Source organism: Oncorhynchus tshawytscha, linkage group LG14 (genome assembly GCF_018296145.1).
Source record: "Oncorhynchus tshawytscha isolate Ot180627B linkage group LG14, Otsh_v2.0, whole genome shotgun sequence".
Taxonomy (NCBI): Eukaryota; Metazoa; Chordata; class Actinopteri; order Salmoniformes; family Salmonidae; genus Oncorhynchus; species Oncorhynchus tshawytscha.
This window is the reverse complement of record NC_056442.1, coordinates 26,809,574-27,097,931: the sequence shown is the minus strand read 5'-3', so window position 1 is coordinate 27,097,931 and position 288,358 is coordinate 26,809,574. Positions and strand designations below refer to the sequence as shown.

At 44.7% G+C, this 288,358-nt stretch overlaps 11 protein-coding genes across 22 annotated transcripts in view; 6 read left to right on the top strand and 5 right to left on the bottom strand.

The window, feature by feature from the left end:
- The window catches only part of LOC112266899 (rhodopsin kinase grk7a-like), a 10,440-nt gene extending 8,211 nt beyond the window's left edge, over positions 1-2,229 (top strand). The window contains exons 3-4 of the mRNA XM_024444810.1: positions 623-900; positions 1,096-2,229. Coding sequence (XP_024300578.1) covers positions 623-900; positions 1,096-1,432 — 615 coding nt within the window. The 3' untranslated portion in view covers positions 1,433-2,229. The remainder of the gene's footprint in view (positions 1-622; positions 901-1,095) is intronic.
- Positions 2,230-26,889: 24,660 nt separating this feature from the next.
- On the top strand, positions 26,890-29,919 carry LOC112266898 (frizzled-9). The gene has a single exon (XM_024444809.2). It carries the CDS (start codon positions 27,405-27,407, stop codon positions 29,154-29,156), a length of 1,752 nt encoding a protein of 583 aa, XP_024300577.1. The 5' UTR covers positions 26,890-27,404; the 3' UTR covers positions 29,157-29,919.
- A 16,522-nt stretch (positions 29,920-46,441) lies between these two features.
- LOC112266892 (tyrosine-protein kinase BAZ1B) lies at positions 46,442-72,872 on the bottom strand. Of its 3 annotated transcripts, XM_042297249.1 has the most exons (22): positions 72,365-72,872; positions 72,097-72,216; positions 70,567-70,683; positions 69,507-69,651; positions 69,124-69,343; positions 67,723-67,844; positions 67,245-67,442; positions 65,610-65,783; positions 63,923-65,447; positions 62,741-62,879; positions 62,358-62,503; positions 59,542-59,656; positions 59,291-59,389; positions 55,980-56,160; positions 55,545-55,730; positions 54,642-54,789; positions 53,770-53,916; positions 52,952-53,099; positions 52,539-52,657; positions 50,062-50,195; positions 49,400-49,506; positions 46,442-49,098 (listed from the first exon to the last, which is right to left on the bottom strand). In XM_042297249.1, the coding sequence occupies exons 2-22, from the start codon at positions 72,213-72,215 to the stop codon at positions 48,495-48,497; spliced, it is 4,893 nt and encodes a 1,630-aa protein (XP_042153183.1). In that variant the 5' UTR covers position 72,216; positions 72,365-72,872; the 3' UTR covers positions 46,442-48,494. The 3 variants fall into 3 exon arrangements, with proteins under 3 accessions (XP_042153183.1, XP_042153182.1, XP_024300566.1); XM_042297248.1 differs by having other exon boundaries at positions 72,097-72,872; XM_024444798.2 differs by lacking the exon at positions 53,770-53,916 and having other exon boundaries at positions 72,097-72,871.
- Positions 72,873-84,679: 11,807 nt separating this feature from the next.
- LOC112266902 (B-cell CLL/lymphoma 7 protein family member B-B) lies at positions 84,680-87,759 on the bottom strand. The gene is made up of 6 exons (XM_024444814.2): positions 87,579-87,759; positions 87,055-87,130; positions 86,857-86,944; positions 86,465-86,635; positions 86,151-86,254; positions 84,680-85,992 (listed from the first exon to the last, which is right to left on the bottom strand). The coding sequence occupies exons 1-6, from the start codon at positions 87,668-87,670 to the stop codon at positions 85,921-85,923; spliced, it is 603 nt and encodes a 200-aa protein (XP_024300582.1). The 5' UTR covers positions 87,671-87,759; the 3' UTR covers positions 84,680-85,920.
- A 3,829-nt stretch (positions 87,760-91,588) lies between these two features.
- On the top strand, positions 91,589-139,857 carry LOC112266905 (huntingtin-interacting protein 1-like). 3 transcript variants are annotated; one of them, XM_042297250.1, is made up of 31 exons: positions 91,589-91,861; positions 107,651-107,714; positions 108,222-108,364; positions 109,437-109,493; positions 114,295-114,375; positions 114,874-114,950; positions 115,260-115,321; positions 116,277-116,417; positions 116,689-116,746; positions 116,888-116,963; positions 117,222-117,371; positions 117,692-117,792; positions 118,072-118,144; positions 118,287-118,470; positions 118,647-118,735; positions 119,145-119,261; positions 119,689-119,790; positions 121,104-121,298; positions 121,403-121,550; positions 121,757-121,843; positions 123,529-123,636; positions 123,963-124,099; positions 134,930-135,040; positions 135,195-135,253; positions 135,444-135,537; positions 135,802-135,902; positions 136,138-136,243; positions 137,004-137,127; positions 137,260-137,321; positions 137,411-137,528; positions 137,665-139,857. In XM_042297250.1, exons 1-31 carry the CDS (start codon positions 91,742-91,744, stop codon positions 137,673-137,675), a joined length of 3,156 nt encoding a protein of 1,051 aa, XP_042153184.1. In that variant the 5' UTR covers positions 91,589-91,741; the 3' UTR covers positions 137,676-139,857. The 3 variants fall into 3 exon arrangements, with proteins under 3 accessions (XP_042153184.1, XP_042153185.1, XP_042153186.1); XM_042297251.1 differs by lacking the exon at positions 91,589-91,861 and adding an exon at positions 97,997-98,394; XM_042297252.1 differs by lacking the exons at positions 91,589-91,861; positions 107,651-107,714; positions 108,222-108,364; positions 109,437-109,493 and adding an exon at positions 98,003-98,394.
- A 10,212-nt stretch (positions 139,858-150,069) lies between these two features.
- On the bottom strand, positions 150,070-179,905 carry LOC112266903 (protein yippee-like 2). Its single transcript, XM_024444815.2, has 5 exons — positions 179,675-179,905; positions 168,259-168,494; positions 158,726-158,769; positions 158,340-158,448; positions 150,070-151,984 (listed from the first exon to the last, which is right to left on the bottom strand). The coding sequence occupies exons 2-5, from the start codon at positions 168,373-168,375 to the stop codon at positions 151,895-151,897; spliced, it is 360 nt and encodes a 119-aa protein (XP_024300583.2). The 5' UTR covers positions 168,376-168,494; positions 179,675-179,905; the 3' UTR covers positions 150,070-151,894.
- Positions 179,906-180,943: 1,038 nt separating this feature from the next.
- LOC112266896 (zinc finger protein OZF) lies at positions 180,944-184,542 on the top strand. 3 transcript variants are annotated; one of them, XM_024444805.2, is made up of 5 exons: positions 180,944-181,259; positions 181,721-181,868; positions 182,113-182,180; positions 182,272-182,347; positions 182,479-184,542. In XM_024444805.2, exons 1-5 carry the CDS (start codon positions 181,095-181,097, stop codon positions 184,017-184,019), a joined length of 1,998 nt encoding a protein of 665 aa, XP_024300573.1. In that variant the 5' UTR covers positions 180,944-181,094; the 3' UTR covers positions 184,020-184,542. The 3 variants fall into 3 exon arrangements, with proteins under 3 accessions (XP_024300573.1, XP_024300575.1, XP_024300574.1); XM_024444807.2 differs by lacking the exon at positions 181,721-181,868; XM_024444806.1 differs by lacking the exon at positions 180,944-181,259 and having other exon boundaries at positions 181,266-181,868.
- Positions 184,543-193,291: 8,749 nt separating this feature from the next.
- On the top strand, positions 193,292-202,165 carry LOC112266897 (gastrula zinc finger protein XlCGF26.1). The gene is made up of 4 exons (XM_024444808.2): positions 193,292-193,593; positions 198,659-198,923; positions 199,051-199,133; positions 200,403-202,165. The coding sequence occupies exons 1-4, from the start codon at positions 193,447-193,449 to the stop codon at positions 201,810-201,812; spliced, it is 1,905 nt and encodes a 634-aa protein (XP_024300576.1). The 5' UTR covers positions 193,292-193,446; the 3' UTR covers positions 201,813-202,165.
- A 1,453-nt stretch (positions 202,166-203,618) lies between these two features.
- On the bottom strand, positions 203,619-207,284 carry LOC112266891 (leucine-rich repeat-containing protein 15). Its single transcript, XM_024444797.2, has 2 exons — positions 207,240-207,284; positions 203,619-205,871 (listed from the first exon to the last, which is right to left on the bottom strand). Exon 2 carries the CDS (start codon positions 205,860-205,862, stop codon positions 203,808-203,810), a length of 2,055 nt encoding a protein of 684 aa, XP_024300565.1. The 5' UTR covers positions 205,863-205,871; positions 207,240-207,284; the 3' UTR covers positions 203,619-203,807.
- A 5,605-nt stretch (positions 207,285-212,889) lies between these two features.
- LOC112266889 (MAP/microtubule affinity-regulating kinase 4) lies at positions 212,890-275,575 on the top strand. 5 transcript variants are annotated; one of them, XM_024444792.2, is made up of 18 exons: positions 212,890-213,903; positions 232,074-232,271; positions 234,240-234,293; positions 253,813-253,861; positions 254,428-254,493; positions 256,732-256,802; positions 257,026-257,082; positions 257,285-257,521; positions 257,868-257,987; positions 258,088-258,187; positions 258,406-258,515; positions 259,114-259,297; positions 259,577-259,803; positions 260,373-260,479; positions 265,393-265,662; positions 267,767-267,849; positions 269,443-269,487; positions 269,751-270,662. In XM_024444792.2, exons 1-18 carry the CDS (start codon positions 213,856-213,858, stop codon positions 269,801-269,803), a joined length of 2,079 nt encoding a protein of 692 aa, XP_024300560.1. In that variant the 5' UTR covers positions 212,890-213,855; the 3' UTR covers positions 269,804-270,662. The 5 variants fall into 5 exon arrangements, with proteins under 5 accessions (XP_024300560.1, XP_024300559.1, XP_024300561.1 ...); XM_024444791.2 differs by lacking the exon at positions 269,751-270,662 and adding an exon at positions 272,772-272,975 and having other exon boundaries at positions 212,891-213,903; XM_024444793.2 differs by lacking the exon at positions 267,767-267,849 and having other exon boundaries at positions 212,891-213,903; positions 269,751-270,661.
- A 220-nt stretch (positions 275,576-275,795) lies between these two features.
- On the bottom strand, positions 275,796-279,543 carry LOC112266890 (creatine kinase M-type). 2 transcript variants are annotated; one of them, XM_024444795.1, is made up of 8 exons: positions 279,437-279,543; positions 278,127-278,339; positions 277,714-277,868; positions 277,409-277,541; positions 277,131-277,302; positions 276,867-276,990; positions 276,483-276,672; positions 275,796-276,299 (listed from the first exon to the last, which is right to left on the bottom strand). In XM_024444795.1, exons 2-8 carry the CDS (start codon positions 278,314-278,316, stop codon positions 276,121-276,123), a joined length of 1,143 nt encoding a protein of 380 aa, XP_024300563.1. In that variant the 5' UTR covers positions 278,317-278,339; positions 279,437-279,543; the 3' UTR covers positions 275,796-276,120. The 2 variants fall into 2 exon arrangements, with proteins under 2 accessions (XP_024300563.1, XP_024300564.1); XM_024444796.1 differs by having other exon boundaries at positions 278,127-278,336; positions 279,437-279,520.
- Positions 279,544-288,358: the final 8,815 nt, after the last annotated feature.

Sequence of the window (288,358 nt, the reverse complement as noted above, 5' to 3'; positions counted from 1 at the left end):
TTTTGTTATCTCTACTGCAATCCCGGTCATTTGGTTCTGCTTTTAGATTAAGCACAGTGATCACACATGAATCTGTTGTGTAAAACAAAACTAAATATCTGACATTGTATTCCCATTTGAACTTTGCTGTGCTTTTAAATGGTTGAAAGGTACAGTGACATTTGGGTGTCAACTAAAACCAAAATTCAAACATTGTTTTTTCATGAGGGGGGGGGGGCCTCAGGTCAGGACATGGCCAGGATAGAGGGCTTACTGGAGGCTAGTGCAGGGGAAACCTGGTGCAGGCATGTGGTGCTGATGTTACGAAAGAGCTTTGGTAGAATTCAGGGATATAAAGTCCCTGATAAGGGGCATGGTGAGCATAAGGGTAGATTTGCATATGTAAGGCTTGAATCAATTAATCAATCAATCAAAAGTTGTGCTATGCCACTGATTAGCTCAACTATGCGAAGTATTGTGCTATAGTCCACAGTTGATATAACACTGAACATTTTGTTGCTATGGTATGGAACCCTAGAACTAGGCCTAAGCAAACCCTCACTTCTCTTTCTCTGTTTCCTTCTCTGTCATCACATCTCCCTCCTCTCCCCTCCTCTCCTCCCCCTGTCTTCCCTCTCCTCAGGCTGGCACAAGTGGCTACATGGCCCCAGAGATCCTGAAGAAAGAGCCTTACCGGATGTCAGTTGACTGGTGGGCCCTGGGCTGCAGTATCTACGAGATGGTAGCAGCTCGCCTGCCCTTCAAGGACTATAAGGAGAAGGTGCAGAAGGAGGAGGTGGCACGGCGCACCCTCGAGGATGAATGCAAGTACGAGCACAAGAACTTTGACAAGGGCACCAAGGCCATCATCGACCTCTTCCTCAAGAAGAAAATTGACGAGCGTCTGGGATGCAGGACCAAGTAAGAATTGACCGCAGTTTCTGCCCAGAGATATTCCTGAGTACATGGGCGAACCAGGAACAACTCTAGGGCCCTCTAGAGGTTTTTCTGGTCAGGTCACATGTTCAGGAAAAACACCTGGTTCTAGGTATCAGGTCAGGTGGACTTGGGGGGGAATGTATATTTCTCTGACTTCAGTGTGTTTCTCTCATCCAGGAACGAAGACCCAAGGAAGCACGAGTGGTTCAAGAGCATTAACTTCCTTCGACTGGAGGCGGGGCTGATCGACCCACCCTGGGTTCCCAAGCCCAACGTGGTCTACGCCAAAGACACGGGGGACATCAAAGACTTCTCAGAGATCAAGGGCATTGTGTTTGATGACAAAGATGACAAATTCTTCAAGGAATTCAACACGGGGGCAGTGCCCATTGCTTGGCAACAGGAAATGATTGACAGCGGACTTTTTGACGAGCTGAACGACCCCAACAGGAAAGAGTCGGCCCCTGGATATGACGACGAGGAGAAGAAATCTAAATCCTGCACACTTTTATAAAAGCTCCTCTATACTATAGTTGGGACTTTTGTAATTTTCAAAGCTATCTCATTAAGAACATTGTGACGATAATCATATCCACAAAAAAAGGTGTGAAGTGGCAGTAAAATCCAGGGTCAGGTCAAGGAATGTATTTCCAACATTTCACACCTTTTTTTGTGGATAAGATTCTTCCTGCTCTCCTACATTGTAATGATCATGATAAACCACAGCACTTACGATGATATCAGCAATCGATAAGGAGCTATAGGTCATTTTGCCTGTATCATTGAGCAGAGTCCGTGTCTGTGGTATAATCAACAGCAAAGAGCTAGACCAGAGCCAGAATGGGAACTGTGCTTTACAGGCACTGGCATAGTTGCAGTAGCAGGCTTCTACCACAAGGTGTCCTCAGATATCTAGATATGTGGATATTCACAAAACCTTCTTCTCTGTATTGACCTGCGTGTAACATCTTGCCTTTTTAAAATGCATATGGTAAGATCACCTGTTCATTTTTTTGTGTTGTGGTTTTATTGGATTGCAAATGCTTTGACTCTTAAAGCCTTAGAGAGCATTAACTCTCACTCCTTCACAAGTCTATCCCAATCACCAACAAACTCCCAAACCATATTTGAACAAATGTATAAATAAATATAAAATGGATGTCACTGTGTTCAGTCTCATAAGCTATTTTTAATAGTATTATGTAGGGTTTATTTCAAGTGCACTATAACAATGTATATGCTATCTTATTTTCACCCATTAGTTACATTTAAAGGCCCAATGCAGATGTTTATATATCAATATCAAATTATTTCTGGGTAACACCTGTAATAGTATTACATTAAAATTGACAAAAATAGCATTTTAGCAAATTACTATTTCTCAAGTTGTCTGGGAGGGGTCTGAGTGGGGAGGGGAAAACTGAAAATTAGCTGTCATTGGCAGAGAGGTTTGGAACTCTCTTTGTTATTGGTGAATTCATTCCTTTATCGCCTGGTGATGTCACCGGGAAAGCCAAAACTCCTGCCTTTGCAAACCTGCTAATTAGGTCCTGTGTCGATTGTATTTTCAACAAGCAACTATCAGGAAATAACACTGATCAAATTGTGTTAGTTTCATCAGCTGTTGTACAATATGACACAAAATACAGGAAAAACATCATTTTGACTGCACTGGGCCTTTAAGAATGTGTGCGCATCATAATGCACCTTACTAATTAAGTATGTTAATAGAATTAAGAAACCGAGATGATCATTGAGGATTTCAGTGTCTGTATGGACAGTTTATTATAGTCTGTGTAGGAGTTGAATGGATCTCAGAAGAATGTTAAATCAAAAGCTGGTCCTGTTTTGTGCTTGTGTCTTTGTAACGTTGAGCTTCTCGAAGTGACATTTGATTTGTAATTTTAAAGTGTACATTTTTAAGGGATTGGGGATGCTTGTGGTATGTGTATGCTGAATGGAAAGGTGATATATGCAATAGGAAATTGTAGAAAATCAAAGAAATAATGAATGCTTTTTATATATTTATTTGAGAATGTTTTTTTATTTCCCTGTATAATCTGTGTAAAATCAGTTTAAATTTAACCTCAAGTGCCCCTTTTCTCTGCCTGAATTTCTCCCACTTGATTTGAGAGCCAGTATGTTTAATGTCACAGTCTTTTGCCCTAGCGAATTCACCTCCAACCGCCTCAATACTCACAATACAGATATCATCTACCATAAACTAATTACATCTATCTTCCCCCATTCAACACTCAGATCAGATGTCCAGCAGTTTATGTTTACATAACATATTACTGCCAGGGCTCCATTTTTAATCTGATAAATATCATTTACTAATGGATTGAAACCCAAACTCTGGCGTGTAAGTCTTACAGTTTGGCCAAACACAGACACATTTGTGAACAGGTTTTGAATGTGTGGGACATAAACATGTGCGGTGCTAAATCCTGAGAGAGGCGACCTAACAGGACTGAGATGTTCTGTTGGCGGGTGTCTGTTGTGGGATTAGAAGGGGTTTAGATGGAAACCCAAGACACAACCAGAGCCTCATCACACGTAATGGCAGATGAGGGAGTCATCTGTGGACGACTTGTTGACAACATCAACCCGTCGTCAGGTCTCGTGGAACATGTTTTTACCAGGCGCCTACGACCTTCAGCCAATGTTTAGTCCCAGGGTCTTTCAGAGCAAGGAGTGCAACTGTGGCCTTCCAACGCGGCCCTGCTGCAACCTCAGCCTCCACACACACACACACACACACACACACACACACACACACACACACACACACACACACACACACACACACACACACACACACACACACACACACACACACACACACACACACACACACACACACACACACACACACACACACTTGTTACCTCTGTTGTGGCAGTGGGTATTGGAGATCAAAGTGGGACAGGGTGTAATTTGGGATATGTGTTTAGTACATGCTTGTCTTTAGGATTAACGTGTTATCACGCGTGTGATATAACCCCATTTTCCTCCTGAGGATTCAGTGTGCATGTGTGTGTGTGTCTGTGTTTGCCCCCCGTGTGTGTATAATATGCACATGAGCGTGTGTGTGTATAATATGCACATGAGCGTGTGTGTGTATAATATGCACATGAGCGTGTAGTACAGGTGAGAAATGGCTGAACAGTAGACACAGAGCCTATTGTCTGTCCAGAGGGAGAGCAAAGGAGAGCCCAGGCCAATCGCGTGGGAGGATGAGGAGGAAGAGGGCTGGTCATGGCTCCCTGTCTGACACTCCAGTTAGTTTACTTTACCACAGGGGAACTGTTTAGCTTTTGGTTTACATTCAATTTCTCCAGCTTCATTGCTCGAATTTTTCAAATTTCTACAAACAAGTGAAGTCCTCCGTGCCGTCCAACAGAAACATGGTGTCTGTGTTTGACGTGCTTCCTCTCAGAGGCTCAGTATGGTGTATCCATGGAGCCAGACCCCAGAGCCCCCTGCCAGGGTGGGGAGGAGATAGGAGTAGCAGGCCTGGGAGTCACAGAAAAAACACGAATACACACACACACACACACACACACACACACACACACACACACACACACACACACTGCATCCTCTCTCTACCAATGTCCGAAATTACATCCTCCTTCTTCCACCATCACCTGTCACTTACAAGCACCAAATCCAAAGGAAACGGGTTGGTTGGAGCTCATCAAAAGTTATTGCATCCTGAAATCTGAGTGGACTGCAGTGTACCGCTTATTGCAGTGTCTTGCCTCCAGACTGTAGGGTGGCAGAGGAACAACACATCAAAAGAGTGAGAGAGGATATATAATGATAGAGATACGGTATTAAGGAAACATTTTACGACATATACTCCTTTTCCTGAGTGCTGAGAAATGATGGTGCATGTGTTAATGTACTTTAACGCAACCTCTGGGGTTACTAGCAGAGCATTCTTTGGCGGTTAAGTGTGTGTATGTGTGTGTGTGCGTGTGTGTGTGTGTGTAGGTGCGTGTCCGTGTGTGCGTACGTGAGGGATAGTAATAGTGTCTTGGACGCAGGTAAGATTCCTCCCTGTTGGATCTGTTTCCCATAACCATAACACACAGTAATATAAGTTGTCAGGTACTACGTGTCTCTAAGAGTGTATCCAGTTGTAATCTAATTATGTGGTGCTTTAGTGCATTCTTTTTTGCCATAGTAATGTGACTGATGGTTGGCACAGCAGGCAGTCTGGACTGGATCCAAGGCCATCGCAGTGTGTGCACATCTCACCTGTCTATACCTCACTTAACTTCCCAATGTGTGTGTGTGTGTGTGTGTGTGTGTGTGTGTGTGTGTGTGTGTGTGTGTGTGTGTGTGTGTGTGTGTGTGTGTGTGTGTGTGTGTGTGTGTGTGTGTGTGTGTGTGTGTGTGTGTGTGTGTGTGTGTGTGTGTGTGTGTGTGTGTGTGTGTGTGTGTGTGTGTGTGTGTGTGTGTGTGCACTCAGATCCTGTCCCCTCACCTGTCTATGCCTCACTTAACCTAACACTGTATACCCATGACCCAGGCAGCCTCACAGTGGAAATACACAGATCTATTTCACTTTAATTTCAATCCCAGTCCATTCAGGAAATTTGATGGAAATTCAATTAATAAGTTTTGTAAAAGTCTTCATCTGTAACTACAGATTTTCTGTGCTCAAATAGATTTCATCCCTTCTCTGAGCTGTTTTCCATGCCCACGGTTGAAAGCAAGTAGGCCAAAGTTGATGATCCTCAACCACCCTTTAAGACAGTGCAGTATCGTGCCCCAGACCTGGATTCAAAAACTATTTGAAACCTTTCAAATACTCTGAGCACTTTCTGTAGCCTGCCATTAGTGCCATGTGGGCGGGGTTTGCCATTTTGGCTAATAATCTACTGGGCTGTTAAACCAGGAATGCTCAATAAAGCTCAGATAAAGTATTTGAAATTATTTCAAATTCTATTTGAACCCAGGTCTAATCCTCAGTCCCCTGTTAAGTTTACAGTTGAGAGGTCAGTTGCAGTACACTGCCCTCAGGTTTTTTTTTGACAGACATACTAATTTAAGAATCACTACTTTGGGCTCTGTGGTGCCGTCTCAATAAGACTGTCGATCAGTTGGTATTTAAGTTCCGAGTCCGACTGAGCTCAAGTTGCCTTTTCAATCACTGTAGCCGAACGCCTGTTGTAAATACTTTAACTGGTAACATACCAATACCACATATCTAAGCTATGTGTAATTTAATCTCTCATATTTATAGTTCTGTTGGTTGACATTTTACATGCGAAGGCAAGCAAAGACACAGTAGTGAGCTCTACAGATGAATGAAGACATAGACATTAGAACATTTTATATGATAATGATAATGGTGATGAGAAACCACACACACACACACACACACACACACACACACACACACACACACACACACACACACACACACACACACACACACACACACACACACACACACACACACTCTCACACACACACACACACACACACACACACACACACACACACACACACACACACACACACACACACACACACACACACACACACACACACACACACACACACACACACACACACACACACACACTGAGCCCAGATGTTACTGGACTTGGTCTGTTGGCTTCCCTTCCTATGTTTATCCCAGCATGCATAGTTGACTCTTCGTGTCCTGCAGAACATTATTCGGTCCTGTGCTCTTTTCCACTGTGCCTCTTTTCCACTACAACTCCCATAAAGTCACCATCCATGCCTCTTAGAAGAGGGCATTCTCCAGACAGCAGCTCTAGTCACATGCTTTGTCAAGCCATTATCACATAATAAGTATGTGCTTTCACAGCCATTTATAACATAACACCATTCCTTCACTGCAATATTCCAGGTATTGTTGTGACAAGGACATTTTAATGGGTTTCTTGGCTGAGAAGTTGGAATAAAAGGTGTTCTGGATGGATCACTTGGGCATGGTCACACATGCATGCACGTACACACAACCCACACACGCACAAACTTACCTTCCCCGCTCACTATTCACACACATACACACACACATATGGCACGGCCCTGGCACCTCTGAAAGCAGCCTTTGATGGCCTATTTTCTCATTTGCCGTTTGGGTTGGCATCGGACAGGCCCTCCTCTCCCATCCAGTGTGGGCCCAAGGCGCCTCCAGCCCCCCTTTGAAAGATTCATGGAGCCTGCAGGGAGTCAAACTGCTCTCACCTGTTGTCTCTGGCAGCCCGAGGGGAGACGATTAGCACCCCTTGCTGACAATATGCTCTTTGTTCCCCTTCCTTCTCTCACTCGCTTTCGCTGCCATCACACTCGCTTCTCGCACTCTGTCTGCCTCGCTCTCTCACTCAGTGTCACTCTTTCTCTCTCTTACTCTCTGTCACTCTCTCTCTCATTCTCTCTCTGTCCTTTCCTATGCCCTTGTGGGCAGAATGTGCAGTGTGTGGAAAACAGTTGAGCACTTTATCACAGATCAGCAGGTTAATCCTGTACAAATAGATTCTGGAACGGGGTCACATATGTCCTGCGGAGGTCTCGCCATCCGGGCCAAGCCCAAACGAGCTTTAACTCATCTCAGTGCAATTATATGAAGATTTAGAGGTCGAACGCTTAGTTTAAACATTAGTATCATCGTACATGAAGTAGATTAGGCCAAAAGTTCCAGAAAAATCTGCTTCCTGAAGCACTGTTCCATTCTGAATGCATTAGCATCCATTAGAAGGGACCACTAGGCCTCCCATAGATGTCTGAGTGGTGGGAATGTGTGAGAGGGCCTGTGTCCCTTATGGCCAGGGAGGGCATGAGATGCCGACACACACACACACACACACACTGCGGCCAGGCAGAGCATACATGTGTGCTGTGCTGAGAGCAGGCAGTGTGTGACATTTCCACTGCAAAGGGTCAAGGCTTCGCAGCTGTATAAAGTGGCCTTTATTGGCCAAAGGAAGAAAGGACTCTGTGAGACCCGGGTAAGCTGATAGGCTCCTCTTTACATTTAGTGTATAGCGCATAGTGGAACCCATTGAAGGATATTGGTTCCCTAGAGGAACATACTGTATTGAAGGAGTGGGTGTGGCACATTAAGGAGAGTCTTGTCTGATGTCAGTCTGTTGCCACCCTCAAGGTAGTGTTGTGTGACTGTATGCAACACTGCAAATTACCACCACACATATTATCAACATGTTCTCTCTTTCACAAGTTATTGTCCCCCAGGATGAAATCGGGGCAGGGACTGTGGATCTGTCTCCGTTCTTTTGTCACACGCAATATCTCTGACTGCCCTGGCCAGATTTTGAAGAAACATGGATGAATGTTGCGTCTTGCCATAGAGATCCATCATTTACAAAATTAGTAAAGGCCCAATTACTGTTACCCTTGTTAACCATTACTCGTGTGGCAACCCTATGGCCTGTATACAATGTAAATCAACGTGACCTTTCCTTGTAATGATTAGCCAGTTTGGGTTATAATTGTATGATAGAACCTCACTTACTTTTATATATAATTAACCATTCATCCAACCCTTAACAAAATAGACAAATGTGTATTAACACATCGCCATGCTGTTTGTGGAAGGATCTGCAGGCCTTCCTCTGAGTGGAGGAGAGCAACCCAGGAGAGGCAGTAGCAAATCTCCTCTCAGCATCACTCTGTAACAAACGTTGCTCCTGTGGGCCATTAGGAATGCAGCCATTGCCATGCTTTAGGGCGCCGCTGATAGGCCCTGACAGATTGAGTCCCCCTCTGGAGCTCAGCCTTCCTGCTCTCAGACATACTAGAGCTTTATTAGAACTCCAATCTCACCTAGAGGAACCGCGTTTCCCAGCATGACCTGCTCCACTCTTGGTCCCTGATTGGCTGACGGCCCCTGACGCTCTCCCGCCCATGGCTCTGATTGGTCGGCTATCCCGGCCTTGAGTGCAGCCAATCCCACGGCAGAGGAAATGGGTAGGACACGTGTAGTAAATCAAAGGAGCCCGGGCATACCTCCAGCCAGGACAAAACACCCAAGGAAGCAGATTAGGTATTCGGACTCTGTAAAAGTCTCCAGCCTGCGCAGCGGCATATAATCTCCTTAACTGAGATACACAGATGTCTCTGTATGGAGTTTTCTCTCAGCCATACGTAGCACTTACAGTACAGCTCTGCCAGAAACTACTTGAAGTGATCATACTAACAGTACAGAACAGTACTATACACTACATTTCAATGGAAGGCGGAGGCACAGGGAGACTTTGAGCGATTTAACCATTGGCGACAAGAGACCAGGCGACCACAATTTGTCAAACTTTATGATCAGCAACTTTATGATCAGCAATGAGCCCACTTGATAACCAATCAGTGGAAGGAGAGTCTTGCAAATTAGCTTTGACACCGTGCTGGTTAGGCTTATAACCACCATGCTGTTTTTTGTCCTGTACCGACAACGGGAGATCTTGGAAATTCCTTGCTACAAAGTATAGCTTCTGGTATAGCCATACTGTTAGGAGGGTTTAACTCGTCTAGTCTGAAGTGGGTGTCTGGTCTGATGACAACCTGAGCCGTGACTGAATATTGGGCAGCGTTGATATGATCCTATCTCTGACAGGAAGGTTTAACATAGACACACGGAGCTGTAGGGCCCACTCACCTAAACAGCATAGACCACAGAGTGACATATCTACTGGATAGACACTTTAGTCTGTCATAAGCTTGACCTCTGTCACCTTAACACACAGAGTGGTCAGGATTTGAGCAAGTCTTGATTCCCTTCCTCTCTCATTGACTGTTTGGCTCTCTGTTTCTCTCAGGTGCGTATCCAGACTTTCTTTATATACTGTAGGTCTACTGTATCATATGCGTGTAGAAAACCAGACCATGATATGCAATGCTATGCCAAGGAAACCTGAAACTGCAGCCTTTTAGCCCACTGTTATCTCTGAGATCTGCTTCCTGTGTTGTACAATATGTTATAGGGGTGCTCTATCTCCCTCTACCTCTATGGTTGTGTGTGGGAGGAGGGGATGAGGGTCTGAGGAACTCTCTTACATGCTTTACGCTAGACCTCCCTCACCGCACACACAAGCCTTAAAAAGCCCTGGTCTGTTCTCTGAGCGGTTAGTTAGACAGTTACTCACAGATTGAACACCTCGACGCGTTCAACATGAGGGGTTACTGCTCAAGGGACTTACCAAATTAAGACACCTCTGAATTACAATGGCTTATGATGGATATGTTTTAGGAACAGGCGAGGCCATGTTGTGCCGGTGCAGCAGTTTCCTCTCCTTTGATGAAAGTGTGTGTGTCTGTGTGTATCTCTCTCTCTCTCTGTGTGTGTGTGTGTGTGTGTGTGTGTGTGTGTGTGTGTGTGTGTGTGTGTGTGTGTGTGTGTGTGTGTGTGTGTGTGTGTGTGTGTGTGTGTGTGTGTGTGTGTGTGTGTGTGTGTGTGTGTGTGTGTGTGTGTGTGTGTGTGTGAGTGTGTATGTGTGTATGTGTGTATGTGTGTGGAGGGACGAGGGGTTCTGCCTTTTCTATAAGCATGAGAGATTTATGTACTGTATATATAGTGTCCTGCAGATAAGTGGACTACAGCATAACTAGCCATAGGGAAACAAACAAGTTCTTGAATAAAGGCTTTCTGTATAGCAATGTCTGTGTGGCAATCCTGTATGTCGTAACTGTGGTTGTCAATAGTGGGTTTGATGTGGAGGTTTCAATAATCAGTCATACAAACACTAGCTGGAACAAGTCAGAGGAAAGAAATTCAGGTACACATATTAAACTTTTTACTTTTTCCAGGAGCAGGGTTGAAGGACAAGGATGAGGTGCGACTAGACGAAAGCATCCAGCAGGCTTTGGGACAGAAGAAACAGTCGAAAGTAGATTTTATATGTCCCCATGCAACCAAAATACCCTGTGTCCGTTGGCTGCCACTGAATGTGTGCTTTATACTCTCACACCTAGAAGAATGAACCCCTTATTAATGGTGGGGGTTGTGCTGCCAATCATAGGTGTCCATACTTTGGAACGAACACACAAGTCGTCAGTTAACGCAGTGTATTGTTCCACATTCGGGAATATTGGAATATATTCATTTGGGATATTTGCAAAGGTAGAGATATAAGTTGTGGTGTGTCAACAAGGGATTTCTCCTCTTCAGAGAATGAACTGATTTAGTCTCACATTAAACCTCGAGGTGTTTGTTGTCTCTAGTTATTTTATCACATTTTATTTCCCTCACCCTTTTATTATTATCCTTTTAACCCTTTTTCTTTGTGTGTCAGCCCATCTTTAATCTCATCCCTGTCCTTGGTTGGTTTTCAGGGCTCAAGCAGTCACAGCCTGTATTCGGCTACGTTTAAGAGTCTTTCCTGGTCAGGTCATGTGGTCTGGAAAAACTGCTGGCCCTACACTTAACCTCTGCAGCCATGGTTGATGCTAGCTCTCTGCTAGCTTTCTCTGAGGAGGCCTGTGGTTGCTCTATGGTAATGCTCGCAGGCACAGTGTCTGTAAAGTGATCCACAATCTATCAGCAGGCGATCACATAGCAGGAGGGATATCAGTGCCATCTCAGGCATGTTCCAACTCCTGGGTTGGGCTGCATTCTCTCCGTTACACTATACTGTATTTTGGGTAACGTTGCGATACTACAAATCAAAATCGGACCATCGTAAATATCAGAGACTCAAAGATGAAGACGTTAATATAGACTGTCAGACTTCCCATCAGGATAGTGACTCTGTTCATCTTTGTGTTTTTGTAGTTGTTTTTGGTTTTCTCCAAGTTTCCCTCCCTCCATGTCACCCAAACTAGATGTAGCAGCACTATCTAGCATTCCCTGTCAACACAAATCAAAGAATATGACTCTGAGATGCAGAGTTTCCCGAACCTGAAATATCTAGGCACGTTGAAACACAAACTGCGACTCAGATTCTATTCAGATGACATAGGCCTGGTCTTGAATAAAACACAAACTTCTTCTGCTCCAAACTTTTTGACACTTTTTTAAGAACAAGGCATAACACTGTCTGACTTGGCCCCCACCACCATATGCTAAAAATTATCATACAAGTTTCTCTTTGTATCCATTTTTAAACATTAAGGAGAAGAATTGAGCCTTTGTATGAGGGAGGTTGTGTGTTTATACAACAGCGCCAGCACCAGGAACAAGAGAAAGACCCCATTGCTGCCGGTGGAGGGGGAAAGACTCAAAGTCTGGGGGCTGGGGACTAGAGGTGGAAGAGAAGGAGAAAGGAGCCCTTTGAGTGACAGTAATTTAGGAACCTGGGCTTTTTATGATTTTCCTGCTTTAAGGAAAACATGCAGAGTTCTAGGTGCAGCACTTTGGACCAAATCAAAGGGGTCTTTTTCCTCGTCAGATTTTGTGTGTGTGAGGGTTATACATATCCTGTCTATGTGTGTGCTTGTGCGTGCGCTCGGCGTGCGTTGACATGCATGTGTCTGCCGATGCGCGTGTGATGTGCGTGTACTCAAAGAGATTAAACACTTTGTCTAAGAGACCAGTGGAAGCATGAAAAACTCAAGACTGGGTCCTCTGGATACAGCAAAACGTGAGCACATACTGTACCACAGTTCTTTGAGTCATGAGAGGTTCACACAAACTGCTTGTAAAATTGTAATAAATCGGAGTGTTTTCATCCTAGCATAATCATGTTGTGTCCCTCACTAAAGTGAAGATGTTTGACCCATGTCCAAGCACTAGGCTGCACTGAACAATAATGCTTTTCTTTCCATTATCTTGCAGACAACAGAAATGTGTCTTTTGCTCACGACCCAATTTGTATTTTCCTTACAGCTCAACATATGTAGAAGAGGTGATATGTTTTTCAAGTCCAGAATATTCATGGCTACTGACAGTGCAAATAGGATTTACGGTACACAAACCCTGTATAATCTCACAGCAAGCTGTCACCACCTCAAACGATGCATATAAAATGTTAAAATTCCACCGGCAACAAATTATCGCGCAGGGGAACAATGTGTAATGTTCCCTTAATGGCTCCATTGATTGATTATTGTTTTCATCCACGTCGAAGCGGTGCAAGAAATGAATAGGAGCCCCCAAGACCCTCTAGCTTCGTGCATACAGTGCTCAGGGAGGCTTGAGGTTTGGAGGTTTCAAAACCACAGTGACCCTTTTTCTCCCTCCGCTTAATTTCTGGAGTTATTCCCCCGAAACGAGACACTGGATAAATTATGTTCAGTATGAAGGCCCCCTTGTTCACTCAAAATAAGAAAGAAAGACACCCTGGTCTGGTAACAGAACTTCCAGAACTTCCAAACAAATTCCCCTGAAGCATGTACTTTTGGGCACAGTAGTTGGCTGCAGTCGGACTAGTGGCTGGCGGATTTGAGATGGAGAGGACTAGTGGTGGAGAAGAGAGACGGGGGAGCCTGTCTCATTTCTCCATGATGGATGAGCCTATTAGCTGTCCCAAGTAAGCCCAGGTTTATCCTTACACACCTCACAACCAGCGCCTTGTGGCAGACACATGTGTTGATTATGGCAGGGGAAACGAATGGAGGATGAATGCAGTGGTTCTAGAGGTTTGGACAATGCAAAATGGTTGCCTTTTATACTGAGACATATGACATATGACAAACAGACCCAACTAAACAGATTCTGTATTATACTACAGTGCCTTCAGAAAGTATTCACACCACTTGACTTTTCCACATTTTGCTGTGTTACAGCTTGAATTTAAAATAGATTGTGTTTAGATTTTTGTATCACTAGCCAACACACATACCCTCATATTGTCAAAGTGGATTTGTGTTTTTCAAAATTGTTGCAAATTCATGAAAAATAAAAAGCTGAAATGTCTTGAGTCAGTAGGTATTCAACCCTTTGTTATAGCAAGCCTAAATAGGTTCAGGAGTAACAATTTCCTTAACAAGTCACATAATAAGTTTCATGGACTCTTGTGTGCAATAATTGTCAAACCCTGAACAGTTCCACCTGTCTTGTGCTTGTCTCCACCCCCCAGCAGGTGTCTCCCGTTTGTTCCCATTATTCCCTGTGTATTTATACCAGTGTCTTCTGTCTGTTGCCAGTCAACCAGTGTGTTTTCCGTGCTCCTGTTTTTCTAGTCCTCCCGGTTCTGACCCTTTGCCTGCCCTGACACTGTACCCGCCCGCCTGCCTCACCATTCAGCCTGCCCTCGAGCCTGCCTGCCGCCCTGTACCTTCTGGACTCTGACCTGGTTTATGAACTTCTGCCTGTCCTCGACCTGCCTCTGGCCTGCTCCTTTTCAATAATTATCAGTGACTCAAACCATCTGCCTCCGGTGTCTGAGTCTGGGTCTCGCCCTGTGTCATTATAGTACTAACTGGCCCTGACTGACCCAGCAGACTCGGACCGGCTCTGTCTCACTGTCTCCCTGCAGGGAGCCACCATTGGAAAACATGAGGAGCTACTTCAGAACCTAATGGAAGGGCTCCATTCACTGGCGGAACGTTACGACCAGCGTTTCAAGGCGTTACTGGAGCAATTCCGTGGACGATCTCACAGGCAGCATGCCACAACGGAGACCTCCCAGATGCTCAGTAATCCCCCTACCAGTGGTGGTTTTGTACAGACTACCCCGGCTTCCGAGAACCTCGCTTACCTCCATAGGGGGGTTATGCTGGGGATCCTGGAACCTGCAGGGCGTTTCTTTTCCCATGCTCCCTCATTTTTTATGCTAATGTCTGGAAAGGCGCTCTCCTGGGCTACAGCAGTTTGGGAGTAACAATCCGCCATTTGCCTTCATCTGGGAGGTTTCATGGCAGAGGTGAGGAAGGTGTTTGATTCTCTGGTATCCCGGAGAGAGGCAGCCGAAAACTACTTGGATTACATCAAGACTCCTGTAGTGTGGCAGACTACTCAGTAGATTTTCGCACGCTGGCCGGCGAGAGTGCCTGGAATCAGGAGTCCCTGTTCGATACCTTCCTTCATGTACTGTTGGAGGAGGTAAAAGACGAGCTCGCAGCTCGGGAGTTACCTTTGGACCTCGATTCCCTCACTGCCTTAACCATTAGGATTAATGGGCATCTACGGGAACGCAGGAGAGGAGGTCTGGTCTCGGTCACACTTGCCCATCCGCTGCTGCTTGCTCATCTCCGAAGAGGTCCAGAAGTCCCCGATGTCTGTACTTCCGAGAGGAGCTGAAGCTACTCGAGATCCCTCGGGAATCATCGGGCAACTGGGCAGAGCTAGATTATCACCTAAGGAACGTTCATGTAGGATGAGCTCCAACAATTGTCTGTATTGTGGTGCTGCGGGGCATTACATAGCCACCTACCCAGTAAAACACCCGGCTCATCAGAAAGTACGAGTACGCTGGTGGGCCAGACTGGGAATTTTCTAACTCCCATTAGGTAGCCTAGTGGTTAGAGCGTTGGACTTGTAACCAAAAAGTTGCAAGATCGAATCCCTGAGCTGACAAGGTAAAAATCTGTCGTTCTGCCCCTGAACAAGGGAGTTAACCCATTGTTCCTAGGCCGTCATTGAAAATAAGAATTTGTTCTTAACTGACTTGCCTACTTAAATAAAGGTACAAAAATCATTTTCATGTTATCCTGTTGTGGGGTGACTGGTCTAAATCTCTCCGGGTGCTCATTGACTCTGGGGCTGATGAGAGTTTTATGGACACTACTCTGGTATAGCTAGGTATCTCCACACAACTCCTCCGTTCCAATGGATGCCAGAGCACTGGACAAACGATCCATTGGCAGAGTCACGCACAGCACAGTTCCCATTAACCTGGGGGTATCAGGCAATCACAGTGAGTCCATACAGCTTCTCCTCATTGAATCTCCTCACATCCCTGTTGTTTTGGGATTTTCATGGCTCCAGAGGCACAAGCCCATTATTGATTGGAGCCCGTTCTGCCACTCACAATGCCTTAATGTGACGCAGCCTCCCCCGGGATGTCCTCCTACTGGTTTTATTTATTTATTTATTATTTAACCTTTATTTAACTAGGCAAGTCAGTTAAAACCTTTTGTGACTCCCAAACCCGCATGCGGGAGTGTAATCATCGCCTGAAACTAATTAGCATAACGCAATGGACATAAATATCCCTAGAAAATATTCCTATTCATGAAAATCACAAATGAAATATATTGAGACACAGCTTAGCCTTTTGTTAATCACCCTGTCATCTCAGATTTTCAAAATATGCTTTACAGCCAACGCTAGACAAGCATTTGTTTAAGTTTATCGATAGCCTAGCATAGCATTATGCCTTGCTAGCAGCAGGCAACCTTGTCACGGAAATCAGAAAAGCAATCAAATGAAATCGTTTACCTTTGATAAACTTCGGATGTTTTCACTCACGAGACTCCCAGGTAGATAGCCAAAGTTCATTTTTCCCCAAAATATTATTTTTGTAGGCGAAACAGCTCTGTTTGTTCTTCACGTTTGGCTGAGAAATCGCCCGGAAATTGTGGTCACCACAACGCCGAAAAATATTAAAAATTAGCTCCATAATATCGACAGAAACATGGCAAACGTTGTTTAGAATCCATCCTCAAGGTGTTTTTCTAATACCTATTCGATAATATATCCGTTGGGACAATTCGTTTTTCACTAGTACTTAAGAACAAATTCTTATTTAAAATGATGGCCTAGGAACAGTGGGTTAACTGCCTTGTTCAGGAGCAGAACGACAGATTTTTGACAGTCTGCTCAGGGATTTGATCTGGCAACCTGTCGGTTATTGGCCCCGCGCTCTAAAAAGCCTCGGATTACTCTGCATTTCCCACAGAGTACCAGGACCTCCTGGAGGTTTTCAGTAAGGCTCGTGCTACCTCCCTTCCTCCACATCATCCCTATGATTGTACTATTGACCTTCTCCCGGGCACCACACCGCCTCGAGGCCGGCTATATTCCCTGTCTGGCCCTGAGAACAAGGCCATGGAGGAGTACATTGAGGGTTCTCTGGCTGCTGGGACCATTTGCCCTTCTGCCTCCCCTGCCGGCGCATTGTTATTCTTTATGGAAAAAAAGGTTGAGACCCTGCGTCCATGTATTGACAACCGGGGCTTCAATGACATCACTGTTAAGAATCATTACACCCTACAACTCCACTCCTCTCCAGGGGGCAACCATATTTTCCAAGTTGGACCTTCAGAATGCCTACCACCTAGTTTGGATTCACGAAGGAGACAAGTAGAAGACGGCCTTCAACATTGAAAGTGGACACTATGAGTACCTGGTCATGCCGTTTGGGCTCACCATCGCTCCCGCTGTTTTCCAGGCCCTGGTCGACAATGTGCTCCGTGACATGTTGAATCGTTTTGTGTTTGTCTACCTCTACGACATCCTTGTTTTCTCCCATTCTGCCCAAGAACACGTCCTTCAGCGCCTCCTGGAGAACCAGTTGTTCGTGAAAGCAGAGGAGTGCGAGTTTCACCGATCTACTATCTCCTTTCTGGGATACATCATCGTTGAGGGGAATGTTCAGATGGATCCTGAAAAGGTTAGAGCAGTGGTGGATTAGCCCCAACCCACATCCAACCCACATCCAACCCTCATCCATCCGGACCCGTCCCGTCAGTTTGTGGTTGAGGTTGGCGCTTCCGACGCTGGAGTGGGGGCCGTCCTGTCCCAGCGGTCTGTCCAGGACCAAAAGCTTCACCCCTGTGCCTTCCTATCCCATCGTCTCAACTCTGCGGAGAGAAACTGTGACGTAGGGAATCCGGAACTTCTGACGGTCAAGATTGCGCTGGAGGAGTGGAGGCACTGGCTATAAGGGGCGGAACAAACATTTTTGGTGTGGACTGACCATAAAAATGTTGAATGTCTCGGTGAAGCCGGATGCCCTCTCTCGTCTGTACAGTTCCTGCTGCCACACCCTTTGACACCATCCTTCCTACCTCGTGTCTTGCGGCTTCAGTTGTCTGGGGTATTGAGACCCCTGGGGGGGGCCTGATTCGGGACGATCTCAGATCCTGGAATGGGCTCATTCCTCCAGGCTTACCTGTCACCCTGGCTCCCGTCGAACCCTGGCCTTCCTCCGACAACGCTTCTGGTGGCCCTCTATGGTTCCTGACGTCTCAGCCTTCGTTGCCGCATGCATGGTGTGTGCTCAGAATAAGACTCTGCGTCAAGCTCTGTCTGGCCTCCTTCAGCCACTCCCTGTTCCTCATCGCCCCTGGTCCCATGTTTCCCAGGATTTTGTCATACAGGCATGTTTTCTTACTCAGTTGAGGGAGAGGAAGCGAACCCCTCAGGGATTTCACCATGAGGCCAATGGTGACTTTAAAGCAGGAGTTTAATGGCTGTGATAGGAGAAAACTAAGTATGGATAAACAACATTGTAGTTACTCCACAATACTAACCTCATTGACAGAGTGAAAAGAAGGAAGCCTGTACAGAATAAAAATATTCCAAAACATGCATCCTGTTTGCAACAATACACTAAAGTAATATTGCAAAAAATGTTGCAAAGCAATTTACTTTTTGTCCTGAATACAAAGAAGTTATGTTTGGGGCAAATCCAATGCAACACATTAGTAATCGCTGCCAAAGGTGATTGGGTATGAATCATTTTCTGAAGGCACTGTATAATATTCATTAAAATAATCTATGCTGCCCATGTGCCATTCAGTCATACGATGTACATGCATGTTGATCCTCTTACTGTTGTTACTCTGTAATATGATAGTTGATTCTCAAATAATTATCAAGGTTTAAGATATGGATTGGAAACAGCCCACTTTCCTGTCCGGGAAATGTTGGTGGCAGGTGCCCTCTACCCCCATTGATAGTGTAAGGACCTGAGAGTCTAGTCCAGTATAGAAACACGTGAGCACAAATCATGGGTCCCTATGTCATTTGACTCTGTAACCAAGCCCTTCCTCAAGCACATGTACATACAAACCTCCACCTCACACAATGTGTGTGCACACAAATACACACACACAAGCACACACACACACAGTTTATTAATAGGACTTGTTTGGCCTGTCAAACTTGCTGGTAATCCTTAAGGGGCAGAAGTGGGAGGGGGTGTGAGAAGGGGGTTCAAAGATAGATGCCGTCCCACCCGCTGCTTGTCCTCCAGCCGATCTCTCCCTCTGTCCTCTACCCCTTTACACCCTTGCCACACTGTTGCCCTTTTCCTCCAGTTGGAGATGGTGCTAGGCTACAGTTATCAACAACCACGAGAGATTACACTGTGAGGTTACACTGATACAGTATCTTTCTCTATGCCATTGTACCTCTTCTGTAAGACTCAGGGAGACTCAGGGAGACTCTGAGGACCTTCACAGGATCTGTGAGAACACTGATTGCATTGATTGCCATGACCTAGTCCTCCAGACTTTTACACAAATAGGAAGGGAGTGGGGGCAAATTATGTAATTCAATCGCCACGTGATTGGCTTGTTGGCCTGTCTGTCAACCTTTCACTACACAGAAACCCTCAGATATAGCTGAAGTCACCTGATGTCCTTTTATCTCCCTAGGCATCAAAGTGATGATTGAAAAAGGAGTACTGGACATACACAAATAGTAGAGTGGCCTTGTTTTCCCATGTACGCTGCCAGGTTGTGATGTATAAATAGGTGGGCTGTGTCAGTGTGTGTGACCAGGGCGTTGAGGGGGGCTGTGTGTGTGACATGGGGGAGGGGCTGGGGAGTTGTGGCTAGTGTCCGGGGGCTGGCGGTGCTCTCTTATGTGCTGAGACCCAAGAAGCCGCCCCGGGAAGGTGGTGACGGGTGGCCAGAAGGGCACGGATTCAGAGTATTTGGGTGTTAATTGAGCTTATTGGTCCGCTATTCACAGCCTTGACGTGACGGTGATTTAAGAGACTTGTGTGAGAGAGAGTGGGATAGAACTGGCTGTCTGATGATCGCGGCTCTATTCTGTTAGCGACAAGATAAGGAAATAACTTACTTACCGTTTCATCCACTCTGATAGTACACCGAGTGTACAAAACATTAGGAACACTTGCTCATTCCATGGCATAGATTGACCAGGTGAATCCAGGTGAAAGCTATGTTTCCATATTGATGTCACCTGTTAAATCCACTTCAGTCAGTGTAGATGACGGGGAGGAGATAGGTTAAAGAATTGTTAAGCCTTGAGACAATTGAGACATGGATTGAATGGGCAAGATATTTAACTGCCTTCGAATGGGGTATAGTAGTAGGTAGGTGCCAGGTGCACCGGTTTGAGTGTGTCAAGAACTGCAATGCTGCTGGTTTCCCAGTGTATCAAGAATGATCCACCACCCAAAGGACATCCCGCCAGGCTACCTGCCGCCCTGTGGGAAGCATTGGAGTCAACATGGCCAGCGTCCCTGTAGAATGCTTTCGACACCTTGTAGAGTCCATGCCCCATCGAATTGAGGCTGTTCTGGGGGCAAAATGGTGTGCAACTCAATATTGGGAAAGTGTTCCTAATGGTTTGTACACTCATTGAATGTTTTACTCCTTTTCTCTAAAACTCAGGTTCATTCTAAAACACAAAGGAGAGAAAGGTATTTCAGAGGAGATATTAGAAACTAGAAGCTCATTTTAGATGTATTGTTTTTACTATGTCTGGGGGTTTTCAAGCAGCACATGACAGATTTTGTGAAGAGGGATGGCAAATGCTAGTTTTACATTGATTTAGGAATATTGCTTATTACTTTAATAGCTACACCTGACCTTCTTGGCTACATGTAGTCCTTGGTCCAAATGTAGTCCTTCCACCTCAGCCTTAACACAGTAGTAGTTTACTCCTGCACACTGACCCAAAGTGACATCTAACCAAGCCTAGCATTCCCTGTAACGGAGAATGCCTGCTGAGAACTCATATTCCGGGGAAGCAGAATATAACATATTCTCCAGTTATTTCGACCTTGGCAAACAGGCATTGTTCTTCTGTTACCCGTCCACAGAAATGTGAATAATCCAAGTTTGCGAGTGTCAACAACAAACTACCTGATATAATTTGTATGCCTCCCTTCGAAGAGTTATCTTTACACTCTTCCAAAGCATTTCTGACCCCACTTTACCGCCTTACAACCATCCAATCCCTCAACCCCCCTTCCCCTTACATTAGGCCTGCGACCACACAGTAATATTGCTTTCCATGGCATTGCTCCCCAGGACCAGAGAGAGTACACGTGTGTATGGCCAGAAAGGTCATCTTTCAAAAACAAAAGGCAAAAGGTCAACATCAGGCCTCCCTTTCCTAACTCTCTTTATTACCTATATCTGTCACAGACTACACACACACACATGCACACACACACACAAATGAATGAATGCACAGACACACAATTGGACAGGAATTGCGTAACTCTGCAAACACACACACACACAAACACACACATATTCTCTCTCTCTTCCTTTCACTTTGGACATGGTTAAAAGGATAGATGAGAGTCAGGGGTTGTGGATTAGAATCCCTGTTTTTAGAGAGATTATATTAAATCTCCTTTAGTTTTCTCTGCAGTAAATGATATCGCACGTTTCTTGACATAGTTTGGTTGGATGCTATTGTTTGGACCTTTTTAATGAATCCTTCTTATAGAACTGAGAGCCCCGTTTATTTTTGAAATCCTTCAAAAATATTTGCTTTGCTTGGCACCTCACATTCTTACCATACGTCTGAGGAGCCTGTCTGTGCTGCCTGGGTCCCTTGATTTGGAAAAGTGCTGGGTTTTGCCTACCTCGTTAAGTGCCTGCGTTCCCTCCCCTCTGACAGAGAGAGAGAGGAGTGGGGAGGACAAGGAATAGGCAGCCATTCACTTATTTTGTCTACCTGCCACCATCAGAGCTGTAAAGAACATTATCTTTCCACATCACTGAGAGATGGAGAACACAGATGGGTTGTGATGATGAAAGAATTTGTTCCTTTCAATTCTTTTACAATTCTCTGAACCAGTTACAGAATAGAAGGACAATAATAGTCCAATACTGTAATTCATGAGAGTTCAGAATATTAATAGTGCAGTAGTGCACTAGTGCATACCTTGTGCACTCACCCACTGCAGTAAATTAGGCAACATGTTTCCTGCTACTGAAATGGTTCTGAAACTAACTGTGCACAAACATTCAGTGAGCACTCTACCCCACCCTCACCGACAAGGGATGGCCCCTCATTCTATACGGTGAGACTTAGCTAAGGCCAGGGTATCAGAGCAGTAGAGGATTGGGACTGAATGAACAAAGAGTTAATTGCATCATCCAACCTCCGACAATATGCCATTATGCTCCCCGTCAAAAGCAGTATGGCTGACCAGATGTAGTGCTTTAAGTGAGAGGTGTCTCTTGTTACACTCATAATGACCACAGACAGCCAGCGTCTCTGGGAGAGTAATGTCAACCCAAGCTGTGGCAAGCTCTCCCATTGTTCTCCACGGCGTGTTTATGGCTTGGTGTCTGATATATGATAACCAATAAGTAAGAGGAGTAATAATTACAAGGCCCACACGTTGGATTGTCTGATTACTGGATGTAACACAAGATGGCGGGTTTGTTTGAAGGCTGGTTATTATAAAGACATACTGTACAAAAACCTGGCAATGGCAAGCTGTGTTATATTGCAGTGTTGGAGAAGGGGGAGTGTGTGTGTGTGTGTGTGTGTGAGAGAGAGAGAGAGGGGGAGAGAGAGAGGGAGAGAGTATGAGGGATTAGAATTAACCTCAAAATTTGTACTTTCTTCCAAGAAGTGGGAAGTCAATTCTCGGGTTAGCCACCTCTCTCATGTATTCCTTCCTGATAGGTCATTCCAGTCATTGTGCCTTTGTAATGGGTTCCATTGACCTTTCAAGTGGACTCACAACTGTTACACCTTGAGAAGCTATATCTAGATAAGTATATTTTTGTTAAGCCTTTTTGACTCTTAGGCCCTCTCACTTTGCCTCATGGCTTTGAAACCTGGGCCTTTTAGAAGCTAAGCATACGCTAGCTCTTTCGACGACATGAAAGAACTGTGAAGTATCATACTAGATTTACCAAAAGCATCATGCTGATGTCGAGCAAGATAACATCTCTGTGTCTGGAATGCACTTCCTCTCTGGCTAGATGAGTATCAAGCCCCAATTTGAAATTGATGGCAAGGTGACAGCATATTTTACCAACTGCCAAATCTCATGCATCACCACATTATAACACTACGGGTTAAGTGGTTTTATTGCCTGCTTTCACCACCATTTGTAAGAAAAGAAAGATAAATAGTCAAGGCTTTCTCTCTCGCTCTCCAATTTATTTTCAATCGAAGGGGCTTTATTGGCATGGTAAACATGTATTGACATTGCCAAAACAAGTGAAATAGATCAACAAAAGTGAAATAAACAATAGAAAATTAACAGTAAACATTACATTTACAAAAGTTCAAAAAATAATGACATTTCAAATGTCATACAGTTTTTCTCAATTGCTAAAACACAATTTCTGAAACCTTGCTCCATTTCCTGAAAACACTAAACACAAAACCTCATCTTCAAGCACTATTTACATAACCTCCAACCTCGCCTCAAAACAGTTTTACCTGTGTTCAAAATCAAACACTGCTCTCAAATCATAAACAAAGTGATGTACACTCTCAAGCAGTCAGTAAATACACTGAAAAATAGAAAACACAATTCTCAGAGAGAAGTACATTTTTAATCTAAAAAATAAATCATATTTTTCCGTCATTGTCTTTTGATGAACGAAAACATTTTCTATCATAGTAGCTCAAAATTTATCAGAAATTACTCTGCTTTGCAATTTTGTTTTTCCTCCTCCTTGTACCCCTATTTACAGTACTGTACCCTGCATCTCACAAACTTGTCCTTTGTCTCTGTAATTCTATGAACTTGCAACCAGTCAAAATCTATTGAGTAGTCAGTACTGTTACAGTTTCTCAGTCGCTTTGGTGCATTTCTTAGATCAAAAGTGCAATTCTTAATACTACTTGTACAAATTCCAAATCTAGTCACTTGTGCACATCAGTTTTTTTTGATTGCTTAAGCACGATTTTCAAAACAGGGCCCGTGTTTTCAAAACACTACACACAATTAGCACAACCACACACCCAATTAGCAAAACACTACAGATCCTTTGCAGTTACACTCTGCTGTGATAAACCTAAAACACTTCTACTTCCCTATGATTAGAGTAGGCTACTAACAAAGTACAAATATAATGTAAATTCACCAAACACTACACAAGACCAATGTTGCAGACTGAAGAAACTCATTTACACGCCCAAAATGTTGACATGGAGATTCATAATACTGTAACCAAACGTCCCTTTACGTATTGTAAGTTAAAAAAAATATTTAAAAAAATAACTAGACATTGTCTCTTCGCCTAGCTGGATCTGGCCAGAGAATTATCAACAACATCGCAGGCAATGTTGTCATTAGCAAGACACCTTGGAAAGAAACGTCTTGAATGACGAATCCATCCTTGCATTGCTGCTACCTCCATCTGGTCACAGGCCTCCATGGCTTGGATGAGGGGTACCTCAGCCTGGAACGGAGATCATATACCTTCCACCGCCATGCCGAGAAAAAATATTCTATAGGGTTGAGGAATGGAGAGTATGGTGGAAGATATAGGACGGTGAAATGTGGATGTTGCTGAAACCAGTTCTGAACCAGAGCAGAGCGGTGGAAAGACACATTGTCCCAGACAACAATGTATTGCATATGATCCATTTGATTTGCTGCTGTTATGTTGTGCAATTGGTCCAAGAATGTAAGTATGAGTGCTGTGTTGTAAGGGCCCATATGGGCATGGCGGTGGAGGACCCCATTCTGTGTAATGGCTGCACAGTGTTATATTATATTATAATATAACACTGCACAGTGTTATATTACCCCCACGTTGCACTGGGACATTGACTATAGCCCTGTGGCCAATGATGTTTCTTCCCCTCCTTCGTGTTCTCGTCAGGTTGAACCCAGCCTCATCTACGTAAATGAAATCATGCTGGATCTCCTCTCCATCCATTCATAAAACTCTGAAAAACAGTGTCAGGCAAAATTGTGTAGTTCAGTGTGGATCTAGTATACATATTACAGTAAAAGATTGAGAGACAGTATGCAAGATCACACTGCTAAAGTGAATACATACCTCTGCATAATCATGCCGCAGTCGTTTCACCCTTTCAGAATTGCGCTCGAAAGGCACTCGATAAATTTGCTTCATTTGAATATGTTTTCTTAAGGATGCGTGCCAGTGTTGATGTTGAGACCTGATGGATATCGTTGAAAAGGCGTGGTTATTGACAATGTTATCTTGGAGCTGCTTGAGTGTTATAGCATTGTTGGCCAAAACCATGTTTACTATCTCCCTCTCTTGCTGTTCTGTGAACATAGGAGGCCTTCCCCCTTGTCGTCCCTGACCCTCAATCCTATGTAGAAAAAAACAATATACAATAGTACAGTAATTTCACAGGAAAAGGTAACAGAAGTGCTGAAAGTGCATAGAATACAGTACTGTAAGCAGTTACTGAAACCGTGCAGATGTTTTTGATATGATGATATTTTTACAATACCCATTTTCCAGTCGAAATGTTCTCATCACACTTGCCACTGTATATCGGCTTAGATTTGGCTGTACTCGCAGTCCAGCCTCCCTCAGCGTCAGGCTGTGGTTGACAACGTGGTCAACCAGTGTTGCGCGGATCTCATTTGTCAGAGTCGGTCCTCTTTGAGCACCTTCTTATCTTCCTTTTCCTCCTTCTTCTCCTCCTTCTTCTCCTCCTCCTTCTTCTCCTCCTCCTCCTTCTTCTCCTCCTCCTTCTTCTCCTCCTCCTCCTTCTTCTTCTTCTCCTCCTCCTCCTCCTTCTCCTCCTCCTCCTCCTCCTCCTCCTCCTCCTCCTCCTCCCTCCTCCTCCTCCTTCTTCTCCTCCTCCTCCTTCTTCTCCTCCTCCTTCTTCTTCTCCTCCTCCTTCTTCTTCTCCTCCTCCTCCTCCTCCTTCTTCTTCTCCTCCTTCTTCTTCTCCTCCTCCTCCTCCTTCTTCTCCTCCTCCTCCTCCTCCTCCTTCTTCTTCTCCTCCTCCTCCTTCTTCTTCTTCTCCTCCTCCTCCTCCTCCTCCTCCTCCTCCTTCTTCTTCTTCTCCTCCTCCTCCTCCTCCTCCTCCTCCTCCTCCTCCTCCTCCTCTTACTCTTTCTCTGACTCTTTCCATTGTGCTTGAAGACCAATGACCTCACCTGCTGCTTTTTATAGTGCTCATACACCTGATTGGTGTGTCTACAATTAAGCAAACGAGTGTTTGCACACCTGATGACTGTGTTGAACCAATTGGTTGGACGGTGTGGTAATCTGACAGTCAGTGCTTTGGTATTGCAAGGACGTGACTTCATGATAGATGTTTGTGTGTAATGTATGTTAAGTGTGTTTAGTGTTTTGCAAATCACTGTGTGTAGAGTTTTGCAACAAGTGTGAGGTTGACAATGTGCTTATAGTTGTGCAAATATGGGCTGATGTTTTGCTTCTTGAGTGTAAGGTTTTGCTAATAGTGTACTACTTTTAATTTTAGTGTGTAAGCAATCCAAAAAAACTGTAAAGCAATTTCTTATTCCTTTGAACAAATTGCAATTGATAATGTACAAGTGTCAGCTTTTTTCCACATGAACAGAGCCCCAGGACCAGCTTGCTTAGGGGCTCTTCTCCAGGTTTATTTGTCTGTATGTAATGGTTTTGTTATGGCAGGTTTGGGAATTGCTTCCTTTTAGGTGGTTGTAGAATTTAACGTGTAGTCTATCATAAGATGCCTTACAAACTATTTGGACAGAATGGGCCATAGCCTATTGTCATGATCACTCGGTCAAATTATAAGATTCAAGTTTATCCAAACCTCACTCACCACCTTCAAATGTTCAAATAAATAAATGTGGAATTAATATAGTCGTGCGTGCGCTTAAAGACGCTTCTCAGGTCGGTGGTGGGCGGTGCGAGATGGAAGCGTCGCGTCATGGAAGTGCCCACCCTCGCGTCGAGTAAGAGCCGCAAATAGAAGAGAAAGTTCAGTGTTCTCAAACGATGGATGGAGAGCGGTTGTCTGACGTAGAGTGAAATGTATGTACTGCTGCAAACAGCTGCACGGATTTAGCTTTAAACATGTTTTATTCAAAACTAAGAAGTCCAGGATTAACACGTTCTGTAATGAACGTTGTTTGAGCTCACCAGCGTTATTTTCTCATTTCATTGCAAACTTAATTTTCTAGATTGAACTCTGCCGTGCTCGAATTGGCTCGGAGTCTTACCTTCTAAGGACATTTAAACATTTAATACCGTGGAAGCTTTTTTTTAATGTAATAGACTAATGTGTACCAACTGGAATGAATTTTTTATAAATTTGACCTGCATTTGCGTTGTATAGCAGCAGGAAATGCATTTGTAACAACGGATTTACAACGCTTGTTTTGAGGGCTGTGCTTAGAATGGTAAAATCATATGGACATATCCGCATGAATTTACATTTTCGGTCTGAACAAATGCAACTTGTTCTTACACTAAACATATGACTGAAAAGAAGCATGGAGGGGTCTCCTTTGAAGATACTGATTTCTCTCTGGTGTCAGTTGGTGGTTGCTGGCTACAGTGTGGAGCTAGGAACCTACGACCTGGAACGAGGCAGACCAGCCAAATGCGAACCCATAGTAATCCCCATGTGCCAGGGCATTGGCTACAACATGACCAGAATGCCCAATTTTATGGACCATGACAACCAAAAGGAGGCTGCCATCAAGCTGAATGAGTTTGCACCTCTAGTGGAGTATGGCTGTGATGTGCACCTTCGTTTCTTCCTCTGCTCTCTCTACACCCCCATGTGCACTGATAAAGTGTCTACCTCCATCCCAGCCTGCAGGCCCATGTGTGAGCAGGCCAGGCAGAAGTGCTCACCCATTATGGAGAAGTTCCACTACGCATGGCCTGACTCGCTGGATTGCTCCAAGCTCCCGACCAGGAATGACCCCAACGCGCTGTGCATGGAGGCTCCAGAGAACGACACCAAGACAGAGATCAAGAAGGGAGAGGGCATGCTTCCTGTTCCCCCTCGGCCAAGGCAACCGGGTAGCGGTAACGGGCGCTCCACTGGCAGTCTGGGGTCCTGCGAGAACCCAGAGAAGTTCCAGTACGTGGAGAAGAGCCAATCGTGTGCTCCCCGCTGCTCCTCGGCAGTGGACGTGTTCTGGTCCAGAAGGGACAAGGACTTTGCCTTCATCTGGATGACGGTGTGGTCAACGCTCTGTTTCGTCTCTACGTCCTTCACCGTTCTCACCTTCCTCCTGGACCCCCACCGCTTCCAGTACCCTGAACGGCCCATCATCTTCCTCTCCATGTGCTACAACATCTACTCTGTGGCCTTCATCATCCGCTCGGTGGCCGGGGCCGAGAACATCGCCTGCGACCGGGAGAATGGCGAGCTCTACATCATCCAGGAGGGGCTGGAGTCCACAGGCTGCACCATCGTCTTCCTCATCCTCTACTACTTCGGTATGGCCTCGTCCATCTGGTGGGTCATACTTACCCTCACCTGGTTCCTGGCCGCTGGTAAGAAGTGGGGCCACGAGGCCATTGAGTCCCACAGCAACTACTTCCACATGGCCGCGTGGGGCATCCCGGCTCTGAAGACCATCATCATCCTCACCATGAGGAAGGTAGCAGGGGATGAGCTGACGGGTCTGTGCTACGTGGGCAGCATGGACTCTGGGGCGCTCACCGGCTTTGTGCTTATCCCTCTGTCCTGCTACCTGGTCATTGGCACGTCCTTCGTCCTCACCGGCTTTGTGGCGCTCTTCCACATCCGCAAGGTGATGAAAACAGAAGGCACCAACACGGAGAAGCTGGAGAAGCTGATGGTGAAGATCGGCATCTACTCCATCCTGTACACGGTGCCCGCCACCTGCGTCATTATCTGCTACTTCTACGAGAGGCTCAACATGGACTACTGGAAGTTCAGGGGGCTAGAGGGCAAGTGCGTGTCGTTCCCCGGGCGCCGGAACGAGGACTGCTCCCTGGATGCGTCGGTGCCCACTGTAGCGGTGTTCATGTTGAAGATCTTCATGTCTTTGGTGGTGGGCATCACCAGTGGTGTGTGGGTGTGGAGCTCCAAGACCCTGCAGACCTGGCAGGGCCTGTGCAGCAGGAAGCTGGCATCAGACAGGACTAGCAGGAAGCCCTGTGGCAGCGTGAGCTGCAGCACACACTGTCATTACAAAGCCCCTGCCGTGGTGCTCCACATGGCAAAGACAGACCCTTACTCAGAAAGCCCCACACATGTCTGACACTGATAGACAATATATTACCAGTATGCAGTTCATTCAATGCTCTGTCTAAACGCATGGAGCTACTGGGGTGACATTGTAGTATATGGAATAAGATTGAGAGGAATGAAAGAAGTTATAATTCAACTGTCAATTGCTGCTTTTCTGTGCATAGGGAGAAAGCACAGGCTACAGTATGGAAGTAGACACAGCTTTCCTTATTTCAGTATTGATGCATTTCAGTATTGCTCTCTATAGACACACAAGATGTGTGGACATGTATTTCACAGAGATGCTCAACTGCAATGCAGAAAAGGACTTGCATGGACATTTTAAAGGAGAGGCATTGTTCTCCCCTAAACTGGGTATAAATAACTTCATAAATATGTTTAAATGTTAAACAGTCTATTTATTGTATATATATTTAATTGAAGTTTACTTTGGTTTCCCACAAGTTTGATTGGAGTGAACATGCATCTATTAGGCTAAAGATTAAACTCTTGAGAATCAAGGAAAATAAAGTGCCTCTTATCAAGTTCTTAAGAATAATAACATGTGGTATACATTTTCAAACGGTCTTTTAATTGTATGTTCTTGGTCAAGGTTTATTTACTATTATTAAGTTCAGTGTGAATCCTATAAATGTTTCAATATGGTGTCGCTTCATTATATTGATTGAAAATTATATTTAGTGGAGACTTGAGAGGAAAATACATTGCAAAACATATTGCATCTTATGTTCTCTTTGATAATAATTTGGTTCTATAATAAATAAATCAAAACATTTCTCACAAAAGGAGAACTTGGTTAGATTACCTATGGCTATAGATATTCATGATTCGTTCATTTCATTAACCCAGGACGACCAGAATAAATCAGATGTGCTAGACTGTAGTAGGGTTCATTCTCTTTTGGGTGAAGTAGACTGTAGTAGGGTTCATTCTCTTTTGGGTGAAGTAGACTGTAGTAGGGTTCATTCTCTTTTGGGTGAAGTAGACTGTAGTAGGGTTCATTCTCTTTTGGGTGAAGTAGACTGTAGTAGGGTTCATTCTCTTTTGGGTGAAGTAGACTGTAGTAGGGTTCATTCTCTTTTGGGTGAAGTAGACTGTAGTAGGGTTCATTCTCTTTTGGGTGAAGTAGACTGTAGTAGGGTTCATTCTCTTTTGGGTGAAGTAGACTGTAGTAGGGTTCATTCTCTTTTGGGTGAAGTAGACTGTAGTAGGGTTCATTCTCTTTTGGGTGAAGTAGACTGTAGTAGGGTTCATTCTCTTTTGGGTGAAGTAGACTAGTAGGGTTCATTCTCTTTTGGGTGAAGTAGACTGTAGTAGGGTTCATTATATTTTGGGTGAAGTAGACTGTAGTAGGGTTCATTCTCTTTTGGGTGAAGTAGACTGTAGTAGGGTTCATTCTCTTTTAGGTGAAGTAGACTGTAGTAGGGTTCATTCTCTTTTGGGTGAAGTAGACTGTAGTAGGGTTAATTCTCTTTTGGGTGAAGTAGACTAGTAGGGTTCATTCTCTTTTGGGTGAAGTAGACTGTAGTAGGGTTCATTCTCTTTTGGGTGAAGTAGACTGTAGTAGGGTTCATTCTCTTTTGGGTGAAGTAGACTGTAGTCGGGTTCATTCTCTTTTGGGTGAAGTAGACTGTAGTCGGGTTCATTCTCTTTTGGGTGAAGTAGACTGTAGTAGGGTTCATTCTCTTTTGGGTGAAGTAGACTGTAGTAGGGTTCATTCTCTTTTGGGTGAAGTAGACTGTAGTAGGGTTCATTCTCTTTTGGGTGAAGTAGACTGTAGTAGGGTTCATTCTCTTTTGGGTGAAGTAGACTGTAGTAGGGTTCATTCTCTTTTGGGTGAAGTAGACTGTAGTAGGGTTCATTCTCTTTTGGGTGAAGTAGACTGTAGTAGGGTTCATTCTCTTTTGGGTGAAGTAGACTGTAGTAGGGTTCATTCTCTTTTGGGTGAAGTAGACTGTAGTAGGGTTCATTCTCTTTTAGGTGAAGTAGACTGTAGTAGGGTTCATTCTCTTTTGGGTGAAGTAGACTGTAGTACGGTTCATTCTCTTTTGGGTGAAGTAGACTGTAGTAGGGTTCATTCTCTTTTGGGTGAAGTAGACTGTAGTAGGGTTCATTCTCTTTTGGGTGAAGTAGACTGTAGTAGGGTTCATTCTCTTTTGGGTGAAGTAGACTAGTAGGGTTCATTCTCTTTTGGGTGAAGTAGACTGTAGTAGGGTTCATTCTCTTTTGGGTGAAGTAGACTGTAGTAGGGTTCATTCTCTTTTGGGTGAAGTAGACTGTAGTAGGGTTAATTCTCTTTTAGGTGAAATAGACTGTAGTAGGGTTCATTCTTTTGCAAATTAAAGGTGGCCTGATTCCTATGGTAATGCCAACATGCAAAAATGAACTGTAAACCTTTGGAGCACATACAATATAAGAATAAATACAACGGTTTATATTCCTAACTTTTGTAGCCTAATACACCCATCTCTTCTAACCACAATGTTGTAGCCTAATACACCCATCTCTTCTCACTACAATGTTATAGCCTAATACACCCATCTCTTCTCACCACAATGTTGTAGCCTAATACACCCATCTCTTCTCACCACAATGTTATAGCCTAATACACCCATCTCTTCTCACTACAATGTTGTAGCCTAATACACCCATCTCTTCTCACCACAATGTTATAGCCTAATACACCCATCTCTTCTCACCACAATGTTGTAGCCTAATACACCCATCTCTTCTCACCACAATGTTATAGCCTAATACACCCATCTCTTCTCACTACAATGTTGTAGCCTAATACACCCATCTCTTCTCACCACAATGTTATAGCCTAATACACCCATCTCTTCTCACTACAATGTTGTAGCCTAATACACCCATCTCTTCTCACCACAATGTTGTAGCCTAATACACCCATCTCTTCTCACCACAATGTTGTAGCCTAATACACCCATCTCTTCTCACCACAATGTTATAGCCTAATACACCCATCTCTTCTCACTACAATGTTGTAGCCTCTTTGAATACATTGATCACAGGACATTAAGGCCAACATTTGTTATTTCTTTTCCTGTCGACAATTTGGCCCTTAATTATCTCTCTTGCTTTGGCGCAATTTTCTACAGTGAGAAGCGCTCGCCAACTGAATGGGCTGCGTATACTATAGGCTACATCCTGGAAGCAACATCGACACACTATTCCGCAAAGAGAATTGAAGATGAATAGAGTGACAATCCGTGGTAAGTAGTCTCAATGTTCAGGTCATCATCTTTAAAGAGATACTTGGGGATTTTGGCAATGAAGCCCTTTATCTACTTCCCCAGAGTCAGATGAACTCATCGATACCATTATGTCTTGACATCCAGTATGAAGGACGTTTGAGGCAGTTTCGTGAGCCAATGCTAACTAGCGTTAGCGCAATGACTGGAAGTCTATGGTATCTACTATAGCATGCTAGCAGTTACCATAGACGTCCAGCCATTGCGTGTGTGCTAACGCTTGTTAGAAACTCCCTTCAAACTGCAGGCAGGGACATACAAATGGTAGGCGTATCCAAGAGTTCATTTTACTCTGGGGAATTAGATATAGGGCTTCATTGCAAAAAATCCCGAAGTACCCTTTTAAAATGCTGGAGCTGTTCACAGAAAAATATATTTAATTAATGGGTGTGCTAATCCTTTCCCCGAACCACTATTGTGCCCTCTCCTCCGTTCTGTTTGATCCCTATGCAAATACACGGCACCTTGATCCAGGAGGAGGAATTTGAAGTAGGCCAACTAGATCTCAGCACTAGTCCAGCGCTTTACACCTAAATTGGGAGGAATTTAATTGAAGATTTGTATTTGACCAAAAAGCTTCACAAATGTCATACTACATCCTGCATATTGGTCATTGGTTGCATGGTTTTGTCTCTGAATTTGGGACATCAAAGCCTTATTCTGGCAGCAACTGTTCAGTAGGCCTATAGATTACACACACACAATTAGGGTGTCAATGTCAATTATAAGCACACATGAATATAAGAGACCAGCTTTTTCACTGTAAGGCTTGCTGGGATGCATGGTGTTCGACAGTAAATGTAATTGTTTATGTCTGTCTGTGTAATTGTGTTCCGTGTCAGGCAACATATGGGGTGATGGCATGGAAAGATGTGAGGACCAGGAGTCACATTTACATCATCAGACTGCTGCTCACTTTAACGTTTAGATTTTGTCAAGCTTTGTAGACAGTTGTGTGGTTTTGGGGTTTTCATTTAACCTTTGTTACATACCATCAACTTCAAGATTATAAAAACTTAACATCTGCATCCAAATTTAGAAGATTGTGGCGTGTATGTGTATGTGTGTGTGTGTGTGTGTGTGTGTGTGTGTGTGTGTGTGTGTGTGTGCGTGTGCGTGTGCGTGTGTGTTTGTAAATGTAAGGAGGGAGATGGGGGTTAACCTCTGTGTTTTCCTTGCATGGACATTGTAGACATTGTCCTTTGCTTGGCAAAGAGAGCTGAAGTCTTGACATCGCCAACCACATTTAACTATTAAAAGTGAGTGTGAGTTTTCTTTGGAACACGTCGCTGGAACACAGTAACTGGAGGTAAATCCACATGCATCTGTTCGCGTACGGTTGAACGAGCTGCTGGCTTCCTCTCGGGTTTACGCTCTGTGACATGACCCAGTGAGGTGAAACATTTGCTCTTAAAAAACATCTAAGAAAGCCAGTTCCACCTGTGTTTTCTGTGATTAGATAGGAACTGCAGTGTGCGGAGGACAAGGGTTGAGTAAGGAAATATGGAGGCACTTGATTTATTTGTGTGGCTGGACAGAGAAAACGAATCCCCAAAGACAACATACAGTGATTGCAGTAACAGGGAGCTTTTGCAAACTTGTGTTGTTTATAAACCTTGTTCAATGGGGCTTGTTCCAGGATTGAATGCTGTCTGTATATTTTCGTGCCAGTAGTTTGGGAATTTTCTAGCTGTTCTGTTCTATCTCCAGAGGAAAAACTTGTTCAGACTCACAACACTACTGAACTTCTATGTAGATGGAAGGGAGTATGGGGCTGGGCCCAGAATAGCTAAAACAGAGTTTGTTTGGGCTGTGTGTCCTGTGGGGCACCATACCTGTGGCCAACAGTATAAAGCTGAATTTAAATACAAACCAGGTGGTAGAAAGTCAGTTGATGAAAAATTCGAGATTCATCCGAGGAATCAGGTAGACAATTATCCGACGTGCAGACTGCTTCGAACTCTACTTCATATATAGAGGAAAACACACACCTCTGGTAACACCTGCCCTTCACACACACCTGTGCCAGCCAATCAGCAAGACCATGGAAAGAATCCCCACACACTTTTTTGAACAGAAATGCTCAATTTCAAGAGTGAGTAAGCTTGGTCTTGGTCGAAAGATTTTGCTTGGCCAAGGCACTGTTTTTTTCAACCACAAGGCTCAGGGGGTTAGCCTTGAGGAGATATCCTTCTCTAACTACAGTCTGTGAGACAGATTGGACTCCGTGTCTGTCTGTCTCTGCACCTATCTGAAAAAGTTAGAGGGGACTTCAATATACTTTATCTTGTCTTTGTCTTTAGCTACTCTCTCCGGATCCCTACAGTGTATTGACTCAGACTGGAGAAGCATGACATAGGGGTCGGTATCTGGTTTGTTTTTGTGTGGGAGGAGGTTGATTTATCACACAGTGGAGTATTACATTAACTGTTTAGGCTAGATGAATTGGATTTATTTTCGAGGTGGGTTTATTAAAAGTTAAAGGACTACTGAGCTGACAGTGTCTATGTGATTGTCTGGGCAGTCGGTGTGAATAGAAATCCGGCTGTCTGGTCATGCGTCTGATTAGAGGTGATCGTTATGGCACTGAGGCCCCTCCCTCCTGGCCCTAAACCTGCCTAACCCTCGGGGGTGCGGGGGAGAAAGCATCCTTCATTACCCTGCTGCTGTCCCTCCTCTGCCCTCCCCCACTCCCTCTCAGTACTATCCCTTTCCTGGGCGGTTTTGATGTGTAAATGAGTGCATTGAAAACCTGCAGGAACCAAAGAGATGCTTTCCATGAAAATGCTTCAGTCTGAGAGCAGCAGCAGAGTTCACACAGGTCAAACCCTTCACTACTGGCCTCCCACTGTGCTGCCAGTTCAACACCGTCTCTCTGGCTCTCTCTTACCAGCACACACGCACACACATTCACTAACCAGCACACACAGTTATAACTATTTAATACACATACAAAAACATAAACATTTTCATATATACAGTACATACAAAAAAGAATAACCTTATTATAGCCTGGATTGAAAAAAGAGCAGCATTTGAGAGAAAGGTCCATTGCTGAAAATTGCGATAATATCTACCATGTAAATTAAATTAAATCAGAGGAAAACCCAAAGATTTAGAGCATTCATTATCTGCTGTATATTTTTCAATGCCTTGGAATTTCATAAATATTTCAGACAATCATGAGCTATTTAGTAAGCAGCAATGATGGGGCTCCTGAGTGGCGCAGCAGTCCAAGGCTCTACATCTCAGTGCTAGAGGCATCACTACAGACCCTGGTTCGATTCTAGGCTGTATCACAACAGCGTCGTCCGGGTTAGGGTTTGGTTGGGCTAGGCCATCATTGTAAATAATAATTTATTCTTAACTGACTTGCCTAGTTAAATAAAGGATCATAAAATGCCTATTGTTGCGACACAGAGCTAATATCCCTGTTATAACAGATGGTTACCCAAACCATCTATGTCTTTAAAACATGATGTTGTTTGTCCAACTACACGATAGGTATGAACAATCATAACTCTTTATAATGTAATGTCTTTATCGCTGTTATTTGCTGGCTTGCCAGTGATGTATCATATCATGTGCCTTTTCACATCTGAAAGCCCTGATATCTTCACATTGTAAGAAGTCGCAGTCTCAACCGTTATGACATGCATACCAATGGTACAATCACATTTGATGTCAATATGAGAAATTGTACTGATCCGGTAAGGATCAGTACAAAGAGTTTACAGGAACATTTACCACAGATAGCAGTTCAGTTGGATTTGGAACAGACAACTCCATTATTGTAATTAGTTGAAATTTCTATTTAAAAAAAATATTTTTTTATATATTTTTTCACAGTCTGTGATCAGTAAATCAGACAGAACTCTAAACGCGTCTCGTCCCTTTTTCTCCTGCCTCTGGACTGGTGGATGAGTTAGAGAACAGAGGCAGGTTCCGCCTCTCTTGCTGTGTAGCCGCTAATAAGCTAACAGCATCGCCGGGATCATAATCGGCTTTGCCTTCTCCTCAGATACATTGATTTCATTTCAAGTTCATTTCATTTCAGTGTTGCTTATACTCATCCTCTGTTTCGATTTAAACTCATCCTTTGATATGATCCGGGGTGCAGTGACTCGGGGTGGAGGCTAGCAATGGCAAGCATTTGTTTGAGGGTTAAAGAATAATGTTGCCCCTTTCATCGTGTGGTTGTGTTGCGCCATAGATCAGAGGCTTGGGATTATGTAGGTCAGGCGTTTGAAAGAGAGAGAGCACCCCTTCGGTAGCTGCCATTTTGAATCGGTTGCTAGGCAGCACCCCTTTAATCGCCAGTACCATAGAGTCTCTTTTGAGAGGACATAAAGAGAGTAGAAACCACAAAAGACAACAAAATCAACAACAGCAACAAAGGACACAAAACCATGCTGCATTATGACCTGCTTTATAGAAACACTGAAAAGGAGAAGTGAAGTGTAAAGGATGTGAGTCTGCCTTCACCCTGCACACCTCTCTCCACTACCCTGCTTCGTATGTCTGCCTGCACTTTACGCCTCTTTCTGTTTGTCCCCATTACTTTCAAATGCGAGAACACAAGCCTGTCTGTCACACTAACTGACTCTTACCTCCTAATCCCAGGAAACAACATGACACACCGTTTCAAAATGGAAAGTGTGTGAGGCTGGCAGGTGTGTGAGGTGGGTGAAGAGGATGAGAGCTGCTTGCATCTCTGTTGGCTGGCAAGTGTGGCTGTCACACTGTTACCCTGTCCCAAAATATACTCATGTCACGCTCAGCCATCAAAGAATCCCCCCACGGGTCTGTGCTCTTAGAAAGCCAGCCCAGCACAGCCTTCCTCCTTTCCCCAGGGTAGACAAAAATCTTCCAAGTTCCTCTGCCTTTGAATTCACTCCACACTTTGATTTGAACTGTTTAATCTCTGAGTGCTGTTTCATATTTATTTGCACTCCAAGGAACATTATTTCAGTCAGAGCCTTTTCAGTACCACCAGAAAAAACAGCTGAGAACTTAGGTCAGAAGCATACCACCCTGCATCCCACTGCTGGCTTGCTTTTGAAGCTAAGCAGTGTTGGTCCTGGTCAGTTTCTGGATGGGAGACCAGATGCTGCTGGAAGTGGTCTTGGAGGGCCAGTAGGAGGCACCCCTTCCTCTGGTCATTTTATTTTATTTTATTCCCCAGGGCAGTGATTGGGGACATTGCCCTGAGTAGGGTGCTGTCTTTTGTTTTGGATGGGACATTAAACGGGTGTTCTGACTCTGTGGTCACTAAAGATCCCATGGCACATATCGTAGGGGTGTTATCCCCGGTGTCCTGGCTAAATTCCCAATCTGGTCTTCATATTGTACCATCATGGCCACCTAATCATCCCCAGCTTACAATTGGCTGTTTCATCTCCTCTCCCCTGTAACTATTCCCCAGGTCGTTGCTGTAAATGAGAATGTGTTCTCAGTCAACTTACCTGGTAAAATAAGGGTAAAATAAATAAACATCTATTTTTACATATTTTGTGAGTTTACCTTGGCACTCTGACCCAGCAGTGTCGCTAACAAACCAGAAAGAACAATGCATTGCGATTGAGTGACAGATGAATGAACTGAGGAGTACTGAAGGGTTTTCAGCAGTGGTGTGATGTTCAGCATAGCAGAGGTGTGTGTTAGTTGATTGGGATCTCCCCATGGAGATCACACATACACACACAGAGGAGTGATTTTGCCCACTAGCCCTGGAAGCCTATAGGCCTATTGTGTTCTCTGGCCTATTGTGAAGCTGCTGGTAGCTTTATAGAGGGGTGTAAGGAGAGCGACCTCCCTCACCACAACAATACCACTCCAACCGCAACCCCCCAACACAGGGAGGGCAGAATGGAACTGGAGAGGTGGGGGGGCCTACTTAATTAAGCACAACCCAGGTGGAAAGAAGGAGGGCCAAATGGGAGGGGGGTTGAGTGTCGCCCCCCTGTACCAATCAAACCAACCAGTGGAGTATAGCTGTTCCACTAGACATGCTCTGCATCATGTTCTCTGTATTATACCATTACCAGTAAACACCCTATATAGACCTACATCTTTTAGCCCAAAACCTCTCCTTAAACTAATCCTGAGTGTGCTCTCGGCAGATAGGAGACTTCAATCAGAAAGAAAACCATTAAGGCGTGTAACTGAGTATGAACCACCCCTGGACTCCCACCTCCTACACAGCAGAACTAAACACGGGCGATTCATTCAAAAAAACGGGCTGCAGCTGTTGTGTCCTGCAGGAGGTCAGATTCCTGTAAAAGAAAAAGGAGGGTTTTTCAAGAGGTGTGAGCAACCCTTCTATTGTGTGTGTGTGTGTGTGTGTGTGTATTTTCATAGGACAGTCAGAGGGGCTGCTGACGGCTCCATAAAGGACCCTTTGAATGGCGGAGCTCTGGCTAATGCACAGCAGATGTGGAGGAAAGAATATCCACCCAGGTTGAGTGGCCCGCCGCAGCCAGGCGACAGGAGCCCTGTCCAGGGGAGGTAGCCAGACAGCGGGCAGACACTCTGGTTCTCTGGACCCACCGCGTCTGGAGGTCTAGGCTTTAGGTAGGCTTTATGCCACGTCTCCTGGCTCTGACGCCAGCGGGGGCTAGGATGGCGCCTCTTGGCCAATTAACATCCTCTCACACCGTTAGCATGGCCAGGTAACACACGATACGTTCGCCGTCTGAACTGAGCTGCTGACGCGAAGGCGACATGGCCAGGTAAGATCATCTTCTCAGACCATTCACTGAGCCAGGTAACACAGAGGGCCTGTTCACTCTCACACACTCTTCATCTGTCAATAGGGCCACGTTGGTCAGGTGATCACAGGGGAGACAGGTGATTCAAACACCTCTGACTAGAGTACAATAAACACCTGCTGTACTGTACAGCTACCGTAGCTTACTAAATACTAACAAACTGAAGTTATTTTAATCCTGTGATTCATTTGATCTGGAAAAGTAGTGAAATAGGGGACAAGTAGTGAAATAGGGGACAAGTAGTGAAATAGGGTACATTAGTAATACTATTACAGGTCTCACTCTTGTGAAGATATCTCAAGTAAAATGTTCACGTACAGTTCAAACCTATGAAGGATGAGGGGAGAATGGGCTGGCCATAATTCCAATTTAACAAGATAGTAACATATCCTACTCCCAGTGAGGGGAGAGGAGAGGGGGGGGGGCGTTATTGGGGCTTGTCTGTGACCCAAGGTGATCCGCTTCGCCTGACCGATAATGAAAACAAACAACAAGGAGAGAAGTTTCACACAATCAGCACCTTCTGTGTAATACACCCTCCCCCGTTCCTCACCGCACACAGACTTACACACACAAACTTCTCTTCATGCCCCTCTGTCCCTCCACACAAATGGGACCCAGGGGGGAACAGAGACCCAGGGTGCACCTCACTGCCCGGCATCACTTTCACTTTGAATGAAAACTTAACACCCAAAATAAATTTGGCCGAGTGGATCGCCACCCCACTACCCCCTCATTCCTTCCTCACAGAGAAAGTGGACCCGGCAGGCCAGATGTTTGCCTTAGTGAGGATAAATATCGAAGTGCCAGCTTTCTCTGTAAGGCAATCTGCTCGCTGTGTCGTTTGTCGGATTAACGAGGGTAAGGCAAACATGGGGATTATGTTCCTGTGGCATTTCCCGCTCTCTCTCTAACCACTCTGTGTAAACACCCCGGGCCTCAGCCTCCCCTCACTTCAAGTTTCAAGTTTTATTAGTTGTATATACGGGACGTACATGGTATATAACGTCCAATGAAATGCTTACGTGCAGGTTCCTTTTCGACAATGCAACAACAATAATAAATAATAAAAGATAGGAATACGAATGAAGTAAATGACTCAGTAGAATGAAATAAATATTTTATCATCAGTATAATAAAGACGGCCCAATTTAAAATCCAATATTAACACGTGTTTTGGGGAAGGGGGGTTGGGGGGCAATGTGTTTAAATTGTGCAGTATTTAGCAATCATAATATGAGTCTGGTAGCAGCAGTTGTGATGAATGTATGTGTGTGTGTGTGTGTGGGGGGGTGTATGTCTGTGTGGGTGTGTGCATGAGTGAGTACATGTGTGCTAAGTTGCAGAGGATCAGAGCAGGTGGTCAGTCCAGTTCAAGTGTTCAGCAGTCTGATGGCTTGTAGATAGAAACTGTCTCTGAGCCAGTTGTTATCAGACATCATGCTCTGATACCTTCTGCCCGACGGTAAGGGAGTGAACAGCTCGTGGCTGGGGTGTGAGGGATCCTCAATGATGCTGCGGGCCTCCCTCAGGCAGCGTTTCGAGTAGATGTCCTGGATGGGTGGGAGCACGGTCCCAGTGATGTACTGGGCTGTCTTCACCACCCGCTGGAGGGCCTTGGGGTCGTGGATGGAGCATTTCCCGTACCAGGCCGCGATGCAACTGGTCAGGACGCTCTCGATGGTGCATCAGTAGTATTTGGAGGACGGGGGGTGGCATGCTGAATTTCATCAGCCGCCTTAGAAAGTAGAGACACTGTTGTGCGCCCTTGACAAGAGTGGTGGAGTTGTTGGTCCATGCCAAGTCCTTGGTGATGTGGACGCAGAGGAACTTAAAACTGCTGACTCTCTCTATTGCAGTCTGGTTGATGTGGATTAGGGCATGTTCCCTCTGCTTCCTGAAGTCAACAATCAACTCCTTTGTTTTCCTGATGTTGACAGAGAGGTTGTTGTCCTGTCCTGGCACCACAATGCCAGTTCAATTACCTCCTCCCTATAGGCTGACTCGTTGTTGTTGGTTATCAGGCCTACAACCGTAGTGTCGCCAGCAAACTTGATGATGGAGTTGGTGTTTTGAAAAGCCATTCAGTCGTGGGTGAACGACAGAGGGCCGAGGACACACCCCTGGGGGCCCCTGTGTTAAGAGTAAATCATGAGGATCACTTCCACCTCTGCTGCAGCATTTTGTGGCTGCAGAGTTCCCGGCTCCCCCGTGGCCGTTTGTTTAAGTAGCAGAGCCCCTGGAAGAGTGTTGGTTGTGTTGCGTGTCACACATTGAGTGTTAGATAGTGCTGTCGGTTACACTGTGTGTGAGTGTGAGCAGGACAGCAGTTTGTGAGAGTACAGGGGGTACTGCTAATCCCTCCTTCCCTTCTGTCTCCCCCCTCTGTTGTCCTCCCAAGGAACTATTTTGTGACACTTCAAACTGAAAACACTTGTGGAATTCCTCTCAAAGGCTTCACTGAGGGCTTTGTCTCAGAGTGCCCTCTTTCTCAGGGTATCACTCTGAAATGTCTCTCTCTCTCACTCACACACACACACACACACACACACACACACACACACACACACACACACACACACACACACACACACACACACACACACACACACACACACACACACACACACACACACACACAGGCTTGACCTAACAAGAGAAATGCAGCCCTATCCCTGACACCCTGCAGCTGGACAACAATACTGGTCATGTTCCCTGTTGGTGCTGAAGGGCCTGGCATGGTGTAATAGAGCTAGAGGTCAACTGGTGTTGATGAGCACCTGGCCCAGTGTGGCTCTGGCCTGCAGTCTGGAGCCACTAATAGGTACTTTCTGGACACATCCGCCCAGCGCTGTGTCAGCCTTAATGAGGCTCTTCTCTGGCCTGTAAACAAGAACAGATGCAGAGCAGACCAACTACACAGGAAATGTATTATTACCAGAACAAGGAAAGTCATGACAAAGTGTGACGACTGAGGTATCGAACTTAGCTGCAGCTAGACCTGAAAAAAACCATCACTAGCCGTCAAAATCATCACCGGCCAACCACCTCACTGTTTCCAACGCCTATATCGGCTGGCAGTTGATTTCAGTTCTACATCGAGCTGGCATGTACTGTTCAACACGTCACAATGGAGAACCATGTTCGTCTTAACATAAAGAACAACTTTCATGCAATAACTGTTTTTTCATTAGGTTTGGGGTGATTGAGCATTCCTTAATTTGCAGTACAAAAAAGGTCTAGTGTGTGTGTGACACTGTGGCCTATTGGCAGCCAGCTGGTTCCTCTTAGTGCTGAGCAGTCTAATGTACAGTGATCAGCCTAATTCATACTCCCCTGGCCGGAGACCAGGCTTAATTGATGATAGGAAAAATTGTAGCCAATCTTTCTGAACTGCCTATAGAACTGTCTCAATAGCCTCGTTTATACCTGGTTCTAACTTGCGTCCTTTGTCCTGATCTTTTCCACATTGTGATTGTGCCCACAATTTTAGACAGGTGTAGACAATCAAAAGACACATTGTGATCTGATTGTAATCATGTCCACCTCCGGAGGTAGTCAGACACACATTGTGTCTGGATATGTTACAAGTGTAGACCGATCTGGACAGAGAAACCAGTAAATGATCATTATTCCGAACTCTAAAATAATTGACAGGTGGCACCATTGACTAATTACATCAATATCTGTCAATATGTCTTACAATAAACATTATTCTGAAAAAATAGCTGTGAAATAATTTACACAAAGGAAGGGACCAGGGAATCTGGTCACAATGCAGACACAGTGGACAGATAACAGAAACATTTTAATACCATGTGTGGACACATTTCTGGAAATGTGGGTACAATTAGAATGTAGACTAGATGTGAACCAAAGACCCATTCTAGCACCAGGTATAAACGGGGTTTAATGAATTCTCTGGTTTTCTTTGCCCATGAAACACAGACTATGTTGAAGACTAGATGTGCTTCTCATGACATGCATACTGTCATATGAGTGAAACACAGGGAAAAAAATTGTAGAACAGGAACCCTTTGACAAGTGAAGATACAAGTCTAAAAACTGTATTGAAATTACTGTCATTTGTTTTGCCACGTTAGACAGGCTTTCAATAGCAACCTGAACTGCTATTCTAATCCCGCCAATACAACAGCTGCAACATGTAACATGGCTAAAATGATCAAAGTGCCAGGATGTAACATGTAAAACCAGTAAACACCACAGCACCCCCGGGGTCAGGAGTGGATCACTTGAGCACTCCGCTCAACCTCTCAAATAGAAAGACAAATGGATTCAGCCAGTATGCAGTCCAAGTCTGTCTGATCCGATGTAGGCTGTTTATTATCTGTCTCTTTATTCCTAGTTATATGTACATATCTACCTCAACTACCTCGTACCCCTGCACATCGACCGGGTACTGGTACCCTGTGTATATAGCCAAGTTATTGTGTATTAATACTTGTGTTATGTGTTTTACTTTTCTATTATTTCTCTATTTTCTTTCTCTCTGCATTGTTGGGAAGGTTCCCGTAAGTAAGCATTTCACTGTTAGTCTACACCTGTTGTTTACGAAGCATAGGAATAAAATGGTCTATTTCCGGATCCAGTCGTAGCAGTGCATAAATCAGTGATGTAAATGCTGGGTGAGTTTGAACTCATCTGGGATGAGGGAAGGAAGGAGGGAGGATTTCAGAGGAGAGCAGACTCCCATCGGGGTGATCTCCCGGTCTTTCCCCAGGAGGAATCTCAGCCTCATAACTTCTCTATTTCTGCATGCTGGAGTTTTTTTTTTTTAACAACATTTTTTTAATCATCAAAGGAGAGGAGGACGCACTCCTGTCGAGAAATTTGGGGTAAAGGAGTTTGGAGTAGAGGGCTGTTTCGTGAATAATGCATTAGTAATCATTTGAGCTCGCATTGAAAGGGAGAAGGGGATTTAATTGGGTGCATTGATGTTGCTGATAGAGGTCTTGGGAGTTGGTTCTGTCAGTCGTTTTCAGGTCATTTTTGTCCCTCTGTATGGTTCTGTGGCTCAGTCTGCATAGTCAGGCTGTCAGGATTGTTCTTGTCTGTTGACTTTGTTCCACAGAAAACGTTTCATCACCAGACCTTATATAAAGATTGGTACCCACACCAGAGCCACATGACATACAGAAACAAACATACTCACACAATCCCCTGTGGATTCACCTATGAAATATGTTTGTTTGCTGCTGCGAAATGCCCTCTGCACTGAGCAAGACCTTGGACAGAAGTTGTGGGTCAATATTTGCTGGGTCAAAGGGGACTCTGCACATGGCGAGTGTTTGCTTGACGATGGTGATATTTACCTCGTTAAACCTGGGTACTGTTCATTAGGCACCAAACGGAAGAAAACAGATTGAAAAAAGAAGACTACCTGTTCTTGACTAATAAGAAACACTAGGGTTCACTTTGTTGCAAAAAGTTTTTTTTCCCGTTGCATGCCCAAATGAACATGACAAGCTGTGTAAAACTTTAGATTCCCTGATGTCTGTAGCTTGAAGCCCTGCTAGTGTGTTTCCATACTTGAGGTAGTTTGCTTTACCTTTGGCCCGATGACTTAATGGTGCAGTCACACTTTCAGATGAAGAACATTGTTCCGACTGTACTTTATGAAAGGGGTCACGTTGACATCGTGAAGATAAACTATTAACACTGACATCCATTATCAGTTTAAAACAGTTTAACCCCGAGTAGTGAAACCCCAACCTACACAGTGTCCCTACAGGGCAAACGCCTGGTCATTAGAATGTTATGCCGAGTCTGGCTACAGCTAAATGTTTTCTACAGGTAGGGCCTGGAGTGACCTAACACAGGGAAAACACTATTCTAGTTATATAGCCTATAATATTAGAGCCTAAATGTTCCCTGCCCAGGTCACATCATGGCCAACCTACCTAAAAGGTAACAGAGCTGTAAGCAAAAGGGTTTGTTTACTCCATCCTCTCATTGCTGAAAGATGTCTGTAGAAGACACTGTGTTTAGAAATGAGCATGCTGTCTGAACACACACTTCTTTTCAAAGTTTCATCTTGGCTAATTTACAAAAAAAATAACTAGTGCCTTCAGGTATAGTACATTCCATCTGAGTTTGGTCAGTTTGGCTCTTCTGAGGAATCACAGGACTTGTCGTCATACCAAGATGTTCAGAAGAGGTGGAGAGGAGACGCACACCCACGCCAGTGAGCAGACTCAAGTCTACACCGATTGGTCTGGCCTGACCAGACAGAGTATAGTCTCTCTAGAGACGGGTTGCCCTAGGTCTGGGGTTTCCCGAGATTAGAGTGAATATGGCTGAAGGTATTCCATGGCTGAAAAGCAGTGCACTGGTTGAGGACAGAGGAACACTAACCTTTGTAAGGGAGTTTCAGATCCACTGACACATCCCAAAGGATTTAGGGAGGTTGGACAACCCGTCTCAAATATAAACAGAAGCCATGATGAGCCATACCAGATACAGAATACTTGAAGCATATCAACAGTGGTCTTCCCAAGCACTGGGACAGAGGTTAAATAATGTGTACTGGCTGTACACTCAATTTGGATATAGTATCAAAGAGTATAAAATGACCTTTTATGTCTGGATAATTCCCTGTATGGTTAACCATTCTTGAGTCTCTAACTAGAAACTGAGGAGCTGTCACTTCCTTAACTACTCCACAGCAGCCCCTACCTGCCGCAGGCCCTCTCCCTCCCTCCATGCAGCAGTGGAAAGTCTGGAGTCTGTGTGCCTCGCAAGTGACTAGGGATAATTACCTGGTGCCTCCGGAGAGGTCCAAGAACAACACAAGTGTCTGTAATTAAAATAACGGCATGTTCTCCGTGTGAGAGAGTACAGGCCCAATGAGATCGGACCAGAGAGACCGACAGCAGACAGACTGCTGAAGCCCCCACGACAGTGTTCCAGCCGTCACAGCAAGGCAATGAAACCTGAGACAGAGTTTCACTTGACTCCACAAAAGCTTCCTTAATAGGACAGTTTCAGGCAAAGTTGTCCCCCCTCAGATGACTGGGAGCAGCTTTAATTCCACAAGGCATCTTCAAACTAATTTCTCCACTAAGCATACATGTACTGGGTTGTAACCATCTTTCACAATGCACAGGACCTTTATCAACATTTACATTTCAGTCATTAAGCACACAACTTAGAATCAGTGCATTCAACCGAGGAAGGTAAACCAACCACAAAAGAATAAAGATGACAGAAATAAGCAAGACAGTAGAAAGCGATACCATTGTATGATGTTTTATTAAAAAGTAAAGAAAACATACGTCAGCCTGCGGTCCCATGGCTAACTCCTCCCCACTGGCAATTCTCTATCAGGTTTACCATTGGCAGTGATGGCTGGGGGAATACTATTAACCTCAAAACAAAAAGGGAAAGATCTAAACTTCATACCCATATCCTTAAAAAAAAAAAAAAAATGGGGGATTCTTTGCATGTGAGCCCCACACCTGTCCAACCAATCCCGACCCCAGTTGCGACGATAAATATATATTTTTAAAGTGTAAAATACTTTTAGTTCCTCCGGAAAGAAAGAATCTACAACAGGAATTTTACTGACGAGGGCTGTCACTTCTGCAATTCTTTAGATCTGCTCTTCCATCTAAATATTCAATGTAATTGAACAGCCAAAAATGACATTTATATAATTTCAGACACAGAATTCGAGTAGTACAAAAAAAAAAGAGCTTTTTAAAACTGCCCAAATGATAAGTACCAAATTAAAAATTAGATCATAGGCTTGCGATTCAATGACAGTAGTGTTAGAAAAGCACTAACATACTGCATAGAACTGCACATACAGGACAGGTCATAGTCAAGACATCTGCATTGTATGACTACCTAACCGGTGTTCTGTAAATAGATACCCCAACACCCCATCTGAGAATTACTCCAAGGACCATAGCGCTCTCCAAGGTTCGATTATGGTACAGGGTACACACAAGTTTTTTTTTTAACACCTACTCCACAGTAGAATGTGCATGAGGTTTTTGAAGGAAAGGATATGAACAAGACAAGAGGTTCTCAAGGGACCATGACTTGCACTATGCTGGTTAAAAGTGCAGGAGTATAGCACCACCTGGTGCTAATGAATGAAAACATACACAATAAGGAGTTTGAAGCAATGGTAATAACCTGAAGGATTTGAACCGAACAACCCGGCTCATGGTCCACGAACCCTCCTCCACACACAGATCGCCAACATCGGACTAGAACCTAACCAGACCTTGTAGTGATGACACGGCATAAAGATGACCGCTGACAAATCTTTGAGGAAGGAAGTGGTTATCGCTCGCAAGTATTTCATACACTTCCTTTGAATCAATTCGGCCAAAATGTGCAACAAAACAAATAATGAAAATCCCATTTTCAAGTCAACAAAACACATTTCCATGCATTTAGACCATGGCTATGCTTGGATTTGTAGTTTAAAATAATAAATGCCTATAATGTCAATGAGACAGTAGAGCCCTACCACAAAAGGCAGCCCTAATTTTACAGGGAGAGAACTACAGGGCAGAGTTTAAGGGGAATCATCTACTGAATTTGAGGACATTCTGGAGGTGAAAGGTCGGGCAACGCGGTGGACCAGGAATGAGACACTGCAACAAGAACAGAGTCCTCTGGAGAAAGAGGGGGTTAAAATGTACCGTTGTTTTTACAATAGGTCTTTTCATTGTCAACACAGGAAACTGAATTGCATACGTAAAAACCTGGATTATCTGTATGGTTCAAATGTTTAGGCAGAATGATGGCTAGGCCGTTGGTGCGTAGCCTGAAGGAAGAATTCAGACACACACACAGCAAGGGCTTTGGTGCCTTCGCACGGCTGGGTTGCCCAAAGGCCAGTGTTTAGTCACGTCAAAAAGCAAAACCAGAGAATGAGGACTGTACATCAACATAAATGAGTTATTTCCTGGACAACGGTTAACAGCCCAAGCCGCACAGAAGCTAAATTACAACTTTAAACCTGGGAGGATGACCAGAATGTAAGGTGTGTGTGGGGGGGGATAAATTAAAATTCTCAAAGAGCTCTGACAAATCCTCTCGTCTTAGATGTAAATGTCTGTTTGAAAAAAAGTCACCAAATATTAAATCGCATTACAAATATAAATCAGTTTCTTTTTTTTACTCAAAAATATTAACATAAAACCAAAAACACAAAAAACTCCATCTGAGAAGTTGAGTCCCATTTCCTCAGAATTGGGAGGGGTGTTCTGTTTTCATTTTAGGGGCAGAAATTTGAAAAGACAAACACAAGAAGCACCCTGGACTTCATTATGAACGTTTTTGCCGCTTGGAATGTCGGTGGCTGGCCCCGTTCTCCTCGTCACTATCCCCACCATCGCCCCCCCGCTGCCGAGTTCTCCGGTTGCCGCCCTCCTCGCCATCACTCTCTTGCTCTCGGTAGTCTCTCCGGCTGGACGTGGCCGCCGCCCGCTTGCTCTTCCTCTTCACGCTGCCCTCTTCCTCGCTCTCCTCCTCTTCCTTTCTCCTCTGCTCCACCACTACTTTCCTGGGCCGACCCACCTTGCCTTTCCCATTCGGCATCTTCCGAACCTTGGGCGTCTCCTCTTCCTCCTCGTCCTGAGGGGTCCGACTGACCCTCTTCCTCTGGCGCCGGCGCAGGTAGCCGAGGCCGGGTAGCAGCTTGTGGAGCAGCTGGGTGAAGCTCTGCTCCGTCTTGGCCATGCAGGAGAGCACCGAGCTGCCCGTCTGGTTGTACTCCTCGGCGTTGGAGAACACCAGCTTGACGTCCTCCAGGAAGTCCTGGGCGTGGCGGTACTGGCCCTCGCTGAACTTGACCTGCATGGTCTGGAAGTCCATGGGGCTGGAGATGATGTCAAAGTAGTCCTCCGCCTCCTCTACTGACACCGGCTCTCTGGAGCGAGAAGAGAAGACAGGGAGGTTAGGGGTCAGGTCTACCGTCTCAGATCTATATATCTTGATACTATTTCCATGGAATTCACATGGACACTTACACTGAACCTGCATCTAATCAACGGTCTGATATTTATATATAGTTAGTGTCAATGTATGTAGTTACATTGAGAAAGGAGTACAAGTCCAAAGTTAGTTGTGACAGTCAAGCCATAGTTTAAACACTTTCAGGAGACACTTCCCAGCTTCACAAATGTTTAACTGCATGCCAGTCTAACAGACTAGTAGTGCATCAGTCTCACCTGAACGGCCAGCTGTAGCGGAATTTGACCAGTTTCTGCAGGATCTCCTCGCTCCTCTCCAACTCCAGGGCCTGCCGACGCACACCTGTCTTTGAGCTCTGACGCACCTGCAGCAAACCAAACACCATATTAGTATTGGCAAGGGGTCAAGTTATCTGCATAGAAGCTGGCTTACTAAAGGCACTTTTTTTCCTTCCCAATTTCATGGAATCCAATTGGTATATACAGACTTGTCCCATCGCGGCAACTCCCATACAGAGAGGCGAAGGTCGAGAGCCATGCGTCCTCCGAAACACGACCCTGCCAAGCCGCACTGCTTCTTGACACACTGCTCGCTTAAACCCGGAAGCCAGCTGCACCAATGTGTCAGAGGAAACACCGTACAACTGGCGACCGAAGTCAGCGTGCATGCGGCCGGCCCCACCACAAGGAGTCGCCAGAGAACGATGGGACAAGGACATCCCGGCCGGCCAAACCTTCCCCTAACCCGGACGATGCTGGGCCAATTGTGCACAGCCGCATGGGTCTCCCGGTCGGTCACGGGCCGGCTGCGACACAGCCTGGAATCGAACCCGGGTCTGTATTAATGCCTTAGACCGCTGCACCACTCGGGAGGTCAGACCAAAGTCTTTCTAACCATGAGCCACAGGGTGTGTTCTCACCAGCTCGTCGATGTCTGCAGGACTGCTAGGGGCGGCCCTCTGTTTGCTGGGTTTACTGGGGGGAGAGTGCTTCTTAGACAGCTTACTGGTCGCCTTCAATGCTTTAGAGTTCTTTGTCTTCTTCCTTGATCTCACTGGGAAGCAGAAGAGTCCAGTTAAATATACACCGACACCATCAGAAAAACATTTCAATCAGCCATTTGTTGTACCTGTATGAACTGTAAGAATAGGGGTGAAGCTATAATGACAAGTAAAATGCTAAAACATCCAGATTAAAAAATATATATTTTAATAAACATCCTAAAAAATATCTCTGGTCGACTAGGCTCATCAACAATCCCAACTTCTCAGAGGGAGGGAGCTATGTGAAGTCAAGAGACCTCAAAATGCACTGGGCCGAATCCTCACTCACAGTTTGGTTTGCAATGTTATGTTGCCAGATCTGCGGGGGGTGAAAAAACGACCTGCTACGGCAGCACTATAACCACCGGTCTTCCAAGCCCAATTGTGTGTGGTTACCTTACGTGCAGGCCTAAACTCACAGAGGATCACTCTGCCACATACCGTCAGCCAAGCCGGGGGTGAAAAGCCCACCAGATCAAAAAGGGACAACGACACTCAGACAATGAAGAGGGGAGAGAATGAGCTCAGAATACTGCACCACATTCCTGTCATTCCCATCTTTCTCTGCATCTGTAAAATGTTTGGGCTGTTCAGTTCTCTGGTCAGGACAGGAGAAAGTCTGGGCCCTAGTATCTATGTAAAACCCCTGCTACACTACAGGCCCTTCCCACTCAGGCCCTTTAAGTCTAAACTAACTTGTCCACTCAGGAACATTCCCTGTGTTCTTGGTAAGCGACTCCAGTGAAGATTTGGCCTTGTGTTTTAGGTTAATTAATCTCCCAGTGTCTGGTGGAAAGCAGACTGACCCAGGTTTACCACTAGGATTTTGCCTGTGATTTATTTGTATTATCCTGAAAAACTTGTCCTTAGCAATTACAAGCATACCCACAACATGATCCAGCTACCAATATGCGAAAAAATATGGAGTGGTACTCAGTAACGTGTTGTATTGGATTTCCCCCAAACATAACTTTTTGTCCTGAATACAAAGTGTTAATTGCTTTGCCATTTAAAAAAAAAGTATTACTGCCTTGTTACAAACAGGAAGCTTGTTTTGGAATATTTGCATTCTGTACAGGTGTCCTTTTCACTCTGTCAATTAGGTTAGTATTATTGAGTAAATACAATGTTGATACATCCTCAGTTTCTCCTATCACAGCCACTAAACAAACCGTTTTAACGTCACCATTGGCCTCATGGTGAAATCCCTGAGGGGCTTCCTTCCTCTACGGCAACAGAGTTAGGAAGGACACCTGTACCTTTGCGGTAACTGGGTGTATTAATACACCATCCAAAGTGTAATTAATAACTTCACCATCCTCAAAGGGATATTCAATGTCTACCTTTGTTTTTACCTACCTTCCAATAGGTGCCCTTCTTTGAAAGGCATTGGAAACTCTTCCTGGCCTTGGTGGTTGAAATTCACTGCTTGACATTACAGATAATTGTGTGTGTGTGGAGCACAGAGATGCGTTCATAACAAAAATCCTGTTAAAACACTACTGTTGAACACAGTGAGTCCATGCAACTTAAGTGATTTAACTTTTTTTTTTTTTTTTACTCCTGGATGTATTTAGGCTTGCCATAAAGGGCTGAACACATGACTCAAAGCATTTCAGCTTTTCATTTGTAAAAATGTCGAAAAACATGATTCCACTGACATTCTAGGGTATTGTGTGTAGGCCAGTGACAAATCTAAATGTAATCCATTTTAAATTCAGGCTGTAACCACAAAATGGAAGAAGGGGTGGGAATACTTTCTGAAGGCACTGTACATAAGGTCCCTTGGTCAAGAACTGAATTTCAAGCACAGATTCAACTCGTGAAAACTGGCAGTGATTGGTAAATGGTTAACAATAACAAACCAGACTTTAAAATAGCTCTTTAAGCATGGTTAAGTTAATAATTATGCACTGGATTATGTATTAAGCCACCCAGACACATCAAAGACACAGTCGTCCTTCTGAGCTGCAGGACAGGAAGAAAACTGCTCAGGGATGTCTCCATGAGGCAGCAGGTGATTTTAAAACAGCGGTGGCTGAGATGGGAGAAAACTGAGGATGGATCAACAACATTGTAGTGATTACATTTCTAATATATTGTTATTTTATTATTATTATTTACTACCATATTTATTATTATAAGTTATAATTTTATTACAATGTATACATTGTTGCTTTGGCAATATTGACACCATTTTCATGCCAATAAAGCAGCTTGAATTTGACGCCGAAATAATGACCTAAATGACAGAGTGAAAAGAAGAATACAAATCTACTTCAAAATCTATTGGCAAGACTCAGTACTGTTACATTGGGTAAGTAAGGGTCCCTACTGGGGTCAATAATACTCACAGCTGTGGCCCACGGCCTTGTAATCATTATCCTCCTTATCCTCTTCATCAGAGTCCTCGGTTTCAGACTCCTCTTCGTCCTCAGAATCCTCCTCTTCCTCAGTGTCCTCATTGTAGTTTCTGGAACAACAAGTAGCCATCAGCATTCTGTTAAAGAGCGTTCGTCCAATAGCAAAACAGGCTTTTCTTTACACGCCGTAAGTTTGGAAGAACATTTGAAACTAGGGGCTGATTCGGGGGCTCATCAGTGGAGTCAAAATAATAAAACACTAGAGTTTTTTTCCTAGTGGCTTCTACAGTACCACCTTTAGATTGAAACAGCTTAATTGTCAAGTTTGACGAAGAACCAGAAAGTTTAGACACAGCTAAGTCCTTAATCCTCCAGTGAGGTGTGTGTTATCGTGTGAACCCTACCTTCCGCGGGAGCAGCGTCTTTGCACGGCGGGCTGGCAGGCGGGACACAGCCACTCCCCCTGGGGGATGCGGTAGAGGGCGGGGCGCAGACAGAACAGGTGGAAGGCCTTGTTGCACTCGTCACACAGGATGAGCTTGTCATCCTCACCTGAAGGAAGGATGGAGAGAGGAGAGAAAATCATCATCGCAGACTTAGTAAATAGTTTAGGCCTACACTGTCATTAACTCTATACATACATTTTTAATTGTCTGAAGTCACTAAGACCAGCAAAAGTTATATTAAATAAGGAGAAGCCTCTCTGTATGGAGTGTACGTGCAAAACCTACAACTGAGCAAACAATGTCCGCGCTGCATGCCTCACAGCCCAGGACCCACACCTACAAGGAGTAGTGGATGATACGGGATTGAGCCAAGAAGCTGCCATCACACATCAAAGTTCATTTGGCTAGGGCCCAACTTACAATGAGACAGTTGGTCAAACCCCCAGGGATAAGGGCACACCCATTATTTCTACCAAAACAAGGATTCATCATAATCATTTATAACCTATATAAATGTCTCTCATTCCCAAATATTTGTAGTTCAAGATAAGGTTACAAGCCATGTCTAACCTGAAATCACTGGGTAGGTTTCCAATACACCATCTCTGCTAATGTAAGATCAGCAACATGGATAGGAGAAAGCAGTGTGTTGAGATGGATAGGAGAAAGCAGTGTGTTGTCACACATGGCCTTGAGTATTGTACTTCTACTTATAGTAATTATATTACCAATACTTATACAGGGCCTTATACTGTAGTATCGTACTGCTAGTTCACCTGTAGTGTGGCTTTGTGGCAGCATGTGGTACACCTGCACCTGTCTGACACTACTCTGTCCCTGCTCTGGGCTCGTCCACCTGCCCTGCCTGGGACTGGGGCTAACCATGTCCCGCAGCACGAGGACAGGAGGCCTCAGCCCTGTCCCTGGAGAGAGTACAGGCTGTTATTGGAAGAGAGAATGGGTTCCAATAACGCAACTGGTTAAATCAGGTAATACATTTACTAGAGCAAAGATCAACACATACAGTTGAAGTCAGATGTTTACATACACCGTAGCCAAATACATTTCAACTTAATTCTATATTTTTTTATTACAATTCCTGACATTTAATACTAGTAAAAATGTCCTGTCTTAGGTCAGTTAGGATCATCACTTTATTTTAATAATGGGAAATGTCAGAACAATAGTAAGAGAATGATTTATTTCAGCTTTTATTTCTTTCATCACATACCCACTGGGAACATACACTCAATTAGTATTTGGTAGCGTTGCCTTTAAATTGTTTAACTTGGGTCAAACGTTTCAGGTATCCTTCCACAAGCTTCCCACAATAAGTTGGGTGAATTTTGGCCCACGATAAGTTGGGTGAATTTTTTTTTGGGTGGGGGGCAGGACCGAGTTTGGGAAATGCTGGTATAGCTGACTCAATACTGAGAAAGGTTTTCTTGACGAGACCTTGGGGCACGATGTGCAACCCCCCCCCCCACAGTTTTTAAAAGTTTTTATTTACCTCTGATCGACTTGTGTTAAAATTAGATCCACTTTTAGGACACCATCTGTAATAGTTTCTTACTAATTGGCACTTCCTTTCCATTGACACCAGTTTCGGACTCCCTCATACAGCAACAGGACGTCGAGGATCACCCACCTTTCCTGCGGCACACCTTGCAGCGTGCGTTCTCTGCCGACATGTCCCACTTGATGCAGGCGTCCAGCATGCCCAGCAGCACGTGCATCCGGGAAAAGGTCTGGGCCTCGCGGATCGCTGTCTTCCATTTCTCTACTGCTGTCGCCACCTGCACGGCAGACAAATTACTACTTTTTTTAAATAACTTTTTTTTTTTATTGTATCGATTTTTACAGAAGTGTTTAAAGTGCACTTTAAAACATTTATTTGATTTGAAAAGACAGTCCTCCTTAAGCTCAAATACAGCTTGGGGTAGAAGCCCTTTAAAACCAGATCAAGGATCAGATTACCCTAGCTTCAATCCTATCCTTAACCATTAGCAGGATGAAGAAACATCGGACTCAGGACCAGTCGTCAGTATTACCCCTTTCATATACAGACACATATCCCACTTTTGTTAACCATGCCATCTTCTTCATACCACATTGTGTTAATATCTGAACGAGGTAGAGGGTAAAAAAACATTTCCAACCCACCTCGAGAACCTAGTCATGACACTGTAACCAAAAGACTGGTAATGGGTCTGCGAGAAAAGATCTGTTTTATGTAGGTAAATTCAATAACACTACTGTTTAACACCTTCCTAGTTTGAATTGCAAAAAGGCCCCATGGTTTAATCATCCCTCTTCCAATTGCCGGTTACGCACTGACATGTATAAAAGGGGTTATTCAAAAAAATATAGATTTTTATTTATTTAACTGGAGAGCGTGAGTTAAGAACAAATTCTTATATACAATGATGGCCTACACTGCTCGAGCTACTTGCAAGAAAGTGATTAAAAAAAGGGGCTGTTTGAAAAGGGGTTGTCTTGTTTTAAATTACAGGCAACATAACATGTTCTGTCTAAAATAGGTATTACTCACCCTTGCCTCCTCCGCCAGCTTCTTCTCCTCATCCACCTCCTCAGTTTTCCTGCTCTCCTCTCCTTCCTGCTTTTTCTTCTTCTGCTGCTTGGGGGCCATGAAGCCCTGCAGGAACTTCTTGATGACGCAAGCCTGGAGGGTGATGACGCACTCCCCAAAGTCCTTTAGGTTCTCCAGGTCACGCACCTGAACACACAGAGACAGACAGGAGTCAGAGGGGAATGGTCAAGTTCAGAGGTCATACTCTTCTGGATGTACAAGGCCCAAAGACAAATACAGGTAAATGGGCATTGACGAAAATCTTGAAAAGTTTGTAGATACAAAATAATATGTATGGCCATTAGTTTTTCCTGCCCATATGACCTGACCAGATATGTGATCAGGATAAACTCCTGATTCCAAACATGTCAATTGATTGTGTGAATAAATAGTTACCTTTCTCTCAAACTCATCCATGCTGTCGTCCATGTAACCCAGGCCGCCCTTCTGGAGGCGCGAGGCCACCTCGATGACATCGCTGCGCAGGTACTTAAGCAGCTCCTGGTGGCCGTCGCAGCTCCTCAGCCCCGGGTTCCCCTTGCGGGCCAGGTTGATAGAGTGGAGGATGTCCTGGTACCTGTCAGCGTACAACACCCAGTCAATCAGTCACACACATAAACCTGATCCATGTGATCTAACCAGGAAAAACACTGGGCCATTTGCATAAATAGGACTAGATAAAGTGTGGCGTCGCTCACAAAGCAGTCATTGGGTGAGTGAATCAATTGGTGGAGGGTCAAATCAAATTTTATTTGTCACATGCACATGGTTAGCAGATGTTAATGCGAGTGTAGTGAAATGCTTGTGCTTCTAGTTGCGACCACGCAGTAGTATCTAACAATTTCACAACTACCTTCTACACACAAGTGTAAAGGAATGAATAAGAATATGTACATAAAAATAGATGCATGAGCAATGGCCGAACGGCTTAGTCAAGATGCAGTATATGGTATAGAGTACAGTATATACATATGAGTAATGTAGGGTATGTAATAGACGTCGACCGATTAATCGGAATGGCCGATTTCAAGTTTTCATAACAATCGGATATCGTTTGTATTTTTTAACACCTTTATTTAACCAGGCAAGTCCGTTAAGAACACATTCTTATTTTCAATGATGGCCTAGGAACGGTGGGTTAACTGCCTTGTTCAGGGGCAGAACGATAGATTTCTTTACCTTGTCAGCTCGGGGATTCAATCTTGCGACCTTACAGTTAACTAGTCCAACGATCTAACCACCTGCCTTACATTGCACTCCACGAGGAGCCTGCCTGTTAGACGAATGTAGTAAGAAGCTAAGGTAAGTTGCTAGCTAGCATTAAACTTATCTTATAAAAAACAATCAATCATAATCACTAGTTAACTACACACTTCTTACGTTTCCTGCGTTGCATATAATCGATGCGGTGCGCATTCGCGAAAAAGGACCGTCGTTGATCCAACGTGTACCTATCCATAAATATCAATGCCTTTCTTAAAATCAATACACAAGTATATATTTTTAAACCTGCATATTTAGTTAATATTGCCTGCTAACATGAATTTCTTTTAACTAGGTAAATTGTGTCACTACTCTTGCAACAGAGTCAGGGTATATGCAGCAGTTTGGGATGCCTGGCTCGTTGAACTGTGTGAAGACTATTTCTTCCTAACAAAGACAGCCAACTTCACCAAACGGGGAATGATTTAACAAAAGCGCATTTGCAAAAAAAAAGCACAATAGTTGCACGACTGTACCTAACCATAAACATCAATGCCTTTCTTAAAATCAATACACAGAAGTATATATTTTTAAACCTGCATATATAGCTAAAAGAAATCCAGGTTAGAAGGCAATATTAACCAGGTGAAATTGTGTCATTACTCTTACGTTCATTACACGCAGAGTCAGGGTATATGCAACAGTTTGGGCCGCCTGGCTCGTTGCAAACTAATTTGCCAGAATTTTACGTAATTATGACATAACATTGAAGGTTGTGCAATGTAACAGGAATATTTAGACTTATGGATGCCACCCGTTAGATAAAATACGGAACGGTTCCGTATTTCACGTCTTGTTTTCAAGATGATAGTTTCCGGATTCGACCATATTAATGACCTAAGGCTCGTATTTCTGTGTGTTATTATGTTATAATTAAGTCTGACTTGATAGAGCAGTCTGACTGAGCGATGGTAGGCACCAGCAGGCTCATAAGCATTCATTCAAACAGCACTTTTGTGCGTTTTGCCAGCGGCTGTTTATGACTTCAAGCCTATCAACTCCCGAGAGGCTGATAGGCTGGTGTAACCGATGTGAAATGGCTAGCTAGTTTGCGGGGTGCGTGCTAATAGCGTTTCAAGCGTCACTCGCTCTGAAACTTGGAGTGGTTGTTCCCCTTGCTCTGCAAGAGCAGCGGCTTTTGTGGAGCGATGGGTACCGCTGCTTCGAGGCTGTTGTGGATGTGTTCCTGGTTCGAGCCCAGGTAGGAGCAAGGAGGGGGACAGAAGCTATACGGTTACACTGGCAATACTAAAGTGCCTATAAGAACATCCAATAGTCAAAGGTATATGAAAACACAAATGGTATAGAGGGAAATAACTACAACCTAAAACTTCTTACCTGGGAATATTGAAGACTCATGTTAAAAGCTTTCATGTGTTCTCATGTTCTGAGCACATATTGCACTTTTACTTTCTTTTTTTGTTGAATTTTACCCCCTTTTCTCCCCAATTTCTTGGTATCCAATTGTTTTAGTAGCTACTATCTTGTATCATCGCTCCAACTCCCGTACGGACTCGGGAGAGACGAAGGTTGAAAGTCAAGCGTCCTCCGATACACAACCCAACCAAGCTGCACTGCTTCTTAACACAGCGCCATCCAACCCGGAAGCCAGCCGCACCAATGTGTCGGAGGAAACACTGTGCACCTGGCAACCTTGGTTATCGTGCACTGCGCCCGGCCCGCAACAGGAGTCGCTGGTGCGCGATGAGACAAGGATTTCCCTACCTGCCAAACCCTCCCTAACCCGGACGACGCTAGGCCAATTGTGCGTCGCCCCACGGACCTCCCGGTCGCGGCCGGTTACGACAGAGCCTGGGCGCAAACACAGAGTCTCTGGTGGCACAGCTGGCGCTGCAGTACAGCGCCCTTAACCACTGCGCCACCCTGAAGGCCTTCACTTTTACTTTCTTCTCCAACACTTTGATTTTGCATTATTTAAACCAAATTGAACACGTTTCATTATTTACTTGAGGCTAAATTTATTTGATTGATGTATTATATTAAGTTAAAATAAGTGTTAATCTAGTATTGTTGTAATTGTCATTATTACAAATAAAAAACATTGTATTTTAAAATCGGCCCGATTAATCGGTATCTGCCTTTTTTTTGGGGCCCTCCAATAATCGGTATCGGCGTCGAAAAATCATAATCGGTCGACCTCTAGTATGTAACCATTATATAAAGTGGCATTGTTTAAAGTGGCTAGTGATACATTACATCCAATTTTTAATTATTAAAGTGGCTAGAGATGAGTCAGTATGTTGGCAGCAGCCACTCAATGATAGTGATGTCTGTTTAACAGTCTGATGGACTTGAGATAGAAGCTGTTTTTCAGTCTCTCGGTCCCCGCTTTGATGCACCTGTACTGACCTCACCTTCTGGTTGATAGCGGGGTGAACAGGCAGTGGCTCGGTATGTGGACTATAAGGCAAATGTCTCCTCACCTGACTTGCAGCTTGGTCTTCAGCTCACTCTCTCTCACACCCTGCGTGTGGAGGCTCTCCACCAGGTCATCGAGTTCCCGTGGAGCATCACACACAAACCTTCAACATAAGCATGGTGTAAACACATAATATTACCATAGCACAAATATAATCTGATCTCTGGTGTAAGTATCGTTTTAACATTGTTATTGAACGACTAATCTGTATGGTTATCAAGTCAACCAATGATCTTCTGTTTTTGAGTTTCTCACCAGAGGTTCTGTCCCTGGTTGGGAGTGGTGGTCTCGATGCAGACAGCGGCTAGCACCCCCTGGTGGGCTCCCTCGTTCAGAGCACCATCTAGACTGCCACCGTCCTCCTCAACATCTGCAGGACCAGAAACAGAACAGGGTCGTGTTCAGTAGGCACAAAGGCAAAGAAAGTTAGGGACTCTCTGAACTTGACCAATAAGAATAGCTTATTTTAGTTTTTCCTGTTGCACTAGGTTTTTCTACGGTGTGACCTAATGAATACGACCCAGGTTTAACGCTGCAACTACTACAACAAATAATATTAAGAATATTATAGGTTTCACAGAAGTGATTATATTATTCTCTTAATTCTTATTTCTTACTTGACATGGTCAAATAACTAACATTTTTTTCCTAAGTTGCCCAACAGAAACTATAGGGTCATGAGTAATTTAGCAAAGAATGGTACTGTTATAAGCGGTTTCACTTAAATCCTCATATCAGTCGCCCCGTTTGCCCTAGAGACTAAACTTTGTATGTAGGCGTCTTTTAAATGCTGAACAAATTTGCCTCAAGGGCCCATAAGGTCACTCAGGTTGATTTTCCTCCATTTTGGAAATGTTGAAAAACATTAACTCAAATTCAGTACGTAGGCCTCTCTTAACTTCAGGGTTCATACACATTTTTGACGTATGGAATATCATGACTTCTACGTTTAAAAAAAAGTGTGTGTCATGTGGTATTGACCCAGAGGCTGCTCTCTGATCCCATGTAGCATCTCCTGTCATTGTGCAAGGCACTTAAACCAACCAACAGGGGGTTGGTTGGTTGGTTGGTTGGTTAACAGGCTGACTAACATCTATTGATTTGTCATGTCCCATACATTGGATGCCCAAATCAACTGGAAGTATTTTAAGAAACAAGTTGAAGCCACATAATCCAAAAGAAAAGCTACAGCTAATCTTTTTAACCCCCTCAAAGTAGAATACCAGTTAGACAACTGTATAAAACACGTGGTCAACCCTCAGTCTGGAGAGCTACTAGTTCTGCAGGCTTTTGATCAAGCTCTGCTCAAACAGAGGGGTACTGGAATAACAGCCTACACATCCACTAGCTGTCATGTATAACATTGCAACCAAATACATTATGCCTTTTGAAATAATTCACTAATTTAATACATCAAAGATCAAATGCTATGGTAGGCTACACATCTTTTTATTCAGCTGAAGCAAGCCCACAAATTTTCAGTAAAATTGACCTTTTAGTGTAGTCATTTTGATCGTAGCTACCTTAGAAGTGTTTACTTTGCAGGCTGACTAGCATCTATTGATTTGTCATGTCCCATACATTGGATGCCCAAATCGACTGAAAGTATTTTAAGAAACAAGTTGAAAAAAGAAAAGCTAATCCAAAAGAAAAGCTACAGCTAATCTTTTTAACCCCCTAATACTAACTAATCCCAGCTAATACAATGGAGAAGTGAATCGTGTGTAAAATCGTGTGTAAAAATAATGGTTTAAATTAATCAACTTTATATGGCCTTTATTCGCAAGTTTCAGTGGAATTCTTTTTTGGAACATGACGAAAACATACATGCTAACTGCAGCTAAACAGTTTATAGGGTACAATATACATTTTTAACTGGCTACCTAGTCTGTTCTCTATCATATTTTACAGGCTATATATAGGCCTAACTGCTGCTGCAATGTCCGACAGTATCTCTCTGCGAGCAACGGAGAAGTTGATGGAAAACTTTTTTTAAATTCCATTACTTCCAGGATTTTCCTGACGTACGAACCCTGTAACTTTGTTTGAGAGAAACGAAGGGATTGGTTAAGACAGCGATTCCCAAACTAGGGATCACCCGATATAAAAAAATGGGGTCGCGTGAGATTTTTCACATTGAGAGAGGAACTTTGGTGACTTATGAAAATAAAATGTGTCTCCTTGGGAAACTGAACACAAGCATGCAGGTGTTTAGGTTCCTGACTCAAAGAGAATACCCTGCCGTCTCATTTTGATCATTAATGCAATGTTCAAAACTCAGAAATCTCCAACTTCCGTGTGTTCAAGACAGCTGGGAACATGTATAAAAATAAAAATATAAAAAGAGCTCAGACTAGGAAAAATTGTTTTGAACAGTTACAACTCAGAATCTCAGGCCTCTTTCGAGAACTCAGACTTTGGAAGAAGATCACTGAAGTCATGATTTGACCATAAAAACCTATGGCACCCTTTGCCAGCTCATGTCTGTGTGAAACTGGATTTAGTGATCGTCTGCATTAAAACCAAACATCGATCCAGGTTGGATGTGAGAGCAGAGATGAGGTCGACCACACACCCCGACTTTGACTTAGGTTAAGAGATGGCTGAGTTATTAATAAATAAGGAAAGCAGATTTTACATGTCCATTGAAAGCATTTGTAAATCCACTCCACGATGGCCTATCAACTTGAAACTAAGTTTGGCACTGAGATCTTAAGATAAACCACACCGAATTTCGTATTGACATCTAAAACAACTCATTCTTTGCATATGTAACGCTAATGCTCAAAATCTGCAAGCATCTTCTCCTCGTGAACCATTCGTCAGATTCACTCCAGATTTTGTATTTAGACTCATGATTCCACATAACAATAGTTTCTACATGATCGAGTGCTTGTTTTGTTATTCAACTGATCTTGTGTCCTTTCTGTCATGTGCACACAGCTATATTTATCAATTATATTTATTTACTCTTCTGGGACGAGGCACTAAACATAACTAGTGAAGAGCATAAGGTGTACTAGTACTAAGGTTTGCAGACTCTCAGCTGTGATGACAGTGTACGAACTTACCATTAGTCTCCTCTTTGGTAGCTTCCTCGTCCTCAGGCTCGGCTGTAGCCTCTTCCAGGGGGAGGGTGTAACTGTAGTCAATGCTGTCGTGCACCCAGCCCTTCTCTATGTACAGGCCAGGTACAACATCAGAAAACAGCCAGTACCTAACACACAGACAAAGAGTTGGCGGGTCAATACAGATGGTAATATAAACCAACAGTGACCTGCATCAACTGTATGTGGTAAAACGGTTTACATAGTTGTCGATTCCTAATATAACCAATGTCTTGGGACCGTTGAGGATGCATGCACTAAACCAGAGCACTATGTGCATGTATCAAGAGTCGACTGTAAATAAAACACCTAAACATATTGTGAACCTTTGAATTGTGCGTGCTGACCTGTTATGGTTTCGATCAGTTCCCAGTGGGATTCTCCTCAGCACCAGTTTGGCTTTGGCGATGCCGTCCTGGAAGGCCCTCTCCGCTGCAGCCTTCTGCTTGCGGACACGCTCCTCCTCCGCCTCTTTTTCCATACGCTCTGAGGGGAGACAAAACAGAATTTGAGCCGGCACTCATTCATAACAGAGCATTGCCATTGCATAAATCCCCTAAGCAACTATGGACTCAACCATAGCTATCTTATCCTTTCTAATTGTCCCCCACAATGAAAATCGGGGTGAGGACTGTGGATCTGTCTCCGTCTGTTAATAAGTTAGTCACACGAGACATCAGACCGCATTGGCCCCATTAACGAAACTTGTGTGAAAGATGAGTCTTACCATAGAGATGTGGCATTTACAAAATGGCCAGATAATGGCGCTGTAACAGATTTCAAAGTTTGCATTTTCAAGGTCAAGCCCCTCGCCGTTTGATCTACAATCATGACATTTGGAACATATGTTCCTTGTGAGGAGAGGGACCTATTTGCCTCAGACTCATAAGGTCAGACATGGAATTTCCACCATTTTCCCCATCTTTTTTTCTTTTATAAATTCAAAAAGAGTTCCCCGCGACTCTTCTGCCACTGAATGACCAATCTGCATGAAACTTGCTGTGGCATCTATGGACAATGCCACATCAAGCAATATTTTCCAGACTAGTACCTAAAAACATGGCCGCTATTGACCAATAAACTTTCATGTGCGCGTGGTCTGGCACTAATGCATATCAATCTGTCAACGATATTCATATTGTAACAACATTTGGTACACATGTTGAAAACACTCAACAACATATGCAAGAACAATCATATCGACCACACGGTGGCGCTATAACGGACACATTTCTATTTCTTGATTGGTTTGACTCAGCGATGAAATTTGGCACACATGCTCTGGGACAGGAGTCTAGCTTACCCACAAACTCAAAACACCACTGGCTGAATTTTGACAAAACTTGAGTGAATGATGTGTCTTGCCATAGAGACCTGGCATTTTAAAAATTACACTGATTGGCTCAAAGGGGCGCTGCATCATTTGTGGGGACGACATGTTTACGGTTGCCTAATGATAGGGAGTATTTCCTCACCAGGAAAAGGAAAACTGGCCCAGTCTAATGATCTACATGTCCAGCTGTCCTTACCTTTGTTCTGTCTGTCATGCTCCTCCTTTTCCTTCTTGGCCTGGATGGACATCAGCCTCCTACTCTTAACCGTACTGATCATGTCTTCCGGCTCCGCGGCCACCGGCTCTGCTTTCACCTTCACCTCTTTCTTGGTGCTACCCTCTTTCTTCTTCTCCACCTTGGTGGTGGCTGACGGCGTGTCGCCACTGGCAGCCTCCTCGCCTTTGACATCAGCTTGTTCCTTGCGCCGTTGCTTCTCAGCCCGCTTGCGGTCGTTGACCTCCTTGAGTGAGGCCAGCCTATCCTTCCACAGCTCGGCCGAGCGCTGCTGCATGGAGTCCACGTGGTCCTCCACCGAGTAGGTCATGAGGATGCGGTGAGACAGTGCCACCAGCAGGCTGGCCTTCTCCGTTGACGTCAACTCGAACACCTCCACCGCCTCCAGCCGCTCAAGGAACTCACTGCTTACCACCTGGTCGAAGCCCCCTAGGGGGCCCCAATCATCCCCCCCGGAGCCCGAGTCATCGCCGTGGGCGTCACACGGCCGCAGGCACAGGCGCACCAGCTCAGAGACAGAGTGGAGGGTGAGTGGGATCTCCGACAGGGGCATGTCCAGCTCGCTGTAGCCCTCGGCCAGCTCGTCCTGCAGCAGGGTCTGCAGCAGCACCACCAGCACACGGTTCAAGTAGAGGAAACCTGCCTTCTCCCCAGCCAGAGCCTCCATCAAGGCCACTGCCGTCACCGGGTACTGGTCATCGGGCATTAGCAGGCCTGCGTAGCAGTTGAGGAAGTCCGCCACCATGGCCACATCTCCGAACAGGGAATTGGGCAGGCCCTCTGGCATGTCGACCAGCTTGAAGACAGGCAGTGCCTTGCCGCCCTCGATCTCCAGGTCCTCATAGCGGCGCTGCTGCTCACGGCGCACCTGCAGCTCCTTCTCCCGCCGCTCCTTAGTCTTCTCCCGGAGCTTCTCCTTGATCTCCTCACGCCTCTTCCTCATCACGTCCCGCTTCTCCTCCTCGCTCATGGCCGCCCATTTCTTCTTGTGCTCCAGCAACTCCCAGCGCTTCAGGACAAGATCGCAGAGCTCCTCAGGAAGCCGGCCCCGGTCCTCAGGCGAGAGGGCCTTGGCCGCCTTGGATATGAGACAGGACATGGCGTTCCTCTTGTCCTCCTTGCCCTTGTGCTCCTTGTAGTAGCGCAGCAGATGCAGGGCCATGGGGTGCAGGGACTTGCCAAGCTTGGGGGTCCCTGGGCCAGTGCTCCGGGCTCTCTTCTTGAGGCTTCCAGCGGAATGAGGGCTCTTGGCCAAGTCCAACAGAGTCATTTGCTTCATCTTGGGCTTCTTGGCGCCTCCACCCTTTTCATCCTTTTTGAATGATGCCTTCTGGCCGCTCTTGCCGGGGGTCTTTTTGCCAGTAGCAGATTTCTTGTCTCCAGGTTTTTTGCTGGATTTGGGGGAGGAGAGTACAGAAGCCCCACCCTCTCTTTTCTTGGGGGTTCCGGAGTTCTTTACCTTCAGAGGTGAGCCATTCATTTTCATCTACAAAATAAATGGATGCTTTATTGATTCAGTCCATTGCAAGACTAAATATGCAAATTCAATTGAACATCTAACAAATCCTCTGATTCTTTAGAAAACCACTAAGCCAGCTAAAAATATATGCAAATGAGATTACATCAGCATGTATAAAATTTGAGAAACCTGCATGTGGCCCCAGATTGTAGGGCTCAGGGGCATGCCGAGAGAATCATTTTTCTTCTCGTTCCCCGAATTCCCTCCTCCCGGGGTGTTCGAGGTCTTCAGCTTCTTACTGAGTTTGCCCTCTGTTGAGCTCAGGCTCTTGCGCTTGGCTGAGACTGGATTCTCTGTGAAAAACTAGAAGGCAAACAAAACTATTAGTCACATACTTAAAAACAAATGTTATATAAAAAACACAGTGCCTTCAGAAAATATTTATACCCCTTGACTTAAGTTGCATGGACTCTGAAATAATAGTGTTGAACATTTGTTAAATGACTACCTCATCTCTGTACCCCACACACACAATCTGTAAGGTCCCTCAGTCGAGCAGTAAATTTCAAACAGATTCAACCACAAAGACCAGGGAGGGCACCTATTGGTAGATGGGTAAAAAAAAAACAAAGCAGACATCGAATATCCCTTTGACCATGATGAAGTCATTACACTTTTTCATGGTGTATCAATACATATCACTACGAAGATAAAGGCATCCTTCCCAACTCAGTTGTCGAAGAGGAAGGAAACCGGTCATGGATTTCTCTAGGAGGCCAATCAATGGAGAAAACTGAGGATAGATCAACATTGTAGTTGCTCCAAAATACTAACGTAATTCACAGAGTGAAAAGGAAGCCTGTGCAAAATAAAAAATATATTACAAAACATGCATCCTGTTTGCAACAAGGCACTGAAGTAATACTGCAAAAGAATTGACAAAGCAATTCACTTTTTGTCCTGAATAGAAAGTACTGGATTTGCCCCAAACGTATTACTGAGTAAGCCTCTCCATATTTGCAAGCATAGCAGCGGCTACATCATGTTATGGGTGTGCTTGTAATCTTTACGGACTGGGGAGATATTCAGGATAAAAATAAATAAAGACAGATTGGAGTTAACCACAGGCAAAATCTTAAGAGGTTCAGTCTGCTTTCCACCAGACATTGGGAGATGAATTCGCCTTTCAGTAGGACAATAACCTAAAACACAAGGCCAAATCTACACTGGAGTTGCTCACCAAGAAGACAGGGAATGTTCCTGAGTTGACAATTTAGTTGATTTAAATCTACTTGAAAAATCTATGGCAAGACCTGAATATTGTTGCCTAGTAATGATCAACAACCAATTCGACAGAGCTTGAAGAATTTACAAAATAATAAAATGGGCACAATCCAGGTGTGGAAAGCTCTTAGAGACTAACCCAGAAAGACTCAGCTACAGTCGCTGCCAAACATTTCTTCTTCAAAGTATTGACTTAGGGAGTGTGAAAACCAATGTTCAAAAATGAGATATTTCTGTATTTAATTTTCAATAAATTATCAAAAACCTCTAAAAACATGTTTTCACTGTCATTATGGGGTATTGTATGTAGAAGGGTGAGATTTTTTAACATTTCAATTCAGGCTGTAAGAACAAAAAGGTAAATAAGTCAAGGGGTATGAATAGTTTCTAAAGGCAATGTATGATGCTGTTTTGTCTTACTGTTTTATTTTATCAATATGTCCATCACATAATCCATTGCGCGAAAATCAACAGGAGATTATGTGGAGGTTTTTGGACAACAAAAAAAAAAGTTAAAACCCCATATAAATCTAGGTTTACCTTGTGTGGATCCAGGAGGAAGTCGCTGAATTTGCTGGGCAAGTTGAACTTCTTCACCAGTTCATCCTCCACCACCCAGGGGGCCGTCTCTCCCATCCCAAGCCGGAGTGCATAGTGGCGGATGAAGTAGCGCATGATCTCCTTGGTCGGAGGGCGCTCAGTCCGGAAGAGGCTGTCCACTGGGACATCACTGATGACCTGTTGGTGTAGGGTTTAAAAATGTATATAAATTACATAACATAGACCCCAGTGTTATGTTCATTACAGCATGCAATGGAAAATATTTTCAATCTATTTGGTAACGGAAAACAAAAATGTGCATTTCTTATTCGACAAGTTTAGGTAGACCCTTCCTGTTCCGATCCATTCCCCCCCCCCATTGTGTAACCAATGAAAACGACCCAGTTACATAAAACATGTGCACACTTGATGGCCAGAAGTGAACCAGACATTTTAAAGCAGTGGAGAGAACGCCAACCTTGTCCTCACTGATCAGCTTCACGTCATACTTGTGTGGCAGGAACTTTGGCATCACCCATCTCTTCTTCTCCTCCTTCATAGCGGTGGGAGTTTTCCTGGGGGAGCGCCGTGCTCGGTCACCTAATGGGAAACAAGCACACAGTATATTTTTACACGCATGTGAATTTTTGGGGATCAGGCCTGTGTGGATTTTACGCTATTTTTACATGTACAAATTTGTCCATTTGACAATTCTCTTTAATAATGTAAAAACTGAGGTCTCTGAACTGGCACACATCTTAAAGCTCCATGTGCTATATTTTAGGGATGTGTCAAAACTGATGGTTTTTAGTTTCAATTAAGACAACCAGTTGAGGTAAGTTGCTTTACTAATCAGTGACTTTAAATTCATCAATCAAGTAACAAGGGAGGAGTGAAAACCCGCAGTCACTCGGCCCTCAATGGAATGAGTTTGACACATGGTTTAAACTGACATGTTTATTATTTTTTGCATTGCATTCATATATAAAATAGTTTTCCTTTAAAACCTCTTAAAGCTAGGGGGCCAAATTTTCCCTTTTGGATAAATAGCGTGCCCAATTTCAACTCCCTGCTACTCATGCCAAGAATATAAGATATGCATGCATATTATTCATAGATTTGGATAGAAAACACTCTGAAGTTTCTAAAACTGTTTGAATCATGTCTGAGTATAACAGAACTTATGTAGCAGGCAAAACCCCGAGGACTAACTGTTCAGAAATATTTTGTGGTAACGTAAACTGTTTTTTTCTGGATCAAACGCGCTTTATAAAACGGACATTTTCGATATATATGGACGGAATTAATCGAACAAAAGGACCAATTGTGATGTTTATGGGACATATTGGAGTGCCAACAAAAGAAGCTTGTCAAAGGTAATGCTTGTTTTATATTTTATTTCAGCGTTTTGTGTAGCGCCTGCTATGCTAGCTCCTTTGTTTACTGCTGGTGCAGATAGTGCAGGCTATTAGATAATAGCTTCTTATGCTTTCGCAGAAAAGCATTTAAAAAATCTGACATGTTGGCTGAATTCACAACGAGTGTAGCTTTAATTGAGTATCTTACAAGTGTGATTTAATGAGTTTGAATTTTTCAAATTATATTTGAATCTGGCGCTCTGCATTTCTCCCAGCAATTGGCCAGTTGAGACACTAGCGTCTCCCCTATCCATATTAAGTACCTTACACCACTGTAACTGCACTGCAATTAACATTTTGTTGGGAAAAAACAAAAAATGGGTCAGGGTTTTCCTTAACTTTAAGGATCCCAATTTAGTTTAAACGTTCACACACCTACTGTGGTGGATTTTGGTGTAGGTTACCCAAAATCTAATAATTGTATCTGTTAGCACAACATGTCCCAAAGGTGCTGTACTCACTGAGGCTCTCTCTCCTGCTTTCCCTAGTCTCCCTGGGGCTCTCCTCCTCTCTGGGCAGCTGTTGTTCCTTCTTCTGGTTCTCCTGGCTTGCATTCTCCTTGTCGCTGGAAGGAGAGTCGCAGGCTCCCTCTAGCTTCTTCTCTGACGTCTCCCCCTCAGCATTCCCCTCAAGCGGGTGTATCTTCACGACCTTAACCCGCAAACTCTTTTCCTTCCCCACCTTGATAAAAACAAAATGAATAGGTGGAGGGGGGTAAAAAGCTATTTAATTTTCTATCAACATATTTTCCATTAACAGTATTTCTTCCACCTTCATTGACTACTATCACACCACATGAAAACAAACATTCACAGCATTCGACCAAAATAAAATAAAAACTCACCAGAAAGTCACACTCCTCATCTATGGCGTACTTGGTGAGGATCTCCACCCAGGCCTGGTCCACCAGCTTGTCCAGGGAGACCGTGTTGTGGTGGACCATCTCCAGGACGGGCTTCTCAAACCATAGTGGGTATTCCTCCTGAAGCCTGGACATAAAACACTCATGTCAAACATCTCATTTATCTAACCCTCAATAGAAAATGCCAGCAATAAACAGTCTTCTTACGCTAAATGATTTGGGTTTATTGGCGCACTTCCACTCAAATAATTTTAACAGATGGCTTAGTATGGCTACTGTTATTTCATTAATCAAGTTACCTGCAAATGCTTACCATAATTCATAAACATGCATGGAGCAGTCCAATCCAAGGAATACATACAAATGAACACACCTCAATGAAACAGACTGCTAGGACCACCAATGCCTATCCTATCTGTACACAACCACTTCTCCAACAGGGGGAGCCAATTCAAACCCTGGCTTCTCTTCCTGGTATAAATAGACATCTTTAAATACGGCTGCTGATCCTGACTGGCCTGCGCTGAGGGTGCCGGAGGAGCACAGCCTGGCTGTGGCACTGCTCTGAGGTCATTCGTGTACACACAGAACTCAAAGCTTAATGTCCTCCCACAGCGCTCAATGCCACAGCAGCCAATCTGGACACGTATCAAATGAGAGAACCTAGACCTGGTCTATAAACAATCCCTAATCCAATCCCTTCAGATGCACACAAGTGCCTAGGGGTTGTTTCTAGACCAGGCCACACTAATTTTGCACCCTCCTCTTTTCATGAAATAAAATGCATTCTCCAAGGCACTGGATTCCAGGATGACTCAATCCATACGTCCTGCAAATAGAAAGGAAGAAGGCGTGCAGGGAACGTCCAATAACATAGGTGTAAATCATGTGACCTTCAACTGGAGTCAGTGAGCAGTGTGTGCTACAGACGGAGCTACACTGATCTTTTTAGCCTCTGCATGTAATGGTTTATTTCTTTTGAAACAGAGCATTTCTGTTAGCGGTCGTAATGTCTCTCAAGCTAGACTTGCTTGTTACTCACAGTTCAGTGACTTCTTGCTCCTCCTCCCAGGCCTCCTTGTGTGTGAGCTGGTTGCTGCCGGTGCTCTTGCATGTCCAGATGCGTTCAGCGTATCTCTGCAGGCGCGCATCATACTCGCTGTAGCCATTTCATCAGGATAACAACATATATTCCCCGCAATCGCATAGTGTGAGTACTAGGACACAGGATAGGAACATCCACTTAGTCACTTGACTCAGTTAGCTCTACAGCATACCCAGAGAGACCCCACATTCATAATTAATTAATCATGTTAGGAGCAATTGATCTCAATAATTAAAAGGCCGGATGTGAGGGACGTCCCACACCAAGCATACATTCTGGATCTTTTCATAACAGAGCCAAAGCGCAGGATAATCCCCAGAAACGCCGTGCTCCAGCTGAAACTAAATCTGACAAGTCTTCCTCTCTGTAGGGACTAAGCAGTGTGTTAAAACACATGTTTATATCATTCGGACATTGGCATCTAGAACTAGATGTTAAGCAGTACAAACTTTACTTATTATATTGCACTGACTCACAAAATGCAGAGCACAAACGTTTGGTTTGATGATGCTTTGCACTGGTATAGTAGTAGTATTAGGGTTTGTTTACAGGTGGCTCGTAATTGGCTGTTTATCAGATAAAGTTAGTGTACTGTACCTTTAGACTAGACAGACAAAAAGTGGGCATCTTGGCCTAGTGAGTTATGCAGCCTCAAGGAGCAATACATGTCAAACTCACGTGGGGCACCAAAATACTTCTGTATATTTTGGTAGTAAGGCTAGGGGACCTCAAAACAATGCATTGAACTGTATTTTTATTACACCGCTGAGCAACCTGAACGATGCATTAGTATATCAATCGGGCATGCCTGGCGGCCATGCACCGGCTACACTTGATTGGAAAGCGATTCATGTCACGAACACGTTTGCCGTTTCTTACAAGTCATATCACAACCGTTGTATTTCCAACAAGTCAAACTTACCAGTTTGATCTGCAAGTCAAATCCTTCCGATTTAATCATGAACTAACGTTAGTGTCAGAACTGACGTGATATAATATGCTTGTTTAGTCTACACTGTAAAGTTAGCTAGCCATGCTAGTAATCGCGCCACCGAGACGGCATGACAAACTCCGAGACCGTGAGAATCCCCCAAACCAGTTATGCATAGATCAGCTAGATAGCGCAATTGTCAAGTAATAGTAGTAACTTTAGTAGTACCTAACTAGACAAACCGTAACGTTAGCTAACAGTTAACTAGTTTTAAAAAGAGAGCACAACTTTGACTACGAAATAACAGTGAGTGACTGTGTTGGCATATTACGATAGGGAAAACAATCCCAAAGTAGCACAACAAATCCGACATAGCTAACGTTAGCTATTTAGCTATTATTAATATTCAGAAGCTGAACATTTAAAACACTGACACAAAACGCGATGTTCCGATAAGTGTGCATAATGGTTTTGCTTTGACAGTCAGCTAGCTAGCTGGCGAACTGAGTCGGCTTTGCCATAATGTGAAAGGATACTCTTTGTTCCTGAAGGCCTCCTTGGTGTGTTCGATGATGTAGACCTCCTCCTCTGGGCCTGGCGGCTCGGCTAGCGGCTTAACCAGCGGGTAGGGTTTCCGGCCCAGCAGTGGTGCCATCCTGAATACGAAACGGTAGCGATGACGTCTTAAAAAATAAAACTCCTACCACAAAACTATGCAAAATATGACAATATGGCCTTAGCATGTAGTCAAGTATCCAAAAAATATTCCAGGAGCATTCAACGTGTAGCATCTAGCTAGCTAACCTAGCAAGTCGGCTAAATCCTCGCAAACAATAACACAGCACTTCTTGCTAGCAGTCAAATCGCATCCTTGTTCTGTTCGCCGGTAGTTGTGACATTGTTAATCAACACAAACTTGACAAAAACAGCCGTTTAAAAATGTGCAATGATAATGGACTCTTCGGGTAGGCTATCCGGAGAAACTTCTGCTAGCTCGTCCCAAAGGAGGATGGAGAGGCGAGCTGACAGAATTCTCCAACTCGCGGCAACAGCGGAGGTTCTCGTCAGGGTGTCTGGCGCGCTCTCCACTCCGGTCTCAAAGACTAGGCCTCTTCTCACCGAGCGATTTTTTTTTTTGACTCGCAGTTTCCGTCCATGAAAGTTTAAGTTGTTACAATGATAGTAAAGGGTTGTAATAACTTAATTGAAATACGCAAGAGATGAATTACTGGGTTGGAAAAAAATGGCGGGAGTTTCCGCCCGGCAAAAATACTGCACAACCCCAAAACTCAGTTTCCCCAGCAGCAAATAGCGTCGTATAGATTTATCCCGCCCCTCTCTCTTTCGATTGGTCTAACAAAGAGCGATCCTATTGGCGCGTTCTAGCTATAATTTGCATATTTCCGTTAAGAAACACCTACTCTGAAATGCGCGTGTGCAATAACTCAATTCGCCGTTGTACTACTTATAAAACAACGCATTTTTTTTTTACTACTTATGCAAAGGGTACATTTGACTAAACTTAGTTCACTCTATTCGTAACATATTTTAGTTTTTGGAACAGAAAACTGTATTGAGATAAAACGTTCAATCAGTGAGAAAATCAGCCAAAAATCCATATCGCTCCAAATTCTCCCATTGCCGGCGTCTACTAGGCTTTATCTCATCCCCATATTTGGTAGTGAGTGGAAAAGCAAACCGGATGCTTCACATTTATACATCTGGTGAAATACCTGGCTCATTGTCCAATCTGTGACTACAAACTGGCGAGCGCTATTGTTTCCAACCCTATTTCAAAATGGTGCCCTCCTCTAGAATGAAATGTGATGAAGCCCGTTTCATAGCTAGTATACTTTGATTTGCCGCTGTTGTGTCAACACATTATTTCAAATGTCAAATGACAAGTAATTTTAGACATTTGTCACTACCCGACCTTTAACTAAGGTTTATATCATGTTAGGGGCGTGGTTTAGCTACGGGGGCTGTACGAATATTAAATAATAAGGCAGTGAGTAATCTCGCTAACTCGTGTTTGGCTCTGCCCCCCCTCCTCGCTTGTTCTGCCCACTATGACTAATTTGTTCCCATTGGAAACGACCGGCTGTGGTCTGTCTTGGGTTAGTTATAAAAATCTTTGTTGTAGTCCTAAAACCCGGAAATTAGTTATCTCTGGTTCGTTCAGCCACATTTTCTAAACCCAGAAGGCCACACATTGCGAGACTTCCGGGAACGTTTGCGAAGCAGACTCTGCAGACCAGACCTGGGTTTAGGGTTTGAGAACTGAATGAGAGAAGTGGGCAATTCTTCCTTTAGTTGTTGATTTTCTTGAAATCTAAAGAAACAACATATATGTGAGTCAATTCCTTAAGTAGCTGAACATGTTATTATTCCAACCTCCGAAAAGTGACAAGCTGACACGTTTTTATTTTCGGCAAAACATTTTTGTTTATATATAGGAGTGCCTTTGAGTTGAGGGTTTGCACATGCGCAGTTTGGAGCGAGACGACCGTTAGAACAGATTACGTATTTTTTTGCGCATACATTTAGCAAGCCAACGTCGCCAGGACATTGCCTACAAGCGTGATCAGGAATTTCTATTGAAAAAGCATTTCTACATATCTTCATACTAAACCATCTTTGGTTCAGCCTTCATGTGGGAAAAATTAATGGTGAAAGAATAGGGTTTGGGAATTAACGCGAAAATAAGGTCTGAGGTTAACACAGGTTTAGGAGATCTTATACGTTTTGTTCTATGAGATAACAGCAGTCAGTTAACATGAACTTTATGAATTATGAAGTCTTTATTTTGATTATGTGTTTTTTATTGTTACATAAATTCTTCAAAATTCACAAAAAGTTAAAGATTATCTCATGGAACAAAATGTATAAGATCTAAACCTGTTTACCACAGACCTTTTTTTCAGCATTTATCCAAAAACCGTACAAAAACGGCATTCATTTTCCTCATAGGCTTTCTCCAACGAACCATGCCGTAGTTAGTTCCTACGAAAAGACACCATTACTATTTCTCTATAAGGTATGTGGTAAACACAGGCTTGGGAGATAATCTTCATCGGTTACTTTTTGTGTATTTTGAAGACTTTTGAAGAATTTATGTAATTTAAAAAACACGTAAAGCACATAAAGGCTTCATAATTCATGAAGCTCTTGTTAACTGACTGCTATTATCTCATAGAACAAAACGTATAAAATCTCCTAAACTAGTGTTACCCTCAGACCTTATTTTTGGGCGTTTATACCAAAACCCCATTCTTTTGCCATGAATTTTTCCCATAGGGATGGCTGAATATATAGCTAATTTCCAGGTTTTAGGACTTCAAGCTGGCGAGCTCTATTGCAGCCGACTTTAAAGGCGAGCCGAGACTGACTGATCTACAAATCACATGGCTTGCATCCTAAATAACTACTCAATATTATTTGTAGCTCAGTCAGTCAGTCACAATTTACCCATGCTACATCATGGTCTTGATGCTCTTGAACACGGCCACTGCCTGTGGAGTATGCAGATGGCACTCTAGACCTTTTGAATATGTTATTTTATCGGGATATGTCATCAAAATAATAAATATATTATACTGTAACAGCATGTGGATAGCAGCTTCTGACATGCTGTAAAATTCCATCAGCCACTGTAAATAATGTATCTACAGTGTAAGTACCATAATCAGGATTTGAATAGAGTACCACAGTATGTCATAATACTCATAAAACCTAACGGTCAAACTTAGAAATGGTTCCAATTGATTTTCAACCATTAATTTTCCCCATGGGGGATTTTAGAAACACTTCAAATAAGGGCTGCGTTTCGTGTAGGCTTACCCTGATGTGAAACTTTGATAACTGTGTAAATCTCTCTCAGACAAGGTGACTTTTATCAGAGAGGAAGAGGAAGAGAGAGGCCCAACTCAGCTGAAAATCTGTCTAAGCCGTTGGTTGTTTTTTCATTGTTTTTGCCCACCAAGTAAGGAGTTTTTGTATGGAGGTCAATAACAGTGTCAAATTAGCTCAACAAAAATAATGGTTATTTGCTATGTGAGATTTATTTGATCTAATAAAAGTTTTGTAATGCTTAAGTTGTTACGAGTGTACTGATATAAGTAGGACACGTGACATCCCGGCATCTTTGAGAAAAAAACACTTTCTATTGGTGTTGTCTCGAGATGGCTATGCATATTCATATCATGAGGCTAGTGGCATAATATTTCTCTCCATTGAATACTGGCGGCTGACGTCAACAGTCCTCATCGAATATTTAAAAAAATATGACAATAATAAGATGTATACACCAATCCAAAGAAAGGATAGGCGGGACCTAGACAGCCCGCCATGCCGCTTTGTGGACAACGACTCCCATAGTTAGGACGGAGACACCTGTATCTTGTCAGTATATCCATAATCTTTGATTTGATCAATATATAAACCTGTAGTTAACTAACTAGCTAACTTAGATGGTGAAGCTAGGTGTTCTGGACAATGTTTGTTTGTGAATGTGTGTGAGGGATGGGTAGCCTACTTCAAGTACTTGTTGACTTGTAGCTGCCCTAGCTAGCAGTATTATTTTGGTCTGGCTTTTTGTGAGGTTTCAGAGATGGACTGATTGATTATCATTCTCTCTTGAGTCAACAGTGTGCTTACTTTACTACAGGAATACATTGATCTGTTTGCTGTTACCCTCTGGACAGCAGATCATTAGTATAGCTAGTAGGCATGGTTATGTAACCTTATTGAGTCCTACCTGCTATGGTGGGTTTTAAATAAATTGGTATTCACACATCTGTTTGTTTTTTGGTAAAATTACTGTCATGTTATTGATGCCAAATTGCAAACCTTATTTGAACCTTTTCTATTCCAGAACCAATGTGTGTGCCTGAGTCTTATCACCTCTCAACTAGGTAATCTGTTTCAACCTGGAACACTGTGCTCCTGATTTGGTCTGTTTTGGTCATTGCAGGAAGTCGTGAAGAGCAGGAGTGTGTGAACGGTTTTGTCCCAGCCCAGCTCTAACACCAGACTTAAATAATCATCATAACGAATCACCGCGATAGGCCTTGATTTGTAATCAGGTATAAACTGGGCTGGAACAAAAGTGTATACTGTACACGCTCCTGCTATTCATATCTGGACCCGCCCACCCCTTTAAGTCATTATTCTGTACTATGGGTACAGCTGAACTTGTTGACTGATACCAAGGAGGCGGATGTTAAGAAGAAGGGAGTAGCTGCGGACCAGAAGACTGCAGCAAAGGCAGCACTGGTCCACACCTGCCCTGTCTTGTCAGATGAGTAGTATTGGTTGGTATTGTATGTGCTTTTAGGTTACTCTCTATGTGTAGGCTATTGTACTGGCCTGTGTGGTACAGTCTTTCATTTTTTAGTAGTTTGTTGCATCTTATTGCTTAGTTTATAATTTGTGTTAACTTTGAATAAATTGTTAACTTCCTCCATTTTGTACTTCACCTTTATACAGTAGATGCAGACCCGAAGACATTCAAGCATCACTTTGAGAGCAAGCATTCCAAGTCTCCAATGGTCCCAGTACTGGTTGGTTGATGTGTAGGTCTAAGTGACCACACACACTGAAATCGACCTACAGCTGAGGTAAGATTCTCCCATCATTCACACATAGACATAGTGTAAACCACCAGGTTGTTAACAAAACGCAATGCTTAAATTATATTGTGTATGGCTCAATTTGTGGATATCCTGTGATCACTCATCGTCTTTAATGTTGTGACTCAGAGACACACGATGACCACTATCTGAATGACATTGAGGGACACGCTGAGACCCCGAGTATGACTGGACATGGGCCGGATATTTGTGACAATGATTTTAAAGGGGTGGAGAAGGACACCAGCACCCCCCCAGCATTCCATTCCCCACCCCCAAGAACCTCTCAATATACCAACAACCAAGAAAATGAACTAAAGAGACAAAGGAAAAGACAGAAGAAAACAGCAAATAACAATGCAAAAAATATATAATTAAAACAAAATAATACATTTAAAACAAAGGACATCAAGGACAACTAAAATCATAACAGCAATGCCAACTGTATATGTTTGTGTGCATGTCTGGCACTATTACATGTATGTGTGTGTTCTTGTATGCATTTATTTTAATCAGTGTGTGTATATACAGTGGGGCCAAAAAGTGTTTAGTCAGCCACCAATTGTGCAAGTTCTCCTACTTAAAAAGATGAGAGAGGCCTGTAATTTTCATCATAGGTACACTTCAACTATGACAGACAAAATGAGGGGGAAAAAACAGAAAATCACATTGTAGGATTTTTAATGATTTTATTTGCAAATTGTTGTGGAAAATAAGTATTTGGTCACCTACAAACAAGCAAGATTTCTGGCTCTCACAGACCTGTGACTTCTTCTTTAAGAGGCTCCTCTGTCCTCCACTTGTTACCTGTATTAATGGCACCTGTTTGAACTTGTTGTCAGTATAAAAGACACCTGTCCACAACCTCAAACAGTTACACTCCAAACTCCACTATGGCCAAGTCCAAAGAGCTGTCAAAGGACACCAGAAACAAAATTGTAAACCTGCACCAGGTTGGGAAGACTGAATCTGCAATAGGTAAGCAGGAGTGGCCTAGCCAGTCTCCAGATCTCAACCCCATAGAAAATCTTTGGAGGGAGTTGAAAGTCCGTGTTGCCCAGCAACAGCCCCAAAACATCACTGCTCTAGAGGAGATCTGCATGGAGGAATGTGCCAAAATACTAGCAACAGTGTGTGAACCTTGTGGAGACTTACAGAAAACATTTGACCTCTGTCATTGCAAAGGGTATATTACAAAGTATTGAGATAAACTTTTGTTATTGAACAAATACTTATTTTCCACCATTATTTGCAAATAAATTCATTAAAAATCCTACAATTTGGTTTTTCTGGATTTTTTTTCTAATTTTGTCTGTCATAGTTGAAGTGTACCTGTGATTAAAATTACAGGCCTCTCTCATCTTTTTAAGTGGGAGAACTTGCACAATTGGTGGCTGACTAGCAAGTTTTAAGTTCCTCGGCATACACATCACAGACAAACTGAATTGGTCCACTCACACAGACAGCATCGTGAGGAAGGCGCAGCAGCGCCTCTTCAACCTCAGGAGGCTGAAGAAATTCGGCTTGTCACCAAAAGCACTCACAAACTTCACAAACTTCTACAGATGCACAATCGAGAGCATCCTGGCGGGCTGTATCACCGCCTGGTATGGCAACTGCACCGCCCTCAACCGTAAGGCTCTCCAGAGGGTAGTGAGGTCTGCACAACGCATCACCGGGGGCAAACTACCTGCCCTCCAGGACACCTACACCACCCGATGCTACAGGAAGGCCATAAAGATCATCAAGGACATCAACCACCCGAGCCACTGCCTGTTCACCCCGCTGTCATCCAGAAGGCGAGGTCAGTACAGGTGCATCAAAGCTGGGACCGAGAGACTGAAAAACAGCTTCTATCTCAAGGCCATCAGACTGTTAAACAGCCACCACTAACATTGAGTGGCTACTGCCAACACACTGTCAATGACACTGACTCTACTCCAGCCACTTTAATAATGGGAATTGATGGGAAATGATGTAAATATATCACTAGCCACTTTAAACAATGCTACCTTATATAATGTTACTTACCCTACATTATTCATCTCATATGCATACGTAGATACTGTACTCTATATCATCGACTGCATCCTTATGTAATACATGTATCACTAGCCACTTTAACTATGCCACTTGGTTTACATACTCATCTCATATGTATATACTGTACTCGATATCATCTACTGTATCTTGCCTATGCTGCTCTGTACCATCACTCATTCATATATCCTTATGTACATATTCTTTATCCCCTTACACTGTGTATAAGACAGTAGTTTTTTTTTGGAATTGTTAGTTAGATTACTTGTTCGTTATTACTGCATTGTCGGAACTAGAAGCACAAGCATTTCGCTACACTCGCATTAACATCTGCTAACCATGTGTATGTGACAAATAAAATTTGATTTGATTTGATTTGACTAAATACTTTTGGCCCACTGTACATGTGTACAAACACTTGCAACCTTCCGGTTACTAGTCCAACGCTCTAACCACTAGGCTACCCTGCCGCCCCATTCTGACACCATGAATTTAAATAGATATCTCCTCATTCATTTAGTTGGCAGAAATGATAAAGGATTAAATATAGACCTCCACTGGCTGAAGGAGAAAAGGATCTGGTAAAATAAGGGTATGTTGCTAGCATCATTTAGGTAGCTAGCTAGCTAGCTTCTTTGCAAAAAAAATAGTCTAGTATTCATGGCACATTGTAAATATCTGACTGCTACTAGGATAGTATTCTGTACAAGACCAAATGCATAAATAAGACAACAAATATTAGTTATATAAAATATCTAACAGTAAATGAAAATGTTTGGAACCATTTCCATGTTTGACCGCTAGGTTTTATGGGTATTATGATGCATCCACTGTGGGGCTCTGTTGCTTGAGTGGGCTGGGTACCCCCATAACTATCAAATATATTGACATTGTTGGGCCCCTCCAGAAAAAGAAAGAAACATGTTTTTTTTATACATAATTTCCCTTTACATTTAGTATCCCTGTCTGAAGACATATTGTATGCATTAGAATTTTGAAAACTCACCTTATTCCCCTATAATCCACATTTGGTTATATTTTTAGTGAACTATTCCTTTACATTCAATTACAAGCAATTAAATATGTCCTATGATGAAAATGTGTAGTATGACAGGGAAATTGTATTATTTACAAATAATGAAAACACTACAATCGCATTTTTAAAACAATTTATACTGAAATTAAATTATTCCTATGCAGATATTCCCAAACCATTTATTTCTTCTTCACCTTTTCAAACAGTCCATTTAGATTTTCCAATGGGTGAGGTTTTTTTCTCGCCTGAGTAGCCTCCTTTCACTGCCAAAAATAAAATTAAACTATCTAGTGTTCAGCGAAATAACAACACAATGTCAGATACAGGTAGCCTCGTCAAATAATTCACATCCAATCACATTAACCATTACTCTCTCGCGGGAATTCCACTAACAGTCTGTATGTAGCCAAACGTAGCTGCTGCTCTTTTCGTTTGCTCGAAAATTGATGGTTAAAATGGTTTAAAAAAGTAAGGCCCTCATCCATAGAGACATCCATAGAGTACTGCTACTACCAGCAGTACTACACCTGCATTTGTCGACGACACAAGTTGTTCTGCTTCCACAAGCACATCCAATCCAGCTAGCATCAGTAATTCTACATTTGTTGTTAGCCCAGCTAGCATGGACACTGACAGATGTGAATCTGATGCAGCTGAAGAGCTACTGCCCCCTTACCCGGGAAAGCACTGAACAACAGACAGGGACGTTGGACCCTCGAAGAGGTGCAAATATGATGAGAACTACATTGATTTGGGGTTCACTTATATTGGGAGTAGTGCCTTTCCTCAGCCACAGTGTGTTGCACATGTGCAAAGGCACTATCTCACAACTGAATGAAACCTTCACTCTTGCAAAAACAACAAAGTAACAGATACCATTAATAAGAAGGGTCTGGAAGCGTCTTATAAGCTACCAAGTGGCTACGACAGGCAAGCCCCATACTATTGTGGAGGACTTAATTATTCCTGCTGCTGCGGATATGGCTGTGACAATGCTAGGGGAAAATGCAAAAAAAAACGATACAGACAATGCCTCTATCAAACAACACCATTTCACGACACATCAGTGACGTGGCAGGAGATGTTTTGAAACAATTGCTGCTTTGCATACAAGCCAGTGAATTCTATGCATTACAGCTGGATGAGTCAACAGGGCCTGGTACAGCTCCTGGTATATGTCCTTTACGTTTATGGGGGGTCAATTAAGGAAGACATCCTCTTCCGCAAACCGCTGGAAACCAGCACAACAGGAGAGGATATTTTTAAAGTACTGGACAGCTTTGTAACATCAAATGGACTTTTGTGGTCAAGATGTGTTGGTATCTGTACTGATGGCGCAAAAGCCATGACAGGGAGACATAGTGGAGTGGTAATGCATGTGCAAGCAGTTGCTCCCGATGCTACTTGGGTACACTGCAGCATCCACCGAGAGGCTCTTGCTGCCAAGGGAATGCCTGACAGCTTGAAAGATGTTTTGGAAACTACAGTGAAAATGATTAACTTTATTAAAGCAAGGCCCCTGAGCATAAAGTTTTCTTTACTGACCATAATTTTCACTTGTCTGACCGCTTGCATGATGACGAGTTTCTCACACGACTGGCCTTTCTGGGTGATGTTTTCTCTCTTGCCTGAATGATCTGAATCTAGGATTATAGGGACTCTCCGCAACTACACTGCTCAAAAAAATAAAGGGAAGACTTAAACAACACAATGTAACTCCAAGTCAATCACACTTCTGTGAAATCAAAATGTCTACTTAGGAAGCAACACTGATTGACAATACATTTCAATAATAAACAGGTGGAAATTATAGGCAATTAGCAAGACACCCCCAATAAAGGAGTGGTTCTGCAGGTGGTGACCACAGACCACTTCTCAGTTCCTATGCTTCCTGGCTGATGTTTTGGTCACTTTTGAATGCTGGCGGTGCTTTCACTCTAGTGGTAGCATGAGACGGAGTCTACAACCCACACAAGTGGCTCAGGTAGTGCAGCTCATCCAGGATGGCACATCAATGCGAGCTGTGGCAAGAAGGTTTGCTGTGTCTGTCAGCGTAGTGTCCAGAGCATGGAGGTGCTACCAGGAGACAGGCCAGTACATCAGGAGACGTGGAGGAGGCCGTAGGAATGCAACAACCCAGCAGCAGGACCACTACCTCCGCCTTTGTGCAAGGAGGAGCAGGAGGAGCACTGCCAGAGCCCTGCAAAATGACCTTCAGCAGGCCACAAATGTGCATGTGTCTGCTCAAACGGTCAGAGACAGACTCCATGAGGGTGGTATGAGGGCCCGATGTCCACAGGTGGGGGTTGTGCTTACAGCCCTACACCTTGCAGGACGTTTGGCATTTGCCAGAGAACACCAAGATTGGCAAATTCGCCACTGGCTGCCTGTGCTCTTCACAGATGAAAGCAGGTTCACACTGAGCACGTGACAGACGTGACAGAGTCTGGAGACGCCGTGGAGAACGTTCTGCTGCCTGCAACATCCTCCAGCATGGCCGGTCTGGCGGTTGGTCAGTCATGGTGTGGGGTGGCATTTCTTTGGGGGCCGCACAGCCCTCCAGGTGCTTGCCAGAGGTAGCCTGACTGCCATTAGGTACCGAGATGAGATCCTCAGACCCCTTGTGAGACCATATGCTGGCTGCAGTTGGCCCTGGGTTCCTCCTAATGCAAGACAATGCTAGACCTCATGTGGCTAGAGTGTGTCAGCAGTTCCTGCAAGAGGAAGGCATTGATGCTATGGACTGGCCCGCCCGTTCCCCAGACCTGAATCCAATTGAGCACATCTGGGACATCATGTCTCGCTCCATCCACCAACGGCACGTTGCACCACAGACTGTCCAGGAGTTTGTTGGATGCTTTAGTCCAGGTCTGGGAGTAGATCCCTCAGGAGACCATCTGCCACCTCATCAGGAGCATGCCCAGGCGTTGTAGGGAGGTCATACAGGCGCGTGGAGGCCACACACACTACTGAGCTTCATTTTGACTTGTTTTAAGGACATTACATCAAAGTTGGATCAGCCTGTAGTGTGGTTTTCCACTTAACTTTGAGTGTGACTCCAAATCCAGACCTCCATGGGTTGATAAATTTGATTTCCATTGATCATTTTTGTGTGATTTTGTTGTCAGCACATTCAACTATGTAAAGAAAAAAGTATTTAATAAGAATATTTCATTCATTCAGATCTAGGATGTGTTGTTTTAGTGTTCCCTTTATTTTTTTGAGCAGTGTATATTCAATGTGCGGGACAAAATTGAGGCTATGATTAAGAAGTTGGAGCTCTTCTCTGTCTGCATCAACAAGGACAACACACAGGTTGTATGATTTTGTCATTATACATCATTGTATGATTTTAGGTGTGCAAATTAACTCAAGCTTACGGACAATGTCAAATGTGATATAGGGAAGCACCTGAGTGCTTATTTCGGTGCGCAATTACGCATGTACTTTCCCGAAAAGGACGACACAAACAACTAGATTCATTATACCTTTCATGCCCTGCCTCCAGTCCACTTACTGATATCTGAACGAGACAGCCTCATCAAAATTGCAACGAGCGGTTCTGTGAAAATTTAATTTAATCAGAAACTGCTGCCAGATTTCTGGATTGGGCTGCGCTATCCTGTCTTGGCAAATCGCACTGTTAAGACACTGATGCCCTTTGCATCCACCTACCTATGTGAGAGTGGATTCTCAGCCAACTCTCTCCAATACAACCCAACATTGCAGTTTTGTGCATTCTTTAAAGCACACCCTTCTCATTAACCTGTTGTGAGTTATTCACAATTTTTGAGGAACAAATACGGTTTTTACATGTAAGATGGCTAAGTAAAGAGCTAAATTATTGATTATTATTATTTGTGCCCTGGTCCTATAAGAGCTCTTTGTCACTTCTCACAAGCCAGGTTGTGACAAATACTCAGTCATTCTTATGTTTAATCAAATGTATCGTATAGTGTGTGTGGCTGGCTTACAATGATGGCAAAAAACAATATTTGAGAGTGCCCTGACCCTGGTGCTAGAGGGGGTATGCAGCTGGAGGTTGAATGTTTGAAGGGGTACGGCTCTATAAAAAGTTGAGGAACCACTGTCCTATAGTGATGAGTTACTTACTTCCCATGGATTTTAACGTTCAATCAAGAATAATTCTAGCATCTCTATCAAGTGTCATGATTTTATTTAATGGACTGCTTAAAAAACCCACAGTGCCAAGACTGGCGACGAATGGCCAGTCACGGCCCAAGCTTTCTATGTATAAATTGAGGGCCCAAGGCCATGGATTTGCAATCTGATCATTTCCATGAAAGATAAAATGCAACCAAGTCAAGTGGTCATCCTATATGGTGAAAAACATTTTGGACAATTATTTGAGAGTGTGGGAGTCAAAAGATGCAAAACACTGCAAAAAGAAGACACAATATCAACCATATTTTACTATGGAGCAGGGTATATTCCAGCATGTGCATCACTTTTGCAGCAGAAAATAAACACTTGAGAGCATGACCCACCTGACCATAAGAAATGATCTCTGAATTACAATACAAGGTCTTTAACTACTTTTCAACCTCATTCAACATTCAAACTCATGCTATACCAGTCACATCCAATGCCCTATGAAAATGTAAGAAGCAAGATAAGAGCATATCAAAAAGGATAGACATGACAAACAGTTGTCTAATCTTATTTGCAAAGCGAAGTACAAATGTAAAAAAATATTCCAAAAACTTCAGCCCATATTCAATAAAATCCAGTGACCGGAACAAGTTTCCCCTCATACTTCCTGTGCTGCTTGGATAAATGTATTTAACAAAACAGCGCTAACAGTGTGAAACAAAAGAAACTCAACAGAATGTTAATTAAGATATGATCAACTTCATCCCTCAGAATTAACAAACCCATTTGATTGAATAGGGGCCATAATTATTTAGATCTGTGCAATTTCTAGGAATAGCATAACATATGAGACACTTGTCTGACAGAAAATAAATATATAGTGTATATTTCAGAGCGATAGGCACTTTTTTGAGCACGACTATGTACAGTGTAACACATTAAACGGCTTAAAATTACTTTCAAAGCTGAGAAAGTAAAATTGTATTTAAAAAAACAACTTAAAATAATAACTTCAACTTTCTTTTTTAAATGTATTCCATTTGTAGTGACTTGATTAACGGAAATGCATATTTTATAATAATGTATGTAGGGATAACTGCCAAAATAAAGGAAACACCAACATAAAGTGTCTTAATAGGGCATTGGGCCACCACGAGCCAGAACAGCTTCAATGCAACTTGGGCATAGATTATATAAGTGTCTGGAAATCTATTGGAGGAAGGCGACACCATTCTTTCATAAGAAATGGCATAATTTGGTGTTTTGTCATACTACGTTTTTTTAAAAACATATCCATGGTAGCCAAAATAATGGCCATAATAATGGCCTGCCCGGCATTTTTATACACGACCTTAAGCACATGGGATGTTAATTTCTTAATTAACTCAGGAACCACACCTGGGTGGAAACACCTGCTTTCGATATACTTTGTATCCCTCATTTACTCAAGTGTTTCCATTATTTGGGCAGTTACTCGTATGTCCCATTTGAATCCTTCAATAGAGTGCATGGGTTGCATGCATGTCCATCCAATCAACTAGTTATCTCAGTACAGACTTTTTTTCAGTGCAAATTTTCTTCAGTGGAGGGGCTCCTGATTCCTCCTCTTCTTCCTGTTGGAAATGTTGATATTTAAATAAATTGATTGTGGTGATTTCTTTAATGTTATTATTAAGAGCTTAAGCAATTACCAATCACAACTTTTCTGCAGCAATTTTTTTTAACACCATAAAAATGGTCATATCCTTTATTACTACAGAAAATGACTTACCTCTGTGCATGGAACTCTTACTCGAACACCAAGGGGCAAAACCAGGTCTTCCTTGATCAATGTGGGAGGCTCATCAGCAACTTCATGTGCTGGCTGGGATGGCTCTGCATATAGAGTGAAAGACTGAGTGAAACTTAAAAGTTATTGAGATATTAACTGTAATATAGCCAATATATTATACCTCAGTTACAAGAGTGACATAATAGCTAGGGCCCAGAGTTTTTCCTAGTCAGGTTACAGGGTCTGGAAAAGCTCCTGGCCCTACATGGGTGCACTGTGCAGTGCGATGGTGTAGTATGCTAAACTAACTGTACCGTCCACACTCTCCTGGCCCAGCATGGGTGGTTGAGCATCTTCGGCCGTGCGGAGTGTTGTGGTGTGAGGAAGAGGACTGACTGCCTCACTGGCATGCTGGGAGCTTGAGCTGCTGCTGTCCATTTTGGGCTGGTAGACATCTGACAGGAAACTCTGGTTGCTGCATTCATCTGCGGTGAAAAGAACAGGAGCAGTCTTGAACGGTTTCAGACCAATATAATTTTCAATTGAGGAGGACAATTTAAATTCCAATTAAAAAGTATGTAAAAGTTTTTATCTGCATTCAGTGAATTTCCATAGAATTGCCCCCAACCCTGTTATCTAGAGTATTGCAGTTATTTAAAACCTGCTCCAAACTGCTTGTGCTTCTCACAGTCAGTCAGTGCCTTACCTAGGAAATCCATGGTAGAGCTGGTGTTTTCCAACACCACATCTTTTAGACCTCGAACCTCTCCAGTTATGGATTTGCTCCGGTATATCTGAAAGAGAAAAAAAGAGGCAGAGTGATAAGGTTGTTCTGTACACAAACTCATTAGATTCATGAACCATAGGATGGTCTGATGCAGTCATCTATTATTAGATACCAAACCTGTTTAGTGTCTGTCACAGGCACCCACTTGAATATGCGTAGGGATGTGTCTCCCACAGTTACCCACTTCTTCTCCCTGAAAATGAAATGTAATAGAACAGAGAATAGATTTACTACATTCAGTAATAAAAGCATGAACCAAAGATGCTGCTCATTTACTGGTGGCTATGCACAGAGCTAGGCTATGTAAATAGCCTATGTTCAAGTGCATTTTTTTTGCCTAATATTCCTGAACCTCGCCGAGGGAAACTGCTCCGATGGACAACGGATATTTTCAATGTGGGTCACACTTATATCAGAATGCGTAACGTTGTAACAACATGTGGACAAGTGTAGCCATTTTGACAGACTGAACAATTCCGTTAGTCCTGCCCATAGAATTGCCGGGCTTCGGCAGCTTCGTCTCTCCATTGGCTGTTGTTTCAGTCACTCGCCAACCCTTCTAATATTTTCCGTGTGAAGTTTGTTGTGTGGCGTTGCAGATGTTTACATTTAATTTACATAATCCCCGCGGTTTTACTTACCATTTACGCACTTTTTCAATTGCTGCCAGCACCTTTTTAATATCATCTTTAGCACGACTTCGTGTCTCCGCGCGACCTGACCGTCCAGACATCTTTAGTACTTTTTGGAGATGTCTTTTCTTGCAACTCCAATCTTGCAGTGTGCTTACTCCTCCAATAAGCTAATATTCTCGCGAGGTTTTAACACCCATTCCCTTTTCCTAGTGGTTGGTTTGTCTGTTTTCTTCATCCTCCCCATCATCTTTGATTCGACGTCATCACATTACCATTGACAGTAAAATAATAGGTTGTTATGATGGAAATGATGGATATCTGGATATTCTAACCCCCATAAATGACATAAACGTAATGAATCAAACTGGATATAGTGTTTTTTTTTACGAAGTTGGTTTATAAAGGATTTACTAAATTCACTATCAGATTGAAAGGGTTGTTAATCCTTGGGTATGAGAGGAAGTGAGGGTGGTGAAGAAACTACAATAGAGAGGGAGTAATTAGATCCAATTATGCACAGCTGGAGCTCCCTCCCTGCCTTCTATCAATCATATGGTCAAAGATTTTATTTTTATGTCTTGCAGAGGGTAGGTAGCACTGAACAATAAACACTGATATGGCATGCATTTGTAATTTCAGTTCAATTGAGCAAACCAGTGCTTGACTTGGATTGAAATTGGTGCCAGTACTCATTTTGTGTGCCGTTTCTGTTTATATTTATGTGCAGGAACTCTGCAATAGTTTTAAGCCAATATTATATCAGAGGTGCAGACACTGAAGCAGTAGAACATTTTAGGTGCTGGTACTCAGTTCCGGTGAGCTCCTGCCCAAGTCAAGCATTGGACTAAACAAATATTGATTGGCAGGCTCAATCAGCAGGGTGAGATATTTGGTGTAACCTTTATGTATTCTGATCTTATAGCTGTGGCTAATTACTTCAACTAGCTCTAGAAAAGACCCAGAACAGCGTAGCAGCACAGCTAACCTGGATTCTGTGCTTGATTTAGTTTGAGTGGCACAACGGAACCACCTGGAAAATCCTCCAAACTCAATCAAACACACCTCATTTTACATTTCACCCAGGCAGATCAAATCAAATTGTATTCCTCACTTGCTTTGAAAACAACAGGTGTGGACTAACAGTGAAATGCTTACTTACAGGCCCTTCCCAACAATGCAGAGAGAAAGAAAATAGAGAAATAATAAAAAAGTAAAATGCATAATAACAAAAGTAATAGTAGATACACAATGAGTAATTATAACTTGGCTATATACAAGGGGTACCAGTACCGAGTCGGTGTGCAGGGGTACGAGGTCATGGAGGTAGATAGCGTATGTAGATACTGTATACATATAACTAGGAATAAAGTGACAGATAGTAAACTGTAGCAGCAGTGTATATGAAAGTGTAAAAAGTTAGTGCAAAAAGGGTCAATGCAGACAGTCCAGGGAGCTATTTGGTTTAACTAACTATTTAGCAGTTTTATGGCTTGGGGGTAGAAGCTGTTCAGGGTCCTGTTGGTTCCAGACTTGGTGCATAAGTACCGCTTGCCATGCGGTAGCAGAGAGAACACTATGACTTGGGTGGCTGGAGTTTTTGACCATTTTTAGGGCCTTCCTCTGACACCGCCTGGTATAGAGGTCCTGAATGGCATAGAGCTTGGCCCCAGTGATGTACTGGGCCGTACGCACAACACCCTGTAGCGTCTTGCAGTCGGATGCCAAGCAGTTGCCATATGAAGCGGTAATGCATCCAGTCAAGATGCTCTCAGTTGTGCAGGTGTAGAACTTTTTGAAGATCTGAGGGCCCATGCATTTAGCTCCTCTGGCTGGCTGGTTTATCTGTGATAGTTTGCAAGCCCTGCCACATCCAATGAGCTTCAGAGCCGGTGAAGTAGGATTCGATCTTAGTCCTGTATTGAAGCTTTGCCTGTTTGATAGTTTGTTGGAGGGCGTAGCTATATTTCTTATAAGCATCCGGGTTAGTGTCCCGCTCCTTGAATTTTTGAAAACCCAAATCTTGCAATTCTGATGCTGTTAGATATTTTTAAGATGATGGACACACACTTTTCACACACACTACTGTCAAAGTACTGCACAGAAAACCAGCCTCTTGCCAGCTATCAAATATGAGAGGGCCAGCAGAAACCATGGAAATGATCTAATTCAAGGCCCACAGGAGTGGACTGGTGACCTGCAAGCTCCTGTGACCTATATAATAACATATTATAACCATATCCATAAAAACACATATTACACACATATTATTAGATCATATTATAACCACCATATTATTAATTTAGTTCTGGAGATTCATTGTTTACTCTGAATCAAAAATGAATAGGCCACTGGCATTTCTATTATGTAGGCTATTGTAGCGAAAACTCAATTAGACACTGACTGTAGGCCTACAGTCATAACATGGACTTTTCTATATTTACATTATGGTGATAAAGTCTGTACCAACAACCCAAACGCTATCATGTGCCTTCAATCATGCGTAATTGCGCATCATATCAAAATCAATAATGGTCCCATAATATTGATGTAGATGGGCACCAGCAGAATTCTAGCCAGTCGTTGACATTTCTGGGAGGAGTCTGTGACAGTTGCATCTGGGCCATAGAGAATGACAGAGATCTCTAGTGGCCAAAATACCATGTTAGCATGGACAGTGCAATTGAGGGCTTCCACAATTTTAATATAGTCAACTGGCTGGGACTTTCCAGGACTAGATGTAGCATAGTAAATGTGAATCCGGGATACTCAAATGAGTGGAACGGTTAAATAAGACAGAAGGTATAACGTGAAGGTCTAGTGAACGTCTAGGAACCCAAAGGTTGTGTGTTCGGATCTCATCAAGGACAACTTTAGTTTTTTAGATAATTAGCAGCTTTGCAACTAATTACATCTTTTTAGCTACTTTACACCTACTTAGCATGTTAGCTAACCCTAACATGAACCCTTTTACCTAACTCCTAACCTTAACCCTAACCTTACTTAGCTAATGTTAGCCACAACAAATTGGAATTTGTAACATATCTTACGTTTAGCAGATTTGTAACATACTGTGCGAATTACAATTCGTAACATATCATACAAATTGGAATTCGTAACATATCATATGACATGGTTGACGGACATCCACAAATTAATACCTACCATTCAAAATGTAACATTGGCATGTCCCAGATTTACATGTACTATGTTATGTTGACTTCTGAGTCCAGGTTGGACTTCCAACTTCATTGGCTGATCCCTTCTGGTGACACTGCTGGAGTCATGTCCAACCGGGTCATCAGGAAGGTTTAGCCAATCGTGAAGAAGAAAATTGACTACTTCAAAATGGAGATAGCCTCAATGGCACTGCCCATGCTGTCACAGACGCTATAATAGCACAGCTACAAAAAATAAGTCCTCTATCTATTTCTATGGTTTGGGTAACTATTGCCCTAGTTCATCAGTGTCAAAACAGTGCAGCACATTTGCAAAAAAGCTGATTTAGACTGCATAGGGAGAAAGGTAATCAACATGAGAGCATTGGGATTATATTTTAAAATCAGCTTAGTGCAACCAGCAACCTCACTGTACATCAGGCTTAATGCTACATTCTTAACCAAGTGGGAAGTGGGAATTTACTACATACGACTGGGAAAAATCTGCTTGAACGGCCCTCCAATTGATCATTACTAGTGGGAAACTCGTCTATCATACTGAGCTCCCATTTCTCCCACATGCTGACATCTGACGTTACATACTAAGAAAACGACCTTGATAATAGCATTTTGGCAGTTTCCTGCAAAAAACAAAGCATTAACTATAAAAAGCAATCTATTAATATGTTTTCTGAACACTATCATTTGTTTACAACCTTGATAGCTGTAGTTTGAGTTTATGGTTAACACAGCTTGTTGGGCATGAGCGTTTCTCAACGTATTCAAAGCACATGAATTAATTTACGACTTCACAACTAGTAAATTCCCACCTCCTACTTGGTTACGAACGCAGCTTAAAAACATGACTTCGTCTACAGAGGGAGATGCGGTGGACAGGCGAAATGACCTCCTGAATTTGTCGACTGCCTGAACTATTATTGTCCAATTTTATGAATAATTTGACGATATCTCTGTATAAATATTATTTTTCAGTGGAAATTCTAAAGAGACACAATGGACCGAGTGAAGAGCTCCATGCAGCAAGTACCGAACCCAATTCCCAAAGCGCTGATTCGTCGGACCGGTGGTGCCAACAGTTTAGAACTTGAAAAGGAGAACTTTGAACGCGGTCAGGTAAAGCACTTGTTTAGTGGGAATTCTGGATTTCTTGTACAGAATTAGAAGGGACTAAGAAATGTGAAGATATTATAATTGTTATGGTGAAGCTTCGAGTTGGAACCGTCCGTTGCATTGAAGTTGGCATCCGTTCAGCGTGAAAACTTGCGGACATGTCATGGTTTATCAGCTTGAGTGATTGGTGCTGCCTCGCAGGTTCGGATTTCCATGGAATTTTCTGTGAACATTGCTCATGATCTATGCACGAAGGTGTGTGTGGGAGCCAACTTGACCTAAATGATTGAGTGTTTACAGGAATGCATTGTTTCCGATGTTTGTAATACAATGTAGTAATATAGTACCACCACACAACAGCAAGCCAACATCATCATCATCCCTCATTCTTAGCAGTGGGTAACATATTTGAAACGAATGTTTGATAGCTATGCCTCAAATAGCTTCTACTAGATTAGAAAAGGTATCGTCACAAAGTTGATATTGCAAAGATTATAGAGACATGACATCATTGTTGGGTCTTCAGTGCAAGATCAAAATCTGTTGAAATAGGTCAGTCCTAAGAGCACAGATTTAGTTATTTGAGAAATTCTGCCTGATAAAGAACAGAGGTCTGATACCATCTCTCAGGAGAGGTGACGCCCACAACTGTGGAGAGAGAGGCAAAATGCTGTATGTGTCTGCCTGGACTATCCATAAAACCACTACCATGTATCGAACTGCAATAAAAAGCCTTTAAGTGCATCCTGGACACAGCACTAGAAACAATGGCCTGAGAGATATTGTGATGGGTTCTGGAAAGTACAATCAGCCTACAAACTGGGGTGTGTGAGAGAGAGCTGGGTGGGACTATCATTGTCGCTTTTATCCAGGGAAATAAGTTTGATCAAAGGGTAGGACTGAGCAGCACTGTTTGTTGATGCCCTTTAAACTGGCAATCCACAGTTAAAACAATAAGTGTTTCGGTAAAACACTGAGGGATGGGGCTGTAACGACTCTCAAATTCATAGACCGAGCTATGGATGCAAGGACTGACCATCCATGATATCAACATTTTTGTTTTAATCATGTTTTGAGGCTATATAGTGTTTGTTTACAAACATTGGAGTAAAGCAAGCTTATATTTTGTGTTTTGATGGGGAATCAATGGGTACATATCATTCATTTATAAATAAAAATGGGATGCAGTGACTGCAGATGCCCCTTTAATGGTTTGGATGTACTTTGAATTCTCAATCCCATATAGCTGACAGTCTGTTACTCGAGCTGTAGTATAGAAAAACGCATGCTCATTTTTCATGCACGCTGCCGAGCAGCGTGGACAAGACACTTCCTGCTTGGCAGTCTCTTCCCAGATGGGGGGGTAGTCAAAAAGTAGGTCAGATGAATCAAGCCTTTTAAATTACCCTGCTCTGCTGGGGTTGGGTTTTTTTTTTTTAGCGGCAGATGCAACCTGCTTTTCCCCTCTTCTACTACAACCACTGCTAAATTAGCCAATGAGCTGTTGAGCACTCATTTGCGGGACTGACGATTGATCCAGAGAGCAGAGGTTTGCTGTCTCTTGTAGTCATAGTGTGCTATGACTGTGACATTGATTTTAGATTAAAGCCTACATTTAGCCTATCATACCACATTCCTCTCAAAATTGCTCAATTCAGATACGATTCCTAATCTGGTTGTAGCAGTTGTTTTTGTTATGGTTGATTTTTGACGGCAGTCCTAAAGCTGTTTCGCCACGGAGGGAAGAATCAATGAAATCTTGTTTGTGCTTTAATACAGGGATTAGCCCCGAGTTAATCTGATCTGTTGTGGCTTGGATCTGCCTGAATCTCCTGGCTTTCACCACTGTCCCAAAACCACCAGTGGCTCTGCTCTAAGACCTCTGTTCAGGCACAAGCACTCTAATACAATCTATACTGGTCCCAGATCTGTTTGTGCTGTTACACCAATGACCATAAGAGTTTTATGGTGTTTAGAAATGTGCATTGACACTGAACAAGTCTCTAGAGTAGACAGATCGTGGTAAGGGTGAAGTCATGGGTCCCAGGGCTCCTATCTCGGTTTCTTAGAGCCTGAGAGTCGGGTAAACAACAAGGGTGTGTTCAGATTCAGAGTACTCACTACTTCATTTTGTCCGCAGAGTTATAAAAATACCTCACCCATGCCCAGATAACACATACAGCATGCATGTAATGACATGTTTAGAGAACTGAAATAAGTAGTGTCCTCTCTAATTGGAGATGGAATGAATCTACAGTGTGCTTGTTTATGAAGGACTGCCATGCCTCTCTGTGGAGTCGCAGTTGTACTGCTACGTAACAGTTTCCCATCGGTCATGAAATGTAACGGCACAGTTGTTTAAAAAAAAAAGAGCTCAATGACCAGCTTGAGAGAAACTATTTTAGCCGTTTCAACAGTCCACCTCCACTTGAACACCGTACCCCTTTAATGAACCATTTAACATCCAGAGCTGCTATCTCTTTCTCTTCTGGAATGACAGGCCCGACTTTGCAGGTAGCCTGGCGGGTAGGAGCGTTGGGCCAGTAACCGAAAGGTTGCTGGATCAAATCCCAGAGCTGACACGGTAAAAATCTGTCATTCTGCCCCTGAGCAAGGCAGTTAACCCACTGCCAGAAACCATAGCTCAGTACTGCCTCCTACAATGACGGCGTGTCTGTCTGGATAGTGGTCTGAAATGAGAGAAACATGGTTGCGTCTGTGAGAAAGCTACTTCCGTTCAGCCTGGCACCCCACTTTAGAACCTCTCCTGGGTCTCTCAGCTCCCAGACCCGGCTTTCTATTGTGGGATACATCCTGAGAGTGACTCCACCACACAGCAATGTGGCTTACATAATTAAGTCTTAAATTTAGATCCAGATTCTTCCTGCCTGTCTCCAGCCCCCCTGCATCCCACAGCTCTCCAAGACAGGCTGCCTCTGGATATTCAGTACGGTTCGTTCCTTGTCATTTCAGCAAGTCATGACACCCACCATCTCAGATTGTTCTGAAATTGTTTCTGTTAGAAGCAGATAAGACTAGCATTCCTGCAACATTATTTGGTTGAAATCTAATTAGATCTCTGAGAAATTAAGCTAATTGATTGCACCCAAATTGGCCATTTTTAATTTATAGGATTAATATAATATTCAAAGAATCCAAAGAAATTGTCAAAAGCTCCCCACGGAACCGCTACACCCCACACCAATCAGTTCTCTATGTCTGACAAGGAGCGTGGAGTGTGAAAAGGCTAATATTGGCACCATTTCTTTTTTTTTGCAAAAAAGTTAGCATTTGAAACAGTGGACAACAAAACCAACACATGGATTGCTGTCATACCTTCTCAATAGACTGCTTACAGGGTAAGGAAACCAATATGTAATTGAGTCATTTTGGTTAACGATCCCTTTAACATTGAGCAGTCACCTGGAACAGTACCATCTTGTGGCCAGAACCTGGCAATATCAGGGTGTAGGATGGGACATAAACCTAACAACTTCAATGACTAATTTCACTGAACAGGGGGGAAAAAACATCACCAAATTCACTGGGAATACATTACATATGATGTAGAAACAATACTCTGAGCCGTAGTACCATACTACATGTCAGACATAGAGAACTGATACTATATACTTGTTGTTGGGGATTGGCGTGGAGGGTTTGTGAGTGATAATTTATTTGGATTCCTCATGTCTTACTCATTGTTAGAAAAAGGTTTGGTCCAAATCAGATGTCAGGTACTATATTTATTGAATATTATATGAATCCTATATATTAAAATTGCCAATTTAGATGCAATCAATTAGCTTAATTTCTTAGATCAAATTATATTTGAACTAAATTATGTTGCAGGAATGCTAATCTTATCTGTTTCTAACAATAGAAACTTTCAGAAAAATCTGAGATGGTGGGTGTCGAAATCCACTTGTGCTTTTTGAGCATGAGAGTCATTCTGACACTTTTTGAGGATGTTAACAGTTTGTTTCTTAGATGATGTATCTTAGTTTGACTAAGAGATGCTGTGGCACTGCTATATCTCTATCTGGTAATCAATGCTGCCCACCCCACCGCCTGTGCCCCCTTTAGTGGAGCACTGTGGTGCCCTGGCAGCTGTGGAATTTGGAGGAGGATCCACGACCATGTCCCTTGGGCACAAGCAGCACAGCATGGCGGACCCAGACAAGCACTCTCTAATCTCTCTCTCTCTCTCTGTTACACACACTCTTGGTCTTCCTTTCTCTTCCTGCCTTTGTAAGATACCCCCACCCTGTGCTTGTACCCTGTCATTATAACCAGGGTGAGTTGGAGAGGGGTAGTTACACACACGCACGCACAGGGAGAGCGAAAGCGGCCCGGGCCCATTAAAACCACTGAGGCAGCAAAAACAGCAGGCACTGGCCTGTGACCTCATTGCACCGGCTGTAGATTAAAAAGTCCTGGACATGAGTGGCAGGTCAGCCATTGGAACAAAGTACTGAAATGAGATCAAAATGGCATTAACTCTGGCTTTAATTTGGATGGATTAGATATTTTGAAACCTAAAAAAAAGTTGATTGGACATTGGATGCTTTGGTTACATCATCACAAGGACCTACATTTGTATTATTGACTTTTAGTTCATCATTACAATAATACTTGTGATTTTAGATCTAACTTTCTGACTTCATTATTGCGTAAATCCATTATAGCTTAGGGGATACTGTTCACACACAGTAGTGATTTATTATTTTTTTACCTTTATTTTACTATGCCCTAATGTCTGGCTAACTGGATAGAAGGGCCTACTCAGCGATTAAATGTCGTTGTGACATACCAGTAAGTAGATTTTTGTTCTGGAACGGTTTGTCTCAGCCGTGTTCAAGGCCATTTATATGAACTTTGCCCACAGAATTGAGACAGGGAGGCTTTCACCCTTAACTCGGCGTGTGTGGTGTGATTGTGTGTGCTCGGCACCACCCTCACTAAGGCGGAATTAATGTACGGGAACCCAGACGAAAAGAGAAACTCAGTTGTTCAAACAATCAATATTCTACAACTGACTACAATATAAACATGATAGTCATAAAGGCCTAGAGTAGTGTATGTGAGAATTGCAGCCTCTCCATAGAGCCGTGCTCGATGGGTCCACCCACACCATTGGCCCACACCGTACCAGGAAGTGAAGAGACTGTAGTGAAGAGCAGGCTTTGTCTGAAGACAGTCTGTTTTGTGTGTAGCGGCCAGTCTGCCAGCGGGAGAATGGGTCACATATTGATTACTGTGGACTATGCTCCTCACTTGGCCCAAGTAATAATAATAATTGTAACTTTAATTGTTAATGTGCTTTTCTTGCATGACACACAATGAATTCAGAAAAAATACTTAATTTCATATGTTCAGTACCAAATTGCTGAGGTTATTACTAAATAATGATATGCATAGTCTAATATTAACTTGTTTGTGCTTTGCCAAAGTTGTTTTTTTAGCTATCTGAAATGATCTAAGCTGTTTGATTTTGTGTGTGAAGATTCCAGACAGTGCAATAATTTCACGATTATGATATAAACCTCTCTGAGAGTAACCAGAGGAGGGCACTATTTACCTAAAATGACTGATGTAAGCTAAAGTTTATAACCACATTGCCTCAGCATAGTTGAAGACTGAAAACGGCTCCTTTTTGCAGTGTCACCGTATAACTTTGATATTGACAGTGACTTACTTTAATTATGCTACTGTAGGCTACCCTTTTCGTATAGCACATCCTATTTCAATATGGCCCATAAATATAGGCCTACATCAGACAGTAATGTTATGGTCACATGTAAGCAGTTCCCAAATCACAGATTATTTGTTACACTGTTGCACTGGTTGTGGAAAGTTACATTGTTTACCATCATGATGATTTGCAGTGTGCCCGAGCCGCGCTGGTCTGGTGTCTCGCCGTCTCATCATGTATTTGATATTTTTTCAGGATAGTATAATTTGTTACATGGTGAGGTACGAAGTTAGTTTGGGCGGGGGTTTGTGCCATCCCCAGTCTGCACCTATTGTTTCACAGAGAGAGCACGCTGTTGTTTACACAAAATCCCCGGACAGATATTCAATTCTTGATGTTTAGAACCACCTGCCGTCCTGTTTAGAAATATATATTTTAAATATTGCAATCTACAATGCTATACAACATATTCAAAAAATACACGAGAGGGAGATGTTCCCGTGTGTAGCCTACTCTAGAAGTAGGTTGTCGTTTTCTAGACAGTTCTGTTCCGCTTCTCGACAGTCGGATGCTGTGGGAGCCCCCACTGTTAACTGAGCACGTAGGACCGGGAGAAGGGACACGGAAGGAAAGGAATTGGAGAGCATTTGATATCAAATCGGGACACATGTTGAGTTAACGGGTCCACTCCACCACCCTCTACCGTCTACCTCATAAGCGATTCTAGATTTCTAATTTCCCAGTTGTAGACGATTCTGTCGAAGTATTGCCATCGACCGGATTCGTCTTTGAGCTCACAGCCACCCTGCATTTTTCTGGGACTATGGATCTTAGTAAAATGGTAGGTTTCCAGATATCGATTTATTTTTCCAGTGAACATTGTTACAAAGGCGCAACAAATATGTGTTTTCGGGGTGAGAGCGAACTCATTTGTTACCAGGATTGTTTATTTAGGAAATTACAAGTTAGGATACTGCCTTCGGGATATATGTTCATGGTCGCTCTAAATAATTTGCTGATCATGCAACTGTATCGAGTGGTGTTTTTTAAGTTGGCCGTGTATGCTATGGATTGTTATAGGATAGTCCAGACTCTAGTCGGATGCATGTTTTAGTGTAGGCTATAACTAGTGTATTGGGCTATAGTTTGCTAATGAATTTACCCCGACTGATCGGATGTTTCCCCCTTATTTTCTCACATTGGCCCGTTTTCTATGGTCATTAGATAACGTAAGCACGCGCACGTTTTCCACGGTGACTAGAATATCAAATAGCTATCTGACTATAGTGTTGTTTTCTTGGAGGAAAGCGATGTCAGTCAGACTTATGGTAGCCCAGCTACTTTGCAATGCGTGTCGTGGGTCAGTTAAATACTTTCTATAAGGCTACTAGAGACAGCAGCATATCTACTAATAGGTTGGATTGCACAATACATTTAAAATATTTTACTAACCACCAGGGACATAAGATATAGCGTTACAAACCATACATGATTAGTTCGGGAATAATAATCACTCTTATTGATAGAGAACCATCACATTTTTGTTACATCATGAGTGTCATTGCAAATATCATGGCTGATAGTGATAGAGGCTATGCATGCTGTTTTGTATGATTGATCATGAATGGCCTACAACAGCAGATGGAGAGCATTGATTTAGTAATTTGTGAACAGGGGAATCCCCACTTGAGAAATCCCCCCTCAGGGTCAGTTCAACACTGGCTGGACTTGGTGTGAGAGTTCCAGAGCAGGTGCACTTGCAGGGCCAAAGCACCAAGACTGCCCTTTCAATGCCAACATGGTGTAGTAGGCTACTATAGCTCTGTATAGAGGGGTGGGGGAAGGGGGTCAATACCAAGCTTTGTGCTCCTCCTGAAATCTCATTGATGTGGAGGTAACCGTTGGAACACACACACAACAGTTTGTTTGAGGCAAACACCGGTTGTGATGGAATACGTTCCTCCGTTGTTCTTGGAAGCAACACCGGTTGTGATGGAATACGTTCCTCCGTTGTTCTTGGAAGCAACACCGGTTGTGATGGAATACGTTCCTCCGTTGTTCTTGGAAGCAACACCGGTTGTGATGGAATACGTTCCTCCGTTGTTCTTGGAAGCAACACCGGTTGTGATGGAATACGTTCCTCCGTTGTTCTTGGAAGCAACACCGGTTGTGATGGAATACGTTCCTCCGTTGTTCTTGGAAGCAACACCGGTTGTGATGGAATACGTTCCTCCGTTGTTCTTGGAAGCAACACCGGTTGTGATGGAATACGTTCCTCTGTTGTTCTTGGAAGCAACACCGGTTGTGATGGAATACGTTCCTCCGTTGTTCTTGGAAGCAACACCGGTTGTGATGGAATACGTTCCTCTGTTGTTCTTGGAAGCAACACCGGTTGTGATGGAATACGTTCCTCTGTTGTTCTTGGAAGCAACACCGGTTGTGATGGAATACGTTCCTCTGTTGTTCTTGGAAGCAACACCGGTTGTGATGGAATACGTTCCTCTGTTGTTCTTGGAAGCAACACCGGTTGTGATGGAATACGTTCCTCCGTTGTTCTTGGAAGCAACACCGGTTGCTCAAAGTCACGTTATAAATATGTTATTGGAGCGCTGTTCACCGCTCTGGATCAAACAGGCGAAGCCTCAAGGCTGCTCTCTGAGACAAGTTCCTCTCTCTCAGCCAGAGGAAGATAAAGGCCTGCCTGCCACCTGGCTGTCAGTGTCCTCTTAGCTCAGACTCCTCTGCTTTGGTTATTTATGTCATGCACTGAGAGACAATGGTATGAAAACATCAACACTCTTGGCAGATGCAAGAATCGAAAGCAGATATCGAATCGTTCTCAAAGAGGGCCCACTACTGTTGTTAAGGTGAACTAAAACCTAGTCTTGTAAGACTGTATTACATTTCTACAGTGTCATAGCGTCTTTATCAAGGTAAATTAGTGGAAATGTCCATAGAGAAACCACAAACTAATTCAGCGGCTGATGTGCTTGCCCTTTTACTTTTATGACATCGGCACTTCTTCAGGAAGTTAGCTCCACTAGTTACACAAAGCAGATAGGAGGCCTCCCTCACAGGAGGTTGCAGAAAGCTGTCTTGTCAAAGGAGGCTCGTAAACGGACCATGGGGTTTAGGTTTTATTACGCCAGGGCCTTTGGCCCCCAAGGTCCACACTCCGGCCAGTATGTCTCTTCAACCACCTGCCGTCCTGTCTTCCAGCCCAAGCCCCACAGGAACAAAAGCTGTGTCGGTGATGTTATAGACTTTGACTAGCTCAATGCTGGCGGTTTTGAACTGATAATCCACCTGGCTGTGCTGCTGCTACAGTTTCAACTGTTCTGCCTGCGCTTATGGAACCCTGACCTGTTCACCGGGCGTGCTACCTGTCCCAGACCTGCTATTTTCAACTCTCTAGAGACAGCAGGAGCGGTAGAGATACGCTCAATGATCGGCTATTAAAAGCCAACTGACATTTACTCTTGATGTGCTGACCTGTTGCAACCTCGACAACTACTGTGATTATTATTATTTGACCATGCTGGTCATTTATGAACATTTGAACATCTTGGCCATGTTCTGTTATAATCTCTACCCGGCACAGCCAGAAGAGGACTGGCCACCCCTCATAGCCCCCTCATAGCCTGGTTCCTCTCTAGGTTTCTTCCTAGGTTTTGGCCTTTCTAAGGAGTTTTTCCTAGCCACCGTGCTTCTACACCTGCATTGCTTGCTGTTTGGGGTTTTAAGCTGAGTTTCTGTACAGCACTTTGAGATATCAGCTGATCTAAGAAGGGCTATATAAATACATTTGATTTGATAATGGAGTCTTAATAGACATGAGACAATGAGAAGTAGGGTGACAATACAGTAGTATATATCTATTCAGTGTACAAAATATTTAGGCCTACCAGTTTGATTCTGGACAGTATATTTCCAGTATTTTGTCTTACTTTGGTCCTGAGTAAGGTCCTGTGTTTTTTTTTTCTGAGCACATGACCTGACCAGGAGAAACTCTTTACTTAAATGGGGAGGGACGATCTAAACTTGTCCAATAAGAACACTCAAGTTCTGTTGCAAAACATTTTGCTACGGTGTGCCCTAATGAACACAACCCTGGTCTAATCCATGTTGGCTTTATGTTCACATAGACAGGAAGAGTGGCCATGCTGGAGGGATTGTCTTTTATGTTTCCTTTCCCTACCGTGCCAGGCTCTTAGAGGTGTAGAGTGAGTGTTCCATGGGAGTGGAAATCGACGTCAGAAATGTGAGCAAATTTGTCAAATGCTCCTTTACCGAAACAAGTAACATAGAGGGCCCTTTTTAGTGTGCTGACCTTTTAAGATTGGTGGAGTTCCAACCTGAAGAATAATATAACCTAAACCCTCTCACTTTTACGCTCTATGGCTTTTACAACTTGTTGTTTTGAGGGACGTTAGTAATATGCTTGGTTTTAGGTTTTCACATTTGCTTCCTAAAAAGGTGTGTTTTTAAGTGGTGCATAGTATGATGACTTGTTTTCACACAGCCTGTCTAGTGTGACGTAATGTGAAGTGAGTAACTTTTCAGGAAGTGGCTATTACGTGTTTTTAGTTATTTCAAAATGTCCATCTCAAGCAATCCTTGTCAGCAGGAGAGCACTATTGGTGTCAAATAGCTACAAATTGTGTGTGTGTGCGTGCGTAACCTCAGGTGGGGAGGTAAAAGTTTAAAACTATGTCCAGTTGACCATTGGCCTGGAAGATGCTGGCAAAGGAAACATTATAAAAGGGGAGCTGTGAGGTCTGTTTGGGTTGGCACCGGGTACTAGGCCTGAGGAGGAGGAATAGTGGAGGAGCTGGGTGCATTTTTCGACAGGCAGGAAATGGGCTGGACAGGGTGTGCCAAGACAGCAAGCCTGACTGAGCACCCCTCTCCCCCTGCTCTCTTCCACCCCCCCCACTGACCCTCTCCCCACCACAGCACCTCTGTGTACAGTGGCGACGCATTCACAGGCAGCCATCCATATTTCCTGTTTTCATTCCCTCCCCCCATCCTTCCCTGTTTACCCATTCCTCTTGAGGTGGTGGGCAAGTCTTAGCAGTACCACCGCAGCAGCCCGCCGTGCACCTCCAGTCCACGGTGCCTGATGAAAGCACTGTAGGAACAGGGAATAGTTTGTGCTGCTTGGCCCCTGCTTGTGTTCTGGTGTTGTTTCAGCACAGCGTGAACAGCAGATCATCTGAAACACTATCTATCAAGACCACTAACCAAAAAGCACTCTTCTTCCCTGTCAGCCATGTAGATTATGTATGGATAGAAGCTCGCCAAACTCATGAGAACCCAGGCTCCTTTATTTAGACTATTATTTTGATTGGATTGATTGAATTAATCCAATCAATGCAGATGTTTTTCAACCATCATTAACTTTATTCTGCTCTTCAACCGTTTTCCTAGAGTAGTGATAAAAATATACTGCGTTGTCGTCAAAATCATCTCGTGTCCTAGTACCGATATGTCTGCAGGAAAAACTTGCAATGCAAAATGTTCCCCATTATGCCATGGGATGGGCCGTTAGTCATGTTCATGTCAAGCAGTCAAAACCATTATTCAAATGCTTTCTTTGGGGAAATGACTCATCAATGATAGATCACTGCATTATTAAACAGGCACTGACCGGGCGGCTTTTAAGGCACCGGCTATGTCCTGCTCAGTACTAGACAAGACAGGCTCATACTGAATCCCAATCCACCCCTAAAGCCTGGGCACTCTTGTAGATCTCAAAGGATCTGATAGGTTTAAGCAGTATGGTAATTCCTTCACCTTGTCTTCTGATAGGCTGGGTGGAGTTTTCACCATATTGCTTGCATTTATCCTTTAAGCTCAACAAGTGTGTAGGCCATTTGGGTTTGTTTCTTGACAGTGTCACTGCCACACAGCCAGGCGAGGACTAGCATATCAATGACAACAGGAGAGGCCTCTAGAGTTCTCTGTGCACATTACATAGGTGGGCCCAGTCCAGACTAGTCTCTGTGAGGCAAGCCTCATCCTCTGTCTAATCCTCCAACTGCAACACACCCACCACCACAGTCTGTTTCTCACCTACTAATTCACTTTTCTATCAGTCATCATCTCACTTCATCGGCTGGCCATGCTGCGACGAGACGAGTTAATAGGCCTGTCGATGCCAGCGAGCCGCTCCAGCTTCTAGTCCCATTGGTTTGCCAGGAGTCCTGAGCAGCTGGCACTCTCTTTCAGACGGACGACAAAGTCGCTCTGTGGACTAATTGGGTCGTTCCTGTGTGGGAACTGCTTGCACAAGTGCTGGAAGCCTTCCATCGTTCCTTGGAATTTTGAAAGTTTTTTTTTTTTTTACGGAAAGAAATGGTGTGGGGATTTGACTGAAATGTAACGGTAGTGCTATTTTTACACTGAACAAAAATATAAATGCACCATGGAAAGTGTTGGTCCCATGTTTCATGAGCTGAAATAAAATATCCCAGAAATGTTAAATTTTGTATTTCACCAAAAAGTTTGGCACAAATTTGTTTACATCCCGGTTAGTGAGCATTTCTCCTTTGCCAAGATAATCCATCCACCTGATAGGTGTGGCATATCAAGAAGCTGATTAAACAGCATGATCATTACACAGGTGCACCTTGTGCTAGGGACAATAAAAGGCCACTCTAAAATGTGCAGTTTTGTCACACAACCCATTTGGCATGTTGACTGCAGGAATGTCCATGGGGTTATGGTATGGGCAGGCATAGGCTACTAACACCGATTGGATTTTATCGGTGGCAATTTGAATGCATGGAGATAATGGGACGAGATCCTGAGGCCCATTGTCGCGCCATTCATCTGCCGCCATCACCCCATTTCAGCGTAATCCACGGCCCCATGTTGCAAGGATCTGTACACAATCCCTGGATGCTGAAAATATATAATTTCTTCCATGGCCTGCATACTCACCAGACATGTCACCCATTGAGCATGTTTGGTATGCCTTGAATCGACGTATATGACAGTGTGTTCCGGTTCCGGCCAATATCCAGCAACTTTGCACAGCCATTCTAAGAGGAATGGGACAACATTTCACAGGCCAATCAACTGCCTGATCAACTTTATGCAAAGGAGATGTCAATCTGATGCAAATGGTGGTCACACCAGATACTGACAGTTAATTTGTTTGTTTTTTCCACACACCTAGCTTTTAAAAATATATCTGTGTCCAACAGATGCATGTCTGTATTCCCATTCATGTGAAATCCATAGATTAGGGCCTAATTATTTTTATTTCAATTGACCGATTTCCTTATGAACTGTAACTCAGTAAAATCTTTGAAATTGTTGCGTTTTGTACTTGTTCAGTAAAGAAGATTCTGAATGTTTTGGACTGTATTTGCAAGTGAAATCCAGATATGAGATATTGTCCTTTGTCCAGACTCCTGCTGAGCTGTTTTCAATACGTCTCATCCATCCCGCAGTAGATTCTCAGACAAACAATGGTGACACTTGAAAAGGTCACATTCGCTTGCCTGTCGTTGTCAGTAAACACAGAGGAAGCTACAGGATACTTTGGTCAGATATATGGCTCTGGGTGCAGTGTTGACATCATGGCATACACACATCGCTTGGCTTGTGCTTGATTATGTAGCAACAGGTGTTCCACCTGTAGCACCAGTGTCCATATCAACCCTGCATGTATGTTTAATGATCGAAGGCATGGCTAGTAGAGCTGAGCATGTTTTGTGGTTCATCCTCTGCAGGGCTACAAGCTAAGCACAGAGACATGGATGGAGTGGAATTTGAACCAGGGAGCAGTGTGTGTTGAGAGATGTTAGCCAGCTCTGCATTCCTCTCTTTATCCTTGTCCTCCTTCTCCTCTTCAGAAGGCACAGCTGTGACTTAATTAGACAGTCACCCTGTGAATCGATCTTGTCAATACAAAGCCCGTCTTTGTCACCTTGAGCTGTGAATATGCCATTTGTAATGAGGCTGAGAGAAAAAGACAGAAAGAAACAGGCTATTTTGTCTACTCTTATCATGACTCTTGCGTCCTTAGTGTGTGTATAAAGGTTTGTTGATTTGATCACTAGAGAAACAATCTACATGTCCGAATGAACAAGGTGTCTAAATAATCACCAATCGAGCATGACTGTGTAGTGCACTACTCCTAGGTTATTCCTCTGAATGCCATGGTCAGCAAGTCATTCCTTCGTGTGAGACCAACGCACTGCCTGCGCTCCCAGTGAACCAACGGTGAAGTGAACCTGTGATGATTTATCACCATCTGCTTCCCCTCCCAGAGAGGACTCAGGACATCTGGGGGAAATGAGATGATTCAACCTGGCCTGTCCTTTCGTGACCCTAAAGCCACTCCACTTCAGACTTCAATATCACTGTTCTTTATCGGACAACATGCTAGATGTGACACCGGTATTCATTTAAAGCAGAGATGGGCAACTGGTGCCCCTCCCCCCTTTTGTAGGCCCACAGATCAATTTCTAAAAATGGAGAGGAAAAAAAAGTTTTAGGAATTCAGTTGGTCTCAACGTACTGTTGAGAGTTAGAGTAGTAGAATACACCAGGTGAGATTTCAAAATGTGGATGTGCATCAGCAGTTTTTCTCTTGTTATATCAGTCAATGATAGTCACTCAATTAGCCCATGTCAGCCCATGTTTGATTGCTAAGTTAGTCTAGCCAGTTATCTAAACTTGTAGTAATCATGGTCGATTTATGGACCGGGGACGGCCCCCGTTTTGATTTTGTAAGTCACTCATTCAGATATCATATTAACATGGCATAAGTCTGAGCAAAAATGTATAGAATTGCAGGAAATAAGCATAACAATTGCAAACATTTCTGACTGCCCCATGGCAAAATGTATAGAATTGCATCAAACTTGCTTTAAAACTGCCACATTTTCTCTTTGCCCCTTGGCAAAATGTGTAGAATTGCAGGAAATTAACTCACTTTCTCTCCTCTGTGGGAGGCCGCAAATGTTTTTTTCAAGGTAGGGGGGCCCCTAACAAAATATAGCATAGTGTGGGTATGGATGTGGGTACATATTCACTGCGGCCCCTTATGATAAGTTCAGATTTTTTTGTGACCCCCATCAGAGTTGGCAATCCCTGATTTAAAGGCTCAGAGAAGAGGTGGAGGTGCATAGCGGGGCTGCTTTTCCACTCAGATGGAGGCCGAGATCAAATAGCCCTGAAAGGGATACTCCTAACAGGCCTGAAAGGGATACTCCTAACAGGCCTGAAAGGGATACTCCTAATAGGCCTGAACGGGATACTCCTAATAGGCCTGAACGGGATACTCCTAATAGGCCTGAACGGGATACTCCTAATAGGCCTGAACGGGATACTCCTAATAGGCCTGAACGGGATACTCCTAATAGGCCTGAACGGGATACTCCTAATAGGCCTGAACGGGATACTCCTAATAGGCCTGAAAGGGATACTGATGTGGCTCTTTACACATAAGTTAAAAGAATGTCTCCTAAATTGAAAAATGACAACCCTGAAGTGAAATGATTCTTCTTCTGTGTGGCTGGTGGTATTTTAGTGGGGCCCATTGTATGGAAGCACTAGGCTTTATGGGAGTGTGTGTGAGAGGAATCAGATGTTTACCTGGCTTATGCGGTTGTGATGTGTGTGTGTGTGTGTCCTTGGCATTTGCTCAGCCCTGTTTGTTTAAACCTCTCGACTGGAGGTAGGCTACCACCACCCCAAGTGAAGCCCACACTGTGCAAGGATTTACTGAGGATTGCGTTCTTGAATATTCAGTATAAATAAGTAGGCCACAAATATTCTCTTTTGTTACTGATCTATTTATATATTTTTATAGTCGCTGTGTGTGTTCCAATGGTTCAGTTAGAGTATGGTGTTGGAAACATCAGGGTTAGGCTTTGATTGACACATCATGGGCCACATAGACCTGTAGCCTACTGTATGTGTAACTAATTGTAATTCACTTTGGCATCTGATAATTCATATAAAAAGAGAGAATTCTGAGTGTGGTGTGTGTGTCTTCCTCGAGTGAGGAGTATGAGAACACCAATCAGTGCAATGCTTTTCTCTTTCCTCTCTCCCTCTCCACTTCCTCCTCTGCACAGGCTGTGAGCATCAACAAGGCCATCAACACCCAGGAGGTCGCCGTCAAAGAGAAGCATGCCAGGAATATCCTCTTTGTCGAGCCGGGTGTGTCGCTGTGTGTTTGTGTATGTGTGTGTGGGGCACTGTGTGTGCAGTGTCGATGTTAGTTGTGCAGTGTGTGTGCGTGCGTGCGTAGTGTGTGTGTGTGTGTGTGTGTGTTGGATAGAATCGGTTTCTCTCTGACTATAGAGAAAGGAGAGCTGTGTTTATGTTGACTCCCATGTGTTTGTGCAAGCTCTTGTTCCTTCATGACTCAGGGTTGTGTTCGTGCAAAACAATAATGGAACGTGACCCTGATGTCTGCCGGGACCAGGCCATTAGTGTGTGTGTGTATGAGAGAGAGAGACCGAGAGACAGACTGCTCTGTAACGGTCATTGTGAGATGTGTGGGAGCCCCTCTTGAGAGAACAATGGAAGTTGAATAGGCAAGCAAAACACCTCTCTATGTTAAAACCCCCCCAGCAGCCTTCGTCAGAATATGTGTGCTCTCTGTCATCTCCCTCGTGTTTCTCCTTGACTGGTCTGTCTCACCCTGTATCTTGGGGACCCACCATGAGAAGGGCGCCCACACTTTCTGGGCGGCGGTCAATCGTCTACCGCTCTCCAGCAATGCGGTGCTCTGCTGGAAGTTTTGCCACGTCTTCCACAAGCTGCTGCGAGACGGCCATCCCAACGTAAGTCTGAACCCACCAACACAGCCCTGATGGGACACACACCTGTGTCGCGATCTGTAAGGCGTGCAATAGAAAACTGAAATTAGCATTTATTATTGGACAAGACTTGTCAGTTCCTCCCTGTTTCACTACGTTTTCTTTTGGTCCCTAATGAACACCACCCTGAACATAGTGCACGCCAGGGACATGCCCATCTCTCCATAGACTTGTGCTCAAGAAGTCTCGAATGATACTATATTCTCTGTTTATTACTCTGCTGGATTTGGTTTGAAGCCAAGCAGGGTAGGGCTAGAATGGGAGACTGATGCTCTGTGATCACTAAGATCCCACAACACTTATCCCAAGACTAGGGGTGTTAACCCTAGTCGCCCCGTCTTAATTCCTAATCTGGCCCTGCTCATCCCCAGATTCCAATTGGCTAATTTCAGCCCCTCTCCTGTCCTCTCCCCTGCATCTCTTTCCAAGGTCATTGCTGTAAATGAGAATGTGTTTTCAGTTAATTGGTAAAATAAGGTTTAGGTCAACTAAATATAGGGGTGGTTTCCCCGGAAACAGATTAAGTTTAGTCCTGGACTAAAACCAATTTTTAAATGGAGATTCTCCATTGACCATGATTTTAAGACCAGGACTAGGCGTAGTCTGTGTCCAAGAAACCGGCCCATAGGGAATATCATTTAAGATTTGCACTTAATTCAGAATAGCTATTAGTCTGGTCCAAGATGTGCTGCCTTGCCAAGTCATGCCAAACACAAACAGTTCTGGGACCAGGCTACATAGCCTCTACTTCTATTAATGTATCCTACCGTACAGTGAGATGACAACCACCAGTTTAGCCACAGTAGCTACTACCTCCAAGAAATAGCATCATCCACCATGCAAAGTATCAGCATAGTGCTGTTCACACACCCCCATACACATTCATTCACTTCTGAGGACTCAGGCAATCGCCCAACACACTGGCCTTCTAGAACACACCCACACAATGCATACAGTACAACTTCACGTGTAGTGCTCTCTCTGTTGTATCAGTATCAGCCTTGTCTAAATTTTCTTTCTGTCTCTGTGTGTTCAGGTGATAAAGGACTCGATGAGGAACAAGGCTGACCTGAGTGACATGAGTAGAATGTGGGTAAGGATCAGGACACAGCACTGATGGTTGGCATTACGGCCCTAAGGCCCTTCCCAACCAGACCAGGAACAATTCTCAGCCCCAGTCATCATGTCTACCACTCTTAACCGGCAGGCTGGCATGGACACATTGGCTGTGTCGGAAATGGCACCCATTTCCTATATACTGCACTAGATCCCAAATTAATACATACAACCACTAGCATAAAAAAATATATATTTTTACACAATGTGGCTGACGCAACAGATCAGAACATTTAGCTTCAAACGTATTATATTAACACATTATAAGTGCAGCAATGTGCACACATAAGCACAGATGTTCCAATAGCAGGAAAACACCATTATCAAAAGTGACCGCAAATGTGACTATGCATGTAATGCTTTTATTATTAAGGTGCATTTTTATGGTGAAAATGATCTTCTTAAAGCTCACGAGCTGCTTATGTATGCCAGTTAGGCTCTACACCCCTTGTAAAACAGATGAATGTGCTTCATTTTAAGATATTTGCCCACCTAAGGTATGATACAAGCCTATGGGCTAGGTGTGTGTCTAATGATTCGAAAAAGTCGAGGGGGAGAAAAAAGGCATTGTCTCTTGCCTTACACTGGTCATAATTCACAAGGGATAGTGTATAATTTACAAGTGGTAGGCTAACATTGTCACCCATCAGGCTATTCTTGATTTAATCTTGTTTTTACATATACTAAATAATATATGTGTGAAATTTGTTTTGATTTAGAATGGACCGTTGTCATGCACTTATCCTGAAACAGGGGCATGGGAAAAAAACATGTCATCTATGCACTTAAAAAGGGAATGGAGGACAGCTATCCCCTTGGTTCAATTTCTATGTATTTTCTTTTGTCATTGTTACCCCAGCCAGGTAGGCTATACTCCTGTTGTAAAGATAAGCAATTTGTTGAGTATTAGGAAAGTTGAGGAATAAATATAGTAGGCCTAGCCTTTAGAAAGCTGATGGGATCCTGCTCTTTTTAATAGAGGCCGTAACTCCGTTTTCTTGCGCAATTGCATGGCCAATGAAAATGTTGCACAACATGAGCTCATGGGGGCTCATGAAGTGCTTGATTAGATTTTCGATCACATTTGCATTGATGCCAGAGTGATTAGAGGAACAATGGAGTGCTGAGTATCAGGCAGTTAGCAAGTTTGGTAGGCTACTTATGACCATCGGCAGCATCAGAGCTGGGCGAAGCCGAATTACCGTGACTAAACGGACACGTGGAATTTGACTGCCTTCATGTGTGTCAGTAATACGGTCACCGCAACAGCCCTAGACCCAACTTAATAGTTGATATAACGTTTCAAGTTCGTTGCAGGCAGGCCATGCATGGCCAATGTGATTCATAGGATATTTATTTTCAACAGGATATTTTCTACCTGCAGGCTGCAATGTTTTTATTTGTTGACTTTATGTGGGCTATTTTTACATAGATAGCAATGGAAGTAACTTTTTTAGGTTTGTATCATTTTCATTTAGACAGAATTTTGATTAACCACTTTTGATATACGAAGACGTTATTAAATTAAACTTTTCCACACATGTGCATATGAAAACCATAACTGGCACACAGATTGGTAGAAATGGTAAGATAAATTGGCATTCCACATGAAAAAAGTTGTTTACTGGCCAATTCAGGATAATAACGGCAGAATCTGCGAAGCCAGCAGGAGCGGGAGGAGGATGGTTGCGTCAAGTTAAGGTTTCTTTTTTCTGGTTATCTTGATCTCTGGCTCCCTTTTTGAGTCATTTGTGTGTTTTTTCATCAAACAGTGCGCTTAAAGCATCAGACAAGCTCAATGCATATGTATTGAACAAAATATAAATGCAACATGTTTCATTTCATATAAGGAAATCAGTCATTAGGCCCTAATCAATGGATTTCACATGACTGGGCAGGGGTGCAGCCCAGTCTGGGAGTTCATAGGCCCAGCCAATCAGAATGAGTTTTTCCCCACAAAAGGGCTTTATTACAGACAGAAATACTCCTCAGTTTCATCAACTGTCCGGGAGGCTGGTCTCAGATGATCCCACAGGTGAAGAAGCCTGATGTGGAGGTACTGGGCTGGCGTGATTACACGTGGTCTGTGGTTGTGAGGTCGGTTGGACGTACTGCCAAATTCTCTAAAATGATGTTGGAGGTGGCTTATGGTAGAGAAATTAACATTCAATTATTTGGCAACAGCTCTGGGGGACATTCCTGCAGTCAGCATGCCAATTGCACGCTACCTCAACTTGAGACGTCTTTGGCATTGTGTTGTGTGACAACTGCACATTTTAAAGTGGCCTGTTATTGTCCCCAGCACAAGGTGCATCTGTGTAATGGTGATGCTGTTTAATCAACTTCTTGATATGCCACACCTATCAGGTGGATGGATTATCTTGGCAAAGGAGAAATGCTCACTAACCGAGATGTAAACTAATTTGTGCAGAACATTTGAGAGAAATAAGCTTTTTGTGCGTATGGAAAAATTAATGAATCTTTTATTTCAGCTCATGAAACATGGGACGGACACTTTACATGTTACGTTTATACTTTAGTTCAGTATAGTTGATTTTTTTTTTAAACACAGAGTGTGTCTATATATGGAGAGATACACGAATAACAAACTTTCGGTCTACCAATATTTATTTATTTATTTATTTATTTGGGGACAATCTTAATATAGGGAATATGGTGTGATTTTTAGAACACGCATGTCATATACTGTACATTGACTAGGGGGTAAAATCATGATCACCCTCATTATTTCCCCTCAACGCAATATCAGCGTGGTGCGTCCATGCCGGTCTGCTGTCAGTTAGTGTTGCCATCGCCAACTGAGTAACAAACATTCTAATAGGTGACAGTCACCCAGCATTGAGGTCCTGCTAAACCGGAATCAGACTCAACAACACACACGCTGTTGTTATGGTATTCTAATGGTGCTACTGTGTATAGACAATATCTTTACACTCTTTTGGAGGGCTGACTGTGGACTGAAACAAATGTTTCCATCCAGTTAAAGGATTGATTTAGGACTGTTAATTTGGCATCCGTAAAACGTTTACATTAAATAACCACATTTCAACAAAAGAGTTGCCTCTGGGTTGCAGCAATACAGTGGAAAAGCCAAACCGTTTACTGCCCATGCATTCAGTGAGCAGGATGGACGGGGGAGCAGTAGAGGCTAATGCTGACAAGTAACCTTTTCCTGGAAGTACACTTAGTTGGGTCTCTCTTGGTATTTACTGATGGTACAAAATATACTAGGACTCTGGGAGAGTGACCTTGATGACCAGTCAGTACTGCTTCCTTCCTGTTGTGACAACACACTGAGGGCCCAAAGAAAGGGAAGTGAGAAGAAGCTATTTACTTTATAGCTGGCTATTCATTTTGACACACACACATGCACACTAGGGATGCATGGGTTGACTCATAACCCACAGTCACCGTGGTTATATCTGCGGGCGAGTGTGTTTAGGGTCATGAAATATTGTGTGGTTGAATAAAGAGAAAACATACCTTAAAAAATCCATATGTATCATTCTATAGGCATTAGTGCATGAGCCTAACTTTAGGGCCTGACTGTACGCACGCCATAGGCCTATGGCATGTCAAGGGAACTGTAACCTACTGTTCAGATGGGTTCTATAGTAACTGAAATCTGGACACTGACTGTAGGTCTATAACATCTCACAGCCTTAATATTAACTCCTGCAGAATTAAGCATTACTTACAGTAAAATGATACACCAATTGTAGGCAAAATTTTGACTGGGGAACAAGATTTAGATCTTTTAGCATCTTGAGAGAATGTGAATGTGCATTGAGCCCCTTTACAGACGATACATATCTTTTATATAATGTGTTTAAAATCTGTTGTCTGTATTCTGTCTCTAAATGTTGTCTTTCACTAGCAGAACCATATCGTCAAGTAAAATTGAGTTAAATGTACTTGGCAAATAAAGGTGATTCTGATCAGCGTCATAAAAGCTGATTTAGTATTTCAACCACACAAAATATGCATCCAAGCCGAACTGAAAACTTATCAGAAACATGTTGGGTTGTTTTCACAGCTTTCTCTTTCCTTACAACCGGTCAAACTGATCTACAGAAAGTCTTTCCCGTTTAAAAAAATAATAATTATTGCATTTTCTCCCCAGTCTCTAAACGTCTTTGCTCCGTGAAAGGAGCAGAGATGACAAAGATAATTTTACCAACGTCAACTAGATTCCAACATTCATTCTATCGACTTATTACATTATTCTGGTGAGCAAATATTTTAGTCTTCTAGGCCAACATTTAATGACAGAAGAGAAGCCAAATGTATCTAATTATAGATTATAACAATTACAAGCAGAAATATGTCTAAATCAGGCAAAAAAAATCCTGCACCCCCTGTCAAAAATCGTTTTTGCCGTCACTGACTAGCCTACAGCGCATTTGCTTTATTAGGGGGTTAGGGTCGGGTGTGGGCCTCAAATTTTCACATTATCACATATAGTCGGGTGGTTGCGGATGGGTTAGCAATTGCGAGGGGGTGCAGGTGAACAACACGCTGACCTGCGTACCACTAACAAACAAACACACACACAGGCCTGCACTCATGCAGTGCAAGACATTGCAGAAGAAGATAAATTTGATTTAATGATAAAATACCTTCTGCAACGTCAGCAACTAGCGACTCCTTTGGAACTCTCCCAAGGCCCTGGAGAAGACCATGTCTATCTCACTTTGATCTGGTCGCTCTCTCAGGCCTCTGACTCCATCTGTTCCCCTTTTCCCCTCTGCCCTCAGGGTCACCTGAGTGAAGGATATGGGAAGTTGTGCAGCATCTACCTCAAACTGCTTATCACCAAGATGGAGTTCCACATCAAAGTGAGTAGTACCCCAGCCTGTATGAACGACAGGCTGACCAGTCTCCCTCGTCTGTCTGTCTCTCTCTCTCTCTCTCTCTCTCTCGGTCTCTCGCATATACCCTTCTCTAAGGATATTCCTCACACAGAAACACTATTCTAAAACTAATTGCCTTTTAGAAATCAGTAGTTAATAGATAGCTAAGCTCAGTGAAATACTGCAGGCAGCAGACTTGGTGTTGCTCTGGGGTTTTTAGTCATTGTTCCTGGAGATGGAGATGCCTACTGAAGTGAAAAAAACGAGGTTAAATCTAAATTGTATTTCTTTGAATCCTCACGTCCTATCTCCTCATCTCCTTCTCAAAGCGCATTGGAGCAGAAGATCTGAGGTTCCTCCCCTCGAATCTTCTCCTCCGATACGTTTTGAGAAGGACACAAGGAGAGATGAGACGAGGGAGCAAGAAAATACAATTGAGATTCAGCCCGTTCTGATATGACTCGTTCTTCTCTCTCCCCCCAGAATCCCCGTTTCCCCGGCAACCTTCAGATGTCAAACAGGCAGCTTGACGAGGCGGGAGAGAACGACGTCAACAACTTGTGAGCGTCGCTTGCCTTTGTTGTTTTCACCAAACCACAGAGGGCTGGATCTATAATGATACAAATTCTAATATATCCCCAATGTTCCCTTGTAATCATAATTAAAAGTGTTGAAAATGACAAGAAAATGAAGAATGTATTGGTTATTGCCTTCTATTAGATACTCTATAGCATATGACTATTGTTATATGTAGACAAACCAACTCTGGTTCATTGCTACATAGGTCTTATAGTCTCCTCCACTTTGTACATGCTGTGAACACTCCAATCCAACCCCTCTGTGCGTTTGTGTGTGTCCTCTCACTACAGCTTCCAGTTGACAGTAGAGATGTTCGACTACCTGGAGTGTGAGCTCAACCTATTCCTTGGTGGTAAGCTATTCCTGTCTCTCTCTCTCCATCTCTCCTCTGCAACCACGCTTATCTAAAGATGTTGTGACATAACATGACACTCAGCGTTCACACACAACCATCTGGTTCTATCTTTTATATGTCAGGGTCATGTTCATCCGCGCAGTCAACGGAAAAAGTTTTGCAACGGAAAACAAACATGAGTGTTTCTTATTGGACAAGTCTAGTCCCTTTCTGTACTTGTCCATTCTCTTCCGTTTGGTGCCTAATGAACACAACCCTGGTTTTGGCTTCATAGGCTACGTCCCAATATCCACACTAGCATACCACTTAGAATGTGTGCCCAATAAATTGCTTAATTGAAAGTAGTATACTAGTATGGACATTAAAACAGAGCTATACAGTACTCTCCTGTCTCTCGGCCACTATAAGCTCTTCACAAAGTAAAACACACATCTTCCATCTATCTCAACATGAGTGCCCTTCTTCCTCCATTTGAACACTCAGTAGGACTAATTTCTACCCTGTCTCCACCTCTTCTCATCACACACACACACACACACACACACACACACACACACACACCCTTTGCCTCCCATCAGGAGAGATGTTTTGCAGGCTAAAGCATCACGTCACCCAGGAGCTGAGAGGTGTGTGTGTGTCTGGGTTTGACTGTACAGGAAACCACACCTCTGTGTGGAGGGAACGACTGGGTCTGTAGGGACTGGCATCAGAGCAGGAGGGAGGGAGTGCAAAGGAGATGGAGGGACTGAAAGAGAGCTGTAATGAGAGAGGAAGAAAGAGAGACTTGGAGTACATAGTCATTGGTTGATTCAGTCTAGAGCAGCGGTTCCTAGCCACCTGCATGCACAAACAGTGTGTGCCTTTTTTTGTGTGTGACAGTCATGTGTGTGTGTGTGTGTGAGAGAGTGATAGAGCGAGATGATCACTGATGTGTGTGTGTCATCCCTTGCAGTGTTCAGCTCCCTGGACATGTCGCGGTCTGTGTCGGTGACGGCGGCGGGCCAGTGTCGCCTGGCTCCCCTGATCCAGGTAATCCTGGACAGCAGCCACCTGTATGACTACACCGTCAAGCTGCTCTTCAAGCTGCACTCCTGTGAGTCCAACACACACGCCCCCCGCTGGACAAATGGCAGATTGACAGCCTGAATAACTCATACTTGACTACTAATCTAGGGCCAACAGTTTTTCCTGTGACTGTCCCAGAAAAACTGTGGCTATTCCAAGGGCACGTCATTCACATAATTTTCCTGGTCATATCATGGGGTTAGGAAATGGCTAAAACCTTATTACACACACATTTTCAGTAGTTTCATACACACACACACACATTCCAAAACTCTGATCTGTTTGTCTGTCTGTTCCAGGCCTTCCTGCTGACACACTCCAGGGCCACAGAGACCGCTTCCAGGAGCAGTTCAAGAAGTGAGTTCACGCACAAGTCATGGACAGCGTCTCAAATAGCACCCTATTCCCTATATGGTGCACTAGTTTTGACCAGGGCAGTGCTGAAGGTGTGATGATGAAGGTGGAGTGTTTCATCTGTGTGTGTGTCGTCTCTGCTAGGCTGAAGAGTCTGTTCTACCGCTCCAGTAACCTGCAGTACTTCAAGAGGCTCATTCAGATCCCACAGTTACCTGAGGTAAGGCCTGGAGTCCTCCTGAACTAGCCTGTAGATTAGACAGGATCTCTGCTGTGTATTATCAAGTAAATACTGTATCATTCACACACGCTCACACCCATGCACATGCACGTAGTCTCCTATTTTCTCTGTTGCCCTTGCTTCCTCTTGAGGAATTTGGGCCCAGGTTGCTGTTCAGCTACTTGGGTTAAGTGCTATACAAATACAATTTGATTAATTGTCTCGTGTGTGTGTGTGTGTGTCTCTCTCCACTGTCAGAACCCACCTAACTTCCTGCGGGCGTCGGCGTTGTCGGAGCACATCAGTCCGGTGGTAGTCATCCCGGCTGAGTCGTCCTCCCCCGAGACGGAACACATGGTGGACCTGGTGACAGAGGACCTGGTGGATACCGACATCCCCGTCCAGCCGGTAGCCCATCTGAACATGTCCCATTACTGCTTTCGTTTGTAACATGCCATATTGTGTGTGAAAGATGAATTTTGTGCGCTCGCTGACTCAAACTTATCCCATTCCTGTGGCATGGAATATTTTTTATTTTATTTTTTTACAGAATATGGCATGTTACAAACGGTGCCCCTTCTGTCCTCAGTCTTAGTTGTACAGTATCTGTGTCTGTCAACTTAACCTAATGAAACCTAAAGCCTATAGAACGGCTGGCCGGCTGGTTGGTTGGCTGGCTGGCTGGTTGGCTGGCTGACCGTCTGTCTTGCTGTGTTGGTTCCAACTAGGCTACTGTGGTAGAGCCCAGGTTCGACGACCTCTTTGGCACGTCCGCCGCCACGGACCCCTTCAATTTCAACAATCAGAACGGGATGCGCAAGGACGACAAGTAAGACAACAGAACCAAACTGGCTACACTCTGGATGACCGAATTTGACATTTGTAGGATATCCTTTGTCTGTATAGATTGGTCTGAATTGTGTGACAAACTGAAAGCCCTGCAGCTGAGGTATGGCCTGGGCACACCGCACCAAAACGTTTTGCAACGGAAAATACGCTTTTATCGTTGGCCACGTCGAGTTAGTCCTTTTTCTGTTTTGGCCCATTTTTTTCCGTTTTTTTTGTTTTGCCTAATGAACACAACCTTGTCCTGTCCTGTTTCCATTAGGGACCGCCTGATCGAGCAGCTGACACGGGAGATCCAGGCCCTCAGGGAGGAACTGGAGTCCTTCAGATTGGAGGTGAGGAGGTTTAATGAGGCACTTGAGTCACTACAGAGGCAGTTCTCCATAATGCCTGAACTTCTGAGGCAGTGTGTTTACACACTGTTGAACCATAACATTCTGTCCCTTCTCTCTCTCTCTCTCTTTCTCTCTCTCACAGAGTGGGCGTCTGTGCCAGGCGCTACGCGGGCGTGTCAATGAGCTAGAGGCGGAGCTAGCAGAGCAGAGCCACCTGAGAATGCAGGCGTTGGGAGAGAGCGAGTTCCTGAGGGCGGAGCTTGACGACCTGCGCCGGGTCAAAGAGGACACGGAGAAAGAGCAGCGAAGCCTCACCGAGATCGAGAGTGAGTCCAGAGACAGCCCGGGCACATCTGCACAACTCCGCCTTCTAGCAGTTACCCACTGCCATCCGACACTCCAGTACCCATCTATACCACTTCACATGTGTTGTGTTAGTAAACGTCTGTTCAGCCCTCTGACTGTTGTGACAGTAACAGCGCTGTCTGTCCATGTGTCTCAGGGAAAGCGGTGGCCAATGAGCAGCGCTACGTCAAGCTGAAAGAGAAGTACACAGAGCTGGTGCAGAGTCACGCTGACCTGCTGAGGAAGGTAGGTCCATCCAGACCCCTTACGATCAAAGAACCTCACCCCCCAGACTCATGGTGCAGGCTGACTCCTACCCCTCTCAGCCAGTGCCCTTTTGCTCCCTCACCCTTGGCCCTCACCCTTGTTTGCAGATCTGAAGGGTCTGGATATGTATGAACAGTGTAGTGGTGGAGATTTCACTATATTGCTTCCAACTTAGCGAACTGCAAACATCAGAGGTGTTTTGGCCAAGGGAGAGGGGTCAGGAGTAGGGTGTGAGCAGGGACCCCTATCCATTCTTTACTACAACATTTCTATGGAGAATACACTTCTAGCAGCAATGCTCACACGTTTTCTTCAGATTTCTTGTTTGTAATTCTAAAAACTCTTCCCTCCCCTAAAACATCTTGTGTTTTTCTGTTTGTGGCTTTAGAACGCGGAGGTGACTCGTCAGATGACGGTGGCGCGGGCAGCTCAGGACGAGGTGGACAGCGTGAGGAGAGAGATGCAGGAGAAGGTCAAGGCTGCCCAGGAGGCCGCGGCGAGACGGGTGAGGGCAAGGCACACGTTATCCTGAAATACCATTTCCCCCTCTCTCTCTCTCTTTCCCCTTCTCTCGCTCTCTTTTCCCCCTCTCTCTCTCTCTCTTTCCCCTTCTCTCGCTCTCTTTTCCCCTCTCTCTCTCTCTCTCTCTCTCTCTCTCTCTCTCCCTCTCCCCTCTCTTTCCCCTCCCCCCTCTCTCACTTTCATGGACACAGATTACTTCAAATGTAATACACTTAACATCTTTATACTACAGTACATTGAAACCTTCTCTCTCGATCTCATTGTGTAACTGAGATGCCTTGCTGTACATGTAGGTGTTAGAGAGGTAGGAAAACCCCTCAGAATAAACTGAGGTAGAGGGATGGAGACCTAGCAGATGACATCTCTCTCCCCCTCCTTTCTCCGTCTCTCCCGCCTCTGTCCCCCTTCAGGAGCAGGAACAGGTGGAGCAGCTGCAGGAGCTGCAGAGGGAGCTGATCTCCAGCAGGGTGGAGCTAGACACCCTGAAAAGCACCATGGCCTCGTCCCAACAGGTGGCCAACTCTCTAGCCAAAAACACTCACCCAACAGTACACTCCTCTCCTCTCCACTCTACTCCACTTGACCTCACCCTGACACCTTCATGTCGTCTTTACTCTGTCTTCTATCTTTACATTCCCCAACTCCATGTTACTCTTCTACCCATCTGTCTGTGTGTGTGTGTGTGTGTGTGTGTGTGTGTGTGTGTGCGGAGGGGGGGGGTTGTGTGGAGCATGATCCGACAGTGTGTAGGCAGGCCTACCACTCTTCACTCCTGCCAACCCTATTTCTGAATCAACACACTCCTCTCTCGCCCTACCCCCTTCTTTTCTCATTCTCCCTCACACAACCACTCCCTCCTGTCCTCACACATATACTCTGTCACACATTTCACTTACAAACTCTTTCTTCCCGTTTCTCATTCACATTCCTGTTCGCATGCTCAGGAGGATGCCCACAAACAGGTGAGGGAGAGTAGATGTATGGCAGTTGTCATATCCACATCTCCTAGCACTTAGGGCGTAGTCACCATTTAAAAAGGTGGTATTAGGAGTGTATAGTGTGTGAGCCTTGTTGTTCATTTCTGCAGATAAACACAGGGATAGGTACGATCCTAAAATACTGTATGTGTATCATACTGTTTCTTCTCTTCCCCCCCACACACTTAAATCAAAGTTAATTTGTCACGTGTGCCGAATACAACAGGTGTAGCCCGTATAGTGAAATGCTTACTTACAGGCCCTAACCAACAGTGCAATTTTTAAGTAAAAAATAGGCATTTAGGTAAAGAAATAAAAACAACAGTAAAACGACTATATACAGTAGCGAGGCTATATACAGACACCTGTTAGTCAGGCTGATTGAGGTAGTATGTACATGTAGGTATGGTTAAAGTGACTATGCATATATGATAAACAGAGAGCAGCAGTAGCGTAAAAGAGGGAGTGGGGGGTGGCGGGACACAATGCAGATAGTCCCGGGTAGCCAATGTGCGGGGGCACCGGTTAGTCGGGCTAATTGAGGTAGTATGTACATGAATGTATAGTTAGTGACTATGCATACATGATAAACAGAGAGTAGCAGCAGCGTAAAAGGGGGTGGGGGGCAGGACACAATGCAAATAGTCCGGGTAGCCATTTGATTACCTGTTCAGGAGTCTTATGGCTCGGGGGTAGAAGATGTTAAGGAGCCTTTTGGTCCTAGACTTGGCGCTCCGGTACCGCTTGCCATGCAGTAGCAGAGAGAACAGTCTATGACTGGGGTGGCTGGGATCTTTGACAATTGACAATTCACTCACTTTTCTTCTCTCTGTCTCTCTCAATCTCAGTCGAGTGAGGAGCTCAGTTCGCAGCTCTCGACTGTGGAATCGGAGAAGGTGGAGCTAGCGGGATCCTTGTTGAAGAAAGAGGAGGAGCTTGCAGGCCTGGGGGAGGAGCTAGAGCGTGTTCAGAGCAGCCTGGCCAGTGAGAGGGAAAGTGGAGTGAAGACTGCCGAGGCCCTACAGAACCAACTCAATGAGAAGGTGCGTTTCAGGGGAGGTAGCTGTTTGTGTGCGTGTGGCCTGCGTTTCAGCCTCTCAGTGAGCGTGTGTGATATCTGATTCTCTCACTGACCCTGTGTTGATAGGAGAGCAGGGAGCAGGCCCTGGAGAGCCAGCTGGTGGCAGCCCGCTGGTCCACCCTACAGGGGGCTGTGGAGGAGGCAGAGAGGATAGTCCAGGACTCACTGGCCCAGCTTGATGACCCAGCACATATCAGCTGCACCAGCTCTGCAGGTCAGCCTCTAACCCTCTCCAACCTCTGTCTTAGGCACACCTGATTACAGCTTTGTTCCTGTCTGTCCCTCCGACCGTCTGAGATGATGCTACATTGTGAAACCCGTGCTGTGTGTGTGTGTGATGTTGGATGATGTCCCTTCATAGTGGTGTGTTTGTATGGTGGAAGATGACTCCCCCTTACTGTGTACCCTCCTTGTGTGTAGACTACCTGGCGTCCAGGTGTCAGGCATCTCTGGACTGTATGGACAGACTTCACTCTGCCAGAGACGGCTACCTGGCAGACAACACAGGTCAGATTCAGATCTGCTCTCTTACTCCCTTAGTCAGCTTTGTGCCATCACACACAATCTACTTTCAGGCACCTATCGAAGCCGTCGTCATTCTTGTGTAGCAGGTCAAAAGGTCGCTGTGCAGTTTGACAGTAATTAACTCGGCAACATTAACGGGAAGTGTGTGTGTGTGTGTGTGTGAATGTGTATATATATATGTGTATATATATATATATATACACACACAGTACCAGTCAAAAGTTTGGACACACCTACTCATTCAAGGGGTTTTCTTTATTTTTACTATTTTCTACAACAATAATAGTGAAGACATCAAAACTATGAAATAACACATATGGAATCATGTAGTAACCAAAAAAGTGTTAAACAAATCATATATATTTTAGATTCTTCAAAGTAGCCACCCTTTGCCTTGATGACAGCTTTGCACACTCTTGGCATTCTCTCAACCAACTTCATGAGGTAGTAATCTGGAATGCATTTCAATTAACGGGTGTGCCTTGTTTAAAGTTAATTTGTGGAATTTCTTTCCTTCTTAATGCATTTGAGCCAATCAGTTGTGTTGTGACAAGGTAAAGGTAGGGGTGGTATACAGAAGATAGCCCTATTTGGTAAAAGACCAAGTCATTATTATGGAAAGAACAGCTCAAATAAGCAAAGAGAAATGACAGTCCATCTTTAAGACATGAAGGTCAGTGAATTCGGAACATTTCAAGAACTTCTTTGACTTTCTTCAAGTGTTATCGCAAACACCATCCAGCGCTATGATGAAACTGGCTCTCATGAGGACCGCCACAGGAAAGAAAGACCCAGAGTTACCTCTGCTGCAGAGGATAAGTTCATTAGAGTTACCAGCCTCAGAAATTGCAGCCCTAATATATGCTTCACAGAGTTCAGGTGACAGACACATCTCAACATCAACTGTTCAGAGGAGACTGCGTGAATCAGGCCTTCTTGGCTGAATTGCTGCAAAGAAACCACTACTGAAGGACACTAATAAGAAGAAGAGAATTGCTTGGGCCAGTAAACATGAGCAATGGACATTAGACCGGTGGAAATCTGTCTGTTGGTCTGATGAATCCAAATGAGATTTTTGGTTCCATCTGCCGTGACTTTGTGAGACACAGAGTAGGTGAACGGATGACCTCCGCATGTGTGGTTCCCACCGTGAAGCATGGAGGATGAGGTGTGATGGTGTGGGGATGCTTTGCTGGTGACACTGTCAGTGATTTATTTAGAATTCAAGGCACAATTAACCAGCATGGTTACCACAGCATTCTGCAGCGATACACCATCCCATCTGGTTTGCGCTTTGTGGGACAATCATTGCTGGTTGAGAGAATGCCAAGAGTGTGCAAAGCTGTCATCAAGGCAAAGGGTGGCTACTTTGAAGAATCTAAAATATATTTTTTGGTTACTACATGATTCCATACGTGTTATTTCATAGTTTTGATGTCTTTACTATTATTCTAAATGAGAAAATAGTCAAAAATAAAGGAAAATCCTGGAATGAGTAGGTGTGTCCAAACTTTTGACTGGTGCTGTGGTAAAAATGTGTATTTTATTGTTCAAATACTGTGTTTTTCAGCATTACAGCCTTCAAGTACTTCATATAAAAGTGGCATATCCTGTTTTATTTGTATATAGACTTTTATCCGTTTGACCTTTGACCCTTGCTTCTCCAGGTGTGTCGGAGCTGGTGCGGGCAGTGACCCATCTTGCACACCTGGTGGGCGACACCATTGTTCAGGGCAGTGCCACCTCTCACATGGTGCCAGTGGAGCAAGCGGACGGTGAGTGTGAGCTGTCCCTGTGTCTTTTCAACTGAAATGTGCACTCACAGGACAGGACAAGAATGCGCCATGATTTTAAATAAAGTTTGATTTGATCCATGTCTTATAAAAACCACTACGTCTCTATATACATGTTAGAGAAGTACCGATAATGCGCAGACAGGCAACGATAGCCTGATTCCCTATCTGTTTGTGCTGTCTGTCACCGGGTGCCGGCATTGGGAGGACGGCACAAACAGATGAAGGACCAGGATAGCAGTTAGCCACCCACTTCCTCTAAGTCTCCGTACTGTGTGTGCATCTCTGACCCCTGTCTCTTTCCACAGCGTTGTCAGACAGTGTGAAGGCGTGTGGGGCTGAAGCCCTGGCCCTGCTGGGTCAGATGAAGGAGCAGGAAAGCCTGGCTACGGCAGACAGCGCAACGTTGAGGGCAGCGCTGGATGGCATCCTGGCCACCGCAGAGGTCAGTCCAGTCTTTATGGTCATACAAGTTTTGTTATTATTGCTTTATTCTTAAGAGTACATGTGAGTACATAGTATAGTTTAGGTGCAAATTATTATTAGTCATTTGATTTCATGAAAACATGAGATTATTACACAATTACTAGCGAGTTAAAGGGTGGATGAGGTCTCTGACATTGATACTGATGATACAGAACCATTGAAAGCCTCAGTCAGGCTGCAGGGACGGAGGGATTCATGGATAAACTAGAATAGGCTACATGTCCAGTTGATCTTAAGGTGAACTTCAGAAAGTAAACAATAAGGCTGTCATTAAACACTCATCAGAAGAATCACAATCGAAAAAGAACAATCACAATTTGACTACGTGTTCAAACGATTTTTTAGCAATCTGTACTTGTAACGGTTTTCTTTAGGTGAAGGAGAGGCGGACCAAAACGCAGCGTGGTGGTTATTCATGTTTTTTAATAAAGACACTAGACATGAATAAACTAACAAAAACAATAAACGTGGAAAACCAAAAACAGCCCTATCTGGTGCAAAACACAGAGACAGGAACAATCACCCACAAACACACAGTGAAACCCAGGCTACCTAAATATGGTTCCCAATCAGAGACAATGACTAACACCTGCCTCTGATTGAGAACCATATCAGGCCAGACATAGAAATAGACAAACAAGACATCCAACATAGAATGCTCACTCAGATCACACCCTGACCAACCAAAACATAGAAACATACAAAGCAAACTATGGTCAGGGTGTGACAGTAGTACCCCCCCCCAAGGTGCGGACTCCGGCCGCAAAACCTGAACCTATTGGGGAGGGTCTGGGTGGGCATCTGTCCGCGGTGGCGGCTCTGGTGCTGGACGTGGCCCCCACTTCACCGTAGTCTTAGTCCCCCACCTTCTCCGCTTCCGTGGCCTCCTAGCCACGGCGACCCTACTTAATGACCCCACTGGACTGAGGGGCGGAAGCTCGGGGACAGAGGGGCGGAAGCTCGGGGACAGAGGGGCGGAAGCTCGGGGACAGAGGGCAGAAGCTCGGGGACAGAGGGGTGGAAGCTCGGGGACAGAGGGGAAGCTCGGGGACAGAGGGGCGGAAGCTCGGGGACAGAGGGGCGGAAGCTCGGGGACAGAGGGGCGGCCCCTGGCTGACTGGGGCGCCTCCCCTGGGACTGAGGGCCCTGGCTGGGCTGGGGGCTCTGGCGCCCCTGGCTGACTGGCGGCCCCTGGCTGACTGGCGCCCCCTGGCTGACTGGCGGCACTGGCGCCCCTGGGCTGAGGGGCTCTGGCGCCCCTGGGCTGACTGGCGGCTGACTGGCGGCCCCTGGCTGACTGGCGGCACTGGCGGCCCCTGGCTGACTGGCGGCACCCCCCGGCACTGGCGGCCCCTGGCTGACTGGCGGCACTGGCGGCCCCTGGCTGACTGGCGGCCCCTGGCTGACTGGCGGCACTGGCGGCCCCTGGCTGACTGGCGGCACTGGCGGCCCCTGGCTGACTGGCGGCACTGGCGGTCCCTGGCTGACTGGCGGCCCCTGGCTGACTGGCGGCACTGGTGGCCCCTGGCTGACTGGCGGCCCCTGGCTGACTGGGCGGCACTGGTGGCCCCTGGCTGACTGGCGGCCCCTGGCTGACTGGCAGCACTGGCGGCGCCCGGGCAGACTCAGGCGGCGCCGGGCAGACGGGAGGCTCAGGCGGCGCCGGGCAGACGGGGCGGCGCCGGGCAGACGGGAAGCTCCGGCGCTGGAGCAGACTGGACTGAGTAGCTCTGGCGCGGACTGAGGGGCGGGAGCTCTGGGCAAACAGGCGGGAGACTCCGGCGCGCTGGAGAGGAGGAAGGCTCTGGCAGCACTGGAGAGGAGGAAGGCTCTAGCGGCTGGACCGGGCAGAGGCCTGATGCGTGGTGCTGGCACTGGTGGTACTGGGCCGGGCAGACAGGAAGCCTGGGCGGGGCTGCCACCGGAGGGCTGGTGTGCACTGGATGGACCGGACCGTGAAGGCATACTGGAGATCTTGAGAGCAGGGCTGGCACCAACCGCCCTGGCTGGATCTTCACCCTAGCCCGGCAGATGTGGGAAGCAGCGCACCGGGCTAAGCACGCGTACTGGGGACACCGTGCGAACCACCGCATAACACAGTGCCTGACCAGCACCACGCCCGCCACGGTTAGCACTGCTAGGAGCACTGTAGTGCTGAGACGGCACAGGACGTGCAAGGCTGGGGAGATGCACAGGAGGCCTGGTGCGTGAGGCTGGCACAGTCTTCACCAGACCCCTAGCACGCACCTCAGGATGAGTATGGAGAGCTGACCCAGGTGCCATTAAATCCCTGACACGCTCCGTTGGGCGATTGTCGTGCCTCATGCACCAAACCAGCAACTCCCTCATATCTCTCTCCTCCAATTTCCCCATTAACTCCTTCACAGTCTCTGCTTCGCTCACCTCCAACACCAGCTCTGGTTCTGAGCTCCTCCTTGGCTCCTCACGATAAACGGGGGGAGTTGGCTCAGGTCTGACTCCTGACTCTGCCACACTCCCCCTGTGCCCCCCCTTAGACATTTTTGGGGCTGACTCTCGGGCTTCCGTCCGCGCCGCCGTGCTTGCTTCGCCAACCTCATTCTCCTGTAACCTTCCGCGCACTGCTCCATCGAATCCCAGGCGGGCTCCGGCACTCTCCCTGGGTCGACCGCCCACCTGTCTATTTCCTCCCATGTAGTATAGTCCATATTCTTGCCGTCCAAACCGTCCTCCCATGTCCATTCCTCTTTTCGCTGCTGTTGCCCGTTACCACGCCGCTTGGTCCTGTTGTGGTGGGTGATTCTGTAACGGTTTTCTTTAGGTGAAGGAGAGGCGGACCAAAACGCAGCGTGGTGGTTATTCATGTTTTTTAATAAAGACACTAGACATGAATAAACTAACAAAAACAATAAACGTGGAAAACCAAAAACAGCCCTATCTGGTGCAAAACACAGAGACAGGAACAATCACCCACAAACGCACAGTGAAACCCAGGCTACCTAAATATGGTTCCCAATCAGAGACAAGGACTAACACCTGCCTCTGATTGAGAACCAGGCCAGACATAGAAATAGACAAACAAGACATCCAACATAGAATGCCCACTCAGATCACACCCTGACCAACCAAAACATAGAAACAAACAAAGCAAACTATGGTCAGGGTGTGACAGTACTATACCTACTGGCAAGGATATCAATCTGTACTATACCTACTGGCAAGGATATCAATCTGTACTATACCTACTGGCAAGGATATCAATCTGTACTATACCTACTGGCAAGGATATCAATCTGTACTATACCGACTGGCAAGGATATCAATCTGTACTATACCTACTGGCAAGGATATCAATCTGTACTATACCTACTGGCAAGGATATCAATCTGTACTATACCTACTGCCCTGGATTTCTGTACTATACCTACTGGCAAAATATCAATCTGCTTTCAGCCTGGTTTCTGCGTATCTCTCTGTCTGCGTATCTCTCTGTCTGCGTATCTCTCTGTCTGCGTATCTCTCTGTCTGCGTATCTCTCTGTCTGCGTATCTCTCTCAAGAAGCTGACACTGATCTTGTAGGTATTTGCGTGGTCGTAGAATTCGTCTCCCCGGACGGCTGCCGGTTGGTGCTGTGTTATGTACACGTCTTCCACAACGAGCCGGTCGTAGGGGATCTTGACAATGATCCGATCCATGTTCTTTTCGGGAGTAAAGGGTTGTCTGTTATCATAAACAACATAATTTGGCAGGCTGCTAGCACCGGGGTTGCTTATTGTATTGAGGTTGCCCACTGCAAAGTAGAGTCGTGTGGTGTAATTAATTGCTGGGAGTAGCCTCTCGGTGTTTCCAAAGGAATGGAAGCCATATTCCAGCCGGCGTTGAAACCAACAGAAATGGCGTCTGTGCGGGCATGGATGGTCAGCTGTTGAGCGAACCAGTAGAGCAGCTTGAGACCGTGACGTGGATAGCTGTGGCCAAACTCTATGGTTGTCAGTTCATTGATTGATTGGAGTTCTCTGATAATGGCTGAAGAGACTAGGAGCAGGGACAGCAACAGGAGGACAGAGCAAACCAGGCCTTTTCTGTCCATGGTGAATGTTGGTGTAGCTAGAATCTTAGCTGGAGGATGCTGGAATCTGGATGATCAGGAGTGCAAATCTCATCTCCAACTCACCATTTTATAGAATAATTTTGGTGTGTCACAACAGTACTTACTCAACCAGTTACTGTTATTGAGATGAGGAGCAAACTCTGCTATTCTGCTGAAACTGCTGATCCCATGTTTATTGTCTTGGTAATAATGAAGGGGGGAGTTTTCTTTCCCCTAAACGTAAGTTCCAGAAAATGTTAGGTCCAGGGTTCTAGTGCTGCCGCACCGGAGCAAAACGTCGCCACTACTCAGAATTTGGGTTGTTTAATAGTCTGGGTAAAAGTTTAGATCAAAGGTCAATCAATGTTTTGGCAAGATCACTTAATGATTAATTAGTATTCTACACAACAGACCAAATTTAATAGCATAGTTTAACATTAATGTTAGACCAAAAACAACATGTAAATTCTTATAACATTTTAGGATGATTTTACTGAATGGTTGTGTTAATTGAAACAAAATACAGGTACACTACATAACCAAAAGTATGTGGACACCTGCTCGTCCAACAGCTAATTTCAACATCATGGGCATTAATATGCTCTCCTTTGCTGCTATAACAGCCTCCACTCTTCTGGGAAGGCTTTCCACTTGCTTCCATTCAGCCACGAGCATTCGTGAGGTAGGGCACTGATGTTGGACAATTAAGTCTGGCTCGCAGTAGGCGTTTGTTGAAGGAATTTAATTCCTCTGTTATAATTCCCAATTAAAATTAAACACTGTCAATTCATAAGAATTTGTAAAACCCTTATTTTATAGGAATGGACAGAGCCCGGTCTTAACAGTCAAGTAACAGCCTTTATTCAAGAGAGTACTGAGTACATACACATTTTACCACAGGTTATAAACTGAAAATGACATCAGCGTTTTCTAAATGTTCCGTCTCTTCTTGACACTGGTAGAAAGGCTCTATAGTTCTCAAGCCTTCCCTCCTCGCCTAGAGCCAAGGTCAGTCAGTGTAGATAAGCATTCTAGTCAGTCTGGAGATTTGTACCAAGGAACAGACAGTCATTGTTCTAACTTTTGACCACGTTCACACACATTATTTTCAGTACTGGGATCAAGAGAGAGAACTCATACATATATAGAATAGTATTCTGATTAGTCAGGCCTGATTGAAATGTATACATAATTAGTCATCATTGATAAAAATTCCCTTAACAGCGTTCCAATTCATCCCAAAGGTGTTTGATGGGGTTGAGGTCAGGGCTCTGTGCAGGCCAGTCAAGTTCTTCCATACCGATCTCGACAAATCATTTCTGTATGGACCTCGCATTGTGCATGGGGGCATTGTCATGCTGAAACAGGGAAGGGCCTTCCCAAAACTGTTGCCTCAAACTTGGAAGCGCAGAATCTTCTAGAATGTCATTGTATGCTGTAGGGTTAAGATTTCCCTTTACTGGAACTAAGGGGCCTAGGCCGTACCATGAAAAACAGCCCCAGACCATTATTCCTCCTCCACCAAACTTTACAGGTTGCACTATGCATTGGAGCAGGTAGCGTTGAGCTTTACATCACTCCAGGCAACACTTGGCATTGCACATGGTGATCTTGGGCTTGTGTGCAGCTGCTTGGCCATGGAAACCCATTTCATTAAGCTTCCGACGAACTGTTATTGTGCCGATGTTGCCTCCAGAGGCAGTTTGGAACTCTGTAGTGAGTGTTGCAAACGAGGACAGATGATTTTTAAGTGCTACGGGCTTCGGCACTCGATGGTCCCGTTCTGTGAGCTTGTGTGGCCTACCACTTTGTGGCTGAGCCGTTGTTACTCCTAGAAGTTTACACTTCACAATAACAGCACTTACAGTTGACCAGAGCAGCTCTAGCTTGCCATACATTTGACGAGCTCTGAAAGTCACTGAGCTTTTTAGTAATGCCATTCTACTGCCAATGTGTCTATGGCGATTGCGTGGCTATGTGGAATTATCATTCACAATTGACAGTATGTATTTGAGCCGATATGTGTTGGTATAGGCAGATGATGCATTTCTGCATATTTTAAAATGGTATTATTAATTAGTGCTGACTAGAGGTCGACCGATTATGATTTTTCAACACCGCTACCGATTATTGGAGGACCAAAAAAAGCCCATTTTAAATGTTGTATTTATTTATTTATTTATTTGTAATAATGACAATTACAACAATACTGAATTAACACTTATTTTAACTTAATATAATACATCAATAAAATCAATTTGGCCTCAAATAAATAATGAAACGTTCAATTTGGTTTAAATAATGCAAAAACAAAGTGTTGGAGAATAAAGTAAAAGTGCAATATGTGCCATGTAAGAAAGCTAACGTTTAAGTTCCTTGCTCAGAACATGAGAACATATGAAAGCTGGTGGTTCCTTTTAACACGAGTCTTCAATATTCCCAGGTAAGAAGTTTTAGGTTGTAGTTATTATAGGAATTCTAGGACTATTTCTCTCTATACGATTTGTATTTCATGTACCTTTTGACTTTTGGATGTTCTTATAGGCACATTAGTATTGCCAGTGTAACAGTATAGCTTCCGTCCCTCTCCTCGCTCCTACCTGCTCAAACCAGGAACACATCGACAACAGCCACCCTCGAAGCAGCATTTACCCATCGCTCCACAAAAGCCGCTGCCCTTGCAGAGCAAGGGGAACAACTACTCCAAGTCTCAGAGCGAGTGACGTTTGAAACGCTATTAGCGCGTACCCCGCTAACTAGCTAGCCATTTCACATCGGTTACACCAGCCTAATCTCGGGAGTTGATAGGCTTGAAGTCATAAACAGCTGCTGGTAAAACGCATGAAAGTGCTGTTTGAATGAATGCTTATGAGCCTACTGGTGCCTACCATCGCTCAGTCAGACTGCTCTATCAAATCATAGACTTAATTATAACATAATAACACACAGAAATACGAGCCTTAGGTCATTAATATGGTCGAATCCGGAAACTATCATCTCTGAAACCAGACGTTTATTCTTTCAGTGAAATACGGAACCGTTCCGGAAAAAAAGGAAAAAGGAATCGATGGCAGCTAATAGGCCGGTGATGACGACCGCCGAGCCCCGCCCGAACAGGAAGAGGCACCCTCTTCAGCGAGGTTCGTGGCAGTACCCCCCTCCCTGACGTGCGGCTCCCGCAGCGCGCCAACCCCAGCCTCGAGGACGACCCGGAGGACGAGGCGCGGGGCGATCCGGGTGGAGGCGGTGGAAATCCCTCAAGAGGGAAGGATCTAAAATGTCCCTCCCCGGTACCCAGCACCTCTCCTCCGGACCGTACCCCTCCCAGTCCACGAGGTACTGCAGGCCCCTCACCCGGCATCTCGAGTCCAGAATAGCTCGTACTGTGTACGCCGGGGACCCCTCGATGTCCAGAGGGGGTGGAGGGACCTCCGGTACCTCACTGTCTTGTAGGGGACCAGCTACCACTGGCCTGAGGAGAGACACATGAAACGAGGGGTTAATGCGATAATAAGAGGGAAGTTGCAATCTATAACAAACCTCGTTTATCCTCCTCAGGACTTTAACCCCACACACTGCGGTCCCAGCTTCCGGCAGGGCAGGCGGAGGGGCAGGTTTCGGGTCGAGAGCCAGACCTTGTCCCCTGGTGCAAACACCGGGGCCTCACTGCGGTGGCGGTCAGCGTCTCTCTTCTGCCGTTCACTGGCCTGCCTGAGAGAATCCTGGACTGCCCGCCAGGTCTCTCTAGAGCGCTGTACCCACTCCTCCACCGCAGGAGCCTCGGTCTGACTCTGATGCCACGGAGCCAGGACCGGCTGGTAGCCCAGTACGCATTCGAATGGCGACATATTCGTGGACGAATGCCGAAGAGAGTTCTGGGCCAATTCTGCCCACGGGACGTACCTCGCCCATTCTCCTGGCCGGTCCTGGAAAAACGACCTCAGAAACCTACCCACTTCCTGGTTTACTCTCTCCACCTGCCCATTACTTTCGGGGTGATAACCAGAGGTAAGGCTGACCGAGATCCCCAGACACTCCATAAACTCCTTCCAAACCCGGGACGTGAACTGGGGACCCCGATCGGAGACTATATCCTCTGGAACCCCATAGTGCCGGAAGACGTGGGTAAATAGAGCCTCTGCAGTCTATAGGGCCGTAGGAAGACCAGGCAATGGGAGGAGACGGCAGGACTTAGAGAACCGATCCACAACGACCAGAACGGTAGTGTTCCCCTGAGATGGGGGAAGATCAGTAAGGAAATCTACCGAGAGATGGGACCATGGCCGTTGTGGAACCGGGAGGGGCTGTAACTTCCCTCTAGGAAGGTGCCTAGGAGCCTTACTCTGGGCGCATACCGAACAGGAGGAGACATAGAGCCTCACATCCCTAGCTAAAGTGGGCCACCAGTATTTCCCCCTAAGACCCCGCACTGTCCTATCAATCCCCGGATGACCCGCAGACGGTAGTGTGTGAGCCCACCGAATCAATTTATCACGGACACCAAGCGGTACGTAACCCGACCAGTCGGACACTGTATAGGCGCAGGTTCAACCCTCAACGCCCGCTCGATGTCCGCGTCCACCTCCCATACCACTGGGGCCACCAGCCGAGAGGCTGGAAGGATGGGAGTGGGTTCGATGGACCGGTCCTCGGTGTCATAGAGACGGGACAGCGCGTCGGCCTTAGTGTTGAGGGAACCTGGTCTGTAAGAGATCGTAAAATTAAAACGTGTAAAGAACATGGCCCACCTAGCCTGACGCGGATTCAGTCTCCTCGCTTCTCGAATATACTCCAGATTACGGTGGTCAGTCCAGATGAGAAAAGGGTGTTTAGCCCCCTCTAGCCAGTGTCTCCACACCTTCAGGGCCTTTACCATAGCTAGTAACTCCCGATCCCCCACATCATAGTTCCGCTCCGCCGGACCCAGCTTCCTAGAAAAGAAAGCACAGGGACGGAGCTTGGGTGGCGTGCCCGTGCGCTGTGACAGCACGGCTCCAACCCCAGCCTCGGACGCATCCACCTCCACTATGAATGCTAACGAAGGGTCCGGATGCGCCAACACGGGAGCCCCAGTGAACAGTACCTTCAACTGGTTGAAGGCTCCATCAGCCTCTGCTGACCACCGCAAACGCACCGGTCCCCCCTTCAGCAGTGAGGTAATGGGCGCCGCTACTTGGCCAAAACCCCGGATAAACCTCCGGTAGTAATTGGCAAACCCTAAAAACCGCTGCACCTCCTTTACCGTGGTCGGAGTCGGCCAATTACGCACGGCGTTAACGCGGTCACACTCCATCATCTGATCCATCGCCGTACCAATCCGATGGAGGACAGCTGTGTGGTGATGGACGCGCTCCTCCATAGTGGGGAGAGGGGTGGTCGCTGCTCCTGCTGACTCCATTTCTTTGTTGCGGGCTTCTGTTACGAATAACTATGAGTGGTGGGAGGAATCAGGCGCAGAGAGCAGGGTTCTGTCGTTTATCAAATTTATTTCACCGGTGCAACCAAAACGATCACGCCAACACACAGGGCGTATATAAGTTGCTAGTCCAAAACAACAGGACAAAATAGGCCGGAGAATAAAGATATGAAAACAAATCACACCATCAAACATAGAGTAACAATTAACAAGCCCGCACAAATACCCAGCGGGCCTAGTGCCCTTAAATACCCTACAAACAAACCCTAATACAAAACAGGTGTACCCAATTAACCAATAACCAACACAAACGGAAAAAGGAATCGATGGCAGCTAATAGGCCGGTGACGACGACCGCCGAGCCCCGCCCAAACAGGAAGAGGCACCCTCTTCAGCGAGGTTCATGACAACCTGGTTAATATTGCCTGCTAACCTGGATTTCTTTAAGCAAAATATGCAGGTTTAAGAATATATACTTCTGTGTATTGATTTTAAGAAAGGCATTGATGTTTATGGTTAGGTACACATTGGAGCAATGATACGCATCGATTATATGCAATGCAGGACACGCTAGATAAACTAGTAATATCATCAACCATGTGTAGTTAACTATTGATTATGATTGATTGATTATTTGTTTTTTATAAGATAAGTTTAATGCTAGCTAGCAACTTACCTTGGCTTACTGCATTCGCGTAACAGGCAGTTTCCTCCTGGAGTGCAATGAGAGGCAGGTGGTTAGAGCGTTGGACTAGTTAACTGTAAGGTTGCAAGATTGAATCCGAGCTGACAATGTAAAAATCTGTCGTTCTGCCCCTGGACGAGGCAGTTACCCCACCGTTCCTAGGCCGTCATTGAAAATAAGAATGTGTAACTGACTTGCCTAGTTAAATAAAGATTAAATAAAGGTGTACATTTTTTTGGGCCAAATCGGTCTCCCAAAATTTTTTCCGATTGTTATGAAAACCTGAAATCGGCCCTAATTAATCGGCCATTCCAATTAATCAGTCAACCTTTAGTGCTGACCTGCCATGGTTGTGAAATTCTCTGACATGGTTGTGACATCGGTCTACTAAATTTAGTGGAAGTCCACACCCTGCAATCATACTGAGAACCTCAACGTCTTCATAATGCCTATTTGTGCACATTTAAACCAGGGGATGTCATCATGATGAGTCTCAGTGCTTCTTATCCTTTCAACAAAGTATGTGACCCATGGAGGGGAAATCACAACACTAGAAGTTGACCTTCAGGCACAGGTCAGCTCCCCCACACTCTTTCTCTCTCCCTCTCTGGTCTGTAGAAACTGCGTCCTCGGGGTCTGGAGCTGCAGCAGGGGGAGCTGGGAGATCTGGTGGAGCAGGAAATGGCTGCCACATCAGCCGCCGTGGAGTCAGCAGCCGCCAGGATAGAGGTAACCAGCTCAATTTGTGTATGCGTGCGTGTGTGTCACCATCATCACCAAGGAGGATCCAGACAAAAACAGAAGTGTGTGTGTGAAAAGAACCCTCTGGTTTCATTTTACACAAGGTGTCTAATTTCCTCTATTTGTTCTATTCCATTGACAGGATATGCTCAACAAGTCGCGTGCAGTCGACACAGGGGTTAAGATGGAGGTCAACGAGAGGTGAGTCTCCTGGACATGTCCAGTAAGAAAAGCTCTTTTTTTTTCCCGTCCCCTTTCTAAAACGTTTCCATGGCGTGCCCTAATGAACACAACCCTGGCTTTGAGAATCACATACCTTTCAAATGAGTGAAACGTTTCAGATCAAGATGTGGAGCTGCCGAACTAATGTGTCCTCTATCGCCCCCCATAGGATCCTGGCCTCCTGTACAGACCTGATGCAGGCCATCAAAGAGCTCGTTCTGTCTTCCAAAGATCTGCAAAGGGATATTGTGGATAGTGGCAGGGTGAGAAACAGAAACCTATCATATGTGCATCATAATGTATAATAATATAATATACGGAGTGGCTGGCTCCGCTATTGATGCAGAGATTAATGCGCATGTACTGTATTTAAATGTAGCTGCTGCCCTCTTTGCTGCCTATATAGCTTCTGCTCAGTGCTCCCACTGCTGCTTCCCCCTCATTGACATGGAGGGGGAAACTTCAGTGTTCCTAATGTTTTGCGCACTCAGTGTATATTCCAATATAATATATATTCTTTCCACCAGGGGGCAGCATCCATGAAGGAGTTCTATGTCAAGAACTCTCGCTGGACTGAAGGCCTGATCTCAGCCTCCAAAGCCGTGGGCTGGGGTGCCACGGTAATGGTGTAAGTAGTATCACACTTTTTCTTCTAATGTAACCTCGTATTACTGCACCGGAGCACTGTTACAGCAGTGTTGTTACTACTCCACAACACCATGGTATTCTGGAATACACTCATTTAGGCCAGAGGTTTTTCCTGACTACATGACTCCAGCTCCTTACTGTATAGCCTATAACCGTTGAAATAGTAGCATTATGTACTACATTACCCATAACGCTCTGCGTAATGTTTCCCATAGAGATGCAGCAGATCTGGTGGTGCAGGGCAAGGGCAAGTACGAGGAGCTGATGGTGTGTTCGCATGAGATTGCAGCCAGCACTGCACAACTGGTGGCCGCATCCAAGGTGAGACGGTACTTCTTGTGTAGTGATATCAATCAATCAAATATATTTATAAAGCCCTTTTGACATCAGCCGATATCACAAAATGCTGTACAGAAACCCAGCCTAAAACCCCAAACAGCAAGTAATGCAGATGTTAGAAGCACAGTGGGTAGGAACAACTCCCTAGAAAGGCCAAAACCTAGGAAGAAACCTAGAGGATCAAGGCTCTGAGGGGTGGCCAGCCCTCTTCTGGCTGTGCCGGGTGGAGATTATAACAGAACATGGCCAAGATGTTCAAACGTTCATAGATGACCAGCAGGGTCAGATAATAATAATCACAGTGGTTGTAGAGGGTGCAACAGGACAGCACCTCAGGAGTAAATGTCAGTTGGCTTTTCATAGCCGATCATTCAGCGTTAGAGACAGCAAGTGCGGTAGAGAGAGAGTCCAAAACAGCAGGGCCGGGACAAGGTAGCACGTCCAGTGAACAGGTCAAGGTTCCATGGCCGCAGGCAGAACAGTTGAAACTGGAGCAGCAGCATGACCAGGTGGACTGGGGACAACAAGGAGTCAGGGCCAAACAGGCAGGATAAAACCCCACCCACTTTACCATGTGGTAACTGAAACTGCATGTGTGCGTGAGACACTCACAACTGGATGTACATATGCCAACCTACGTCTCTCATCACTTGGTGTGTCAACCATATCTCTACATGTGTTTAAGACACACCCATGACCCATTCGTGTTGGTAACCCAGCCACTCTCTGGTCTGTTGGGCAGGTGAAGGCAGACAAAGACAACGCCAACCTGGGCCGCCTGAAGCTGGCATCCAAAGGGGTCACACAGGCCACCGCCGGAGTTGTAGCCTCCACCAAGTCCGGGAAGTCCCAGATCGAGGAGAAAGGTGAGTGGATTAACATTAGTGTGGCCATTGATTTACAGTGAGAGATCAACATGACATGTATTGACTTAATGTTTTGTGACTGAATGCTGAATGTCTTTCTTTCTCTCTCCCTCCTATGACTGTGTGCTTCAGACACCATGGATTTCTCCAGTATGACCCTCACTCAGATCAAGAGGCAGGAGATGGACTCACAGGTAAGAGCAGTGTGTGTGTGTGTGTGTGTGTGTGTGTGTGTGTGTGTGTTACAGGTCTAAGTAAACTGTGTTTTTGTGTATGTTGTCAGGTTTCGGTTCTAGAGCTGGAGACAAAGCTGCAGAAGGAGCGAGAGCGTCTAGGAGAGCTAAGGAAGAAGCACTATGAGCTGGCCGGGGTGGCCGAGGGCTGGGGGGAGGAGGACGAAGGTGCGTATGTGTGTCTCAACATGATTACTCAGAGGCACTATGGCAGAAATAGCAGTTGTGTGTGTGTGTGTGATTTTATTTTTGGCCTTTTGGTTGTGTTGAAGCCCAGTCTAATATTCCTCTACTCTTCTCACAGGTACAGGTTGAGGTCTGCTCCCCACCTCTCCTCCAACCACAAGACTGACTTCTCTCTCGCTCTGCCTCTTGCCCCATTTATACACTCTTCAGTCTTTCTCTTCCTATTTATTTTTTAATTTTTATGAAAGCCAAATAAAAAGGTGCTTTTTTAAAATGCTCCTCTTGCTCCCGGTGGCTTCCAATGGGACAGTGATGAGGAGGGAAAGTGACGGGGGATGGATTGACTACCTCCCTGCCCCCTCCCCCTCGACTGTTGAGGAATAGCACACCTGCTGATGGATCCTTTGTCTTCTACCAACGGTTCGTTTTGTCCCAGTGGGAGCACCACTAGTGTGTGTGTGTGGAGCGACCAACCACGAGCACAAGTTCTTCACAACCAGACATCCTACAATGCATTGCACAAGGGCCAATCCCTCATCAGAGGGAGACTTGACTGATTGCCAGTTAGACCCCACCCCTTGCCCACCCAATGTCTCATCAGTGCAACAAAAACAGGCGTGTGTGTTTTTCTCCCACTAAACAGTTGTTGCGTTGTTATTCTAAGTCGTAGAGTTGTTGCCCTCGCCAGTTTTCTTTTCTCCTGGGTCCTCTTTTTCCTCTCACTGTGAGCTTTTACCTCTCTAACCCAAACCCCGTCTGAGCTATATGCCCACCGAGATACGGACTTCTGCCTTTTCGCCTCCTGGTTTAAAGACCATGATGACTGTTGTTGTTGTTGTTATTATTATTAGAGTTGACTGTTTAGACACCCAGCTACCCTGAGGATACACTAGAAATAGATCTGTCCCTGAAGTGAGCTCTGTCTGTTGAAATGAATGGGGTTTAGGTTCTCTAAAGACAGTAGTGTGGTGTGTCTGACCAGCCAGAGAGGACTGCTGCTGACGTTGAAGTGGTGTGTGATGCTCTGGGGCGGCTTTGAACCCCTGGTTGTATTCATTAGGCACAACACGGAAGAAAACGGAGTGAATCTAAAAGGTAGTACCTGAACGTGTCCAATAAGAAACACTTGTTTTCCTTTGCAAAACTGTATCCTACACCTTGTCCTATTGAACACGACCCTGATCATGCTGGACCGTTGATTGGCTGTGTGGCTGTGAGCTTCCTGGTCTCTGTAACGTAGCTGGAAAATGGACTTCAATAAGCTGCCGTCTGATAATTTACTATTTTTTCCCCCAGGGGCTCCCCCACATTGATTTGAAAGGAATGGATTTAAGAAAGATGGTGGAGTGAGCAAGTAATAAGCAGAAAGGCAGGGAATTGGAATGCAGCCCTACACACCCACACTGCTGGGTTCTCATCAGCTTCACCAGACGACGTAGCTGTAAAGCCTAGACAGAGAAACCGCCAACTTCCATCTGTCTACAATAGCAATAACACCTGGGCCGTGTTCATTAGGCACCAAACGGAAGAAAACTGAAAAGGGGGAGTATATACCTAGACCTGTCCAATAAGTTACATTGACACAAGAGGGCAGTGTTTCACAGCAGAGCTAATATATTACAGAGACTCGTCATGAATTCTCCTCCACCTCTCTTGCCAGTGGACACTAGTGCTCTTCAATCTGGCTTTATGAAAATAAATGGGAACATTGTATGTTGTCGAGTACACAATGAGTTAGGTTAGTAGGGTTTCATCCAGTATTTGTTTTCCTTTGAAGTACTTTAGCTTCTCTTGAGCTTGCCTGGCGCAATGGAACCAATGAAATAGTCCCAAATGTGCTACAAAACATGCCCATCTGGCACTCCAGTCAGGCTCAATGAAAATCAATTCAAAAATGTATGAATCCTATTTGGACCCAGATCTGGTTTAATCATAGAATACTTTCTCTGTGTGTGATGCTCTTTGAGTTTGTCTTCCTGTGTGTCTTAATGCCCCTTTGAGTATTCAATATTCTGCTCTGCTTTTGGCTGTTTTATATAAAAAGTTGTGACACTGGGTATTTAATGACGATTTAGCGGTGTACTTCCGTCACTACTTCCTGGTTATTAACCTCTCACCCTTTGGTTTGTGTCTGTAGTCCAACCAGCTCAGCCAGCCTTTCAAACTGCCGCTCACTGTAGTCGATGAGAAACAAACAGTACTCAAAATAACATTTGAAATAATGTCTTTTTATGATATACTAAAAACTATGTATGTGGGTTTGTTTTATTTTTTCAGTTTTTAAAATAAATATTTCAACTCATTAATATGACCAAAGCTTGTTTGTTTAGTTATTTTGCTCACTTCGATGAGGACTGGTCAAGGTAAGCTGCTGCAATTTTTTCAAAGTCCTTGAAATTTTCATGAATATTTAATTAGTTCATGAACCCTTAAGTGATTAGGAAAATGTATCATTCAAATGATTAAGTGAGAGACTCGTAGGCTATTTCCAGATAGGCCGTCCCATTCCTCTTGTAGGACGCTATCTCATCATGTACTCTTTCTAAGGATTCTATGAGATGTAATGCGCTGGGGAAAATGGGGATAATTATTATGACCCTTTTAATCATTGTGATTGATACAGGAGCTGTAGGATGGATATCTTTCTCTGTACTGTCTAGCGTGGATTAATGTCTAACATTTAATTATTGTTTAAATGTAGGAAGATTACCAAAATTCCTTCTGTGTGAGTTGTACAGTAATGCTGTTATATAAGTGTGATTAGTTGTGGCCCGGAACACTGTGTTGTTCAATCTCAAGACAATGGGACTAAAGGTAGATGGCGGGGGGGAGAAATGTCTCTCCTCAATAATAAGGTTTCTACTATGTGAGTGAGCCCACAATATCACAAGACAATTACATTGTGTCAAACCATATCTTTCATATCACTCAATCTATTCAGCACAGTATTGAATAGTAGGCCCCTAGCATTTACACAGTTCCATTCCTACCATTGTTACTGCTATACTATACTATACTATACTATACTATACACAATAAGATTACGTTATGCCTGGACTGGAGAAAGAACATATCCTCTTTCAATGTTCAGCTAGAGCCTTTGTGGAGAGTATTGATTTGATTTATTGCATGGAAAACAAAGTTGTGGTCGAATTAACTCTCCAATTGATCTGAGAGTAGACTAATGCACCAATATCCTGCTGTCTTTTCCACTCATTAAAGAAAGACCTGTTTACAAATACCGAGAGTCATACCTGATTAAAGTCAATTCCTTGCTGTCAACATCAATGCCCAAGTAAGTACACTGTTGGTTAAAGTTATGTACAGCCGTTTAGCATTTGTCTTTTGCATTCTTTGAACACCGCTCCTTATTGTAACACAAGGCTTCTGTGGGGTTGCCTGTCATGTAGAACAGGGAATCGTGTCTGTCTGCTCTATTCATTGTGTTTCTGTCTGCAACATTCTGAACGTTTCACATCATGAAATAGACCCCTGTATCCAGCGTAATGATCAGTCGATCCTGTTCTGATAGCCCTTCATTATCAACTCAGCAAATAAAGAAACGTCCTCTCGCTGTCAACTGAGTTTATTTTCAGCGAACTTAACGTGTAAATATTTGTATAAACATAAGATTCAACAACTGAGACATAAACTGAACAGGTTCCACAGACATGTGACTAACAGAAATGGAAGAATGTGTACCTGAACAAAGGGGGTCAAAATCAAAAGTAACAGGTCAGTATCTGGTGTGGCCACCAGCTGCATTAAGTACTGCAGTGCATCTCCTCCTCACGGACTGCACCAGATTTGCCAGTTCTTGTTGTGAGATGTTACCCCACTCTTCCACCAAGGCACCTGCAAGTCCCCGGACATTTCTGGAGGGAATGGCCCTAGCCCTCACCCACCGATCCAACAGGTCCCAGACGTGCTCAATGGGGTTGAGATCCGGGCTCTTTGCTGGCCATGGCAGAACACTGACATTCCTGTCTTGCAGGAAATCACCCACAGAATGAGCAGTATGGCTGGTGGCATTGTCATGCTGGAGGGTCATGTCAGGATGAGCCTGCAGGAAGGGTACCACATGAGGGAGGAGGATGTCTTTCCTGTAACGCACAGCGTTGAGATTGCCTACAATGACAACAAGCTCAGTCCGATGATGCTGTGACACACTGCCCCAGACCATGACGGACCCTCCACCTCCAAATCGATCTCTCTCCAGAGTACAGACCTCTGTGTAATGCTCATTCCTTCGATGATAAACGCGATTCCGACCATCACCCCATGTGAGATAAAACCGCGACCAGTCAGTGAAGAGCACTTTTTGCCAGTTCTGTCCAGCGACGGTGGGTTTGTGCCCATAGGCGACGTTGTTGCCAGTCATGTCTGGTGAGGACCTGCCTTACGACAGGCCTACAAGCCCTCAGTCCAGCCTCTCTTAGCCTATTGCGGACAGTCTGAGCACTGATGGAGGGATTGTGCGTTCCTGGTGTATCTCCAGCAGTTGTTGCCATCCTGCAGGTGTGATGTTCGGATGTACCGATCCTGTGCATGTGTTGTTACACGTGGTCTGCCACTGGGAGGACAATCAGCTGTCCATCCTGTCTCCCTGTAGCGTTGTCTTAGGCATCTCACAGTACGGACATTGCAATTTATTGCCCTGGCCACATCAGCAGTCCTCATGCCTCCTTGCAGCATGCCTAAGGCACATTCACGCAGATGAGCAGGGACCCTGGGCATCTTTCTTCTTTAGTGTCCTATGTTTTCATAACTGTGACCTTAATTGCCTAACGTCTGTAAGCTGTTAGTGTCTTAACGACTGTTCCACAGGTGCATGTTCAGTCATTGTTTATGGTTCATTGATCAAGCATGGGAAATAGTGTTTAAACCCTTTACAATGAAGATCTGTGAAGTTATTTGGATTTTTACTAATTATCTTTGAGACTTATCCTGAAAAAGGGACGTTTCTTTTTTTGCTGAGTTTATTTTCCAGGTAGACTGCATGGCAAAGAAGTCCGACAGTCTCAATCAATCTCTCAATCTGGGGATCACTGCAATTCCATAGAACTCTCAATCCTCTTCAGTCCTGGAGGGAAGACTTAGTTCTACATGTGTATATGAGTCCCTTTCACACACTCGCACATACAATCTAAAAATATACATTTTCAAAGTGGAAATTGAGCGTGAATCAATCTGTATAATCTGAAATAAATGTGGAAGTTACAGCAAACTCTAATCTAGAGGGATTAGACCCTACAGTAACTCCTGGACCTGTTTTTTATCTGCCACACACACTTCTATACTGCATACACAGACAGCCATACAGTACCAGTGAATCCCACCAGTGAATCCCACCATTTATTGCTAATCGAACACAACAGAGTGTGTTCGATTAGGGAAGTCAGGAACCAATACACGCAGTCAGTCAGGAAAGCTAAGGCCAGCTTCTTCAGGCAGAAATTTGCATCCTGTAGCTCCAACTCCAAAAAGTTCTGGGACACTGAAGTCCATGGAGAACAAGAGCACCTCCTCCCAGCTGCCCACTGCACTGTGGCTAGGTAACACGGTCACCACCGATAAATCCATGATTATCGAAAACTTCAACAAGCATTTCTCAACGGCTGGCCATGCCTTCCGCCTGGCTACTCAAACCTCGGCCAACAGCTCCACCCCCCCCCCGCAGCTACTCGCCCAAGCCTCTCCAGGTTCTCCTTTACCCAAATCCAGATAGCAGATGTTCTGAAAGAGCTGCAAAACCTGGACCCGTACAAATCAGCTGGGCTTGACAATCTGGACCCTCCTATTTCTGAAACTATCCGCCGCCATTGTCGCAACTCCTATTACCAGCCTGTTCAACCTCTCTTTCATATCGTCTGAGATCCCCAAGGATTGGAAAGCTGCCGCAGTCATCCCCCTCTTCAAAGGGGGAGACACCCTGGACCCAAACTGTTACAGACCTATATCCATCCTGCCCTGCCTATCTATGGTCTTCGAAAGCCAAGTCAACAAACAGGTCACTGAACATCTCGAATCCCACCGTATCTTCTCCGCTGTGCAATCTGGTTTCCGAGCCGGTCACGGGTGCACCTCAGCCACGCTCAAGGTACTAAACGATATCATAACCGCCATCGATAAAAGACAGTACTGTGCAGCCGTCTTCATTGACCTTGCCAAGGCTTTCGACTCTGTCAATCACCATATTCTTATCGGCAGACTCAGTAGCCTCGGTTTTTCGGATGACTGCCTTGCCTGGTTCACCAATTACTTTGCAGACAGAGTTCAGTGTGTCAAATCGGAGGGCATGCTGTCCGGTCCTCTGGCAGTCTCTATGGGGGTGCCACAGGGTTCAATCCTCGGGCCGACTCTTTTCTCTGTATATATCAATGATGTTGCTCTTGCTGCGGGCGATTCCCTGATCCACCTCTACGCAGACGACACCATTCTATATACTTCCGGCCCGTCCTTGGGCACTGTGCTATCTAACCTCCAAACGAGCTTCAATGCCATACAACACTTCTTCCGTGGCCTCCAACTGCTCTTAAACGCTAGTAAAACCAAATGCATACTTTTCAACCGTTCGCTGCCTGCATCCGCACGCCTGACCAGCATCACCACCCTGGATGGTTCTGACCTTGAATATATGGACATCTATAAGTACCTAGGTGTCTGGCTAGACTGTAAACTCTCCTTCCAGACTCCTATCAAACATCTCCAATCGAAAATCAAGTCAAGAGTCGGCTTTCTATTCCGCAACAAAGCCTCCTTCACTCACGCCGCCAAACTTACCCTAGTAAAACTGACTATCCTACCGATCCTCGACTTCGGCGATGTCATCTACAAAATTGCTTCCAGCACTCTACTCAGCAAACTGGATGCAGTTTATCACAGTGCCATCCGTTTTGTCACTAAAGCACCTTATACCACCCACCACTGCGACTTGTATGCTCTAGTCGGCTGGCCCTCGCTACATATTCGTCGCCAGACCCACTGGCTCCAGGTCATCTACAAGTCCATGCTAGGTAAAGCTCCGCCTTATCTCAGTTCACTGGTCACGATGGCAACACCCATCCGTAGCACGCGCTCCAGCCGGTGTATCTCACTGATCATCCCTAAAGCCAACACCTCATTTGGCCGCCTTTGTTTGAAGTTGGTGAGGGAGATATTCGTTCCAGTCACAGGCAGCAGAGAACTGGAACGAATATCTCCCTCACCAACTTCAAACATCTGCTATCTGAGCAGCTAAACGATCGCTGCAGCTGTACATAGTCTATCGGTAAATAGCCCACCCATTTTTACCTACCTCATCCCCATACTGTTTTTACTTATTTACTTTTCTGCTCTTTTGCACACCAATATCTCTACCTGTACATGACCATCTGATCATTTATCACTCCAGTGTTAATCTGCAAAATTGTAATTATTCGCCTACCTCCTCATGCCTTTTGCACACAATGTATATAGACTCCCATTTTTTTCTACTGTGTTATTGACTTGTTAATTGTTTACTCCATGTGTAACTCTGTGTTGTCTGTTCACACTGCTATGCTTTATCTTGGCCAGGTCGCAGTTGCAAATGAGAACTTGTTCTCAACTAGCCTACCTGGTTAAATAAAGGTGAAATAAAAATGTAAAAAATAAGATTTGTGTTCATTAGGGTACACAACAGAAAGCGTTTTTCAACAGAATGCAAAGGCAAATGTTTCTTATTTAGTCCCTCCCTGTTTCTGTCCATTTTCTCCCATTTGGTGCCAGGAGAGCATGCTGGTTTATTTATTTCAGTCTTCATTGTGAACAGGTGTCAGGCCCTACATGTTGTCCTCTCTCTGTGGGTGTTTCTGAGCAACTAGAGGTAAACATTCCTTCCCCCCTATGCTGTGCTGTGTACTGTACTGTTGGCCTCAGCTATGGGTGATCTGTGTTGGGATCTCTTCCTAACTGAGACCAGACCTGAGCACCCGGCGAAGACATCTGACCAGACTGACCACACACACACACCACCGTGTCAGTATTCATTTTACTTTGGTTAATGTTTTTAAAAAAAAAGAGAGTTTACCCAATGTATTCATTTATTTCCAATTGTTCATTATCAATGTCCTGTACAACAATGTGGAGGATGCTGTTTGCTCGGCTGTTGTTTGGCTGATTTGTGTTGTAGGCTGATGCCGTGTTGTGTCCTCTCTAATCCATTACAAGCAGGGAGGGGAGGAGTGATTCCATGGCTCCAAGTGAGGCTGAGCTATTTTTAGTTCCCTGCGGTTGGTTGGGAGCTGAGCAGGCACTAGGCTCCATCAGGTCCCCTGGCAGAGGGCGAGAGTGAGAGCGGCCTCTCTCCCCCTATACTCCGATGACTGAGGTTCTCGTCATGAGGCCTGGACGGACCCCACCCCCACATCCCAAACAAACAACACATCCATTCAGACACACTACAGCCCCCCCGGTTGCTCTCATCACAGATGTTAATCTTGACAGAGTTTTATTTTTTTCCGCTGAAGTAAACAAGGTCTGGATCCTTTACATTGTCATTTTATTTATTGGATAGTGACTGTGGTTCTGATGCATAGTGCTTTGGATATAGGAGGGGAAAATTATATATTCCACTGAGGAAAACTGGACAATAACAGTAGAACGATGCCCATAACCGCATGTGCAGAATCACAATATGAGATGGATTCTAATGAACCATCACATGCTAGGTCATTCATAGGATGCGTGTGATCTGTTATCAGTTGGGTAGGGTTTTTTTTGACCACATGACCTGACCAGGAAAATGTCTTGGGTCTCCCCGCATCACAAGACTTTAGTGTGGAGTTGACCTGTTCATCTACTTAGAGCCAGGAGGCGCTATAGTCTTTGTGTGCCTTTACAGGGTTAAAGCTCTAAAAAGGAGCCCTTATTGTTAAGGACTCTTAATGTGAAGCCAGGCCATGTGAATGTAATCACTGTTCCAATGTTTGTGTGAATAAGGGTGTCAGCCATAGGAACAATAAACTATGATCAAACCCAGCCTGCCTCACTGGAGGCCTTTGCTTACATTGTTTTCTCTTGCCTTGCACGTTGAACACCAGTCATTATGCTAACGCTAGTCAGCGTTAGAGGCAGTTTCGTAAGCTAACTTCCTTCATACTGGACACATAGACATAGAAATGTTATTCACAAGTTCATCTGACTGGGGGCGTAGATAAAGGGCATCGATGCCAAAATCCCGAAGTATCTCTATAAGTGACTGACACAGACATGTGGTCACTGGACAATAAAATAAAGAGCTTTCCTTTTCTCGGTCTCTCCTCTAAGGGCTGTGGTTCTTGAAAGCAAACAAACAAAACGGCAAAGGATACTGCTTTCTCAGGGGCGATGATGTTTCACCAACACAGACTGAGACAGAGTGCCCGCTGTTCATTGGACAGCTTTTCGAGGTTAGCAGAGTCCCCGGTGACCTTATGGTGAGATATCACACCAATATACCCTTAAACAGCTAGGAAAGCAGTGTTGCTGTTTGTTTTCATTAACTCCCAATAAAGAGCATACATCTTTAAGAACAGGGGGAAAGTTACCAGCTACAGTCACAGTTCACAGGCACAGGACCGTTTGAGTGTTGTTTCTCAATCTGTTCACAGAAAGATGATTTGACGCTTGTGGGTTTGTAATGAAGCCTTGTATGGCTAAAAGACACAAACAAACAAGGCCATGAATTAAGTAGGAGTGTAAACTGCATTCATTGTGTTTTCTTCTATCCCTGCTATAGACAGCCAGTCTGTGTGGGTTGGTTTCTGTCCTCAGGCCGGAGCAGGGAAATGTCAAGAAGTGAGTCCTAACTCGCCCTCTGGGTCGGCCGAGGGCTGTTCATGAGAAAGCTGATGGGAGGATCGGGGGAGGCGATGATCACACAATGATATGAATGAACAAGTCCAATCATTCATTCAACCTCTTCAGGTGTGTGCATCCTCTTTCTGTAGGTGGTATGTGTAGTAGGCAACACAGTACCTTCAAGAAGGCTCTGTGAGTGAGACAGTATGGCTCACATAGTTTCAGAAAGGTTTTGGGCCAATAGTTGAATGCAGCCACAGGTTAAACTGAAGCACTTGGGAGAAGCAAATGCTTTCTTTCTTACTTTATTCATAGTACAGAGTAACTCTATGCGTTTGTTTCACAACACCATATTCATGGCCCATTGGTCTGAGGCTGGGAGTAAAGGCTGGGTCCAGACAGACAGACAGACAGACAGACAGACGGTGCACGACACCAGCTCCTACCAATGTGCCACACCTCCACAAAATAGAGCCTGTGCGGTTGCTAAGAGAACTGGCCAAATACACAGCAACATCTGCTGCAATGATCTAAGAGGGAGGTGGACTGACCATGCAGCAGAGCCCCCTCTCAGCCTGGCACCAAGCTTCCACTGGAAATCCCTCCCCTTGGGAGAGGGGTTGAAGGGGAAGGAGAACGAGGGAATGATAGGAAAGCGAGAGAGAGGCGAGGGAGAAGATAGGGAAAGTGAAAGAAGAAGAGACGGGAGAGAGGAAAAGCCCACACATTCTCCCATGAAATCTGTTTCCCTCCCAACGAAAACAGCATTGGTTTCGAGCTAAAATAATGATCACATTTGTTTTTGATGAGGCTAGAAGTGGGGATGTATAATCAGTCCTCAAGAGCTGCTATAGATAAGGTGAAGCTGCCATTTTGTTTTTCCACAATTTATATGTATGTACAGTGCTTTCGAAAAGTATTCAGACCCCTTGACTTTTTCCACAGTTTGTTACGTTACAGCCTTATTCAAAAAAGTATTAAATACCTTTTTTCCTCATCAATCTACACGCAATACCCGATAATGACAAAGCGAAAACAGGTTTTTAGAACTTTTTGCATATGTATTACAAATAAACAGATACCTTATTTACAGAAATATTCAGACCCTTTGGTATGAGATACAAAATTGAGCTCAGGTTCATCCTGTTTCCATTAATCATCCTTGAGATGTTTCTACAACTTGACTGGAATCCACCTGTGGTACATTAAATTGTTTGGACATGATTTGGAAAGGCACACATCTGTCTATATAAAAGGTCCCACAGTTGACGTTGCATGTCAGAGCAAAAACCAAGCCATGATGTCGAAGGAATTGTCAATAGAGCTCAAAGACAGGATTGTGTCGAGGCACAGATCTGGGGAAGGTTACCAAAACATTTCTGCAGCATTGAAGGTCCAAGAACAAAGTGGCCTCCATCATTCTTTAATTGAATAAGTTTGGACAATGTGAAACAAAATTCTCCAAGATTGAACTCTTTGGCCTGAATGCCAAGCGTCACGTCTGGAGGAAACCTGGCACCATCCCTATGCTGAAGCATGGTGGTGGCAGCATCATTTTGTTGGGATGTTTTTCAGCGGCAGGGACTGGAAGACTTGTCAGGATCGAGGGAAAGATGAACGGAGCAAAGTACAGAGAGATCCTTGATAAAAACCTGCTCCAGAGCGCTCAGGACCTCAGACTGGGGTGACAGTTCACCTTCCAACAGGACAACGACCCTAAGCACACAGCCAAGACAACGCAGGAGTGGCTTCGGGACAAGTCTCTGTCCTTGAGTAGCCCAGCCAGACTTGAACCGAGTCGAACATCTCTGGAGAGACCTGAAAATAGCCGTGCAGCGACACTCCCCATCCAACCTGACAGAGAGGATCTGTAGAGAAGAATGGGAGAAACTCCACAAATACAGGTGTGCCAAGCTTGTAGCATCATACCCAAGAAGAATCGATGTTGTAGTCGCTGCCAAAGGTGCTTCAACAAAGTACTGAGTAAAGGGTCTGAATACTTATGTAAATGTGATATCAGTTTTTAATTATTTAGCTTTGTTATTATGGGGTATTGTGTGTAGATTGATGAGGGAATTATTTTTTTTAAATCCATATTAGCATATGTATACAAGATGTAGGCTATTGCAAATGCCTGTATATATAGATTTCGTCTGTCTTCAGCCTACGTCACTATCCTATTCTACGTCACTATCCTATTCTACGTCACTATCATATTCTACGTCACTATCCTATTCTACGTCACTATCATATTCTACGTCACTATCCTATTCTACGTCACTATCTTATTCTACGTCACTATCCTATTCTACGTCACTATCCTATTCTACGCCACTATCATATTCTACGTCACTATCATATTCTACGCCACTATCATATTCTACGTCACTATCCTATTCTACGTCACTATCCTATTCTACGCCACTATCATATTCTACGTCACTATCCTATTCTACGTCACTATCCTATTCTACGTCACTATCCTATTCTACGTCACTATCCTATTCTACGTCACTATCATATTCTACGTCACTATCATATTCTACGTCACTATCCTATTCTACGTCACTATCCTATTCTACGTCACTATCATATTCTACGTCACTATCATATTCTACGTGACAATCATATTCCGTTCTATACAAAAGAACATTGACCCTGATAATTGATACATTATGGTGATGTATATCCAAGACCAACATAGCATGCAGAACACATCCAATACAGGTACCAAGGTGATGCTTTAATTGACCAAGTTCCAATGATATTGTCACTCCTATCTCCTCCTTTACAAAAGACACTAAAATTGAAACATTTTCAAAAGAGTAAAAAAGTAGTAAATATTGTTCAACCGACGAGGGATATACCAGAGAGAAAGCATGGCAAGAATCCAAATCATATTCATAATCATGACGATCATAGATAAGAGACATCACATATTACTATTTACATTTAGTAACACAGAGATTGATATAAATTATAATATATGTATATATTAAGATCTGTCATTTACAAAAATCATAATGCATTATATCACAGAAAGGCTATCCATAACCTTGGCTTTCAACAACAATTCTCAACCCCATGTTGTGCAACACTTTGACCCAAGCAAAAAAAATGTATCTTGTGTTTGGTCAATTTATTGTAGATGGGTGTGTTCTTTGGTTGTGCTAGGGACTTCTACAGCCTCTGATTGGAATTCTGGACTGCCAGTCAGTTGCCGTGGATACCAGGGAGATTGGTTTGTTGAGTTGTGTTGCTTAGTTGGCTTCTGTTTAGAAAAATCCACAGGTCTACTGTACGGCTTTTCTGTTCAGTGTTTTATGTGAGGGCCAAGTTGTAAGTTAGAGTGTGTGTAACAATCTATGAACTGCTATGATCATCCAAGACTGAAAGAAAGCTTCAGAACTTCATAAGAGCATCTCCTAAAGGCCTCCACATCCCAACTGCTTTCAGTTACCATACCAGGCCAAAACACTAGAACCAAATCTCCAAGCCTGTTCAAATCAGAGTTTCAAAAGTCAAAGATGTTTAACTCTATAGTTCAAATTTAATCCAAAGTGGTGATGGTAGATGTATCTTAACTTACATCAGACACAACACATGAAGTATCCAAACATCACAAGACATGATTTCAGGCATCTACGGATGATGGGGAGAGCCAAAGCACTGACTGATCAGATTCTTCTCAGAGTTTAGACGTATCCTTGAATCCTTTCACACTCCCTATCATCCTGACTCGCACAACAAAAACTGCTGCCGGTAAGACCTGGAGTGGATCAGACGGCTGTGCAACCAGCTGTACCTACAACCACACAACCAGGGTGGACTAGAATCCAGAATCAGGATCTGCCCTCTCCCTGACCCGCCTCCCCTCAACCCTTCCCCCGCCCAGCCCCCACAGTCCTCAGTGCCAAACCTTAACACCAGGCCTCATCACTGTCCCAGCTGGCACGGCCTTGGGTGGATCAGATCAGCTGGATTTGGGGATAATCATCTTAGGCCATCTCATTCACATACAGACGAGAGCTCCCATCAGCTGTTTAACCCAAGGCTACTGACCCTGCCAGGGCCTGGTCTCTCCTCACACTGCAGGTCAACCCGCCCTAACATAGATAGTAACACAACATTGCTGGCCTTGGCCTGGCTCTCTATCTAAAGAGCTACCCATCAGGCTTGGATGTTGGTCTGGGACATGCATGGCTGTGTGTGTATGTGTGTGTGTGTGTGTGTGTGTGTTTCTGCACGTGTGTGTGTGTGTTTGCTTGCCATTGCGTGTGTGTCTGGTGGTGTCCATCCATCCCCAATGACATCCTCCTCCAGTCCAGACACACACAGAGCCCAGAGGGGCAGGCCAGGCTGCTACTACAGCCTCACACACATACTCCCCTACTACCTCCACCCTGGAGGCTGCTGGTGTGTCATCAGGAGGGGAGGACAGAGGTCCATGGTAAATCAAAGTCGCACACTCACCCACACACTCGGCTCCTTCCCTCCCATCCACCCCCATTCAACCCCAAACCGAGTCACGGATGACGCTTCGTCTTTCAGTCCCAGCCGTTGTCCTTGATCATGTGGGCCAGCTCGATGATGAACTTCCCCTCCTTGTACTTCTGACTGCTCTCAAAGGCATGCTCCTGTAGGGGATTGTCAGGGTGTTGGAAGAGACAGAGGGAGGAGAAAGAGGAAGGGAGGGATAGGGGGAGGGGAAAAAGAGGGAAAGGGGAGAGAGGAGGAGGGAGAGAAGGAGGGAAAGAGAGGGAAAGGGGAGAGAGAAGGGGGGAGTGATAGAGGGAAAGGGCATAGCGAGGGGAAGGGGAGAGAGAGGGGGAGAGATAGAGGGAGGAAGAGGAGAGAGAAGGAGGAAGGGGAGAGAGAAGATAAGGCTTTTCCAGGATGATAAACTTCACACTCATTGCCATTGAAAACACTGTACTCTGATTTCACCTCTGAACCACTTTATATAATGGAGCATTGCAGAAAGTGCTGCAGGCTACTGCAGATTACAAATGTAGTCAAATGTGTTTTTACTGTACATCTCAATATCCTGTTTAGTCTTTCCTATTCAAGCGTAGAGAGGAGTTATCAGGTTACACGGTCTGGAAGTCTACTGGGTCAAGCGTCTGTGGAACTTGGACGGCGGTGTAGAAACAACCATTTCAGAGATATTAATGGCCTCCTCCCGCTATCATTATATCTGGGCAGACGTGTGAGGTATGTGTGAGTCATAACGACCCCCTCCCCTCTCCCCACAGATCTGGAGGAAGTGGCAGTGACAACCGGGCATAAAGCCATGCTGATAAACGGGACAGCTGGTATGTGGAGCGGTTGTGTGTTCCACATTGACCTGCTGCTAGAAATATCACCTTTACTAAGTACTGAACATGGAGGCACAATTATATTTCAGTGCAAATATAAAGCTGTCCACATCTATATCATAGATATACAGTACCAGTCAAAAGTTGACAAACCTACTCATTCAAGGGTTTTTCTTTATTTTGCCTATTTTCTACATTGTAGAATAATAGCGAAAATATCAAAACTATGAAATAACACATATGTAAACATATAGTTACCAAAAAAGTGTTAAACAAATGAAAATGTATTTTATATTTCAGATTCTTCAAAGTAGCCACCCTTTGCCTTGATGACAGCTATGCACACTCTTGGCATTCTCTCAACCAACTTAATGAGGTAGTCACCTGGAATGCATTTCAATTAACAGGTGTGCCTTGTTAAAAGTGAATTGTTGAATTTCTTTCCTTCTTAATGCATTTGAGCCAATCAGTTGTGTTGTGACAAGGTAAGGGTGGTATACAGAAGTCCATATTATGGCAAGAACAGCTCAAATAAGCAAAGAGAAACGAATGTCCATCATTACTTTAAGACATGAAGGTCAGTCAATCCGGAAAATTTCAAGAACTTTGAAAGTTTGAGTGCAGTTGCAAACACCATCAAGCGCTATGATGAAACTAGCTCTCATGAGGACCGCCACAGGAAAGGAAGACCCAGAGTTACCTCTGCTGCAGAGGATAAGTTCATTAGAGTTAACTGCACTTCAGATTGCAGCCCAAATAAATGCTTCACAGAGTTCAAGTAACAGACACATCTCAATATCAACTTTTCAGAGGACACTGCGTGAATCAGGCCTTCATGGTCAAACTGCTGCAAAGAAAGCACTACTGATATATACACTACATTATATATATATATATGCTACATTATATATACACACTACATTATATATAGGCTACATTATACAGTGGGGAGAACAAGTATTTGATACACTGCCGATTTTGCAGGTTTTCCTACTTACAAAGCATGTAGAGGTCTGTCATTTTTATCATAGGTACACTTCAACTATGACAGACAAAATGAGAGAAAAAAATCCAGAAAATCACATTGTAGGATTTTGAATGAATTTATTTGCAAATTATGGTGGAAAATAAGTATTAAGTATATAGGTATAATAAGTATATAGGTCACCTACAAACAAGCAAGATTTCTGGCTCTCACAGACCTGTAACTTCTTCTTTAAGAGGCTCCTCTGTCCTCCACTCGTTACCTGTATTAATGGCACCTGTTTGAACTTGTTATCAGTATAAAAGACACGTGTCCATAACCTCAAACAGTCACACTCCAAACTCCACTATGGCCAAGACCAAAGAGCTGTCAAAGGACACCAGAAACAACATTGTAGACCTGCACCAGGCTGGGAAGACTGAATCTGAAATAGGTAAGCAGCTTGGTTTGAAGAAATCAACTGTGGGAGCAATTATTAGGGAATGGAAGACATACAAGACCACTGATAATCTCCCTCGATCTGGGGCTCCACGCAAGATCTCACCCCGTGGGGTCAAAATGATCACAAGAACGGTGAGCAAAAATCCCAGAACCACACGGGGGGACCTAGTAAATGACCTGCAGAGAGCTGGGACCAAAGTAACAAAGCCTACCATCAGTAACACACTATTCCGCCAGGGACTCAAATCCTGCAGTGCCCGACGTGTCCCCCTGCTTAAGCCAGTACATGTCCAGGCCCGTCTGAAGTTTGCTAGAGAGCATTTGGATGATCCAGAAGAAGATTGGGAGAATGTCATATGGTCAGATGAAACCAAAATATAACTTTTTGGTAAAAAGTCAACTCGTTGTGTTTGGAGGACAAAGAATGCTGAGTTGCATCCAAAGAACACCATACCTACTGTGAAGCATGGGGGTGGAAACATCATGCTTTGGGCCTTTTTTTCTGCAAAGGGACCAGGATGACTGATCCATGTAAAGGAAAGAATGAATGGGGCCATGTATCGTGAGATTTTGAGTGAAAACCTCCTTCCATCAGCAAGGGCATTGAAGATGAAACGTGGCTGGGTCTTTCAGCATGACAATGATCCCAAACACACCGCCCGGGCAACGAAGGAGTGGCTTCGTAAGAAGCATTTCAAGGTCCTGGAGTGGCCTAGCCAGTCTCCAGATCTCAACCCCCCCATAGAAAATCTTTGGAGGGATTTGAAAGTCCGTGTTGCCCAGCAACAGCCCCAAAACATCACTGCTCTAGAGGAGATCTGCATGGAGGAATGGGCCAAAATATCACCAACAGTGTGTGAAAACCTTGTGAAGACGTTTGACCTCTGTCATTGCCAACAAAGGGTATATAACAAAGTATTGAGATAAACTTTTGTTATTGACCAAATACTTATTTTCCACCATAATTTACAAATAAATTCATTAAAAATCCTACAATGTGATTTTCTGGATGTTTTTTTCTCATTTTGTCTGTCATAGTTGAAGTGTACCTGTGATGAAAATTACAGGCCTCTCTCATCTTTTTAAGTGGGAGAACTTGCACAATTGGTGGCTGACTAAATACTTTTTTGCCCCACTGTATAGGCTATATTATATATACACATGCTACATTATACTGTACAGAGGCCACATATATACAGGCTACATTATATACAGGCTACACAATACATTATATCTAGGCTACATTATATATAGGATATATTATACATGCACTAAAATACATCAAATTCCCACAATAAGTTGGTGGCTCCTGACAGAGCTGGTGTAACTGAGTCAGGTTTGTAGGTCTCCTTGCTCGCACACATTTTTTCAGGTCTGCCCACACATTTTCCATGGGATTGAGGTCAGGGCTTTGTGATGTCCACTCCAATACCTTGACTGTTGTCCTTAAGCCATTTTGCCACAACTTTGGAAGTATGCTTGCGATCATTGTCCATTTGGAAGACCCATTTGTGACCAAGCTTTAACTTCCTGACTGATGTCTTGAGATGTTGCTTCAATATATCCACATAATTTTCCTTCCACATCAGACCAGAGGGCATTTCTCCAAAAAGTACAATATTTTTCCCCATGTGCAGTTGCAAACCGTAGTCTGGCTTTTTTATGGCGGTTTTGGAGCAGTGGCTTCTTCCTTGCTGAGCGGCCTTTCAGGTTATGTCGATATAGGACTCGTTTTACTGTGGACATAGATACTTGTACCGGTTTCCTCCAGCATCTTCACCAGGTCTTTGCTGCTGTTCTGAGATTGATTTGCACTTTTCACCACCAAAGTACGTTCATTTCTAGGAGACAGAACGCGTCTCCTTCCTGAGCGGTATGACGGCTGCGTGGTCCCATGGTGTTTATACTTGCGTACTATTGTTTGAACAGATGAACATGGTCCCTTCAGGCGTTTGGAAATTTCTCTCAAGGTTGAACCAGACTTGTGGAGGTCTACAATTTTTATTTTGAGGTCTTGGCTGATTTCTTTTGATTTTCCCATGATGTCAAGAAAAGAGGCACTCAGTTTGAAGGTAGGCCTTGAAATACATCCACAGGTAGACCTACAATTGACTCAAATGATGTCAATAAGCCTATCAGAAGCTTCTAAAGCCATGACATCATTTTCTGGAATTTTCCAAGCTGTTTAAAGGCATAGTCAATTTAATGTTTGTACACTTCTGACCCATTGGAAGTGTGATACAGTGAATTATAAGTGAAATAATCTGTCTGACTTGCAAATACTATAGTTTGTTAACAAGAAATGTGTGGAGTGGTTGAAAAACTAGTTTTAAGTGTATGTAAGTGTATGTAAACTTCTGACTTCAACTGTATATAGGCTACATGATACATAGGCTACATTATACAGTATATAGGCTACATTATACATAGGCTACATTATACAGTATATAGGCTACATGATACATAGGCTACATTATATATAGGCTTCATTATAAAGTATATAGGCCAGATTATATATAGGCTACATTATATATTGGCTACATTATACAGTATATAGGCTACATTATATATAGGCTACAATATACTGTATATAGGCTACATTACATATAGGCTACATTATATATAGGCTTCATTATACAGTATATAGGCTACATTAAATATAGGCTACATTATACTGTATATAGGATACATTACATATAGGCTACATTACACAGTATATATATATATATATACATTATATATAGGCTACATTATACTGTATATAGGATACATTAATGTAGGCTACATTACATGTATATATATATATATATATATATACTATGTAATATATATGTATATATATATATATATATATATATATATATATATATATATATATATATATATATATATATATATGCTACATTATATATAGGCTACATTATATATAGGCTACATTATACATTATATATAGGCTACATTATACTGTATATAGGCTACATTATATACAGGCTACATTATATACGCTACATTATACTGTATACAGGCTACATTAAATATTGGATACATTATACAGTATAGAGGGTACATTATATATAGGATACATTATACAGTATATAGGCCACATTACATATAGGCTACATTATACAGTATATAGGCTACATTATATATAGGCTACATTATACAGTATATAGGCCATTCCCCACCAGAAATGTCCAGGAACATGCAGGTGCCTTGGTGGAAGAGTGGGGTAAATCTGCAAGAACTGGCAAATCTGATGCAATCCATGAGGAGGAGATGCACTGCAGTTATTATTCAATTTTAGACACATTATTCAATTTCTGTTAGTCACATGTCTGTGGAACTTGTTCAGTTTATGTCTCAGTTGTTGAATCTTATGTTCATACAAATATTTACACAAATATCTTGTTAAGTTTGCTGAAAATAAACGCAGTTGACAGTGAGAGGATGTTTCTTTCTTTTCTGAGTTTATATATAGGCTACATTATACAGTATATAGGCTACATTATTTATAGGCTACATTATACAGTATATAGGCTACATTATTTATAGGCTACATTATACAGTATATAGGCTACATTATTTATAGGGCCTACTTATTCTACTTATTAAACAGATCTTTTTTTTGAATGCATTCTAACCCTTTGTCTAATTTGTGATTGGATAAGCAGTTGTTCTTGTTGCTGGTCAAACTGGTCTTGAATCACTACAGTTATCTCAGTGTGGACAGCCCAGCTCTGGTCCATCATGAATGACCACCATCTCTGAACTAGGGGAAGGGGGTCAAGTTTGGTTGGTTGAGTACTTAGAAAATGTATAGGCCTACATCATGAGAAATATGCCCCTTAGATCAAGATTGGGACTGCAAGGAATCCCTATGAGTCAGCCTATGTACTGTAATGTTACACTGATGTTAGGAATGATGGGTCCAAAATAGTCTCATGGTCCAAAATTAAAACCAGAACTCATCCATGTCAATAAGATAACATGAAGAGTGAAGTAGGGCCTGCACACTCAATTGTTCCAAAACCGTTATTAGTTCACAGTGTTTCAATCCTACAATGATTTAATAAGGTAATAAAGGTATTACTAATGACGGTAATGTGCCAATGCCAATCCGCTCTAACTCTAGATACAGTATCTGCCACTCTAGATACAGTATCTGCCACTCTAGATACTGTATCTGCCACTCTAGATACAGTATCTGCCATTGTTCTACCCCCGACATGTGCACACTCTTACACTCACATATTTCCAACCCAGAGTTGTCTTGCAGTTCTCACAGTAGATATCTGCCACAGCATGGAGCCCCGTGAGCAACACTCTCTCTTCCGCCGGCCCACACCCCACGTTCACCCTGAGAGAGAGAGAGAGAGAGAGAGAGAGAGAGAAAGAGAGAGCGAGCTCATAAGCTGCTCGATTCGTAAAGGTTGCCTATCTATACTGAGTCATAACACGCCCACTCACATACTAGATAATATTACCCAGAAGGCACTTCATACTGAGCTAGTTAAGGACCATGTTCATACAGTAGGAATGAGCATCTTCATTTCATACTGATTGTGATTGTGCTCGTGGGCTGAGGACTGGATCATGGCTGTACTGTAACTACATGTAGACACCGTGATACTCACACTGAGTTGAACAGATAAGCTCTGCCTTGGCTCCCCTGGAAAGACTGCAGGAGAAGAAGATAAGTGGGTTAAAAAGGAGGAGTATCCTCAGCAGTCAGCATTAAAGCCACAATCTGGAGTTTATGTTTCAGCCTGTCACGTTGTATAACTGATTGGAGACAGGAGCAGGAATACGTAATAGGGGGTTTTAATACTCCACGCCATGAAAAGGCACAGGGACGAAGCCCAAAACAAACACGTATACAAAAACACAGGGATGTAAACCCAAACAAAAGAGCGAGGTAAAACCTCTAATAAATACACGGGACGAGACCCGTAATAACAACACACGGGACAAGACCCGTAATAACAACACACGGGACGAGACCCGTAATAACAACACACGGGACGAGACCCGTAATAACAACACACGGGACAAGACCCGTAATAACAACACACGGGACGAGACCCGTAATAACAACACACGGGACGAGACCCGTAATAACAACGCACGGGACGAGACCCGTAATAACAACACACGGGACAAGACCCGTAATAACAACGCATGGGACGAGACCCGTAATAACAACACACGGGACAAGACCCGTAATAACAACGCACGGGACGAGACCCGTAATAACAACAACGGGACGAGACCCGTAATAACAACACACGGGACAAGACCCGTAATAACAACGCACGGGACGAGACCCGTAATAACAACACACGGGACGAGACCCGTAATAACAACACACGGGACGAGACCCGTAATAACAACACACGGGACGAGACCCGTAATAACAACACACGGGACGAGACCCGTAATAACAACACACGGGACGAGACCCGTAATAACAACACACAACACACGGGACGAGACCCGTAATAACAACACACGGGGACGAGACCCGTAATAACAACACACGGGACGAGACCCGTAATAACAACACACGGGACGAGACCCGTAATAACAACACACGGGACGAGACCCATAATAACAACGCACGGGACGAGACCCGTAATAACAACAAACGGGACGAGACCCGTAATAACAACACACGGGACGAGACCCGTAATAACAACACACGGGACGAGACCCGTAATAACAACGCACGGGACGAGACCCGTAATAACAACACACGGGACGAGACCCGTAATAACAACACACGGGACAAGACCCGTAATAACAACGCATGGGACGAGACCCGTAATAACAACACACGGGACAAGACCCGTAATAACAACACACGGGACGAGACCCGTAATAACAACCTCGTCCGTAATAACAACACACGGGACGAGACCCGTAATAACAACGCACGGGACGAGACCCGTAATAACAACACACGGGACGAGACCCGTAATAACAACACACGGGACAAGACCCGTAATAACAACGCATGGGACGAGACCCGTAATAACAACACACGGGACAAGACCCGTAATAACAACACACGGGACGAGACCCGTAATAACAACCTCGTCCGTAATAACAACACACGGGACGAGACCCGTAATAACAACGCACGGGACGAGACCCGTAATAACAACACACGGGACGAGACCCGTAATAACAACACACGGGACAAGACCCGTAATAACAACGCATGGGACGAGACCCGTAATAACAACACACGGGACAAGACCCGTAATAACAACACACGGGACGAGACCCGTAATAACAACCTCGTCCGTAATAACAACACACGGGACGAGACCCGTAATAACAACACACGGGACGAGACCCGTAATAACAACACACGGGACGAGACCCGTAATAACAACACACGGGACGAGACCCGTAATAACAACGCACGGGACGAGATCCGTAATAACAACAAACGGGACGAGACCCGTAATAACAACACACGGGACGAGACCCGTAATAACAACACACGGGACAAGACCCGTAATAACAACACATGGGACGAGACCCGTAATAACAACACACGGGACAAGACCCGTAATAACAACGCACGGGACGAGACCCGTAATAAAAACCTCGTCCGTAATAACAACACACGGGACGAGACCCGTAATAACAACGCACGGGACGAGATCCGTAATAACAACAAACGGGACGAGACCCGTAATAACAACACACGGGACGAGACCCGTAATAACAACACACGGGACAAGACCCGTAATAACAACACATGGGACGAGACCCGTAATAACAACACACGGGACAAGACCCGTAATAACAACGCACGGTACGAGACCCGTAATAACAACCTCGTCCGTAATAACAACACACGGGACGAGACCCGTAATAACAACACACGGGATCGAGACCAGAAATAACAACACACGGGACAAGACCCGTAATAACAACACACGGGACGAGACCCGTAATAACAACACACGGGACGAGACCCGTAATAACAACGCACGGGACGAGACCCGTAATAACAACAAACGGGACGAGACCCGTAATAACAACACACGGGACGAGACCCGTAATAACAACACACGGGACAAGACCCGTAATAACAACGCATGGGACGAGACCCGTAATAACAACACACGGGACAAGACCCGTACTAACAACGCACGGGACGAAACCCGTAATAACAACCTCGTCCGTAATAACAACACACGGGACGAGACCCGTAATAACAACACACGGGACGAGACCCGTAATAACAACGGGGACGAGACCCGTAATAACAACACACGGGACGAGACCCGTAATAACAACGCACGGGACGAGACCCGTAATAACAACACACGGGATGAGACCCGTAATAACAACACACGGGACGAGACCCGTAATAACAACACACGGGACGAGACCCGTAATAACAACAAACGGGACGAGACCCGTAATAACGAGTACACAATAGACACAGCATGAAAGACAAAACAACAAAACACATGTACTCACAAGACCAACGGACATGGGAACAATAACCGAAAGAGACAATGGCGAACAGATGGCAGTTGATGTACAGTTGAAGGCAGAAGTTTACATACATTTTAGCCAAATACATTTAAACTCAGTTTTTCACAATCCCTGACATTTAATCCTAGTAAGAATTCCCCGTCTTACGTCAGTTAGGATCACCACATTATTTTAAGAATGTAAAATGTCAGAATAATAGTAGAGAGAATGATTTATTTCAGCTTTTATTTCTTTCATCACATTCGCAGTGGGACAGAAGTTTACATACACTCAATTAGTATTTGGTAGCATTACCATTAAATGGTTTAACCTGGGTCAAACGTTTCAGGTAGCCTTCCACAATAAGTTGGGTGAATTTTGGCCCATTCCTTCTGACAGAGCTGGTGTAACTGAGTCAGGTTTATAGGCCTCCTTGCTCACACACACTTTTTCAGTTCTGCCCACAAATGTTCTATAGGATGAGGTCAGGGCCATGTGATGGCCACTCCAATACTTTGACTTTGTTGTCCTTAAGCCATTTTGGCAAAACTTTGGAAGTATGCTTCGGGTCATTGTCCATTTAGAAGACCCATTTGCGACCAAGCTTTAACTTCCTGACTGATGTCTAAATCAAATCATAAATCAAATCAAATTTTATTTGTCACATACACATGGTTAGCAGATGTTAATGCGAGTGTAGCGAAATGCTTGTGCTTCTAGTTCCGACAATGCAGTAATAACGAACAAGTAATCTAACTAACAATTCCAAAAAACTACTGTCTTATACACAGTGTAAGGGGATAAAGAATATGTACATAAGGATATATGAATGAGTGATGGTACAGACCAGCATAGGCAAGATACAGTAGATGATATTGAGTACAGTATATACATATGAGATGAGTATGTAAACCAAGTGGCATAGTTAAAGTGGCTAGTGATACATGTATTACATAAGGATGCAGTCGATGATATAGAGTACAGTATCTACGTATGTATATGAGATGAATAATGTAGGGTAAGTAACATTATATAAGGTAGCATTGTTTAAAGTGGCTAGTGATATATTTACATAATTTCCCATCAATTCCCATTATTAAAGTGGCTGGAGTAGAGTCAGTGTCATTGACAGTGTGTTGGCAGTAGCCACTCAATGTTAGTGGTGGCTGTTTAACAGTCTGATGGCCTTGAGATAGAAGCTGTTTTTCAGTCTCTCGGTCCCAGCTTTGATGCACCTGTACTGACCTCGCCTTCTGGATGACAGCGGGGTGAACAGGCAGTGGCTCGGGTGGTTGATGTCCTTGATGATCTTTATGGCCTTCCTGTAGCATCGGGTGGTGTAGGTGTCCTGGAGGGCAGGTAGTTTGCCCCGGTGATGCGTTGTGCAGACCTCACTACCCTCTGGAGAGCCTTACGGTTGAGGACGGTGCAGTTGCCATACCAGGCGGTGATACAGCCCGCCAGGATGCTCTCGATTGTGCATCTGTAGAAGTTTGTGAGTGCTTTTGGTGACAAGCCGAATTTCTTCAGCCTCCTGAGGTTGAAGAGGCGCTGCTGCGCCTTCCTCACGATGCTGTCTGTGTGAGTGGACCAATTCAGTTTGTCTGTGATGTGTATGCCGAGGAACTTAAAACTTGCTACCCTCTCCACTACTGTTCCATCGATGTGGATGGGGGTGTTCCCTCTGCTGTTTCCTGAAGTCCACAATCATCTCCTTAGTTTTGTTGACATTGAGTGTGAGGTTATTTTCCTGACACCACACTCCGAGGGCCCTCACTTCCTCCCTGTAGGCCGTCTCGTCATTGTTGGTAATCAAGCCTACCACTGTTGTGTCGTCCGCAAACTTGATGATTGAGTTGGAGGCGTGCGTGGCCACGCAGTCGTGGGTGAACAGGGAGTACAGGAGAGGGCTCAGAACGCACCCTTGTGGGGCCCCAGTGTTGAGGATCAGCGGGGAGGAGATGTTGTTGCCTACCCTCACCACCTGGGGGCGGCCCGTCAGGAAGTCCAGTACCCAGTTGCACAGGGTGGGGTCGAGACCCAGGGTCTCGAGCTTGATGACGAGCTTGGAGGGTACTATGGTGTTGAATGCCGAGCTGTAGTCGATGAACAGCATTCTCACATAGGTATTCCTCTTGTCCAGATGGGTTAGGGCAGTGTGCAGTGTGGTTGAGATTGCATCGTCTGTGGACCTATTTGGGCAGTAAGCAAATTGGAGTGGGTCTAGGGTGTAGGGTAGGGTGGAGGTGATATGGTCCTTGACTAGTCTCTCAAAGCACTTCATGATAACGGATGTGAGTGCTACGGGGCAGTAGTCGTTTAGCTCAGTTACCTTAGCTTTCTTGGGAACAGGAACAATGGTGGCCCTCTTGAAGCATGTGGGAACAGCAGACTGGTATAGGGATTGATTGAATATGTCCGTAAACACACCGGCCAGCTGGTCTGCGCATGCTCTGAGGGCGCGGCTGGGGATGCCGTCTGGGCCTGCAGCCTTGCGAGGGTTAACACGTTTAAATGTCTTACTCACTTCGGCTGCAGTGAAGGAGAGACCGCATGTTTTCGTTGCAGGCCGTGTCAGTGGCACTGTATTGTCCTCAAAGCGGGCAAAAAGTTATTTAGTCTGCCTGGGAGCAAGACATCCTGGTCCGTGACTGGGCTGGGTTTCTTCCTGTAGTCCGTGATTGACTGTAGACCCTGCCACATGCCTCTTGTGTCTGAGCCGTTGAATTGAGATTCTACTTTGTCTCTGTACTGGCGCTTAGCTTGTTTGATAGCCTTGCGGAGGGAATAGCTGCACTGTTTGTATTCAGTCATGTTACCAGACACCTTGCCCTGATTAAAAGCAGTGGTTCGCGCCTTCAGTTTCACACGAATGCTGCCATCAATCCACGGTTTCTGGTTAGGGAATGTTTTAATCGTTGCTATGGGAACGACATCTTCAACGCACGTTCTAATGAACTCGCACACCGAATCAGCGTATTCGTCAATGTTGTTGTGTGACGCAATACGAAACATCTCCCAGTCCACGTGATGGAAGCAGTCTTGGAGTGTGGAGTCAGCTTGGTCGGACCAGCGTTGGACAGACCTCAGCGTGGGAGCCTCTTGTTTTAGTTTCTGTCTGTAGGCAGGGATCAACAAAATGGAGTCGTGGTCAGCTTTTCTGAAAGGGGGCGGGGCAGGGCCTTATATGCGTCGCGGAAGTTAGAGTAACAATGATCCAGGGTCTTTCCACCCCTGGTTGCGCAATCGATATGCTGATAAAATTTAGGGAGTCTTGTTTTCAGATTAGCCTTGTTAAAATCCCCAGCTACAATGAATGCAGCCTCCGGATAAATCGTTTACAGTTTGCAGAGAGTTAAATAAAGTTTGTTCAGAGCCATCGATGTGTCTGCTTGGGGGGATATATACGGCTGTGATTATAATCGAAGAGAATTCTCTTGGTAGATAATGCGGTCTACATTTGATTGTGAGGAATTCTAAATCAGGTGAACAGAAGGATTTGAGTTCCTGTATGTTTCTTTCATCACACCATGTCACGTTAGTCATAAGGCATACGCCCCCGCCCCTCTTCTTACCAGAAAGATGTTTGTTTCTGTCGGCGCGATGCGTGGAGAAACCCGCTGGCTGCACCGCTTCGGATAGCGTCTCTCCAGTTAGCCATGTTTCCGTGAAGCAGAGAACGTTACAGTCTCTGATGTCCCTCTGGAATGCTACCCTTGCTCGGATTTCATCAACCTTGTTGTCAAGAGACTGGACATTGGCAAGAAGAATGCTAGGGAGTGGTGCACGGTGTGCCCGTCTCCGGAGTCTGACCAGAAGACCGCTTCGTTTCCCTCTTTTTCTGAGTCGTTTTTTTGAGTCGCTGCATGTAATCCACTCCGTTGCACTGGTTGTAAGGCAGAACACAGGATCCGCATCGCGAAAAACATATTCTTGGTCGTACTGATGGTGAGTTGACGCTGATCTTATATTCAGTAGTTCTTCTCGGCTGTATGTAATGAAACCTAAGATGACCTGGGGTACTAGTGTAAGAAATAACACGTAAAAAAACAAAAAACTGCATAGTTTCCTAGGAACGCGAAGCGAGGCGGCCATCTCTGTCGGCGCCGGAAGTAGTCTTGAGATGTTGCTTCAATATATCCACATAATTTTCCTTCTCTGTGAAGCCATCTATTTTGTGAAGTGCACCAGTCCCTCCTGCATCAAAGCACCCCCACAACATGGTGCTGCCACCCCCGTGCTTCACGGTTGAGATGGTGTTCTTCGGCTTGCAAGCATCTGCCTTTTTCCTCCAAACATAACAATGGTCATTATGGCCAAACAGTTCTATTTTTGTTTCATCAGACCAGAGGACATTTCTGCAAAAAGTACTATCTTTGTCCCCATGTGCAGTTCTGGGATTGATTTGCACTTTCGCACCAAAATACATTAATCTCTAGGAGACAGAACGCGTCTCCTTCCTAAGCGGTATGACGGCTGCGTGGTCCCATGATGTTTATACTTGCGTACCATTCTTTGCACAGATGAACGTGGTACCTTCAGGCGTTTGGAAATTGCTCCCAAGGATGAACCAGACTTGTGGAGGTCTACAATATTTTTTCTGAAGTCTTGGCTGATTTCTTTTGATTTTCCCATGATGTCAAGAAAAGAGGCACTGAGTTTGAAGGTAGGCCTTGAAATACATCCACAGTTACACCTCCAATTGACTCAAATGGTGTCAATAAGCCTATCAGAAGCTTCTAAAGCCATGACATAATTTTCTGGAATTTTCCAAGCTGATTAAAGGCACAGTCAACTTAGTGTATGTAAACTTCTGACCCACTGAAATTGTGATACAGTGAATTATAAGTGAAATAATCTGTTGGAAAAATGACTTGTGTCATGCACAAAGCCAAAACTGCCAAAACTATAGTTTGTTAACAAGATATTAACAAAAACTAGTTTTAATGACTACAACATAAGTGTATGTAAATCTCCGACTTCTACTGTACACAATTACTAATTAAGGGCAAGGGATTTGGAACCAGGTGTGCGTAATGAAACAGTTCATTGACGCCTAGAGGCCGGTGACGTAGACCTCCGGAACTGGTGCACGGAATGAGCTGCAGTACCGGGGGAATCCGTGACACCCGCCACTTCAATGATATGATCATTGAACAGCAGGAAATATCCCAGATTTTGCCTTTAAAGTAAGTAAGTAAGTAAGTAAGAGACAGACAGACAGACAGACATGTGCTTTTTGTACAGGTGAGGGTTTACTTTACATAGTGTAACACAAGGAAAAAGTTATATTCTAACACACAAACAAACACACAAGCTGTAGAAGTAAGATGGCTGTGAAATGAGCGACACAGAGGTGCAGTAGGCTCGTTTCCCGTCTGAAAGGGCAGCATCAGCTGTAATACTAGGTCCAAGTGTGAAGGAGTCAGCTAGCAGAGCTTTAAAGACAGCTGCAGCAAGCACTCAATACCTTTACAGTTATTACTGTGCGATGCATTGAAATTCTAATTAATCTGTAAAAACTACAGTATTTATACAGAATATCCTTTATTTAACCAGGGAAGTCACGTTAAGATGGACCTCTCTTTCAAGTAAGCCCTAGAGCCTAACAGTAGCATGTTCTCTCATGCTCTCTCTTGGGAATGACTTGTATATTAGGGCAGTATTTCCCTTACAATTTTTTTTTTTTACCTTTATTTTACTAGGCAAGTCAGTTAAGAACAAATTCTTATTTTCAATGACGGCCTAGGAACAGTGGGTTAACTGCCTGTTCAAGGGCAGAACGACAGATTTTGTACCTTGTCAGCTCGGGGATTTGAACTTGCAACCTTTCGGTTACTTGTCCAATGCTTTAACCACTAGGCTACACTGCCGCCCCATACCGGATTCAATTTATCACCAAACTCTTGATTAGTAGATTCAGGGTCAAATTAATTCTGCAAAAAACAGAAGTAAACGGACTGAAACAGGGAGTGTCTACCTGGATTTGTCAAAAATACTCTTATTTTCTGTTGTAAAACATTTTTTAAACGTTTTCCGCTGCATGCCCTAATGAACACCACCCAGTTGTGTTAGTGCTGGGCTTTAAAGAGTGACTGCCTTTATAAAGCAACAAATCCCTTTGAAAACGGATATGAGTCAGAAACAGTTATTCTAGTGTAAAAATGTACTACAAAGTGTAAATAGGATAAGTCTCGTCTAAAATTCAGTTTGGAACATTTGTGAGTCACAACGGGTAAATGAAGATGTCCATTTGCCCACTAACATTGGGTGAACAGCTGCGGTGATTTCTCTCAATCCAATAGCATAGACAGTGAGACAGACCTACCCAGCAGATCCAACTGTTTACATAAGACAACACGTCAATCATGTTTTTACTTGAGAAATACTGCACCAACCACCTTAGTTAGATCTAAAATTGCGTGACTAAAATATCCTAGGCAAGTTATCTTAAACATCATTAACCAAATGCGGAATCGGTCAGGAAACACACATCCAGGACTCAAATCTAGTTTTTCTAATGAGCAACAGAAAAACATACGTGCCAATCGCCATGTTCTGTGGCTCTTTAAAGGAAACGTGGAATAGATTGAGGGAAACACTATTAGAGCAAGCAGTGTCATTAGGGGATGGACGGTTGTGGTCGGTATGTTAAACAGTCAGTATTCACCTTGGAGATGAGCTCGTCGTGGTTGGCCAGGTGCGCTCTGCAGTGGATGCAGCTGTAGGTTCGGTGGCAGCTGGGCAGGTAGGCCTGGAAGGTCTTGGAGCGCGTCATCCTGACCATCGGGTGGGGCGGGGTGGGGGCGGTGCAGGAAAGGGCTGCCGGCCCAGCTAGGCTCGCAGGGGAAGCACCGCAATACACAGGTGAGGGCCGTGGTGGGGGGCGGGGCGGGAGGCACACACCTGGTGAAGCGGAGCACAGGAGAAGCACACTCTGATGAAGGTGGTCTATACTCGAAACCTCGTTGTTGTTTTTGACCTAATCCCTATGTAGGTTGTTGGCAACACAGCACAAACAGATCTGGATCCAGGATAATCCGTGTGTGGATATAAAGACATTTTAACTTGAGTATCTTGGATTTTCTTTTATATATATGAGCTCCCACAGGGATAACTTTATATTGCTGCATAATACATATCATTGTGTGTAAAATAATAAAATATGTTTGCCTCCATATGTTCTCTGCATATGAAGTACAGTAGGCAAACTACTTTGCAGTGGAGCATGACAGAATATGAATGTGTGTGTAGCCTATGATGGACGACAAATGTCAACAAGCATAGACTGTGATATCATGATCCTTGTATTATACTGAGAGACAGTGGCTTTAAAATGATTTCACTCTAGACTGTTAACACAAAGAGGCTTGTAGAGGAAGGCAGTGTGCTATAAGCCTTTTTAAGACATGCCCTTGTTTTCTCTGTCGGCTTCTGCCTCTGAGCCAACAGTGTGGGACCAGAGCATAAAGAGACCACTCAGAGGTCTTGCGTGCACACTAACACACACACACATACTTTCACACCAAAGCCTTTCCTTTCTCTCTGTCATTTTAGGACAAAAATGTGAGGATAAGGCTAAAGCACAGCTTAGCACAGATCCAAGTAATCTCCACAATCTCCATAGACTCCAATTAGGAACAGGTTGTTACTCTAAACCAGGCTTGTGGTCAATTCCATTTCAATTCAGTCAATTCAGGAAGTAAACTATAAATTCCAATTCTACATTTACCTAATTGAAACACATTAAGGAAAACTGGAATGGGAACTTCCTGAATTGACCCCAACCCTGCAGTAAACTCTGGGTGTAATGAGGTTCATCTAGTCAAACAGCCTTAGAGAGAGACATTTATATCGGTCAACTAGCAGGTTCAAGGCCTGCCCTGACATTATCTTGAAATATGGAGCTAAATGCAGCTCCAATATATTTAGTTACAGTTTACATCAAAGCAGTGATGTACTCTATGAATCCAATATGTTCCGTGGCTAATGGATGACGAGTCTACCACACTCTGTAACGTGTCGTTTGATTATCTAGGTCTATTTCTGTCTCATGGGGATATCACTCACGCACACACATAGAAACACACACTTACAACAGCAGTGTTGATATAGTATGTTGACATGGGGAAATAAAGTGTTGTGAAAGAGAAACCTTATGTCACTGCCTTTTGACTCACTGAGTCACTTTCCCACTTTCCATCCAAAGGATCCATTCCCAAGCTTTTCCAATGCAAGTCAGTGACTCGAGAGATGAAATGAGAGATGAGTCTCAAAATCACATTAGCCTTCCAAATCACCTCCATTAGTAATGATTTTCCATCCTCAACTCAGATATGGAAAATGATTTGTCCAAGTCTCTCAGCTTTAAGAGATATTACATCTCCATGTAACATATGTATAGAAAGAGAGTAACATATATAGAAATAGCAGGTGAATACAATGCATTCAGATATTATTCAGACCCGTTTACTTTTTCACATCTTGTTACATTACAGCCTTATTAAATCATTTTTTCCCCTAATCCATCTACACACAATACCCCATAATGACAAAGTGAAAACAGGTTTCTAGAAATGTTTGCAAATGTATTGAAAATAAAACAAGTATTCAGACCCTTTGCTATGAGACTCAAAATTGAGCTTAGGTGCATCCTGTCTCCATTGATCATCCTTGAGATGTTTCTACAACTTGATTGGAGTCCACCTGTGGTAAATGTACTTGATTGGATATGATTTAGAAAGGCACACGCCTGTCTATATAAGGTCCCACAGTTGACGTTGCATGTCAGAGCAAAAACCAAGCCATGAGGTCGAAGGAATTTTCCGTAGAGCTCCGAGACAGGATTGTGTCGAGGCACAGATCTGGGGAAGGGTACATAAAAATGTCTGCAGCATTGAAGTTCCCCAAAAGCACGGTGGCCTCCATCATTCTTAAAATGGAAGAAGATTAGAACCACCAAGATAATTCCTAGAGCTGGTTGCCCGGCCAAACTGGGCCATCGCGGGAGAATGGAACCCAATGGTCACTCTGACATAGCTGCAGAGTTCCTCTGTGGAGATGGGAGAACCTTCCAGAAGGACAACCATCTCTGCAGCACTCCACCAATCAGGCCTTTATGGTAGAGTGGCCAGATGGAAGGCACTCCTCAGTAAAAGGGACTTGACAGCCCACTTGGAGTTTGCCAAAAGGCACCTAAAGGACTCTCAGACCATGAGAAGCAAGATTCTCTGGTCTTGTGAAACCAAGATTGAACTCTTTGGCCTGAATGGTGGCAGTATCATGCTGTGGGCAGGGTTGGGGGCAGGGTTGGGGAGTAACGGATTACATGTAATTACATGTAATCCGATACATGTAAGGGATTACAAAATAAACAAACTGTAATCCATTACTTTACCAGCAGAAATATTGTAATCAGATTAGATACTTTTGAAAAACTAGATGATTACTTCGAGGATTACTTTTAAATTCAAAGAATGTTTGCAACAACAACAAAAAATGTCACTTCTCTGTTTTCAAAATGACATTCAAATCAGTATTGAAAAATGTGCAAGTTGAAATTTGTTCAACGTGAGCGAGTCTGACCATAAGTCAGAGACCACTATGATGACACACCAAATGTGTTTGATGGATCATGGGAAAAGGAAGGAATAGGCTTAATAGGAAGGAATAGCAGGAATAGGCTTTTGTAGGCTACAGTCCAAGCTGTGTCTTCCAATAGTGCGGCTGCTGTCGGCATCCAAAGATTATCGAACTTGAATAAACGCTTGGAGGTAAGGATGACAGCAGTGGTGTAGTCTACGGCGATATGGATATCACTTATTATTGATATCTACATAGCGCATTGATGTGAATCACACTGCTGCGCTCTCATTTAGATATTTGCGCCTTACATGGATGGTCAGTCCTTGCATCCATAGCTCTGTCCATTAAGTGGTTACATTTCTCTAGGCCCATCCCTCAGCGTTTAACCAAAACAGAGGCAGGACAGCCGTTTTGTTATTGTTTTATCTGTGGATTTGCCCTTTAAACAGCTGCATATTATCAAGACATCACAGTGTCACCAACAAAAAGCTCAACAATAGGCCTATAGCAAATGCAGCATATGGCATTCATTTTTCACGTGTAAATAGCACTTTTCAGTAGTGCTCAAAGCATGTCATTCCATGAGCGCAGCATTTATTTTTCGACTTGAATCAATGAGCCCAATCAGTCCTCCATGACAACAAAATCATAAACAACAGAGTTGGGCTGGCTAATAATTCCTTAGTTTTGGGGTCATGCTCAGATAAAACAATTAGTCTAATCTATTCTTCCATATTTCCAAGTCCTATTCTTGAAGATCAAGGGGTACAACATTTATTGGAATGACTGGAATTCTGATATCTTTACAATTTAAAATCATTTAAATTGTATTATTATATGTAGTAGAAAGCAATGGGTTAGAAGAAGCCTACATAACCCATAAAGTCAAATGTAACATCCATATATGGCCAGCTATGTAAACTTTAACATTGATTTACCTTGCAATAGATGTTGTTCAATTGGTAACATACATTTTTGTCTTCTTCTAATGCCTCTTAAGGGGAAAGTAATTTAAAAGTAACGGAATGTAATCAGATTACGTTACTGAGTTTGGGTAATCCAAAAGTTATGTTACTAATTACAATTTTGGACAGATAACTAGTAACTAACGGATTACATTTAGAAAGTAACCTACCCAACCCTGGCTGTGGGGATGTTTTTCAGCAGCAGGGACTGGGAGACTAGTCAGGATCGAGGGACCGATGAACCAAGCAAAGTACAGAGAAATCCTTGATGAAAACGTGCTCCGGAGCCCTCAGGACCTCAGACTGGGGTGAAGGTTTTACCTTCCAACAGGATAACGAGTCTAAAAAACACAGGCAAGACAATGCTGGAGTGGCTTCAGGACAAGTCTCAGAATGTACTTGAGTAGCCCAGCCAGAGCCCGGACTTGAACATCTCTGGAGAGACCTGAAAATAGCTATGCAGCGACACTCCCCATCAAACCTGACAGAGCTTGAGAGGATCTGCAGAGAAGAATGGAAGAAACTCCCCAAACACAGGTGTGCCAAGCTTGTAGCGTCATACCCAAGAAGACCCGAGGCTGTAATCGCTGCCAAAGGTGCTTTAGCAAAGAACTGAGTAAAGGGTAAATGTGATATTTCCATTTTTTTTTATACATTTCCAAACATTTCTAAAAACCTGTTTTTGCTTTGTCATTATGGGGTATTGTGTGTAGATTGATGGGGGGGGGGGACGACGATGTAATCAATTTTAGAACACGGCTGTAACGTAACAAAATGTGGAAAAGGTCAAGGGGTCTGAATACTTTCCGAATGCACTGTATATTCACTTGCATCTAACATTTTATTCTTCAACTCAACATGTGTTGCACCTGTTGTTTCTTGGGTGAGAGGATGACCGACACATTGAAGAATCCTTCACTCATTTTCAAACACCAGATCATCTTTTGATGCGCCCATCTAGAAAAGGATCTCTTTCAAGACCCAGCATTTGTTTGTAGACTAAATGCAGCCCCTACAACAACACAGCACAACAAGTAGAGGCCTACCCTGCTTTGCACCAAAGCCTCTTTGTTTCATATCACAGAAGAACATCTAAGACAGCTAAGAATAAGCCCAAAGACTAACCAAAACACAAATTCTCTCCCTGTAAAATAATTCTTCAAATATAATATGGATAGGATCCGCCAAAGCTGTCTGAGCTTGCAAAAACTGCCAGCGTGTTTTTCTGACACATCATCGCCCCTGAAGGCTGATGTGCTGAGCTGAATGGTATTGGTATAGTCTGGGTGCCAGACTACATGCCACATCACTTACCAGCCAAAGGTCCTCCCTGGTATCACAACAACAACCTTGCTTATGTAACCGGAGAGGAGCTGCTGCTGCGGTGGAACAGTCAGAGGGACAATGATAGTGATAGCAGCCATGGGACTGAGAGAGAGAGAGAGAGAGAGAGAGAGAGAGAGAGAGATGGACTGGGGAGCGTGCGTCCTTGTGTTTGGGGCCCTACTGTAGCTGTCCTTCAGAGCACACAGCTCCAATGGGAGGCTTTATGTAGTTTCCTCTCTCTCTTTCTCTTGTTGTTTCAGGGGCAACAGACAGCATAGTGATGCGTTACATCACTGACTGCAGCAGAAAGAATCTCAAATCCTCTTATCTGATCTTGAGGGTGGACAGTTATTGGGGTTTTCCCTTATTTGATCTGTATGAGCCTTCGAGGGGCGGACATACAGTACCAGTCAAATGTTTGGACACACTTTTTTCTTTATCTCATTATTTTCTACAATGTAGAATAATAGTGAAGACATCAAAACTATAAAATAACACATGGAATCATTAACCAAAAAAGGGTTAAACAAATCAAAATATATTTTATATTTGAGATTCTTCAAAGTAACCACCCTTTGCCTTGATGACAGCTTTGCACACTCTTGGCATTCTCTCAACCAGCTTCATGAGAAATGCTATTCCAACAGTCTTGAAGAAGTTCCCACATATCCTGAGCACTTGTTGGCTTCTTTTCCTTCACTCTGCGGTCCAACTCACCCCAAACCATCTCAATTGGGTTGTGGTCGGGTGATTGTGGAGGCCAGGTCTTCTGATGTAGCACCATCACTCTCCTTCTTGGTCAAATAGCCCTTACACAGACTGAAGGTGTGTTTTGGCGTATCGCTGCAGAATGCTGTGGGAGCCATGCTGGTTAAGTGTGCCTTGAATTCTAAATAAATCAGACAGTGTCACCAGCAAAGCACCCCCACACCATCACACCTCCTCCTCTATGCTTCACAGTGGGAACCACATATGCAGAGATCATCCATTCACATACTCTGCGTATGACAAAGACATGGTGGTTGGAACCAAAAATCTCTCATTTGATTTCCACAGGTCTAATGTCCATCGCTCGTGTTTCTTGGCCCAAGCAAGTCTATTCTTCTTATGGGTGTCCTTTAGTAATGGTTTCGTTGAAGCAAATCGACCCCATGAAGGCCTGATTCATGCAGTCTCCTCTGAACTGTTGATATTGAGATGTGTCTGTTACTTGAACTCTGTGAAGCATTTATTTGGGCTGCAATCTGAGGTAGAGTTAACTTGTCCTCTGCAGCAGAGGTAACTCTGGGTCTTCCTTTCCTGTGGCGGTCCTCGTGAGAGCCAGTTTATTTGCAATCCAACATGGCGTAGCAGTCAGACGTATATGTCTTGTCTTGTCCCGTGTATATATCTTATTTTTTCTTTGTATATATTTTGAATAGATTTTTTAAATTTTTAACCTCAACTTCAACATACTCTCCTGCAACCCGCCTCTCCCAATGTGGTATGGATCTGCTATTTTTTATACTTTAGGACCAGAACCCCCAACAGAAGCTAGCCAATTAACTAGCTACTAGCTAGTCAATCAAATCAAATCTAAATCAAATTTTTATTTGTCACATACACATGGTTAGCAGATGTTAATGCAAGTGTAGCGAAATGCTTGTGCTTCTAGTTCCGACAATGCAGTAATAACCAACAAGTAATCTCACAGAAGCACCAGTTAGCCTGGAGCTAGCCTCGTGCTAGGCCTATCTCCCGGCTAGCTGAAGAGGTCTATCAGCCACTTCTTGGGCTACAATACCTATTTTGCCAATTGGCCTGGACCCTTTTACTGCCGACATGGAGCCCCACCGATCCATCACGACTGTTCTGCCGAAAAAACGTCTTAGGGGTTCCAACAGACTCTTCCATCGCAAAGTTCCCCTAAGGCCCTTCTGCTAACCAGCTATGTCGTGTCGCCGTGTCTCCAGCTCGCCTAGCTATTCACTGGACCCTAATATCACTCGGCTACGCATGCCTCTCCCTATTGTAAATATGCCTTGTCCATTGCTGTTTTGGTTAGTTATTATTGTCTTATTTCACTGTAGAGCCTCCAGCCCTGCTCAATATGCCTTAGCTAGCCTTTTTGTTCCACCTCCCACACATTCGGTGACCTCACCTGGTTTAAATGGTGTCTCTAGAGACAAAACCTCTCATCTTCACTCAATGCCTAGGTTTACCTCCACTGTATTCACATCCTACCATACCCTTGTCTGTACATTATGCCTTGAATCTATTCTTCCGCACCCAGAAACCTGCTCCTTTTACACTCTGTTCCGAACGCACTAGACGACCAGTTCTTATAGCCTTTAGCTGTACCCTTATCCTACTCCTCCTCTGTTCCTCTGGTGATGAAGAGGTTAATCCAGACCCTGCAGCGCCAAGCTCCACTACAATTTCCAAGGCGCTCTCATTTGTTGATTTCTGTAACCGTAAAAGCCTTGGTTTCATGCATGTTAACGTCAGAAGCCTCCTCCCTAAGTTTGTTTTATTCACTGCTTTAGCACACTCTGCCAACCCGGATGTCCTAGCCGTGTCTGAATCCTGGCTTAGGAAGGTCACCAAAAATCCTGAAATTTCCATCCCTAACTATAACTTTTTCTGACAAGATAGAACTGCCAAAGGGGGCGGAGTTGTAATCTACTGCAGAGATAGACTGCAGAGTTCTGTCATACTATCCAGGTCTGTGCCCAAACAATTTGAGCTTCTACTTTTAAAAATCCACCTTTCCAAAAACAAGTCTCTCACCGTTGCCGCTTGTTATAGAACACCTTCAGCCCCCAACTGTGCCCTGGACACCATATCTGAATTGATTGCCCCCCATCTATGTTCAGAGCTCGCACTGTTGGGTGACCTAACCCGGCACATGTTTAACACCCTGGTCCTACAATCTAAGCTAGATGCACTCAATCTCACAGAAATGATCAAGGAACCTACCAGGTACAACCCTAAATACGTAACCATGGGCACCCTCTTAGATATCAACCTGACCAACTTGCCCTCTAAATACACCTCTGCTGTCTTCAAACAGGATCTCAGCGATCATTGCCTGTGTGCGTAATGGGTCAGACGTCAAACAACCATCCCTCATCACTGTCAAACGCTCCCTAAAACACTTCAGCGAGCAGGCCTTTCTAACCGACCTGGCCCGGGTATCCTGGAAGGATATTGACCTCATCCTGTCTGTAGAGGATGCCTGGTTCCTCTTTAAAAGTGCTTTCCTCTCCATCTTAAAAAAGCCTGCCCCATTCAAAAATGTAGAATTAAGAACAGATATAGCCCCCGCGATATGCAACTTTTCAGGGAAGTCAGGAACCAATATACTCAGTCAGTTAGGAAAGCTAAGGCTAGCTTTTTCAAACAGAAATTTGCATCCTGTAGCACTAATTCCAAAAAGTATTGGGACACTGTAAAGTTCATGGAGAATAAGAGCACCTACTCTCAGCTACCCACTGCACTGAGGCTAGGAAACATTATCACCACCGATAAATATCCGATAATTGATCATATCAATAAGCATTTTTCTATGGTTGGGCATACTTTCCACCTGGCTACCCCTACCCCGGCCAACATCTTAGCACCCCCTGCAGCAAGCCCCCCCCCTCCCGCTTCTCCTTCACCAAAATCCAGACAGCTGGGACAATCTGGACCCTCTCTTTCTAAAATTATTCGCCAAAATTGTTGCAACCCCTATTACTAGCCTATTCAACCTCTCTTTCGTATCGTCTGAGATCCCCAAAGATTGGAAAGCTTCCGTGGTCATCCCCCTCTTCAAAGGGGGAGACACTCTAGACCCAAACTGTTATAGACCTATATCCATCCTGCCCTGTCTTTCTAAAATCTTTGAAAGTCAAGTTAACAAACAGATCACCGACCATTTTGAATCCCACCATACCTTCTCCACTATGCAACCTGGTTTCCGAGCTGGTCATGGGTGCACCTCAGCCACGCTCAAGGTCCTAAACGATATCATAACTGCCATTGATAAAAGACAAGGCTTTCGACTCTGTCAATCACCGCACTGTTATCGGCAGACTTGGCTTCTCAAAGGACTGCCTCGCCTGGTTCACCAACTACTTCTCAGATAGAGTTCAGTGTGTCAAATCGGAGGGCCTGTTGTCCGGACCTCTAGCAGTCTCTATGGGGGTGCCACAGGGTTCAATTCTCGGGCCGACTCTTTTCTCTATATATATATCAATGATGTCACTCTTGCTGCTGGTGAATCTCTGATCCACCTCTACGCAGACGACACCATTCTGTATACATCAGGCCCTTCTTTGGACACTGTGCTAACAAACCTCCAAACGAGCTTCAATGCCATACAAACACTCCTTCCGAGGCCTCCAACTGCTTTTAAATGCAAGTAAAACTAAGTGCATGCTCTTCAACCGATTGCTGCCACTCCCGTCCGACTAGCATTACTACTCTGGACGTTTCTGACTCAGAATATGTGGACAACTACAAATACCTAGGTGTCTGGTTAGACTGTAATCTCTCCTTCCAGACTCACATTAAGCATTTCCAATCCAAAATTAAATCTAGAATCGTCTTCCTATTTCGCAACAAAGCCTCCTTCACTCATGTTGCCAAACATACCCTTGTAAAACTGACTATCCTACCGATCCTTGACTACGGCGATGTCATTTACAAAATAGCCTCCAACACTACTCAGCAAATTGCATGTAGTCTGTCACAGTGCCATCCGTTTTGTCACTAAAGTGACATGTACGCTCTCGATGACTGGCCCTCACTACATATTCGTCACCAAACCCACTGGCTCCAGGTCATCTATAAGTCTATGCTAGGTAATGCCCTGCCTTATGTCAGCTCACTGGTCACCATAGCAACACCCACTCGTAGCACGTGCTCCAGCAGGTATATTTCACTGGTCATCCCCAAAGCCAACACTTCCTTTGGCCACCTTTCCTTCCAGTTTTCTGCTGCTAATGACTGGAACAAATTGCAAAAATCACTGAAGCTGGAGTCTTATATCTCCCTCTCTAACTTTAATCATCAGCTGTCAGAGCAGCTTACCAATCACTGTACCTGTACACAGACAATCTGTAAATAGCACACCCGCCAAAATTATTACTGGGGTGCAAAAGAGCAAGAGGGTAAGTATCTCTACTTGCACATCATCATCTGCACATCCATCACTCCAGTGTTAATGCTAAATTGTAATTATTTCGCCTCTATGGTCTATTTATTGCCTACCTCCCTCTTCTACATTTGCACACACTGTACATAGATTTGTTCTATTGTGTTATTGACTGTACCTTTGCTTATGTATAACTCTGTGTTGTTTGTTTTTGGCGCACTGCTTTGATTTATCTTGGCCAGGTCGCAGTTGTAAATGAGAACTTTTCTCAACTGGCCTACCTGGTTAAATAAAGGTGAAATAAATAAAAATAAATAAAAAAACATTTGAGCTGTTCTTGCCATACCAAATAGGGCCATCTTCTGTATACCAACCCTACCTTGTCAACACACAACTGATTGGCTCAAGCACATTAAGAAGGAAAGAAATTCCACAAATGAACTTTTAACAAGGCACACCTGTTAATTGAAATGCATTCCAGGTGATGACCTCATGAAGCTGGTTGAGAGAATGCCAAGAGTGTGCAAAGCTGTCATCAAGGCAAAGGTTGGCTTCTTTGAAGAATCTCAAATATATAATATATTTTGATTTGTACGACACTTTTTTTTTGTTTTGCGCTACTCCACTGTATATGATGATATTGACATTGTCAGCAGGCTGGGTTATGTTAATGCGCTCGATTCTCCCATACGGTATTCCTGCCTGCGACTGCTGGTGGTGCAGTATCAGGCCACGCGTAGCGTGTAATAATAATAACAACCAGCTCCACTGCAGACCTTGCCATCCCATCCATGCCCGCAACATAAACAACCAGCTTGCAACATTCTGAACCGCATTGGGCAATTCAATTATAAAAGCCTATTCCACCATAACGGTCAACCATTTCATTATGCAACTGAAATGTAATTTAAGAATTATTATGACAGCAAACGATTCCCCATTATAACACAAATGTGTGTGTGTGTGTGTGTGTGTGTGTGTGTGTGTGTGTGTGTATATATATATATATATATATATATATATATATATATATATATATATATATATATACACACACACACACGTTATGGCAATGATTTACATAGATTTACCTTTGAATAGAAGAAAAATATATGTTGACCACTTAAAAAGTCGCACCTCCTCGTTTTCCTCGTAGCAATGCCAAACCTAAAACCTTCTTCGCATTCCTTTCGAGTAAATTTCCTCTCCAGCCTGGAAAGTCGTGCAGACGCAATGCTTTCATGCGCGCGGTGCCCAGACCGAGTTTGATGTAATTGCACAGAATCACACTGTACTTCGTCTGGAGACAAATTGACAGCCGTGTCCGCCAACCAATACAGCGATAATGCATAGCAACACTGCGCTTATTGGTTATGAATAGACAGGAGCAACCAATACTCTTGTTCCTAATGTTAGGCTGGCTACATGCAGTTCTTTTCAGTTTTAGGACAGAGACAGATACAGACCTGTATTAAATAATTTGCTGAGGAAAGCTATATCATTCAGAAATTGTGTTGAAATTATATAAATAGACAGAATAGGCACAGCAATGGACTATGGACTTCAACAACTCAACTTTTGATCAAAGATTAACCCTTCATATGACTTGTTTTGACGTTTGGTGGACTCTCCTTGCACCCTACTTCAGGGTTTCCCAAACTCGGTCCTGGGGTCCCCCCTGGGTGCACGTGATTTGGTTTTTGAATCAGCTGTGTAGTGCTAGGGCAAAAACCAAAACGTGCAAACCAGATAGTTAGTTTCCAATCTTTGTGTAACTGATTGCTGCCTCCTAGTGGTGGTTTTAAACCACACTCAATACAAATGAGGTGAAAGTAAAGGTTGCGTGTGAAAGCAGATCAGCACCATCTGATGTTTATACTTGGGGACGTGCTGTTTGATATAAACAATCTAATTTCTTTCCAAATGGCTTCAACATCTATAAACTTGACCTGAGTTTAATGGTAATTTAGCCGCAATCCTGATAGACACGAGACATAGATGCGTTGCCTTTTCTGTTCAATATGCCTTATTGTTGTATATTTTATTCTATAGATCCTGTTCGAAATCTTTACTGACTGATGTCTGGTGATTGTACATATATTCGGATGTTAGTGGGATATAAAGCCTAGAGGTTAAGAGCGTTGGGCCAGTAACTGAAACGTTCGAATCCCCGAGCTGACTAGGTGAAAAAATATGTCGATGTGCCCCTGAGCAAGGCACTTAACCACATTTGCTCCTGTAAATCGCTCTAAGAGCGTCTGCTAAATCACTAAAATGTACATTTCCAATTATCTCACTTGTTGGACTTTTATTTTGAAACTGGAAAAGGCACAATAAGTCTATATATGACGTATTAGAGACGTTCTAGAAGTACCAAGGCTGCCATTTTTTGTCTGTTGAGACGTGCAAAGGGGCCATCAATCAACTTTTGATTCAACTAGCTATCTTACTGGAACTAAAGAAGTCGAACAAAATTGTTAATTTTAGTATTAGACTGAGGACACAATTTCAATGGATTACGAGTCATTTCAATCACAAGCAACTTCAATTTTGGCTATTGTTGTTGAAGCGTCCGTGGCAGAAATGTGCAGAGTTGAGCATGAAGCGTCAATCATGGCATCATGTAGTGAAATATCTTGCACTGGAGATGATGGTGATCAAAATGTCAACACAGGGGTGGGTGTCTTCCTACGTAGCCAGTTAACTAGTTTGGGCTCAGTTTGCATAACAGTACCTAATGTAGCCTATTCCAAGATAGCTAGTTGTTCATTAGCCTTACATCTTAACGTTCCGATGCTCAGTTAATACATTTCACTGGCCAAGTCGTAACTTCAGGGGTCAGGAGGACTCGACACTCACTGGTATGATGGCCAACAGCCCAAACTGGTTTTCGAACCACTGCTTTACTAGATGCCCCTAGTCCCCCCCAGATAACACACTAAAGATCAAACTGTGGGATATGGGGTGTTGTTTATTAGGATCAAACGGTTGGAGATGGGGTGTTGTTTATTAGGATCAAACGGTTGGAGATGGGCTTTAGTTTTGTAGGATCAAACTGGGAGATAAGTACATGATGTGGTTGTGATATTAGGTAGCCTAATATTGCTTCGCCACGATTTTCTTCCCATTTCCATCAGGCACGGCTTGTCTCCATCATGCACCTGTTGATGAAGGAAGCCATTCGAAAGTTATGTAGGTTATTCACAGAGTGTACTACAATTCTACAAAATGAAAATGAGACCCTGAAGAATAAACTGGAATTAATGGTGACACCACTGGAAAAGGGTGAGATCTGAAAAAGACAAATTATGTGTTGACCAAGAGTAATCAGTTTGGTTAGTTGGGAGTGTGTCTGAAATCCAAAGGAAACCTCAGATTGTAAAAATCTGAAATACAACGTTAAAATCTAAATAGTTGGAATACCATGCAGAGCATTCGATAAACTGGACTATGTAAACATATTCATCTGGTTTCATATGAAAGAGAAACCGGGTTGAAATAATTCCACTTATTTCCATTTCTCTTTTAGGTTATGTTGTGTCTCCTGCCAGTGCAATGAAAGATAGGACTTCTGCATCATCAGAGGAAGACTGTGAGGTGGGTAGATTGTATTTCATCAAAACATACCAAATGAAATCATTGTAATAGTAAGTCTGTTTTTACTGTGTGTGTATTTGTCTGTTGGCAGGAGGATGACTCAATCGACTGTTCCATCAAGGAGTGTGATATCTCAGGAATCAATGTGACATCAACCAGAGGAGAGGGTAAAACTCTTTGATTGTGTTATCTCAGTAATTCTGCTCAGTATACACCTCAACTGTATTTAGATGCTTATTTTGCAATTGACCAGAGGTTTATGTGGCTTTCTTTGTGTTTGCACTCTATTTGTCCTTAGGTCCTGCAGATGTTGCTAATGCACGCAGAGAGAGTTCAGGCACAGACAGTGACCCCCCTGCAGGAGACCGAGAGGAAGTAAAAACAGAGCCCACATCAAGAGACCCGGAAATTGGCGTTGAACACATCCATGATGCTCTCACTGATGGCCCACTAGTCAAAACAGAGGGCAATGGAACAAATGAAGAAGTTTCATCTGCTGATGTAACAGAAACCACAGAGCACAGCTGCCCCAGAACAAAGCAGATCTTTCCCAAAAGGAAGAAATCCTTTAACTGTGACCAGTGTGGGAGGCGTTTTCATCTGAGCAGCTTGCTGAAACAGCACAAGCGAGTTCACACGGGAGAGAAGCCTTTCTGTTGTGGCCAATGTGGAAAGAAGTTTATATACTTAACTTCTCTCAACAAGCATGTCTTGGGTCACTCAAAAGGGAGGACTTTTGGCTGCACAGTTTGCGGAAAGACGTTCCGTGAGGAGAGAGCACTAAAGTCCCACGAGTTTGTTCATTCAGAGGCAAAACCATTCAACTGTCTGACTTGTGGACAGGGTTTCACAACAAGAAACAGTCTTATGGTGCACCAGAGAATTCACACAGGTGAAAAACCATATAGCTGCACTATGTGTGGAAAGAGTTTTGCACAATCCAGTTACCTCACGACACATAAGAGAACACACTCCCTCGACAAGCCATTTAGGTGTGCTCAGTGTCAAAAGGGTTTCATGACTGAGCGGGCATTGAAATCTCACCAGGTAGTGCACACAGGACTGAAGGCATTTAAATGTGAGATATGCGGAAGCAGTTTTGGTCACGAGGTCAACCTTAAAAGACACAGTCTGATTCACACAGGGACTAAACCGTTCAGCTGTAAGGTGTGCGGAAAGCAGTTCAACCAATCCAGCACCCTCAAAGGACACATGCAGGTACACGAAGGATTGAAGCCCTTTATGTGTGACATTTGTGGAAGAACATTTGTATACAATTACGCTCTGAGAAACCACCAGCAGACACACATGGATGACGAAAAGAAGGACAAGCACAGGAAACCACAAAGTTGTGAAATATGTGGGAAGTGCTACAGCTCCATTGGGACGCTTAAAATACACCAGCTGCTTCACACAGGTGAGAAGCCGTTTGTTTGCTCCACATGTGGGAAAACCTTCACCCAGCGAGCTGCTTGTGTCATACATCAGAAGGTTCACACTGGAGAGAAGTCTCACATGTGCAGCGTGTGTGGGAAGAGCTTCAGTTTGCCAAACAGTCTTCGACTACATGAACGAATTCACACTGGCGAGAAACCTTACACATGTGAAACTTGTGGGATGACCTTCCGTATCAGCGGTAACCTTAAAAGGCATATGCGTGTTCATACAGGAGAGAGGCCCTTTAGCTGTGAAGTATGTGGGAAAATGTTCAGCCAAGCTAATAATGTCAAAGCTCACATGCAGGTGCACAAAGCAGAAAAGCCATACTCATGTGACAATTGTGGAAAAAGCTTTGCCTATGTAAGAAATTTCAAGGAACACAAGTGTGTCAGTAGATAACCATTTGCAGCACTGCGAGGATTGTATCACAAAATGTGTAGTTTGGGGTGCCTATATTGTTGACAAGTAAGGATCAACTTTTATTATTATTATTATTAAGAGAGTGGGCATTAAAAATGAAATCTGTTAGTTTTAGGGTTGATGATGCTGTAAACTGATATCTGGGCATTTGTTGAGCAGGAAGATGACATGGTCTCAGTATTATCATTCCAAGTTATTTATTTGTAGCAAAACTTATTTTGTTCTTTTAGCACTTTTATCAAATTGCATAAGCTTTTTCTTTAATGGACAGATAGAAATGTACTGGGGAGGGGTGGTCCAAAATAAGGGATGGTTGTCAATTAAATTGTTTTGCTTTGGGGAGGGTTGTGTGGGTTTTTTTATTGGGCAAAGGGGAGGGTAGTGTGTTTCTTTTGGGGGGAGTTCTCCCTGGTTTACAATCGCTCTTCTGCATGTATTTTCCCTACAGACAATGGCTTGTGGAAGAACATTTGATATTACACTAATAAACTTTTTAAATGTTTGTGAAGGTTTGGTATGATGTGGCTATAATTACGCTTTAGCTACTGCAAGCCTATGATATGAAGGCAGTGCGCCCCGGAGCTCCAACTGACTGACAGTTCAACTTGGGGTGAGGAGGTCTATTTCAGGTCTACCAGAGTTTACTCCTATAATCTAACAATATAATGCTTATCTTAATCAAAAATATTCTGATTGAAAATCTACAAATTAGCCTCCGTCTGTACATCTATAGCTGCATAGCAGACGCTATAGCCTACAAAGAAATACATTGTGAAGCATTTGCGAGTGCGACACACTAGGCTGGTAGGGGAGTCAGGGACATTAATTAAATGCTGAGCTATTAAAAAACATTTTGTTGTATTAAATCATTATAGTCTATAAATTGTGCATATAGGCTGTGAGTTACTTATAATTAAATACAAATTAAACAGTGACTTTGAATACATTTTTGAAACACCAGTTTGGCCAGAGTCTGGCTTTAGGATCATGCAATGGTGCTGGGAGAGCATGCCAGCATCGAAGAATATCCTCTCCGCTCTTGCAGAGCTACTGGGGTTGCAAAACACTCTTTTGACTACTCTTACCAGGCTGGGCAGGGATGCAGAGTTTAAAAAATATATACACTGCTCAAACAAATAAAGGGAACACTTAAACAACACAATGTAACTCCAAGTCAATCACACTTCTGTGAAATCAAATTGTCCACTTAGGAAGCGACACTGATTGACAATAAATTTCACATGCTGTTGTGCAAATGGAATAGACAACAGGTTGAAATTATAGGCAATTAGCAAGACACCCCCAATAAAGGAGTGGTTCTGCAGGTGGGGACGACAGACCACTTCTCAGTTCCTATGCTTCCTGGCTGATGTTTTGGTCACTTTTGAATGCTGGCGGTGCTTTCACTCTAGTGGTAGCATGAGACGGAGTCTACAACCCACACAAGTGGCTAAGGTAGTGCAGCTCATCCAGGATGGCACATCAATGCAAGCTGTGGCAAGAAGGTTTGCTGTGTCTGTCAGCGTAGTGTCCAGAGCATGGAGGCGCTACCAGGAGACAGGCCAGTACATCAGGAGACGTGGAGGAGGCCGTAGGAGGGCAACAACCCAGCAGCAGGACCGCTACCTCCGCCTTTGTGCAAGGAGGAGCAGGAGGAGCACTGCCAGAGCCCTGCAAAATGACCTCCAGCAGGCCACAAATGTGCATGTGTCTGCTCAAACGGTTAGAAACTCCATGAGGGTGGTATGAGGGCCCGACGTCCACAGGTGGGGGTTGTGCTTACAGCCCAACACCGTGCAGGACGTTTGGCATTTGCCAGAGAACACCAAGATTGGCAAATTTGCCACTGGCGCCCTGTGCTCTTCACAGATGAAAGCAGGTTCACACTGAGCACATGTGACAGACGTGACAGAGTCTGGAGATGCCGTGGAGAACGTTCTGCTGCCTGCAACATCCTCCAGCATGACTGGTCTGGCAGTGGGTCAGTCATGGTGTGGGGTGGCATTTCTTTGGGGGGCCGCACAGCCCTCCATGTGCTCGCCAGTGGTAGCCTGACTGCCATTAGGTACCGAGATGAGATCCTCAGACCCCTTGTGAGACCATATGCTGGTGCGGTTGGCTCTGGGTTCCTCCTAATGCAAGACAATGCTAGACCTCATGTGGCTCGAGTGTGTCCGCAGTTCCTGCAAGAGGAAGGCATTGATGCTATGGACTGGCCCGCCCGTTCCCCAGACCTGAATCCAATTGAGCACATCTGGGACATCATGTCTCGCTCCATCCACCAACGCCACGTTGCACCACAGACTGTCCAGGGTGTTGGCGGACGCTTTAGTTCAGGTCTGGGAGGAGATCCCTCAGGAGACCATCCGCCACCTCATCGGGAGCATGCCCAGGCGTTGTAGGGAGGTCATACAGGCACATGGAGGTCACACACACTACTGAGCCTCATTTTGACTTGTTTTAAGAACATTACATCAAAGTTGGATCAGCCTGTAGTGTGATTTTCCACTTTAATTTTGAGTGTGACTCAAACTCCAGACCTCCATGGGTTGATAAATTTGATTTCCATTGATAATTTTTGTGTGATTTTGTTGTCAGCACATTCAACTATGTAAAGAAAAAAAGTATTTAATAAGAATATTTCATTCATTCAGATCTAGGATGTGTAATATTTTAGTGTTCCCTTTATTTTTTGAGCAGTGTATATAGGACACACCTACTCATTCAAGGGTTTTTCTTTATTTTGCCTATTTTCTACATTGTAGAATAATAGTTAAGACATCAAAACTGTTAAATAACACATATGGAATCATTTAGTAAGCAAAAAGTGTTAAACAAATCAAAATGTTATATTTGAGATTCTTCAAAGTAGCCACCCTTTGCCTTGATGACAGCTTTGCACACTCTTGGCATTCTCTCAGCCAGCTTCATGAGGTAATCACCTGGAATAATCACCTGGCTATAATTACGCTTTAGCTACTGCAAGCCTATGATATGAAGGCAGTGCGCCCGGAGCTCCAACTGACTGACAGTTCAACTTGGGGTGAGGAGGTCTATTTCAGGTCTACCAGAGTTTACTCCTATAATCTAACAATATAATGCTTATCTTAATCAAAAATATTCTGATTGAAAATCTACAAATTAGCCTCCGTCTGTACATCTATAGCTGCATAGCAGACGCTATAGCCTACAAAGAAATACATTGTGAAGCATTTGCGAGTGCGACACACTAGGCTGGTAGGGGAGTCAGGGACATTAATTAAATGCTGAGCTATTAAAAAACATTTTGTTGTATTAAATCATTATAGTCTATAAATTGTGCATATAGGCTGTGAGTTACTTATAATTAAATACAAATTAAACAGTGACTTTGAATACATTTTTGAAACACCAGTTTGGCCAGAGTCTGGCTTTAGGATCATGCAATGGTGCTGGGAGAGCATGCCAGCATCGAAGAATATCCTCTCCGCTCTTGCAGAGCTACTGGGGTTGCAAAACACTCTTTTGACTACTCTTACCAGGCTGGGCAGGGATGCAGAGTTTAAAAAATATATACACTGCTCAAACAAATAAAGGGAACACTTAAACAACACAATGTAACTCCAAGTCAATCACACTTCTGTGAAATCAAATTGTCCACTTAGGAAGCGACACTGATTGACAATAAATTTCACATGCTGTTGTGCAAATGGAATAGACAACAGGTTGAAATTATAGGCAATTAGCAAGACACCCCCAATAAAGGAGTGGTTCTGCAGGTGGGGACGACAGACCACTTCTCAGTTCCTATGCTTCCTGGCTGATGTTTTGGTCACTTTTGAATGCTGGCGGTGCTTTCACTCTAGTGGTAGCATGAGACGGAGTCTACAACCCACACAAGTGGCTAAGGTAGTGCAGCTCATCCAGGATGGCACATCAATGCAAGCTGTGGCAAGAAGGTTTGCTGTGTCTGTCAGCGTAGTGTCCAGAGCATGGAGGCGCTACCAGGAGACAGGCCAGTACATCAGGAGACGTGGAGGAGGCCGTAGGAGGGCAACAACCCAGCAGCAGGACCGCTACCTCCGCCTTTGTGCAAGGAGGAGCAGGAGGAGCACTGCCAGAGCCCTGCAAAATGACCTCCAGCAGGCCACAAATGTGCATGTGTCTGCTCAAACGGTTAGAAACTCCATGAGGGTGGTATGAGGGCCCGACGTCCACAGGTGGGGGTTGTGCTTACAGCCCAACACCGTGCAGGACGTTTGGCATTTGCCAGAGAACACCAAGATTGGCAAATTTGCCACTGGCGCCCTGTGCTCTTCACAGATGAAAGCAGGTTCACACTGAGCACATGTGACAGACGTGACAGAGTCTGGAGATGCCGTGGAGAACGTTCTGCTGCCTGCAACATCCTCCAGCATGACTGGTCTGGCAGTGGGTCAGTCATGGTGTGGGGTGGCATTTCTTTGGGGGGCCGCACAGCCCTCCATGTGCTCGCCAGTGGTAGCCTGACTGCCATTAGGTACCGAGATGAGATCCTCAGACCCCTTGTGAGACCATATGCTGGTGCGGTTGGCTCTGGGTTCCTCCTAATGCAAGACAATGCTAGACCTCATGTGGCTCGAGTGTGTCCGCAGTTCCTGCAAGAGGAAGGCATTGATGCTATGGACTGGCCCGCCCGTTCCCCAGACCTGAATCCAATTGAGCACATCTGGGACATCATGTCTCGCTCCATCCACCAACGCCACGTTGCACCACAGACTGTCCAGGGTGTTGGCGGACGCTTTAGTTCAGGTCTGGGAGGAGATCCCTCAGGAGACCATCCGCCACCTCATCGGGAGCATGCCCAGGCGTTGTAGGGAGGTCATACAGGCACATGGAGGTCACACACACTACTGAGCCTCATTTTGACTTGTTTTAAGAACATTACATCAAAGTTGGATCAGCCTGTAGTGTGATTTTCCACTTTAATTTTGAGTGTGACTCAAACTCCAGACCTCCATGGGTTGATAAATTTGATTTCCATTGATAATTTTTGTGTGATTTTGTTGTCAGCACATTCAACTATGTAAAGAAAAAAGTATTTAATAAGAATATTTCATTCATTCAGATCTAGGATGTGTTATTTTAGTGTTCCCTTTATTTTTTGAGCAGTGTATATAGGACACACCTACTCATTCAAGGGTTTTTCTTTATTTTGCCTATTTTCTACATTGTAGAATAATAGTTAAGACATCAAAACTGTTAAATAACACATATGGAATCATTTAGTAAGCAAAAAAGTGTTAAACAAATCAAAATGTTATATTTGAGATTCTTCAAAGTAGCCACCCTTTGCCTTGATGACAGCTTTGCACACTCTTGGCATTCTCTCAGCCAGCTTCATGAGGTAATCACCTGGAATGCATTTCAATTAGCAGGTGTGCCTCGTTCATTTGTGAAATTTCTTTCCTTAATGCGTTTGAGCCAGTCGTGTTGTGACAAGGTAGGGTTGGTATACAGAAAATAGCCCCATTTGGTAAAAGACCAAGTCCATATCATGGCAAGAACAGCTCAAATAAGCAAAGAGAAATGACAGTCCACCATTACTTTAAGACATGAAGGTCATGAAGGACATGAAGGTCAGTCAATTCGGAACATTTCAAGAACTTTGAATGTTTCTTCAAGTGTAGTTGCAAACACCATCAAGCGCTATGATGAAACTAGCTCTCATGAGGACCGCCACAGGAAAGGAAGACCCAGAGTTACCTCTGCTGCAGAGGATAAGTTCATTAGAGTTACCAGCCTCAGAAATTGCAGCCCAAATATATGCTTCACAGAGTTCAAGTAACAGACACATCTCAAAATCAACTGTTCAGAGGAGACTGTGCGAATCAAGCCTTTGTGGTCGAATTGCTGCAAAGAAACCACTACTTGGCTTGGGCCAAGAAACACGAGCAATGGACATTAGATCGGTGGAAATTTGTCCTTTGGTTTGATGAGTCCAAAGCTCGTTGTCTTTGTGAAACGCAGAGTAGGTGAATGGATGATCTCCGCGTGTGTAGTTCCCACCGTAAAGCATGGAGGAGGAGGTGTGATGGTGTGGGGGTGCTTTGCTGGTAAGACTGTCAGTGATTTATTTAGAATTGAAGGCACACTTAACCAGCATGGTTACCACCGCATTCTGCAGTGATACACCATCCCATCTGGTTTGCGCTTTGTGGGACTATCTTTTGATTTTCAACAGGACAATGACCCAACACACCTCCAGGCTGTGTAAGAGCTATTTGACCAAGAAGGAGAGTTATTGATTGCTGCATCAGATAATCTGGCCTCCACAATGACCAGACCTCAACCCAATTGAGATGGTTTGGGATGAGTTGGATCGCAGAGTGATGGAAAAGTAGCCAACAAGTGCTCAGCATATGTGGGACCTCATTCAAGGCTGTTGGAAAAGCATTCCAGGTGAAGCTGGTTGAGAATGCCAAGAGTGTGCAAAGCTCTCATCAAGGCAAAGGGTGGCTACTTTGAAGAATCTCAAATAAAATATATTTTGATTTGTTTAACACTTTTTTGGTTACTACATGATTCCATATGTGTTATTCATAGTTTTGATGTCTTCACTATTATTCTACAATGTATAAAATAGTAAAAATAAAGAAAAACCATTGAATGAGTAGGTGTGTCCAAACTTTTGACTGGTACTGTATACATACAGTGCCTTCAGAAACTCTTCAGACCCCTTAACTTTTTCCACATTTTGTTACGTTACAGTCTTATTCTAAAATAGATTAAATAAAAAAAATCCTCATCAAGCTACTCAAAATACCTCATAATGATGAAGCAAGAACAGGTTTTTAGACATTTTCGCAAAATATAAAACAGAAATACCTTGTTTACATAAGTATTCAGACCCTTTGCTATGAGACTCAAAATTTAGCTCACATGAGAACACAGTGGCATCCATCATTCTTAAATGGAAAAGTTTGGAACCACCACGTCTCTTCCTAGAGTTGGCCGCCCGGCCAAACTGAGCAATCGCAGGAGAAGAGCCTTGGTCATGCAGGTGACCAAGAACCTGATGGTCACTCTGACAAATTTCCTCTGTGGAGATGGAAGAACCTTCCAGGAGGACAACCATCTCTGCAGCACTCCACCAATCAGGCTTTTATGGTAGAGTGGCCAGGCGGAAGCCGCTCCTCAGTAAAAGGCACATGAAGCCCACTTGGAGTTTGCCAAAGGGCACCTAAAGGACTCGGGCCTCTGTATTCTCTGGTCTGGTGAAACCAAGATGGAACTCTTTTGCCTGAATGCCAAGCGTCACATCTGGAGAAAACCTGGCGACATCTCTACGGTGAAGCATGGTGGTGGCAGCATCATGCTGTGTGGACGTTTTTCAGCAGCAGGGACTGGGAGACTAGTCGGGATTGAGGGAAAGATGAACCGAGCAAAGTACAGAGAGATCCTTGATGAAAACTGGCTCCAGATTGCTCAGGACCTCAGATTGGGGTGAAGGTTCACCTTCCAACAGGACAACAACCCTAAGCACACAGCTAAGACAATGCAGGAGTGACTTCGGGACAAGTCTCTGAATGTCCATGAGTGGCCCAGCCAGAGCCCGAACTTGAACCTGATCGGAAATCTCTGGAGAGACCTGCAAATAGCTGTGCAGCGATGCTCCACATCCAACTTGACAGAGCTTGAGAGGATCTGCAGAGAAGAATGGAAGAAACTCCCCAAATGCAGGTGTGCCAAGCTTGTAGCGTCACACCCAACAAGACCCGAGGCTGTAATTGCTGCCAAAGGTGCTTCAACAAAGTATTGAGTAAAGGGTGTGAATACTCATGTAAATGTGATGTTTCAGTTTTTCACTTGTAATATATTTGCAAAAATGTCAAAAAATCCTAATTTGCTTTGTCATTATGTGGTATTGTGTGTAGATTGATGAGGGGGGAAAAACTATTTAATCCATTTTAGAATAAGGCTGTAATGTAACAACATTTTGAAAAAGTCAAGGGGTCGGAATCCTTTCTGAATGCACTGTATGTATTATTTTAACTGACAAATAAAATTAATCAATCAATCCAAACTGTGCAGCAGCCAACTGATGAATGAAAAGAGACATCTGTTACAAAACACCAAGTTTAAAGACATTCGGAGATTGTCAAGCCAAGCCTTCAATACTGGGTAAGCCTAGAAGTTAGGGGGATGTATTTTCCGTTTGTTGAGATTGACATAATCTATTTATTTTGGTGTTTAAAATGCAAGCCATGATATTGAAGTGCTCTAAGTAGTCGGTATACTTTGTTTATTGGTTGTGTGGTGCATCGGCACAGAAACCTGTTGGTTGGAGAATTTGTTGCATAGGTTTTATAGAATTATAAATATGGCATCAAAATGTACATCTGATTTCCCCCTAGCTGATCATTGTCTCTAGCCGGCTCTGATCGTGAAGTAATAAAACAGGCAGGGAGAGTCTCGTCTGCGGTGGTCGGCGAACCCTCAACCTTCAAGCCCCTAGCCCTGTGTGGCATTGATAGTGCCACAAAAGCATGTTATATCCACATTTATAAAGACATGGTCGCTACAGTTATTGTTAATTGTGGTTGTAAACATTCTTTTGAGCTAATTCTATGAAGTGGGAGGGTGTTCCATTTATTTTACAGTCCAAGGGGAGGCTCATGTGAAAAAAAATGTTAATGTTGGGGAGGGGGTGCATCATTTTTTTTTATGGCATCTTGGGTTGGACAATCCCCCCCCCCCACAGTAAATTTCTATCTGTCCCTAACCTACATTAACATTCCCTACACACCTGCAAAGCAATCCCTGGATTCTTTGGATGTGCAAGTACATTTCACTTATGTCAAAATAAACATTTCCGTTGGCAGGAGACTGGGTGATGACTGATGACTTTTTGATGCATTTGTTTGTAATGATTTCTGCGATTTTTGTAGTGTACGAAATATTTTTCTGTAACACAAACATCACTCTTTCCCAGATAGCGAATTGATAAGTGAAAACAAAGTTACTTTTATTTTGAAAGATTAAAAACAGTTGTCACAACACACCCCAGCCACAAAGTCATAAACCCCGCCCATTTGTACAATTTATCTTCTTGGGTTTTTAAACTTAACCACACTGCTAACTCAATGCCTAACCCTAACCTAAAATTAAGCCCAAAAAGCAAATGTTCATTTTAATGAATTTTTATGATATAGCCACTCTGACTTTGTGGTTGCAATAACTAGTGGAAACCAATAAAAAAAACATACCTCGACCCGGAAGAACATGTGACCTATGCCGGTCGAGTTGTTTCAGTTCAGTCGGACAACAACACTGCTAACAGCACTAGCTACACTTATTTTGTAGCTAACGTAACATAGCGCTAGGCCAACTTGGCCAATAGCGCGTATTTACGAAGATTTGTAAGTGCGTTGTGATTTTGACAAAAATGTCAGTTTTGCAAGGGCAGATTGACTCCATTTTGGAGATAATGGTTAGAGCGACTGTTACAGAAATTAGCAAAGTTATCGAGGGTTCTGCCTCGTCTGAAGTGCCAACAACGGGAGATAACGCGAATGAAGCCCCAAACGAACAGGTATATCTGCTGATTATGTAAAGTAAGGCATTTTGTAAACTAGTCTGCTATTTAATTGCACCGACGTAGCAGCCTCCACTCCACTCTGGGGCGCAATCATTACGCCCAAACCGTTTACTCCAAACGGAAAACGCATACGAGAGTTTCTATTGGACAAATTCAAGAAGAGACCTACCCATTTCGTTCGGTTTGCGTTATGCAGAAATCGTTCCGCCATTTCATAGTTCGCCTAGTTTTAGTTTGTACCAAAACAATTAAGTATGGACTATTTATTTATTTTATTTTATTTCACCTTTACTTAACCAGGTAGGCTAGTTGAGAACAAGTTCTCATTTGCAACTGCGACCTGGCCAAGATAAAGCATAACAGTGTGAACAGACAACACAGAGTTACACATGGAGTAAACAATTAACAAGTCAATAACACAGTAGAAAAAAAGAGAGTCTATATACATTGTGTGCAAAAGGCATGAGGTAGGCGAATAATTACAATTTTGCAGATTAACACTGGAGTGATAAATGATCGGATGGTCATGTACAGGTAGAGATATTGGTGTGCAAAAGAGCAGAAAAGTAAATAAATAAAAACACTATGGGGATGAGGTAGGTAAAATTGGGTGGGCTATTTTACCGATAGACACAGCTACAGCTGCAGCGATCGGTTAGCTGCTCAGATAGCAGATGTTTGAAGTTGGTGAGGGAGATAAAAGTCTCCAACTTCAGCGATTTTTGCAATTCGTTCCAGTCACAGGCAGCAGAGAACTGGAACGAAAGGCGGCCAAATGAGGTGTTTGCTTTAGGGATGATCAGTGAGATACACCTGCTGGAGCGCGTGCTAGGGGTGGGTGTTGCCATCGTGACCAGTGAACTGAGATAAGGCGGAGCTTTACCTAGCATGGACTTGTAGATGACCTGGAGCCAGTGGGTCTGGCAACGAATATGTAGCGAGGGCCAGCCGACTAGAGCATACAGGTCGCAGTGGTGGGTGGTATAAGGTGCTTTAGTAACAAAACGGCTGGCACTGTGATAAACTGCATCCAGTTTCCTGAGTAGAGCATTGGAAGCTATTTTGTAGATGACATCGCCGAAGTCGAGGATCGGTAGGATAGTCAGTTTTACTAGGGTAAGTTTGGCGGCGTGAGTGAAGGAGGCTTTGTTGCGGAATAGAAAGCCGACACTAGATTTGATTTTAGATTGGAGATGTTTAATATGAGTCTGGAAGGAGAGTTTACAGTCTAGCCAGACACCTAGGTACTTACTATACTTGCTTGTTTGTAGAGAATCAGAATCATTGTACCATCTATACCGCTGTGAAATCTCTTCCATAACCAAAAATATTGTGATTACCAGTGGTATAAAGTACTTAAGTAGTACTTTAAAGTATTTTTACTTAAGTCTTTTTTGGGGTTATCTGTACTTAACAATTTATATTTTTGACAACTTTTACTTCACTATATTCCTAAAGAAAATAATGTACATTGGTGTCCTTTAGGACCATGCGGACGCCTCCGAGCGGTCGGGTAGGCTGTTTGGAGTGTTTTATTGTTTAGGGATAGGCGTCCCGTTAATGGGACAGTTGTAAATCATGCAGCACCTTTTGTCACAAAATCACATATTTAGAGAAAACACAAATGTCTGTACATATGTGTCTTATATCGGCTGAAAGCTTGAAATGCGTTATTAATTAATATAACTGCACTGTCCAATTTACAGTAGCTATTACTGCTAACAAATGCCATGCTATTGTTTGAGGAGAGCTCCTAACAACAAAACACTTATTTTCACATGTGTACTTACATTCTGAAATCTTGCTCTGATTTATCATCCAAAGGGTCTCAGAGATAACATTAAGTGTCGTTTTGTTAGATAAAATCATTTGTCATATCCTAAAAAGGTCCATGTAGCATCAAGTTTGTATTTCCACTCGTTCAATTTGCAAAGAAAGGAATCTGTGAAAATCTAACCCTAAATGTTGTTTCAACCAGTCAAATCACATTCATATGTATTCCTCAGAGATCCTAGAACGTAACCAGACTTCACTATATCATTAAGGGTGTAGTATATCCTATAGGACACCAAATTTGGTCAGAGAGCGACACCTTTATGTCACGCCGATGATGCGGCCGGTCTTCATTTGATCTACAGTATCTTTGTCAAATAACTGTAGATGCTAACCTTTTGCGACAGCATGCCCTTTTCTTTTGGACAAAAATTATACAGTTAGGCATCCCGGGTGGCGCAGTGGTCTAAGGCAGTGCTAGCTGTGCCACCAGAGACTCTGGGTTCAAGCTCAGGCTCTGTCGCAGCCGGCCGTGACTGAGATGCCTATGTGGTGGCGCACAATTGGCCTAGCGTCGCCCGGGTTAGGGAGGGTTTGGCCGGCAGGGATATCCTTCTCTCATCGGGCACTAGCGACTCCTGTGGCGGGCCGGGCGCAGTGCACACTGACCAGGTTGCTAGGTGTACTGTCTTTCCTCCGAGACATTGGTGCGGCTGGCTTCCGGGTTGGATGTGTTAAGAAGCAGTGCGGTTGGGTTGTGTTCTCGACCTTCGCCTTTCCCGAGTCCATACGGGAGTTGCAGCGATGAGACAAGACAGTAACTAATAATAATTGGATACCACAAAATTGGGGAGAAAAATGGTCAGAAAAGTCAGAAGTTTACATACACCTTAGCCAACTACATTTAAATTGAGTTTTTCACAATTCCTGACATTTAATCCTAGTAAAAAATCCCTGTCCCTGTCAGTTAGGATCACCACTTTATTTTAATTTTAAGATTGTGAAATGTCAGAATGATAGTAGAGTGATCTATTTCAGCTTGTATTTCTTTCATCACATTCCAACTCGGTCAGAAGTTGACATACACTCAATTAGTATTTGGTTGTATTGCCTTTAAATTGTTGGGTCAAACGCTTCAGGTAGGCTTCCACATGCTTCCCACAATACATTTTTAAAGTCATGCCCCTCTCCATCCTTGACTATTCCTTAAGTCTATTAAGCACACTGTCGTTGTTCACAAACAGAACTGGTATTATAACCAGTTTTAGGTGGACGTGTTGTTTTAAGTGGTTTTCCCCTGTTGCCTCTCCTCCCGACGGTAGGGCCTGCGCCCCTCCCAATAGTTGAAGGTGCCATGTCCAGTTGATAATCACCCAGATAATTGCCTCAACTGAACCTAAACTATACCAAAACTAATTTCACACTTATCACAACAGATCAAATAAATGAAGTAAAGTATGATGGGGAGAATCGGTGATTGAGAGGACACGGACACATAATTATGTAATCACCAATTGTGAATGAAGATCAGGACGGGCCATTCTATTGTATTAATCTATTCTAATTATAATCAGTCCACCGAATCCAAGCAGTCCTATCAGTCTACTCTGGCCTACTTGGGGTAAACAGTCAGTGAGGGCGTGCATCATTTACAATGGCAAGAAGATCAAGACAAATGGATGGACATGCTGTGTTAAGTGTTGCTACCAAATCTGAATGAAAATGACTGATGGTGGGGAAGAAATTAATCTCGATGACATCTGATTATCAGCACAAAACGTTGTAACGGAGAGCAGTCCCTAAAAAAACATTTGCAACAAACTCATCAGCTTTCGTTGTTTATGTGCATGCTTTAACTGATGCCATTGCGTGAAGAAGCACACCATGTATGCACGAGCTGACAATAATAGACTATTTTTGGCTGCTGTCATATCAACACATATATTCGTTAAAAAGCCATTATTGCTTTTGTGCAGATGTTCCATATTTATCAAACACACCTGACACTTATAATGATGTTTAGGCTACTGATGTTTTCATCATTCCACCGCATATGTTGCTGGCAGTGCGTCCCGGTGGTTGGGGTATTTTTATTTGGTTATAAAAAGTTATCTGTTACTTTCATTCCAACACATGCTTTCTTTTTCATAGTTATAACAAAGGCACTCCATGTACAATTGATTGAAACCTTGTGCGTTTTTTAATTATTTAATTTTGTGTTGAAATGTATCCTACAGTAACAAACTAATAAATGCTTTTGTGTTATTTGAGACCTTCATGGACACAACCAAATGATTATTTTTGAATTGGGGATATGAAATGTATTAATTACACTGCTAGAATGTTGCAGTCAGTATGACTGCTCATTAGCTTGAAGGGGGGTCCCTCAAGGCCCAATGGTTCTAGGAGGTCCCATGAAAAAACAAATAGCCCCCTATGGAAATGAAATGCCCGCCAACTGATTCGTTCTGGTGTCGGCCCAGCCTTAGCCTGGAGACCTGACATTTGAATTTCATTAAATTCAGCATCGGGCGTAAATGAGCGTTTGGATCAGCAACGTTTCCTCTCACAACCTCTACAAGCCGGAATGTGAAATAAAATGACATTTGAACTTACTTTACCAGTTGTCTGTGTGGTTGGTCCTTTTGCAGGTGGGAATGTGTGACAATATATCCACAGGAAGGTATAATTAAATCAACTTTTCAAAGCGCTGGTAGTGCGTTCAGATGTCTATCACCTGATGTATTAGCACTAGATGATAATATAATGCATGCATACTTGCCAAGCTCATAAATGTGTTTACACATTCTGCGCATGCTTCATGTGATAGAAATCTTAACACACTACCAGCGCTTTGAAAAGTTGATTTAATTGTACCTTCCTGTGAATATATTGTCTCACATTCCTACCTGCAAAAGGACCAACCATACAGACAACTGGTAACGTTAAAATATAATTTCATTCAACATTCTGACTTGTAGAGGTCGAGAGGAAACCTTCCTGATCCAAACGCTCAATTAAATGAAATTCAGCTTTGGGTTTTTAGGCTACCCATCCCTGACCTAGGGTATGTGTTCTACGTCTGGTTAATTTAGCTAATACATTACGCTAGTACTTACCACAGGGTTGGCTCAACTGGAAACATGTTTGTATAATTTAGATCTGCAAGCATTTAGCATAATCGACAGAAATACTTGTCAGAGACGTTTATAATGGAAGCTAGCTAGTTGAGTAAACTGAAGTTTGTTCTGTATGCCCTAAACTTGCTTTTGCTCATTTCACTCAGTTGACCCAGTTGACATCATTCATGGAGATACTGGCAAAGGAGGCTGTGGACCAAATCTGCAAGCTATTCAACGAGTGCTCCTCCATTCTGCATCTGGAAGTGTCTCGGAGTCAAACTGAGAATGAGGACTTGAAGAAGAGGCTAGATGCGGTAGAGACCAAACTGAGGACTGTCTTAGAAGGGAGTGGAGGACAAGAGAACACATCAGCCAATGGCTGCTGCAGTGAAGTCAAGATCATCCACCAGTTAAAAGGCACATACCCAGGTGAGAGTTGGCATTATTTCAGGGAAGCCATCAATCTGGTTTTAGATTGCTTTTGCACACTGTTACTAAAACCAGTGCTTTTGAATTAAATTCAAACCTTTTTGATTTTTACTGCAATCTTTTTCAGGCGTATGCGCTGGTGATGCAGAAGTGAAACGATCCCCCATCCTCCACCTGTGGAAAGGGAGACTTCCCTCAACTGTAAATGAGGTAGGCTTATTTGCCTAACTGACAATATTCTGTGGGAAGTTTAGATCTTGGAAAGCTGTCTGGAATTACTAGGGTGTACAGAATGTAATAACCTATTTACTTGTCTGTATCATTATACACCATTTGGTACCAGGTAGTTACCAATTGTATTTAATTATTGGAAGTGAGTACAAGAAGCATTTTATCCCTTTGTGAAGATTTCTGTTGTTTTATGATATTATATGGATATATAGGTATAGATATGCAGTACCAGTGAAAAGTTTTGACACGCCTACTCATTCAAAGGTTTTTCTTTATTTTACTATTTTCTACATTGTAGAATAATAGTGAAGACATCAAAACTATAAAATAACACCTATGGAATCATGTAGTAACCAATAAAGTGTAAAACAAATCAAAATATATTTGAGATTCTTTGCCTTTTGCCTTGATAACAGCTTTGCACACTCTTGGCATTCTCTCAACCGGCTTCATTCACCTGTAATGCTTTTCCAAGAGTCTTGAAGGAGTTCCCACATGCTGAGCACTTGTTGGCTGCTTTTCCTTCACTCTGCGGTCCAACTCATCCCAAACCATCTCAATTAGGTTGGGATCGGTTGATTGTGGAGGTCAGGTCATCTGATGCAGCTCTCCAGCGGTCCTCATGAGAGCCAGTTTCATCATAGCGCTTGATGTTTTTTGCGACTGCACTTGAAGAAACTTTCAAAGTTCTTGAAATTTTCCACATTGACTGACCTTCAAATCTTAAAGTAATGTTGAACTGTCGTTTCTCTTTGCTTATTTGAGCTGTTCTTGCCATAATATGGACCTGGTCTTTTACCAAATAGGGCCATCTTATGTATATCACCCCTACCTTGTCACAACACAACTTATTGGCTCAAATGCATTAAGAAGGAAAGAAATTCCACAATTAACTTTTAACAAGGCACAACTGTTAATTGAAATGCATTCCAGGGTCCTCATGAAGCTGGTTGAGAGAATGCCAAGAGTGTGCAAAGCTGTCATCAAGGCAAAGGGTGGCTACTTTGAAGAATATCAAATATAAAGTATATTTGGGTTTGTTTAACACTTTTTGGTTACTACATAATTCCATATGTGTTAGTTCATAGCTTGTAGAATAATAGTGAAGAAATCAATGTAGAAAATAGTAAAAATAAAGAAATACCCTTGAATGAGTAGGTGTGTCCAAACTTTTGATTGGTACTGTAGATAGAAATAGATGGGTCTCTAAACCTGCGTTCCATTAAATCACTTTCCCTCTCATCTCAGCACTCCAACATGGAGGAAACGATCGAGTCAGTTATTATCAAAGAAGAAGGCTTAGAAGATTACTTGTACAGTAGCACCTCAGACCCAAGTTATTTTTTAGAGAGCCACGCCCAGGAGTTGAGTGACCCAGAGAACCCCTCAGAGGACCCAAAGGACAGAGGCGGCGCCGCAGGGCCAAAGCATTTGAGAAAGCCAAAGATCACTGGGGCTCGTCAGGCAAGGCCCAAAAAGGAGAACCATCTTAGCTGCAAGCACTGCAGGAAGACATTCAGCAAACTGATCCAGCTGAAAGCTCACCAGGCGATCCATGCAGCAGCGGAGAAACCTTTTAACTGCAAACAGTGCGGCAGAGGTTTTTCCTTTAAACGCAGTTTGGATGCACACCAGCTGCTTCACACAGGAGAGAGACCACACACCTGTGGCGATTGTGGTAAAGCTTTCACCTTAAAGCAGCTACTCAAGAATCACCAGAGACTCCATGCAGGGTTGAGACCGTTCCGCTGCGACGAATGTGGCAAGAGCTTTAACCGGGCCCACGGTCTCAAGATGCACCAGATCGTCCACACAGGAGAGAGGAAATACAGCTGTGAGATCTGCAAGAAGAGTTTCAGCATACCAGGAAATCTCCACAGGCACCAGCGTATACACACCGGTGAGAAACCATTCCGTTGCGATACGTGCGGGAAAAGCTTCAACCAGGCAGACACTCTGAAAGGACACCAGCGGATCCACACAGGAGAGAGGCCATTTACCTGTGAGACGTGTGGGAAGTGTTTCATTCAAAGAAGTGCTCTGAAAATGCACCAAAGAACCCACGCAGGAGAGAACGCCTTCCTCTGTGTGGTGTGCGGGACAGTACTGGCTTGCGTCAACTCCCTCAAAACACACCTTCAGGCTCACACAGCAGAGATGCCTTGTATTTGCTCAGTGTGCGGTAGTAGTCTCAGTTCATTCACTCACCTCAAATCGCACCAGCAACTCCATACTATGGAGAAGCCGCACAGCTGTGGCCTATGCAACAAGAGCTTCAAGTCGGTCAGCTACCTGAATATACACATGAAAACTCACACTGGGGAGAGACCGTTCACCTGTGACGTGTGTGGAAGGATGTTCACTCAACACAGCAGCCTGAAAACCCACCAGGCAGTCCATACTGGGGAGAAACCTTTCAGCTGTGAAACGTGTGGGAAATGTTTCAGCAACACTGGGAACCTAAACAGGCACCAGCGGATACACACTGGAGAGAAGCCTTTTAGCTGTGACCTCTGTGGGAGGAGCTTCAACCAGGGCAACAGCCTCAAAGCCCACAAACAAATCCACACAGGGGAGAAACTATTCATGTGCGACAAATGCGGGAAGAGTTTTTCCTACCTGAGGAATCTGAAAGATCACAAGTGCTATTATATCTAAAACCAATAGGCATAGCCTCTTATTGCGATGGACCACACTTGGTTTGAACAATTGTCTCTGCATTAAAAATGCATTTATAGGTCAGTGAGTGGCATACTAACATAAGAAGTGTACTGATTAGATTGGTTGCCAAAAAAGCCTTTTTTTCAAAGTATTTAATTTTGTATAACCAGTTGCCTTTGTGGGGTAGAACTACTTTGAGTGGATTGGCTGGTGGTCCAGTAACTGTTCAATGAAGCAGAGCCTAATTTATTTGAGAAGGATGTACATCTGTAACCTTTCTTGTCTTGTGTACCTTTTATTACTGTTATCTCGTATTTGTGTGCCAATGGTAAATAAAACTCCTGAAATGAGTCCTTTGTTGGTGTGTGTGTGTGTGTTTGTTGCTATCTGTGCATATAGTCCCTCGAACAGCTGCAACATAACATTAATGCAAATGATCGAGTGCCTATAGGTTGGTGTCCCTCTATGGCGCCTTGTATGAAGTGCCTCAGATGAGACTGATAAGACTTGTATGGATATTACATAACAAGGAGAAACAACAGGAAAATAAACCTGTATTTCAGTCCATTTTTGGCACCGAAATAGCAGATCATCCATTTCACATTAAATTAATTAGAATAGTGTCGATGCATGAATTCCTCCGAGAACAGATTCTTGACTGTGGACTTGTGGTGTGCCGCCCATCTACATGTCTGCATTACCAGTAACTGTGTTCCCAAGCCATACCTCAGCCAATGTCACGATGATAGAACTGTGCAACGCTCTCTTCCCTTCCAACAGAAAAGTACAGTAGATGTGAGCCAGTTTCCTGAATGGAGCCAAACAAGTTTAAAAGAAATCTATGAATAAGCTAAGGCAACACTGTTGGTGATGTCAAAGGAAGTGTACATGTGACCAGAAGATGATTATCTTTCGCACTAATAGAAGTTCATCTGCTGTGGTAGAATGAAATGGTTCTGTATTATGCCTGCATATTCATAATTCATGTTGGGTTACCTTGGGCACTTCAAATATGCAAATCCTGATAGGGTAATCAATGAAAGATGGTCCTAATATTGTTGCACACTTCACATTTGATTAATTCATTTAATATGTGGTTTTGGTGGTCTGCCTCGCACCCATCTATGGTCATCCTTCCCTCCAATCCTCATTCCTGAAAATCACAAGTCTACATATGTTCCCTGTCAGTCACATTAATGGGTATGGCATAATGTCTATGTTTAGACCAAACTCACCAAAAATGAAGATCTTTAATTATTTTCCCCAATGTTCTCTGATGTACTCCATGCACATAATAGCAGAGAAATTGTCATATATATATAAAGGGGAACTTGCCACCCAGCCACTCTTCAGCAGCACCCCACCTAGAATGCAGTGCAGGAGGTGAGGGACCAAACCTTGTGTTCTGCTGTCGGGAGCCTGACCTGACCCTGTGTTCCACAGTTACCTACATGTCTTTCCATTTAGGGTTAATCACACTCAACCTCAAAAGGTTGACTCGAGGCTCACTCACGAATGCTCAGCAGTAATGCCCCTCAGCACTTGTAGGTTAATGTATCCTTGAATCTGCACAGTGGGTATGCAGTGATGTCTAGTGGCGTTTCGAAGAACAAGCAGTTGTATCTCTGAGTGTGCGACTGCATGTCTTGAGTTGGAAAGAGTATGTTTTGTATCCATGGATGGGTGTTTAGTCATAGATTATAGAGTAAATGCCTCAAGTTTATTAACTCTGAGCAACATTCCTAGTCTAATTCACATCAAGATCACACATGGCAGATATTGTAACCCATCAAGAAATTCAATTAAATGATTTGTTTTATTTCAAAGAAAAGCATGAATTTTCAATCAAATATTTAACACCATTCCATGGTATTTTAATCTTTACACTATATCACTTACTCTTCACAATGCATGTGCAATAGACAGTTGCATGAAAGCATAACCATCTGAAAACAAGAAACATAACCACAATGCTGAAACCGCAAAAGTACGTCAAAGAAAACCGCTAGCTAGAAGCCAAGCTGTAAGCACTGTCAGCATCTCTAGGGGAAGTTTGTGTCTGGGGAAGCATGCAAAGCTCACACAGGGCTTTAAAAGGTGTGCAGGCTGTGAAATGGGTCGGTTGAGTGTGGAACACATGGGTTCGTCCTGTAACATCTGGGTGTTGTTGATGATCCAGTTACTGATGTACAGGATGGGTGATCTGCAAGAGCAGTCCCAGGGGTTCCCCTCCAGGTGGAGGGCCTTCAGGCTCTGCAAAGGCTCCAGTGTCCCATTCAAAAGAGTACTGAGGCGGTTTGATTTCAGGTGAAGTTTCTGGAGACGGTGAGGACCTTGAAACATGTCAGGGTGTAGCTGTTCTATCTGGTTGTTGTCTAAGTCAAGCTCCTGTAAGTCGGCCAGGGGTGCGAAGACTTGAGGGTGCAAGGCCACCAAGCGGTTGTTCTGGAGAAGGAGTCTACGTAGGTCATACAGGGAGTAGAAGGTTGCATATGGGAGATCACGGAGCTGATTGAAGCTGAGATGAAGCTCCTTTAGTGTACCTAACCCATCAAAGCCTGCAGGAGTCAGTGCTGTGAGGCGGTTGTTATCCAAATCCAGCATCTTGAGGCTGCGAAGCTCAGAAAATATGCCTGTGGGAAGATCTTCGATCAGGTTTTCATTCAGCAGGAGCTCTCTCAGGTTTCCAAGGGTAGAAAACTGCTCAGGTTGAAGAGCTGTGAGACGGTTATTGAAAAGCTTCAGGGAGTGGAGTTTAGCCAGACCATGGAAGATGGACTTAGGGAGAGACCTGAGGTGGTTATTGTTCAACTGTAGCTCCCTGAGTCTCTTGGTCTTGTGGAATAGGCCTCTGGGAATCTTGCTTATTGCGTTGTTGTCCAGGTAGAGTGTCCGTAGCCTTCTCAGTCTGGAGAACAAGGCATTGTGGAGGTCAGCTATCTGATTGTTGTCCAGCTGGAGTTCCCTTAGCTTAGACACCATGTGAAAGAGCCCTGGTGGTATGTATGAGATATTGTTGCTGTCAAGTTGCAGCTCTCTCAGCATAGTTAGGTTGTGAAATAGGTTCTCTGGAAGGTATGTCAGCCTGTTGTGGTAGAGATCCAGGAGCTCCAGTCTGCATAGATATTGAAACACTTCAGAAGGAAGGGATTGGAGGTTATTGTAGCTCAGATCCAATTGACCGAGATGTGCTAGACCACTCAATGAGTCCTTAGCCATTATGCTCAGATGGTTATTATTCAAAACCAAAATCCTTAGATGGCTGAGCTCAGAGAAAGCATCTTCTGGTAAAAATGTGATTCTGTTCTTCTGGAGGTACAAGCTGTGCAGCTTTGACACATCCTTCAGGGCAGCAACGGGCACAGAATCTAACCTGTTTCCACTGAGGTCCAGATGACTCAGGTTAACTGCTCCACTAAATGTGCCATTCCCAATGCTAACCAAGTTGTTCTTAGACAAAATCAGCTTTACCAATTTGGATGAATTCTCAAACACCCCTTCCTCAAACTCCACAATACTGTTGCTGCTCAGGTGAAGGTCAGTGAGTGCAGGGGCTCCACCCAGTGCCCCGTACTGCAGGCTGTTGATCTGGTTCAGTGTTAGAATGAGCGTCTTTAATTGACCAAGGCCTTGTAGGGATCCTGGTTGCAGGGCCTCCATGTTGTTCTCGCTGAGGTCCAGGAAGGTGAGTGCTGAGAGGCCTTGGAGCTGCCGAGGGCCCAATGAACCCAGGTAATTACCCCTGAGAAACAGCTTGACCAGGCTGCTCATGTTGGGCCAGATGAAGTTGGAAGTCAAGGAGACATTGAGACAGTTCTTGGTGAGATCCAGGAACTGCAGCTGCTCCAGTCCACTGGTGGGGAATGCCTCGATCAGGTTGTGGGCCATATAAAGCTCCTCAGTACCATCTGGGAGGTTAGGGAACTTCTTCAGCCTCTTGTCCGGGCAGCTGACTGTGACGTTGTCCAGACATTCACATGGTGAGGCAGGACAGGTAGCAGCTACTGAGATGAGTGCCATGATGACTGTACTTAAACTCACCAACATTGCGAGGAACTAATATTGATATGACAGGAAAAGAAATTGGGTCAAGATCTGAAACAAATATATGAAACTTCTGTTGTGACATAATTCCTGTTTACCAGTACACATCCTGCTCAACCGTGTCAATGTAATCTATGCCAATTCATTGTTCATTTCTTTGGATATTCAGTACAATGTCTTAATTAATTATGTGAAAATCTTGCGACACTACAAACTTGTTGGATGCATTTGCAGTTTGTTTTGTTTGTGTTTCAGATTATGTTGTGCCCAATAGAAATTAATGGTAAATAATGTATTGTGTCATTTCAGAATCACTTTTATTGTAAATGAGAATTTAATCTGTTTCAGAACACTTCTACATTCATGTGGATGTTACTGTGATTATGAATGAATCATGAATAATGATGAATGAAAAAGTTACAGGTGCAAAAAGATCATGCCCCCAAAACATTGGAGTTGGAGTACGAGTTGGAGTACGATATTTATGGTAGCATCCACATTTACAATAAAAGTGAGTCCAAGATACATAAAGTGCTTTCATTTCTAAATGATAAAACAGATGAAAATACGCTCAAATAAAATATGACATTCTGTACTGTACATAAATACTGTACTGAATGAAAACATTTGATCACAAATCCAAAATGGCGGAGTATAGAGCCAAATTAAAAGTTTGTCTATAAACATATCAGTACTGTGTAGCAATGAGTACAATATAATTACACTGTGCTTTCCAACTTATTCCAACTTAACAAATATACAGTTTCCCTGTCACTTATTATAAAATGGAACCCAACAGATTGCTTGGGAGTGACACCATCTGTCTTTACAGTAGATTCCCTTTTGTAAAATTCCATCATTAAAACTTTTATTGAGATTTAAGGGTCAACCTGCAGTTCAAACAATAACAAAGCGACACCCCGCCACTCTTTTGGTTAAAAGCTGAGGGGTGGGGCTGCAGAAATGTAACACTCAAATTCATGGACATGGCTATGGATACAAGGAAAAGTATAGTTTAAACCATGTTTTGAGGCTTTACATTGTTAGTTTACAAGTACAATGTTTACTAACAAAGGAGTAAAACAAGCTTATATTTTTGGTTCTGATGGGGTACAACTGTTGAACTAAGCTTATGAGGCATCCATAAGTTATATTCTTCAAGAATCAATAGGTATAATATCATTAATTTTAAAGTCTAAAAATGAATGTTACAAGGCCAATTGCCCCTTTAAGGACTTGCATGTTTATCATATTTTAGTAATGACAAAAGTGTAAAATATGTGCATGCATTTCATTCTCACGTTGAAAGTAAGAGCAAATGCACAGTTGCATACAAATATTTAACCAAATTTTTTATTCACTAATCATAAGTCAACTTACCTTTGAGGAGGAGAGATTTGTGCTGCATGTGATTCTAGTGAAGTCATAATGGTGAAAGGCACTTGCTTTTAAAGGTGAGGGATTTAGGTGTCTGAAACTTTTTTCAGAATATTACAATTTGTCAGCACAAATGTTGTGGTTTAGAGCCCCTATCTGTGACATCAGATCAGTCTCATATTTGATTACCACAGAAAGCTAAGCAGGTGTCTAGAGGTGAGAGATGCATGTCAGTACCAAGAAAATGAAATAAACCACTTCAAAGCTTTGTCTGTGACTGCACTGCAATCAGTCTAGTCTGTGCCTAGGGTATACTGATAATATCTTGCTGTGTTTGATAATGTAGAACAGGTATTCCCAAACTGGGGTACGCGGAATGCCATCAGGGTATGCCAAGTAAAAATGTTATTCACATTTTTTTATTTATTAATTAATTAACATTTTCAAACAGTTCATTTATATTTTCCAACAGGGCTATACATCTGGGTGTGTCACGTTCTGACCTTTATTTCCTTTGTTTTGTATTTATTTAGTATGGTCAGGGCGTGAGTTGGGTGGGCAGTCTATGTTTGTTTTTCTAGGTTTTGGGTATTTCTATGTTTCGGCCTAGTATGGTTCTCAATCAGAGGCAGGTGTCATTAGTTGTCTTTGATTGAGAATCATACTTAGGTAGCCTGGGTTTCACTGTGTGTTTGTGGGTGATTGTTCCTGTCTCTGTGTTTGCACCAGATAGGACTGTTTAGGTTTTCTCACGTTTGTTGTTTTTGTTAGTTATCTCATGTGTAGTGTCTTTATAAATTAAAGAACATGAATAACCACCATGCTGCATTTTGGTCCACCTCTACTTCACCTAAAGAAAGCCGTTACAGAATCACCCGCCACAACAGGACCAAGCGGAGTGGTAACGGGCAACAGCAGCGAAAAGAGGAATGGACATGGGAGGACGGTTTGGACGGCAAGAATATGGACTATACTACTTGGGAGGAAATAGACAGGTGGGCGGTCGACCCAGGGAGAGTGCCGGAGCCCGCCTGGGATTCGATGGAGCAGTGCGCGGAAGGTTACAGGAGAATGAGGTTGGCGAAGCAAGCGCGGACGGAAGCCCGAGAGTCAGCTCCAAAAATGTCTAAGGGGGGCACAGGGGAGTGTGGCAGAGTCAGGAGTCAGACCTGAGCCAACTCCCCCCGTTTATCGTGAGGAGCCAAGGAGGAGCTCAGAACCAGAGCTGGTGTTGGAGGTGAGCGAAGCAGAGACTGTGAAGGAGTTAATGGGGAAATTGGAGGAGAGAGATATGAGGGAGTTGCTGGTTTGGTGCATGAGGCACGACATTCGCCCGACAGAGCGTGTCAGGGATTTAATGGCACCTGGGTCAGCTCTCCATACTCATCCTGAGGTGCGTGCTAGGGGTCTGGTGAAGACTGTGCCAGCCTCACGCACCAGGCCTCCTGTGCATCTCCCTAGCCTTGCACGTCCTGTGCCATCTCAGCACTACAGTGCTCCTAGCAGTGCTAACCGTGGCGGGCGTGGTGCTGGTCAGGCACCATGTTATGCGGTGGTTCGCATGGTGTCCCCAGTACGTGTGCTTAGCCCGGTGCGCTACATCCCAGCTTCCCAAATCTGCCGGGCTAGGGTGAAGATCCAGCCAGGGCGGTTGGTGCCAGGTTGGTGCCAGCGCCGCCAGAGCCTTCCTCTCCAGCGCCGCCTGAGCCTCCCGTCTGCCCAGCGCCGCCTGAGCCTCCAGTCTGCCCAGCGCCGCCTGAGCCTCCCGTCTGCCCAGCGCCGCCTGAGCCTCCCGTCTGCCCAGCGCCGCCTGAGCCTCCCGTCTGCCCAGCGCCGCCTGAGCCTCCCGTCTGCCCAGCGCCGCCTGAGCCCCTCTGTCCCGAGCAGCTGCCCCTCTGTCCCGAGCTGCCATTGAGAGGGGTTGCCATGGTTAGAGAGCCACGGAGGCGGACAATGAGGCGGACTAAGACAATGGTGAAGTGGGGTCCGCGTCACGCGCCAGAGCCGCCACCGCGGACAGACGCCCACCCAGACCCTCCCCTATAGGTCAAGGTTTTGCGGCCGGAGTCCGCAAAAGGTTCCACTAACAGTCTGTATGTAGCCAAACGTAGCTGCTGCTCATTTCGTTTGCTCGAAAATTGATTGTTAAAATGTTTTTTTTGGTAAAAAGTAAGGCCCTCGTCCATAGAGACACATACCAGCTCTACTGGTAGTACTGCTACTACCAGCTCTACTACACCTGCACCTGTCGACGACACAAGTTGTTCTGCTTCCACGAGCACATCCAATGCTAGCATCAGTAATTCTACATTTGTTGTTAGCCCAGCTAGCATAGACACTGACAGTTGTGAATCTGATGCAGCTGAAGAGCTACTGCCCCCTTACCCGGGAAAGCACTGAACAACAGACAGAGACGTCGGACCCTCGAAGAGGTGCAAATATGATGAGAACTACATTGATTTGGGGTTCACTTATATTGGGAGTAGTGCCTTTCCCCAGCCACAGTGTGTTATATGTGCAAAGTACTAAATAGTCTGGGTCAGAGTATCCTGCCTTGGCAAATCGCGCTGTTATGACACTGATGCCCTTTGCAACCACATACCTATATGAGAGTGGATTCTTGGCCCTCACTATCATAAACTAAATACAGGCACAGACTGTGTGTGGAAAAAGACTGAGACTCTCTCCAATACAACCCAACATTGCAGAGTTATGTGCATACTTTCATGCACACCCTTCTCATTAACTTTTATTAAGGTTTTATATATAAGATGGCTAAGTAAAGAGCAAAATTATTGATTATTATTTGTGCCCTGGTCCTATAAGAGCTCTTTGTCACTTCTCACGAGCCGGGTTGTGACAAACTCACACTCGTTCTTATGTTTAATGAATGTATCGTATAGTGTGTGTGTGTGGCAGGCTTACAATGAAGGCAAAAAACAACATTTGAGAGTGCGCTGACCCTGGTGCTAGAGAGGGTACGCAGCTGGAGGTTGAATGTTTTAAGGGGTACGGGACTTTAAAAAGTTTGGGAACCACTAATGTAGAAAATGCAAAAGGCACACACATTTTGATGGGAAATATAGTATTTGTAAACAATTATCTGATACCTTATTATAACATAGTAATGTACTGTGCAGAGAGAGAGAGAGAGGAAGAGAGAAAGGAAGAGAGAGAGTAAGAGAGAGAGCGAAAGAGAGAGAGTAAGATAGAGAGAGAATGCAGCGATGGTCTGTTCAGTTGATTCACTTCCTATTTATTTTTTCCTTATATAATGTTTTAGTTTCAATCACCAAGCATATATCTGAGAGCCTTGAAGCATGGCAAGTAAGCTATGCTAGATGAAAGTGAGACCTTTTTGTAAGATGTCTTTCCAGGCTCTTTTTCGAGTGGCTCTGGTCATTTTCACCCTTTTAAGCATTTTGTGATCAACTTGATCTCATAATAGATGCAGACATAAAGGGTCATGGTAGAGAGTGGGACAATTCAATTTGTGACCCAAAATGTGGCAAGAGGTTAATCTAAATGCTGAAACTTGAAACAAGGATGAACGATTAAAGTACTGTAGGCCAATGTGCTTCCCCGGCTGTTTTGAATAGGCCTCCCTGTGGTTCCAGTTCAAACTCACACCAGTTCGGAGACTGGAAGTACTTTGATTTCCTGATGCTGCACTCTACCCTCTCTCTTATATAGACTACACAAATGGAAGAGGGTTTTCGGGCTCAAAGCAGCAGGCGAACACCATGTCACAATTATAATGTTAAAAAGGGGGGTTTGCTGATGATGCAACGAAACACTGCCACCACATAACAAGTAAAAGAAAACAGAATCATTGACAACCACAAGATGACGCCATCACAACAGTAATAAGGATGCCTCTGGCCGTGATGAGGCTACTACTCCACTAGGTGGCCCTCTATAACCTAACATAATTTGCAACACAGCAGAGAGAGCAAACAGGATGACATTGCAACTTCTCACCAACAAGATGTTGTTTAAAAATGTCAATCAGCAAACAAGGTAAACATAACAAGCAAAAGTATGATAACTATATATGAGATATTAGAAAAAATAATTTCTAAAAATGCCACTCTTGCCTATTTCAATGTTAACCTAACCAATGCATTATTCTGTTGCCCATATACTCTTGAAACCCATAATCTATACAATCAATGGTCTTTATTTGTATCTATTTGATTCCTTTAACAATTTGCATTCATATTAACAGTTGGACAACATCTTCAAGCATATTTGAATTACAGCCTCATCAAATATAATAATGATTCTATTGCCTGATTTTGTTCACAAAAAAAGGTATTTGTAAACTTTGAACAACAACATCCTGGGGTTCAGGGACAGTCAGGATTGGACAGACACTCGATTAAGGGCAGAACATAGCCTCCAATGTGCCTCCAGACATCATAATCTCTGCCAGATTAGAGATTAATGCAGTGGGAGGCATGGGGGGTTGGCCATGGTACTGCCTTCCAACAGCTGTAATTAGAGCATTGAGATGACTAGGTCTGAAATACAGTAGGTCAACTGGAATAGAGAGAAGTTTCAGTAGTTTGTAACTCTCCTCCATTTGAGGATATGTAAAGCATTTTGGATAACAGCTGATACTGTTCATGTTGCCATGTGATGTATATGTCTACACTGAGTATGCATGTTTTTTAATAATATTTATGAAGCTATATCAAATCAGATTTGCCAAGAGTCTTGAGTCAGACAGTGGAGGCTCTGTTGGACAGCAGACCTGACTGGAGGTGGTTTGTGTTCAGTTCCTCAGGGTCAGCCAGGGTTGCAGTGGTGGGGCTGGGCCCTGGTCGATCACCCTCACCCGCTCCGTGTGCACACATCACTTACAATCATGTCTCGGCTCTCTCCATGGTACATGGAAAGAGCAGCATCATCTGACGCCCACACTTTACCTGCCTTCGCACATACCCCATTAGGAGTATTGAAAATTCCACATAAAGTGGTTCCCAAATGATTTGGTCCCAAATGACTGCCTAATGATGCTGAGGGACTAGATGCTGATTAGAGAGAGTTTGACGTGTGGAACTTGTCAGGTTCACACTGTTTCAATAGTGACTCACTTTCACACACTGCTCTATCCCCCATGCGAAACCAAGAAAAGAGCTAAACCAACATTCACTATATGCCTAGCTCAATAACAAAATACAGAGTGCCCAGGGACCACAGCAGAATGAGGTGTTCATGGGCCCGACCCTCTCGTGTCCGATTTGTACAGGTGAGACTATAGTCTTTGGTGATGTGCTTCTGCTGTCATCACCCACTTGGTATAATCAATAAATAGACATGAATAATATAGATAGATTAAAACATAAATTATATACACCAGAGAACAGATGGTTTGTTCTCATAATAATATAAATTACAAGTGGAGGGAAAATTACATAAAAGTGCAGTAGTTTGTTGCTTTGTTAAAGTGTGTCTTCTTCAGACAGGGCCCTGTCGCCCCTGTTGTCAAATGCCCTAGAGATGCTGTCTGCAGCGTCAAGTGATGACATTACTGTACAGAATATTGCTTGCCAACGTGGTTGACGTGTGGCTGGTGCTGGTAACTGCTTTTCTACCAATGAATGAATGGGGGGATTGTCTCTTTAAGAATATGGGGGAAGGGTGTGTAACTGAGCCACCGACGCTGCCCTGCCTATTATTTCTCTTGAGGTTCTTCCCTCTTGCTCTTGTCATACAGTTTGGAGATGCCGTTTTCTGTAGGCAAATGTTACAACTGATAGTTATGTAGGATATCTGCGAGAGTCAAAGTTAAATAATTTTTCGAACGTTGAGTGTTATTCGACGGCTACTTTTTCAGGAAGTGGTCCATCACGTGCAGAAAGAGAAAGGGGGTAACAGTACATTCGCCGATGCTCTATCCGCAAGTGTCATGTCGTTGTATTGTTTCTTTTGACGGTTAATTATTTATTAATTAACTATGAAATGTGGGCTGGCAATTAGGCTTAAGTCGTTCAGTGTTTTGCCTTGGGAGTGGTTGGTTTTGCGAGCATTATTTGGCACCCCCCCAAAAATACATATTTTTCAACGACAGACATCCACCCATGGTCGTGGTACGCGCAGGCTACCTGACCAATGTTTTTTGTTTTGACAATTGTTTTTTTAATCGGATATAACAAACTGCTCTGTTCTTGACATACACCCACATTCATCACTGGAAACACAGAATTGCTTTCAAAAAATGGTTTTAGTATAGTAATGGTGCGATAGTGACAAGAAACCTATTTTGGGTTCATTTTATTTTCAGAATGAGGTATATCATTGATGCCTTTCTTCACATGAAGGATCAACCAAACATGAAGTGGATAGCCTAGAAGGCTATTCGGACAGTTTTCTAGACAATTGTCGTGTTCGGTGTTGGCTTTTTACAATGAAAATGAGTATTTGAGGATACAATTCTGTCTCACTGCTCTCGAACCTGGGGTTGCCTGTAGAAAAGGCGTCTATTGCCTTGGAACACTGGCTAGGCGGTGGAGCGGCCAATGTCGACCGTTATCTTCGGTAGAATATAATCCTGTATATAACTGTTACCTACATAAAAACCAAGTAGCCTAATAGAAAGGATACCTCAGGGACAATGTCTTCTCGTGCAGCACTACCTGGGAACGAGCGGAAATCGGACCTCGTAAGTATTTAATACATTTTATTGTCTTGTATAATCTTTTGTAGAGGGGTCTGACTGTCATGTGCATTACACCCTTTAAATGGAACAGTGGCATGGAATCAAGCTAGGTGACATATCAACGTACTAAAAAATGACAGGAGGATGCATAAAGCCGATACAATCATTGATTGCTGGCTGGCTGTAGTCTATTTGCACTGCTGTTTAAACCATCATTCATTCACTCTGTACATTTTGTTCAAGTGAACAGAATAACCCATAATACATAATTTTGAGAGAGAGCACATGCTGCGCCTAGAAAGTCTGGAAATCAATAATGATACATCTATAACACTGTCATACCATTATGTAATAATATGTCAATTCAATGTGACACATGTGGCCTAGCTAATGCAGTGGCAGGTGTGTATACAGTCTCCCAGGCACAGATATGTCACTTTGGTTTCATTGTTTGCTTCACACACTTTTTTTTAGGATTGGTGAAAAGAGGACATTCTGTTAATCATCATAGAAAAGCTCTATACCTCTTCTAATTCCCGTCAATCATGAAGGAGATGTTTGGCTTGAGTCTAGTCTGCTCAGTACAGTATCAATGCTGTAGAATAACAGAGCTTAAATAACAAGTAGCTCACCAGTTTTGCACAGACCTTCTTGACGGATAACTGGCATTTAAAGACGTGGATGTTGATTAAGACAGCCCCCCACACCTCTCTGATTCAGAGGGGTTGGGTTAAATGCGCAAGACACATTTCAGTTGAAGGCATTCAGTTGTACAACTGACTAGGTATCCCCCTTTCCCTTTAAAGCTAGACCGTTGTATATGTTTACTGACAGTGATCCTCGGCCAGACACTTTTAGAAGTGTGAAAATCCACCCGGTATTTTGATCACAACATTGGACGGGCCCCAGTTTATTTCTTTATTTACATAGACGAACAATAGATAGATAGACAGTTATATTATGCCACGCCCACATAGCATATTATGTTCTGCTGATTGTTGTTGCTTTTATTTGTTGATCATCCTCTGCTACAATAAATATCCATTCAAATCCTATATCTAAGCAGGTCTCACATTATCATGCCACTGACTTGGTCCTTCCTGGAAGGAATGGCATGCAAGAGTGACACCATCAAAGGCAGATAGATTCACTACAAAAGCATTTGAGTTGAATTGACAAAGCATTTTTGACAGGTGGATATATCGGAGAGGTGTAGGGTCTGTCTAGCCCGCTGTGCCCACCCTCATCCATAATATTAGGGCATGTCAGGATGTTGGTTGATTGGTGTGGGTGCAGGGCTAAATTAGGATAATATTACGCAACTACAATACATGACCTGAGCTTACATTGTTTTTCAAAAATATTTATTAAAAGAAAGGGCATAGAAATCTTCGAGACATTCATGAAGCAGATCATGCTTGTTGTCCTCTTCAGAAAGGACGGACTTCCAGAAGGACTTCCATTGTTTGTTTACATCACATCAAGTGAGTGACTAGACGAGAGTACATTTTTGACAACATGATTCTCTTAATTACAACCTCTTTATGCTCGCTTCGAGGAATACAACACAGAGTCTTGTGTGAAAGCCCCTGTTGTTCCAAATGACTGTGTGATCTCGCTCTCCGTGGCTGAAGTGAGTAAAACTTTTAAACAGGTTAACACTCGCAAGGCTGCCAGGCTAGACGGAATATCAGGGCATATTCTCAAAGCATGCGCAGACCAGTTGGCAAGTGTGACATTTTCAATCTGTCCTTGCCTGGCCTAGTCTGTAATCCCAAAGACAGTTTTAAAGAAGCATGATATGAAGAAAATGTAGTCAAAACAAAATAAAATGCTATTTGTCACATGCGCCGAATACAACAGGTGTAGGTAGACCTTACAGTGAAATGCTTACTTACAGGACAGTCCCTCAACCAACAATGCAGTTTAAAGAAAACTTTGAAAGGCCTATTTCAGAAAAAAGAATAGCATACTTGTCCTTATGTGGCTATGCCAAATGGTTGTGGGCTACACTAGTTCATTTAGCAGACAAAATTTGCTTAGAATTCCATGGCATTATTTTATATTATTTTATAGTATGAAGAATACAAAGCTGAATAAAATAGAAACATTTTCTCAAAACGATTTGAGGGAGTGCACTCATGCGGCTATTCTGTGTTGAGCGGCTAACAAAGAAATAGGTACTCCTATATGCTTAATTTAGAGTTATTAATGTAACTTTAGTTGTTCTACAAACGTTGGGCTATATGTTTTGATTTTTAATACATTGTAAGGCTGCATGATGACACAAATGATTTGAAAGAAGTTGCTTGAAAGCACAATGGGGAAATGGCTACCTAAATATGATCCCCAATCAGAGACACGATAAACAGCTGCCTCTGATTGGGAACCATACCAGGCCAACATAAGACATATAATTCCCCTAGATAACCCACCCTTAATCACACCCGATCTAACCAACAGCTCTCTGTGGTCAGGGCGTGACAATATGGAAGATATTTGAAGAACTGTCCACATTTACTTTTCGTCAGCCAAGAAGATGAGTAGGCCTAACGAACAGCAAAAGCACTAGGCTATGTCAATCTACTATCCCCCATAGTACAGAAGTCAACCTATTCTATTCTGTGCAAGATTTTGTTTTTCTCCAAACATAGTCTGGTACGGTTGTGGGATGTGATAGAGCCCAAATTATTACAACCACTAGCATCAAAAAACCTTTTTTATGCAATGTGGCTGATGCAACGGATCAGAATGTTTTGCTTAAAATGTTAATAAACTATTAGGCTATTTCTTCACATTATAAGCGCAGCAATGCGCACATGGTAGTAGGCTGTAAGCATGAATGTTCCATTAGCGGAAAACACCATTATCAAAAGTGACCCCAAATGCAATTATGCATGTACAGTTGAAGTCGGAAGTTTACATACACTTAGGTTGGAGTAAAAATAAAGTGGTGATCCTAACGGACCTAAAAAAGGGAATTTTTACTACGATTAAATGTCAGGGATTGTGAAAAACTGAGTTTAAATGTATTTGGCTAAGGTGTATGTAAACTTCCGACTTCAACTGTAAGTATTCAGATCCTTTGCTATGAGACTCGAAATTGAGCTCAAGTGCATCCTGTTTCCATTGATCATCATTGAGATGTTTCTACAACTTGATTGGCATACACCTGTGATAAATTCAATTGATTGGACATGATTTGTAAAGGCACACATCTGTCTATATAAGGTCCCACAGTTGACAGTGTGTGTCAGAGCAAAAACCAAGCCATCAGGTCAAAGGGGAGTGTCTGTAGAGCTCTGAGACAGGATTGTGTCGAGGCACAGATCTGGGGAAGGGTCACCCCAAAAAATCTGCGTCATTGACGGTCCCCAAGAACACAGTAGCCTCCATTTTTAAATGGAAGAAGGTGACCAAGGACCTGATGGTCGCTCCGAGAGAGCTCCAGAGTTCCTCTGTGGAGATGGGAGAACCTTCCAGAAGGGCAACCATCTCTGCAGCGCTCCACCAATCAGGCCTGTATGGTAGAGTGGCCAGACAGAAGCCCCTCCTCAGTAAAAGGCACATGACAGTCCACATGACAGTTTGCCAAAAGGCACCTAAAGACTCTCAGACCATGAGAAACAAGATTCTCTGATCTGAAGAAACCAAGATTGAACTCTTTGGCCTGAATGCCAAGCGTCACACCTGGAGGAAACCTGGCACCATCCCTACTGTGAAGCAAGGTGGTGGCAGGATCATGCTGTGGGGATGTTTTTCAGCGGCAGTGACTGCTTAGACTTGTCAGGATCGAGGGAAAAACGAATAAAGCAAAGTACAGAGATATCCTTGAGTGGCCCAGCCAGAGCCTGGAATTGAACCCGATTGACCTGAAAATACGAGCAATGGACATTAGACTGGTGGAAATCTGTCATTTGGTCTGATGAGTCCAAATTTGAGATTTGTGGTTCCAACCGCCGTGTGTTTGTGAGACGCAGAGTAGGTGAACAGATGATCTCCGCATGTGTGGATTCCATCGTGAAGCATGGAGGAGGAGGTGTGATGGTGCTTTGCTGGTGACACTGTCAGTGATTTATTTACTGTTCAAAAGTTTGGGGTAACTAAGAAATGTTCTTGTTTTTGAAAGAAAAGCTATTTTTTTTGTCCATTATAATAACATCAAATTGATCGGAAATACAACATTGTTAATGTTGTAAATGACTATTGGAGCTGGAAACTGCAATATTTTATGGAATATCTACATAGGCGTATAGAGGCCCATTATCAGCAAACATCACTCCTGTGTTCCAATGGCACGTTGTGTTAGCTAATCCAAGTTTGTCATTTTAAAAGGCTAATTGATCATTAGAAACCCTTTTTCAATTATGTTATTACAGCTGAAAACTGTTGTTCTGATTAAAGAAACAATTAAACTGGCCTTCTTTAGACTAGTTGAGTATCTGGAACATCGGCATTTGTGGGTTGGATTACAGGCTCAAAATGGCTAGAAACAAGACCTTTCTTCTGAAACTCGTCAGTCTATTCTTGTTCTGAGAAATGAAGGCTATTCCATGCGAGAAATTGCCAAGAAATTGAAGATCTTGTACAGCGTTGTGTACTACTCCTTTCACAGAACAGCGCAAACTAGCTCTAACCATAATAGAAAGAGGAGTGGGAGGCCCCGGTGCACAACTGAGCAAGAGGACAAGTACATTAGAGTGTCTAGTTTGAGAAACAGATGCCTCACAAGTCCTCAGCTGGTAGCTTCATTAAATAGTACCCGCAAAACACCAGTCTCAACATCAACAGTGAAGAGGCGACTTCGGGATGCTGGACTTCTAGGCAGAGTTCCTCTGTCCAGTGTCTGTGTTCTTCTGCCCATCTTAATCTTTTCTTTTTATTGGCCAGTCTGAGATATGGCTTTTTCTTTGCAACTCTGCCTAAAAGGCCTGCATACCGAAGTCACCTCTTCACTGTTGACGTTGAGACTGGTGTTTTGCGAGTACTATTTAATGAATCTGCCGGTTGAGGACTTGTGAGGCATCTGTTTGTGTCATGCACAAAGTAGATGTCCTAACTGACTTGCCAAAACTATAGTTTGTTAACAGGAAATTTGTGGAGTGGTTGAAAAATTAGTTTTAATGACTCCAACCTAAGTGTATGTAATCTTCTGACTTCAACTGTATGTAAAACACAGGGAAATCCAATATTCTACTGCACTGGCCCTTTAACAAAAACCATATGTTGGTTGTCCTTTATGTGACAGAAATGTTGCAGGTCAGGGATCGAAATGATTGACCTGCTCTTGGTGTCAACTGGGTCACACGCTCCTCTTGTTTGAAATCTCTCCATGGAAACCCAGGAGTGTTTTGCTTCCCAGTCCACTTTCCTCCCAGTTCGACATCTATGCTGAGTGAAAGGTGGTGGCGTAAAATGAGAAAGCCCACACCGATCTCCTCCTATCATGTTGGTCGCGCCATACCTCCCAGAAAGCCCCATCTGTAATTAAAATTATTTTAGATTGTATCGTCTTCCTCGGTCTCGTTCCCTGGGACAGCCTGGGGGTGTGTGGGAGAGTGAAAATGTGTTGCGTGCAGGTTGACGTAGTGTATCAGGATATGTGCACAGTAGGGTGGGACGGGGCATTTATATACTTAAGATTTTGGTAAATTATTGGTAACACCAAACCAGACCTGTGAGGCTGTTGGCCTAAAATGAAGAATTTCTTGAGGGTAGCATATTTGGCTCAGTAAACAGTTGATACAACCACCATTTTCAATATTCACATGAGTTTTTCTGCTCGAATAGATGATAGGCCTACACATTGAAGTAGACTACTAACCAGAAGATGACATGATGTTCAAACTCCAAGTGGGGTTTCACTTGTGTTGTGCCCTTGTGTAAGACGTCTTCCTATATCCTTGTACATCAATCTGTGTAAGCCTAATCATTGTAATTCCATGTCTGTAAAGCAAAGGAATTTGTTATGTAGGTCAGCCTAATGATGCTTATTCAATGGAATATTATCTCTCTATCATCATAACTTGAATAATAAACCTAACAACACACATGGTGGCACACATTAGTCATCCAGATTTGAGATTTGCATAATCGCACTTGCTTCACACCTCCCGCTCCAGCATGTCCCAGGGATCCAAGTCGTTATGAGTCAGGCCACTAATGCTGTCTTAGCGCTGGTACAGTTTCACACCCCCCTGCATTGTGACATCCTCTGTATGCCCCTCATTCTCTCGCTTCTATCAGCACCATCTGGTAGAGGGACCTTTACTCTCACTCTCCAGTTGCCCAGCCAGTCCCATGAATGGAGTCCATGTAGGCCCCGTTTCTGTTGTTTTGATCAGTACCTTTACTTACCTCTATACATTTCTTATCCAGCTCAGCTTGCAAATTCGGCCCAAATACAAATAACCCTCCATATTGTGAACAAACTCTTAGTCATACATTTTGCATATAAACTTTTTGTTGTATTTACCTGTCAAGTTTATGGCCCCTTTGCAAATAATTCACAAGCCTGTATAATGCAACCAGATGCAGGTCTGAATGAATGAACAGGTTTTTCCCGGTGGCACAGAACAGAGCCATTGTGTGGCCTTGCGTTGATGGATTCATGATTTGGCTGTCTCTAAATGGAAAGGACTCCCCAAATCCCATTGGAGCCATGCAGGTCACGTAGGAATGTTCACAGTCTGTTGAATTGCATTGAACAGAACCTCGTATCAATGGTGGGCTATACATGACCTGCTCATATTGGTAAAGATGACTATCGTCTGGTAGAAAGGAACTTGACTTACTTAGGCTTGCTTGGTCATATAAATGGGAGTATCAGGCTAGTTTTTGGTTGTGTTGAACTGGTTCAGTTGGAAAGCTGTCAGGACAGGAGTCTATTTGAATTGCTTCAAGAACATTAGCACACAGCTCTCTGCACTGTTACGTAACCGTTGCACTCTGGTGTCACTTTACCTGTGCGTCTCCAGGGTTGAGTAAAGGACTGGGCGATACTGTATATCGTGGAGACTAGTATACCGGTATGGATTTTTACAATACCGTCTATAAAGGTATTTTGAAACAATGCTAAATAAATGCAAGTTCTACAAATTTGACTTTCACTGTCAATGTTGTCCTAGTTTGGTTGAGTATAAAACAATCAGAACTAAGAAAGACCAATAAAATCACTTAGAAATAATGTGTGGCCTTTCTAGGGTCATTCACTACTTCTAGAACTTATTAAGATCTTGTAATCTTCAGAAACTTAAAATACCGCCATACCGTGAAACATATTGTGATGTGATATTTTGTCCATATTGCCCAGCCCTAGCTGAGTGGGTTACCTAGCGACGCATAAGACAGCTGTTTCACCTGGGCCTACTGTCGCTTTCCAGATTGACTAGGCTGCGCTAGAGCATTCCACTCCTGTGTTCGACCGCTACTCGTTATTTGTTTCACATTTTCATTGTTGGATATAAAAGACTAAAACACCAGGAAATCAGCTCCAAGTGATTTTAATTTGGAAATCTTTTCCCAAGTATTCCCATGCATAATAGAGAGACATATTTGATCGTTTACCACTAATAATAATTGATTGGATTTATATAGCACTTTTCTACCAACTGAGGGGGGAAATGTGTAGCACCCACCTCAGTGATGTACGCCAACCATTTTTGTGCCAGAACGCTCACCACACATCAGCTATCAGGTGGAGAGGTGAGGAGTGATATATACCTATTAGGAAGGAGGGGGATGAGTAGGTGGCCATGAACACCGGGGTGAAAACCCCTACTCTTACAGTAAGCGCCATCTTTAATGACCACAGAGTCAGGACACCTGTTTTAACGTCCCATCCGAAAGATGGCACCCTACGTCGGACAATGTTCCCAAATGTAATCAAGGTTTGAAATGATTATGTTTTATCAAATATTATATCTGTTGAGGCTTCTTGTGGTCAATTTGCAGTCAAAAAATATTTATTTTATAATGTTCCGGCCCCCTGACCATCCGCTCAAGCAAAAATTGGCCCGCGGCTGAATCTAGTTGATGATCCCTGCAGTAGATGGTAGAGTCATGAGTCCTAGTTTCATTTCATGCCTAGTTTCATACAACAAATTATAGTGGACTCATAGAATGTGGTAGGATCTATCCTGTTTACTTAAGCCTAGCTAGTTTCACTGCACAGTACTGCTCGTCCTCCCCTGGCCTCGGCGTGGAGCGTCTGTTGATGTTGGAAACGTCGCATGACATGTCACAGCACTGCACAGAGATTCTGCAAAAGTGAAGTGGAGGGGCCCTCCCGAGTGGCACAGCGGTTTAAGGCATTGCAGTGCTAGAGGCGTCACTACAGACCCGTATTCAATCTCAGGCTGTGTCTCAGCCGGCCGCGACCGGGAGGGCCATGAGGTGGCGTACTATTGTCCCAGTTTCGTCCAGATTAGGGGAGGGTTTGACCGGCCGGGATGTCCTTGTCCCATCGCGCTCTAGCGACTCCTGTGGCGGCCCAGGCGCATGCACGCTGATTTCAGTCACCAGTTATATGGTGTTTCCTCCGATGCATTGGAGCGGCTGGCTTCCGGGTTAAGCGAGCAGTGTGTCAAGAAGCAGTGAGGCTTGGCAGGGCCGTGTTTTTTGGTGGACGCATGGCTCTCAACCTTCGCCTCTCCCAAGTCCGTACGGGAGTTGCAGCGATGGGACAACATTGTTACTATCAATTGGATATCACGAAATTGGGGAGAAAAGGGGTAATAAGTACAACAACAAAAAAATAATGAAGTGGACAGGAAAATGGAAGCACAAGTGTCAATTGCGAAAAAAGTATCTGGCAGAGTATGCAAACCTCTTCTGTCTAGCCACTGTGAGAGTGTATGTAAACAGAGGGAGACTGAGACAGTGAATCTGCTCTACAGGCTAATCTAGGGCAGTTAATTACATTATATCTCTGACCTTAGTCCTGCTACTTAGCCCCAGCAGACCCTATGGAGCCATTCATTACTTTTTAATCTGTGCTTGAGTTGCCCATGGGCCATCTGCCTTGTTCATGTATGAAACTAAGCGAGGTCCTGTACACAATCAAGAATGTTTGGGTCTTCAGCAGAAGGTCAGATAGGTATTTGCTTCCTGTGTGGGGTTATGACCAGAGCACAATTGAAAAAGCTAAGTGATATGGTAGGCTTACAGTGTTAGGCCAGTCTAGTGAAAGTAGTTTGTTATGTTCTGGTTTCACACATTGCACACTGTAGTAAAATTAACTTTCCTATTGAAGACTAATGGCCCTGTTTCTCTGAGCCAGTGCTCCTGTGTTCTTGCTGGTGTTTAGGCTGTTTCATATGGCAGTGCCTTATAGATGAACTGTATAGGCTGTGCAGTGCACTGTAAGTGGCTTTGGACAAGGGCATCAGTTAAATTCATTTCAGGCTTCTAAGATACATCGATTAGAGAACCTGACTGAGAACTTGTGTGTGTTTGGTTTGTGTGTCGTATGTGTGTGAAACCAGAGAGCCATGGCGCCCTGTTTCTGTGTCCACTAGAGGATGAGAGAAAGAGAGGGATATCCGACACAGGAAGAAAAAAGCAACATAAATAAGCAGTGGTGCTTGCTGGTAGAGTTCAGTTCCCTCCTTTCATCTGCCTTTGTTGATGTGTGTTTGTGTGCACTAGCACGTGCCTATGAGTGTGGGGGATTATTAGACCTGTTGCAATGATACAAATTAACTTCAAAGGAAGGAGGGAGTCTGTCCTGTCACTCTTAATTAATGGGTTAAATGACAGTGAGTGCAACTCCCCGAACCTGTTACTAATACAACATGACCAGATTTGTATCTGTTATTCGCTTAGTTTGTATAGAGGCTTAATCCTATGAGAGATGGAACATTTCCTGCTTTGAAAGCGAGATATACTCTCTCTGTCTGTCTGTCTGTCTGTCTGTTTGTGTAAGGCCATTTTGTTCTAGAACATATTTGTTGTACTGAACGAGAAAGCTTCAGGCACTCTTAGAGGCAGATTGTTACTCAAGTTTGACCCGCATTCTCTTCTGCTCTTCATACAAATACCTTTAGGAAAGACTTCTCATCTCTTCGGTTGCTGAGATATACTTAGGATTGAATGATCCTGATGATAGCTTTAGGGAAAGGAAAGGGGGGATACTTAGTCAGTTGTATGACTGAATGCATTCAACTGAAATGTGCATTCCGCATTTCATTTTTTTTAACCTTTATTTAACGTGTTAACGGTACAGGTTCCCCTAGGGGTACCAAACCCCCCCACTCAACTGAAACAGTGGCGCACAGAATGCAAAAATATTCTTAGAAGTATTTAACCTCCACACATTAACAAGTCCAATAGCTCAAATGAAAGATAAACACCTTGTTCATCTAGCCAGCGTGTCAGATTTCTAAAATGTTTTACGGCGAAAACATAGCACATATTTATGTCAAACCACCACCAAAGACACAGTCGATATACAGCCATTTTGTCGAACAAAAGATGCAATCACAAACGCAGGATTAAAAGAAAAATAATTCACTAACCTTTTGAAAATCTTCATCAGATGACAGTAATAGGACATGTTACACAGTACATTTATGTTTTTTTCAATAATATGCCATTTATATCCATAAATCACCGTTTACATTGACGCCATGTTCAGAAAATGCTAAAAAATGTCCGGAGAAATTATAGATAACTCCGCCAGATAACACCAGATAACAGCAATACACATCATAAACTTTGACTAAATATACATGTTCTACATATAGTTAGAAAGATACACTGCTTCTTAATGCAATCGCTTTGTCACATTTCTTTTTAACGTTACAGAAAACGTTCATTTTTCAATAATCTGAGACGGCGCTCAGACATAAGCAATATTTCTCCGCTATGTTGGAGTCAACAGAAACACAAAATTACAACATAAATATTCCCTTACCTTTTGATGGTCTTCCATCAGAATGTAATGGAAGAAGTCATACTTACCCAAAACATCGTTTGGTTTTAAGTCGTGTGTCTTTGTATTAGCATATGCTGCAAGTTCCAGCTGAAATACTACCAAAAATTACTTCTGGTCACGAACAGTTGCGCATCAAAACTTCAAAATTACATATTATATGTCGACTAAACTGGTCAAACTAAGTGCAGAATCAAGCTTTAGGATGTTCTAAACGTACAAAACAATTATCTAATCTATCGGACATTCTTGCTTGCTCTCAGGCATTCTGGAACAAAGTGACGTCTCTCCAAAATGCGCGTTCTCCTGACTTGGTATTTTCTCGCGACACTCAGTCTTTTGCCTCCCAAAGGGTCAAAACCAACGGGATTTGCACAATTAAACGCTGTACTGAATGAGGACATCTAGTGGAAGACATAGAAAGTGTCTCCAGATCCATAGCTGGTTGGGAAGGGTAGGGGCGATGATGTCAAAGTTGCCCCAAGTTTCAGGCTCCCAAAAATAGTTTGGGAGATTGCCTGCCCTGTGAGTTCTGCTATACTTACAGACATAATTCAAACGGTTTTAGAAGCTTTAGAGTGTTTTCTATTCAATAATTATTATTATATGCATATATTAGCAATTTTGGACAGATTTTTTTTCAGTTTACTATGGGCACGCAATTAATCCAAAGGGGGCAGTATTGTCCCGAGCATTAACTGGGTGTTAACTAGGCAAGTCAGTTAAGAACAAATTCTTATTTTCAATGACGGCTTAGGAACAGTGGGTTAACTGCCTGTTCAGGGGCAGAACGACAGATTTGTACCTTGTCAGCTCGGGGGTTTGAACTTGCAACCTTCCGGTTACTAGTCCAACGCTCTAACCACTAGGCTCCCCTGCCACCCTGCCTGCCGCATTTAACCCAACCGCTCTGAATCAGAGAGGTGCGGGGGGCTGCCATAATCGACATCCATATTTTCGGTTCTTCTTCTAACATTGCTGGCCAGTGTGTTTACGGACATATTCAATCAATCCCTATACCAGTCTGCTGTTCCCACATGCTTCAAGAGGGCCACCATTGTTCCTGTTCCCAAGAAAGCTAAGGTAACTGAGCTAAACGACTACCGCCCCGTAGCACTCACATCCGTCATCATGAAGTGCTTTGAGAGACTAGTCAAGGACCATATCACCTCCACCCTACCTGACACCCTAGACCCACTCCAATTTGCTTACCGCCCAAATAGGTCCACAGACGATGCAATCTCAACCACACTGCACACTGCCCTAACCCATCTGGACAAGAGGAATACCTATGTGAGAATGCTGTTCATCGACTACAGCTCGGCATTCAACACCATAGTACCCTCAAAGCTCGTCATCAAGCTCGAGACCCTGGGTCTCGACCCCGCCCTGTGCAACTGGGTACTGGACTTCCTGACGGGCCGCCCCCAGGTGGTGAGGGTAGGCAACAACATCTCCTCCCCGCTGATCCTCAACACTGGGGCCCCACAAGGGTGCGTTCTGAGCCCTCTCCTGTACTCCCTGTTCACCCACGACTGCGTGGCCACGCACGCCTCCAACTCAATCATCAAGTTTGCGGACGACACAACAGTGGTAGGCTTGATTACCAACAACGACGAGACGGCGTACAGGGAGGAGGTGAGGGCCCTCGGAGTGTGGTGTCAGGAAAATAACCTCACACTCAACGTCAACAAAACTAAGGAGATGATTGTGGACTTCAGGAAACAGCAGAGGGAACACCCCCATCCACATCGATGGAACAGTAGTGGAGAGGGTAGCAAGTTTTAAGTTCCTCGGCATACACATCACAGACAAACTGAATTGGTCCACTCACACAGACAGCATGGTGAGGAAGGCGCAGCAGCGCCTCTTCAACCTCAGGAGGCTGAAGAAATTCGGCTTGTCACCAAAAGCACTCACAAACTTCTACAGATGCACAATCGAGAGCATCTTGGCGGGCTGTATCACCGCCTGGTATGGCAACTGCACCGCCCTCAAACGTAAGGCTCTCCAGAGGGTAGTGAGGTCTGCACAACGCATCACCGGGGGCAAACTACCTGCCCTCCAGGACACCTACACCACCCGATGCTACAGGAAGGCCATAAAGATCATCAAGGACATCAACCACCCGAGCCACTGCCTGTTCACCCCGCTGTCATCCAGAAGGCGAGGTCAGTACAGGTGCATCAAAGCTGGGACCAAGAGACTGAAAAACAGCTTCTATCTCAAGGCCATCAGACTGTTAAACAGCCACCACTAACATTGAGTGGCTACTGCCAACACACTGTCAATGACACTGACTCTACTCCAGCCACTTTAATAATGGGAATTGATGGGAAATGATGTAAATATATCACTAGCCACTTTAAACAATGCTACCTTATATAATGTTACTTACCCTACATTATTCATCTCATATGCATACGTAGATACTGTACTCTATATCATCGACTGCATCCTTATGTAATACATGTATCACTAGCCACTTTAACTATGCCACTTGGTTTACATACTCATCTCATATGTATATACTGTACTCGATATCATCTACTGTATCTTGCCTATGCTGCTCTGTACCATCACTCATTCATATATCCTTATGTACATATTCTTTATCCCCTTACACTGTGTATAAGACAGTAGTTTTTTGGAATTGTTAGTTAGATTACTTGTTCGTTATTACTGCATTGTCGGAACTAGAAGCACAAGCATTTCTCTACACTCGCATTAACATCTGCTAACCATGTGTATGTGACAAATAAAATTTGATTTGATTTGTATTGGTTAGGTTCCAAGCCCTGAGGGGATGGACCTTTCCTGCTGTAGTGTTCTTTGCCATAAGCATATGGTCTTTACATTTCAAGGTTTTGTTTGACGCCAAGTTGAGACTTGTGCTGTGAACCACACCGGCTGCAGTGGCTGTGTCTCTAGTGTTCTGAAGCCATTATCCCCAGTCGCTTCTCAGCTGTGTTGCTCATGGTTTTGGTAAAAACCACAGTGGTAGTTTACCGACTGGACTGACTGAGGAGAGTTCATTCAGTCATGAGTCATGCTGTAGAATTCACTAGCAGGCAGGTGAGCAGACTGTCTGGGACTCCCAGAGAATAGAGCATGTTAGGTCGTTGCTGCTAACTAATCTGCCCCCAACCAACACAACAGGATTTGCCTAAAATTCAGTAAACGCTCTGGATTAACAGCAAAGCAAGTTTTATGTGAAAATGTACTGAAATGTAACTGCTGTAGAGCTAAAAAATTATTGAAGAGGATTGATACTGGCAGAAGAACTACAGTTTACCCGCTCAGTGTCTGACTTCTGCACGACAAAGCAAAAGATCTGTCCGAATGTAGCTAGTAGCAAATGAATAAAGTAGCCTAATGTTGGTTCTATTGGGATAATATGTTTTGGACACTGTCTTATTCACACTCTGTTTTTTAACCAAGCTGGATTTCCTTGTCAACCAGTCCAGGAAACACTGCACAGCAGTGTATGACATGTGACAGTGTGGCATGTCACGTGCTCTTCAGGACAGTAAGACGCTGGCTACGGTCACAACTTCCAGTTAGATGGGTGCTAGCTAGGCTATATATCAGACATTTATGAACAGAGACATTCCAACTATCCACATATGTACAAGGGACATAGATTTTGTAACACTTCCTATACCATCATATTGAGATTCTACTCTATGGACATATCCAGCCTGAAAAACTTTCATCACAGGCACAGAGAGGAAGTCTGAGGGGAGGTGGCATTGTGTAAGGACGGGATGTTGAAACCCTGACCCATTCTCAACCCATAGCACAGCCTCCTATTGTTTTGCCGCTCACCAGTCATGTGATCCGATGCAAAGATAGACACAAACCGCCCCCAGGCACTGTCCAGCCTTACTCAGACAGAAGTGGTTCACATTTGTCTACAATGGTAGAGATTGCCATGTAGCCTATTAGAATGACTTATATAGGTTGGCAATCATGCTAACCTATGCTACAGGCTTTTATTGGCCTGAATACATAACTTGTAGGTTGCCATACAGACCTAGTATTTCAGGGATGGCCTCACCCAGTGATGCACAGGAAACTGAGTGTGCCTCCAGGCTGCCATTACATGACTGGGTCATGACAACTGTCCTCTTTAGGAGGTGTAGCCTTGACACTGAAATTCTCTCTCTGTTTACCAGCTCTGTACTTCCTTTATTTCATTTATTTATTTAACCAGGAAAGTCAGTTAAGAACAAATTCTTATTTACAATGATGGCCTAGGAACAGTGGGTTGGGCCTTGTTCAGGGGCAGAATGACAGATTTTTACCTTGTCAGCTCGGGGATTCGATCTAGCAATCTTTCGGTTACTGGCCCAACGCTATAAATCCACTTGGCTACCTGCCACCCCTTTAGAAGAAGATGGTGGAGTGAGAGAATGGCATACTTGTTGGGTGTACTGGTGTTATCATATCACACCTCCTGTTGTTGTAGTTATAGTTGCGTGCTATGACATAACCTGTATCTCTTTCTCTCTAGTTGACTATGACTAATTATGGTTTGATCCAGCAGGACCTTCCATTTATTTCAGCTGGTTGAATGTTATTTTGTGGAACATTTGCGATTCTATGCATTCCCTATTGTTTACACTCAAACGGATCCAATCTCTCACACTTGATTATTCTGGCTTTCACCCTCCAGGGTTCTCATGGCCCACACAGAACATTGTTGTTGCAACAAACAAGTAAAAATCACATGCATATAGTCACTTGTTTTTTCATGTTCACGTTTTTATTGTTGTGGTGTTCAGTTTCACCTCCAAGACCTGTCTGTGACCCTGCTCTGTTGAACTGCTACAACACACATTCATGTCTCTCTAGTCTTGCCCCCCAGTCTGTCTATGTATGCATCAGCGACTTCATCTCGTACCCAGCCCTCTGCCCTCAGACTTCATCCCACTATCTGAATACATTGACGTGGCAATTGGATGGAGAGAGAGAATCGATGGGCTCTCCTTGAAAGGGTCAGATGGAAAAGGGAGGGAAGAGAAGAGAACCCAGATTGTGAGGTTGGCTGAAAATGAGAGAAAGATAGCAACACTAGACACAAGGGGATCGGGGTCGGGTGTGGAAAGGAGAGGGAGACTAATTGATTTGTTTTGGGGGAGGGGGAGATGAAGGGGAGGGGGCTAACTGAGGGCTTGTCACGCCAAGTGAGATGGGGATGCAGGCGGGACATAGGGGCTCGGTCGGAGGCGATGCCCAATAGGAGTTCTCCTCTTTCCTGTGGGAGCGAACGAGCGAGGGACACGACATGGGAACAGGTGGATGAGAGGAGTGATAAACCGGACTGCGGCAGGGCGGGGGAGGGTGGGAAAGAGAGAGGGATGGGGAGGGGATGAAAGGGCTCTGCCAAGAGTAGTCTGATGCAGCACCAAATGCTCTGTTTCACCTGATGTGCTGATCTGGGGTTAAGGCTTATGCTCTTGCATATGCATTGCACATTTATGATAGTATACTGTGTGTACGTGTGTGTGTGCGCGCATGTATGTTGGTGTCTCTGCGCATGTGTTTTAAAGAAAGACTGTCTCAGTCAGGCAGCGGGATCTTTCCTGGGAGTTAGGGTGCACTATTCTGTCTGAAGGTTATACAGTATGCTTTATTATACAGTATGCCTTCCCTGTGCTAGCCTACACATGGCTGTGGTCTGAAGCTGGGAACTGGTTGTGCTTAGGGCTACTGATGAGATCGTGGGCCTCACCCCGCCTGCATCTGTCTTTTCAATCCTACCGTCTATCTCTCTGGGTGCATTCGAATAGGCATTTGAGGCTGGAAGTTTTTGACAGGTTGCAAGGAAAACCGCTTTCAAATGTATTGAACAAGGGAAGGACGATCTATCAGTCCTTACCTACCTTCTTTAGCCAAGGATGTAGAGGCTGCGTTGTTGATTAATGTCGTCATAACTCCGCCTAAGTATAATGACGTGGTTTGACAGTTGAAACTAATTTCAGGGCGTTCTCTGAAGCGTTGGCTTAACACGATTTAAATACCACAAAATCATCATTATCTTCATTGTAGTGAGTTCCTCAATAAATATGGATAAATAAATCATTCATTCATGTTTTAGTGAGATCGGAGTGGTGAGGATGGTTAGATTCATTCAAACGCTATCCCCTTTCCTCAGCGACTTTTCCTCCCCTCTTTACCTTGAACACTGTGATCTTTTCAAATAAGGTCAAGGTAAAGTCACCAGGAAAGGAAAAAAGGCCATATCTTAGAAACCACCATCTCTCCTGCCTGTTCCATAAGGGGCCCCACATTTCCCTTCCCTCACCACACCTCGCCTAAATTATTCAGTTGATAAAAAATAGTTTTACCTCGTCCCTCCACTTCTCCCTTCTCTCCTCCCTCTTTTTCTTCATGCTCCTGCATTGGCACTGTATCATAAGGTCATTATTGATACTACGTTGGAAAGTGTAATTTCTCTCAAATGACTCCATGCTGTGACTCTTATCCAAACTATTCTCTAAACGTCGTTAGGGATTTGAAATGATTCAACCAAATGTTGTCATAGATTGTGTTATCCAAACTCTCCGTTTATGCTTTGTTGACTTGGAACATGCTGCGATGGGTAACCCATCGAGCCAAGGCACCGTGTAGGAGGAATGTTGAGCCGCTATGTCGCGTTGGCGTGCAAATGCAGCTAGCTGTACGCTACAGTGTGGTGTCGGGCATTCCAGAGCAGATCGATTAGGAGATGCTGAGTTGCACCATGCCACCCGTCTTTATTTTATGACCTCAGAGGAGCATGCATGTGAAGAATGCCAGCAATGTGGGGTGGAATGAGATTAGCTGCCTTCCTTGGCTTCCATAGGCCTCATGAGCCACTGCTAACCGTGTTAATGTGTTAGCCTGTTAGCTAGCTTGGCACTGCTCAGTATTTACTGTCAGCCCAATAGCTTACTCTAATAGCATTAACAGGTTTTTCACAACAGACCTTGATGAATTACTCATGGCCACTCAACACTCGACATGAACAATTCCATTCCACAAAGCCCTCTATAAATGTTGGCTTTGGTAGTTTCAGACGTGTAGACATTTGGGGGTTCTAGTTCACCAGAATTTCTTAGCTGATGTCTGCTTAAATTGCTTGTATGTGTTCTAGAATCATCTATTGGCAGAGAATGTGATTTCACACCATTGATGTCAAGATGCGATGCAGCTAGATGATTTTGAATTTTGACTTGACTTTCTCTTTTCCCAGCATACCTCTCTCTCGACGAGCCGCTCGGAGAAGAGCACTGGTTGGTCGAGCAGATCACTCGGAGCACGATGCCGGAACTCTATCGCCTCGTGTTCGGACGAGCAGCCGCACATCGGCAACTACCGTCTGCTCAAGACCATCGGCAAGGGCAACTTTGCCAAGGTCAAGCTGGCCAGGCATATCTTGACGGGCAAAGAGGTGAGACTGGACTGGGCTGGTGGTGTGGATGGGCTAGACTGAGGGGTGAGACTGGACTGGGCTGGTGGTGTGGATGGGCTAGACTGAGGGGTGAGACTGGAATGGGCTGGGGGTGTGGATGGGCTAGACTGAGGGGTGAGACTGGACTGGGCTGGTGGTGTGGATGGGCTAGACTGAGGGGTGAGGCTGGACTGGGCAAGAGGTGTGGATGGGCTAGACTGAGGGGTGAGACTGGACTGGGCTGGTGGTGTGGATGGGCTAGACTGAGGGGTGAGACTGGACTGGGCTAGATGTGTGGATGGGCTAGACTGAGGGGTAAGACTGGACTGGGCTGGTGGTGGTGTGGATGGGCTAGACTGAGGGTGAGACTGGACTGGGCTGGTGGTGTGGATGGGCTAGACTGAGGGGTGAGACTGGACTGGGCTGGTGGTGTGGATGGGGTGAGACTGGACTGGGCTGGTGGTGTGGATGGGCTAGACTGAGGGGTGAGACTGGACTGGGCTAGTGGTGTGGATGGGCTAGACTGAGGGGTGAGACTGGACTGGGCTGCAGGTGTGGATGGGCTAGACTGAGGGGAGGCTGGGCTGGGTGGCTGGTGGGATGGGCTAGACTGAGGGGAGGGGTGAGGATGGACTGGGCTGGTGGTGTGGATGGGCTAGACTGAGGGGGGGCTAGACTGAGGGGTGAGGATGGACTGGGCTGGGCTAGTGGTGTGGATGGGCTAGACTGAGGGGTGAGGCTGGACTGGGCTGGTGGTGTGGATGGGCTAGACTGAGGGGTGAGACTGGACTGGGCTAGAGGTGTGGATGGGGGGTGAGACTGGAGACTGGTGGTGTGGATGGGCTGAGACTGGACTGGGCTGGTGGTGTGGATGGGCTAGACTGAGGGGTGAGACTGGACTGGGCTGGTGGTTTGGATGGGCTAGACTGAGGGGTGAGACTGGACTGGGCTGGTGGTGTGGATGGGCTAGACTGAGGGGTGAGACTGGACTGGGCTGGAGGTGTGGATGGGCTAGACTGAGGGGTGAGACTGGACTGGGCTGGTGGTGTGGATGGGCTAGACTGAGGGGTGAGACTGGACTGGGCTGGTGGTGTGGATGGGCTAGACTGAGGGGAGACTAGACTGGGCTGGTGGTGTGGATGGGCTAGACTGAGGGGTGAGACTGCACTGGGCTGGTGGTGTGGATGGGCTAGACTGAGGGGTGAGACTGGACTGGGCTGGAGGTGTGGATGGGCTAGACTGAGGGGTGAGACTGGACTGGGCTGGTGGTGTGGATGGGCTAGACTGAGGGGTGAGACTGGACTGGGCTGGAGGTGTGGATGGGCTAGACTGAGGGGTGAGACTGGACTGGGCTGTTGGTGTGGATGGGCTAGACTAATGGGTGAGACTGGACTGGGCTGGTGATGTGGATGGGCTAGACTGAGGGGGGAGGCTGGGGTAGAGAAGTGGGTACTTGACTGAAGAATGGGGTTAGGCTGGTAGGAATAGTGCACACGGCCAATGAGGTTTGTAATAGGCCATTTGACAGGTTGGTTGTGGTGAGAGCATGGAACATGTGGGAGGGATGGATGGTAGTTGTAGTTTTAGAGAAACTTATGGAAAGACGCAAGACTGGGTTTGTTCTTATAGTCTGTGATGACTTTTAAGGCCTGTGTAGTTGTAAATATAATGTAACGTTAGCCCATAAAGCCCACATTTTTAGGTGCATAATTCCACAGGGTTGTTAAAAGTTAAACCAATGACATGGAATGGGATCATGTGGAGAGCAGTGTGTAGTGAACCATATACATTTACAGTCCTAGTCTCACTCACACTTTGACCGAGACAAACAACGCTGTTAAGCCACTTATGGGGCCTTATAGCTTGTTGGTTTGTTTTAGAGTTTGAGCTTTGGGATCTATTAAAATCAAAACATATGTCACTGTTTTGATTTCACTGATTGTAATGATTTGTCTCTCAACGTTTCAGGTTGCAATAAAGATCATTGACAAAAATCAGCTCAACCCGACCAGCCTACAGAAGGTGAGTGCTGTTGTGTGCATGTCATGAGAAACGGTTTGGAGAATAAAAGTCTTGTCTGGAAACGAGGCCGAAAAAGCATGCGACGTCACACAGTTTTACAAGACACAAACAGCATCAAGAAGCATCAAGAGAACCATAATCTTCATGTCATTTGAGATAGTGATGGTTAGGAGCAGAATTTATCAGCTTGAATGCAACCTTCCTAACGTCATGGTTTTTGTTTCAATATTGGCTATATTATGCTGACCTGCACTCTGTCTGCGCTCTCTCCCTACACAGCTGATAACTTGCTCAACACCTATCAAAATACTGTGACAGGAAGTGGACTCCTGTGTACTTGTTTTGGTGGACATTTGGGCAGTGAGATGGTGTGAGGATTCAATGGCCTAACTTTTGACCTCGTTCTGAGTTCTACTGGTCTAGGAGGCGTATAGTTTCTGGGATGTTTTGATGGTTTTGCTGCGGTCCCTGAGGTCCAGAATCCGTGGGGCGTCCCTACCCCATCTGAAGTTGAAATTTAAAATGGTTATGGTTAGGGTAAGACAGAGTTTCCCAAATTCAGTCCTCGGAACCCCAAGGGGTGAAAATTTTGTTTTTTGACCTCACACTATACAGCTGATTAAAATAATCAACTAATCATCAAGCTTTGATCATTTGAATCAGCTGTGTAGTGTTATGGCAAAAACTAAAACGTGCACCCCATGGGGACCCGAGGACTGAGTTTGGGAAACACTGGGGTAGGGGTCAGGGTTAGGATCATGGTTTAGGGTAGGGACTTCCCAAGGATCCCAAATAACAATTTTGCTGCAAACATACCAGTGATTTCAAGGCCATTTAAAGGGGAAATGGTTGAGTTTCTCCCATTCTTCTCTGCAGATCCTCTCAAGCTCTGTCAGGTTGCATGGGGAGCGTCACTGCACAGCTATTTTCAGGTCTCTCCAGAGATGTTCAATCATGTTCAAGTCTGGGCTCTGGTGGGGCCACTCAAGGACATTCAGAGACTTGTCCCAAAGCCACTCCTCTATTGTCTTGGCAATAGGGTCGTTGTTCTATTGGAAGGTGAACCTTCGCCCCAGTCTGAGGTCCTGAGCACTGGAGCAGATTTTCATCAAGGATCTCTTTGTACTTTGCTCCATTCATCTTTCCCTCGATCCTGACTAGTCTCCCAGTCCCTGCCGCTAAAAACCATCCCCACAGTATGATGCTGCCACCACCATGCTTCACCGTAGGGATGGTGCCAGGTTTCCTCCAGACATGACGATTGGCATTCAGGCCAAAGAGTTCAATATTTGTTTCATCAGACCAGATAATCTTGTTTCTCATGGTCTGAGAGTTCTTTAGGTGTCTTTTGGCAAACTCCAAGTGGGCTGTCATGTCACTTTTACTGAGGAGTAGCTTCCGTCTGACCACTCTACCATAAAAGCCTGACTGGTAGAGTGCTGTAGAGATGGTTGTCCTTCTGGAGGGTTCTCCCATCTCCACAGAGGAACTCTGGAGCTCTGTCAGAGTGACCATTGGGTTGTTGGTCACCTCCCTGACCAAGGCCCTTCTCCCCCGATTGCTCAGTTTGGCCGAACGTCCACCTCTAGGAAGAGTCTTGGTGGTTCCAAACTTTTTCCATTTAACGATTTAAGAATGATGGAGGCCACTGTGTTCTTGGGGACCTTTAATGCTGCAGAAATCTTTTGGTACTCTTCCCCAGATCTGTGCTTTGACACAATCCTGTGTCTGAGCTCTATTGACAATTCCTTCAACCTCATGGCTTGGTTTTAGCTCTGACATGCACTGTCAACTGTGGGACCTTATATAGACAGGTGTGTGCCTTTCCAAATCATGTCCACTCAATTGAATTTACCACAGGTGGACTTCTATTAAGTTGTAGAAACATCTAAAGGATGATCAATGGAAACAGGATGCACCTGAGCTCAATTTTGAGCCTCATAGCAAAGGGTCTGAATACTTATGTAAATAAGGTATTTGTGTTTTTTATTTTTAATACATTTGCAAACATTTCTAAACCTGTTTTCGCTTTGTCATTATGGGGTATTGTGTATATATTAATGAGGGGAATAGATTATTAAATACATTTTAGAATAAGGCTGTAACGTAACAAACTGTGTAAAAAGTCAAAGGGTCTGAATACTTTCTGAATGCACTGTATATGGTAACTTTCTTAGATATACAGGATAAAGTTGATCATTTCATAACGAGGACAGCAATGACATGTGCGAGGCGCACTGCATGGCCCAAGAGGAGATCACTCCATTAAAAACTTCCAAAAGGTCAAAACTATTTGATTTTGAATTGTGGGTGAAATCCAAAGATGTGCTATATTTTCATTGGCTATGTCATAGCTAATTTATAAACAGTAAATATTGATACATTACTAGCTCAAACACTTAACCTCAAAAATGCCAAGTTCATTAGTGGGTGATGGTGATTTCAGAACCAAAGTATGGGGACAAAACTGTCTACATTGCCCCCCATAATCTGGTAGTGGGGTGGTAGAATCCTGGTCTCCTTTATGGCTCTGCTCAGGTGCCTACATAGTGCATACACCATAGACATCCATCATTTACACACCACATACAAACGTTCTCTCATCGCACTGCATCGTTTCAAACTAAAACATGTCGTTCCTGTATCATATCGGAGTCCATCTAGATACGTATCGAATCGTCTTGAAAGGGAAATATGCACACCCATATAATCCATAGTTCTGTTTCTCTAAACAGCCATTACAAACTTCAGCTAACTTCAGCCACCACTAGCTACAAATCAATGGGAGTGATGGGGGCAATGATTTTGGAACATTGACAACTACGCAATGATAATGTTGCTGTCCATATGAGAGAGAACTGTAGGAAGGTGCTGCTGTATCATGTGTTGCCCCTCAGTGGAACTCTATTTAAGCATGGAGCGATGCACATAACTGTCCAGTGTGGTCAGAGTTCATGGGCAGACAGAGCCTATGTATAGATACATTGCATAGCATAGCTGTAATAAGGTTAGTATGCTGGCCCGTCTTCAAATGACTGTAGTACGCTTTCTTCAGACAAAACCAATGGAGGACAGAGACATGTATTGAATTGTGTATGAGTGTCCCTTCTCATTTTGAGGCAATTGAACAGCAGGCTTGAGCTTGGTTTGACCACACATACACAGGCTTATTCCCATAGTGCGTCCCTTTACACTATATAAGGAATAGGGTACCATTTGAGACGCAACCCCAGTCCCCCGTCATAATCAACCCCAGTCCCCCGTCATAATCAACCCCAGTCCCCGTCATAATCAACCCCAGTCCCCCGTCATAATCAACCCCAGTCACCCGTCTTATAATCAACCCAGTCCCCCGTCATAATCAACCCCAGTCCCCGTCATAATCAACCCCAGTCCCCCGTCATAATCAACCCCAGTCCCCCGTCATAATCAACCCCAGTCCCCGTCATAATCAACCCCAGTCCCCCGTCATAATCAACCCCAGTCACCCGTCTTATAATCAACCTCAGTCACCCGTCATAATCAACCCCAGTCCCCGTCATAATCAACCCCAGTCACCCGTCTTATAATCAACCTCAGTCACCCGTCTAATAATCAACCCCAGTCACCCGTCTCATAATCAACCCCAGTCACCCGTCATAATCAACCCCAGTCACCCGTCATAATCAACCCCAGTCACCCGTCATAATCAACCCCAGTCACCCGTCATAATCAACCCCAGTCACCCGTCATAATCAACCCCAGTCACCCGTCATAATCAACCCCAGTCACCCGTCATAATCAACCCCAGTCACCCGTCATAATCAACCCCAGTCACCCGTCTCATAATCAACCCCAGTCACCCGTCTCATAATCAACCCCAGTCACCCGTCTCATAATCAACCCCAGTCACCCGTCTCATAATCAACCCCAGTCACCCGTCTCATAATCAACCCCAGTCACCCGTCTCATAATCAACCCCAGTCACCCGTCTCATAATCAACCCCAGTCACCCGTCATAATCAACCCCAGTCACCCGTCATAATCAACCCCAGTCACCCGTCATAATCAACCCCAGTCACCCGTCATAATCAACCCCAGTCACCCGTCTCATAATCAACCCCAGTCACCCGTCTCATAATCAACCCCAGTCACCCGTCTCATAATCAACCCCAGTCACCCGTCATATAATAAACCCCAGTCACCGTCATAATCAACCCCAGTCACCCGTCTAATAACCCCAGTCACCCGTCATAATCAACCCCAGTCACCCGTCTCATAATCAACCCCAGTCACCCGTCTCATAATCAACCCCAGTCACCCGTCTCATAATCAACCCCAGTCACCCGTCTCATAATCAACCCCAGTCACCCGTCTCATAATCAACCCCAGTCACCCGTCTCATAATCAACCCGTCACCCGTCATATAATAAACCCCAGTCACCCGTCATATAATCAACCCCAGTCAACCGTCATAATCAACCCCAGTCACCCGTCATAATCAACCCCAGTCACCCGTCTCATAATCAACCCCAGTCACCCGTCTCATAATCAACCCCAGTCACCCGTCTCATAATCAACCCCAGTCACCCGTCTCATAATCAACCCCAGTCACCCGTCTCATAATCAACCCCAGTCACCCGTCTCATAATCAACCCCAGTCACCCGTCTCATAATCAACCCCAGTCCCCCGCCATAATCAACCCCAGTCCCCGTCATAATCAACCCCAGTCCCCGTCATAATCAACCCCAGTCCCCGTCATAATCAACCCCAGTCCCCGTCATAATCAACCCCAGTTCCCGTCATAATCAACCCCAGTCACCCGTCTTATAATCAACCTCAGTCACCCGTCATAATCAACCCCAGTCCCCGTCATAATCAACCCCAGTCACCCGTCTTATAATCAACCTCAGTCACCCATCTCATAATCAACCCCAGTCACCCGTCATATAATCAACCCCAGTCACCCGTCATAATCAACCCCAGTCACCCGTCATAATCAACCCCAGTCACCCGTCATAATCAACCCCAGTCACCCGTCATAATCAACCCCAGTCACCCGTCATAATCAACCCCAGTCACCCGTCATAATCAACCCCAGTCACCCGTCATAATCAACCCCAGTCACCCGTCATAATCAACCCCAGTCACCCGTCTCATAATCAACCCCAGTCACCCGTCTCATAATCAACCCCAGTCACCCGTCTCATAATCAACCCCAGTCACCCGTCTCATAATCAACCCCAGTCACCCGTCTCATAATCAACCCCAGTCACCCGTCTCATAATCAACCCCAGTCACCCGTCTCATAATCAACCCCAGTCACCCGTCTCATAATCAACCCCAGTCACCCGTCTCATAATCAACCCCAGTCACCCGTCTCATAATCAACCCCAGTCACCCGTCTCATAATCAACCCCAGTCACCCGTCTCATAATCAACCCCAGTCACCCCCTCTCATAATCAACCCCAGTCACCCGTCTCATAATCAACCCCAGTCACCCGTCATAATCAACCCCAGTCACCCGTCATAATCAACCCCAGTCACCCGTCATAATCAACCCCAGTCACCCGTCATAATCAACCCCAGTCACCCGTCTCATAATCAACCCCAGTCACCCGTCTCATAATCAACCCCAGTCACCCGTCTCATAATCAACCCCAGTCACCCGTCTCATAATCAACCCCAGTCACCCGTCTCATAATCAACCCCAGTCACCCGTCATATAATAAACCCCAGTCACCCGTCATATAATAAACCCCAGTCACCCGTCATATAATCAACCCCAGTCAACCGTCATAATCAACCCCAGTCACCCGTCATAATCAACCCCAGTCACCCATAATCAACCCCAGTCACCCGTCATAATCAACCCCAGTCACCCGTCTCATAATCAACCCCAGTCACCCGTCTCATAATCAACCCCCGTCACCCGTCTCATAATCAACCCCAGTCACCCGTCTCATAATCAACCCCAGTCACCCGTCTCATAATCAACCCCAGTCACCCGTCTCATAATCAACCCCAGTCACCCGTCATATAATCAACCCCAGTCACCCGTCATAATCAACCCCCGTCATAATCAACCCCAGTCCCCGCCATAATCAACCCCAGTCCCCGCCATAATCAACCCCAGTCCCCCGCCATAATCAACCCCAGTCCCCCGCCATAATCAACCCCAGTCCCCCGCCATAATCAACCCCAGTCCCCCCACCATAATCAACCCCAGTCCCCCGCCATAATCAACCCCAGTCCCCCGTCATAATCAACCCCAGTCCCCGTCATAATCAACCCCAGTCCCCGTCATAATCAACCCCAGTCCCCCGTCATATAATCAACCCCAGTCACCCGTCATATAATCAACCCCAGTCCCCCGTCATAATCAACCCCAGTCCCCGTCATAATCAACCCCAGTCCCCGTCATAATCAACCCCAGTCCCCGTCATAATCAACCCCAGTTCCCCGTCATAATCAACCCCAGTCACCCGTCTTATAATCAACCTCAGTCACCCGTCATAATCAACCCCAGTCCCCCCGTCATAATCAACCCCAGTCACCCGTCTTATAATCAACCTCAGTCACCCGTCTCATAATCAACCCCAGTCACCCGTCATATAATCAACCCCAGTCACCCGTCATAATCAACCCCAGTCACCCGTCATAATCAACCCCAGTCACCCGTCATAATCAACCCCAGTCACCCGTCATAATCAACCCCAGTCACCCGTCATAATCAACCCCAGTCACCCGTCATAATCAACCCCAGTCACCCGTCATAATCAACCCCAGTCACCCGTCTCATAATCAACCCCAGTCACCCGTCTCATAATCAACCCCAGTCACCCGTCTCATAATCAACCCCAGTCACCCGTCTCATAATCAACCCCAGTCACCCGTCTCATAATCAACCCCAGTCACCCGTCTCATAATCAACCCCAGTCACCCGTCTCATAATCAACCCCAGTCACCCGTCTCATAATCAACCCCAGTCACCCGTCATAATCAACCCCAGTCACCCGTCATAATCAACCCCAGTCACCCGTCATAATCAAGAGAGGGGGCAGGATATTTTCCACTGTTGAAGGATGATGGGAAGAGTGGTTTCAGTCACCCGTCATAATCAACCCCAGTCACCCGTCTCATAATCAACCCCAGTCACCCGTCTCATAATCAACCCCAGTCACCCGTCTCATAATCAACCCCAGTCACCCGTCTCATAATCAACCCCAGTCACCCGTCTCATAATCAACCCCAGTCACCCGTCTCATAATCAACCCCAGTCACCCGTCATATAATAAACCCCAGTCACCCGTCATATAATAAACCCCAGTCACCCGTCATATAATCAACCCCAGTCAACCGTCATAATCAACCCCAGTCACCCGTCATAATCAACCCCAGTCACCCGTCATAATCAACCCCAGTCACCCGTCATAATCAACCCCAGTCACCCGTCATAATCAACCCCAGTCACCCGTCTCATAATCAACCCCAGTCACCCGTCTCATAATCAACCCCAGTCACCCGTCTCATAATCAACCCCAGTCACCCGTCATATAATAAACCCCAGTCACCCGTCATATAATCAACCCCAGTCAACCGTCATAATCAACCCCAGTCACCCGTCATAATCAACCCCAGTCACCCGTCTCATAATCAACCCCAGTCACCCGTCTCATAATCAACCCCAGTCACCCGTCTCATAATCAACCCCAGTCACCCGTCTCATAATCAACCCCAGTCACCCGTCTCATAATCAACCCCAGTCACCCGTCTCATAATCAACCCCAGTCACCCGGCTCATAATCAACCCCAGTCACCCGTCATATAATCAACCCCAGTCACCCGTCATAATCAACCCCCGTCATAATCAACCCCAGTCCCCCGCCATAATCAACCCCAGTCCCCTGCCATAATCAACCCCAGTCCCCCGCCATAATCAACCCCAGTCCCCCGCCATAATCAACCCCAGTCCCCCGCCATAATCAACCCCAGTCCCCCGCCATAATCAACCCAGTCCCCCGCCATAATCAACCCCAGTCCCCGTCATAATCAACCCCAGTCCCCGTCATAATCAACCCCAGTCCCCGCTCCAGAGTACAGCTCATGTCATAATCAACCCCAGTCCCCGTCATAATCAACCCCAGTTCCCCGTCATAATCAACCCCAGTCACCCGTCTTATAATCAACCTCAGTCACCCGTCATAATCAACCCCAGTCCCCGTCATAATCAACCCCAGTCACCCGTCTTATAATCAACCTCAGTCACCCGTCTCATAATCAACCCCAGTCACCCGTCTCATAATCAACCCCAGTCACCCGTCATATAATCAACCCCAGTCACCCGTCATAATCAACCCCAGTCACCCGTCATAATCAACCCCAGTCACCCGTCATAATCAACCCCAGTCACCCGTCATAATCAACCCCAGTCACCCGTCATAATCAACCCCAGTCACCCGTCATAATCAACCCCAGTCACCCGTCATAATCAACCCCAGTCACCAGTCATAATCAACCCCAGTCACCCGTCTCATAATCAACCCCAGTCACCCGTCTCATAATCAACCCCAGTCACCCGTCTCATAATCAACCCCAGTCACCCGTCTCATAATCAACCCCAGTCACCCGTCATAATCAACCCCAGTCACCCGTCATAATCAACCCCAGTCACCCGTCATAATCAACCCCAGTCACCCGTCATAATCAACCCCAGTCACCCGTCATAATCAACCCCAGTCACCCGTCATAATCAACCCCAGTCACCCGTCTCATAATCAACCCCAGTCACCCGTCTCATAATCAACCCCAGTCACCCGTCTCATAATCAACCCCAGTCACCCGTCTCATAATCAACCCCAGTCACCCGTCATATAATAAACCCCAGTCACCCGTCATATAATCAACCCCAGTCACCCGTCATATAATCAACCCCAGTCACCCGTCATATAATCAACCCCAGTCACCCGTCATATAATCAACCCCAGTCACCCGTCATATAATCAACCCCAGTCACCTGTCATATAATCAACCCCAGTCACCTGTCATAATCAACCCCAGTCACCCGTCTCATAATCAACCCCAGTCACCCGTCTCATAATCAACCCCAGTCACCCGTCTCATAATCAACCCGTCACCCGTCTCATAATCAACCCCAGCCACCCGTCTCATAATCAACCCCAGTCACCCGTCATATAATCAACCCCAGTCACCCGTCTCATAATCAACCCCAGTCACCCGTCTCATAATCAACCCCAGTCACCCGTCATATAATCAACCCCAGTCACCCGTCTCATAATCAACCCCCAGTCACCCGTCTCATAATCAGTCAACTTACTACTGAGAGGGTCCATACATGCTGAATGGATCCTCTAGAGACCGCTGTAGGCTTTGTATGAGCATTGCAACGCATTCATGCCTCCAATGTGAGAATTGAGGCAGATGACATCACGCTCATGCGTCCCTGTTGCTAGGCGAACATGTTTTGATCAACCATCTTGTCACAGGCATCTGACGAGGTGATCTGTGTCCGGTGCACATATTTGTATCAAAGCGTCATCTGCTGACCAAACTTTAGTCTCGTTGTCAGCATAACAGGAGCAGGTTCTTACTTAGGACAATTAAATCAATATAAAACACGCTGATATCGATTGTGGCTCTGTTTAAGGTATTATTTGTCTGCAGCGGATAAAGATATGGCTCGCACCAGCCAATGCAAATTATACTGTTCACAATTAGTTAGCTATTACTATTGCTTTGCAGACATCCTGTAAAGTAAACATATTCGTAGACCTTTTGTTATTGCTTGCAAGAAACTCCCATCGCAAGTTTTCAGTGATGAAGTGGCCACCATAGAGTTAAAGGGGCAATCTCAATTGGTACATCCATTTTGGACTGAAAGTAATGATATAGCCATTGATTCTTGGAGAATATGACTTATGAATGCCCGCTGTTCCAGGCTGCTTCCCAAATGGCATCCTATTCCCTATATAACTTTTGTCTAGAGCCCTATGAGCCTACATAGAGAGTAGAGTGCCATTAACGATGCACCCCTAGTTTTGAGTGGTTTCCTAGTGGGGACTGGGGATGGATGCCGGGAGGGAGGGGAACAGGGGTGGTTTGTGATCTCTGCATGCAGAAGTTCGCTGTTGGATGGATACTGCTGCAGTAGCGCAACGGGCAGACGGTTGTCCTGTCAGCACTATTCTCCTCCCATTCAGGGCACACTAGACCAGAGCACCAGGTGACTCTCTCTCTTTCTCTCTCTCTCTCTCTCTCTCTCTCTCTCTCTCTCTCCAACTGTGTCCCTCCCCTCCCTATCCTGCTCTCTTTTGTATTGCAACATTCCCCTCTCCCACCCTGTCTTTTTCTCGCCCTCCCTCTCTCACCCCACTCTCTGACCTCCTCTCCCTCTCTATATGTCACCTAACCCACTTTATTTCCAGTTTCTGTCTATCTTTCCCTCCCTCCCTTCTCTCATCACCTCTCTTCAGGCATTGCAGAGTAACCACAGATGTACTCTCTGGTGTTTCTCTGGAGGCTGGACCCCCCACAGTAGCTAGGGGGACACGCCCAAGCGGTGGCAGGTGATTTAAGGGCCCAGGCTCCGCCCCCCACCAGCCAACTGCACTGCTGCAGAACACTTGGGGTAATCTGGCTGCAGTCTGCAGGCTTTAATATGACAGTGACAGCAGGGCTGCAGCAGCAATGCTCCATGTTGGCCCACCGCCCCCCAAAGTCACTCAGTCTCCCTCTAATCCCATTAGGGGCTGCATGGGGGATCCCCAGCAGCTGATACACACTGAGCAGGACAGACACTTGCACCCATCCTAAAACAACTGCCTGATGTATCTGAAACACCCCCAACCACTTACTAACCCCATGCCTAAACCCATGCCTATCTATCTCATACCCCTAAATACTACCTCCCACCACCTATGTCTCCTTCCTACCCCACCCCTCACTCTACCTCCCACTCATTCCCAGTCCCAACCTCTGATCTATTCCACACTAGGCCCTTTAACTTTAAACCCTGTCTCTGTCATCCTTCACGTCACTTCTGTCCCTCACACCTCACCCACCCTACAGCCTCTCTGTACCCCCTTATTCCCCTCATCTTCCACCTCTCTCTCTGATCTGGATGTTGTCACGATTTTCTCAAGCTTCGTCACTGTCAAGAGTGTGCATAAGTCTGCCTGTGAGAGCCTGTGTGAGAGTCTCTGTGTGTGTGGGGTGTAATCCTTCACAATGTAGGGCCCCTTCAAAAGAGTCTGATGCTACATTGCGGGGGGGGTTTATCCCTCTATCAGGCCCCTCAGCCAAGAGCAGCATTCCAGACAGACAAACAATGGGGACAGCCGAACCCAGAGGAGGTGGGGTCCTCCAGGGGGCTAGGGCACTGGAGCTGGGATCCTGAGAAAGCAAGCAACCATGAGATGAGGCAGAACCAAAGAGCACAGACTGTGTGTGTGCACGCATTGGTGTGTGTGTGTGTGTGTGTTCTAGAGAAAGGGATAAGGACGCTGCCTGACAGTATGTTTGTTTATCAGTGGGTAGTGTGTATCATTAAGATATTAAAGGAATTAATACAGAGGGGGCAGGATATTTTCCCACACTGTTGAAGGATGATGGGAAGAGTGGTTTTCATTCTGTTCATGCAGGGGTCAGAATATGTGCAGTAATCCAGTTTCTGAGTTGCTGCCTATGAGTGCGTTCCAAATGGAACCCTATTCCCTATATCAACTCAGCAAAAAAATAAACGTCCTCTCACTGTCAACAGCGTTTATTTTCAGCAAACTTAACATGTGCAAGTATTTGTATGAACATAACACGATTCAACAACTGAGACATAAACTGAGCAAGTTCCACAGACATGTGACTAACAGAAATGGAATAATGTGTCCCTGAACAAAGGAGGGGTCAAAATCAAAAGTAATAGTCAGTATCTGGTGTGGCCACCAGCTGCATTAAGTACTGCAGTGCATCTCCTCCTCATGGACTGCACCAGATTTGCCATCTTGCTGTGAGATGTTACCCCACTCTTCCACCAAGGCACCTGCAAGTTCCCAGACATTTCTGGGGGATGGCCCAAGCCCTCACCCTCCAATCCAACAGGTCCCAGACGTGCTCAATGGGATTGAGATCCGGGCTCTTCGCTGGCCATGGCAGAACACTGACATTCCTGTCTTGCAGGAAATCACCCACAGAATGAGCAGTATGGCTGGTGGCATTGTCATGTTGGAGGGTCATGTCAGGATGAGCCTGCAGGAAGGGTACCACATGAGTACAGAGGATGTCTTCCCTGTAACGCACAGCTTTGAGATTGCCTGCAATGACAACAAGCTCAGTTTGATGATGTTGTGACACACCGCCCCAGACCATAACGGACCCTCCACCTCCAAATCTCTCCCGCTCCAGAGTACAGGCCTCGGTGTAACGCTCATTCCTTCTATGATAAATGCGAATCCAATCACCCCTGTTGAGACAGAACCGCAACTCGTCAGTGAAGAGCACTTTTTGCCAGTCCTGTCTGGTCCAGCAAAGGTGGGTTTGTGCCCATAGGCGACGTTGTTGCCGGTGATGTCTGGTGAGGACCTGCCTTTACAACAGGCCTACAAGCCCTCAGTCCAGCCTCTCTCAGCCTATATCGGACAGTCTGAGCACTGATGGAGGGATCTTCGTGTAACTGTCCCGCAGGTGTGATGTTTGGATGTACCGACCCTGTGCAGGTGTTGTGGTCTGCCATGTTGATGTTTGGATGTACCGACCCTGTGCAGGTGTTGTGGTCTGCCATGTGGTCTGCCACTGCGAGGATGATCAGCTGTCCGTCCTGTCTCCCTGTAGCGCTGTCTTAGGTGTCTCACAGTACGGACATTCCAATTTATTGCCCTGACCACATCTGCAGTCCTCATGCCTACTTGCAGCATGCCTAAGGCTTGTTCATGCAGATGAGCAGGTACCCCGGGGCATCTTTCTTTTGCTGTTTTTCAGAGTCAGTAGAAAGGCCTCTTTTAGTGTCCTACATTTTCATAACTTAATTGCCTACCGTCTGTAAGCTGTTAGTGTCTTAATGACCGTTCCACAACTGCATGTTCATGAATTGTTTATGCTTCATTGAACAAGCATGGGAAACAGTGTTTAAACCCTTTACAATGAAGATCTTTGAAGTTATTTTGATTTTTATGAATTATCTTTGAAAGACGGTCCTGAAAAAGGGAGGTTTCTTTTTTTGCTGACTTTAGTACACTACTTTAGACCAGAGCCCTATTCCCTATATAGTACACTACTTTAGACCAGAGCTCTATTCCATATATAGTGCACTACTTTTGACCGGAGCCCTATGGGAATAGGGTGCCATTTTGGGAGGTAGACATGGACTGTTTTGTCTTCTCTCTTTGGTATCTAATGACTGTTGTTGCTACCCTTTTACAGGAAACAATTTAATCCAGTTGCTGTAGTTCTGGATAGGCATGTGACTTGGATGTGCTTTATTGCTTCTTGCCAAACAGTAAAGGTTGTACTACCTCGTGCTCTGTGTAGATTTGACTCTGTCAGCTTCTCAGTGTCAACAGTTACATGATAAACTATGGTCAAACAAACATGAGGTGAATTCCTGAAATAAACTATTGTTTATTATTACTGTCCATGAATCATTCAAACACGTGAAGGTATATTGTAGCTGAGGCTAGAATTATGCTATACCAATTTGGCCACAAACAGTCACCAGTGTGTGTTTGAACTTTGAACCCAATCTACCCTCATGCATTTGGGTGCTACACAGGGCAAACTCAATCCGGGTGGAAGCACCTGTAGTCCTGGCCCCTGGGGACGCCTCACCTGAGCCCTGGCCCCTGAGGCTGCCCCTGCTGGGGCCATCTGTCTGACCCCCCGTGGTAGAACTCAGCACTAGTTTTAGATTGGCTTGTAACCCGGAGGAAGCTCCGGGTCTGCTCCTCATCACCATGGTCTCTGTTGAGGGGCCATGTTGACAACAGCCGTTGCCTTGAAACGCCCTGATCCACCATGTCCAACATGAAAGGGCTCCTTCTGCATGATCACACCCCCTTTCCCAGTGGAGCAACCTGGGTCCCACAGGGACATGAAGGGGGGGATGGGGTTGGGGTGTATGGGGAGAGAGAGTTAGGGCAGGGAGGGAGGGGTATTCTGTTGGTTAGGTTGGGGGGTGGGGGGGGGGTTAGGGGCAGTGTAGGCAGTGGCACTTGCATCAGATGTTATCGTTATGCAGGGAGGGAGGGAGCAGTCATTCATGTGCGATGGCTTGGCCCTTGGCGTGGATAGATGTCTCTTTCAGAGACAGAGCAGGTTATTCAGTGGCTCTGCTGAGTCGTTTGAGAGGGGAGCCTGTGAGTTCCGTTTACCTCTATCGCTCTCTCTCTCTCGTCTCTCTCTCTGGTCACGTGATAGTGTGGTCAGGGGGATGAGGGGTGTGCTTGTGTGTGACTGTGCGTGCGTAATGTGGTTGTGTAAAGTGTCTGTGTGTGGGTAAAGCGAGTGTATATGTGTGTGTCCTATGCAGGCATATGTTTCCCGTGTGTGAGTGCAACTATGCGTGGGATTGTTCAGGCCAGAGCTCGGACACAAGGCCTGGATTAACTGGTCAGAGTGAGGCACGCAGACAAAAACACTGCCTTGTGTTCAACAACTGCCTGTGTCCACCGCTGACTGACCCAACGGTAACCTCGACCCACAATGACACACAGAGAGTACGAGAGAGAGGCAACTTAGTAAGCTGCTTTGTGCAAATCCCCATGCAAAACAGAGGAGAAAAACCAGAGGGAGCTCAGAGGTTGATTAATTCTGCCCTTTTGTGCTCTCTCTGTTGCTTTCTGCTTCAGAGAGAGATTGGCTTCCGGTGTGATGTACAGGGTGAGAGGGATATGCAGGGATGAGACGGGGAGAGAGGGTGGAGGAGGGAGGGAGGACTGCATTAGACAGATGCACACTGTGGATGGGCTGTCCGTTCCCTTGGCCAGTCAAGTGCTGAGGGTGGCAGGCAATACAGGGCATGGTTGGGCAGCGGTGGGGTGGAGAAGCTCCCCTGGGAAGACACTTGCCTGGGGGTGAGACTAGGACTATAGAGTCTGACATGGGTTGGCATGGCAACAGTGACGTTGGGCCAAGGGAATGGACCAGGAAGTCATTTATGGGCGTGTGAGAGAGGGAGAAAGTGGTAGATAGTAGGGAGGGGGATATGACGGAAGAGAAAAAGATTAAGGAGGTGGCGGGAGAGGAGAGGAGAGACGGGCTTATCTGATTATTTTTCTTTAGAGCTCAGGTGAACAGCTGATGCGCTCTGCTCTCCTCAATTCAATTACAGACAGTCTCAAGGGATGTGTGTTTGATTTGGATTGTATGTTCACGCATGGAGCTGCATCATGTCACTGATGTGTGTTTGTGGGCACTGAATGTATACTTGTGTACTCTATGTGGCACTCACAGTAGCCCTGGTCCACATTAGCCGCATTACTATGTAACATGTCTGCTTCACACAGGCTGATTGTCTCAGTGTGTCTGTACGGGACGGGACACATGTACACCATCAGATTTATGGTTGCGTCCAGCTGCCCTGCACTTTGGCATTGGAAAAATGTAAGGGAAGCAGTGAGTCCTATTTTCTGCCTTTAAATTGTTTTTCAAGAACTAGGTTTCTTTGTACAGTGTTTAATCTCACTAGCCTATATCCTACAGTCATGTATCACTAGCCTATATATCCTACAGTCATGTATCACTAGCCTATATATCCTACAGTCATGTATCACTAGCCTATATCCTACAGTCATGTATCACTAGCCTATATCCTACAGTCATGTATCACTAGCCTATAGTCCATAGTATATTTGTTGGGTCTTGATAAATATTTGCATTCAGTGCAGGTGTTATGGATACAAATGCGCAAGACATTAGTACAACAACACTAAACTAGCCCTCTTCTTGAAGTTGTACTTGGTGAACAAAAATAGGACTGTGGACACCGCCTGCTTCAACATCATGTGGCCCAGTGACAAACCGATCAATATCTTGTGTTGCATCACATACTCTGTTTTTCTGTGAGCATGTCTCCATACTGGTCTAGGTAAGTCATTTTAAAGTGCAACAGCACGAAAGGGAGAGCGGGGCTATTGTTCCAACGATAGGCGCTATATGGAGTCCGATCGCCTCATTACTACATTACTACATTACTACATCCTCCATGTATTATTACATCACTACCAGGAAGTAGACAGTCATGCTTGGTAGAACTTTCCCCTTGTAAGTAACACCACAAACAAGCAAAAGCAAAACATAATCATTATCTATGTTCATGTTTTTGACTTATCCCCCCTGGCCATATCCCTAGATATTTTTCCTTTCGTTATTTATAGTTATTTTTTTGGTCTGAACTGAGAAACACTGGCTGTTTTGAAAGCGCTTCACCTCAGTAGGTATGCTTATGTGCTCCAACGGGCCAAAAACTATGCCTCTGTCTAGCTACATGGGAGTGTCTGCGTGTGCGTGTGTGTGCAATTTAAATCATTGAACCCACCTTACCAGCCCGGCTCCGTTCTGTTTATTTGAGAAATTAGTCATTTGCTTGCACAGTCCCTGAGGCATACACATTTGAATCATTCTCAGTTTCCTTCTCTCTGTTTCCCTCTGTCCTCAAGGCAATCCAAAATATATATATCATCCTCACAACTTTACTCTTGCCACTTCCGTGTACAGATATCTTTTTTGAAAGCTTCCGCAGAAGGCCAGAATCACGGGGTAGAGCATAGGGAGGCTGAGAGAGAGGGATGGGGTGGCTGAGAGAGAGGCATGGGGTGGCTGAGAGAGGGGGTTTGGTGGAGGTGGCTGAGAGAGAGGGGGGGGGGGGGGTTGAGAGAGAGAGAGATGGGTGGGGTGGTTGAGAGAGAGGGGTGGGGGTGGTTGAGAGAGAGGCTGAGAGGTGGGGTGGGGAGTGGTTGAGAGAGAGGGGGGGGGGGGGTGGGGAGGCTGAGAGAGAGGGGTGGGGGGGGTGGCTGAGGCTGAGAGAGAGGGTGGGGGAGGCTGAGAGAGAGGGGGTGGGGAGGCTGGAGGGGGTGGGCTGGGGTGGCTGAGCGGGGGTGGGGTGGGGGGGTGGCTGAGAGAGAGGGGTGGGGAGGCTGAGAGAGAGGGGTGGGGAGGCTGAGAGAGAGGGGTGGGGTGGGGTGGCTGAGCTGAGAGGGGTGGGGGTGGCTGAGAGAGAGGGGGGTGGGGGTGGCTGAGAGAGAGGCATGGGGTGGCTGAGAGAGAGGGTGGTGGGCTGAGAGAGAGGAGGCTGGAGTGGGGTGGCTGAGAGAGAGGGGTGGGGGTGGCTGAGAGAGGGGTGGGGTGGGGGTGGCTGAGAGAGAGGGGGGGGTGGCTGGGGGGGTGGGGAGGCTGAGAGAGAGGGGTGGGGTGGCTGAGAGAGAGGGGGGGGAGGGGAGGCTGAGAGAGAGGGGTGGGGGAGGCTGAGAGAGAGGGGTGGGGGAGGCTGAGAGAGAGGGGTGGGGAGGCTGAGAGAGAGGGGTGGGGGGCTGGGGGGGGTGGGGTGGCTGAGAGAGTGGGGTGGGGGTGGCTGAGAGAGAGGGTGGTGGGCGGGGGAGGCTGAGAGAGAGGGGGTGGGGAGGGGGTGAGAGAGAAGGGTGGGGTGGGGGTGGCTGAGAGAGAGGGGTGGGGGGGGTGGCTGAGAGAGAGGGGCTGAGGGGGTGGCTGAGAGAGAGGCATGGGGGGAGGCTGAGAGAGAGAGGCTGAGTGGTGGGCTGAGAGAGAGGGGAGTGGAGGTGGCTGAGAGAGAGGGGTGGGGTGGGGGTGGCTGAGAGAGAGGTGGGGTGGGGGGGGGTGGGCTGAGAGAGAGGGGTGGGGGTGGCTGAGAGAGAGGGGTGGGGGTGGCTGAGAGAGAGGGGTGGGGAGGCTGAGAGAGAGGGGTGGGGGGAGGCTGAGAGAGAGGGTGGGGCAGCTGAGAGAGAGTGGTGGGGAGGCTGAGAGAGAGGGGTGGGGGTGGCTGAGAGAGAGGGGTGGGGGTGGGGAGGCTGAGAGAGAGTGGTGGGGAGGCTGAGAGAGAGGGGGGGGGGGTGGCTGAGAGAGAGGGGTGGGGGTGGCTGAGAGAGAGGGGTGGGGAGGCTGAGGCTGAGAGAGAGGGGTGGGGGTGGCTGGGGGTGGCTGAGAGAGAGGGTTGGGGGTGGCTGAGAGAGAGGGGTGGGGTGGCTGAGAGAGAGGGGTGGGGTGGCTGAGAGAGAGGGGTGGGGGTGGCTGAGAGAGAGGGGGGGTGGGGTGGCTGAGAGAGAGGGGTGGGGTGGCTGAGAGAGAGGGGGGGGTGGGGAGGCTGAGAGAGAGGCATGGGGTGGGGGTGGCTGAGAGAGAGGCATGGGGTGGGAGGGGCTGAGAGAGAGGCATGGGGTGGTGGTGGCTGAGAGAGGGGTGGGGGGGGTGCTCCAGAGAGAGAGTGAAAGAGAGAGGGACAGACGGGTGAGACGCAGCTCCCTGGGTGACGCTCTGTGTTTTGTAAGAATGGGCTTGAACTTCTAAGGAAGCTGGACACCTTCTCACACAACCATCAGCACATTCCATCCATTGTGTGTGTTTCCTTCTCTATCCTTCCTGTCTTTCTCCCTTTCTCTCCTTCCTTCTCTTGCTTTTGCTCACTCATACATTGTGAAATCTAACTTTGTGTTTGCCTCTATTTCTGTCTTCATTGAAGTATTCCCCTTTCCACAAACCCAGCCCTTGTAACACAGTCTCTCACGGATAGCCTTTTACCTGGTCAGAGCAAGCTGATGCCTCGTCACCCAGTCTCACCATATACAGTTCAAAGAGAGCACTCTGTGGGCTGGTGCACACATACACTATAATTATCCCCAAGATGCTTGTATGTATGCCGTCAGCGCTCCCCGTTACCCCACTTTCAGCAGATGTCACAACCAGGAAAGGAGGCTTATGAATGTGTTCGAGGGAGGGCCGTGTGTGTCAAATTGTGGGTGTGCGACAGTGTGTAAATACGATTGTGTGTCACCTCATAACCACAAGACGTTGAATCACACACAGCAGCGGCAGACAGTGCCCGTGCCGCACAACCGTTGCAGCGACTATGTGATGTGGCGCCCCCACTATTTCTAGAAAGAGTTGAGGCTAAAAGCAGCGGCACCTCCATGATGGATGAGGGAGCCCTGTGGGAAGAGAGGCTCTGCCCAGGGGGAGAGGCGCTCTGTCTAGTCAGGCTGTCCCTGGAGCGGTCCACTCTCTAATTAGAAGGAAGCCAGCTAGTGTTGGAGGGGGAGGTGCATCCATTTTCCCGACAAGCAGCTGAGCTTATTTATGAATGAATATGAATGAAAAAATGAATAAATGAGTGACGGGTGGAGGCGGGCTAACCTCCTATCCGCCTGTCTGATGTTCAGTTCTTATATTATGAATCTGGAATTTGGATCATCCCCCACTTTCATGCCCATCTTCGCATGCGCTATATATCAGTGTGGCTGTGAAGACTTGAATAATGAAATAACATTATTTTAACTCGCTTCTTCTCTCTCTCTTTCCTCCAGCTCTTCAGAGAGGTACGCATCATGAAAGGCCTCAACCACCCAAATATCGGTAAGTGCCTCGGCTATACTAATCTCCCCAGCTTCCAGGTTGTAGTGCCGCAGGGCATACCCGACCCCAGAACATCATCAGCCTAACACCCATCCTCACACAATGTTCCCCTTCACTGTCAATACAGCTGCTGAGCAGGAGTCAGGACGTGTGATATGGATAATAGTCCCCCACTAAGCTGAAAATGATCCTCCTTTCCAGGGGGGTACAGTCTAACTGAGGGACGCCCAGACACCCTCGCGCTGCCCCTGTAATGGCTAGAGGCTGTGTCCCAAATAGCACCATATTCCCTATGGGCCCTGGTCAAACAGTGCACAATAAAGGCAATAGGGTGTAGTCGCTCATATAAATCCAGGACAAGTAGACTTCCTCCATTTTTTTACAATGCACACGGTCACATTTAATACTGCATGCAGCTGAAACATAAACTGCTGTACCATACTGTTGTGCATTTACGGCACATCTCCCTGCTCTAAGGAACACACAGTAAATCACTTTGTGCAACTGTGTGTGTTGTTTGTCTGTGCCACTATACTGAGGTGTCTATGTATGTTTGTGTGTTACAGTGCAGCTGTTTGAGGTGATCGAGACGGAGAATACACTCTATCTGATAATGGAGTACGCCAGTGGGGGTGAGCAGAGTACCTCCCCTCAATCCCTACACGCTCCTCCATTTCTCTCTCATCTCTTTTCTCTCCACCCTTCCCTCTAGCTTTCCCAGTACCGCTGACCCATCGATTGTCCTCTGACTGCCCTCCTCCCTCCCTCTGAACTCTCCTTTTCTCTCCCCTTCCTTCACTTTCTGTCTATTCTTCTCTTTGCTTGTGTCCCCTCCCTCTTCTAATCCCCACTCTGCTTGTTTGTCAATTTTTCCTCCCATTCTGTTTCTTGCCAAATAAGGAACTAATAGCCAAGCATGTGCCCCCTCCTGATCTCAACCTCGCTGCTTTTCTCCCAGTGGATGTGTCCTCTAGCATGAAGCATGTACTATACAAAAACACAACACACACTCATGCATTAATTCATTCAGTCACTCTCTCTCTTTCAACTCTCTCTCAAACCACCACCATATATTCCCAGACACATGCATGGGTCACAGACATGTAGACATGCCCATGCAAAGTCAACCATTAGGCCAGGGATCACTGAGATGAATGAGGCCCTATAGGCTAAATTATGAACATACTGATCCCAGATCAGGCTCAATTTAATAATCCATCTCACTGATGATACTACTGCTGCGTATGCTCTCCTTTGGCTTAGGGGGCGCCGTACTACTATGGCTGACCCTGTAAAACAACACATTTCACTGTACCTATCCGGTGTATGTGACAATAAAGCATTTTTATATATATTTTATATTCTCTCTTCATATTCTTACATTACAATTTCTTTTCACTCACTCACTTAATGTGTACATCATAGAAATGCAATATAATTATATTATAGAACTCTAATGAATACACTATATATATATTAGTGGTGCGCGGGTCAGCTGTTTGTTCAACCACCCGCAATACCTAATAACCCATCTGCAAGTGAAAATCTGAGGCCCGACCCTAACCCGCTAATATAGAAAATCTGCTGTGCAGTCAGAGATGGTGGAGGTATTTTTGGGGGGAGCAGGCCTTTTTCGATAGGCCTATGTCTCTGCTTATAATTTCCGACATTTTGGCCGGCTATTTGTTAGTCGACTTTTAACAACTTCTACAATTAGATAAATGCAGCTTCTCTTCTGTCATGACTTGTTGCCCTGGAAGACTAAGTAAACCCTGCTCACCAGAATGACGTAGTTGATATTGGTCAAATGTTCCCCTTCATCGCTGCTTCTCTCACCAGGGAGAAAATACAATAAATACATTTGTGGAAAAGGGAAAGATTTTCTGATGATGTCAGTTTAACCAGTTTTAAGAAAATGTAAGAACATTTTGGCCCGACATGTTTCTGATAAGACTTCAGTTCGGCTTGGATGCATATTTTTATGTGGTTGAAATAGGCTTCTATCAGCTTTTATGATGCTGATAAATATAGTACCTTTACATACCCTAACCGCGCATTCATTCTCTCAAGATGCTGAAAGAAAGAAATAATATTACAGAGTCAAAATCTACATTTGGTGTATCATTTTACTGCAAGAAATGCTTAATTTTGCAAGCCTTAGTGTTATATTGGGCTATGTGAGAGGTTATAGACCTACAGTCCAGGTTTCAGACTACTATTCCGTTTAACCCTTCTGAACAGTAGTTCCCTTGACGGGCCATTTGGAAGTCCCCTTCTTGTGACTGTCGAATTTGTATAGCGCCTCACAATCATCACACATAACATAACACTGCTATCATCTTACCACTTCACCACATCTTCCCTCAACATTAGACTACTGCTCTGACCCTCCCTTCGATTTATTTTCAACTTTCCATTTCGCAGCTTTTCTCTTATTGAATTAAACCCTGCCATTGTCCTTTTTGCCTCAGTGGACCGAAGTTAACTTTTTCTGCCCATGTTCCCAAAAGCATTTGGCGATGTATCCGGTGAGCCGTGTATCCGGTGAGCGTACAGTTAGGCGCTAAAGCTTAGTCTGCACGCTTTTGCCAGATAAAAAGAAAGAAAGAACAACCTTAATGTAGCCTCTAGATATGATTTGCACAAGAACGATAGATTTATAGTCTTTTAAAGCCCTTCATCCACTCAATATTTTGTGACCATTTACCTACCCGCCCCTTGGATATAACCGTGGGGACTGCGGGTTATGAATCAACCCGTGCATCACTAATATACAGTATAAGTGCCTCAATTACACACTGTATTCAATCAGACGGTGTTGTAAGCCTGATGCTCTGTCTGCTGATGTGGTTGGTTTCTCTCTCCCTCAGGTGAAGTGTTTGACTACCTCGTGTCCCATGGGAGAATGAAAGAGAAAGAGGCGCGGGCCAAATTCCGTCAGGTGAGATGTGACCAAAAATGTATAATCGCAACAAAACCCAGTGAATGGTGCTGAGTTGGCCTGAATGACATTGCAAGCATTATTCTAAGTTTGTATGTGTCAGTCTATGTGTTTGGCTTTTTTTACTGTGACTTGTGACTTTCACTCCCTTTCTTTCTCTGCCTCTCCCGCTCTCTCCCCCCTCTCCCTCTCTCTCTATATATATCTATATCTATCTATCTAGATTGTGTCTGCTGTACACTACTGTCACCTGAAGAACATTGTTCACAGGGACCTTAAAGTACGTGACCGGTTCAGACCTGAACCCCTTTTCATTGTCCAAAATGACAACCACTCACTGATATTAAGTATATCATTATCAATACATTAAAAAACATGTCAAACACTGATCATCTCTTTCCTGAAATGAGCATACAGACTCAGCCTGAACTGAACAGACTCTCAGTCCTTAAAATCTGCGCTATCTTCACCTGTCTCTGCAGGCTGAGAACCTCTTGCTGGATGCCGACTCCAACATCAAAATTGCAGACTTTGGCTTCAGTAACGAGTTCACCATGGGCAACAAGCTGGACACGTTCTGTGGCTCCCCTCCCTATGCCGCTCCGGAACTGTTCCAGGGGAAGAAGTATGACGGGCCTGAGGTGGACATCTGGAGCCTGGGGGTCATCCTCTACACCCTGGTCAGCGGATCACTGCCCTTCGACGGGCAGAACCTCAAGGCAAGACCCCCCCCGCAGTGCAGCCAAAATGGCCTTTACTTTGTCTGGGGCACTACATAGGGCACTACTTTTGGCCAGGCCCATATGGTGTGGTCAAAAGTTGTGTACTATATGGGGAATATGGTGCCAAATGTGACATTTTGGATACTAATGCTGCCTGTGGTACTGAAGGGTTTCGTGCTGATTTCTTCATGCTCACCTTCCATTTTCATGTTCAGTTAATCATGATAAGGGACATGTTGTCTTTTAGTCCCTTTGCCATTATTATGTCTCATGTTTTTGTGTAACGTTATATAAGATTATGTGCACGTTTTGCGTAACGGTATCTGTATGTGTTGTTCCCCAGGAGCTGCGGGAGCGTGTTCTGCGGGGGAAGTACCGCGTGCCCTTCTACATGTCCACCGACTGCGAGGGCATCCTGCGCAGGTTCCTGGTGCTCAACCCCACCAAACGCTGCACCCTGGAGGTGAGGAGGGCAATGGCAGGCGGCACTCAGCTTTACAGTACACGCAACCACACACACCCTGTTTGTGCACTCTTTAACACATCGCTTTATCCCTGATTAGCAAATCATGAACGACAAGTGGATTAACTCTGGCTACGACGGAGAAGAACTGAAGGCTCATATAGAGCCCCTGGAGGACCATAATGATGGCAGCCGCATCGGTGAAATACCTCTCTATCTCCCCTCTACTCCCTACCTACATATCGTATTTGTCCCAAATTGCACCGTATTCCATTTTTAGTGCACTGGCCCCTGGGAGTAGTAGTAGTAGTAGTGCACTATTGCAGGGAATAGGGTGCTATTTGGAACACGGCCTTCCTCTTCTTTCTGTGAGCCTGTATCTCTGTCTAACGTCCCTCATCTCTCCGCTCGCCTTCAGAGGTGATGGTGGGGATGGGTTACACCCGTGATGACATCAAGGACGCTCTGACCACTCGGAAGTACAACGAGGTCACTGCCACCTACCTGTTACTGGGACGCATGAATGAGGTGAGGCACATCGAGACAACGTGTGTGTGTGTGTGTGTGTGTGTGTGGGAGAGAGAGAAAATCCTTCATCATTTAAGCTTTCTGTGTTGCCCGTCTGCCTTCCCAGTGTTCCCCCTAAAATGTTTTAATTTTTTTTTTTATATATATATATTTCTGCCGAGACACACTCTTAAAGGGATAGGTTGAGAGTTGGGAAGTGAATTGCCAAAGTCTGGCACTATCCCTTTAAGATCAGTATATTTGTAGGAAACAGAGCAAGCAGTGGTGTGAATGAGAGCCACCGCTTGCTCCTCCTCATCTTACAGTGCAGTGGCGCGCACCAGTTACATTTCAGATGGTGTCAACGTCATTTCATTTCACCATGGAGTAGATTGTCCTTTTAAAAAGTCACCAGAAGTGACTTCTCACAGTCGTTCTACACAAAAATCCCCCTCCGCTACCTTAGCCACCGCTGCTAATACAAATCCCCAAGGGGAATGCCTGGCGTGCCAGTCTGCTACAATACGTGTGTGTGTCGTGCCTGTGTGCCTGTTCACACTGTCCACAATCACCTGAGTCCTGATCCTAACGTGTGTGTTTCTCTCTGTGTGTATGTCAGGTGGAGGGCAGTGAGTCTCGGTCAACCAGCAGTCTGAGCCTGGCGCGGGTACGGCCCAGCACCGTCACCAACGGCACCAGTAAACACTCCACCTCCTCCACCACCTCCGCCTCCTCCTCCCACAGCAAGACCACCCAGCGCAGCGCCTCCACCTACCACCCCCGCAGGAGGCACAGTGACTTCTGTGAGTGGGCTGTCTCTTAGTTTGCGTCCCAAAATGCACCCTATTGTGAGGTCACCGGTCGTGTGTGAGATCTTTATAATTTGTGCAGTCTATAATATCATAACATGCTGTTTATCCCAAACGACTGTAGTCCATGCAGAAATGTACATATGGGTGGCCCCAGCAGAATTCAAACCCACAATCTTGGTTTTACAAGTGCCTTGCTCTACCAATTGAGCCACACAGGACCAAACTTTGATTCTCATGTCGTGTCCTCTGCCCTGTCTGCCTGTTGTGCAGGCGGTCCAGCAGCGCCCCCATCCCACCCCAAGCGTAGCCCCAGCAGCGTGGCGGGGGCAGACAGGGAGCTGAAGGAGGAGGGGGGGCGCATGGCATCCCGTAAGGTCAGCAGCAGCGTGGTGGGCAGCCGTTCCATCCAGCCCCCCTCCAGCCCCATGGTCAGCAGCGCCAACAACCCCAACCAGTCAGAGATTCCCGACCGCCGCAAGGAGATTAACACCGCCCCGGTGAGCACACACACACACACATAGGCCATGTTCCAGGCTCACTACATGTTAGCAAACCACATCATATAATGGCTATCTGGTGCCAGACTGCGCCGTCGATGATGTGGCACGTAACCATTGGTTGATGCAGTGCAATGCTGTCGGCCTACAATACGACCTTATACGAGACAAGGTTACAAGAGATTAATGAAACTAAGATCAGTGTGCGGAGGAATGAACCAAGAACAACACTTTGGAGAGAGAATCTACAGATTCATGCTAAACTAAGATGTGGACAGAGAGAATAGAGATGAAACGCTGGCCTGTAGGGAGTCCAGTAACAGAATAAGGATGAACAACAACAACAGTGTGAACGGAGAATATGTAGATGAACCCGAGTTGAACCTTTTGAAGGGCTCAGAGGCGCTCTGACAGGGTGGACTGAGAGTGACGACAAGAGTTCAGCACTGGTACTGTGGTTCCCTAAAGTACACTCCTTTTGACCAGGGCTCATAAGTAGTGCACTATATAGTAGTCACAGTCAATCACAGTCAATGTGTTATCGAACTGTCATTCTCCCTGCCTTTCAGAACAACGTCCCAGCAAGTGCCATGATCCGCCGGAACACATACGTGTGCACCACGGACCGGAACAGCACAGACAGGCCCTCCCTGCTGCAGAACGGCAAGGAGAACAGGTGAGCAGAGTGTTTGGGTTTCATGTTTGGGCGTTGTACATGTGCTTCTACATTTGTTGAGTCCTCAAGAATAATAGCAGGGATACTGTACATTCACTTTCTCAACATTATGTGCATTAATAACCTGTGTTTTGACTGTACTGTAGTGGTGTTTTTGTGTGTATAACATTCATTACGTCTCTTGACTAGGGGATAAAGAGCTTACTGGTATGTGCCAGAAGGTGGTGGTTATCATGTGACCTACGGTCCTAGCACTGGGGGAGGGGTGGGGGTGGAGGGGGAAAGCGGTGGCAGGCTGTGTTCCAACTTGACCAGCAACCGCCTTCTAGGCCCTGTCAATGCAATGCAACCACCTTCTAGGCCCTGTCAATGCAATGCACCTGCCTTCTAGGCCCTGTCAATGCAATGCAACCGCCTTCTAGACCCAGTCAATGCAATGCAACCGCCTTCTAGCCCCTGTCAATGCAATGCCACACTAGACGGGCTGACGGGACACACAGTGCAGCCGCACAAACAAATACACCACCGCATACACACAAAGACAAAATACACAAACCAACACACTCGGAAACAGACACAATAATCGTGCTCATACTGACATGCATGCTGTCATACAATTACATGCTATATATTACATAATCATGCATTACATTCTACACATTTTCAATTCCTGCCCCTGGTCTCTCTTGCTTTGGGGCTCAGGTTGAGGGTAAATGATTATGCTCTGAAACAGCTGCAAATCAACCAAAGGACTCTAATGTGTCTGCCCTACTCGGCCCCTCTCCCTGTGTGAGTGTGTGTCTGTCTATCAGAGCTCTGGTTATTTAGAGCGTTAAGTAAAGCGGCCCCAGGCCAACAGGGGCTCAGCCAGCCTAGCTAACCCAGCCATTCAAGGAGAACTGTAGGGAGCGGGCCAAGGGGACGAGGGGAGGGGAGCTCTGCCAGGTGGATGAAAGGATGCAGGGTTAAGGGGGCATGGGGAAGGAGGGGGGCTACTGCTGTACCTCCACAAGCCTCCAAGCAGATGGCTGAAATCTTCATTTTCAGTCTGTCGCTCTCCCTCAAGCCTTCTCCCTCAAGCCCTCTCTCTCTATCTCTCACCCTCTCTCTATCTCTCACCCTCTCTCTATCTCTCACCCACTCTCTCTATCTCCAACCCCCTCTCTCTCTCTCTCTCACCTTCTCTTACCCTCTCTCTATATCTCTCTCACCCTCTCTCTCCCTCTCTCACCCTCTCTCTCTATCGCTCACATTCTCTCTCTGTATCTCTCACCCTCTCTCTCTGTATCTCTCACCCTCTCTCTCTGTATCTCTCACCCTCTCTCTCTGTATCGCTCTCTCTATGTCTCTCTCACCCTCCCTCTCTCTCAACCATTCTCTATCTCGCACCCCTCTCTGTATCTCTCACCCTCTCTCTCTGTATCTCTCACCCTCTCTCACTGTATCTCTCACCCCCTCTTTCTGCATCTCTCACCCTCTCTCTGTTTCTCTCACCCTCTCTCTCTGTTTCTCTCACCCTCTCTCTGTATCTCTCACCCTCTCTCTCTGTATCTCTCACCCTCTCTCTCTATCTCTCACCCTTTATCTCTTACCCTCTCTCTCTGTATCTCTCACCCTCTCTCTCTGTATCTCTCACCCTCTCTCTCTGTATCTCTCACCCTCTCTCTCTGTATCTCTTACCCTCTCTCTCTGTATCTCTCACCCTCTCTCTCTGTATCTCTCACCCTCTCTCACTGTATCTCTCACCCTCTCTCTCTGTATCTCTCACCCTCTCTCTCTGTATCTCTCACCCTCTCTCTGTGTTATCTCTCACCCTCTCTCTCTCTCATCACTCACCCCTCTCTCTCTATTATCTCTCACCCTCTCTCTCTCTCTCACTCTATCTCTCTCTCTCTCTCTCTCTCTCTCTATCTCTCACCCTCTCTCTATCTCTCACTCTCTCTCAGTCACCCTCTCTCTCTACTCTCACCCTCTCTCTCTCTATCTCTCACCCTCTCTCTCTGTATCTCTCACCCTCTCTCTCTATCTCTCACCCTCTCTCTCTATCTCTCACCCTTTATCTCTCACCCTCTCTCTCTATCTCTCACCCTCTCTCTATCTCTCACCCTCTCTCTCTCTCTCTCACCCTCTCTCTCTGTATCTCTCACCCTCTCTGTAACTCTCCTCCTCTCTCTGTATTATTTCTCTGTATCTCTCACCCACCCCCTCTCTCTGTAACTCCCCCTCTCTCTCTGTAACTCTCACCTCTCTCTCTCTCTTATCTCTCACCCTCCCTCTCTGTATCTCTCACCCTCTCCCTATCTCTCACCCTCTCTCTCTATCTCTCACCCTTTATCCCTCACCCTTTATCTCTCACCCTCTCTCTGTATTATCTCACCCTCTCTCTCTGTATCTCTCACTCTTCTCTGTATATCTCACCCTCTCTGTATCTCTCACCCTCTCTCTCTGTATCTCTCACCCTCTCTCTCTGTATCTCTCACCCTCTCTCTGTATCTCTCACCCTCTCTCACTGTATCTCTCACCCTCTCTCTCTATCTCTCACTCTCTCTAACTCTCACCCTCTCTCTCTCACTATCTCTCACCTCTCACTCTCTATCTCTCACCCTCTCTCTCTGTATCTCTCACCCTCTCTCTCTATCTCTCACCCTTTCTCTCTATCTCTCACCCTTTATCTCTCACCCTCTCTCTCTATCTCTCACCCTCTCTCTATCTCTCACCCTCTCTCTCTGTATCTCTCACCCTCTCTGTAACTCTCCTCTCTCTGTAACTCTCCTCCTCTCTCTGTAACTCCCCCCCACTCTCTGTAACTCTCACCCTCTCTCTGTATTATCTCTCACCCTCTCTGTATCTCTCACCCACCCCCTCTCTCTCTCTCACTCACCCTCTCTCTCTCACCCACCCTCTCTCTCTCTCTCTCTCTCTCTCTCTCTCACCCTCTCTCTCTCTCACTCACCCTCTCTCTATCTCTCACCCTCTCTCTATCTCTCACCCTCTCTCTCTGTATCTCTCACCCTCTCTCTCTATCTCTCACCCTTTATCTCTCACCCTCTCTCTCTATCTCACCCTCTTATCTCTCACCCTCTCTCTCTGTATCTCTCACCCTCTCTGTAACTCCCCCACTCTCTGTAACTATCACCCTCTCTCTGTATTATCTCTCACCCTCTCTCACCCACCCCCTCTCTCCCTCTCACCCCCCCCTATCTCTCACCCACCCTCTCTCTATCTCTCACCCTCTCTCTCTGTATCTCTCACCCTCTCTCTGTATCTCTCACCCTCTCTCTCTATCTCTCACCCTTTATATCTCACCCTTTATCTCTCACCCTCTCTCCCTATCTCTCACCCTCTCTCTCTGTATCTCTCACCCTCTCTGTATCTCTCACCCTCTCTCTCTGTATCTCTCACCCTCTCTCTGTATCTCTCACCCTCTCTCTGTATTATCTCTCACCCTCTCTCACCCTCTCTCTCACCCTCTATCTCTCACCTCTCTCTCTCTGTATCTCTCACCCTCTCTCTCTGTATCTCTCACCCTCTCTCTCTATCTCTCACCCTCTCTCTGTATCTCTCAACCTCTCTCTCTGTATCTCTCACCCTCTCTCTGTATCTCTCACCCTCTCTCTCTGTATCTCTCACCCTCTCTCTATATTATCTCTCACCCCCTCTGTATCTCTCACTCACCCTCTCTGTATCTCTCACCCACCCCCTCTGTATCTCTCACCCACCCCCTCTGTATCTCTCACCCACCCCCTCTGTATCTCTCACCCACCCCCTCTCTCTCTCTCTCACTCACCCTCTCTCTCTCTATCTCTCACCCTCTCTCACTCTCTCTCTCTCACTCACCCTCTTTCTCTTTATCTCTCACCCTTTCTGTATCTCTCACCCTCTCTCTCTGTATTATCTCTCACCCACCCTCTCTCTCTCACTCACCCTCTCTATCTCTCACACTCACTCACTCTCTCTGTCTATCTCTCACCCTCTCTCTCTGTATCTCTCACCCTCTCTCTCTGTAACTCTCACCCTCTCTCTCTGTAACTCTCACCCTCTCTCTCTGTAATTCTCACCCTCTCTCTCTGTAACTCTCACCCTCTCTCTCTGTAATTCTCACCCTCTCTCTGTAATTCTCACCCTCTCTCTGTAACTCTCACCCTCTCTCTCTGTAACTCTCACCCTCTCTCTCTGTAACTCTCACCCTCTCTCTCTGTAACTCTCACCCTCTCTCTCTGTAACTCTCACCCTCTCTCTCTGTAACTCTCACCCTCTCTCTCTATCGCTCACCTTCTCTTTTTCTCTCTTTCCCTTTCTATTTCTATTCTCACTTTTCTATTCTAATATTTTACCAGCATACCAGTCACACCCCTCCCACATCCCCCTTTCCAGTCTGTCCTTCCCTCCTCCTCCCTGATCCCCCTCTCCCCCTCAGTCTGTTTCCTCCAAAGGCCCAGTTCTGATTTGGCCTCACCAGCCTTCTCTCTCTGTCTGCTGAAAGCCAACACAAGTGGAAGCTCCTACCCTGGGACTCTGTAAAGGTTCACCATCCCTCTGCCAGATCCAAACTAACTCCAGCTAAAGCCTTTCTGGCTCAGATCGTTTGTCTCAACGGATACAATAGAACGATGAGATGTCCTGTGCAAATGCTTTTTTTAGTCTGGATCATGTTGTTGTGTTGTATTGTTGTATGTTTTATTTATGTCATGTATTGATTGTTGCTGCCTTCTTGGCCAGGTCTCCATTGATAAAGAGACTCTGGGTCTCAATGGGCTTGTCGAGGTTAAATTAATGTTACATTAAGGTTAAATAAATGTTTAAAAAAAATAAAAATACATTATGAACTGAGCACCTCACTGTTAATGGTTGAGTGAGGGATGAACGGGATGATGATCTGATTGTTTTGTCCTTTCTGCTCTCTCCTCTCTTAGCTCCATGTCCCACCGGCTGCCCCCGGCCTCACCCTCCACCCACAGCATCGCTGGGGCCTCGGGGACCTCCTCCTCTTCGGGCTCCCGCCTCACCCGGGGCTCCAGCATTCGCAGCACCTTCCACGGGGGCCAGCTGAGGGACCGGCGGCCTCCCTCCCACGCACCCCCCACCTCCCCCACTCTGTCCCACGACGCCAGCCCCCTGCCCCACGCACGTACCCGCGCCACCTCCAACCTGTTCAGCAAGCTCACCTCCAAGCTCACACGCAGGTAAGAGGAGAGTGAAGGGAGTGTGAGGAAGCCCTGAGCTTTAGCCCCCCAGTATAAGGATGACAACACTTCTAGGCTAGTCCATAGTGAGGGTAGAATTCTTAGCTTTAACCCTGTTGACTGGATATTTAAGGAATTTCAGTAGAAACATCAGAAGTGTAAGCAATCCTAGTCTAAACAGCTGAAAGGGACAGGAAGCGTGAAATTGTGAGGATTCTAATAGATGTTAGTTCTAATTATACGATTCTGCGCGCGACATTGTGAAATTCAACACTCCTCAGGGATAGCGACTGCCGTTTAAGCAATTCGATCAAATAAAGATCATGTACGGTCTAGCAAGGACAAGGATTACTGTGAGCGTTTGCTCCTGTTACGCCCCCGTGTTATTTTAAGTGTGAAAATCTGGGGAGCTCTTTGTTTAGCGAAGCCCAGTAAACTGCTCATCTGTGTGCACTGATGGAGACAGGCCTGAACCAAAAGGGAATGTTGATTCAGGCAAATCAACATGAAATAGCACCCTAAATGAGACTAGAGGCCTTTATGGGTCCAACAAGTTAGACGCGTTCCGAAATGGAAAAATGCATAAATACATTTTTAAAATAAAGAGACCCGTTCCGAACGAACCCGAGGACAACTAGACCCTTTCCATATAGACCTGGTCGGATCCAGACCCGGTCCGAGCCGAGTGCAAGAAGCAGCAGAAAAGTCCATTTTTAAGCTACTTTATGACCCGGAACTGATAAAGCGTGAAGGAGAGGAGGTAGAGAGAGGTGACGCTCTAGCAGGGGTCGTGCTGTGTGTAGGCTACTGTGAGTGTGTGTGAGTGACACGGGAACAGGGAGGAGGGAGGGAGAGGAGAAAAACTGGCAACCAACCAAGCCGACTTGCGCTATAGTAGACTAATAGCTGCCATAGCTAGGTTATTTATCATCCAAAATGTTTACGTAGTACCTGTCTTGACTGCATCAAACCGGGAGGAGCTAGTTAAGCTAGCAGCTAGCTAGGCTAATTGGTGTTGCATGCTCTTTCTCGTCCCACAGTTACAAACAGCAACAACTCCATTCAGAATATAAATTAGCTGCCTACCTGTTGGCTCTTGGTCGTTGTAGCATATCCTTCTCCTTTAATTTTTAAATCCATCATTTTAATTCCATATTCCATTGATTAGATTTCCTAACCTTCGTCCCGAACAGAGGCTCTATGACTATAGCCTATTGTCGCTTTGATGACTTATGATTGACCAACAACAAGCTTACACGTGCCCCTCTCGTGAAAAGCAAAGAGTAGCAGCATCAATTATACAATTACTGTAGCAGTCGCGTTTGGATCTGTATGGGTCCTTCTGGAAAAGTCAGTTGAAATGACTCATACCCGTGACAATCTGATCCGACCCAGACCCGTGACATAATTTAGAGTTCTTGATCCGGAACCACTCGGGTCCTGGATCAGGTCTCGGGTATTCGGAGCCGTGAAGAACTCTAGCGTGTAGGCTACAGTGTTAGATAGTGTGTTAAGGACAATATAGTTAGGCAACTGTAGAGGAGGGCACACAAAGCCCAAGACAGGTGACAGTGACTTCCTCAATATGGACAGCTTTCGTCTTATCCCTAGAGCCACAGTGGAGTCAGTAAGGTGTGTGTGTCTGGCCATCGGTACTCAGACTTACACTGCTGGAGGGTCCAAAATGCTTCTGACATCCCCCTCTCTCACTCTCCTTAATCTGCATTGACTTTACTCAGGCTTACTTCCTCCTCTATTAACCACAAGCTTCAAACCCCCCACTTACCCAGTTCACATCTCCCTACTTCCTACTACACTCTCTCTCTTGGTCTTGGCTGTTTTTTGGGGAGGTGCTTCATGTTTTTTTCTGTTTCTTAACTACTTTGCTTTTCCTGGTTAACTTTACTTTTCCTTGTTAACTTTTTCTTGTTAACTTTACTTTTCCTTGTTAACTTTACTTTTCCTTGTTAACTTTACTTTTCCTTGCCAATCAGCTGCAATCTTTTATCCTTCTTTCCCCCCCTTTATCCATATCTCGTTCTCTCTCTGTCTTTCTTTCTCTGTCTCTCTGTTTCTCTTTATTTCTCTCTCTTCTTCCTCGTAGGGTCAATCTTGACCCCTCTAAGCGTCCCAACTCAAACAAGTCCGTCTCGGGCTGCACTCTTCCGCAGGGATCAAAAACAGTTAGTAAGTTCTTCTTCCCATGTTTCTGGCTCCTTCTCTCTGCCTGCCTGTCAGTCTGTCTGCCTGCCTGTCTGCCAGTACCTCCAACCCCTCGCACACTCCCCTCTCATTCACTGCCTCAGTCTGTGTGTCTGTTGTCTGGGTTCAGTACAAGAGCGCACTCTAGAGGCCACAGGTGACACAGCATACCCTTGACAACAACAGAACAACAGCCAGCAAGGACCCTGCTTTCCAAAGGCTTTTAAAATGAGTGCAGGCTTATACATTCTTCTTGTATTTTCAGTTCAATTTAAGGCAATTGGTTAATGGATTTATTATTGTATGGATATCTACCAACTGATTGTGGCACTTCAAACAATAATACATGATTGGACATGAAACATTTCTTTTTTCTTATCTTTGAAAATCAAAGGGGTCTGATGTGACCTTAGACTCTACGGGCTGTTCTTTACCTTCTCCTAAAGCTTTAGGGTGAGTGGTGATGACCTCACCACTCATTGTGCAGTTGTATGCCGTCCAGTTGTAGTTTTGAACGCAATTGTAAGACGGTGACTCATTTAATGAACTCCATATATTCCTCGCGTTGTTAAAACACCATCAGTCTCAGAGCCAGTTCTGTGAAGCTGTTTCAGTGTTTTTGGTTAAGCCTACCTACCTCTTTGCCACAACACAACGGTATCGCAAAGCCAAGGAGGCACAGATTGGTACAGTTTTGTTTGTAAGGAGCTGCTGCCATGCGTCCTTAGCATTGCTGACACTTTAAACCAGGATTAGTTGCTTAATAGAGCCTTTATCCCCTTCTTAACGGGATCCTCTTCACAGTCCCAGCCAGAGGCACAGGCTTGTCATTCCTTATCCTCCCTCTCCACTCCTCTCCACTCACCATGGGCTCCACTCACTCCCTCTCTCCCAGAGAGAGATTTGACCCAACATGGTAGCCCAGACGCTATCCCACTGGCAGGTTTGTTTTAAGACACTCGACAGCTCAGATCTCTCCACTATCCTGTTAGATGGAGATTTTCTAGAAGGAAACCTCTAGTCCTTTCAAGAAACACCTAGTTTCTGGAAAGGCATGTGGTTTGCCAGGTTCTTGGAGATGACATTTGAAATGGGAAGGTTACGAACATGGGAGACACTGTTTGTGGTGCTTGAACAGCAGCGCCCCCTTGTGTGTGTGTTAGATGGATGTGTAATGGGACATCTCAAAACCTGTCCATACTTTAGTGGTAGTAGACATTGGGCGAACACCATGTGCTTTCATATGCTTTTTGTCCGAATTTATGGTACACATGTTCTACAAACCCACTGTCACGCATTGCAAGCAGTAGAAGCTTTCTAGTCTCTTGGCAGACACCCAAACCTGCCCCCAGTCCTTTCCTCTAAAATAGCTTTCTAGTGTGGCTTCAAAGTGTATGTTTTTATTTATTTCATTTCCTTGCATTTCGGAAGGTTGATGTCACTCTGGCTCTGATATGTTGGTGTTGTGGTTGATGTTGCCTTGCTGAGGGAAGCATTGGAATAGGAAGGGGAGGGAACAAGGGATATTTCTCTATTGGCTGATTCATTCCTAACACGCACCTTTGTCTTCCTCTTGAGGGTCACAGACGAACCTGAGAGAGTCTGCAGATCTCCGGTCACAAGGTGAGTGTATACAATACAGTATGTCCCACTGTGATGAGAACCTATTTAATTACTGGCCCAAGATCAGTTTCCCCAAACCCAGTTGTAACCACATTCATTATGATCACACAATGCAAAACTGACCCCAGACCAGCTAGTTAGTTGTGATGGATATCAATCAAAGACATTCTTTATCACTCCATGTCTGCCCACCATTGGGCAGTATGACAGCTCCAGGACCAGTAGTTACTAAAGGCATTTCTATTCTCTCCCTCACAATGTAGCCTCGGCTGCACAGTCTCTGGTCAGACAGTCTCTGGTTAAATCCAGCAGGTAAAGCTCAGAGCATGGGTCAATGCAGCATTAGCTCTAAATGCCCTTGGTGTGACTCGTAGATAGTAGATGTGGTACCCTGTGCTAGATGCCTGTGATTGAGTGCCTCTCTAATTATTTTCTGAAGTAGGCTCCTCGGTGTGTGATAATAACAATTTAAACTCCCCATCCTTTGACATGAACCTCATTCTCACTTACTCAAATTATTTGAATAAATTAATAAATACCCATAATGTAGACATGCCGAATACTTACGGAGCTTCCATTTCATAACTTCCAGTCTTAGTTGTGTTGGGTTGGTGGTGTGTGGATATAGTTGGTAAGTCATGCTGTTGAACTTGCCTATGTTTCCAAGAGTAGCACTAGTACTAGTGTTTGGTATCCTGGCTATGTCCACCCCCAAACCTACACCTACCTACACAGCAGATGTGTTTTTGCTAGCTTGTGACTGAGCAAGGTAAGATACCACCTCAAGCTGATTCTGTGACCCACCAGGACAGCATTCCAAGGAAACATTTCTGCTTTAAAATGTAAATAAATGCCAACTTAAATTAGCTGTGCAAACCACCAGGGCTGGGCTCAATTTCATTTCAATTCAGGAAGTACACTGAAATTCCAATTTTCTTCAATGCTTTTCAATGAGGATTTTTTAAAATTAGAATTGGAATTTGGTTTAATTTCTGAACTTACTGAATTGAAATGGAATTGACCACAACCCTGCCATCCAAAGACACCTCCAGAAGTACTAATGTAATGATAAGAATATACAGTGCATTCGGAACGTATTCAAACCCCCTTACCCTTTACCACATTTTGTTATGTTACAGCCTTATGCTAAAATTGATCAAATAATTTTTTCCCTCATCAATCTACACACAATACCCCGTAATGACAATGCGAAAACAGGTTTTTAGAAATGTTTGCTAATTTATTCAAACAAAAAAACAGAAATACCTAATAAACATAAGTATTCAGACACTTTGCTATGAGACTCAAAATTGAGGTCAAGTGCATCCGGTTTCCATTGATCATCTTTTAGATTTTTCTACATCTTGATTGGAGTCTACCTGTGGTAAATTCAATTGATTGGACATAATTTGGAAAGGCACACACCTGTCTATATAAGGTCCCACAGTTGACAGCACACGTCAGAGCAAAAACCAAGCCATGAGGTCAAAGGAATTGTCCGTAGAGCTCCGAGACATAATTGTGTCGAGGCACAGATCTGGGGAAGGACACCAAAAAATGTCTGCAGCATTGAAGTTCCCCAAGAACACAGTGGCCTCCATCATTCTTAAATGGACGAAGTTTGGAACCACCAAGACTCTTCCTAGAGCTGGCTACCCGGCCAAACTGAGCAATCGGGGGAGAAGGGCCTTGGTCAGGGAGGTGACCAAGAACCCGATGGTCACTCTGACAGAGCTTCAGAGTTTCTCTGGAGATGGGAGATCCTTCCAGAAGGACAACCACCTCTGCAGCACTCCACCAATCAGGCCTTTATGGTAGAGTGGCCAGATGGAAGCCACTCTTCAGTAAAAGGTACATGACAGCCTACTTGGTTTGCCAAAAGGCACCTAAATGACTCTCAGACCATGAGAAGCAAGATTCTCTGGTCTAATGAAATCAAGATTGAACTCTATGACCTGAATGCCAAGGTCACATCTAGAGGAAACCTGGCACCATCCCTATGGTGAAGTATGGAGGTTGCAGCATCATGCTGTGGGGATGTTTTTCAGCGGCTGGGACTGGGAGATTAGTCAGTATTGAGGGAAAGATGAACCAAGCACAGTACAGAGAGATCCTTGATGAAAACCTGCTCCAGTGCTCAGGACCTCAGACTGGGGCAAAGGTTCACCTTGCAACGGGACAAAGACCCCTAAGCACACAGCCAAGACAACGCAGGAGTGTCTTCATGACAAGTCTCTGAATGTCCTTGAGTGGCCCAGCCAGAGCCCGGACTTGAACCCGATCAGTCATCTCTGGAGAGACCTGAAAATAGCTGTGCAGCGACACTCCCCACCTAACCTGATAGAGCTTGAGTGGATCTGCGAAAAAGAATGGGAGAAACTCCCCAAATACAGGTGTGCCAAGGTTGTAGCATCATACCCAAGAAGACTCCAGGCTTCATTTTAATGCATTTGCAAACATTTAAAAAAAGATATGTTTTTGCTTTGTCATGGGGTATTGTGTGTAGATTGATGGGGGACTGTTTAATCAATTTTAGAATAAGGCTGTAACGTAGCAAAATGTGGAAAAAGTCAAGGGATCTGAAAACTTTCTGAATGCACCAAGCATACATCATTGAGTGGGGCAGGACTGTAGCCTGGTCTAATGAATGAGGTATGATGGTGCAGCATCACTTAGAATGCTGTTGCCTTGAAGAACACGTGTCCTCAAAAAGGTAAAATTGTGTTGTTGACTTGCCTAAATTGTGTCGCTGCCTAATATTCAATTTTGGTATCCTCTGAATTGTGCACCACAGATTTATTTTTCTAGAATTGTCTAAATTATGGCAGCATTTTAAGATGGCGATGCAGCTTGTGTGTGTTGTGGATGCTACATCCACTCTTCAGCGAAGACTGTTAAAAACATTTTCTATACTTTCATTTCTATTGGCCTTGTTATCTATTTTAATGAATTTCTATTGGCCTTGTTATCTATTTTAATGAATTTCTATTGGCCTTGTTATCTATTTTAATGAATTTCTATTGGCCTTGTTATCTATTTTAATGAATTTCTATTGGCCTTGTTATCTATTTTAATGAATTTCTATTGCTGTTGATAAATTAAGAGTAGTGGCTGTTAAACCAAACCCTATATGATACTAATCTATTTCTCCCCTGTCCCCTTCTTCCCTTCCACTCACCCACATTAATGCATTGTCTCACCCACACTCCACCTGCACCCTCTTCTGTCATTCAATCTCTCACCCCCACTCACTCCCCCACTCCCCACCCACTTTGCCCCTGCAGTCGCCATCTACCTGGGCATCAAAAAGCGGCAGAGCCCCGGACCCCCCGATGCGGCTGGGATGTGAGGGTGCGGAGCCCGCGGGACCCGGCGGAGGTGGTGCTGGCGTTGCGCGAGGCGGCCCAGGGCTGCGGCTGCCAGGTCCACCTGGCTGGGCCCTTCCTGCTCTCCTGCACCCACGGGGCGGCTGGCTCACGCGTGGCCTTCGAGGCTGATGTGTGCCAGCTGCCCGCAGGCCCCGCCGAGACCAGCGGCGTGCGCTTCAAACGGCTGTGGGGGGCACCGCTCGCCTTCCGGGACATCGCCACAAAAGTGTCTAAGGATCTGGAGCTCTGAGGGCGACAGGGGGTGGGGCAGAGGGCTTCTACACTGGACAGACTGACTGAGGGGGCGGGAGAAGGAGACGGGCAGAACCCGCTACCTCCACTGCCAACCTCGCCTCACCCCCGCCAAAGACCCGCTTCTGGTGCCACACTGACACGCAGACACACAGGCACGGATGGTCCGGGCCCGCCACTCACAGACCTATGACCTACAAACCCTGCTAAGGCACCTCAATATTATATGAATCTACGGAGTCAAGCAGTTCTTTTTTAATTCCATATTTGCAGATGAAGATATTTTTCGTCAATGTCGTTATGATTATATTTGTTGTCGTTCCTTTTTAACAGCTGCTATTTAAAAGGTTTTTTAATTTAGTTTTTCTTGTTTTCGCTTCAATGAGTGATTGACGCAGACTGAATGCATATTTAAGAAACAAGGGACCAGCCCTTTCCTAGACAGACCTCCAGGCTATAGAGCAGGGGTGTCAAACTCATTTTGCCCTGGAGGCCGCATTCAGTCTTCAACAAGGTCCGGAGGGCTGCATTGAAAATGTGTTATATTTCTTTGCAGTCAATTTTCCAAAAATAGTCCTCTACCCATAGTTTTTTTTAAATGATTATGCTTTAGCTTTAGACTGTCTAGCTTTATTTGGGAGATTATTAACAAGCTGGACACAGTCAATAAACTGTATGAATGTAGGTCCATTATCTTATCATTTCTACACAGTTTCAATTTGGTTGTAGTCATTTTAAAGTATACCATTGTTCTGTTTTGTTTTACTCAAACCCGCGGGCCAGATTGGACCCCCTCGCGCACCGAATCCTGCCCGCGGGCCGTATGTTTGACACCCCTGCTATATAGGGAGACATGCAGAAATGCAGAGACGGACAACAACAAAAAATGATGCTGTAAAACAAAATGCCAGATTCTTCTGCCCATCCATCGCGTCTGCTCAATTCTGTAAGACCCCCTCTGCTACTCTTGTCAAGTTTCATTTTGTGTTTTGTATATACCGGTATGTTGGTTACCAATGAGCAAAGCTGTCTGACTTCAATGTCCAAAACGGAGTAGGCGATGACTGCTCTTCTGAGCCACTAACCCTTTGATTTTCTGCGTTTCAGCAGGTAATGTACACAGGCATTCTACACGTTCTTCTGGGAGCACTTTTGGTTTAGCAATATCACCTCTTCAATTGTATTTCCTCTTAAATGGTACAGCACATCCACCAGGCCAAGATTCCAAACATGATTTGATATAAGCGGTGTTTAGTATAATGTTGGGGGACATCATTTGTCACATTTCAAGGAATCTCAATGGATCACTTTTGTATAAGATGACCCAAGATCGCGTAAAAAAAGAGAATTGGATCAACTCCTAATTTTCTGCTCAAAAAGAAAATAGTATCATTGATCACACAGACTATAAAAACTACAGCGATGCTTGTTGAATTGCATTCAGTATTTCAATTGGTCAGCAAAACAGGCTTCCCTTCTGGTAACCAATCAGCCTTCTGTATTCCTGAGTGACGTATGAGAGTGAGGTTGGTAGTTTAGAATGTGACCCTGGATGACGTTGTTGAAATCAACCCTGACACTCTTCTATAAATGAAGCACGCTCCCAAGCTCCTCACAATAGATCCAAGTCGGGTAGAGGGTCAAGGCCTGAGTGAGTGACTGTTTGTCACTGGCTTTGGTTTGCACCAATAAACAGTAATGGTCCTTGTCGCCTGGCAGTGGTCACAGCAGCAGACATGCCAGAACTTCATTCCCAGTTGGTGCAGTGAGCTGCAGTGGGCTCTTCTAAAAGCCCTCAGAACCATGTTTCTATTTTCTCAGCTCAGACTGTTGGTGTCGCTGAATGTTCCTCAACTCTTGTTTGCTGAAAGTCTGTCTGGTCTTTAAATGGCTCAAAGATTCATCAGCAGTGGATGTTCTCATTACAGAATGTGTTTGTCACTGTTCCAGTATGATGACATCTCTACAGTATGTAACATCCCAGTTATATTCCGAAACCTGTGACACCCCTGACCATCTTCGCCAGCCTGCCCAACACAATCTTCAGTAGTTTTCAAACTCCACCATTTTCCACCTTATTCCTTTTGGCAAAATGTATATTGCACACGTGTATGGCAGTATTACATAGTAATCCAGGACACTATGACTTCAGTTTGCCCGTTGCAAGGAATCATGGGAGTTTTTAGTTGCAACAGGTGGCCACAAATGTCTTAAAATGTGAAAGCTGTGATTTAGGGCAATTCTTTTGCAACTTTGCCCAAAATAGGACCTCTTGCCCAACAATTCCCTTCTGTATTGCTAAAAGCTTAGGACCATGCTTCAAGAGTAGGAAGTAGTTGTGCGTTTGAAGACGTCGCTGTTGTCGATAAAACGGGGTGCAACTATGGAAATTTACTGACCTGCAGTCCTGCATGTCTCCTGAGGAAAATTGTATGAAGCAAAAATAAATTTCTCCTTTCAAATTCTGACATTTTGGATCAAGTTTATTTTTGTTCTCAGTGGGGTTGATGTGGTGTCAATAGGCTGACAGATTGGTCATGTTATATGTTTGTTTATTGTACCATGGTTTTAGGGCATTTACGAGGCTGCTGTAGCGTGTGCACGTGGTGTGGGTGTGCGCCCACTGAGTGTGTGCGGGTGTGTATGTGGATGCACCGTGTGTTTCGAGACCATACATCAGACAGTGGGGTTGATTAACTGGGCCTTGTTTTATTTGCTCAATACATTTTACAACCAAAACAATGATTTCTAGATTAGGTGTATACACAAAGTAATGGCCCATGGCACTAGACTATGCGATGGTACTTTTGATCCCAGGAAAGAGCGGGAGAGATGGAAAGTGACCGTAGGAAGGAGAAAATAAATGATGAAGAGAAAGAATGAAGGATGGAAATAAAAGTTGGATCAGAGTGGAGTCTTTTTAGGAAAAGTCCAGGGAGGCAGTCTCCTGCCCACGTAACGACAAGGCTAGTCATTTTTATTATACAAAAAATACTGAAGCACAAGTACCGCTTTACTTCTGGGCGGGGATCATGCCATCGATGGCCTCTCCCTTCTCCAGCTTCTTCTCCATCTCCACCATGAGCTTGACGCCATCCACCACCATCTGCACCTGCTCCACCTCTGAGGAACCCAGACGATCAGCGTTGGAGATGTCGAAGGTTCCGCCCACGGAGGCAGTGTCCACACCACCTGCAGGCAAAGAGGTCAAAGGTGAATCTTCATAATTCTCTACACTGGTACTCAAATGGTGTACATGTCAGGTTAAATATGGCTTGGCTAGTCACCTCAGAGATCCATATGTAATGGCAATGTAATTACATTCTATGGACTATTGCATGAAGACTGTAAAGTGAGTTTGAGAGTAGCTCGTACCTGTGCCGCGCTTCTGCAGACGCAGCCTGGTCAGGATCTCCTCAAACTTGGCGTGTGTGCTCAGCTTGGGCAGCTTGACGTGCACGCCACCGCGCAGGCCAGTTCCCAGGTTGGAGGGGCAGGTCAGCACGTAGCCGAGATGCTCGTTCCACATGAAGCCGTGGTTGTGCTTCTTGAAGACCTCCTCAATCTGCACAAGGTGGAGAAAGACGAGACGAGAACGTTCCGGTGAGTGCGTTTTCAGGTGAGAATAGCCAACCGAAAGTGATGTGTGTTCGACTACTGACTATAAGAAAAGCCAGCTGCCATCGTTGTGAACGAGCAATAAATAACACTCTAGGTACGGACAGTGTGTCAGTCCTGTAGGCTCTGTGGCTAGCCTACCTTCTGCAGACCAACGCAGAAGCGTCTGAAGACCTCCTTCATGTTGCCTCCCTTCTCCATAGAGATGACACGCAGGTGATCCTCCTCATTCACCCAGACCAAGAAGCTCTTGGCATCGTTGTGCCTTCAGAAAGGAGGAAGTACGTATTACATGACACACCACTATGATACACCGTGGGACATACTGTACATACATTATCTGGTTTCACAAATGTTATTGTTTTGGTTCAGGTATTGGTATGGGCCTGAGTCCTGGGAACTTACCAGATTCCTCTTGCGTCTGGCCAGTCACGGGCCATACCAGCGGACAGCAGCAAGGGGGAGACGGGCTTGTCAAACAAGAAGTGGTCGGCGATCAGCTGATCCTGCTCGGCATCGGTCATGGCGTTCAGGGGGTAGTACTTTCCCTTGAACTCACCATCCAGTGTGGCCAGGGCTGAGGGGAGAGAGACATACACATGAGATTGACATGGTCGTGCTCCATGGCAGCACAGCTGACCCTGATTTATAGTGCTGATTTTACTGAGTGCTCAGACACTTACCCTCAATGGACAGTTTCTCAACCATTCTGCGCTCGCCACGGCTGTTGTGGGGGGGCAGGGTGTATCCCTTGATGCTGCGTCCGGTACGCACACGGCTGGACAGGACGTAGGCGGGGTCAAGATCATCACCTCCCTGCAAACGGGGAAATTAATGTTATTTCACTCTAGACATATAACTCATTCAAATGCGGTCTAGTCACCACAGTCCACTGCAGCCTTATATATTAGCTTAAAAAAAATCAAGCTTGCAAAAGGATCAACGCCAATGTAGAAATGTGTTTGTCATGGCCACTTTCTTCACTCACCTTCAGGTTCTCGAAGTTCAGGTCGGTCTTGTGCTTGTCGGTGGGCTTGTAGCCTCCGTGACGGTCGGAGATGATGGGGTCGAACATATCCTTAAAGACATCGTAGCACTCTTCATCACCAGCAACGCAGCCGACGGTCATGATGAAGGGGTGTCCTGCAGACAGAAAGAGAATAAGTGAGAACTATTGCCACAGGAAAACTACATGTAACAGGCAACACAACAAAGTGCACTACCAACAAAGTGCACGAGCAACAGTCTCATTTTTCATGCCAATAGTGTATAAGTTAATATCACTAAGAATATTTTGCTTTGAGGTGCCCTTATCAGCCACCAATCAGAGCTGATCATGCCTATCCTGTGACCTCACAGGGCCCTGACGGGTCTTCCTGTGTGTGTGCTTCCGAATCTTACCAGGGTTGTCCACACCGGTCTGGGTGCAGTCGTCCAGGGTGAAACCGGAGGGGGTAGACTTGCTCCTCAGCTTTTTGTACATGTCCTTGGTCAGCACCTTGGCCATGTGGTTGTTGTGCAGGGAGAGGTCTGGGAACTCCTCTTCTTCTGAGAATTTCATCTTATAGTCATTATGGCAGTTCTTCGTCATGATTGCAGCTCTCTTTTGTCCTGCTAAAAGGAGGGGGGGAAGAAGTGTGAATATATGTAGGATGATCTGGCACACAGTAACGAAAGCCCTCCCAACTAAATATTCAAGAATGGTGAAAGAAAAATATCTTGCCTAGCAACAGAATTGTGCCACAATTTGTAAAAGAGAGCATGATGGGTTTTCAGAAAAGAAATCACAAGGAACTGTCCTAGCAATGGCCTAACAAAGCAACACATACCACTAAATGTACCATCTTTTGGGTTTTGTAGTAATGATCCTAGTGTCTTATCTATCAGTGTCCTGACCCCCTCCAGCCACTGTCTCATAATTTCACAGAGTGACAGGGGTGTGATCTACGTGCTTTATGCACTTAGCAGCAGAAGGTATTTTTAGACCAGGCCATCCACTCTACACCCTCTTGCTGTGGCTATACTCTGACACTGGCATGCAAGCCACCTTCCCATTCCTTCAAGGGAAACACCATCACGGGAGCCTAGTCTGGCTACCCCCCAGTAGGCGGTACCAGAGAGTTCCAGAGACTGACTTGATTCATTCTCCGGTCATTAGCACATCTGACCTTCATATCAGAATGAATAGGATCACAGAATAAAAACATCAGCACTACAAACATGCTGAGGAACAATTGCAGACATTATAGAAATTCAATACTTCACATTGTATGTTTTTTTTCTGCAAAATATCTAAAATGACTCTGTCATCTATAGATCACCACTGGTAACAAATCAACCAGCCACTGTTCTGGGACTATCCTTACTCTACAACAGCCGTTAGTGATCATTGCTGTTTTCAAACCAGTGCTCTCTTTTACGACCAAAACTTTTAACAAAGTTACAGTTTGCACTCAAGAGGATGATGAGTAAAAACGCATAAGTAGTAATATATCTTCCATTTTAGGAAACGCTGCATGAAAAGGAAGAGAGGTCCAATGCAAAAAACAAGATTAACCGATTTCAGGATTCCAAGTGGTGCAGCGACGGAGAGGTTTCAATTGCCTAGTGTTTGTTTAAAATTCCTCTTTTCTTTTTGTGCTGTTTTTCAGGAGTTCTCCTGATTTCTACTTAAAGCCATTTTCCAGAAGCTCGCTGCCTAGTAGGTTTACCTGCACAGAAGAAAAGAAGGAGGTAATGTTCCTGGGATCCACCAAAGCCAATATAGGGGTTGCCCAACTTTGACAGGTGTTAAACCTTAGCTTATATACCCAGACCTTTGCACCCATTGGCTGGTTTGTCTCTGAATTCTCTCAATCGATTGGACAGTCACAACCCCCGATGTCCAGTTGAGTTTCTAAAAGGCAAGAACTTACATCACAACACCCGAGACGGTATAACAGCTGTGCCTACCCCCTGAATGGCAACGTCCCCCGCCTCCTCTTATTAGCTAGTTGAGGTGAAGGGGGTTGAAAGACACAGTTGAAGTAAAGCGACAGTTGTAAAAAAACACTTTCTCCGTGGACACTTATGTAAGTGTTCACACTGAGAGATTGAGGGATCCTGGGGAACAAATAACTACTAAACTCAGCAAAAAAAGAAAGGTCCCTTTTTCAGATCCCTGTCTTTAAAAGATCATTTGTAAAAATCAAAATAACTTCACAGATCTTCATTGTAAAGGGTTTTTAAACAATGTTTCCCATGCTTGTTCAATGAACCATAAACAATTAATGAACATACACCTTTTGGAACAGTCGTTAAGAAATTAACAACTTTCAGACGGTAGGCAATTAAGGTCACAGTTATTTAGGACACTAAAGAGGCCTTTCTGCTGACTCTGAAAAACACCAAAAAGAGAGATGACCAGGGTCCCTACTCATCTGCGTAAACGTGCCGTAGGCATGCTGCAAGGAGGCATGAGGACTGCAGATGTGGCCAGGTCAATAAATTGCAATGTCCGTACTGTGAGAAGCCTAAGACCACGCAGTGGCTGCAGTGGCAGACCACGTGTAACAACACCTGCACAGGATAAGTACATCCGAACATCACACCTGCAGGACAGGTACAGGATGACAACAACAACTGCCCGAGTTACACCAGGAACGCACAATCCCTCCATCAGTGCTCAGACTGTCCTCCGCAATAGGCTGAGAGGCTGGACTGAGGGCTTGTAGGACTGTTGTAAGGCAGGTCCTCACCAGACATCACCGGCAACTACGTCGCCTATGGGCACAAACCCACCATCGCTGGACCAAACAGGACTGGCAAAAAGTGCTCTTCACTGACGAGTCGAGGTTTTGTCTCACCAGGGGTGATGGTCAGATTTGCATTTATCATCAAAGGAACGAGCGTTACACCGAGGCCTGTACTCTGGAGTGGGATTGATTTGGAGGTGGAGGGTCCGTCATGGTCCTCCACCTGTAATGCCCATCATTCGACGATAAATGCACATCTGATCATCACCCCTGGTGAGACAAAACCGCGACTCGTCAGTGGAGTACTTTTTGGCAGTTCTGTCTGGTCCAGCGACAGCGGTGTGTCACAGCATGATTGGACTGAGCTTGTTGTCATTGCAGGCAATCTCAACGCTATGCGTTACAGGGAAAACATCCTCCTCCCTCATGTGGTACCCTTCCTGCAGGCTCATCCTTACATGACCTGCCAGCATGACAAGACCATCTGTAAGAGGTGCGTGACTGGCTGCAGGGAAGTCAGGCGCAGGAGAGCAGAACTGGGTAATAACCGGAGCAGTTTAATAAGAAAAAAACCAACGGCACACAGAACAACAAAATATGGGTACAAAATAACCCGGCGTGAACCAGTCAGAGTGCACAAACACTTTACAACAAACAATTTCACACACAGACATGGGGGGAACAGAGGATTATATACAGGACAAGTAATGAGGGAATGTAAACCAGGTGTGTGGGAAAACAAGACAAAACAAATGGAAAATGAAAGATGGATCAGCGATGGCTAGAAGACCGGTGACGTCGACCTCTGAATGCCGCCCGAACAAGGAGAGGAACCGACTTCGGCGGAAGTCGTGACAGCACCAGCAATACTGCTCGTTCTGTGTGTGATTTCCTGCAAGACAGGAATGTCAGTGTTCTTCCATGACCAGTGAAGAGCCCGGATCTCAATCCCATTGAGCACGTCTGGGACCTATTGGATCAGAGGGCTAGGGCCATTCCCCCCAGAAATGTCCGGGAACTTGCAGGTGCCTTGGTGGAAGAGTGGGGTAACATCTCACAGCAAGAACTGGCAAATCTGGTGCAGTCCATGAGGAAGAGATGCACTGCAGTACTTAATGCAGCTGGTGGCCACACCAGATACTGACTGTTACTTTTGATTTTGACCCCCCCCCTCCCTTTGTTCAGGGACACATTATTCCATTTCTGTTTGTCACATATCTGTGGAACTTGTTCAGTTTTGTTTCAGTTGTTGAATCTTATGTTCAAAGAAATATTTACACATGTTAAGTTTGCTGAAGGTAAACGCAGTTGACAGTGAGAGGACGTTTCTTTTTTTGCTGACTTTGTCTAAAAGCATCTGCTAAATGGCATATATTATATTACTAGTTGTGGGTTTTCATGGGAGTTCTCCCCTACAGTCATTGGAGCTCCCTCTCATTCATCTGTAGTGTGTTTGGTGTGTATTCCCACCCCCTTGGTCCTTGAATCAGTCAAATGAATATGATTTTGCATAGGAATATGGTTGTGGTCCCTTGAGAGAGATGGAGAACAGGAAGAGGAGAAAGGAGAAAGCCACTTCATTGAGCATTTCATAAACAATACCTGACAATATCAACCACAAACTGGAACTGTGTGACACACTCCACTTGGATTCAGAGCAATTGGTCTTCGCAGAGGTTTTTGTTGAAGCTCATAGTCAATCAAGGCTTAATGTGATTTCACACAAGGTTTAACAATTTTAACGAGGAGATTGTTTAAAACAAGTCTTCCGCACAGTGCCACTGTGTCTCCCAGCTCAATGACTAGACGGAATGAACAAGTGGCACAGTGTTAGTCTGATGTAAACAGGCCTATTTTGGGTGAATTTAACAAACTAGTGCTTTTCTTAATATCAAGAATTGCTAAGGTCCAAATGTTGGTGAAGATGATTCTATCAGAAATTATATCTTATATTTGCTGATATTTTTACTAGTCTCCCTCTTTTCCTTTGTCCGTCTTCACAGTATCCTTCATATTCCCATCCAGTTTGATCAGGGATGCCAGTATAGAACATTCCACTGTCTTTATACCTTGACACAACCTAGTTGGCGAATGTTACCACTTTTTGGCTTTAACGGTTATCATTGGTTTTCTACAGACAGGCTCGGGAGGGGGGCATCTTCTTTCGTCTCTATTATCAGATGAGAATAGTGAGAACTACAACTGTAATATTGAGCTTTGGCATGAATCACTAGATGACTAGGGGCGGCTAGATCGAATCCCCGAGCTGCCACGGTAAAAATCTGTCGTTCTGCCCTTGAACAAGGCAGTTGAACCACTGTTCCTAGGCCGTCATTGTAAATAAGAATTTGTTCTTAACTGACTTGCCTAGTTAAACAAATAAAAAATGACGATGCTAAAAAGTCCAACACACACTAGCAGAGCTGTTGCTGTATATATATATATATATTATTTTTTTTCACCTTTATTTAACCAGGTAGGCTAGTTGAGAACAAGTTCTCATTTACAACTGCGACCTGGCCAAGATAAAGCGTAGCAGTGTGAACAGACAACACACAAAAGGGTGAAAGTCCCTTACTCACAAATCCATGCTGGCCACCCTTTGCTTTTGTGCCAACCATTCTGTCAGGACACATCTCCCAACTGTGCTAGATAATATATGCCTTCGTTTCTATTTCTAGCAGCATGCCAGGGCCCTGCCAAAGAAAGATACTGTGTCCCCATGGGGTGATAGTCATAACAAACATGCACACACAGAAGAAGAATAAGGTGTCTTTCTTTGGTTGGAAGTACAGCATAAGATTTAATTGAAAGCATCTACTGTCTACAACCAAAGTTTGCTGAAGCAGATTTAAAGACCGTAAGAGTGATAGAGGTTGATTGGCAAGACCTCTTACACAGTATGTATTATCAAAAGTATTATTAAGTTGATCATTACAAAATTCGGTCAAAATTCAGTCTTGTATGGAAAATTAACCTTACATAATACAAAAAGCAAATTGGCAGTGGTTTTATACACTGCTCAAAAAAATAAAGGGAACACTAAAATAACACATCCTAGATCTGAATGAATGAAATAGTTTTATTAAATACTTTTTTCTTTACATAGTTGAATGTGTTGACAACAAAATCACACAAAAATGATCAATGGAAATCAAATTCATCAACCCATGGAGGTCTGGATTTGGAGTCACACTCAAAATTAAAGTGGAAAACCACACTACAGGCTGATCCAACTTTGATGTAATGTCCTTAAAACAAGTAAAAATGAGGCTCAGTAGTGTGTGTGGCCTCCACGTGCCTGTATGACCTCCCTACAACGCCTGGGCATGCTCCTGATGAGATGGCGGATGGTCTCCTGAGGGATCTCCTCCCAGACCTGGACTAAAGCATCCGCCAACTCCTGGACAGTCTGTGGTGCAACGTGGCGTTGGTGGATGGAGCGAGACATGATGTCCCCGATGTGCTTAATTGGATTCAGTTCTGGGGAACGGGCGGGCCAGTCCATAGCATCAATGCCTTCCTCTTGCAGGAACTGCTGACACACTCCAGCCACATGAGGTCTAGCATTGTCTTGCATTAGGAGGAACCCAGGGCCAACCGCACCAGCATATGGTCTCACAAGGGGTCTGAGGATCTCATCTCGGTACCTAATGGCAGTCAGGCTACCTCTGGCGAGCACATGGAGGGCTGTGCGGCCCCCCAAAGAAATGCCACCCTACACCATGACTGACCCACCGCCAAACATGCTGGAGGATGTTGCAGGTAGCAGAACGTTCTCCACGGCGTCTCCAGACTCTGTCACGTCTGTCACATGTGCTCAGTGTGAACCTGCTTTCATCTGTGAAGAGCACAGGGCGCCAGTGGCGAATTTGCCAATCTTGGTGTTCTCTGGCAAATGCCGAACGTCCTGCAAGGTGTTGGGCTGTAAGCACAACCCCCACCTGTGGACATCGGGCCCTCATACCACCCTCATGGAGTCTGTTTCTGACCGTTTGAGCAGACACATGCACATTTGTGGCCTGCTGGAGGTCATTTTGCAGGGCTCTGGCAGTGCTCCTCCTGCTCCTCCTTGCACAAAGGCGGAGGTAGCGGTCCTGCTGCTGGGTTGTTGCCCTCCTACGGCCTCCTCCACGTCTCCTGATGTACTGGCCTGTCTCCTGGTAGCGCCTCCATGCTCTGGACACTACGCTGACAGACACAGCAAACCTTCTTGCCACAGCTCGCATTGATGTGCCATCCTGGATGAGCTGCACTACCTGAGCCACTTGTGTGGGTTGTAGACTCCGTCTCATGCTACCACTAGAGTGAAAGCACCGCCAGCATTCAAAAGTGACCAAAACATCAGCCAGGAAGCATAGGAACTGAGAAGTGGTCTGTGGTTATCACCTGCAGAACCACTCCTTTATTGGGGGTGTCTTGCTAATTGCCTAAAATTTCACATGCTGTTGTGAAAATGGAATAGACAACAGGTGGAAATGAATTGTCAATCAGTGTTGCTTCCTAAGTGGACAGTTTGATTTCACAGAAGTGTGATTGACTTGGAGTTACTTTGTGTTGTTTAAGTGTTCCCTTTATTTTTTTGAGCAGTGTATAACATTATTTTGAGATGTTCAGCAGTAGTATGAGATGTTGCAGGTGCCTTGTGTCTGAGATCTATTACATATCAGTAGTGCAATTACTGACAGATATTAAATCAAAGAGAGCCCATGTGACAACAAAATTGTTGGTGGGTGTGACGCAAACACTACTAATCCCTCCCATTATGCAAAGTAGAAGGCAAGAGAAGCTAAGCTCAGTACTTATTGATGTGCTCAGGGGTTTTCTATTGCAACGCTACTGAGGGGTCCTGGTCATAGCAATGTAATAAATAACCAAATGTGTGATGACTCAATGACCAGGTTCATATTTCTTAATGAGGGAAGTGGAATGTGTCTCTGCAATATGTTTCAAGCTTGCTATTCTCTGTGGTACAAGGAAGATGCGACTTTGATACACATGGGAATATCTTTGGTTTGTCATTATGAAGCTGAACTATGAATTTCCAGAGGCAAGGAGTCAAAGAAATTTGACTTTGCTTGGGAAGTAATCTCATACAATGTCATGGGCATTAATATGGAGCTGCTATAAACAGCCTCCACTCTTCTGGGAAGGCTTTCCACTAGATGTTGGAACATTGCTGCGGGGACTTGCTTCCATTCAGCCGCAAGAGCATTAATGAGGTTGGGCACTGATGTTGGATGATTAGGCCTGGCTCGTAGTAGGCGTTCCAATTCATCCCAAAGGTGTTAGGTAGGGTTGAGGTCAGAGCTCTGTTCAGGCCAGTCAAGTTCTTCCACAACGATCTCGACAAACCATTACTGTATGGACCTCGCTTTGTGCACCGGGGCATTGTCATGCTGAAACAAGAAATGTCCCCAAACTGTTGCCACAAAGTTGGAAGCACAGATTTCCCTTCACTGGAGCTAAGGGGCCTAGCATGGACCATGAAAAACAGCCCCACACCATTATTCCTCCTCCACCAAACTTTACAGTACTATGCATTCAGGCAGGTAGTGTTCTCCAGACATCCGCCAAACCCTGATCTGTTCTTCGGACTGCCAGATGGTGAAGCGTGATTCATCATTCCAGAGTACGCGTTTCCACTGCTCCAGAGTCCAATGGCGGCAAACTTTACACCCCTCCAGCTGATGCTTGGCATTGCGCATGGTGACCTTAGGCTTGTGTGCGGATGCTCGGCCATGGAAACCCATTTCAAGAAGTTCCCGACAACAGTTCTTGTGCTGAAATTGCTTCCAGAGGCAGTTTGAAACTCGGTAGTGAGTGTGACAGACAATTGTTATGCTTTAAGCGCTTCAGCACTCGACGGTCCCGTTCTGTGAGCTTGTGTGGCCTACCACTTCACGGCTGTAGCTCCTAGATGTTTCCAGTTCACAAAAACAGCACTGACAGTTGACCAGGGCAGCTCTAGCAGGGCAGAAATTTGACGAACTGTCTTGTCGGAAAGGTGGCATCCTATGACGGTGTCACGTTGAAAGTCACTGAGATTTTCAGTAAGGCCATTCTTCTGCCAATGTTTGTCTATAGAGATTGCATGGCTGTGTCCTCGATTTCACACACCTGTCAGCAACAGGTGTGGCTGAAATGGACAAATCCACTCATTTGAAAGGGTGTCCACATACTTTTGTGTATATAGTGTATGTTGGGAAATCTGGTCTAGACTTTATTTTCCTTATCCATTATTATTAATTTTCATGAGTCTTGTTAAACTACGTAGAATTTCAGGAAATGAGCTTCAAAACAACAGTCTCCTAGGACCCTCAAATTAAACAAAATCAAGCTGGTGGTGTATTTAATATAGGCTATCTCAATGAATCAATCAAATGTATTTATGAAGCCCTTTTTACATCATAAGAGATGTCACAAAGTGCTATACGGAAACCCAGCCTAATACCCCAAACAGCAAGCAATGTAAATGTAGAAGCACGGTGGCTAGGGAAAACTCCCTAGAAAGGCAGGAAGATGGCCATTTAAGTACATGGCCATTTAAGGCCAGATTGTTCTTCAAGATGTTCAAACGTTCATGGATGACCAGCAGGGTCAAATAAAAATCAGTGGTTGTAGAGGGTGCAACAGGTCAGTACCTCAGGAGTAAATGTCAATTGGCTTTTCATAGCCGAGCATTTAGAGGTCGAAAACAGCAGGTCTGGAACAATGTAGCACGTCCGGTGAACAAGTCAGGGTTCCTTAGCGGCAGGCAGAACAGTTGAAACTGGTGCAGCAGCATGAGCAGGTCTACTGGGGACAGCCAGGAGTCATCAGGCCAGGTAGTCCTGAGGCTCAGGTTCTCCAGGAGGGGAGGGACAGAGAATTAGAGGGAGAATACTTCAATTCAAAATAATAAATGGGGGAAAGGTTTGGGAACCCCTGCTCTAAACCCTTTGTTGTTGAAAGGAACAGCAGAGAAGCAACTAGACAGGTTTAAGTCTGTGTGTGCATGTGTACATGTATGTATGTGCAGTGAGAATGGGGGGGTACTCTCAGTGCCCTGACTCTAAGTCAGGTGTGTCAAACAGATGGTTTGAGTAAAAATAAATAAAAAATGACTAAAACCAAATCTAAACTAGTTTCTTGACTGTGTCACTTTTAATCACAGAAATGAAGCTAGACAGTCAGGGAGCATTGGAAATTACAAAAACGATTGATAGAGGACAATTTGTTGCTAATTTTGACGGCGAGGAAATATACCATATTTTCAGTTCAGCCCTCCAGACCTTGTTGAAGACCCAATGGGGCCTCCGGGGGAAAATGAGTTTGACACCCCTGCTCTAAGCCAATGCTCAGGGTCCAGTTTCACAGCTGTGCCGTGCCTATCCTCCCCTAACATGACTGACCAAATTAGTCTCTGTCCATGTCCCCATGCCCCTCCCGTGTGCCCCTGTCAACCTCATAAATCCCTCCATGATTAATGCACCATGGTCAACAGCATTACCATGACTGCATGTTGGGCACCATTCACTTCTGCAGCTTATTTGAGGTTCCCTTTTCAAATTTTCATCAACCAATCAATAAAACACATTCAATCAGTCATTTAATTTGTCTTGGTCTTGATATTTGTAGTTTTGCCTTTTCAGTTTTGACCATGTAGAACAAAATACACCTACATGCTGAACACTGTCCATGCATAGGTTTTATGTTTTTACTATTCCCGTGTTATTCTGCATTACGTCTACACACCTGCTCTGCCCACTGAGGCCTCCATGACACATGCTGGTCTCTCCACCAGGGTGCCTGGGCCCTGCTTGTCTCTGTGCTGGTTTGAAGCCAGACCAGACAGGTTCTGCTTGTCTCTTTGCTGGTGTGAAGCCAGACCAGAAGCCAGACCAGACAGGTTCTGCT

Bases quoted from the DNA above. Each gene is read 5' to 3' on its own strand.
- LOC112266891 (XM_024444797.2), bottom strand. From the start codon at position 205,862: ATGTTGGTGAGTTTAAGTACAGTCATCATGGCACTCATCTCAGTAGCT.
- LOC112266889 (XM_024444789.2), top strand. From the start codon at position 213,856: ATGTCTTCTCGTGCAGCACTACCTGGGAACGAGCGGAAATCGGACCTC. The intron at 234,294-253,812 runs GTGAGTGCTGTT...TCTTTCCTCCAG, and splicing joins ACCCGACCAGCCTACAGAAG to CTCTTCAGAGAGGTACGCAT. The intron at 258,188-258,405 runs GTGAAATACCTC...GCTCGCCTTCAG, and splicing joins TAATGATGGCAGCCGCATCG to AGGTGATGGTGGGGATGGGT.
- LOC112266903 (XM_024444815.2), bottom strand. From the start codon at position 168,375: ATGGTCAGGATGACGCGCTCCAAGACCTTCCAGGCCTACCTGCCCAGC. The intron at 158,449-158,725 runs GTGAGTATCACG...TCTCTCTCTCAG, and splicing joins GCTTATCTGTTCAACTCAGT to GGTGAACGTGGGGTGTGGGC. The intron at 151,985-158,339 runs GTGAGTGTAAGA...AATCCCCTACAG, and splicing joins CAACTCTGGGTTGGAAATAT to GAGCATGCCTTTGAGAGCAG.
- LOC112266892 (XM_042297248.1), bottom strand. From the start codon at position 72,215: ATGGCACCACTGCTGGGCCGGAAACCCTACCCGCTGGTTAAGCCGCTA. The intron at 65,448-65,609 runs GTTTCTCAAATT...TTTATTTTGTAG, and splicing joins CAATCTGGGGCCACATGCAG to ATGAAAATGAATGGCTCACC. The intron at 55,731-55,979 runs GTAACTATTTAT...CTGTGTGTTCAG, and splicing joins TGGATGAGTTTGAGAGAAAG to GTGCGTGACCTGGAGAACCT.
- LOC112266905 (XM_042297250.1), top strand. From the start codon at position 91,742: ATGGACCGAGTGAAGAGCTCCATGCAGCAAGTACCGAACCCAATTCCC. The intron at 119,262-119,688 runs GTGAGGGCAAGG...GTCCCCCTTCAG, and splicing joins AGGAGGCCGCGGCGAGACGG to GAGCAGGAACAGGTGGAGCA. The intron at 137,322-137,410 runs GTAAGAGCAGTG...GTATGTTGTCAG, and splicing joins GGCAGGAGATGGACTCACAG to GTTTCGGTTCTAGAGCTGGA.
- LOC112266897 (XM_024444808.2), top strand. From the start codon at position 193,447: ATGTCAGTTTTGCAAGGGCAGATTGACTCCATTTTGGAGATAATGGTT. The intron at 193,594-198,658 runs GTATATCTGCTG...CATTTCACTCAG, and splicing joins ATGAAGCCCCAAACGAACAG to TTGACCCAGTTGACATCATT. The intron at 199,134-200,402 runs GTAGGCTTATTT...CTCTCATCTCAG, and splicing joins TTCCCTCAACTGTAAATGAG to CACTCCAACATGGAGGAAAC.
- LOC112266898 (XM_024444809.2), top strand. From the start codon at position 27,405: ATGGAGGGGTCTCCTTTGAAGATACTGATTTCTCTCTGGTGTCAGTTG.
- LOC112266896 (XM_024444805.2), top strand. From the start codon at position 181,095: ATGGATTACGAGTCATTTCAATCACAAGCAACTTCAATTTTGGCTATT. The intron at 181,260-181,720 runs GTGGGTGTCTTC...CATTTCCATCAG, and splicing joins ATCAAAATGTCAACACAGGG to GCACGGCTTGTCTCCATCAT. The intron at 182,181-182,271 runs GTGGGTAGATTG...GTCTGTTGGCAG, and splicing joins CATCAGAGGAAGACTGTGAG to GAGGATGACTCAATCGACTG.
- LOC112266902 (XM_024444814.2), bottom strand. From the start codon at position 87,670: ATGTCTGGACGGTCAGGTCGCGCGGAGACACGAAGTCGTGCTAAAGAT. The intron at 87,131-87,578 runs GTAAGTAAAACC...TTTCATTTTCAG, and splicing joins ATTGAAAAAGTGCGTAAATG to GGAGAAGAAGTGGGTAACTG. The intron at 85,993-86,150 runs GTAAGTCATTTT...CATTTCCAACAG, and splicing joins TAAGAGTTCCATGCACAGAG to GAAGAAGAGGAGGAATCAGG.
- LOC112266890 (XM_024444795.1), bottom strand. From the start codon at position 278,316: ATGACGAAGAACTGCCATAATGACTATAAGATGAAATTCTCAGAAGAA. The intron at 277,542-277,713 runs GTGAGTGAAGAA...CCCCGTTTGCAG, and splicing joins TGAACTTCGAGAACCTGAAG to GGAGGTGATGATCTTGACCC. The intron at 276,673-276,866 runs GTAGGCTAGCCA...CACCTTGTGCAG, and splicing joins TCTGCGTTGGTCTGCAGAAG to ATTGAGGAGGTCTTCAAGAA.